The sequence below is a fragment of the Dermacentor silvarum genome, chromosome 10 (assembly GCF_013339745.2).
Source record: "Dermacentor silvarum isolate Dsil-2018 chromosome 10, BIME_Dsil_1.4, whole genome shotgun sequence".
In the NCBI taxonomy this organism is placed as follows: Eukaryota; Metazoa; Arthropoda; class Arachnida; order Ixodida; family Ixodidae; genus Dermacentor; species Dermacentor silvarum.
Genome location: NC_051163.1, coordinates 2908172 through 3122591, shown reverse-complemented (window position 1 = coordinate 3122591; position 214420 = coordinate 2908172). Strand labels below are relative to the sequence as shown.

The 214420-nt window shown below is 49.4% G+C and overlaps 2 protein-coding genes across 3 annotated transcripts; both read left to right on the top strand.

Moving 5' to 3' along the window:
- The first annotated feature begins 4737 nt into the window (after positions 1–4737).
- Positions 4738–130737, top strand: LOC119466376 (leukotriene A-4 hydrolase-like). 2 transcript variants are annotated; one of them, XM_037726885.2, is made up of 17 exons: positions 4739–5024; positions 5153–5307; positions 26847–26952; positions 27016–27084; positions 27175–27276; positions 27375–27427; positions 27493–27565; positions 49263–49403; positions 53557–53651; positions 75209–75320; positions 96063–96207; positions 107834–107937; positions 108054–108124; positions 110397–110544; positions 128269–128351; positions 130040–130144; positions 130543–130737. In XM_037726885.2, exons 1-17 carry the CDS (start codon positions 4857–4859, stop codon positions 130658–130660), a joined length of 1848 nt encoding a protein of 615 aa, XP_037582813.1. In that variant the 5' UTR covers positions 4739–4856; the 3' UTR covers positions 130661–130737. The 2 variants fall into 2 exon arrangements, with proteins under 2 accessions (XP_049513216.1, XP_037582813.1); XM_049657259.1 differs by lacking the exon at positions 49263–49403 and having other exon boundaries at positions 4738–5024.
- An 81999-nt stretch (positions 130738–212736) lies between these two features.
- Positions 212737–213427, top strand: LOC119466263 (uncharacterized). The gene has a single exon (XM_037726737.1). It carries the CDS (start codon positions 212737–212739, stop codon positions 213418–213420), a length of 684 nt encoding a protein of 227 aa, XP_037582665.1. The 3' UTR covers positions 213421–213427.
- The last annotated feature ends 993 nt before the right edge of the window (positions 213428–214420 follow it).

Here is a 214420-nt window from a genome sequence, read left to right as displayed (position 1 = left end):
AAATATTTTCTTTGGCAATTTTGTGCTTGAAAGTACTATATGTTCCCAGTGCTGATTTCGTCTGCATCCCTGTTTTCCATAGACCCGCGTACAGTGCCTCCCGATGGATGGATGGATGGATGGATGGATGAGGCTGAACCCTTTAAATCGGGCGGTGGCATACGCCACCTAGCCATGGCTATTAACATAATTTGTACTTTGTGGTGGGTGAAATTTCACCCCTGCCTTAATTTTATCCACCAATCAGATAACCTCTGTTTGGTTATTTCTACCCGCTTAAAGTCTATTTTGCCTTCACTGTCCCTAAACCCCAATGCTTTGAAAAATTCAGCCCCGTTGCCTTGCACTGTAGGGTTAAGCCCCTTACAGAAAAGTATGAGGTGTTCAGCCGTTTCCTCTTCTTCTCCACACGCACAGCACAACGTGTCTATACCTTGGTACTTGACTCGGTACATCTTAGTCCGCAATACTCCCGTCCTGGCTTCAAACAACAAAGAGCTTCCCCTAGAATTATCGTAGATATTTTCTTTGGCAATTTCTTGCTTGAAAGTTCGGTATGTGCCCAGTGCTGATTTCGTCTGCATCCCTGTTTTCCACAGACCCCTCTCTGTTTCCTTAACCTTTTTCTTAACCGCTGTTTCCTGGTTTGCACCCCTCCTGCAGTCCAAATATTTGATTGACAGTTTTCTGGTCAGCTTCCTCCATTTTGTATCAACATTCCTCATGTACAAATAACTGAAAACTCTCCTTGCCCACCGCTTTTCTGCCATCTCTCTCAATCGCTCCTCAAATTCTATCTTGCTGCTGGCTTCCCTGCCCTCGAATGACGTCCATCCCATGTCACCCTGTACCCCCTGATTTGGTGTATTTCCGTGTGCTCCCAGAGCCAGTCTACCTACCCCTCGCTGCTTAACTTCCAACCTTGCTCGAACCTCTGATCTCATGCACAGGACCGCATTGCCGAAAGTCAAACTAGGGACCATCACCCCTTTCCAAATCCCTCTCACCACTTCGTACCTATTGTAATTCCACAGTGCCCTATTTTTCATCACAGCTGCATTTCTGCTACCTTTAGCCGTCACATATTTTTCATGTTCCGTTAGGTACTCAGCCCCATTGTTTATCCACACTCCAAGATATTTGTACTTATCCACCACCTCCAGCGTAACCTCCTGTATCCTATGCTCGCTGCCCTGATTATCATTAAAAGTCATGACTGCCGATTTTTCTTTACTAAACTTCAAACCTAAGCTATCTCCCTCTTTACCACAGATGTCCATTAATCTCTGCAAGTCTTCCTTGCTGTCAGCCATAAGTACAATGTCATCTGCATACATCAGTCCTGGTAATGACTGTTTAATCCATTCTCCCTGCTTGAAATAGGAAAGGTTGAAGCCAAGTCCGCTCCTCTCTAATTTTTTCTCTAATCCTTGTAAATACAGCATGAACAACAGAGGTGACAGAGGGCACCCCTGCCTAAGCCCCTGCTGTATCTCTATAGGCCCAGATACCTTGTTTTCCCATTTTATAAGCACCCTGTTACTTTTATAGATATCTTTTAAAAGATTTCTTACTCCATCTTCCACCTCTAGAGTGCCCAGTATGTCCCACAAATCCTTTTGGATTACACTGTCATAGGCTCCCTTGATATCCAGAAAGGCAAGCCATAGGGGCCTGTGTTCCTTTTCTGCTATTTCAATACACTGTGTCAATGAGAACAGATTATCTTCTAACCTTCTTTCCTATCTTCTAACCTGTTTTCGGAACCCATTTTGTAGTTCCCCCAGCACCTCCTCGCTCTCCACCCATGCCTGCAGTCTGTCCTTTATAATCTGCATCACCACCCTGTAAACCACTGACGTCACTGTTATGGGACGGTAGTTGTTTATGTCGGCTTTGTCCCCCTTTCCCTTATATATCATGCTCATCCTGCTCAGTCTCCACCCGTCAGGGGCTTTACCGTCCATTATCATTTTGCTCACTGCCTCTCTTAATGCTTTCTTAGATTTTGGGCCCAATGTCTTTATCAACATAATTGGGATGGCATCAGGACCTGTCGACGTGCTACTAGGAACCCTCTTCTCTGCCCTTTCCCACTCGCTTTGTGCCAGTAGAGCCACTGCACTGACTAGTCCATCCTCACCTGATTGAGCACATGCTATGTTTCGTTCTTTAAATTTTTCTGTCATCATTGTTCTTATATGTTCCATTGCCTCATCTCCCTCTAGTCGAACACCTTGAGCTGTAACTATAAACCTCTGCTCTAGGCTAGTCTTATTACTCAAGGAGTTGAGATGTTTCCAAAATTTCTTCGCTGCTTTTCTATCCTTTTTGTTTACTTCTGACAACCATTGGCTCCCCTTTCTTCTGATCTTCTCATTGATCAAATTGGATGCTTCCCTTCTACAGTTTAAGAAGTTGTTCCATTTTCTGCCTACATCAGCTTCTGGTTCACCCCTCTGCTTTGAATATCTGTGTTCCCTGGATGCTTCCTGGCGTTTCTCTATGGCCTTCTTAACCTCCTCATCCCACCAGCTCTTGGGTTTACGTCTTCTGTTCCCTTTTGTCCTGACTCGTACCTTAGTAAGCTCTAGCTCAAATAGTCCTGTTAAATTTGCATATGTTCATTCTGTTTTTGTATCCTCTGAAATTACTTCCTCAATTTGCTGGGTTGCTATTTCAAGCTGCTTTTCCGAGTAAAATATCCCACCTGGTTGTTCATCTTGCCTCCTACCTACTTTCATTTCCCTTCTAAAACTCACCTTAATATGTTTGTGATCACTACCTAGACTTCTGGAGCCATATTCATCTATGCTTATTACATTTAGCCTATCGTGCATCCTATGTGACATTAGTGCATAATCTATCGTCGACTGCAGGCTCCCTACCTCCCATGTTATGTGCCCTTCACACTTCTCAGTACTGTTGCATACAACTAAGTCATGCATTTCACACATATCCAGCATCATGTTGCCTGTTGAGTCTGTGTACCCGTCCATGTCTTCTATGTGTGCGTTCATATCTCCTAGTATAATAATCTCGCACCCTTCTCCTAGCTCATTAATGTCACTTGATATGCATTCCAGCATTTTTTTGTTTTCCTCTTTGGCATTTGCTCCTGTCCACAGATATACAAAACCAAGGAGTGTCTGCTCTCCTGCAACTTTCCCTTTTAGCCATAAATGCTCCTTGCATTCCTGTCTGACCCTTTGCCAGTTCATACTTTTATGAATGAATGCACCAATTTCACCCCCTTTTCTGCTGCCCTCTGTTCTATTGCAATATTCCCATGCATAGTCAGGATTACAGGGAGGTTGCTCCATGTCCCTAAGATGTGTCTCCACAAACCCGTATACCATCAGCTTTTCTTGCCTTAGTTGCTCGTCTATCTCCTCCCACTTCAGCCTATTCCTGCCACCTTGCATGTTAATGTAACCTATGTCAGAATGACCTTGCCCCTGGTGCTTACGTCTATTTCTTCTACCGATTCTACGTTTCTTGAATCTTGGAGCCTCTCTGGGTCCGTCTTCGTCTACACTAGTGGTCTTAGGGCTCTGGGTCCCCCCAAAAAAGCCGTAGCTTGGCGCCCTATCCTACTACCTACGCTCCCGCCCGTGGCACCACTGTAGTGAATGCCATCCTGTGCAAAAGGCTGGGAGCCAGACTCGTACACTTCCCAGTTTACGTCCATTACACCGTACCCAAGTGGTCTGCTCAGACCCGTAATGACCCGGTTAGCCTCAAGCACCCTCCATTCCATCGCGCTAGCCTGGCCCCGGACATGTGGGATTGTGCATATGGTCACATGCACTTTCGCAGAGGTTTCTCTGAGTTTACGCAACCCAACCTCTAACTGTCCGTTTAGGTTCTGGCTCCTTCCCTTCAGCACATCGTTGAGACCAGCATGGATAACGACCAGATGTTCATGCTCGAGGTTGTCCGATACCACCTTCTGAGCTTTTGCCATTGCGTCAACCATGCACTTCCCTGACTGGGCCTCCACCCTCACCCGCCCGTCTGCCTTCACTGTTGTAAGGACGCCCTCCTTAACCCTAGCTACGTTGGAGTCCCCCACCACTAGGACCCTTCGCTCTACACGTTTGCCTCCCGCCTGCGATTGTCGTCCTCCAGCTCGCGCTAGCTGGTTCTCCACCCGCCCTGCGCCACTGACACGTGACGATGTGCTCCCTGCCGTTCGTCCCTTCCCACCCGAAGCCTGCCGCACTACCTCGCTGTAGAGTTGTGGAACCGCCGTGTTGCCGCCGGCTCTCGCCTGCTGTTCAACGGCCCCTAGGGGTCCCTCCCTGCTCTCATGGCATGCCTCTGCCTGAGTCTCCGCGCTGTCCCCGCCGCCCGCCTGAGCTGACCCGGGATTACGCGCCGCCTGTACCATTAGCGCCTCCACCCGCTCTTCCAGCACGGCCCGCTTTTCCCGTTCTTCTTGTAACTCGCCAGCTACCCGCGCCCCCGCCTACAGCGCCCCTTGCGGCACCGGCGCGCTTTTGGGGACCGGTTTCCGCGGCCGCTTTTCACACCTCCCAATTCTAGCCACCCTCAATTATGATGTGCAAGTCCCTAACATCATCAAACTTTTGGCTATGTTATTGGCTACTTTTGGGTCACAAAAAATTTGAGTCTGGCTATCTTTGGGCTACATTTTGGCATCATTTGGCTATTTTTTGTTGGGGCCATCTGGCAACCCTACTCTTATTTCATAATTTTGTGGTTCCTTTCCTTCCTCCATGGTTCTGGTACTGTAGTTCTGGCGAGTAGGAGGAGGCGCTGTGTTGTCGTTGCAGCAGGAAGGTCGATGATCGCGGGCGCATCGTGGGGCATCGCAAGATCCGAAACTCGAGATGGGCCGCTTTGGAAAGATAACTAATGACCCACACTCGTATGCGAAGCCAGACCAGTGCCTAGTCACTCACATTCACCTTGAGATTGAGATCGATTTTCAGCGTAAAGTAATTGCCGGTTTCGTTGACATAACGTGCGAGAAACGATCAGATGAATGCAGCGTTCTGGTGAGTGCATTAATATACCTAGATTTGCAGCTGCGTTGCCACAAATATTTGCAAGTGTGTGTAAATATCTGGCATTGTCCGCTATTAGCACTTTGTCGTCCGGGGATAAACACGCTGCCTGCATGCAGGTTTTGGACACACAAGACCTAATAGTGAAACGTGTTCAACAACGTGAAAAGAGAAAGGAGCTCGATTTCACCCTGGCTGAAGCTGACCCCATCTTGGGCTCCAAACTAGAAGTTCAATTGGGGCCAGAAGACTTTGCTCGCGGCAACTGTGCCAAGTGAGTAGCCAAGCAACGAGCGTTGCTGTTAGAAGCTATAGTATGTCAAGCACCAGTAGTAATGGCAATTGGTTATTGGACTTTAAAACGAAGGAAACTAAGGAAATTGCCGCCGACTGCACTGTGACTGTGTACATCAGTTGACACTTGAACGGCAGTGAGAGATGTCAAGCCTAAATTTGTTCAAGAAAACGCGCGACGTTGTTTCATTTTCACGGAAGGAGGACAGCGCAAGAAGCGTGTCAAGACGCAACTGCCAGCGCTTGTTTCCCTTTGACCTTATCTTCTTGATAACTGCAAATTTGCACCTACTAATTGACATATACGTTGAACTTTAAGATTGCCTGTGCCGAATGTCGTCTTTTCTTTTTCACTTTCACTTTATTTCCTTAAAGGTATTACATAAGGGCATCGGCCACTGATCCGTGAACGTGAAAAACTGAGAATCTGCGAATAATATGAGGAGTTTCTGAGTGTGTTAAGTAGGGCTAAATAAATGACCGCTGCTGTCAAGTGTTTTATTCCAAAGTATTCATCAAAGGTATAAGACAATAACTGGTCATACTGGGAAAGAAAATGTGTATGCCAAGTGATAAAAAGTAAAATCAATACATTTTGGTTTCGCTGTGGCAAGGATGTATCTATAGCTGTTGTCATTGAATGTAAGCGCTTGGCAAACGTGGTCTTGCATCATCTCTCCAAGTCATTTTTCAGCATAAGTAAGCTTCCAAGATTTCCCTTGCTTTGTCTGAACTAGGGGTGTGCGAATAGTGATTTTTGACACCGAATTGAATAGTGCCAGAAGCAAATTGAATATCGCTTTCAAATAGTTTTTGAATAATAAACAGCCATTATCATTATTGATAAAAAGCTGTTCGCATCCTGTGTTCTTTAACTTAGCAAGTTTCTGTCATTAGATAGTATGTTATGGAGCAGTTTTTATTAAAAGCACCAATGGAGCACTAAGAGCAAACTAGGGGCCGTATTCTGAAATGTTCCCCTAGGCAAAATTTCTTTTTTCGTTTTCAGGGTGCGCGTTGATTGGCTGGTTGAGCAAAATTATATGACGTCGGGCTCAACCACCCAATCAGCTCGTCCAATTTTGCTAAAACAGCCAATCAGCGAACGCTTGAAAGCAAAAAAAGTAATTTCGCCTAGGGGAATGTTTCAGAATATGGCCCTAGTAGTTTCTTTGCATGCTCAGGACTCTTCAGAAAGCACGGATGACAGCTGTATAGCGTGTAAAGTATGGCAACCTAAGCTACGTAGCCTGCTTCACTACGCGGGCATAGTATGCCTATAATATGCCCGCAGTGGTGAACATTTGATGCACTTTTGCCCCAATCTTGTGTTTAATCGGGTGTTGTTTTTTTGTTGAAATATTCAAAAAGTATTCGAGAAATATTTGCTTTGCGAAAAGTGACTATTCGATTTGTTATTTGAAAGTTACGAATATTCGCACACCCCTAGTCTCAACAGCAGCAAGCCAAAGTCTTTAGCTCTTTTTTCAAAGGTAGGAGCGCAGCTGCACCGCACACAGTGTGCCGCCAAATTTCCTGGGCGATTGGAGCATTCCTGTCACACAGGAACCGTTTGTTACAAACGTTTCCACATAACTCGGAGCACCTCATACCAATTGTATCCCCATAGTGCTCTGTGTTTCATTATGGCTGCAGTTCTCTTCCCCTTTGCTAATATTTTTTTTCCTGTGTTTCCATATATATTGCCTTTGCCTATCCATACACCAAGGTATTTATATTCCTTTACCTGAGGTATTTTATGGCCCTTTATTGACACTGTCTGTTCACTCTTTTCAACACAATGTCGTCCGCATAAAACAAACTTGGCAGCTGCTGCTCTACTATTGTGCCCGCCTGTTTGTCGCAGAGATTAAACCCAAGTGGTTTCTTTGCATGCACAGGACTCATCAGAGAGCACGAGTGATCGCTGTATAGCCAGTAAAGTATAGCTACCTAAGCGACGTAGCCAGCTCCACTACGCAAGTTCTCATGTTTTATGTCTATACTTTGCCTGCGGCTGTGAAAATTTGCCGCACTTTTGCTCCAGTTTTGTAGTTTTGTATTTAATTGGGTGCAGTTTACATTTTAAAATATTTGAAAAGCATTAGAGAAATATACGCATTTGCGAATAGTGACTATTTGATTTGTTATTCGAAAGTTACGATTATGCGCATACCCCTACTCTGAACAGTAGTAAGCCAAAGTCTTTAGCTGTTTTTCAAAGATAGGAATGCAGCTGAACCACACATAGTGTGCCACCAAATTTCTTGGTGATTGGAGCATTCCTGTCACCTGATGTTGATGCAGCATTCCCTCTGCCTTGCGTATGATTTCCTGCGCATGAAGGGGATCCTATACACAATGTTAACTGTGATTCCTACAATCCTATCGATGTGCTTTATTGTGCAAATATTAGCAGATTTTTCTGTGGGAAGGTATGTGACCGGGCTAGTTGGTGTTGATCCATGTCGTTTAACAGCGCGAACTTGGACAAAAGATGGCGAGAGACAGAAATAGACAAGCGCTGACTTCCAACTCAATTTTTATTCCAGAAAAGAACATAAAAAAAAAACGATATATATAATGTTGCACGCACGCGTGAGTGAGAAGAACGATGACCGGTGAACGTGCTTGCGGTCCCGGGTTGAAAGAGAAGAGGACGACGTTGAGTTGATCAACCAGCTGACCGCTCTTGCGCTCACCTTCGCGACCTACAATAAACGGCCCCCTTCATCCGTAAGGGTGATAAACGGTCTCCTTCGCGCGTAACAGAGTGGTGGAGGTGCTGGGTACGCGCTCACAACAACAGAACCATCACTGCTGCAGCTTCGTCGAAGCCGTCGACTTGCCGGCCTCTCGCCATCTGCCGTGACCGTCTTCGACATGCCTGAAGAAGGAGCCGCTCCGAGGGCAGCGCCTAGCAGTCCACTGCAATACTACCGAGTTCCACCCACATTCGGAGGAAAAGCGGGAGAAGATGCCGACGAGTGGCTCGTCCATTACAAACGGGTGAGCAAGTCCAACGGGTGGGATTCAACCGCTCAGCTCACCAATGTGGTGTTCTCCCTGACCGACACCGCACTCGTGTGGTGCGAGAACCACGAGGACATGCTTACGACGTGGGAACTTTTTGTTGAAGAGCTCAAGGCGTGTTTTGGGGACTCAGTCGCCAAAAAGAAGCGTGCTGAGCAGACACTGTCGCAACGGGCACAACTACCAGGTGAGACATGCACCACGTACATTGAAGAAGTTTTAAAGCTGTGCAAGGTGGTCAGTGCCCGCATGTCCGAAGAAGATAAAGTAGGACATTTGCTGAAGGGAGTGGCTGAGGACGTGTACAATTTTCTCATCGGTAAAGAAAGCCTAAGTTCCGTGTCCGACGTCATTCGGCATTGCAGAACCTTTGAAACGCTGAAGATGCGTCGGATTACGCCAAAGTTTGGTCGGTTGGCAAACGTTACGATGGTTGCCAGTGTGGACACGAGCCCTTGCCTCGACCTTCCTTCGACCATCCGACAGATTGTCCGCGAGGAACTTTCCTGCCGCGAAGAGATGTCGCGTCCAACAGCTAACCACCATGACATGTACACGTCGCGTGAGGCTATGACTGCGCCACATTCGGCCCCTTGGCAACCAATGGTTAGCGCAGCGGCCGTAGAGTACAGCGCGGCCCCACAGTCTCGGATGACAACACGCTCTCCGACTCCGCGCTATGACCGACGCGCTCAGCACACGCCTTCTCGACGCCCGATGTATCGTCATGACACACGCCATGAACCAGCCCACTACACAAGGGAAAATGACAATGCGACGATATATAATGCGACGAGGTTTATTGTCGTCGATAACGTTGTAAGAACGCTAGGTACTGGTAGGCACTGCAAGGACTGTTTGTAGCCCGGGGTTCTCTCGCGATCACGGCACAGTCCTTCGTCTTCCTCCTCAGTCGGCACATACCCAGGGGCGCCTCTGCTTCATTACAATGCCCCGGGAGCGAAGCATAGCCACCCTGGTGACTCAGGGCGCAAAGATGAGTGGGTCGTAATACGGTTTCAGGCGGTTGACATGTACTGTCTCTCGCCCGCGACGACGCAGGTCTGGTGACACTGTGAGCGGCTCAACGATGTAGTTGACCGGTGAAGTGGCATTGATGATACGGTACGGACCGTGATAACGCACCAGGAGTTTGGAAGAGAGGCCAGGAATATGGGCTGGTATCCAAAGCCAAACAAGTGAACCGGGAGCAAAGCTGGGTGGTGGTTGATGAGTATCGTCATGTCGTGTCTTTTGACGTTCTTGAGTCTCGCTAGTGAGAGAAAGTGCCAGCTGACGGCAATCTTCAGCATACTTGGCGACTTCGGAAAGCGGAGTGTACTCTGCGGCGTCAGGTTGGTACGGCAGTATGGTGTCCAAAGGGCAGGAAGGCTCTCGGCCATACACAAGGAAAACGGGGAAAAGCCGGTAGTCGCTTGCGTCGCGGTGTTGTATGCGAACGTGACAAAGGGGAGTATGGTGTCCCAGTTGGAGTGGTCGGATGAAATATACATCCGCAACATGTCGCCAAGTGTGCGATTGAACCGTTCGGTCAGGCCGTTGGTTTGGGGATGGTATGCGGTCGATTTTCGGTGAATGATCCTGCACTCCGTGAGGAGGGCTTCGACACCCTCCGACAAGAAGACACGGCCCCTATCACTCAGTAGTTCTCGGGGAGCACCGTGGCGAAGAACAAAATTGCGAAGGATGAAAAACCCAACTTCACGGGCGGTCGCTGCCGGCAGAGCTGCAGTCTCAGCGTAGCGAGTAAGATGATCTACGCCGACAATAATCCACCGATTTCCACACCCGCTGCATGGAAGCGGGCCGTAGAGGTCGATGCCGACGCGGTCGAACGGACGAGCCGGGCATGGTAGCGGCTGCAACGGTCCTGTGAAATGGTGTGTAGGTGTCTTGCCCTGTTGGCAAGTAGTACAAGCCTGAATGTACTTTTGCACAAAGTTGTACATGCCTCGCCAATAATAGCGCTGACGCAACCTTGTGTAAGTTTTGAGGACGCCGGCATGAGCGCTTAGGGGATCAGCGTGAAAAGATGCGCAGATGTCAGAGCGCATATGACGAGGTATAGCAAGGAGCCATTTCCGACCGTCCGGCATATAGTTGCGGCGATATAGAATGTTGTCTCGCACGGAAAAGTGGGTTGCTTGGCGACGCAGTGCTCGTGTCGAAGGGACATCAGACGGAGCGGCAAGGTAGTCAAGTAACATTGCAAGTGTTGGGTCCTTGCGCTGCTCTGTGTGCATGTCGGTGATGGCCAATGGTGACAGGGTGGACGCGGAGTCTGACAAAGACGCCAAGTCAGGTGTCAGTGGGGAGCGGGAGAGCGCATCAGCGTCGGAGTGCTTGCGACCGGAGCGGTACATGACGCGGATGTCGTACTCTTGCAAGCGAAGCGCCCAACGTCCTAAGTGTCCCGACGGGTCTTTCAAGGAAGAAAGCCAACAAAGGGCATGGTGGTCTGTAACTACGGCGAAAGAACGGCCATAAAGGTATGGACGAACCTTGCTTAGTGCCCAGACGATCGCCAGGCACTCCTTTTCTGTCACTGAGTAATTTAATTCTGCTTTCTTCAGAGTACGGCTAGCCTAAGCGACGACGTATTCATCATAGCTAGCTTTCCGTTGCGCTAAGACCGCACCAAGGCCAACTCCGCTGGGGTCAGTGTGAACTTCCGTAGGAGCAGCAGGGTCGTAGTGGCGAAGAATAGGTGGTGAAGTCAACAAGTGGCGCAACTGCTGAAATGCCGCATCACATTCAGGTGACCACGCTGCTATGCCGTTACTGTCGGAAAGTAAACTTGTCAAGGGCGCCATGATGGATGCGAAGTTGCATACGAAGCGACGAAAATACGAACATAAGCCAATAAAACTTCTGAGGGTTTTGATAGACGTGGGCGTAGGGAAGTCTGCAACAGCGCGGAGCTTGTCTGGGTCCGGGAGGACGCCGTCCTTTGAGAGTACGTGACCCAAGATGGTTAACTTGCTTGCAGCAAAACGGCACTTTTTGAGGTTGAGCTGTAGGCCGGCAGAGGCGAGACAGGTGAGAATGTCATGCAGGCGAGCGAGGTGTGTCGGAAAATCGGTTGAGAAGACGACGATGTCGTCGAGGTAACATAGACATGTCTTCCATTTGTGGCCGCGAAGGATGGTATCGATCATACGCTCAAAAGTAGCAGGTGCGTTGCACAACCCGAAGGGCATGACGTTAAACTCGTAGAGGCCATCGGGTGTAACGAATGCTGCTTTCGGACGGTCAGGTTCGGCCATTGGAACTTGCCAGTACCCGGAGCGCAGATCTAAGGAAGTGAAATATTCTGCGCCTTGCAAGCAGTCGAGAGCGTCATCGATTCGAGGCAGTGGATAAACGTCTTTTCTTGTTATCTTGTTTAGGCGTCTGTAGTCGACACAAAAACGAATGGAGCCATCTTTTTTTCTTACCAACACGACAGGTGAAGACCAAGGACTTTGAGAAGGACGGATGACAGTAGCGCACCCAGCATTTCTGCCAGGGGGGGGTTGACAGTTTGCCAATACCATCTAAACAGCACTAATTTCGATTTCTTCACAGGAAATTGTCAAAAAAATGCGCTTTTTGCGAGTGTGCAGGTGATTGCGCGTCTTACATCTTATTTACAGTACTCAAATGCGTAAGGAAAGAAAAGGGGTTAAACAAAAGGGGGTTTTAAGTCGGCCTCAGGGGGGGGTTACAACCCCCGAATCCCCCCCCGTCGGTGCGCCACTGACGGATGACTTCCCGTTTGAGCATGTCGTCCACTTGCTCTGTGATGACTCGTCGCTCTTCGGCCGATACACGATACGGGCGCTGTCGCAAGGGGGAGTGGGAACCGGTGTCGATGGTGTGAGAAACACCGGTGGCACGGCCCAATGACGTCTGATGGCAGTCGAAAGAAGAAAGAAACTTGTGAAGGAGAGCAAGAAGTTGGCGGCGATGAGACGGGGAAAGAGCAGGGTCGATGGCGTTGTCAAAACACACTGAAGACGATGAGTCTGAGACAGAAGCGATGGCGTCAACGTAACAACGGTGGGAGTTGGTAGGAACATCGAGATCGTCAACGTAGTCGACCGCCTGCACGTATCCTAGGGTCTCTCCACGCAGTAGGCTGATCGGGTACTGGTAGTAGTTGGTGACCAGCATAACAGTTGACCCAGATGTTATAGTGGGCACGACAAACGGAAGAACGATGCCCTTGCGCTGAGCAAACACATCGGACGGCGTGAACACTACAGTGGCGTCAGAGTCGGCAGCAGACGACAGGACAACAGCCAGCGACGACTCAGGGGGTATGGTTGTGTCGGCATCAACAATAAGTTTATCGGCAACGCGAGGAGAGCCGGTCAGCAGTGATTCACATAGTGGTAAAAGCGAAACTTCTGCCCGCGAACAGTCAATGACAGCATGATGACGTGACAGAAAATCCCAACCAAGGATGAGGTCGTGAGAGCACGATGGTAGCACGAAACACTCGATTATGTACAGAACGTCGTTGATGACAACACGGGCCGTGCATACAGCTGATGGGTGAATTCGCTGCGCGCTGGCAGTGGCGAGCACAAGGCCAGAGGGAGCTGTAGTAACTTTTCGGAGTTTGCGACGAAGGTTCTCGTGAATGACGGAAACGGCGGCTCCGGTATCGACTAGCGCAACTGCGGGTACTCCCTCGACAAAAACGGTAATAACATTGTGCGGCGAAGATGGAGGTCTTGAGAACGTCGACGTATTAGCAGTTCTTGCCTCAGGAACTGCACCAGTCAGTTTCCCGCTTCAGTGGAAGCTCGACGACGCAGCGGCGAAATCGAACGCCGACGAGGGGAAGGGGAACGACGAGTTTCTGATCGGCGATCAGTTTCAAGACGTCTCGGTGAAAATGGAGATGCGGCGGCGTATTGTGGTGCGTAGGTGGGCGTTTCAAAGGTGGTAGGCGTTGTTGGGGCGCGGCGGCGGCAGAAGCGCGCGCGCCACATGGCCAGCAATGCCGCAGGCGAAGCAGATAGGCCGGTTGTCTTCAGTGCGCCACGTCGAGGTTGGACGAAAAAACTGCGGTGACAGTCGGGCAACTGGAAATGAAGCCGGAGTCATGGGCGATGAAAAGGAAGCTGGCGGCGGAGGAGGCCGTGCAACCACGGCTGCGTAACTGAGCGGCAACGACGTAGGGTGGGTGGGAAAGTTGGCATATGGCTGCGGCACACTCATAGGATTGGGTGGGGAGGTTGGAGGAGCTGCAGGAAGCGCTTCCGATATCTGATTCCGGATGGCTTGCTGTAGCGTCGGAGTCAAAGCTGCCGAAGGTGAGTCGCTGTGAGGCAGCAGCGATAGCTGCCTGGCCACCTCTTCACGAATAAAATCTTTTATGTGTTGCGATAGGGTCGAGTTGGGCAGAAGGTCGGCAGAAACCGCAATGCTCGAGACGGAATCAGTGAGCTGAATGTTTTGGCGAGCGATGGAACGTTGGCGGCGCAGCTCGTCAAAGCTCTGACATAGGTTAGTAAGGACTGATACGCTCGTTGGGCTTTTTGCCAGCAGCATCTGGAATGCGCCGTCCTCGATGCCCTTGAGGATATGCTTAATCTTGTCATCCTCTGACATGGTGGGATTTACCCGCTTGCACAAATCGAGAACATCCTCGATGTAGCTGGTGAATGTCTCTCCAGGCTGCTGTGCGCGCTGGCGCAGACGCTGTTCAGCGCGTAGCTTACGCACAGCGGGGCGATCAAACACTTCTGCAAAAAGGGTCTTAAATGCTGACCAGCTTGAAAAGTCTGATTCGTGGTTGAAGAACCACAGTTTGGCTACGTCGGCGAGGTAGAAGGACACGTAGGACAGCTTAGCCTGGTCGTCCCATTTGTTATGGGCACTTACACGTTCGTACGATGAGAGCCAGGCTTCTACGTCGTGTTCGGCGGTCCCACTGAAAATGGGTGGATCGCGATGAAGAGGGACGCCGGCGCAGACGACAGTGGCAGCCGGTGGTGCAGGCAACGAAGTGGCTGGATCAGGCATAGTGCAGGGCGATCGTGTTGGTGTTGGCAGGGTTCGAGTGCGGAGCTCCAGGACGAGGCGAAGGATCTCAGCAACCTCCACCAAATGCGACGAGGTTTATTGTTGTCGATAACGTTGTAAGAACGCTAGGTACTGGTAGGCACTGCAAGGACTGTTTGTAGCACGGGGTTCTCTCGCGATCACGGCACGGTCCTTCAGTCTTCCTCCTCAGTCGGCACATACCTAGGGGCGCCTCTGCTTCATTACAATATATATATATATATATATATATATATATATACACAGGGTGTTTCAGCGAACACTTTCAAAAATTCTTAAAGGTTGCCTGTGGCAGATAGCACAAGTCTAGTTCATGAGCTGGTCTACTCGAAGAGGCGGACATTACTTGCACAAGAAATTGAAATGCGTAGTCAAATAATTACCAGAAATTCACTAATTAAGTTTTGAACTAATTACCTGATGGCCCATATCGCAATTTACCAATTGTAGCCGTGGAGTTCGCAAGGCGGATCCACTTGGAACGAATTCTCAGGATGACACCAGTTTCTAGATATTGTCACCCAGCTAGTACAGCTAGAATAGTTGACCAGCAACAGATAGGCAAAAAACACGACAGCCTTTAATAATGGCTGGACCTCGGAGAGCGCGCGCGCAACCACAAACTTCGTCGTTCTCGTCTCAAGGGGCCAGTGTCACCATGTGCCAACTTATTTCGCGTCATTGCTCCCCTCTCAAAAGCAACCGGCCCGGTCGCCTTTAGGGCAGCGGGCGAGCAATGTAGGCAAGAGTGCCAACATGAAAAGAAAAACATGCAGGAATGTACACAATGCTGAAGCTGTTTGTGAGGGTTGCTTATCCCTCGCGTGCATAGTATGGCTTCATCCGTACTACGTGGACGACTTCAGCACGGGGACGGCGTCGGTTCGAACTAGGATCAGAGCTTTGAGGCACCACCTCATAGTTCACATCACTGAGGCGGCGTACAACTTCGTAGGGGCCGAAATAGCGGCGCAACAATTTCTCTGAGAGCCCACCGTGTCGGATAGGTGTCCACACCCACACGCGGTCGCCTGATGAGTACTGGACGTTCCGTCAGGTCCAGTTGTAACGGCAGGCGTCTGTATTCTGCTGGGTGCGGATGCGATTCCGAGCAAGCTGGCGAGCTTCCTCTGCTTTCTCGACGAACTCTTCAGTGGTGTCATTCCTTGTGGTTCCGTGGTCTATCGGGAGCATGGCATCTAAGGCGTTTGTAACGCAACGTCCGTAAACGAGCTCGAATGGTGTAAACTCTGTGGTCTCCTGCACAGCGGTATTGTAAGCAAACGTCACGTATGGCAAAATTTCATCCCATGTCTTGTGTTCCACATCAATGTACATGGATAGCATGTCAGCCAATGTTCTGTTCAGGCGCTCTGTTAAGCCGTTAGTCTGGTGATGATAGGCTGTGGTCCTTCGGTGGTCGGTATGCGTCAGCGTGACGACTTGTTGCAACAACTCCGCTGTAAACGCTGCGCCGCGATCAGTAATGAGCACAGCGGGTGCACCTTGACGAAGCACGATGGTGTGGACGAAGAAGCTGGCGACTTCAGCAGCAGTTCCCCGCGGCAGAGCTTTTGTCTCCGCATAGCGAGTTAAATAATCGGTTGCCACGATTATCCACTTGTTTTGCAAGGAAGGCATGGGGAATGGACCAAGAAGGTCCATTCCCACTTCGTGGAACGGCGCCGGAGGCGGATCCAAAGGCTGAAGGAGGCCGGCAGGCTTGACAGGTGGGACTTTACGCCTCTGACAGTCACGGCACTTTCGCACATAGCGCTGAACCGACAAAAATAGGTGTGGCCAATAGTATTTCTGCCGTATGCGCGCTAATGACCTCGCAAAGCCTAAGTGGCCGGCACAGGGATCGTCGTGACAGGCCTGTAAAATTTCCTCACGCAGCGCCATCAGAACGACGAGAAGAAACGTTTCTTGGCTGTTCTCGAAATTTTTCTTGTACAGGACATCGTTCCGCAGGCAGTACGATGTCAATCCTCGTGAATGTGGGCGTGGGACAACAACGTCAGCTCCCTCGACCTATCGGATGACTGGAAGCAGTTCAGAGTCTGTACGTTGGTAGTCAGCCACGCGCACCACGTCGACGACAGCAAGAAACGGCAAATCTAGCTCTAGCTCCAAGTCGGAGGATGTCAAGGTAATAGGAGAACGTGACAAGCAGTCAACGTCGCTATGCTTACGGCCCGATCTGTAGACAACAGTCATGTCGTATTCCTGGAGGCGGAGGCTCCAACGAGCGAGGCGACCTGATGGGTCTCGTAGATTGGCGAGCCAGCAGAGCAAGTGGTGGTCACTGATCGCTCGAAATGGCCGGCCGAATAAGTAAGGTCGGAACTTGCTGATGGCCCGCACGACTGCTAAACATTCTTTTTCGGTGGCGGAATAATTAGCTTCTGCTTTTGTAAGACTACGGCTCGTGTATGCAATTACACGTTCTGCGCCGTCTTGCCATTGAACCAGAATAGCCACGAGTCCTGCGTTGCTTGCGTCTGTGTGAATTTCAGTTGCTGCGGTGTCATCAAAATGCGCCAGCACTGGAGCGGATTGAAGGCGTTTGCGCAATTCGGTGAAGGCCTGCTCTTGGTCTTCTGTCCATGCAAAGGGCGCATCTTGTCGCGTCAGTCTCATGAGAGGTTCAGCAATCCTCGAGAAGCCTTCAACGAAACGACGGTAGTAAGCGCAGAGACCCAGGAATCGCTGAACAGCCTTCTTGTCTTTAGGGTGAGGAAACTCGGCAACGGCAGCGAGCTTTTCTGTGTCTGGTCGTACTCCTTGGGAGCTGACCACGTGGCCTAAAAACTTGAGTTCCCGGAAGCCAAAGTAACATTTTTCAGGCTTGATGGTGAGGTTTGCCTTGCGTATTGCGGTAAGGACACTTCGTAGTCGGGTGAGATGTTCATCGAACGTGCTGGAAAACACAACGACGTCTAGGTACACTAGACACGTCTGCCACTTTAGTCCGATGAGTACAGTGTCCATTATTCGTTGAAACGTAGTAGGAGCGGAACAGAGACCGAAAGGCAGGACTTTAAATTCGTATAGCCCGTCGGGAGTCACGAAGGTGGTTTTTTCATGGTTACACTTGTCCACTTCGATTTGCCAGTACCCTGACTTTAGGTCTAATGAAGTAAAGAACTCAGCATGACGCAGATGGTCCAAAGCGTCATCGATCCGTGGCAGGGGGTAAATGTCGTGTTTGGTGACTCGGTTAAGCTGTCTGTAGTCAACGCAGAAGCGGAGCGTGTTGTCGTTCTTTTTTACTAGTACGACAGGCGACGCCCACGGACTTGTCGACGGCTGGATGACGTCATCATTGAGCATTTCTTGAACTTGACGCTTAATTGCCTCCCGCTCCATAGGTGACACGCGGTACGGGTGCTGACGAACAGGCCGCGCCGACTCCTCTGTAACTATCCGGTGTTGCGTAATAGAGGTGCGCTGGACTTTAGATTCTGTGGAAAAACAGCCAGAGAATTCTGTCACTAGGCCCAGTAGCTGATCCTTCTGTACATCTGCTAAGTCAGCATTAATGAGGACGCGGGTACTCAGGCTGGCGTGAGTTGTTGAATCCGGTGAAGTCGCTTGTAACGTGCCGACGTGGGAGAAGTCAGCAATGTCGTTCAGAAAGGCCACAGCTGTACCTTGAGGGACGTGCTAATACTCATGGCTGAAGTTTGCCAACAAAACTTGCGAACACTTATTTTGTATTCGAACAAGGCTCCGGGCGATACAGATGTGTCTTTCGAGCAACAGCGGGATATTTGCCTCAGCAATACCCTCATAGTCGTCGAATGCGTCGCAGGTTACGAAGGTCAATATGCTGCTCCTTGGCGGCACCGTGATGTTCTCGTCGACAATCCTCAAGGCGTTGACATACGTGTCATCAGTGCTGCTCCCTGATAAGGCCTGCGCCGTTGAAAACGTTACCAGCGACTTTTGTAAGTTAATCACGGCTCCATTAGCCTGCAGAAAGTCCATTCCCAGAATTAGGTCCCTCGAACAGCTTGGGAGGATAACGAAATCACCGAGGTACGTAAACCCACGAATCCTCACTCGCGCTGTGCATGTGCATCTTCCTACCGGGGTTAGCAGATGACCTCCTGCAGTGCGAATCTGCGACCCAGTCCACTCGGTAGAAACTTTCTTCAGCTTGCAGGCAAGGTCCATGCTCATAACTGAGGTGTCCGCTGCAGTGTCGATTAACGCTGTTATTTCTTCTTCGTCTACGGTGACGGGAATGTTTGACGTTATTACCTCTCGTACGGTGTTTGACTGCGTCTGTACGTCTGCGTCGTTCTGTTTTCGTCGTCGTCGTAGTGGAGGACCTTGCGCACAGTCGATGTCAGCGGCCTCACATCCGGAGGTCGCTGAACTCAGTTTTCCCAAGCCGCCGGGCTAGGCGAGTGGCGTCTGAGAGCGCCGCGAGAGAAGGCTTGGCTTGGTGATGGTGACCTGTAATGAGCAGGAGACGACGAACGGGGCTTGTGCCATCGTTGATCACCATTGCGACGATTCGCGACGAAACTCTCTATTTCCGGCGGCCGCTCACCAGGTTGTGGACGAGGTGCATTCGGCGAGAATTCTCGGAGCCCCACATGACGATAAGGACACATTCTGTAGATGTGCCCGGCTTCGCCACAATGGTAACAAAGGGGCCTGTAGTCTGCGGTGCGCCAGACGTCGCTCTTCCTAGTCGTTGCTTCGGCGATGTGCAGTGGGCTGCGAGGCCTGAAGCTTACGTCCAATTGCTGAGCGGGCTGTACCATGCTATGCGCACTTGAGGGTGGTGGACGGCGTACTGTTTCAGCGTAACTCATTTCAGGACGCGGTCCCTGCTGTGGTGCCTCGTACTGTTCAGGAACATGGATGGCCTGTCGAACCTCGGCGCGCACCATTTCAGCAATGGAAAGTTGTCCCACAGAGGCAGCAGTCGTCTGCATCTTCTGCAGTTCCTCCTTGATGACAGCCCTGATGAGTTCTCGCAAGGCGTCAACGTCGTTGCCGAGGATAACGGCAGAGAGCTCCCTTGAAATCATGGCGTCGCGGTTGTATTGCCTGGCCCGCTGTTGAAGGGCCTTTTGCATGGTAGTGGCTTCGTCGTGGAACTCTGCAAGTGTCGTCGGCGGATTTCGAATGAGGCCAGCAAAGTTTTCCTCTTTGACGACACGCATTAGGTGGCGAACCTTCTTTGCTTCAGTCATAGAGGGGTCCGCACGTCTGAAGAGCCGATTCATGTCTTCTATGTATGCCGTGACTCGCTCATTCGGGCCTTGAATTCTCGACTCGATTGCTAACTCCGCCCTCTCCTTCCTGTCCGCCCTGGCGAAGGCATTGAGGAACTGCCGACAAAATTCTTCCCATGACGTCAGTGTCGCCTTGTGTTCTCCGTGGTTCTCAAACCATATTTTAGCGGAATCTTCAAGAGCGAAGTACACATAGCGAAGCTTACGCTCGTGGGTCCAGTCGTTGAGGTTGGCGACCCGGTCAAAATGGTCAAGCCAGTCGTCGGCGTCCTCTGAAGCACTCCCGTGGAACGGATTCGGCGTCCGGATCTGATTGACGACCACGTGCGATGCTGTAGTAGCGGCAGGAGGTGGTTGGTTCGTCATTCTACTTCGATCGGGTAGCAGACCGTGCTGTGGCTGGAGTCCCTGGAGACGTCGGCTGGTACGTACGTGCACAGCGGTAAGCTCGGCCGAACTACTCACCGGGCTTACTCTCAACATCGACCGTACCCAGCACTTCCACCAGAAATGTCACCCAGCTAGTACAGCTAGAATAGTTGACCAGCAACAGATAGGCAAAAAACACGACAGCCTTTAATAATGGCTGGACCTCGGAGAGGGCGCGCGCGACCACGAACTTCGTCGTTCTCGCCTCAAGGGGCCAGTGTCACCACGTGCCAACTTATTTTGCGTCAATATTAATGCCCGAACTTTGCGGAGAAATGCATTGGTGTTCCAGTTAGATTCTTAACAAAATGTCGCTTTATGCATTGAAGCACAAAATTAACTAGAACGCCAATGCATTTCTCCGCAAAGTTCGGGAATTCATATCTCGAATCTAGTGTCATCCTGCGAATGAATTCTAAGTGGATCCACCTGGCGAACTCCACAGCTACATTTTGTAAATTGCAATATGGGCCATCAGGTAAGTAGTTAAAAACTTAATTACTGAATTTTTGTTAATTAGTCGATTATGCATTTCAATTTTTTGTGCAAGTAATGTCCACCTCATCGAGTAGACCAGCTCATTAACTAGAATTGGGCTATCTGCCACAGGCAACCCTAAATAAATTTTGAAAGTGTTCGCTTAAACACCCTGTGTATATATATGGGGTGCACATATTCGATTTTACACCAGCGTTGGCTTATATCTATGACAGAACAAATCAAGACAACAGTGCCCGACACCAGTCATTTTCAAGGAGCGGGCTCATCTTTTCTTGCGCATCCCAAATATGATAGCTCCTTAGTCGATAGAGCTATTGAAGGCTTGCTTACCGCATTGTTCTGTTTAATTGCCGCTGCTTCTATTATGAGTCTGGTGTGGTCATGCGTGTGCATTGCAATAACTGTAGTGCATAGAAGAGAGGCTTACACCCGCATTCAGAACACTGTTGTGCCAAGAAGCCATCCCTGCCCTTCTGAGTTTTTTATGGTGCTCTTGAAGGCGCACGCACGTTTAGACACCTTCCAGTGTGCCCCACGTATGTCTGCCCATATGACTGAGGGATATTATATACAGTAGAATTTCGTTGATACGATCTTCATAGGAACTTAAGAATAAAGAGTATCATTCGAAAATCGTATCATCCAACGTATTATCCAACCAGATTGTACTATCGGGGGAAAAAAAATGTATCATCCCGAAAAAATGTATTACACAGAATCGTATCAACGAGGTTCGACTGTACTAGTTTCTTGTGCATTTTTTAATGAACGGGTCCCTATGCTTGACGTTACAGTCTTATTTTTCCTTATTTACAGGACAGGTCAGTCTGCATAACTTGGGTAATTTATTGGGAGCGGAAAAGACAACTGTGAAACCGCTGACATTCACTTTCTTGCATGTGCCTTTCATATTGTCACGAGCCTTGAGAAGTAGTCCTAAAGGTTTAATAGCCGTAGAGCAGCTGGCTCTTGGAAGACGCGACCGTCGGGGCTGGCTCGGGCAGGGAAAAGGGGCGCGCTGTCTTCTTTGTTCTCTTGGGCTTGACCCACTCTTGCCCTCGACCCACTACCTACAGGTAGCAATATCCCCCCTTCCGAACAAAAGCATCGCCTCGATGCAAAAAAAAAAAAAAAAATAGGCGTAGAAGATAGAGAAGCAGGCAGGCAAAGCGAAAGTACACAAAAAAGTAAACATCACGCCGACACAGTCAATGAACGAAGAAACAAGCTCCCGAAGATAAATGAAAAGTATAAACAAAGAGAATGAGAGAAAAACAAAAACGAAAACAAAACAAAAGTTACAGACGCGCAATGTACGGCTTCATGCGCACAACATGAACTATGTCTGAGCTCGGTTGTCTTTGTGTCCTACTGCGTGTCTGCGATGTTGTGTCCGGAACAACTTCGTAGTTTACGTCACTGACATGGCGGAGCACTCTATACGGACCGAAATACCGGCTGAGCAGCTTTTCACTGAGGCCACGACGGCGAACGGGGGTCCACACCCAAACTTGGTCCCCGGGGTTGTAGGACACGTCCCTGTGGCGGATGTTGTAGCGTCGTGCGTCTGCCTGCTGCTGCTGGCCGATATGCAGCCGTGCAAGCTGCCGAGCTTCCTCAGCACGCTCTGCAAATTCCTCGGCGTCAGTTGTCAATAGGTCAGCGTCTGGACTTCGCGACCGTAGAGAAGGCGAAAGGGCGTGAAGCGCGTCGTCTCTTGCACGGCGGTGTTATACGCGAAGGTCACGTAAGGCAAGATCCGATCCCATGTTTTGTGTTGCACGTCGATGTACATTGCGAGCATGTCTGTGATCGTCTTATTCAGTCGCTCGGTAAGTCCGTTGGTCTGCGGATGGTACGCGGTCGTCTTGCGATGCCTGGTGTTGCTCAATTCAAAAACTTCGTCCATAAGCTGCGCTGTGAATGCTGTCCCTCTGTCTGTTATTACAGTGGAGGGAGCACCGTGACGCAAGACGATATGGCGCATGAAGAATTGCGCTACCTCTGAGGCCGTGGCTTGTGGGATCGCCTGCGTTTCAGCATAGCGTGTTAAATAATCTGTCGCGACGATCACCCATTTGTTGCCGTCGGCAGACAGAGGAAACGGTCCGAGAATGTCCATGCCGACTTGGTCGAAAGGCGTGTGAGGTGCTTCAATTGGCTGGAGTAAGCCAGCCGGTTTAACTGATGGTGTCTTGCGGCGCGGGCATTCACGACAGCCTGTAACGTACTGTTTGACGCTTGCCGCAAGTCCGGGCCAATAGTACATTTCGCTTACTCTAGCGAGTGTTCGTGAAAAGCCTAAATGACCAGATGGCGGTTCGTCATGGCAAGCGAAGAGGACGTCGTCGCGCATGTCCCTTGGAACCACCAGGAGGTAAGCACGGCTGGTCGAACGAGCATTCTTCTTATACAGCACGTTGTCTCGCAGACAGAAGGATGTCAGCGAGCGGGACAGATGGCGTGGTATGGTTGTGTCGCGGCCCTCTAAATGATCGATGATCGGTCGAATCTCAGCGTCGTCACGCTGCCGTCTGCTCAAGTCCGACGAACTAATGGCGCCCAGGAAACCGTCATCATCTTCTGTTTCCTGACTGGCAGGATCAATGGGTGCGCGGGACAGCGTGTCAGCATCTTGATGCTTACGGCCAGACTTATAAACGATGGTGATGTCAAATTCCTGTAGCCGCAAGCTCCACCGTGCCAGTCGTCCTGAAGGGTCGCGCATGCTTGCCAACCAACACAGGGCATGGTGGTCTGTCACTACTTTGAAGGGACGCCCATAGAGATAGGGTCGAAACTTGATGATCGCCCATATGACCGCGAGGCACTCTTTCTCCGTAGTCGAATAATTCGCCTCGGCACGGGACAGGGAGCGGCTGGCATATGCTATAACTCTTTCCACTCCATCTTGGAGCTGGACGAGCACTGCGCCAAGACCAATGCTACTGGCGTCGGTATGCACCTCAGTATCAGCGTCATCATCAAAATGTGCAAGAACGGGTGCTGACTGCAGGCGCTGTCATAATTCAGCAAAAGCCGCCTGTTGCTCATTATGCCACACAAATGGGGTATCGTCCCTTGTAAGGCGAGTCAGGGGTTCCGCTATCTTCGAGAAGCCTTTAATAAACCAGCGATAGTAGGCGCACAAACCCAGGAAGCGCCGGACGGCCTTCTTATCGGCAGGAGCTGGAAACGAGGCCACAGCGGCAAGCTTGTCTGGATCGGGTCGGACCCCTTTGGCGCTTACTACATGCCCGAGGAACTTGAGCTCTTCATAACCAAAGTGGCACTTTTCGGGCTTAAGTGTGGGGTCTGCCGATCGTATGGCTTCTAGCACACTCCGTAGGCGGTGAAAATGCTGCTCGAACGTTTCAGAGAAGATGACCACATCATCCAGGTACACAAGACAGGCCTGCCACTTCAGTCCATGTAAGGACAGTGTCCATCATTCGCTGGAAAGTAGCCGGGGCTGAACACAAGCCAAAAGGAAGCACTCGAAATTCATAGAGCCCATCTGGAGTCACAAAGGCTGTTCTCTCGCGGTCGCGTTCGTCTACCTCGATTTGCCAGTACCCGCTTTTTAAATCGAGAGAAGAAAAGTACTGGGCACGCCGTAGTCGATATAACGAGTCGTCGATACGCGGCAGCGGGTACACGTCCTTTTTAGTCACGTTGTTGAGCTTACACAGAAGCGTAGCGTTCCGTCTTTCTTTTTAACAAGAACGACCGGAGATGACCACGGGCTGTTGGAAGGTTCGATGACACCATCGTCAAGCATCTCCCGGACTTGTGTACGTATGGCTTCGCGTTCTTTTGCCGACACGCGGTAAGGCTGCTGGTGTATCGGGCGTGCGTCTTCGTACGTGATGATCCTGTGTTTAGTGACGGAAGTCTGGCGTACCTTGGAACAACGTGCGAAGCAGGTCCTGAATTCAAGCAAGAGCTTGCGCAATGCTGTCTGGCTATCGGTGGACAGTTCAGAATTGATGTCGAGATGGCCCATAGATGTGTCTGCTGTCTCCACTACTTCTGACGTGAAACAGTTGTTAACGTTTGCTACTGCGTCTGAAAACGCTAACGAAGTCCCGCAGAACAGGTGTCGGTGCTCGTAGCTAAAGTTGGTAACAAGCAATTGCGAATGACCAGCACAAATCTGTATCACACTTCGAGCCACACAAACACCTTGCTTCAGTAGGTGTTCCAAGTTACTTTCGGCCACTGTTTCGCCATCGCGTAAGCCACAGCATGTGACGTCGACGAGGACACTGGCTCGTGGAGGAAGCGTTACACTGTCTGCCGAAACACGAAGTACGTCGTCGCGCCGTTGGCCGTCTTGCATTTCGATTGCTCGTTCGGCAGAGAAAGTGATACGACGCTCTTGCAGATCGATAATCGCGCCGTACTCCTGCAGGAAGTCAACCCCAAGAATAACGTCGCGGGAGCATTCGCGTAAGACAAGGCAGCTCGCTACGAATGTAGATCCTTGAATCTCAACTCTAGTCGTGCAGGCGCCCAGTGGAGCAACGACGTGGCCGCCAGCCGTCCGAATCTGCGAGTTATTCCAGGGCGTGATCACTTTCTTCAGTTGCGTTGCTATTTTCCCACTTAGTATCGTGTAGTCTGCGCCAGTGTCCACTAAAGCACTATCGGCATAACCGTCAACAGTACCTGGTATATCGAGCGAAAGCCGGTCGTCCCGTTCAGTTGCAGGTGATGTCGGATCGGTATCTTTCCGTAACTGCGTCCGTCGGAGGTCTTCAGCGTTTCGACCGTCAGCGACCTTGCCCCCAAAGATCGCCTCAGTTAGTTTTCCCGGCGGGGACTGGTTGACCGCTCGGGAGAATACCGCTGGGGCGGAGGTGAAAATCGTCTCGGAGACGGCGAACGCGACTGCCGCCTGGCAGGCGGTGGCAAGCGCTGCTGGGACAGGTATTCCTGAATGTCCCGGGGTCGTTGGCCATATCGGGGCGGCGGCGAGTATGCGGAAAAGCCGCGAATCCCAAGGCGCCGGTATGGGCACTGGCGGTACAAGGGGTCAGCTTCACCGCAGTGGAAGCACAGAGGCCGATGATCGGGTGTGCGCCAAACATCCGACTTCTCCGAGGGGGCGGGCGTCTATCGTCGACGTAGTGAACCGCTTGCTCCGTACGATGGGCAAATGGAGCGGCATGAACAACGGGCGGCGGCGTGTACCCAGCGTCGTAGTACGGTATCGGCTGCACCGACTTAACTGACACCGTAGGAGGAGCACGAACGAATAGCGGCGGAGAGGAAGCAGGGCGCTTCAGGGCTTCCGCGTAGGTCGCACGGGAGTATTCAGGAGGTTCTGCCGCAACGTTAGCAGGAGGCAAGGTATCACGGCGCGCCTGGTGCAGTTCGTACTTGATAATGCTCGCTATGGAGCTTACCATAGGTTGCGGTGTTACAGCGGCCTTTTGCAACTCTTCACGCACTACAGAGCGGATGAGTTCTCGCAGTGAGTCGCCGTTGCTTCCTATGGCCGTGAAAATGTCAGCAGCAGACATGCTGTTCGCTTGCCGCTCATACAAGTTCGAGCGATGCAGAAGCATCTTTTCCCATGGTTACGGCTGGGGCGGTTTGAAGGGGAGCGCTGGTCATAGCCATTGATGTGGTGGGAACTGTAGCGTCGACGACTTCTGGGGACAGTCCCCTGATCCTGCGGCTGGCCCGATGCACGGAAGTGTCGACAGGCACTGGATCCGTGAGGACGCTTACCCCGCACCTCCACCAGTTTGTCACGAGCCTCGAGAAGTAGTCCTAAAGTTTTAATAGCCGTAGAGTAGCTGGCTCTTGGAAGACGCGACCGTCGGGGCTGGCTCGGCAGGGAAAAGGGGCGCGCGGTCTTCTTTGTTTTCTTGGGCTCGACCCACTCTTGCCCTCGACCCACTACCTACAGGTGGCAATATGTAAAGGAGCTAAAAAAATGTTCACCATGCCATTTCCCAATTTTAAGGCCATGATAATTTTGTGTATGTAAGGAATTGCGGTTATGTTCTATTCCTTTTTCTGCTGTTCCTGTTTTTTGTTTACCCAAGTCATTAGAAGTTTTTCATTAACAGACTTTATCAGGGGAGCAGGGTAGCTACCGTCTTTTAATAGGTAATGGTGCTTTGTTTTGTTTTGCAAGCTTTCTTTTGAGTGCTCTACCATGTCATCGGTGTTCTTTGACTCTTGACAATTTGGGTCAAATATGCAGAATTTGTGTGGAGTATGAAACCTCACCAACTTCAAGTGCTCTGCAGTGGCTGACAGCTCAACAGACTGCAGGGAAACTGTATCCGTACCTCTACAGTCACTGTGAGGCATGTTAACACAGCAGAAGCGGCCTCTCCGCAATGACCCTCATATTATATTTTTTATTGCAGCCAATTCATGCTAGATCAATGTTGCCTTGCCAGGATACACCGAGTGTAAAGATGCCATACAGTGCTTTGGTGAGTTGGATGAAGTAGTTCAGAAGGATTTCGAGAAATGCTTACATTATATTTTGGTTATATTGTGTAACATTTTTTTTTTTTTTAAAGGTTCGAGCACCAAAAGAACTAACAGTCCTGATGAGTGCAATTTGTCAGGGCTGTGATGAGTGTGGTGATGGTGCAACAAGGATGACTAAGTTCACGCAGAAGGCATGTTTACAATCTTGCACCGAATTGAGTCTGATTCATTACAGATGATTTCCAACCCTTGAATGTACCCATCAAGTGTTTACCTTGCTTGCACGCAGGTTCCAGTGCCATCCTATCTTATAGCCATCGTTGTTGGTGCCATTGAAAGAAGGTAAATGAAAGATGTGTGCTTAAAAAAAAAAACAATTACCGAAATGTCTTTCATTGCCTTCGCAGGAAAATAGGCCCAAGGTGTGCTGTCTTGGCTGAGAAGGAGCAGCTAAACTTGGCCGTTATTGACTTCGCAGATGTGAGAATACATTATATCCTTGAACACCTTTCAGTAATTTTTTCGTCTCACCAAAGTAAAACCAGGTGTGCAAGCTTTTCATATAGCCGAGTCAATGAAGTTGACGGTTGAAATGAAAATTAGTAATGAAAATGATGCTAAAGATGTGACCCACGCGTTACATCACATATTCATACAAGTTGTACACAAGAGTGGGGTTTTAATCTATACATACTGCTTGAATTTTCACTTTGTTGAAGGGCCATTTGTCTTGCTTTACATACACCAAAGCTGATCTGTGCAATAACTTCTTCAGTTGCAGTACCCGATTTTTCTACGTATAATCCACCACCGCATACAACCCGCACCTCCAATGACAACAGCCCGGAAAGAAAAAACATCCGCGCGTACACACTGCATACAACAACGTTGAGATCCTTGCAAAAGGTCTCCGTTCGTGGATGCAGAACACGTCCACACTGTATCTGTGGGCAGTGGCTCTTTCCCCCCCACAATCCGCAAGCTCAAATCGTGATTTGCTCCGTTGGGTGAAAGATTTATGATCAGCTTCTGCTGCGCTAGGACGCCCATTAAGCGCAGTTCATCGTGATCCGAGTTCTAGTTTGCTGGCACCGTGTACCCTATTTGCTTACTAAATGCAGAATGGTGATCCGTAAAGAATGGGCAACCTTGAAGAGGAGAGGGGAGCTTCAACATGTGAGGGTGGGGTACCCTAGAAGATAACAAAACTAAATGGCGGAGAACCTAGCCTAACGCTATGGCTTCACCGCAGTGCACTGCGCACTGCCGTGAAGCCACACTTTATGATAAAATTCCCATATAACCCACCCCCAGACATTAGTGTTGCACTTTTTTGCATTTTTGTTAAAGGTTATATGTATGCATACAATAAAAATATGCCGTATTAAATTGTTCACACAAAGAAAACGGCTCAATAGGATTTGGAACTGGTACATTCTAAGAAAATTCTTATTCAACTTATACTACAATATCGATTAATTTGCACTAAGTGTGCTAGAGAAAACTGTTGGAACATAGATGCCTGAGCATGTGCTCATAGTGCCTGTATGTGGTAATGCAACAGGCAGTAACATATTGCTACATGCATTGCGTGTTTCTTGTGGATGTGCGTGCGGGCGCCCCGACGAAAAAGACGAACTGCTCCTTGCTCTCGAGCTGTTGGCTGAACTGGCCAGCGCTGCATTTGCCTTTTGTAAATATACATTGTAAATAGTCTCCAGTGCATATTCCTTCATTTGCGTAACATTTTGGGGGAGAGTGCCGTTCTCCATCCTCGCCACAGAGCTCCGCAGCGGCCACACCGTCCACCTTTCTACCATGGCTCCCGGTGACGACACCTCTACACCTGCGACTCCAACAACAACGTATGTCACGGTTGCCACTCCCCACGATCCTGGCATATTCTTTGGCCAAGATAATGTCGACGTTGATGACTGGCTCAGCGTGTATGAGCATGTTAGCTGAAACAACCACTGGGACCCTACCATAATGCTAGCGAATGTGCTCTTCTATTTGGGTGGAACACCTCGTGTCTGGTTCCGGACACACGAGGACGAGATCTCTAGCTGGGATGCTTTCAAGGAGAAGCTCAGCAACCTCTTCGGAAATCCAACCGGTCGGCAGCTCGCTGCAAGAAAAGAGCTTGCTACCCGAGTACAGTCTTCCGCGGAATCGTATGTCTCGTACATACAAGACATGCTTGCTCTTTGCCAGAAAGTCGACGAGAACATGGTCGAGGTTGACGAAGTAGGCCATGTTCTCAAAGGGATCGCGGTTGACGCATTCAACTTGTTGATCTTCAACAATGTGTCCACTATCGACGTCATTGTCAAGGAATGCCGCCGCTTTGAGCTCGCCAAAAACTGCTGCATCATTCCACAGTTCTCTTGTCTCCCTGACAATGCTACAACACCGACGTGCGTCGACCTTACCGCTTCACTCCCCTCAAATGAGAACGTCACACGTATTGTTCGCCGCGAGCCCGAGGCTGCAAGTCTTGCCCAGTTCCATCCACGCCCACTTGACCCCACCATTGACCAACCGGCCCCAGCGATCTCCCTCATTCAGGCAGTTGTGCGGCAAGAATTTGCCAACCTTGGTTTTCCTGCTGCCTGCTCTGTCTCCCGACCTGACGCCAGACCGGTGCCGACAGCTGCACCTCGCAGTGATCTGTATTCCCCTCCCAGATACCGCAGCCATACAGAGTGGAGAACTCCGGACAACAAGCCAGTCTGCTTCCGTTGCCTCCAAATTGGCCACGTCTCTCGCCACTGCTGCATGACCTGAATGAACGTCCCCGTATTCGAGCTACTTTTCCCCGTCTCCTTGCCCATATGCCGACCCTCGCCGCTACTCGCCTCGCCATATGCCTGCTACCTCTGATGTATCCGTCGATGACAGTCGTCCCACTCGCTCGCCGTCACCTCAGCGCCGTCGGTCCTCGTCGCCCCAGCCACGCTGCTATTCGTTGCTGACCAATTATGGCCCCTCCCAGATCGAAAACGACCATGCAGCTCCTGGGGGTAGTGCTGCATTATCTTCATCCTGCCGAAATCCTCCTTTGACGCTCCCAACGAACCACAACTTACTTGATGTTCATGTCGACGGTGTCCCTTTACGGCGTTAATAGATACTGCAGCCCAGGTGTCCATAACGAGTTCTAACCTCTGTCGTCGACTGAAGAAGGTTCGCACGCCTGCTCCTACACGAGCCATACGTGTTGCCAATGGCAGCACTGTTGCCGTCACTGGAATGTGTACTTCCCGTATAGGTACCGCCGACCGCCATGTTCCAGTTCTTTTTACAGTGCTGACCAATTGTCCCCATGACGCAGTCCTCGGACTCGACTTTTTTACGGCGCATTCAGCTTTGATCGACTGTTCTGCTGGTACCCTTTGCCTCGAACTTCCTCTACTTGCGCATATTTGTGCTGAACTGCCGAACAACTTTAGTACGACCGCATTTGTCCGCCTGCCGCCTACAGCCTTGACTTTCATCGATTTGCTATCATCTTTTCTTGTGCCCGATTGTCGTGTTTATGTCACCGATCTCGGAGGCGTGCGGGTGTTAAAAGAGATGGAGAAGGCAAGCGCATGGCAACACAGCAAACAGATTTTTAATTACACGCAAACTCAAAACCAAAAACCTCAAACTAAAAATCAAGCACACTAAAACATAGCGAACAAATACAAGTACAACTTAAAGCTTCATGCACTAAACAAATTCTACTTTGCGCCTACGCTTGTCTGTGGTGGCTAATCCTTCAAAGTCAGGCAACCCTGTCCTATCTCGCTGAAACGCACGCCTGAAACGCTACAAAGAGTCGCCTTGCTGCACCCGTCGTTGCACGTGTGTTCCGGCTTGTCGGCTCTTTTTCCCAAGCAGTTGGTGCTTTCGTTGATGATGTAGTCTCCTTGCAGTCGTCACGTCGTCTCTTTTATCGGTGGTGAGTTCGTCGGTACTTCGTCGGTGATGAGCTCGTCAGTAATTCTTCAGTGATGGCGCTCGGCGTTGCTTAGGCCCACCTGGATAGGCCTAGTGTCAGGATGCGTCGCAACTTCTTCATGAGTGCCGACGTGGCGTCCCGCGGAGAATCGAACGTGCCGGTCTGCTGCAGAAGAGGGATCCTCTCTGGGGTGCCCGGTCCTGCCGTGAGAGGCTGCAGCCAGTCCGGGAGCCTCGCTCGAACTTGCCGAGGTCGACGGCCACACCTTGGACGGCCAACGTCACGGACTCAGCCAGACCCCCAAGTCTCCCGTCGCCAGAGCGTAGCTGACGATGCGACCTTCCTGGCCCGCAGCCACGTCGATAATCAACGGACAGCGCCGTTCATCCCCCAATTACGCTTCGGGTCACGCGCCTCGAGGGCTCGTGCCGTTCCGAACACCGTGCTTCTCTTCTTTTTCGCACCGCAGGCGACCTCTTACATATGACACCGATGGTGATTACATGCCTCCTCGTTATCAATTTTGGCCTGACAAAGCAAGTTCTGCATATCGGTTGCAATGCTGCGCGCTATAGGACATCTACATTTTCAATAGACATCTGCTCCGATTCTTCACCATGTCCACAGGATGCTATTTGCTCTTACGCAACATTTAGGCCCATGATTGCTGCAAACCTATTGCCTGAACAAGCAGCAGCTCTGTGCCGCCTTTTGGTTTCCTAGCATAACATCTTCGACCTCAACAATCGACCATTGGGCCAGACATCAATAGTTAAGCATCAGAAATACCGGTGATGCCAGTCCTATTCATCGCCAGCCATATCGACTCTCTGCTTCAGAGCGAAAGGTTATTCAACATGAATTGAACAAGATGCTTGCCAAAGGCATTGTTGAATCCTGGTCGAGCCGTTGGGCATCACCCATTGTGCTTGTTAAAAAGAAAGATGGCACGTGGCGCTTCTGCGCAGTTTATCGTCATTTAAATCGAATTACCGAAAAAGATGTGTACCCCTTGCCTCGTATTGACGACACCCTCGATTGTCTCCACTGTGCCAACTACTTTTCATCAATAGACCTTCGGTCTGGTTATTGGCAAATTTCCATGGATGGGGAAAAGGACCAAGAGAAGACCGCGTTCGTCACACCTGATGGTCTATATCAATTCAAAGTTATGTCATTTGGTCTATGCAACGCCCCAGCCACGTTCGAACGTATGATGGACTCTTTGCTTCAAGGGTTCAAATGGTCAACATGCCTCTGCTACCTAGACGACGTTCTCGTATTTTCGCCTACATTTGAGACACACCTTGAGCGCTTATCAGCTGTTCTTCAAGTCTTCCACGAGGCTGGGCTCCTACTAAATTCCTCGAAGCGTCAATTAGGTCGTCGGCAGATTACATTGCTGAGCCACCTCATCGACGCATCCGGTATTCAACCAGACCCGGAGAAAATTTGTGCTGTCATGTCTTTTCCTGTACCTCAGTCTATCAAAGACGTACAAAGTTTTGTAGGCCTCTGCTCCTACTTCCGACGGTTCGTTCAAGACTTCGCAGCGATTGCCCAACCACTTACTGATCTTCTGAAGAAGGACGTGCCGTTTACGTGGGGTCCCGCTCAAACTGCCGCGTTTGCCCACCTGACCAACATTCTCACCACGCCGCCTATTCTGGCCCACTTTGACCCCTCTTCCCCTACAGAGGTTCGTACCGATGCCAGTGGTCTCAGTATCGGAGCCGTCTTAGCCCAACGTCAACAGGGACGCAATCGTGTTATCGCCTACGCTAGCCGCCTCCTCACAGCAGCGGAGCGCAACTATTTGATTACAGACCGTGAATGCCTGGTTCTCGTCTGGGCGGTTTCTAAATTCCGCCCGTACTTGTATGGCACGCATTTCTCTGTAATCACGGACCACCACGCGCTCTGCTGGCTTTCCTCACTCAAGGATCCTACCGGCCGGCTTGGTCGCTGGGCTCTGCGGCTACAAGAATATTCCTATGCGGTAGTCTACAAGTCGGGCCGCCTACATCAAGACGCAGACTGCTTATCATGCTATCCAGTGGACGAACCACCCGCCGACCCTGACAGCGATGCCGACGCTTGCGTTTTCTCGGTTACTCAGCTGCCACAAGTCACCGACGAGCAGCGCCATGATGCCACCTTGCGCGCCATCATTGATCGTTTATGCGCCTTCTGATTCATCCCTTCATTTGTTTGTTCTCTGGGATGGTGTATTATACCGCCACAACGTCCGCCCCGACGGTCCTGCCCTACTCCTCGTCATTCCTCGGCACCTCCGGCCAGGTGACCAACGGCAGATCACCTCGGCAGGTCACCTCGGCATCTCCCGCACCTACGACCGGATTCGTCGACGCTTCTTTTGGCCAGGCCTTGCCTGCTCCGTCCGGAAATACGTTGCGGCGTGTGATAAATGCCAGCGCCGAAAAACATGATCGACGCTCCCTGCCGGGTGCCTTCAACAGCTCGACATTCCTTCGGAGCCGTTCTTTCGTGTTGGCTTGGACTTACTTGGCCCTCTCCCTCTATCAACGTCTGGCAACAAGTGGGTCGCTGTGGGGACAGATTACGCCACGTGCTACGCCATCACCAGAGCGCTTCCAACAAGCTGCGCCACAGATGTCGCCGATTTTCTTTTATGCCACGTGATTCTGCAGCATGGAGCTCCACACCAACTGCTCACTGACCGTGGTTGGACATTCCTTTCTAAAGTCATCGCCGACATCCTGCAGTCCTGCTCAACCAGGCACAAGCTGACTACGTCTCACCATCCACAGACTAATGGTCTCACGGAGCGTCTGAATCGAACCCCGACAGACATGCTTGCAAAGTATGTCTCATCCGACCATACTGATTGGGACCTTGCCCTACCCTATGTCACATTTGCTTACAATTCTTTGTGTCACGACACTGCCGGTTATTCCCCGTTCTTTCTGTTGTTTGGCCGAGAACCCACATTGCCACTGGACACATCCCTTCCATCTGCAGCAGCAGAGACCACCGAATATGCACTTGACGCAATCACCAGGGCAGCCCAAGCACGCGAAATTGGCCGCGCTCGCCTCCTGACCTCCAAAGAGAACCAACGGCATCTGTACGATCGTCAACACAGACGTCCACTTTTCGCCTGGATCTCTAGTACTTCTGTGGTCTCAGACTTGTCACGTTGGCCTGTCAGAAAAACTCCTGTCTCGGTACACAGGTCCATATCGAGTGCTGCGCACCGTGACTCCAGTTACTTACGAAATCGCCCCAGTTAGTACCAGTGCCTCATCTGCCCCGAATTCCTCAGACATTGTGCATGTTGTACGCCTAAAACCATAATACCTCCTATTACCACCGATACTTTGACGCAGAGAAATGGTGCTTCTTCTGCCGGGGATAATGCTGCATGCATATTGCATGTTTATTGTGGACGATGCGCACGGACGGCCTGTCGAAGAAGACGAACTGCTCCTTGCTCTCGAGCTGTTGGCTGAACTGGCCAGCGCTGCATTTGCCTTTTGTAAATATACATTGTAAATAGTCTCCAGTGCGTAATCCTTCGTTCGCGTAACAATATTTTCAGCAGGCCAATTTCTCAAGTGGTCGGCTGATTTCCCATTTAAATGTCATATAGAGGATTGTGCTTTTGCAGCTCAAGTATTTGTGAGAGCTGAGGTGCCGAGAACACATTTGTTTGTGCAATAAAACTCCCAATAGAATTCACATTCTGTCTTTTTTTTTTTTTGCTGCTGTATGTCTTTTAGGGATGCTATCGAACCGAGGAATATGTTTTGGCAAAGAGATTCATTCATTCATGGGGCCTAACATCCCAAAGCAACATTGATGATATGCGGGACGCTTAGTGGAGGACTCTGGTTTAAATTTCACTACCTATAGTTCTTCATCTTGCACCTAAATTTAAGTACGCAGGCGTTATTAAGTTTTGCCCCATCAAAATGCAGCTGCCGCGGCAACCTCGTTCTCAGCAGCCGAATGCCATAGCTATTGAGCCACCATGATGGATTTCGAGTGAAGAGAGTCAATTAAGCACCTGAACGGGCTAAATATTCTTCCTGCACCATTTATGTAAAAGAAAATTCAAATTTTCGCTGCTACAGGCTTAAAACTGCTTAATGTTACAATCACAGTCACTTGTGGTTATTTTATATTTCAGTTTCTTCCAAGATGTAACTAAAATAGACACCTGCAAGAGAAAGAAATCTTTTCAGCTTTCAGATAGAAATATTGATAACTTTTTATTGAACGTTTGGTTCAACATTCCAGTCTGTGGGCTTGTAACTTTTGTCAAGTCATTATGCAGATGCTGAGGGCAAGATTTTCATATGGGTTGTCTATTGGCTAAATAGCCGTCAAGCTAATCAGCTTTGCTTTTTTTTTTTGCAGTAAAAGCTGTTAAGGGTAATTTCAGTGCTCAATGTGCCTATGCACTCGAGTCTTGCAATAATATCTGAAATGCACCTACAGCTGTTCAGTGATATTATACCAGGTGACCTTTCTTTCATTTTGAACAAATTAAAACAAAAGGTCATTTCAGTCTGTTCAGGTTGATTACCTGAAAAAGTGACTATTACTCACCAAATTGCAGTGCCCAGTTGGCATTATTAACTTTACAATTATTTGCTTTAGGAGACATGTTCCAATTGTCAAATTGACGTCGAAGTTGGTTCACAAAAAGCACTAATTTTTTTAACGATTCAGTGAGAGATAGAGGAAAGGAAGCGAGGTCAAGGAGAAGAAAGTCTCCAGTTTGCTGCCCTGCGAGTGGGTTGGGAAAAATGGGTTAAAAAAGAAGAGAGGAGAGAGACAGAGGGAGGAAAACCAAACAAAGTACTATAGGCCAGTGCCTGCAGTATTGTGCACAGAGGCACTCACTTATTGCTGTGCTCAACAAGTTCGACGACTGACTTCTGTTGGAAATGACAATCCTTAAACGTAGATGTGACACATATCGTGACTGATACTGTTAAAGCATTGTTGTCTTTCTGGCGATTCATCGCGCTGAGTGAATGAAGTTTTACAAACTTTCATTTAGAACTCGATGTTGATTGTGAGTGTCTTCAAGGGATAATGACAACGACGAAGAGGCCATGTTGCATAAGGAACTATAATTATCCTAATTGGAATCATTAATGAGGAATTCTTTTTTTTTAGATTAAACTTTTTTCTCTTTTTTTAATGGTTAGCAGCTTTTTGCCAATAAATAGCATTTGAATTTAAAGCCCGGTAATGTGTTATTTAGAAATTGTATTTGTTGCACTTCAGACCTAGCACACAGAGTTAATGTACAGTAGATTGGAAGCTGTACTTTGTGAGGTCTCACACGTGCTCTTTGGACAAAGGAATGGCAACACAGTAGTGCAAACAATGAAAATGGCATTGATTGCAGCTTTCATACACTAATGCATGCTAGCCGAATTACTACCCATAGAACGTTCACATGGGCGCGCAACAAATCAAGGAAGTCCTACTCACCGCGACCGGATAGCGAGCGAATATGTTTGCCCCATGCTATGACACAATCGCCTAGTCGTTCACGTGTACGGTCATGCGAATGGCGGCGAGTTCGAACGATCAATGTTTGTCCATACCGGTGTTCACTCCTAAGCCTTCTCGGGACGATCCCGCGAAGCGGGCGGCGCACGCGTGAGCAGTCCGTGTGTGCTGCTCGCCGACCCCAAAGCCAAGAGGAAGCAACTTCTTCCGTTTGCACCCAAGCAACCTCGCCATTCGGTAGCATTAGCAGCGCAACACTGGCGCCATCTCTCATAATACTCTGCCGCTTTAACGCCATGCAGGGAAGCCGGATTACAAGAGACGGGAGCCATGTGGGGAAAACAGCATCAGGGGACGTGTGAGTCGCGCAACCCCACAACTTCTCATTAGTGAGATTTGCATAATATTGCCACCTTGCACACAATCTTTAGCTGAAAGGTAGAGTAGGTATAAATTATTAAAAGATGTTCGGTGATACTGCATTACTTATGCAGCGAAGATGCTTGCTGTAAATATTGACGCTTGTGTTCTAGGCAGAAGACAACGACGATGGGGGGCATTTAACGGACTCCGTCTAGTGGGTCGGTGGGACGACGAAGAAGACGTGTCTCTGATCTGTTTTGCTTGAACTGGTTGTCTCGTTCCTGAAGAACGTCTCCGAGTCTTCTCTTGGCGTTGTACCACGACACTGGTGGAGGTGCGGGGTATCGATCCCAGTACCTCTCCCCTCTTTGCCGTTGGAGGGGTTCGGAGATGCCTGCGCCAGTACTTTTTTCCCGAGAAGTTGCCTTGCCCCCTCTGTTGTTTTTTTCTCTCGTTTCTTCCTTTTAGCTGTAATATATATGTGTGCAAGTGCTGTTGAGACAGTGATGCTGCGACGGTGGACGCTCGTGTGTATGTATCTATCTCTCTCCTTCACTGGTGGAGGTGCGGGGTATTGACCACGCCTGATGCTCCGGACTCCTTCTGGGAGTCGTTCATCTAGCCCGGACGCATTGCCCCCAGTTACAATCCCCGTGCATCGCTTCAGCCGTCGACTGCTAGGCCTTGCCCCGGAGTTCTCCCCTCTTCAACCACCTTTTTCTCGGCGCCCCACACATCTGGCAATGGCCGAAACCAGCCCACCGCAAGCACCCCAATGCAGCCGGTCTCCCAGTCAACAACAGGTAACCGTTCTTCATCCGCTGGTTCCCGATCGCTATTGGTGCAGCCTTTGAAGACATTGAAGACTGGCTTGACAAGTACGAGCGCGTCGCACAGATCAACCAGTGGACCGAACAGCAAAAGCTCTCCCACGTCTATTTCGCCCTTGACGACAATGGCCGTACTTGGTACAAGAACCGCGAAGGTAGCCTAACGACATGGAATGACTTTCGGCAGAAAATCACCGATACTTTTGCAAGTGCTGACCGACGCGACCGCGCCCAGCAGTTGATGGAGCTACGGGTGCAACAACCCAATGAGTCGGTCACAATGTTCGCTGAAGACATGGCCCGTCTCTTTCGTAGAGCCGACCCGAACATGACCGAGGATAGGAAGTTGCGTTACCTCATGCGAGGTGTAAAAGAGCAGTTGTTCGCGGGGCTTGCGCGGAATTCACCAGTCACTGTCGCTGATTTCATCAAAGAGGCTACGGCTATTGAGCGGGCCCTTCATCAACGATGCAGGCAGTACGATCGACTGTCCACCAGCACCGTAATCAATGCCACCGCATTGACTCCAGAGTATGAGAGCCCCTTACGCGATTTGATCAGAGAGCTCGTCAGAGAAGAAATTCACAAGATTCTGACACCGACACTGGATAGCCCCGTCGCGTCAATCGCCGAAGTGGTCCGTGACGAAATCCGGCAGGCGTTACCGGCAGCCGATCGTCCAGACCACCAGTGTCCCATGACTTACGCTGCCCGATGTCCGCCACCCGTTACAAGCACACCCCCGTACCACCAGCCACCGACAGCCGCTCCTTGGTCGCCGCCGCAAGAGGAGGCCTTCAGGCGCGCACCCGTGATGCTGCCGATGCAGTCAAACCGCCAGCCATCATTCGCCGCGCCTTGGTCCACGCCGCAAAACGACCCTACGAGACGGCCCCAATTTCGGAGATCCGATGCGTGGCGCACCGCCGATAACCGCCCTCTCTGTTTTAACTGCGGGGGTGCTGGCCATATTTCGCGCCATTGCTGGCATCGTGACACATCATTTCGACCTCTTCGTCCGTGGTCTGATGGTCAGCGTGCAAATGGCGACTCCATGCTACGCCGCAACGACGCTGATTTTCAGGGACCTCCCATAGCGCACCCGCATGACGAATCCGTGCCCAATGCTCGGTCCGATTTCAGCCGACGGTCGCGCTCCTCAACGCCTACACGCCAGATGCCTGCAGGACGCACTTTTGCCGACCTTCAAGGACGAAGGTCGCCCAGCCCCCGCCGGGGAAACTGAAGGCGGCGACCTCTGGGGGTAAGGTTGCAGGCCTGCCGCAAGACGATAAAAAGCCCCCAACTCGCCCGCTGCCGAACGCCGAGAGGCCGATAACCGACCCCGAAGAAATTGTGAGCGCCGACCTTGATGTTTTCGTTGATGGACAGCCAGTGACAGCGTTAGTCGACACTGGTGCTGACTTCTCTATAATAAGTCAGGAACTCGCCCTCCGCCTGAAGAAAGTAAAGACGCCATGGACGGGACCTCACATAAGGACGGCAGGCGGCCACTTACTCATGTCTACTGGAAGTTGTACTGCAAGAATTAACATTGGAGATTCTTCTTTCGTGGCCGCTTTCATCGTGCTTCCTGCGTACTGTAAAGATTTGATTATTGGAATGGATTTCCTAACGGAATATGGCACCTTAATTAACATCCCAGACCGCATGGGGATGTTTTATAAGAGCCCTAGTTTAGTCAATTACTTATCGCCGCAACACAACTCATTTCGTTTAACAGAAGACGACGTCGTAATCCCACCTCGGTCATGTATCCTTGCTTCAGTGGCCTGTGACGTACCGTTTCATTGCGAAGGAGTTGCCGACCAAATAACCATTTTGTTGCTTACTCACGGTATCTCGGTTGCACGAGAAATTGTAAATGTCACCGACGGGCGCACGAACCTATTGCTAACAAATTTTAGCACTGAGAGACGGCACCTTCCAAAAGGCACGGCTGTGGCTTATTTTGACGGTGTTGCAGGAAGTTCGCGGTTGCTGTTCACTACTCGAAGTGCCTACACAAGACCCAGCTCCTGTACTTGACGTCAGCACTGTTTTGCCGCAGCATGACCGAGAACGGCTTCTTACGCTATTGGCCGCGTTCAACGACTGCTTTTCGTCGACGTCAAGAGTCGGTCGGACGCCTCTAACAAGGCACCGAATAATTACAGAGGATACGGCGAGACCGATTCACCAAAATCCTTATCGTGTGGCTCCCAGAGAACGTGAAGCCATACAACAACAGGTGACAAAAATGCTTGAAGACGACGTGATCCAACCATCAATGAGTCCCTGGGCATCCCCTGTAGTTCTAGTCAAGAAAAAAGACGGCAGCTTGCGTTTCTGTGTGGACTACCGAAAACTAAATCAGGTGACGAAGAAAGACGTGTACCCGCTTCCCCGTATCGACGATTCCCTCGACAGGCTTCGACACGTGCGTTACTTCTCTTCAATGGACTTGAAAAGCGGCTATTGGCAAATCGAGGTAGACCCCAGGGACCGTGAAAAGACTGCTTTTGTGACGCCAGACGGCCTATACGAATTTAAGGTTTTGCCTTTCGGCTTGTGCTCTGCCCCTGCTACGTTCCAACGCCTCATGGATACTGTGCTTTCCGGTCGCAAGTGGAAAACCTGCTTAGTGTACCTCGACGACGTCATCGTGTTCTCCGCAACGTTTGAAGAACACCTCGAACGGCTTGAAGCGGTTCTGCAGTCCATACGATCCGCCGGCCTCACCCTGAAGCCGGAGAAGTGCCACTTTGGCTTTGCGGAATTACAGTTTCTTGGTCACGTCGTCAGCCACGCCGGTGTCCGCCCAGATCCTGAAAAAATTACCGCCGTCGCACAGTTTCCCGTACCATCCGATAAAAAGGCTGTCCGGCGGTTCCTCGGCCTCTGCGCCTATTACCGGCGGTTTATTGCAGACTTTGCTCATATTGCGTCGCCGTTAACTCGCCTCACGAGAGACGACGCTGCTTTTGTATGGGGCGACGAAGAGCAAGGGGCATTTAACGTCTTGCGGCAACGTCTCCAGACACCTCCAGTGCTTGCCCACTTTGATGAGACCGCTCCTACATCGCTCCATACGGATGCCAGCAATGTTGGATTGGGAGCTGTTCTTGTGCAATGGCAGGATAACACGGAAAGAGTGATTGCCTATGCAAGCAGAACGCTCTCACGCGCCGAGGCAAATTATTCCACAACTGAGAAAGAATGCCTCGCCGTGGTATGGGCGGTTATGAAATTTCGCCCATATTTGTGTGGCCGCCCTTTCAAAGTTCTCAGCGACCACCATTCACTGTGTTGGTTGACTAACCTTAAAGATCCGTCTGGACGATTGGCGCGTTGGAGCCTAAGGCTGCAAGAGTTTGACATGACGGTCACGTACAAGTCAGGGAAGCGACATATGGATGCTGACTGCCTGTCTCGGTCGCCAATAGAGTCGGCTTCTCCACTCGAAGAAGAAGATGCACCATTTCTTTGTGTTCTGGACACATCTGCCATCGCTCAACATCAACGGGATGACCCTGAGTTGCTTGCACTCATCAATTACTTAGAAGGAAGATCTGATAAAGCACCTAGAGTTTTCGCAAGAGGATTGTCTTCGTTTTGTTTGCGGGCCAAAGTCCTTTACAAAAGAAACTTTTCTTCAACCGGGTCCCCCTACCTGCTCGTCATTCCTGCAGCTCGTCGTACGGAAGTACTTCAAGCCTGTCACAACGAGGTGATTTCTGGTCACTTAGGCTACACGCGAACATTGGGCAGAGTGCGGCAAAGCTACTACTGGCCGAGACTTACCACCGCCGTGAAACATCACGTTCGCACTTGTCTCGACTGCCAGAGGCGCAAGGCGCCCCCGACGAAACCAGCCGGCCTCCTACAACCTGTCCAGGTTCCTCGAACACCATTCGATCAAATTGGTATGGATATTTTGGGCCCACTTCCTACTTCTACTGCAGGGAATCGCTTTGTTCTCGTCGCAACCGACTATCTGACGCGGTATGCTGAAACAAAGGCCATCCAGAGAGGCACAGCAGCCGAGGTGGCGCGCTTTTTCATTGAGAATGTTGTGTTACGACACGGCGCACCCAGCGTCGTAATCACGGACCGAGGAACTGCATTCACGGCTGCACTTTTAGATCACGTCTTGCTGCTAATTGGAACAGCTCATCGGAAGTCAACGGCCTACCATCCACAAACCAACTGACTGACAGAGTGTCTAAACAAAACAATCGAAGACATGCTTTCAATGTACGTGGATGTCGATCATAAAAATTGGGATGACATTCTTCCTTATATCACGTTTGCGTACAACACGGCGAAACAAGAGACGACGCGCATGACTCCGTTCAGCCTTGTTCATGGCCGGGATGTACGAACGATGTTGGATGCAATGCTTCCACACGAATTTGATGACACTGATACAGACGCCGATATGTTTACGCAACGCGCCGAAGAGGCTCGGCAGCTCGCGCGCTTACGGATCTGCCAGCAGCAAGACTGCGACGCAGGCCGCTATGATGCTCACCGTAGAACCGTAACCTATGAAGTCGGCGACCGAGTGTGGGTTTGGACACCCATACGGAAACGAGGCCTCTCCGAGAAGCTGTTAAGGCGATACTTCGGACCATATCGAGTATTGCGGCGACTCAGTGATATAACATACGAGGTCGTCCCCGATAGTCCCAACTGTACGCGGCGTCGCCCGCACCGTCCTGAACTTGTGCATGTTGTACGCATGAAGCCGTATGTGAGCGAATGACTCTGCGCGCGACCCTCCCTTCTGCAAGTGACATTTCTGGTCTAGCATCGGGACGATGCTCTTCTAGGGAGGGACAAATGACGCGTGTGTTCTAGGCAGAAGACAACGACGATGGGGGGCATTTAACGAACTCCGTCTAGTGGGTCGGTGGGATTTGGGCCGACGACGAAGAAGAAGTGTCTCTGATCTGTTTTGCTTGAACTGGTTGTCTCGTTGTTCCTGAAGAACGTCTCCGAGTCTTCTCTTGGCGTTGTACCGCGACAATATGTTGTATTTACCTTTCAATTTACCTTTCCAGAATATAACTGCATGAATATCTGTGCTATACATTGTTTGAAGTTTGGCTACCTTTCATAAGAATTACGCAGGCTCACAGAAAGAGAACATTTAAAGCTAACACCTTGTAAGAAGCGCATAGGATGTTACAAAGAGGAACCATCTTTTACAACATGTTTTGAATGCACTTTGGTTTAGCAGAGCTAATGGCAATCAGATAAGTAATTTGCTCTGCTGTCTCTATGCCGGAAGCTGTACTGACATGGTTTGGTGGCACAATGGCATCTCCACCTAATGCTGAATGGTGCCATCACCTTACCACTGATGTCAGTGCTAAATGTTGGTGTGTCCTAGTGAACTTGAACTGTCATTAAATATGGTGCTCCCATTCCAGCTTTTCAGCACTCATCTATGAGTTTAGTGAATTCCAAGGGTATGTACGCATGGTAGCGAAGGTGCCATAGAAGCCCATGTGTCCTGCAATGGCGGCTCGTGGAGGCACGGCAACACCATCTACATTTCGCAAGGCCAACTGCTCGGCGGGGAAAAAATCAACATTTACCCTTCGATGCTTGTTGCGCCAAGTAGTCTACTGCGCCATGTCACATCGCATCGCTATGACATCGCATATACTTAGCACACAACAGTACAAATGAAGCGTAGTAAGTGAGAATATTTGCACAACATCGCGTCACAATCTAACTTAAGTACTCCCATTTATATTTTTAGACCTCATTCTGTAACGGCACTGGTGAGCCTTGAGAGTTTTGCATGAATTCAGAGAAATGGGTTCACCCAGATTTTGAACGCAGTAGCATATCCATGTGTCATTAGTACCAATGCACATCTGTTATTTCGGCGTTAAGATAGAATCAATATTACATTGAAATGATTCACAAAAACAACACTTTATTCTTCACTAACACAGCACGTGGGCCATCTGTAGCATTTCTCTGGTACTGAATACATAGCGAAAACGTAATATTTGGTGAAAAGGCAGTTCAAAAATAAAGTTAGTGATCAAATCTTCTAAGGTCACCACTATATTCATAGTGAAATATTTAGCGCGCACAATAGACAAGGACACAGTGAAGGTGGACACACGAGCTAAATATTTCACTATGAAATCGTACCAACTCGCCCAACTATCAGTTCTGCTGCAGTCAACATTATATATCAAGCCATTACCTTTTCTCGCTATGCATAAGAGAATTTTGAGGACATTACAGTGTGAAATACGGTAATACAATCTCGGCATATCTCAGCATGCATCACCACAAGCAAACTTCACAAAGTCTGCACAATTTCATACATTCATAATTATATTCGTGGACGGAAGCAAGTAGCCTGTGACTTCACATTTTCTTATTGTATTAATTTTGTAGACGCGCAGGGTACAGCTACAGTAAAACATTCATGTCACAATTTGTGTAAAGCGTCTCATATTAAAAGAGCTATGGACAATCGCAAGTTACCGTCCTCCATAGCCATGCTTTTTCTCCTCAACTCACTCACCGAGCGATTGGGGCTAAGCTCTGTCTTCACTGGCTCTGCGTCATGATGGGATGTCGTGTCGTCTACTTCTGGTTGTCTTGAAGCCAGCGCGCGAAGCCTCTCCAACCTCTGAGCTATCCAATTAGCTTAACCAAATGAGCTATCAAAAAACTAAAAGCAGATTTGAAAACAGGAGCTCACACTCCGCAGGTTTCATTGAGCTGTCACAAATATCAAAGAAAACGTTTTTCCGAGTGGCATCTCCCTTTAAAATAACGAATATATGTTGTACCTAGTGATTCACCCATTGCCGGTGTCGTCAATTCAAAAGGAAACTTTTCGTTCCCATGTAGCAGCGCGGCGCCAAAGTGACACTCAGTGCGCTGAAGTACACTTGCTCGAAGTGACACTAAATTTGCCCGTGTGACACGGGTATAATATCCGTCAGTCAAGCTGGTGAAGGACAAAGCCGGTCTGCACCACGTCAGCACAGTGAGACTGGAGCATTGAGTGGGAGCACGCACTGAAGCCCTGTCGTGCACAACGCAAACGCTGCAGTTATGTACTGCAGTTGCATGTAGCTGCGGTCTGCTACGTAGCATAGATACCGCGGCCAGCCTTATTAGTGACCGCAGCCACTGCAGGGTGCCGCGACGAGTCCACACTGCGGCTTGCTGAGGACAACTGCATTTGGCTTAGATTTGGCGCGTCGTAGGCACCAAAATTGTAAGTAATGGCATCTGTGTTAACATCCAAAATCCAACTTGAACTGCGCCAGTGACGTTCAGTAGGCGGAGCATTGCGGGCACACCCCGCTATGCCGTAGCCTTCGCATTGCAAATCATTGAAGAAGGAAGGAGTGGAAGCACCGTGAATATTGTGCTTGTTTGCCAATAACTCTGCTTCTGCTGAATGCATAGAAGTACTTTTTGCGCCAGATTATTTCTAAAATAGCCTATTTTAATTTGAAGTGCATTTCTCCACTTCAGTAAAATGTGGTTCAGGGCCCCTTTAACGGTTCAGGAAAAACAAATTGGAACATCTGCTTGATAAACAAAAAATAATTTCTTGCAGCTAGGTAAAGTGGAAGCTTGGGCAAGTTGGTTACTCGTGTGTCCCCCTTCACTGTGTACTTGTCGATTGTGCGCGCTAAATATTTCACATGAATTCGTACCAACTTGCCCAACTGTCAGTTCTGCTGAAGTTGGTTATTCAATAATGACATGACTGCAAAGTGCAAAAAACATGGAAAGAAGAAAGGGCACAACACAGGCCCTGTGTTGTGTCCTTTCTTCTGTCCTAGTCTTTTGCGCTTTGCACTCGTGTTGGTATTAACTCGATAGCGTTAAAGGCCCTGTGTCGCAGAAAATCCGGCGTCGGTCTCGCATTGGCGTCTGTGGCTGAGAAAATCATCCTGAACCACTCCGACCACACAGGCCTTCCGCGTGGCGCAGAGGCGCTGGTGAACTAATTGAATTTCTCAAAGTAAAATCCATCAGGGAAATCGTAAAGTATGACTTAACCATAATCTACAGAAATGAGAGCGTCGGATTGTAATTTGAATATACGAAAAAACATAATTCTGTTATGAGGAAACTCAAAAACAAACTCCTTTTCCAGCATTTCTACCATTCATACAGCTGTGTGCCAGGGTAGGTTTTTTGCAAAACACCATCCAGATAGCACTTGCCTCCTCGGCAGAGTTTTAATGGCAGCGTAAAACGGCAGCGGTGCGCAGAGGTAAAGGTGTAGAAAAAAAGCTGCAGTTGTCGGGAAGCCTGACAAGCATTCAGGGATCTTTGAATGCTATCACGTTCCACTCTTAAAGGCGAAGCTTAAGCGTCCTCTAAATATTTTACAGCTAGGGGTACATTTGTCGTCTGCTTCCTACAAAAGCCAGCGTACAATCGTTGTTGCGCTTACCTCTTACTGTTTTGAGCATAGGAATTCGCAAGCACAATCACAAATAAAAAAACTCCGATAAAAAAAATATGCGGATCCCACGCATTGTGGGAATCTATGTAAGCAAAGCTTTCTGTATTGTTTGCTTTGATTGACGATAGTTAGCGGTGATGTTAACAGCAAATGTTTCATTTCTTCAACGTTTAGTCCAACACGAGAGTGGTGAGTTCATGTTAAACATGTGTGCTCCACTGCTGTTTGTCTGCGTAGTACACAGAACACATAGGGGTAGGTCTTTGCTTGAGGCGTTGAGCGCCCTACTTCATAACCTCTCCGAGGGTTGAGCATATTCATTGCCTCACATGGCACATCACATCGTGGCAGAAGTATTAAACTTTAATTTAATTATGGGGCTGGTACATGCCAAAGCCACAATCAAATTATGAGGCACGCCATAGTGGCGGACTCCAGATTAATTTTGACACCATGGTGTTCTTTAACGTGTCCCTTAATCTAAGTGCACAAGTTTTTTAGATTTTTTTTTTTGCCCCCGTCGAAATGCAGCTGCCGTGGTCCGGATCAAACCCGAAGCCTCGATGAATGCCATAGCCACAAAGTTACCACAGCGGGCACATAAGTATCGATTTGACGTGTGATTGCTTCTGTAGTGTCGTCTAGACCCTGCAGTATGCTTTAATGTGGCTCTGCTTCAAGTTGTCCGCTTGACAAATTTGCATGGTGTTTATTTTTCAGAAATAGCAGAAATGTACCGTACCGTACCTTGAACTTAAAATTTATCCCATCTGCCCGCAACTGCTGTTGTGCCTGTAGTTGTAGCATTTCATTGGCTTCTCATGTCACCTCTTTCCTATCCCCCTTCCTGGTATGGGAACTGCGAGCGACAAGTGGCAAGGCTGTCATTCACTCGTTTCGCGACTGCGTCCGTTCTACCAATTCTATGCCTGCTCTCCCCTCTCCGCTCTACCATTCTGTCTAGCTTCCCTCTAGACTTGCATGTTAGTGGAAAGGTAAGGGCTGCAATTTCGGCAATGCTTTTGCGGGGGGTCACGGAAGTTACAGCTGTCAAGAGGCTAATGCAGCAACGCCCGGGGAGCTCCAGTGGGCATTGTGCACATTTGACGCGGTGCAAAGGTCCAAACGAGTTTCTCGCGTCGCCTTTTCTCTCTGCCGCGCTCCAGTCATGTATACACACGCTCTGGACCACCCTCCGATGCCATGTGCCAGAGACGGCAACAGTAGCAGCAGCAGCAGTGGGAAAGTTGTAGGGGCAAAGAAAGCTTCACATTAAAAATTTTCCACACTGTTTTCTGCATTACCACTGCATTAATATTTCCCACTCTGACTGGTAAGCTTTCTCTTGAAATAAATAAAGGAAAAAAAAAGTTGCAGTTTCTCCTGAAAGACCAAGCATCGATTGTGATAGCAAATTAGTTGACAGCTATACGAAGTAACAATAGTAGTTTTATCGGCTGCATAATGCTGTAAAAATTCAGACAAGCATGGCGTCAAGCGCGCTCAAGGGAATGTGAACACATCTCACTCTATGACTGCGCACACTTCCTGTCAAAACACTTAAGTTAGAAAGCGTGGCAGCAGCAGCTAGCGAATTGATCTTCATGCTGCCTCTCGCTTCAGTGCGAACTAAGCGACGAGAACATAGTGCACATGAAGCTATCAGCACTCGGCGCACTCTGTACCCATTGCAGAGGGCTTTCAAGTTGGGGTTCACACGGCCGTGCCATACGCAACTGCCGCCGGAGTAGAATACCCCCCCCTTGGTGCTTTGCGCAGGACTGTAGATAGCGCCTTTCCTCCCTGCTTTCCTCCCTGGTGTGTGCGAGATTGAGCCACCATTGTCGGCTCACCCTTGCACGCTTTCACTCGTACACATGGCGCGTGGCGAGGATGTTATTGCCCTTGGACTTTATATGGAAAAACATGACGACAACGGCAAAATTGCACTTGGAGTGTCCATATAACTGCTATTGCAATAAAAAATTTGTAATATACATATTGGTTGTCAGACCCTTTAAGGATTGCAGAGTAGCACTGGAACATGAGCAGTAGTAGTTTTTCTTTGCAGCTAGCCAGAAGTATTTATTAAAGCCTGCTTTTTTTTTTTTTTTTTTTTAAGAGACTTGCTGAAACAATTTAACCCTTCAGTACTATCATCGTCTGTTAAGTACTTTGTAATAGCCTGTGGCAATATGGAAACAAAATTTTTTACGCATTGTGAAGTCGTCAATAGACAGTTTTAGTTTAGCGTGGTTACCGGAATAGCGGGATCGAAGTGCGCATGCGCAGAACGCTAACCGACCCATACAGTTTACCGTGCGCACGCTATTTCTCAGAGTTAACGTTGCCGTGTTAGCGTGGTGTACGTAGTCTACGTAAAACATGGCGGCGGTCCCGGTCGCCCGCTTCGAACTGAATTTGGCGTTGTTTTTGTAGAATTCACTTCGTTCGTAGCAAATGACAGCGTAAACGGCTTTTGCTTAGTCTCATGCCGCTTCGCCGAGAGAGTGTTATGGCTAATCTTGAGGAATTTTCGAGATCGCTTCTCGTTTCGAACGCGCCTAAGCCTAACGAGAGAAATTTTTTCTGAGATGCGAGCGCCATCTGTCGCTAAAGTCGGGAGATAGGCGCGACGACGGCATATGGCCTCTGAGATGGGAGGATTTCGGAGGCTATGGTAGACAGCTTGTACTGCTTGTCTGTTTCGTTGCAGATCGACGGACATGTGAAGTAAAAATACAACGCGCTCCTGGCTTCCATTGCGCTGCCTATCGCACTTTCCCGACGCACACACACATAGAATTAGGTGCCCTGTGTATGCGAAATTCAAAGCGTAATGGAATAGCAGTCCCGCACGCGAACTACGCTATCACGCTATACTAAAACTCTCTTTCTGCAAAGTTCGTTTGCGGAACGGTAACGCTATTTCCCGTAACCCCGCTATTACGCTAACGCTAAACTAAAACTGTCTAATTACTGCATACCAGCCTTCAAGAACCTCTGCAGAGTTTCATGATATGCAATGCATACATTTTGTGTACATTGCAGACAGAACGGATGCTGTGCTCTGCCGAGTCCTTGGTGGGTCCTTACCTTTGGGGTGTCTATGACCTGCTGGTGCTGCCACCATCATTTCCCTATGGTGGCATGGAGAACCCCTGCCTTACATTTGCTACACCTTCCCTTCTGGTTCGGATGAGTGCATTGCTACTTTTACTGTCATCATGATCGGAATGCTTTTATTCATCCTTGTGCAGCTGGTTTCTAAATGTAGTGAAGTCCCTGATGTTCATAAAGAAGCCATCAAAACAGGGCCTGTATATATAGAAAAACAGTTTAGAATTTTGAGCGTCTTAGCTTGCAACGCAAATAAAAACAAAGCACATAGATAGTGACAACACACTACTTCCAATTGTTTTTTCCGAAACAATGAACAACCTTAAACACTTTCCTCTCCGCGCCTATTCCCATCGATAGCCTGCTATCAATGGTTGCAAATTCGTATTGTGCCGCTTCCTGAGCACTCTCACACAGCTAGCGCCATTTATTGGGGGATTAATGAACTACAGTCAAACCTCAATGTAACGAACCTCTATTTAATGAAATTTGCGATGTAACAAACTATTTTCATTTCCTAATCTTAGTTCCATGGAAAACCGTGCATTATTTTTTGTGAGTTAATGGAGTAATTTCGTGACACGGTTTTGATTTAACGAAGTTTTTGGCCATTTCAAGCATGTACTTGGCACCTTTATGGTTAGTAAATCTAGCAAAGAACTATAAAAATGTCAGCCGAGGCCTAAGTTATGTCAAGCATTCTTCCGCATGAAAAGTTATAGCGGCAAAAACGTCAAAGCACGCGCACGCCGGGGCACAATAGGCGGGAAACGCTTCTGACCCATTTGTCCCGTTGGTAAACAAGTTGCGGAGGCAGGGTGCACGGCAGCTCGCAGCGCTCGGAGAAACACGAGAGCTGATGATTCCTTCTGCACAAGGGGGATGAGGAGGGAGTGAACGCGCGATAACATCATCAAGCACGCGCTATGGGAGGGGCAGAAACACGCACCTATCTGCCTTCTCCTCCTCGCGCACGACCATGCACGGGCCACGCGCCGTACCTTGGAGGTAATCTCTCTACGACAAGTGCAAATGCTGAGCCGAAACGGTTCGTGCCTTGGTGCGCATTGGGTTCCCGCGTGTCTAGTGTTGGCGGTCGCGTAATCCCAAGTTTCCAAGACGCGGTGTGAAGCGTTCGCTCGCATTGCGACAGCGAGATTGTGGTCATCGAGTGAGATCTATTATTGTTTGCCTGAGCGCGCGCAACACTGATAAAACTTGTGGAGTTCTGACTTCTCATTAATTTTTTTTGCTCTGGACAAATATCCGTATCTTTTTACACTTTTGAAGGGCCGTTTACGGCGCCGCTATTATGGCCCGACCTTCTTGAGATTTGTTTATAAGTGCTTACTAACGATATCCTATCCACCAGGAATGCTCTTGGAATTATTTACTGCTGAAACTTAAAAAAAACCTTTAATTAACGAAATTCGCGATTTGACAATGTTTTTTGCTGCAAGTACTACTTTGTTATATCGAGGTTCGACTGTATTTAGGCAAGAAGGGGTGTGGTCGGTACGATGAGCGCTCGTAGTTTCCAAGATGGCGTTGGCGCCACTCATGCATAGAAACATTGCATTTCTGCCGATTCTAATGCATCTGTGTGCAAATTTTTTAACCTTGGAAGCAGCACTGACACGGAGGACAGCTTCTGTTCATCAGATTTAAGAATGTACTTTCGCTTTCATCGCCGAACTGTTTCAAAGCTGCTGTGTGCTGATACAACTATATCCTGCATATTCTAAAAGTCACAGTTCTTATCTGCACGGTGTTCACATCCTTTGGTCGGGATTGTTTGCCGCGGCCGCGCGGGAAGTTGAGTTTCGAGCGGAAAGACGGCCGGGAGTCGACCTTGGCCTCACGCTTGGCCTAGTCACTAGAGAATGTTTTCGTATGTACTATGAAGAAATTTTTTACAGAAAAAGACTATATTTGCTGGAACATTGCCCAAGTCCTTTGTGTTGAAAATGTATACTCTTAAATTTTGTAAGGTCTTTCTGTGCAAAGCAACAAGGATGTTTTTATATAACTTTTTTTTTTCTCCCAAATGCTTTAGATATTTTTCTTTTCAAATTCTTTTTCTAGACATGTTGTTTGGGGCTAGTACCGTCGAAAATTTCTTCCTCTTCAATTTAATACTATACACTTTAGTGTCAAGTGTGCTTTGTGATAGGAAATAAAATATTTACGAGACTACCCAAAAACTGCTGCTTTTCCCAAGGGCAGGAAAGTGTTAAATGGTTTCACATGCGGAGGCAACCCAGGCAAGACACAAAAAAGATGACATAATGTATCCAAACGTAACTAAGTGTGTGACAAGGCACCTCTTTTGTTTTATCGATTGTTGTCCTCGCTGTTGAAAAGGGTGACTGATGCTACACTTACACAGTCGAACCATCTTATAACGATCCCAAATATAACGATTTATTGGTTATAACGACCACATTTAAATGCATTTATGATTTTCCGACCCTCGCTATGGAAACTGCTTCCAGATGTAACAAACAATTTTTAAATTGCCATACTGCTACAATGAATGCTTTGAACCTGGTCACGGTAAAAAGAGGGCACATGGGAATTGCCAAAGCACGGAAGCACGACCAAACTGGGTGCACGGCAGCGCGTGCCATGCTCCAGTCCATACGCGACAATGATACAGCCTTCAAGATGAGCGAGCGAATGCCTCGTGCAGATTTTGGAAGCTGCGAAGAAGGTAACACGTGGTCACGCATTTTCAAGGCATGCCTCCAGGGCAGAGGTGTGCCATTTACTTTGCAGCATAAACAGAAGGGCGCATGGCGTGTGTTGGTGTAATATTGAATGCCACGACGGCCTCACTCCTGTTTTTGCACAATTGACCGTGCGGCACCATGTGCATTACACCTGTTTCAATAATTTGGATCGACCATCTATGTCTTTCCACCATGGGAACAACGGCTGCTCAAGCCTTTCTGTTGACGCAGCCTGAATCGGCGAGAATGCTGCACGATGCGCTGCCGCCACGCAATGTCACAAAGGGTCGGCGGATATCAGATCACGGTTCAGCGACGCTTCGTTTACGTGTTGCCGATTGCTGATAATGGTTCGTGGTGATGTTTTACCTTTCGTACCTTGCATACTTTTCCGGCCGAAGCGACATAGATAATGTAATTTTATGTCCAAGGTCTTTGCAGAATGGCGGTATGCTGCAGTAGTTTCCGAAGTTTACGCTTCCGGCCAACTAGAACGCTTCGCTCTCGTGTGCAGAATACAGTCATGTCCCACTGGTAGTAAAATATATCACAAGCTCTTGAATAAAAAATGGCGGTTGCGCTTGCAGTTTCAAAATGACAGGTGATTGGAACCTGGTGCCGTTTTGAAAGAGCTACACGGCGCTGAAGTTTTTTTAGATGGATGTTTCTAATGGACGTTTGCAGCTAGGTGCGAGAACGAACTGGGAATAATAATGACACTGAAAATCTGGTTTTCTGACCAAAGTGCTGCCGAATTGTAACTGCTGACGGCAGCTTCAGTGCGGTTAATTTTTGAGAGTTTTTAAGGCCTAGTCTATATATAATGAACTACTGATATAACGATCACTTTTCGCGGAACTATCGAGTTTGTTATGAATGGGTTCAACTGTACACTTAACACTTTTCCCATCCTTTTTATTGCATATGCCTCTCTTAAATCCCACATGATCACATCCTGACTCCTTTCAAGAATCTTGGTGCTTGTGAAAATAGGAGCACATGTACACTGCTCACAGTGATCAGGCAAATGTGATCCCGTTGCATTTTTAGTGACAAATTGCGCTCACACAATCACTCATTTACACATTGGCCTGACTGATGTATACCCATCCGCATGTGAGCGGGATCTGGTACACCACACGAGGCACAATACAAATACTTGTTCAATTCCACCGCCTTACGTCGCCGATTGAACGACTCCCTCGAGAAAACTAGACGATGCAGCTCCCAGAGGTGATGCTGCATCGACGACCCGCCGGCCAAATCCTCTGACCACACTGCAGACCAGACGGAACCTGATAGACGTTAAACTAGATGATGCACATGTTGTCGCTCTAAAAGGGGCAAGTTCTACAAAACAGTTGGGGGGTGTCTGTAATTTTTTTTTTTTAGTGCAAGCATGCAATTTGCGTACAATTATGCTGAATTGAATACATAACGAAGCAGTAGTTGTTAATGTGGCTGCATGAACAGCACACGGTTGTATATTGCAGGCTGGAGACAAGTCCCTTGCCAATGTGGTTGCCCATGAGATTGCCCACAGTTGGACAGGCAATTTGGTCACTAACAAGACCTTCGAGCATTTCTGGTTAGTTATTATTTCAGCCTATATATTTTGTTTTCGGTGTATTACTTATGATGCTTCTTATGAAAACATGCATAATTGTTTGATAATGAGCAAAGTACACATTATAGTAGATTTAGTTATGGTAAAACTAAATGCATCCCTGTAAAAAAAAAAAAAAAAAGCAATTGACTCCAATTGGAAAATTTCCAATCATAAATTAGTACATAACTGGACTAATTGAACCAACTGGAATGTGACCAATTGGTATTTGTTGCAGTGACCTAATTGTACCCAATGGATGCCAATTGGTTTAAACCAATTGGTTGGAATGACCAATTGCACCAATGGGCAATACCAATACACATATATACCCTGCAAAGCAAACCTAATTAGGATTCTGGCTGTCAGAAACAGGTTTGCTATAGCCTTAGTACTGCATGCATATATAGCTATAACTCATTCCAGTTTCCTTGAATTGGTTAACGAACTGGAAGTATGATTTCCCAGTTGGTTACGTTTAAGCTAGTTTATTCCTATTGGTAGTCCAATTAGACTCGGTTAGGAATGTAAAGTGGGCTTAGCTGGTTCAAACTGGCAAGTCCAATTGGACTCAATTGGTTGCATCCCTGACTCATTCGTAACCAATTGGAGATAAGGATTTTCCAAATGGGCCCAGTTGATTCCAATTGGCAAGTCCAATTGGACTCAATTGGTTTCAGTTTGACTCAATCGTAACCAGTTGGAACTAGCGATTTTCCAATCGGTTCCAGTTGGGTCCAGTTCGTTTCAATTGGCAATTCCAATTGGTTTCTCCTCTGACCCAATCGTAACCGGTTGGAAGTAATGATTTTCCAATTGGTTTCTATTGGTCGCAGTTGATTTCTATTGAAAAAGTTAATTGGAGTCAATTGTTTTTTTTTTGTTTTTTTTGATTGGGATATTTTGCTTGCCTGAACTGCTACTGCACTTCTTTACAGCCTAAGAAAAAGAGAAAAGGGGCGATTTAAACATTGTCATGGTTTACTGTGCCCACCTAATGCTGGCTTCTCTGCACCACGTGTGTCAGCTGACATCTCAACACTGCACCTGTCCACCTCGTCGTGCTTGACTTTACATCATATATCCCCTGCGCCGAGATTCCTCTCCTAATTCTGTGGTTCAAACACATAACATATGCCAAGAAAAGACCAACATTTTACACGTGAGCAAAAGGATATGGACCACAGGGTTCAATTCAATTCAAGTTTATTACATACTTAAAAGGTTACATAGTTGTGCATATACAGAAGGAGGTCCCAAGGTTTTAATCACCGTTGGCGGGACCTCCTGTGCAAGTATAACAAGCAAAACTACAAAGTAAAAAAAGCAAGCAAACAAGAGAGCATAAATATTACAAAGGAAAAATCCATGTAAGTATCAATAATGTTCACTGGTAGATAGGATTATTTTTAGTTTAAAAACAGAAATTGTTTTAGGTTTGTCTTACTTCCGAGGAGTCACGCGTCTATCTATCGACGTAGTGAACCGGTTGCTCTGAACGATGGGCAACTGGAGCAAACATTTGCAAACAAGTAACAGATTTCATATGCGTAGGTAAACTATTCCAAAATGTTACTGAAGAAAAAAGCAAAGTGGATCTACCATAATTAGTACGGATACTAGGCAAGAGCAAGTTACGATGAGTAGCGAAACGAGTAGAATTAGGATTAGAGAGCACACAGTTGTGGAAAAATGTCTAAAGTGAGGTCATGGTTATAAATTTTAAAGAATATAATGCCTATATTATAGAAATAAAGGGTAGACAAAGGCAAAATATTAAGATGAACCAAAATGCGAAAAGAAGGTGAAAAATGAGTCTCCAATGAGTCTGATGTAGTCTGAAATTAATAATGCGAAGTGCTTGTTTCTGGAGTTTAATCAATGAGGAGAGGTGAACGGAGTATGTGTGACCTCATAATGAGATACAGTAGCTTATATGACTCTGTATAAAGGCGTAATATAGTGTTGTGAGGACATGGAGGCGGAAGAAGAAGCTGGTTTTAAGGAGGGCACGTGTGCCAAAAGATATTCTAATGCGACTGAAGAGATATGTTTATGAAACCGAAGATGAGTGTCAACAATGACTCCGAGAAAAGTAACATGATTGGATGAAGTTAGAGCCTGGTTGTTGATGAAAAGACACGGAGACATATTTTTTCTGTTTGGTGAATGAAAAAGCATAAAAGAAGATTTAGAAGGGTTAATTGAGAGCCGGTTTGCTGCACACCACTGCGCAAGGGAATTTAAATCTGCTTGTAACTTGGAAATTAAGACATTGAGGTCGGAGCTGTGAGCAAAGATGGTGGTGTCGTCTGCATATAAAATACACTAGCACTGGACATAAGGGAAGTCATTAATGTATTTTAAGAACCAAAGGGGTCCTTAAATAGATCCTTGGGGAACACCTTTAAAGGGCCCCTAAGCCAACTCAGATATTTTTTGAACATTTCAACTAAACACGCACATCGAGTTCAGAATGCCGTCACGATCAACGATGCCAAACGCTGCAGCGCTACGCGCCGTGAGAGCACCACAAAATAAAATGTCGCAGTTTCGCCCGAAAGGCGAAGCATCAATTACGATAGCAAATTAGTAGAGAGCTATCTGGAGTAGGGATAGTAGATTTATCGGCTGCACAAACTTGGACACATTCGCTTACTAACTGAATTAACAAGCGTGATGTCAGCGCACACATGCAAACATGAATAGATCACACTGAATTACCGCAGACAACGACTGTCAAAACGCTGGCAGCAAGTGCAGCCGCCGCAGCCGGCGAAGGTTCGTGCGGTCTATCGCTTCAACGGAAACTGAGCGGCAAATGCACAGCGCACACAAAGGTCAGAGCCCTGTGGAGATAACAGACGGTGTGGGTGACCGCCACAGCCGCGGGCAAAGTACCAGCGCAGTTGTTGGCAGAGTAGAAGCTTCGTTGCCGGTGGCGGAGGCGCGCAGCTTAGTTGTCGTCGATTGGCCCGTTGATCGTGCCGCGGGTAGTGCGCCGTCCGAACTACCGTCTACTTTGGACACCTCTCGCACGGCAGACGTTCTAGGGCACAGGGAGGCCAGCCGCTAACGTGGCCGTGCCTTAACCGGAAGTGTGAGGTGTTTTGAGAAGCACGTTGGCGATGACGTATGTCACATTTGGAGCAGCAATCGGCGAGGAGGAGAGACCAGCCGACGAGGAGAGTAGCGAAGGAAAGAGCGAAACGAGCGAGGGCCGTTTTTCGATGATCAAACGCGTGTAACTCCGCTATTACGGCACCGTTTCGAAAAATTCTCGCGGCTACGTGTTCGTTGTAGACTCGTGCACAACTGCAACACCGCAACTAAATTTCGACCTCTAGGTGGTTTAGGGGCCCTTTAACAATATATGAGGGATTAGAAAAACAATGATCAACAACAACAAGCTGCCGTCTATTAGATAAAAAGCTTTTTAGCAGTGATAGTGCTGGCCCAACAATACCATAACACTCAAGTTTCAAGAAAATAATGTTATGATCAATAGAATCAAAAGCCCTAGAAAAATCTATAAATGCAGAAGCTGAAATGTTGCCATGATCAATGTACGATTTAATATTATCCGTGAAACATGCAATGGCAGCATCAGTAGACAACCCTGAGCGGAAACCAAACTGAGAAGAAGCTAATATGTTAAATTTCGTGTAGTACTTTTGTAGTCTTGTTTCAATCAATTCTTCTAGAACTTTGTCAAGGAAGGGAAGATCAGAAATTGGGTGATAATTTTCACATGAAGGTTTGACGCCTTTTTTCCAGACAGGTATGACCTTCGCAACCTTGAACTGGTCAGTGAAAGCACCAGAACTGAAAATAAGGTGAAATATGTGGCTTAAAATGGGTGAAATTGTAGAACTAATTAATTTAATATGTTTTGCGGAGATGTTGTCCAGACCAGGGCCAGTTGATTTTAAACCTAAAATGACGGATTCAATTTCTTCAGTGTTAGTGGGTTGAAGAAAAAAAAGATTGTGGTTGACGGGCGAAGGAAGGAGAAAAATCAGGACTGTCAGGGATGGTAGTACTTGCCGAATAGTAATCGCTGAATGCATTAGCTATCTCATCCGGTAATGTTATGATCGCACCATTTATAGTGATGTAATCGGGTCATGTGAATCAGAATTATTTATGAATTCATTTACTAACTGCCATTTTCTTTTAGTATTATTACCACATTGTTGAATTTGGTCTTCATAATAGCTGCGCTTTGTATTTTTAAGAAGTGTGGATAAAGTGTTTGAATAATGCTTATATCGTGCTTTAAGGCGCATGTTGAAAGGCTGGCGCTTGGTTTTTTTTTTTTTTTTGTAGAGGTTGTCCTTTTTTCTCATACAACGTAACAGAGAATTTGATAGCCAGGGGCAAAGGGGAGCATGATAACATCGCTGAGAGGACAGAGCGGTAGTGCATAATTTCACGGCAGTATTAATAATGTGGGTAAGTTTGGTTAACGCAACTTCAGGATCTAGAGCTTCAGGAACCGGCAACCAGTCTGTATCTTCAATAATTTTACTGTATTTAATGTTATCAAAGTAAGTTCTGAAGTGCATTTTATTTCCTTGGGAAATGGATTTGACAGTGGACAGAAATACGTATAGGGTAATGGTCCATAATATTAGTTTCAATAACACCAACTTGAGCGGGTACGGTGAAATTAGCTATAATGTGGTCAATTAAAGAGTGTGAACCACTGTTTGTATAGCGAGTAGGGTCAGGTATAAGGCAGTGGTAGCCATAACTATAGATGCAGGAGAGGTAGTCACTTGTCACAGTGTGAGAATCTTTTAATAAGTTTATGTTGATATCACCAAGGATTGAAACATTTTTATTTTTGCTAGACAGTTGATGTAGTATGACTGAAAGTTGTGGTCTCCGGGTTCTCTCAAGCCGCCTTTGTCCCTAAGGCTTAGGCTTGACAGCGAACTCCCTTGTGCTTGCCCTGTACTACCGGGGTTCGGCGGTATCAGGACTGGCAGAAACACGACAACGCACGATAGTATAACAAGTACAAACAGAGTTTATTGCTCCAGGGGGAATTCGCTTGGAAGCAGGCTATAGAGTCGACCTCGACGTTTGTCGGGGTCGAGCGTGGTCGAACGAGGTAGGGCACGACAAAGGAAGGGAACAAGATGGTTACCTGAGCTCCGTCCTTCGTCGCGGCTCGCAGTCGTCTCCCCTCTCCGGCGTGCGCCGGTTGCGCCGATCGCGACCGCCCCGCCTCGTTCTGGGCTCGGTCCAATGGGCGCGGGACTCCGCGGCCACGTGCCGGTCTACGTATGTGACCAGTTCGAAGGGAGGGGGTGAGATCGTGCCGCCGGGAAGCCGCTTGGCCTTCCCGAGCGGGAGAACCGTGCAAGGAGCGTCTGCTCTACTCGCGTCTCCTGGCGCGCCTCTGGACGTGCGGAATTATCGGTTTCCATAATTCCCACAAAGTTCAGTGAGAAAGCTGGAACAATCAGATGAAGGAGAACGATAGATGGAACCACAGACGACTTTGTGATGGTTGTTAGTTAATGCAAGTGTATCAAGTTCTACCCAAACGGATTCACACTTAGAGATGTTTAATTTTAAGCCATGACGTCGCGTGTATGATAAGCCATTTAACACGTGGATGGCAGAGCCTCCGTATGAAACACCATCACGATGGCCATACTCGCATGAGTAACCTGATAGACTGTAAAGGTCTTTATCTTCAGCCGAAAGCCACGTTTCCGATAGACCAATAATTGAGAATGGACAGTCAAAAGAGCCAAGGAAGGCCGAAATCTCGGTATAATTTTTACGCAAACTGCGGGTGTTCGCATGAATTGCAGAAAAACCTGCAGCATTGGATGTGATCATGTTAGCATCATGCCGTAACACATGCGCCATGATGAATTTGTTGAAGAAGTTTGAACAAATGACATGATCTAGGCATCTCTGAACACCTTAAGATCGTTATCGCACAAAATGCGATAAACCCACGTTTCCTGTGTTTTCCGTGCTTTGATAGTGCCATTGTCAGTCCAGAGGAATGACCATTTATGTTGCCTTTTCAAGGCAAGCGCTTTTCCAAACAGAACCTTATTTTCAGGGCTCAGATGATTGTTAAAGTAGATTGGCGTTCCACGAGAGTCAGCACTTTGCTTTTCATTTGCCTCATTCGACCCATGCGCAGACAGGGATGATGCGCGGGAAAGGCCAAGACAACTTGTCGAAGGGTGAGCCTTACGAGCTTTAGTAAGAAATGTGGTGCGTTTGTCACGGGAGCAAAAACGCACTATCAGGTTGCTATGATCAGTATTGTGCATTGGGACCCCGTGGGCCGTATCAACGTCTGTAACTTTAACAGGACAGCCAATTTTTTTGCCAAGAGCTTCAACAATCTTGACGCAGTCTTCACCTTGCGTGACAGGGATGCCTTTTATTTCAATATTGTTCGATCGAGAGTACTTCTCAAGCTGAAAAACTTTGCGCTGGAGCATTTGGTTGTCTTACTAATAATTTGTTGTTTGTGGCGGCTAGAGACGCATTTTGCTCCTTTGCGGATTCAAACTGTTTACTTATGTATTCTAAAGAATCCTTAATTTCATTTACTTCTTTCTGAAGTTGTTTCACATCATCTGGATTGTGTCTAGATGCTGCAACCTTCAGGGTTCTCAAAGCGTCAGACATGTCACAAAGTTTCGCATTGAAAACAGCTTTAAAATCCTCAAACTCCTTACTTAATGAAGCGACAGTGCGAGCCATAACAGCAAGAGCCATCAGAGATCTACGGTGAGAAGTAAAAAGAAAAAAAGGCACAATTTCTGCACCTGTGTATGAAGAATAGTCAACTTAGATGCAGGGGCCGAGATTGACCGCAGTCTCTGATCGCTCGCTTTGAAGTGGTCGCTGCAGCTTGGCAGGTGAGTTTTATGCCTTGCAGTACACCGATGCCTTGCAGTACACCGATGCCATTTTTATTGACCTTGCAAAAGTCTTTGATAGGGTACTCCACAAACGACTAATAACAAAAGTGTGGAAACTTCAGTGAAACCAAAAAATCACTACGTGGATTGAAATTTTTTTACCTAACCGTTACCAACATGTCATAATTAATAAATGGCAGTCAAGTACCACGTCTGTCTTGTCCGGGGTAACGCAGGGATCTGTGCTGGGTCCCCTTCTTTTTTTAATTTATATTAATGATATCGCGGTACTAAATATTAGCTCAACTATAAGACTCTTTGCAGATGATTGTGTAATTTATAGGCAAACAGCTTCTCAACATGATGTAAACGCCTTGCAGGCCGACCTAGTCAAGTTGACCGAATGGTGCCATCTATGGCAGATGGAAATTAATATAGGAAAAACAAAACACGCTTCTTTTTCCACTCTTATCAACAGGACCCGTAATCTTTATACGATTGACAATACTCTGATAGAACAGGATGAGTGTTTTAAATATTTGGGAGTATTTTTCACATCTTACTTAACTTGGGACAAACGCACAAATTATGACACGAAAAAAGCCTTTAAAAAGCTGGGCCTGCTTAAGCACCAACTATCATTTCCAAAATCGGAAATGAAAATGCATGCGTACACATCCCTAATAAGGTCTTCTTTAGAGTATGCATCAATCATATGGCCTCCAAATAACGCTAGTCTTACAAATCGCCTGGAATCGGTTCAAAATAAGGCTGCTAGGTTTATATTATCTTCGTACTCAACATACACCAGCGTTTCCCTTTTAAAGCGCACACTTAATCTTTTAAACCTTGACACTAGATGCAAGTTCTTACGTTTGTCTTTTTTCCACTCTTTATATTTTGGTGACTGGATTCGCGGCTACACGCATTGTGCCTGTGCATCATATTTCCACACGTACCGATCTTATACACAAGGTATCACCTATTTTTGAAAAACAGTAAAGTATCAAACTTCCCCCCTCTTATTATCAATTAAAGAATGGAACGCATTACCTGAAAGCGTTGTGACAATAAGGGAAACTGATTCTTTCTAGACAGCCCTACTTGCCCATCTTGAACCTAGAAATGTGCAGTAATTTGAATGTAAGGACTATGACGCGATTCATGTAAGGTTTGTTGTTAGCAGAGTACATAATTATTGAAATGTGTTATGCCAAGCTGCATGTGCCATTGCAGTTTTGTTTTTCTCCCTTTTTTTTTTTTTTTTTTGCAACTGTACGATGTGCCGATTTTCTGTGCGTGCCTTTCTCTTTTCTGTTGTATGTGATGCAAACTTGGATTGTGTAAATCCCCCCTAAGGGCCCCTTGGGGCCCTTAGGGTATGTAAATAAATAAATAAATAAAAAATAAAATATATGGCCAGGACCTGTTGATCACAGCGCCACGATGTGGAACCCACTGTCACTACAGGTGTGCAGTAGCCAAAAAGCAGTCGGTATCAGGCACGTGTCCCGGGACCGTCAGTCAGCAAAATCCGTGCTCAGAACCACCAAACAGCAGAAACCATGCGCAGAACACAAGCGTCCACTGTGTATAAAGAATAGTCAAGTTAGATGCAGGGGCCGAGGTTGACTGCAGTCTCTGATCGCTCGCTTTGAAAAAACTTAATATCTTCGTAATTATGAAGCTTAAACTGAAATCAATGAGTACTCTAGAAAGTTCACAATGCCAAGTCCTCAATTTCAAGTCACATTCACAGACAGAGGAGATCATCAGCTTTATTGCGCAATCCCTGGTCTGTATACTCTCGCTCATGAGTGTACATAAAATCTCTAGGCCAATGCAGTGAGATATTAAAATAATGGATCTCATGGGACCGCAGAAAATCCTTCGTTATTTTAAATTTTGTGTTTAAAACATGCAACTTGGCATTAAAAAATGAATTTAACAAGAGGCATCAACTACATTTGTAAACAGTACATTCACAAATGCATTTACAGTGGAATCTCGATGATACAATCACGGCTAATACGAATTTTCGGGTGATACGAATTTTCCCATGGTCCCGGCCGAGCCCCATTACTTTGCAACGTGCTAGAGTACGGTTGTTGCGAATCGATTTTCGACCTGCGTTGGTTGATACGAATAAACTCCGCCCCACCGACGGCCACGAAAGAGAACGACGGTCACGCGCTTTCTCCCTTTCTCTTTTGGTTCAGAGGTGCGGGCGCGACGCCGGACAGCGTGGAGGCCGCGACTGGGCGAGAAGAGTTTGAAGTGGTGGCACTTTTGTTGCTTTTGTGCTTTTCCTCCTTTTCGGCGGCCGCCCATCGGACGGAGTGGCTACTGTGCTTCGGGCCGCGTTCTTTGCGTTTGCGCCATTTTGCCTAGTTGCAGCAAGCTATGTTGACCGAGATACGATCTCGGCTGATTTGCGCGGCGGTACGCCGAGGCGCGGGAGCCTCCGTTGGCGTGTCTTCCGTCGACTGCGTTATCTTTGCCGGTGGCACAGGGCGATTGTCGGTTTCACTGCGGGAGTCACACGGTGCAAGATAGCGCGGCACGTAATCCACGGTGCAAGGTAGCGCGGCACGTTCAGACGGGTGCTCCTCCGCTTCTCCCGCTAATCGCCGTATTTTTCTTGCCGTAGGAGGCTTGTGCTTCTGTATTCCGAAGGTGTGCTTCGTCCAAAACTTCTTCTTCAACGAGCGACGATCCATCACGACGAGCTCTCAGTAATCCGAATTCTGCGTGTCAAGTGAAGACGCCGGCGTGGCTTACGAAGCAGACAACTGCGGTTGCCATCTTGCCCCTGTCACAGCAGCAACCAATGGAGAGACTCCTTTCAGCACGACAGCTAATCGGAAGCCCGCTTTCATCGGAGGGCCCGTGTGACTGCTTATCGCAGACCCGCGCTTCTTTTGAGTTTGCGCGTTTGTTACAAGATGGCGACGACGAACGAATCGAGAAGCGGAACGACGAATTTTTGAGCTTTCGAACGATACCAAGATGGCGGCGCTCGGTGGTGGGAAATACGAGATATGTCTCCGTGAATTGCGGTGATCTGGCGCGATTTAAAGCTGTTTTCTCGCCCAGCGCACTGACGAATAAATCGCTTTCGGCCACTTTTAGTGCGTTTTCAGCCAAACCATTTTGATACAGCGTAGATTAGGCGTTGCAGATACCGAAACGCGTGGTTTTCAAAAATCAAATTTTCTGGCAATTTTCGCGATCTGATCCCCTTATCCCCCCATAATTTAGTTAGTTTTAATTGTGTTTCGAGGATACGAATTTTGCCTAATACGAATATTTTTCATGACCCCGTGAGATTCGTATCATCGAGATTCCACTGTACACCGGTGACTGACTCCACATGATAGGGGTTGCGATGTGCGTTTATGTGAAGAAGCCATCTCTGCCTGGTGCTTTCACAACTATTACAGACCTCGGATATGTTAACCATACACAAATGTGTGCCGGCCGCAAGTCCACATACTGTACCGACAGTCACCAGCAGTGAGATTACGCGGCACAGTTCTGAACCTGTTCCATCTACAGTAAGTTAAAACGCAATGCTGCAGGGTGACAGCAATCACGACGCTGTGATTCTTGAGCGTGTGCTGGCTGTCGCACATGATTCTTGAACCATGCAGTGGTGTTTCTTCAGAGTGCAAATAACGTGCCCAACTCGTCTCGCCTGCTACTCATATAAGCTTGCTGCTGATGCTGGTAGCTGTCAGTAAAGGTTGCACTGGGCATGTACATTGTCTGCGTATTTCAGATCTATATGCACTGTGGACCGTCGTCAAACGTTACCGAAGCCCTCAAGCATCCACAAATTTTATCACTTTCCTTGTGTTCTTCGTGGAATTGCTGATCAATCTCGGGTTTTGGTGGCACTTTAAGCTAACCCACCTCTTGACGGCGATATTTTCCACAATCCTTCAAGACTGTCGCAGTTACGATGCAAAGGGCGCAATCTCGCAACTTTCGCTGTGCCAATTTGTGTAGTTTCTATTTGTGCAGCCTGCCATTACTCTGAGCGATGGCGAGGGCTGGCATAAATTTGTAATCACAGCCGTCTGCTGCTGCTGCTGCAGTGCACAATTTTCCACAGCTTCATAAGTTGTAAATGTGCGCCATATTTCGAGTTATCAATTTGTTATATTGAGGTGCTTCAAATACAAAGAAAGCCTTGACCTTTGCTAGTTATTTGCAATTATTCTGTGTTCTGAAATTCATATTACTGAAATAGTTTTAGACTAGAACAATAGCCTTGTGGCGAATTTCCATTAACCAATATTTTTTTTTTTTTCAAATTTTGTTCATGTGAAAAATTTTTTAATATTATTACGTGAAAACGCAGTAGGGAAACTGTTTACAAGGTGTATTTACAAGTGGTAGCAAGCACTGGCCAACATGGAAGCCAGCCGAGATCAAAAGAAGCACGTCGCTGTTCTTAGATCAGCCAGAGGCCGCCTATGGGTACGTCCCACTACATCGAAGTGTCCACACCATCATCTTCGAATACCACGTAGTATTACCCCGGAGGCAGAAGCACCGGCCCGGCACTACTAGGGACCCACAGCAGAGGAAGGGTGGTAAAGCTTGAGTCTCAAAATGTGGATGACGTCGCTGGACAACGGAACAGCAGATGTAGTCGGACTGGCGGACACCATCTCGTACGTGACGTCAGTCACTTGTTGAAGGATGCAGTATGGGCCCATGTAGTGAGGAAGGAGAAAGGGGTCCAAAGTAACACGAGGGCACCTGGACCAAAACGTTCGTCGCGGTGTCGCTGGTCAAAAAGGCGCTTCTGATTGTCTTAGGAAGCAGCAAGTCTACTACGGGCTATCTGCTGCGCGTAATCAGACCGGGCAGTGGCGTCGTGTGCATATTTGCTAGTCGAAGTTGCAGGAGCAGGAAGAAATGTGTCCAACGGTAAAGTTTGGTCACGCCTGAACAAAAGGTAAAATGGAGAGTATCCAGCGTGGTGGGACGAATTATATGCGAACGGCACGTATGGGAGAGCAAGGTCCCAATGACGGTGGTCAGCGAACATGTACTTGGAAAGCATATCTGTTAAGGTCCGATTCAAGAGCATGGTGAGCCCGTTCGTCTGGGGATAGTAGGACGTGGTGATTTTGTGCTGCGTGGAGCAGTAGCGCAGGATATCGTCGATCACTTCCGACAGGAAGGTACGGCCTCGGTTCGTCAGCAATCGACGTGGGGTACCATGCACTACAATTACATCACGGAGGATAAAGTCCGCCACATCTGTAGCATAGCTGGTGGCTAGTGCTTCTGTCATTGCATAGTGTGTCGCGTAATCAGTGGTGACGGCAACCCATTTGCTTCCAGAAGCAGGTGTAGGAAAGGGTCCGAGAAGGTCCAAACCGACACGGAGGAAGGGCTCAGGTGAGACGTCGATGGGTTGAAGATACCCAGCAGGAAGCATAGACGGTTTTGTTCGGTGTTGACAGAGCTTGCAGGCGCTGACATAACGCCGCACTGAGCGGGCTAAGCCAGGCCAATGGAAGCGACGGTGCACGCGGTCATGTGTGCAAGTAACGTCAACGTGACCAGCGCTTGGGGTGTTGTGAAGCTCACGAAGAACTGTGGAGTGCAGGTGTGATGGTATAACTAGGAGAAGGTCAGGACCTTCAGGGTACATGTTACGCTGATATGAGGTACCATCCTGCAGGGTGAACATGTGCACAGAGACGTCGCTGGGAGAGGATTCCAGGCACTCGATTATTTCTCGTAAGTAGGCATCCTGACGCTGTTCGCCAGCCATGTTAAGCAACTGGCTCACGGAAAAGACGCAACTGAGGGATTCAGTGCCCGAAGAGTCACAGTCGGCCACAGGGTAGCGTTACAAACAATCAGCATCTTTGTGCAGGGACCCTGTCTTGTATACGACCGTGTAGGTATACTCTTGCAGGCGCAGTGCCCATCGTGCGAGTCTGCCTGTAGGATCTTTCAGAGAGGCGAGCCAACAGAGGGCATGGTGGTTGGAAACTACAGTGAACGGTCGGCTGAATAGATAAGGGCGAAATTTTGCAACTACCCATACAAGAGCGAGGCACTCACATTCTGTAATTAATTAATTGCGTTCCAATGTCGACAGCAACCTACTGGCAGAAGCGATGACGCAGTTCACTCCATGTTGACGTTGGGCCAAGACAGCGCCTATTCCATAACCACTCGCATCAGTGCGGCCTACAGTTTGGGCTGAAGGGTCAAAGGGGGCCAAAATGGGAGGTGTGAGTAGAGTGGTTAACTTGGAGAAGCCGCGGTTTGTGCAGGGCCCCAGATTAAAGGGGCGTCTTTGTTAAGATCTGTGAGCGGTTTCGCAATCCTGGCAAAGTTCTTCACAAACCGGCGAAACTAGGAGCAGAGCCCCAAAAAGCTGCGAACATCTTTGGCAGACTTGTGCAGAGAGAAGTCTTTCATTGCTCAAATCTTCTCCAGGTCAGGTTGTACACCGGCAGCGTCTACAATATGGCCAAGGATCGTAATGCGGCGACGGCCAGAACGGCACTTTGACGAATTCAGCTGAAGTCCGGCACGACGAAACATGTCAAGAATCGCCGAGAGGCATTCGAGGTGGGTATCAAACGTAGGCGAAAACACAATTACGTCGTCTAAATAACACAAGCATGTATACCACTTCAACCTATGAAGCAGAGAGTCCATCATGTGCTCGAAGCATTACACAGACCAAAAGGCATGACCTTGAACTGGTAAAGCCCATCGGGAGTGACAAAAGCCGTTTTCTCTTGGTCCATTGGGTTCATAGCAATCTGCCAATATCCAGATCTAAGGTCGATAGAAGAGAAGTAAGCGGCACCATATAGACAATCGAGAGCATCATCAATTAAGGGCAATGGGTAAGCATCTTTCTTCGTAATGTTGATGTGGAGATAGTCCACACAAGAGCGCCACGATTCATCCTTCTTTTTAACTAAAACAACAGGGGAAGCCCAGGGACTACAGGATGGCTTGATAATGTCCTTCGCAAGCACCTTGTTGACTTCCTGCTGGATGACGCTTCGCTCATATGCAGACACATAATAGGGACAATGGTGAACAGGGCTGGCATCACCTGTGTGTATCCGATGCGTGACTACGGACGTCTGGCCCAAAGGCTGATTACCGAAAATATCTCGATAGGACTCGAGAATACGTCCAAGGGCTTCAGTGTGCCCAGGCGGAAGGTCATTGCGGCAAACATGCTGCGAACTTCGCGGCTGCCACAAGTTGTCGGCATCGGAGGGCCCTTCTCAATACCTGTAGCATCCAGTGAAAAAGCTTCTATCTGAAAGTCTTGCAGGGTGCAAAGGTGAGCTATAGAAAGCCCCTGTGGAAGTACTTGCAGTAGGGTTTTCACTTGGGCTTGTTGGTATTCCATAAGACCGTGTATCATTTTGCGCAAAATGACATGGACAAAAGAGGGAACACGTATAACACACACGAAGTGCAAACTATCAACAGATTTATTGCGAGAAGACGTGACCTTTTAGGAGCGAAGCTTCCTTATAGCGGCACCCGTTCCGTCCCCGTCATAGTAGTAGTAGTAGTGTGTAACCAGTCTGAGAAAAATGAGAAAAAAAATTCTGAAGTTGTGTCCGTAGCGCGGAATCGAACCAGGGACCCCTCGCTTCCGAGCGCGCGGCGTTAGCCCACTACGCCACGAAGCGGACATAGACACACGCACCACGGTGGCAATAAATACCCAACATTAACGAAAGGCCGCGTTTCTAGCACGTTTCTAACGCGTTTGTGCTAGCGCGTTACAGCCCGTGTAAGAAGCTGGTGTAAGACACTGTGGCCTCTCCGCCTTACCTTCAACGCGTTTCGAACACGCTGCCCAAGGCGGTGGCAAGTCAAGTTCAAGTCGAGGAGCGTTTATGAATACGGGGGGTATACTCTCTCAGCAGTCATGTGATGGCGTCGGCAAACGCGGTGCACGTTCCGGCATGTGTAAATGGCTGCGTAAGATGCTGTGACCGCTCCCCCTTACTAGAGAGTACTGCACGTTTCTAACGCGTTTGTGCTAGCGTCCCCTTAAGCGGGAGATCCGATGATTCCCTCCGGAGCTTCGCCCACTCATCATCATTCACCCCGTGGGTATGCTGTGATTTTTATTTATACCTTGCCACAGGCAGTACAGCGCATGACACCAAGGACGGAACCACACCGACACAAAAAATCAACACGCGCGTGATGTGAAATACGCTATTTCCTTAGCTGAGAGGGTGATAGATGCCATGCTAATACACTTATCTTTTAAAGTTGTGATGCAGTGGGCCTCAATAATGAGTCGTGTCATCTCATTGTTCGTCTTTTCAATTCCTGCACTCTTTGAACATTGGTCTACAGCCGCATTCATCACAATGAAGTGCCAGCCACCCTCCCGTCTTATTATTTACGTTGTTAGCATGCTTGCGGAGCCGGTCGTTGATGCAACGGCCCGTTTGTCCGACATAAAAACGCTTACATGATAAACGTATTTTATATACTACGCCGACACTGCATTTCACCCATTCGTTTTGGTGATTCTTGCCACATGCTTTCTTTTCTTTCTTGTTCGGGTTAGTAACGAACAATGAGATCGTAGAAGAAAATCGTAGCATAACAGCGCAACTACATCTCAGCAGACTACATCGTTCTGGGGGAGCACCAGCTTCATGTCAGAGCATATGGGAGAACACTAAGCTAAATATTTCACGGAGAGCACTCCAGATAAGCCACAAACGTCCGCTTAAATGCCCTCCGTCCTCCCTAGATCCCTAGGCCAGGGAAACCGGCGGGCACACCTTCCTCCAAACGGAGCGTCCAAAGTCGCCGAAGGCTTGGCCTTGAGAATGAGGGGGGGCATAAACACTCCGGTGCCTTTATTCCCCGAACACCTTGGAAAGGTAGCCTCGGGCGCACACAGCTCACTATCACAGTGAATGAAGGGGACACCCGTAGACAGGGGGTGTCACGCTTGAGCCAATCTGGCGCGCCTTGGTTCCTGGGATGGCCCAGCCATTAGCGGGTTCGTTTGTCGAACAGCCTTGGCGGTTAGCTTTGGCCGTGAGGAAGCGTCGCACGCACTTTGCCAGGCCTTCCTTGGTCCCAGCGTTGTGTTCAGCGGCCGGGTGAAATCCATCAGCCCCGTAGCCATCAAACGTGTCTCGCCTTGGTGTTGCCGCTGGTCTGTCCTATGCAACATATTGTGGGCCTCATCAAGCTGATTCGTCTCAGGAAATCAAAAGTGATTCGGTCGCTTCCCCCACTGGCCGATCGTAACAACGCGTGTATAATTAAGGAATACATACTGTGTCCCATGACAATTTCCCATTCCCACAGTTGGTATGCTTCACCGCAATACTTTGCGTATGCTTTACCGCGTAACACTGCTGTATTGAGGCGAAGTTTACTTTTGGGAACCGGCATTATGCAACGCATCTTGCTTTCCAAACTTCAAAGCCATTCGCAAGGATTACAAAGGTGAAGTCGGTGCTATTGCTAACAGCATTGAATAGTTTCAATGAAAAACCTGACACCGAACAGAAAGAAGCTTAGTAGGGAACGTCGAAGTAGCTAGGCCTAGCTTTGCCGCTGTGGTGGCTACGGCTGCCAGCGGATCTGCATGCGAGAGTGCCGGTTTGAGGCGGTGAGATTATCAAAATGGCGGCGGTGGTGGCTTCAATTAATGCCATTTCATACCTGCGGTTATGGTGAAATGTCCGGAAAATCGGACGGTGAAGGTTTTTGCGTCCGAAATTTCAGACGTTCACCAACAGCCAGCCTCGGCCACCTGAGTTCTTCTGGACATCGCAGGACTGCCACACTGAAATCGTTCATGTGAGGAGATTAAGAAGGTATCATCCGCCCGTGTACCTATGACTCTCGGGGGGAGGGGGAAGTGTGTAACGAACCACACAAGGACGGTACCGTGCAATAGTGGGGAAAGAGGAAGATGAAGAATAAAGGCAGTGTTCGAGCGACCATGTTTGTTTCCGTCCGCAACCTCCTGCTCATGTCACATACATTCACTCTATGGGGTACATGGCGGTGCCGCGATGGCGCCCGGAAAATCGGTTGTTGACTGTATTCGATTATAGTGATGCCGTGCAGCGTCCCCTGGTAGGGCTCCACTGTCGGTGGCTGGCGTTGCTGCCGAAAACTATTTATTCACCTATGGCTAGTTCCTTTCCCCTATTCCCTGATCGCCCTCAGAAAAGAGGGCGCACCGATGACGTCTTCCAGTTTTTTTTGGTCACCAAAAAGAATCTTTCCCCCGATTCCATGTAATTCACTCCAAAAAAACCAGACAAACCAGTGCGAACAATTTCACCTTTCCTTGTCTCGAAGTCTTTGACTGAAGTTTTCAGTCCAGGTTATAAAGCATCGAGGAATGCAAGCGGTGATCTCCTCTTGGAGCTCCGCGACCAGAAACAATATGAAAAACTGCCTAGTCTAGTGTCATTTTGGGAATGCCCAAGTAACAGTAACCTCGCACTGTACTATGAACACCACCCAAGGCGTGTTCTCGGATGATAATCTGTTGGAGCTGACTGAGGCTGAACTCCTGGAGGGCGTCAGGGAGCAGAATGTCATCAACTTTAAACGAATCAAGATCAAGTGCGATGGCAAAGAAATCCAGACCAAGCATCTTGTTCTTACTTTCGGTTCAAGTGTACTGCCCGAGTCCATCAAGGCCAGGTACATCAAGCTTCGTGTCGGGCTGTACGTGCCAAATCCTCTCAGATGTTTCAAATGCCAGCGATTCAGCCACAGTTCACAGAACTGCCATGGCCGCCAAACTTGTGTGAAATGCATTGCCCATGCACACTCCTCTGAGTTGTGAAAATTCTCTACACTGTGCAAACTGTGATAGGGAGCATGCTGCATACTCGCAGTCATGCCCATCCTGGAAAAAAGAAAAGGAAATAGTGACAATTAAGGCGAAGGAAAACTTAACTTTCAAGGAGGCACACAGGCGGGTATTGTACCTGCCAAAGAACAGCTTCCGCATCAAGGGGCAGTGCCACAACGGCCTCCGACAGCTGTCCGATTCACACACAGTGGGCCGGCGGTGACACCATCCACCCGTTTGGCGGGTGCAGCCAGTGCTGCTCTGCCATCTAAGAAGGACCCATAAACCACCAGGCTGGTTGGCTCCAAGGTCTCGTCTTTCGAGGCAAGACTTTCAAAGCGAAATATTCGCTCACAAGACGCGCTTGTCCAGCGCCTCGCAAGATGCCATGGACACAACACCGAGCGGGAAGGCGCAGCCAGTGCCTAAGGAGTGGCTGTGCCCTTAGGATTCTATCGACCACTCAAAAAAAAAAAAGAAAAATATTGTGTCACGGCACCTGGAAAGGGCATCGTGAGCTAATTTTGCATTCTTGAACACACAGCATTAACCACTATCTAAATAAACACACAAATCCTACAATGGAATGGGAGAGGACTTCTCCATGATCTCAATGATATCATAGAACTCCTCCATAAATACCGTATTTACTTGTATAATGAACCTACTTTTTTCCCCGAAAAATATGCGCAATGTTGGGGGGTGCGTTTATTATGCGGGGGAAAATTTTTGGCGATTTTTTTTCCACGGCCACCTCTAAAAAAGTTGCAGTTTCACCGGAAAGGCAAACCATCGATTGCTAAGGAAAGAAAGAAGTTCAGCTGAGAACTGACGAGCTGTTTTAAAGATGTTGCAGCCGTATTAGGAAGGCGAGAAAAGTTGTGAGCAATACGGCGGCTTTTGGCTTCTTTGAAGCGGCGGCATTCAGCAATGATGTCCTACACTGTCGAAGAATTCTTGAAAATGAGGAGACTGAACGCGTCGTCCGCGATGCCTTTGCGGATGTGTCCGACCTTTTCCGCTTCCAGCATCTTCTCGTCAACCTTGTGACAAAGCACAAGCACGTCCTGAATATGTCACATAGGACTCCGTGGAAATCTGAACTCGGCAAGCAAGGTCTTTTGGCGCGGCCGCCGGCAGGCTTGCCAAACAAATCTGTGAGCTTTTGGTTGCACAAGTCCCAGCTGGTGAGCTCCTCTTCGTGGGTCTCAAACCAGACGCGTGCCGTTCCTGCGAGGTAAAAGAGCAGGTTAGCGAGCATGACGGTCTGGTCCCAGTGATTGCTCGCGCTCACCCGTTCGTAGATCTGAAGCCAATCTTTGACGTCGGTGTTATCCATTCCGGAAAAGGTGTCGGGGTCACGCGGTTGTGCCAGGCTGATGGTGGGCGCGGGTGGCGACGAGCCCGAAGGATTCTCGCCTTGAGCTGGCATGGCCGATGCAGCTAAAGAGCACCTGCTGCGTAAATCCGTATTGCGTCTAGGATACCCTGCACCTTCCACCAAAATGTTACGGGGAAAGAGGTTTAAATTATATTTACAGAATATTTACAACTGGCATAAAGGCATACAAGATGTAAAACCAGACCGCGCGACACCAGAAAGTGTCGTCGTCTTCTGTGTTGTCCTCAGTGTTGTCTCGAGCATTGCTCTGTAACAATACTCAGCACTTTGTAAGCGTTATTCCAAAGCATTATTGATACGAGGCATTGGATAAACATCCTTACGGGTAATTTTGCTTAGCGCCCTATAATCGATGCAATAGCGCACAGAACCATCCTTTTTTTTTAACAAGCACAACAGGAGAAGACCAAGGGCTTGCTGACGGCCTTATACTGTTGCCTGTGAGCATGTTGTTCACTTCTTGTTCAAACTTTTCGTTCCGAAGATGACACACGGTACAGGCGACCGCGAATGATGTGAGAGCTGTCTGTTTCAATTCAGTGAGTAGTTACAGTAGTCTGACTCAAACCTTGCAAAGAAATGTCAGAACAAGCTGCATGCTTCATTAAAATGGTGACGAGGGCATTGGCCTGGGCCGGATTGAGATCTGCACTCAAGGTCGCCGCCTTAATAGCATCAGAGTGGCATGTGAAAGTGGTATGTGGTATGTGTCGTCGCATGTGGTATGTGTCATCAGAGTGGTATGTGTCGTCGCAGGCGAAACAGTGACGACACATACCGGCATAACGTCGGCGAGGTTGGTGAATGTAGACCCTTCCGGCAGTAATAGTGGCTCAGGAGTCATGCTGCGAGGCTGGCATAGCCGCGCGAGAACCAGACCAAGCAAGAGGCGATTGGGGAGTCCTTGAAAAATGCAGCACTGGGAAGGTATAACCAAGGCGTCTCCATCGACAATGTCTCTTGACTCGACGGTGTGAGTACGTTTTTCGTCTGGTGTCTGGTAGGATAATAAAATCCGTTGCTGCAACTAGGTTGGGTCACGGGAAATCAAAAACAGGATACGTGTCGGTGTCACTGATGTGGATTCTTGGGTCACTGCACAAAATTAGCGCAGAAGCAGCGGACAGGAAGTCCCATCCTAATATCACCTGATGAGTGCACATCGAAAGCACAGCAAGTTGTACATGATGACGAATACTATCTATCAGGACGCGAGCTGTGCACTGTCCCGTAGGATAAATGGGAGCATCATTGGCACCACATAGAACCAGGCCAGCTTACAGCGTTTGCACTTTTCACAGACGGAAGCACAGTTCACGATGAATAACAAATAGTGGCTCCAGTATCTACAAGGGCGTCGATAGAAACACCTTCCACACAACTGAGAGTAAATTGTCAGGCCGAGCAGGAGCAATTGTGATAGTCCGTTGACGTTGCTTGCTCTGTTATAGTGTTCAAGCCAATCTTCCACATCGTCGCCGGTCTCGTTGGTTGGTGTTCACGGTCCAGGTAGGCCCAGCTGGCTGAGCAGAGGTGGTAGTAGCACTGGTGGATGGGTTGTTTTCTGCCATCACCGTGGTAGGCGAGAGCAACCGACGACCGGACTGGAGCTTCAGAGGAATCGGGATAGCAAGAGGACGTGGGAATCAAAGCGCACTCCACCACTTGTGAGACATCGACCGATGCGATGCTTTTATTTCAGAGCAGCCACCCTGACACAGAGTGGAAGCACCACATGAGCCAAAAGATTATGAGTCGTATGTACAAATGACGACAACGATATGCACAAATAGTGGTCACACAAAATGATGAGTTGTATGTACAGATAAAGACGATGATATGCACACACATATTATTCTATGCAGTAATGAGCTTTTTTTAATAAAGGACTCACTGCAGTGCCTCCGTGGTTATGGCTTTCAGCTGCTGACCACGAGGTTTGATTACTGGCTGAAGTGGCTGCATACCATGCAAACCTGCTCATGTGCTGTGCTTTGGGTGCATGTTAAAGAACACCAGGCAGTCAACATTAATCCGGAGTAGCCAACTATACCATCTTTTATAGCCCTCAAATTGATTTTTGACATTCAACCTCATAAGTTCTTATTCCTCTGAATGGTGCTAAAGCTCTTTCTTTCAAGTGCATGCAGCTTGTGACGAGGAGCCTTAAGTGTTGTATACTTTACGGTTTCTCCGCATGAATATCTAGCCGGTTGTAACAGTTCTATTTTCTTTTATCTTCGTTACAGTGTAGTAGTTTGCATATGTGGCCACTTGTGTATTATTGCAATTTATAACAATTGATCTCTTATATCCTGTGTTTTAATCATCTGGCATTAACTCTTTTATTGCTTAGGTTGAATGAAGGCTTCACCGTGTTCTTGGAGCGAAAGATCATTGGCCGCCTTTTTGGAAATGAGATGAGAGAGTTCCAAGCTTTGGACGGCATTGAAGATCTACGGTACACTGTAAGCAACTGCATATTGCAGCATAATATTAAGTTCACTAACACAATGATTGTTCTCCAATTTCATGTCTGTAAGCGGTCTAAATAATTGGATCAAGGCGCTGATTGGACCTAGTTGGTTAGACATTTTGAGGAAGGCAGCGCTGAAAAATACGATGAATAAATGGCGTAGCCAAGACGAGTGCTTATGTTGTCTGCATCTGTTCTTTGTTTTGTTTTTCAGCACTGCCTTCCTTGAGCTACAGAGAATTTTTTTCCTACAACTCATACCTACAACCAGTGGCGTAGCCAGAAATGTTCTGGACGGTGGGGGGGCTCATGTTGCAGCATGGCTTCCTCCTTATAGAATTTGTCGAGGGATGAAATACACGAATAATAATTGCATTCCCATTGCTATGCAATTGTGAATCGGTAGAAACGTATTTTTCCGAGCGTGGAAGAAGCCCACGAATACACGCAAAGTGTCTCGAGGCAATTTTGAGTCTATTCGCGGGTTTCTTTCACGCTCGAAAAACACTTTTATGTATCACGTCTTGAGCACCAGAAAGCTGTATTGGGAACTTTCATGTTGCTGTTCAATTCTCTCGTTCACACTTTTTTATCTAATTATAGCATTAGAAAAGTTGATAATTCAGTTATGAAAATAATTATGTAATAAGGCGGAATGCAAAAAATAATCTGAGTATCTCCAAGAGACGACGGACAACATTGCCTTGCTTCTGTCCAGCTATGTGAAATTTTCATATTTTTAAATCTTGGTGCATGAGAGTTAAGACACCCAGTATATATCTTATACAAGCAGCAAAATTTGCACAGACTGTTGTGGCACACAGGAGTTTTTGTGGCACACAGGAGGTTCTCTCTTCCGCAGCGGCTTTCGAGGTTTATTTGACCGTGTGAGGTTCTTTGGACAGTTCGGAAATAAGGTGAGAACTGTATTTGCAGACAGAACAGGGCTCTTTGGTGCGTCAAATAGCCCCATTTTATCGAGCTCCGCGTAATTGTGATGTGTTTCGTTGTCACTGATCTCGGGGGCGTGCGGGTGTTAGACGAGATGGAGAGGGAAGAGGTATGGCAACACAGCAAACAGATTTTTTAATGACACGCACACTCAAAACTAAAACTAAAAATCAAGCACATCTAAGCACACTACGGGAAGGAATACTAATAAAAATACAAACTAAAATACAAAGCCTAATGTGCAAAACATTCTACTTGGCGCCTATGCGCGTCCGTGGCGGCTAACTCTTCACAGTCAGGCAACCCTGTCTTATCTCAGAGACGCTACAAACAAAGAGTCACCTTGCTGCGTTCGTCGTTGCACGTCTGTCCGAGTTCGAAGCTCGTCGGTCCCTTTTCTCCAGCAGTCGGTGTACTCGTTGATGCTATAGTCGCTTTTGCCTTGTTGTCGGCGCGTCGTCTCTTTACCAGTAGGGAGCTCGCCGATACTCGGTCGGTGATGAGCTCGTCGGCTCGTCCGCAACGGCGGTCGCCGTAGCTTAGGCCTACCTGCCTAGGCCTAGCGTCAGGACGCGTTCCAACTCCTTCAAGAGTGCTGACGTGGCGTCCCGAGGAGGATCAATCGTGCCGGTCTGCCGCAGAAGGGGGAGCCTCTCTGGGGTGCCTGGTCCTGCCGTGAGAAGCTGCAGCTCGTCCAGGAGCCTCGCCCGAACTTGCCGAGGTCGACGGCCACACCGTGGACGGCCAACGTCACGGACTCGGCCAGACCCCCAAGTCTCCCGTCGCCAGTGCGGTGCTGGCGATGCGACCTTCCTGGCCCGGAACCACGTTGATAATCCTCAGACAGCGCCGTTCATCCCTCGATTACGGCTCGGCTCACGCGCCTCGCGCGCTCGCGCGGTTCAGAACGCTCCGCTCACATCGTCTTTGTCTTCTTTTATGGCGCCGCCGGCGTCTTACTCATGACATGGCTCCCCTTTTTAAGAGTTTTTTCTGAAAAAACTGCTTTCTGTCCGTCTTCTTTCTTGGTGGCGAACTTGACTCTTGTGACTTGGGTGCCTTTCTGTGCTTCGTCGGTGCTTACAGATTATCACCACACTTCACTGCACTGTCGCGCACATTTCACTGTTTGCACTGTTCACAACACTCACGAGTTCATTGTTCGCGCCACTTCAAATATGTACATTTGTTTTGTCCGCGTTATGTTCTCACTGTTTAGTCAATCCATTGCCCTATTCATGTAATCTGCCCCCACGTTCTGTCGTCCCTTAATGTACTATATGTGGAAAGTAAGGCTCCCTCTCATCATGTCTGTTATACGTCGGCTTAGCTTTATATGCACGGGCTCCTCTGTTAAACACTGCATCTCGCTCCGCCCTTCTATTTGTTCTGGTAGGTCTGAAAATCCTTCCTCGACCTTGTTTCTCTGCCTGGGGCCTGTCCACTGTTTGCATCTTATCTCGTGTATCCTCCTTGGGCTCGACTCGTCCCGTTCCCAATTTGTGCCCCACAAATTCCCTAGTCCTGTAGCCTATCTCACACTTGGTTGGCTCTATCGTCAATCCTATGTCCTTGTCATCGGCAATCACCAAACAAACACCAGTCTTCTCCTCGTTTTTCCCCTTAGCCATCGTCTTTTGGCATACGTCACATGCTTTTACATATCGTTTCACGTCACTCTGCACTCCCAGCCAAAAGAACTCTTCTGTTATTTTTTGTAACGTGTCCTTGATTCCCTGGTGACCTGCCGTTACACTATCATGTGCTAACTTCAATACTTTATTCCTCAGTCTCTTCGGGACCATCAACTGTAATACTTCCCTACCTGAACTAAATATACATCTCCGGTACAATAAATTGTTCTTCTTTATAAACTCCGCTACTGTCCGACTCCTTTTCCTTTGCACCCGTTCTCCTATCTTCTGTTCACATTTCCTTATCGACTCATCCTTGTTCTGCAATTCTCTAAATTCTTCTACAGTTATATTTAACCCCTTCACGGCCGTAACCTGCAATGCTGGCAAAGGTTTGATGCCCTTGCTACTTGCTCGTGTTTGTACTACAGCGGCTACGTCTGTGACTGGGCTGGATAGAATCCGGGAACGGATCCTGGCAAGCTCGCCAATTGTGATGTGTTTCGTTGTCACTGATCTCGGGGGCGTGCGGGTGTTAGACGAGATGGAGAGGGAAGAGGTATGGCAACACAGCAAACAGATTTTTTAATGACACGCACACTCAAAACTAAAACTAAAAATCAAGCACATCTAAGCACACTACGGGAAGGAATACTAATAAAAATACAAACTAAAATACAAAGCCTAATGTGCAAAACATTCTACTTGGCGCCTATGCGCGTCCGTGGCGGCTAACTCTTCACAGTCAGGCAACCCTGTCTTATCTCAGAGACGCTACAAACAAAGAGTCACCTTGCTGCGTTCGTCGTTGCACGTCTGTCCGAGTTCGAAGCTCGTCGGTCCCTTTTCTCCAGCAGTCGGTGTACTCGTTGATGCTATAGTCGCTTTTGCCTTGTTGTCGGCGCGTCGTCTCTTTACCAGTAGGGAGCTCGCCGATACTCGGTCGGTGATGAGCTCGTCGGCTCGTCCGCAACGGCGGTCGCCGTAGCTTAGGCCTACCTGCCTAGGCCTAGCGTCAGGACGCGTTCCAACTCCTTCAAGAGTGCTGACGTGGCGTCCCGAGGAGGATCAATCGTGCCGGTCTGCCGCAGAAGGGGGAGCCTCTCTGGGGTGCCTGGTCCTGCCGTGAGAAGCTGCAGCTCGTCCAGGAGCCTCGCCCGAACTTGCCGAGGTCGACGGCCACACCGTGGACGGCCAACGTCACGGACTCGGCCAGACCCCCAAGTCTCCCGTCGCCAGTGCGGTGCTGGCGATGCGACCTTCCTGGCCCGGAACCACGTTGATAATCCTCAGACAGCGCCGTTCATCCCTCGATTACGGCTCGGCTCACGCGCCTCGCGCGCTCGCGCGGTTCAGAACGCTCCGCTCACATCGTCTTTGTCTTCTTTTATGGCGCCGCCGGCGTCTTACTCATGACAGTAATATGCCGTCGATATCATATCCTCTGAAAAATGCTTGGTGTAGAAATGGTCAGTAGGCATTAGAGTTCGGTCTGCCCTCAGATTTACATGGCGCCACTGCTTTAGACGACCGCTGTCGGACGGCGCTTTGAATAGAGGCACACGCTCCGCACTGGTTCGGTATCCAGAATTGCAGTTCGTGACGAAGCACTTTCTACCCATTTCCAACTCTCAGAAGGCCGCTTCCACCTTGGTCAAGGGCCCGTGGCGACAATACACAAGCACAAGATGATGAAAGGCACGTGAACAAAATGTGTGCCTTCAAAACAGCACGGCCGCACATGCAAGCACAAAGCGCCCAAAGACAGCGAAGCACGCGCCTTCCCGCCGAGGCTGGGACCGTATACCGCAGCGCGCTCTACGACGGCGCCGAACCAGCTGCAACCAAGCCGAACATAATGTGGACGCGAGCGAGCGGCGCTTTCGCGCGTGTTGGGGGGAGAGTGTCAGCACCTCTCCTTATTCTTACACCGTGATAAAAAGTAGCGCCATCCACTTCCCTCCTCCTCCGTTCCACTATCGCGCTCGGCGCAATATCGACAGTGGCGCCACCTGCGTCAGGCCTGCTGGGGCAGACGGCAGCTAACGCGCTACCAGAGGAAATCCGAGGAAAACTTCGATCGCGCCCTGCGGAGAAGACGACGATGTTGCACCTCGGCTGCTCCGCACGTTCGAGCTGAGCGCGAGAGTAGAACGGCGACAAGGCGGCAAGAACGGCAGCAAGAGCAACAGCGTCTGTGATAGTGCATAAATAAATGTGGGCAACCAAACGCCATCGTGTCTTTCCACAGATTTAAGCAAACGGAGAAAGCCAGAGTTGTTATTACTTTGTGAAGAGATGGGAATTGAGGTCGGGAAAAGTCAGAGAAAGCCGCAGCTTATTGAGGTGATTGAGAAGTGCGGGGCTCTTGAGGACGAAATTTCAGAAGCATGGGAAGAGATAGAGAAACAAGCTGAGAAAGCTGAACAAAATGCTGCAGAAAGAAGGGAAGGAGAGGAACAGAGAGCTCACGAGCTAAAGCTAAAAGAACTAGACGTGCAGCAGGATCTGGCCAGGCAATCAGCAAATAACCTCTCAATAGATGAAAGACGTTCAGGTGAAGCAGGAGTGAAGATAAGGGATCTCATGCTGTCGTACAAGGTGAACGATGACATGGGTTTGTTTCTCTTTACTTTTGAATGAACCTGTGAGAGAAACGGGTTGGCACTACAGAGGTGGCCACAACAGATTCTGACCGTTCTTCCTGGCGGAGCAACCTGAAGTAATTGCAAGGCTAACGAAGGACGAGTCTGAGGACTATCAGAAAGTAAAAGCTGCGTTGCTAAGGAAATATCGGCTCTCAGCGGAGGCTTTCCATCGCCGTTTTCTGGAGGCAACTAGGCCACCGGGCGAATCTTCAAGATTTCAGTTATAAGCTGAAAGCCAATTTAATTGAGTGGCTAAAAGGGGAAGATGCATTCGGTTGTCACAACAAGGTTGCGGAGCTAATCTGCAAGGAGCAGTTCTATGGGTCCTTGAACGAAGAGATGCGCCTGTGGATTCAAGATAGGTCGGTCGAAAACGACTTAGAACGTGCTGCTGTGCTAGCAGGTGAATTCGCCGCACATTGCGAATCCAAGAAAACACGCATCAGGTCGTTGACTAAATTCAGCAAAGAGGAAACCAGGCGCCCCTTTCACAACGAGAAAGCTGGAAGTGGGACCAAAGACGTGCTGACCGATAATTTAGGCCAGAATAAGATTTAGGCGCAGCGAAAGATGAAAAAAAAAAAACAGCAAGAGCATTAGAGGCTACAAAACCGGTCGTCTGTTTCCGTTGCCAGGAGCCTGGACACCTTGCGATCGACTGTCGGAAGCCTAGAATAGGTTTTTCTATTGTGAATGGTGACGACGACAACTTGGCGCTCTTAGAACCCTACCTTCGCGACATAGTAGTGAATGGAATGCCATGTAAGGTACTTATGGACTCAGCTGCGACAATGGACATTGTCCACCCCGCGTTTGTGAAATCTGAGGATTTCACCGGGGAATGGGCATGGATCCGGCAGGTAGTTGAGGAAAATAGTGTTTGCTTGCCCATAGCCAACGTGAAGATTGAGGGGCCGTTCGGACTATTGCCGACTAAAGCCGCAGTATCGCAAAATCTGTCCAAACGTTATCCCTACTTATTTTCAAATCGCTCGTTGAAGATGCTGTTGAAAAAGAAGGGTCTGAGTTTTGGCGACCATGCGGTCCAAGCTCTCACGAGTTCCAAAGCTCGGGAGATCGCGGCGAAGATGAAACACGGCAGCGAAGCCAGAAATATGCCTCATGGCATAGACACTCGGGAAGCACAGCCCCTGGCTAGTGAAAGCAGTAAAAAAGGCGCCAACGAGGAGGGATCCGGCTCAGTGGAAATATCGCAGCAAGGGCTAGCTGAGGAATTAGAGACTAATTTCGTACTGCCACATTCGGAAGGCTTTTTAGACCTACTGAGGGTTGATAAAGAAGGATTCGCGGCAGAACAAGAGAGCGATGTATCCCTCGACAAACTGAAAGAACTAGAGAAAGAGGGGATAGCCAGAAGAAACATCACTTTTCAGCATCGCGGTGGTCTTTTGTACCGACAGTACAAAGACACGAAGGGAGTACAGTATGATCAGCTCGTTGTTCCCTCAAGATACAGAGCTCCAATCCTCAACCTGTTCCACGGCAACGGCTCGACAGGTCATTTAGGCATAAAGAAGACGAAAGACAGGTTACTGCGAGAATTTTATTGGCCGGGATGCTTCAAAGATGTAGAGAATTATGTCCAGACATGCGAAGCTTGTCAGAAAGTGGGGAAGCCACACGTAAAGAGGAAAGCACCTATGAAGTTAGTTCCCGTAATCACTGAACCCTTCAAACGCTTAGTAGTTGATGTTGTGGGACCCCTTCCTGTGACGAGTTCAGGGTACAAATACCTTTTGACAATAATTTGCCCTGCAACCAAGTTTCTGGAGGCCGTTCCCCTAAAAGAAATCAACTCAGTCGAGGTAGTTGAAGCCTTACTCTCGGTGTTCTCCCGATTAGGTTTCCCATCTGAGCTGCAGAGTGATCAGGGCAGCATATTCACCAGCGCCCTTACTACCACCTTCCTAGAAAGGTGCGGCATTCGCATCATCCGCCGTTCAGTGCGGCATCCGCAGTGCAACAGTGTAGAAGCATGGCACTCCGTGCTGAAAAGGGTGCTGTGGGCTTTGTGTGTGTTACGAGCAAAGAAAGGACTGGGAGGCATGCTTAGCGGCCACTATGTTTGCCTTGAGGTCGATGCCGCATGAAGCCACAGGATTCATCCCAGCCGAGCTCGTTTGTGGGAGGTCGCTTCGATCTCCGCTTCAAATGGTGCACGTGGCATGGGAAGGGTGCGGAGATGATCTGACAGTTGTTGAGTATGTATTGGAACTGCTAGAGCGGTTGCAATCTTGTCAAAAGCTGGTGGAGGCAAACATGAAATCCGCCCAGATGAAAGCTAAAGTTTACTGTGATAGGAACGCTCGGAAGCGGACTTTCACCGTAGGAGATAAGGTGCTTTTGCTAACGGCGTCCAGAAAAAACAAGCTAGACGTTCTTTGGGAAGGACCTGCAGTGGTCATAGAGAAGCTCTCAGACACGAACAGTGCCATCAAATTACGGGCAGGCGTAGAGCTGAGGATCTACCACACGAAGTTAATGAAACCATATCGAGAATGTGAAGCCATAGTTCATCTCACACTAAATACGCCTGAAGAAGTGGAAACAGAATTTCCTTATCCGATGCCGCCAACGGAACTTCCACTTTCTAAAGTTTACGCGGACATAGGCGCAGACCCAAATTTAAATCCACGCCAGCGAAGCGAACTGCGAGAGCTCGTGGGTGAGTTTGAAGACTGTTTTTTAGATCGGCCAGGTAGAACTAGCTTGATGGAGCATGATATTAAGCTGGTATCGGACGTGCCCATTCAGTGCAGGCCCTACCAGTTATTACCTAGGCAGAGGCAAATTTTGGAAACCAAGATTCAGAGGATGTTAGAGCTGGGGTTAATTGTACCTTCTGAGAGTGAGTACACGTCCCTGCTAATTCTCGTTGAGGCTCTGGGGAAAAGCCCCAGGCCTTGTATCGATTACCGAAGACTAAACGCCATAACCAAGGGTCAAAATTACCCCATTCCTAATCTGGAAGAGCGGGTGGAGACCATCAGCAGGGCTGAATAGGTATCTACGCTAGACTTAACCAGAGGTTACTGGCAGGTACCACTGACAGAGCAAGCTAGCCATTATGGTCGCCTTTACACCCCCTCTAGGTACCTTTCGGCCTCTTGTCCTCACTTTCGGATTGAAAAACGCTCGATTTTGTTTCTCACGACTTATGGACCGGGTTCTGAACGGAATGCAGGACTACGCACTTCCCTACTTGGATGACTTCGCAGTCTTCTCTCATACTTGGGAGAATCATTTGCATCACCTTAAGAATGTGCTGGAGAGTTTGCACGTGGCCGGTTAGACCCAAGCGCGAAAAATGTCAACTAGGAAAAGCGGAAGTTAGCTACTTAGGCCACAAGGTCGGACGTGGCTACAGACGCCCCCTTGAGATAAAAGTAGCCACCATATCCGATTACCCAAGACCAGTGACGAAAACAGATGTCCGTTCCTTTTTGGGACAAACTGGTTATTATCAACATTACGTCCGTAACTTTTCAGAAATCGCAAGTCCCCTCACGGACAGTTTACGGAAGAATGAACCAGTGAAACTTGTGTGGAACAAACAAAAAGACAAATCTTTTCTTAAGTTAAAGGCCACTTTAGCCGAAAAACCGATCTTGAGAGCTCCTGTTTATGATCTTTCTTTCATCCTGCAGTGCGATGCTAGTGATCGAGGCATGGACGCAGTGCTCAGTCAGAAGAGTGAAAACGGGGAGGAACACCCGGTAGTGTTCGTAAGCCGGAAGCTGACTGTCCGCGAACAGGCCTATAGTACTTCAGAAAAGGAGTGCGCTTGCTTGGTATGGGCAATACACAAGCTCCAATGTTGCTTGGCAGGATCACGGTTCCTAGTGGAAACTGACCACTGTCCTTTGACGTGGCTTAGAAATATGTCCCCGAGGAATGGCAGACTGCTACGCTTGAGCCTTAGTCTGCATGAGCATAGCTTTGATGTCAGGTACAGGAAAGGACGTGACAATGCCAATGCAGATGGCCTCAGCTGTAGCTTCCCTGTGTGAAGCAAAATGTTGTAAAGGGCCTCTTTGGTTCCTTTCTTTTTTTTTTCTCGGATGCGTTTTGTTCGTCAGTTTTCAATTCATGATCAACCCCATTACTGCTGTGTCTTAATGTGTTTTAAGTCGCTCCATGACCGTGGCTTTCTCAAATATATATATATATATATATATACATTTGGCATTATGCTGGTTAAAATACGCACTGAAGTCTAGTTTTCTTTTAATTCTCGGGAATCTCGAACGACGGCTGCAGGTATGATTCTGATAAGGTTTTATGTGAAGAACGCGTGAACCTGGCGGTTCTCATGATTAGTTGGGTGCTCTCTGTTGTGTCTTGGGCTTGGCGTGGTCTATTTCCGGAATTTGTCACCTCGCCTGCTTTGTAACGAACGGCGAAACAAAGCAGAGGCACGGGGTCTACCAGTCTCATCAAGGTGCTTGGATGCTGCAATCGCCCTTCGAGACCTCCTGTGGCAGCGGACGGGCTGTTATAATCGGCAAGGAATTCGACAGCTCAACTGTGTGGGATACATCGCTGCGCGCTTTCCCATGACGGGAAGCGGTTATCATCTTCTTGGAAACTCGGATCCCTCAAGTGTGGGAAACATCGACGCGTGCGTTCCCATGACGAGAGGCGGTTACCGTCTTCCTGGAAACTCGGGTCCCTCAAGTGTGGGAAACCTCGCCAAGCGCTATCGTCTTCCTGGAAACTCGGCTTCCTCAAGTGGGGGAAACATCCCTGCGTGCTTTTCCCATGTTGAGATAATCACCTTCATCTCCGAGAAAGCGTCAGCACTTTTACGCTCTGCGCGGACGCAAAGGCAAGCACCGAAGGGAGAAGGCACGAAGGGGAAGAGGTCGTCGACTTGACAACCTGACAAAGGCACTGATTCCACAAGTTCACTTCCACAAGGGGGACTTCGGCTACTACAAGAACGCGAGTGGTTATTTAAGGCCGTCCTGGCCCCCGTGTTAGGCAGAACCGCTCGAGACTTCGATCGAGTCAAAACCATGGACCAATGAAGTGAATACAGTCTTTTCTATTTTCATCATCACGATGCCCGCCTTCACCGCCGTCTCCTGATTCTTGCGGTGACAATCCACCTCACCCGGTCTAGAGTTACTGTATATGCTCCCTTGTAGGGAGCATATACAGTAACTCTAACCCGGTCGAGATTGTATCACCCTCTAGCGGCCATCACCATCTTCATCGGCCGCCTTTTATTTATGGCGCGCTCAGGTGCATGCACATGTGCCTCGTTGCTCGGGCTGCGGGCTGCGAGGTTAGAAAAATAGAAGAAAAAAAAATATAGCTTGTTCGGCTCCTGCCATCGGCCTGAACGGTTCCTTGTTCTTTCGCTCGCCGACTCATGCATTGTTATAGTGTACCTAACCTCGGTCCCTATAGAGGGCTCCGGATTAATTTTGACCACCTGGGGTTCTTTAACGTGCACTACAATGCAAGCACATGGGCGTTTTTGCATTTCGCCTCCATCGAAATAGTACGGCCACCGCGGCCGGGATTCGATCCCACGAATGTACACGTTGGCATTTACTCAGTGACCCAAGTTGGTCTGATGGTTGGTTTCGAACCCTGTTATCTCAGCACAGCAGCCCTATGCGCTAACCATTCAATCATGGACTACTCAGTGACCCAGATAGGCGGGAAAATAGTGTTACGTAAAACGACAAAAGGCGGGACTATTTACACTGTATTTACACTACACAGACACAGTAGCCAAGATGGTGGACAGCCACCAGCACACGACAGAACCGTCTTCTTTGTCGTCTGCCCCTGGCAGAATATGTCTCTCGTAGCATTACCCCCGGCGGTAGAAGCGCCGTCTCGGCACACTTCGAACATTGTCATCAGAAGGAGGGTGTATGCTTTCAGTCTGCTGACGTGAACTATGTCACTGGGAGCGATCGCAGGCGGCAAAGTCGGAGAGACGGGAACAATCTCGTAGGTCAGGGGTTCTCAAACATGTTCGTTCCGGGGAACCCTGCTAAGCTCCATGAAGCGCCAAGGAACCCGAATTAACCGAAATGTCCTAATTAAACTAATGTCGAATTATCCAGGGTATGAAGAAAACAATAAATGAATGCTTACTACGTCATCACGCTTTTATTTACTGAATGCATCAGCAAATCTTGTTTCTATTTTGCACAAAAACAGTGAGGAAACTGCAATTCTTGTTATCTCATGACTGATTAGAGCTAGCAGTGGCGAAAGCCTGGCAACATGTTTCGCAGCGCGGCCGCGGCGCACGTCTTCATCTGCAGACACGCTTTTCACTACCGCGCCCACATCCGGTTATTTTTTTCGCTAGTGGGCTGGCCGCCAACAAATCGTCCGTACCTCGCGATGTAGCCGGTGCTCTTAATCTTTGACATTTTTGCACTGAGTCAAAGCGCAACTACTGCTCGCCGCAACCGCTGCTGACGAAACCGCGGCCGTTATCGACGCGATCATGGACGGCGACCTTGCGGTTCAGAAGGCAGGCGACGCACGCACCAAGTCAAAACGAAACTACCATTTGCTGCAACAAGTGCAGACGAATCCGCAGTCGCTATCGACGCGATCACGGATGGCAACTACGCAGTTGTCAAGAAACGCAGCTGACGCGCGCACCGAGTAAAAACGAAACTACTGTTTGCCACAACCGCTGCGGACGAAACTGTGGTGGCTATCGACGCGATCACAGATGACGACTACGCACTTATGTAAGCACGCGGATAGCCGCCAACACAGTGTTACACACGGCGATTAAGGCAACTATAAGAGCTTTGAGGGCACAAATAAGCACAAAGCATTCCGGCGTTGTCAGTCACGTATCGCGTACGATTGCCGCTGAGGACCGCGGCGATGCGGACTGCGCCGCTTCGTTTTTGGACGCTGGCGCCCTTTTTGCTCTTTCGTGGCGCGCATTTGTGGTGCTCTGCGCATTACTTTATTGCGATAGCAATTATATGGACACTTCAAGCGGATTTCTGCCGTCGGCGTCGGCGTCGCCGTGAGGTTCCGTATAGATTCCAAGGGAGATAAAATCGTCGCCACGCGCCGTATGCGCGCTATCACGGAGGGCGAACGCTCGGCGGAAAGCAAACCTGACCATCGCGCGAAAGACCGTGGGGGTATGGGAGGGAGGGAGGGAGGCGGGGCGGCGCTGTGCTCCGGCATCAAAGGCGTATCTTGCCACTCAATCTCCCACGCGAAAGCAACAAAGCGAAAAGAGGGCGGGGGGGGGGGGGGCAGCTTTTCCTCTGCCAACAACTTCTCCTTTGCGCTTTGCCCGGGGATGCCGGTCGTCTGCACCGTCTCTTATCTCCACACGGCTCTGACCTTTGTATGCGCTGTGCATTCGCCACTCAATTGAAGCGATAGACCGCGCGAACCTGCGCTTGCTGCCAGCGTTTTGACAGTGGTTGGCTGGGGTCATTCAGTGTGATCTATTCATGTTTGCTTGTGTGCGCTGACACTACGATTGTTAATTCAGTTAGTAAGCCAATGTGTCCAAGTTTATGCAGCCGATAAAACTACTATCCCTACTCCGAATAGCTCTCTACTAATTTGCTATCGCAATCGATGCTTCGCCTTTCGGGCGAAACTGCGACATTTTTTTTTTATTCCTCCGTCGTATACGCCAGTGCGCACTCTATCGGCACCTACCCTCTCTACAAGCGGGAGAAATGCGCATGTTGGTAAGTTATGGCCTTCGAGATTCAAGTGCGAAAGCTTAGGCGCGCTGCCCGTTTTCGGAGGTTGGGTGGCTACAAGCTGCTTGCGGATTTATTGCGCAGTTCACACACTGCCGTTACCCGCTGTGATGTGCTCTTTGACACTCGGGCATAGGTAATGGAAGTTTTTTGGATCGAGCGCACCTTGTGTTCGCCGTTTTAGCCACTTGGCGAGCGCGGGACCACGGAAAATTTATCAGTGGTTCGCGGAACACTGAGCAGGGGCCTGCGGAACCCACTTTGAGAACCCATGTCGTAGGTGACGTCCGTGACCTGGCGGATGATTCGGTAAGGACCCGTGTACCGAGATAACAACTTCTCGGACAAGCGAACACGACAGAATGGACACCACAGGAGAACTAAGGCACCGGGTGAGAAGCGAACGTCGTGATGCCGGCTGTCATAGAGGCGCTTTTGGGTCGCTTGCGAGGCCGACAGCCTAGAGCGGGCGATCTGACGCGCGTGATCGGCACAAGCGATGGCATCACGTGCATATTCGCTAGGCGGCGCGGCAGCAGCCAGAAGTAGGGTGTCCATTGGTAATGTCGGTTCACGGCCAAAGAGCATATAAAAGGGTGAATAACCGGTGGTATCATGACGTGATGAATTGTAGGCGAAGGTCACGTAAGGCAGCGCGAGGTCCCAGTCACGGTGGTCATAGGAAACATACATTGAGAGCATGTCCGTGAGGGTGCGATTTAGGCGCTCGGTGAGGCCATTTGTTTGAGGATGGTAGGTGGTGGTCAACTTGTGCTGCGTTGAGGAGGAGCACAAAAGATCTTTGATTATTCGGGATAAAAATGCACGGCCTCGATCTGTGAGCAATTGGCTAGGGGCGACATGGTGTAGAATAGCAGCGTGGATAAAAAAATCGGCAACGTCAGTAGCAGTGCTGGTGGGGAGCGCTCGAGTGATTGCATACCTGGTCGCATAATCGATAGCAACGGCGACCCAGTTGTTGCCGGATCTTGACTCGGGAAAAGGACCGAGAAGGTCTAAACCAACACGGAAGAATGGTTCAGTCGGGATGGAGAGTGGTTGAAGCAGTCCAGCAAGGGGTGCGGCAGGATGTTTCCGACGTTGGCATTTATCGCAAGAGGTCACGTAACGTCGAACAGACTGGGCGAGACCGCGCCAAAAGAAGCGGCGCCGGACACGGTCGTACGTGCGGGATACGCCAAGGTGACCAGCAGTTGGTTCGTCGTGAAGCTCATGCAGTACCGTTGAACGCAGATGTTTAGGCACAACGAGAAGCAGCTCAAGGCCATCGGACTGAACGTTACGACGGCAAAGTGTGCCATTCACGAGGACGAACATGCGCAGTGAGGCGTCGTTAGGTGCAGACTCCAGCCGGTCAATGAGCAATCGCAAAGAAGCATCACGGCGTTGTTCGTCACCAATCTGGAGAAACTGAGATGTGGACATAACGCAAAGGGATAGGTTCGATTTCCGATCTGTCTGGTTGGTCAACAGGGTAGCGGGACAAGCAGTCTGCGTCCAGATGGAGGCGGCCAGACTTGTAAGTAACGGAGTAAGAGTACTCCTGAAGGCGGAGCGCCCAATGACCAAGTCGTCCAGTAGGGTCCTTCAGTGAGGAAAGCCAACAGAGAGCGTGATGATCAGTGACAACACGAAAAGGGCGGCCTTACAAGTAAAGACAGAATTTCGAAACTGCCCAGACAAGGGCAGGACATTCCCGTTCCGTAATCGAGTAATTGCGTTCAGATTTTGAAAGGAGACGACTTGCGTCACAATAACACGGTCAATGCCGCATTGGTTTTGGGCTAAAACTGCACCGATGCCGTGATCACTAGCATTTGTGCGCACTTCTGTGGGAGCAGCTGGGTCAAAATGGGCAAGAATAGGTGGAGTCGTTAGGGCGGTGATGAGCTCAGAGAAAGCGTCAGCTTGTAGAGGACCCCAACAAAATGGGACGTCTTGCTTGAGAAGGTCAGTGAGTAGACGTGCGAGCACTGCAAAGTTTTTCACAAAACGGCGAAAGTAGAAACACAGCCGCACGAAACTACGAACGTTATGGACAGACCGTGAAACGAGGAAATCCGTGACAGCGCGTACCTTCGCTGGGTCTGGTCGGACACCGGAAGCGTCAACGAGGTGGCCCAGCACAGTAATTTGACGAAGAGCGAAGTAGCACTTCGAGGAATTGAGCTGGAGGCCAGCTCGTCGGAAAATTGCTAGAATGGTCAAAAGCCGCTCAAGGTGTGTTGCGAAAGTGGGAGAGCAAATTATCACGTCGTCCAGGTAACATAGGCATGTCGACCATTTAAATCCTTGAAGCAGTGTGTCCATCATTCTCTCAAAGGTGGCTGGTGCATTGCAGAGACCGAAAGGCATGACCTTGAATTGGTAAAGGCCGTCAGGGGTCACGAAGGCGGTCTTCTCGCGATCCAGGTCGTCTACAGCGATTTGCCAGTAGCCAGATCGAAGGTCCAGGGATGAAAAGAAGGTGGCACCATGGAGGCAGTCGAGGGCGTCATCGATACGTGGAAGAGGGTACACGTCCTTCTTGGTGATATTGTTGAGGTGCCGATAAACAATGCAGAAACGCCAGGAGCCGTCTTTCTTCTTTACCAATACGACGGGGGAGGCCCAAGGACTAGATGATGGATCGATGATGTCCTTCGCAAGCATTTTAGCCACTTCTTTTTGAATAACATCGCGCTGTGATGCGGACACACGGTAAGGTCGACGGTGAATGGGCAAAGAGTCGCCAGTGTTGCTGCAGTGGGTGACAATCTTAGTCTGACCCAAGGGTCGATCACAAGTGTCGAAAATGTCGCTGTATGAGGCCAAAACCCAGCAGAGAGTGTCGGCCTGGCCAGGCGAAAGGTCTGATCCAATCATTTTGCAAAAAATGCTGTCAGAACTTGGTGACCGGAAAACTTCAGCTTATACAGGAGCAGTTATGGCGACAACCTTGACGTCATGGTCTGTTTAGCGGTGAGGTGGGCAAGCGACATCTTGTGGGGCAACACTTAGGGGGTCAGACCAAAGTTTAGTAGCGGGAGGAACACACAGTTATCAGCTAACGTCGCGATGGTATGTGGCACATTAACATTGCATGTCAGGCGTACGTCAGTAATCGGTGTGACGATATAGTCGCCGTCGGAAACGGGTGGGGTCGATGACAAACACACGTACGTGACGGCTCGAGGCGGTAGGCGAACAAAAGCTGTGGGGCTTAAGCGGCTGACGGGCGTTTCACATGCATCTGATACAAGAGGAAGATCGAGGCAGAGTGTTTCAGAAGAACAATCAATTAGGGCCGAGTGTGCTGAAAGAAAGTCAAGGCCAAGGATAAGGTCATGGGGGCAGTGAGCAAGGACGGCAAAAAGGACGACAGTTTGACGACCGGCAATGCTGACACGGGCGGTGCACATTCCGATCACTTGAACAGCACCACCATCGGCAACACGTATTGTCTGTGTCGTAGACGGCGTCATAATCTTCTGCAGGCGGCGGCGTAAAGGGGCGCTCATAATAGACAAGTGTGCGCCAGTGTCGATGAGGGCAGTCACAGGAACATTGTCGACTTTGACTTCTAGGAGGCTATGGTGAGTGGGGAGAATCAGCAGAGGATTTGCAGGGGACGACGGCATTGCAGCTTCACCTCCATAAGCTGCACTATCTAGTTTTCCGGCGGTGAGCGTCCAGAGAAGGACAGCGAGGAAAAGCAGCGAGGCTGCGGAGAGCGGGATTGGCGGCGTTGGGGCAACGGGGAGCGCGAGAAGCGGCGAACAGGAGCAGTGGCGTCAGAGGGAATAGGCTCATGGGAGGACGACGAGTAGTAAGTACGGGAACCAGCGGCTGAACGTCTAGGATGTGGGGTCTCACATGTGCTCTTGGGACAAAGGAACGACAACGCAGTAGTGCAAACAATCAAAATGGCATTTATTGCACCTTTCATACACTAATGCACACTAGCCGAATTACAACCAATAGAACAGTCACATGGGCGTGCGACAAATCAAGGAAGTCCGACTCACCGCGACCCGATAGCGAGCGAGTACGTTCGCTCCTACTATGACACCATCGCCTAGTCGTTCACGTGTACAGTCACGCGAACGGTGGCGCGCTCGAACGATCCGTGTTCGTCCATACCGGTGTCCCGCTCTAAGCCTCGCGCGACGGTCGGGCAAAGCGGGCCGGCACACGCGCGAAGCGTTCGTGCGTGCTGGTCGCCGATCCCCAGCCAAAGAGGAAGCGCCTTTGACCTTTTGCGCCCAAGTCCCCTGCCGTTCGGTGGCGCTAGCATCGCGACACTCGTGCCATCTCTCGCAATGCGCCGCGACCACCATGACCGCTGCCGGGCCTAGCCACGCGGAGAAGCCGGACTACAGGAGACATGCAGGGAAAACAACATCAGGGGACGCGTGAGAGTCGCGCATCCCCACAAGGAGTAGGGTGCATACAGGAATGGCGAGATAAGTAGGTCCAACGGCGATGGCAATAAAGAGCAATGTGCCCGGCCTCATGACAGGAGAAGCAGATGGGCTGATCGTCGGGCATTCTCCATTCCGCATTATTGCGGAAGGAGACAGGAGAGGTGTAGGATCGTCGAGCGGGTCCAGAGAAAAGACTGAGCGTCGGGACGAGTCAGTGGGCACGCCTATAGAAGGCTGAGATTGGCAAACTCCTGCCTCACTACAGCTTGAATGAGGGACACCGATGGCTGCGTTGGGTCACTGGCGTGGGATGTAAACATGGGTCGTTGAATAGGTGCAGGACAGGCAGCTTCAATCTCGCGACAAACAATGCGCGTAACGTGGTCACAGGTGGGCGGCAGGCGAACGGCACCACGCGATGAACTTGCAGCCGTATTGGGCAGCCGGGTGAATCTCTGGGTTATACGGCGGCTCTTGGCGTGTTCAAACCGCCGACACTCTTTGATGATTGTGTCGACGGTATCAACGTTAGTATACATGAGCAGGTTAAAGGCATCGTCGACGATACCTTTGAGCACATGAGAAACCCTCTCGGACTCAGGCATGTGCTCGTCAACCTGACGGCAAAGAGCGATAACGTCCTGAATGTAAGAGACGTATGACTCGGAGGATGTCTGTGCACGAGTCACAAGTTCATTCCGCACAGCATGCTGCTGGCCATAGTTGTCACCGAAAAGGTCGCGGATCTTCTCTTTGAAAGAGTCCCAGCTTGTAATGTCTGCCTCGTGCGTCTCGAACCACACCTGTGGTGGGCCATCGAGGTAAAAAAGCATGTTGGCGAGCATAAGGGTCGGGTCCCACCTGTAGCTGTCACTGATCCGTTCGTACAGGTTGAGCCATTTGTCGACGTCAACCCCATCCTGGCCGGAAAAGACGCCAGGATCACGAGCAGGAGGCAGAATGATGTCGGTGGGAGCCACGGGAGGGGCACGGGCTGAAGACGATGTGCCTGCACCGACTGGCATGGTCGGAAGCGTGATGAAGCGGCCGTTGCAGAGCTCCGTGATGGAAACAAGGAACTACCCAGCACCTCCACTAGAATGATCTTACGTAAAACGACAAAAGGCGGTACTATTTACACTGTTTTTACACTACACAGACACAGTAGCCAAGATGGTGGACAGCCACCAGCACCCGACAGAACTGTCTTTGTCGTCTGCCCCTGGCAGAATGTGTCTCTCGTAGCAATAGTTACACACGTACGTACGAACGAATGTTTGTACATAGATAGATAGATAGATAGATAGATAGATAGATAGATAGATAGTCAGTCAGTCCGTCCGTCCCCGGATGAGTGCGTGAAGTACTCTAAGAATGCTAACACATTATAATCATAGTTCGCTTGTGCTGTCACATCGGCAAAAGTGCTTGTTAACCTAGCAGGCTTGTTTTGACGTAGAATAAAATACTGAACAAACAAGAGTTCCGTACGGACTTTCATCGCTGCTAATTAAGCCAGAAATGCTGTATTTCACTACATACTACACTCATTATGCTTCCCATCGTCACCAAATATAAAGGTGGTGTATATAAAGCATAGAGTTCACTCAGGACATTGAAAAACATTGCTGATAACAGTCATATGACATCTCCGAACACTGCCTTAATGGGCCCCTGACCAGTCCACATAGCAAATTTTGGTCATAGCAAATTTTGGCGCGACTGGCCGCACGAGGCACTGCGTATATTCGCCGGCTTCTTTCACGCTCGGAAAAACACTTTTATGTACTAGTACATATTGAGCAACAGAAAGCTTTATCGGGAGTTTTTCATGCTGCTCTACAATTTTCTGATTTGCACTTTTAATCCAATGATATTTGAGAAGTTGATTAATTAATTAAGTTTAATTATGTACTTAGGCGGGAGGCAAAAAATAATCTGAGTATCTCCAAGCGATGGCAAACAACATTACCTTGGTTCTGTCCAGCTACGTGACATTTGCATATTTTAAAATCTTGGTGCATGATAGTCGGGACACCCTGTATAAGCTATGCATTTCCTTAGAGAAAATTACAGTCGTATTGCATGCTGGGCCATCCCCAAATTTAAGTTGACCCCCATCCAAATTTGGAGTTGGCCCACTCCCAAATTTCATTTGGCTCACCCCTACTATAAGCTTCCCCATGCCTTTTTTATTGAGCCCTGTGTATCCCTATGGGTATTCCCTCTGATAAATCTTTTTTAATTGTTCCTTATTTCTTATAAAGCTACCAGTTATCTACATTTATGTTATTATGATTAAACATTTAAGTTCGCAAATTACGCATTTTTGTGCAGATACATGGCATTACACTTTTCACTTGATGGACCTGTGGTACTCGCCAACAAATGGTTACGCATTAAAACTAGCGCTTAGCTGATGACTTGTCGCCACTTGTGCAACCCGGTGCAAAATACGTTGGCATATCGCATGCTCGACACAAGCCAGGCTTCACACCTCCGCAGACCAGCGTGAGCACTCAAACCTCCGAACGAAGTTCTGCAGGATGCCACAAATTCGTAGCATCATAACCACACGGGACGCAGCCACAGCAAAGAAGGCGCGCTACTGGAAGCGCTGCCGGTAGCGCAACTCGATCACAGCTCGCAACTCCGTGGCGGTTGCGATTTCTCGCAACTGCCACGGAGCCCATGTTTTCAGCGGAGCTGTGGAACTGAGTTGGTTCTATATTAACATTGGCCTTGGATCACAGTGTTTAAAATGTTTTGCATAATATTAAAAACATCAGAGATGCATCGGCCCACATCTCGTGAGGACTGAAAGAAAGCATCTTTCGGTCGCATAAATTTGAGGGTGAGGCCTGAAAAATGTTTTCTGAAAATTTCATTCCCTATAATTCTGAACTGTTATCAACACGTATAAACCGGTTCGAACTGTTATATTTTTGCTCCGTAGCTGAACCTGAACCAAAAAGGAAAATATGCAGAAGATTGAACCTGAATCGAGCCTGCAACCTTTTTGGTTCAATACCTTGGTTTCTAGAAGATGCAAGCACATCATGTCTTGTGATTCAACTTGTTTTAATGCTAATAAACTTGAGAGTAATTACTCAGTGAGCTGGGCATAAGATTAGCTCGAATTTGTGTGCATTGAAAGAACATTACTGATCATACATTTGGAGCCGCCTCATTTGACTTATATACCACTCTATTATGATAGTCACCATGTCAGAGTTGTCTCTGTAGTAGCCTAATTTGTGCAATAAATTATTTGTGTGAAGCCTTTTTACCAGGACACTATACTTGTACTCCTTTGTTTCCATGGGCAGATTGAAACCCTCGGCGTAGACAATCCACTAACATGCCTGGTTCCCCGTCTTTCCGGTGTCCACCCTGATGAGGCTTTCTCTAGTGTTCCTTATGAAAAGGGGCATACTTTCTTGTACTACCTGGAGACACTGCTGGGAGGACCAGGTAAGGAAATGTTAGTCAGGCATTTTTGGGGGATGTCAAAGGTGGAGCTAGCATTGCATCCATAAAAAATGCAATTATGTTGTCATTGTAATTGTGGAAAGTATTTTCTGCTTCAACTAGATCAACATTTTTTGCACTCTTTTACTGTTTTTGTGCCCATTCTTAAAGGTGTCATGGCATGATATTGCTACGAGAGAGACATTCTGCCTGGGGCAGAGGACAAAGAAGACGGTTCTGTCGGGTGCTGGTGGCTGTCCACCATCTTGGCTAATGTGTCTCTCACATAGTGCAAATAGTCCCGCCTTGTGTCGTTTTCGTAACATCTTTGTGGTGGAAGTGCTGGGTTGTTCCCCGTTTCCATCACGGAGCTCCGCAACGGCCGCCTCATCACGCTTCCGACCATGTCAGTCGGTGCAGGCACATCGTCTTCACCCCGTGCCCCTCCCGTGGCTCCCACCAACATCGTTCTGCCTCCTGCTCGTGATCCTGGCGTCTTTTCCGGCCAGGATGGAGTTGATGTCGACAAATGGCTCAACCTTTACGAACGAATCAGCGCCAGCTACAAGTGGGACCCGATCCTTATGCTCGCCAACGTGCTTTTTTACATCGATGGCCCACCGCAGGTGTGGTTCGAGACGCATGAGGCGGACATTACAAGCTGAGATTCTTTCAAAGAGAAGACTGCGACCTTTTCGGTAACTGCACTGGTCGGCAGCTTGCTGCGTGGAATGAACTTGCGACTTGTGCACAGACATCCTCCGAGTCATACATCTCTTACATTCAGGACGTTATCACTTTTTGCCGCCAGGTTGACGAGCACATGCCTGAGTCCGAGAGGGTTTCTCATGTGCTATTGCGACGCCGGTTCCTTCAAGCTCTACCGGCGTTACTACTGGGTAGCGTGGCGTTATCGGCAGGCTGCAGGCATCCGGTAGACAATGGCGACCAGGCAGGGGCAAGAAGATTTCTAGTGCGAAACTTGCACAGTTTATTTCATGGTTGATGAAGGATAGAAAAGAGAAGAATGAGAAAATACATGGCGGGGCCTAGGGGCGTAGCCAGGGGAGGGGTTGGGGGGGGTTCAAACTCCCCCCGAAATTTTTTCCGCAACCCCCCCCCCCACTTACCCACCCTTAGTTCCCGTCGCTTCGCGCTGACATAATTCATGAAACCGGTGCTACTATCACAATTTCATTCCTGGGCGCTTCCGTTTGGGTTGGTAATTTACAGCGAATCATGTCTGCATATGGAAAAAACTGTCACGGTGTTTGTCAAGGCTTTGACACTCTGTGGAGTTTTGGGCGAGAATGTGGTGGCCGCATTCTGAAGCAACAAATGCGCAACAAATGACGCAACAAATGTGGCAGCCGCATTTTAGATGATGGCGAAAATGCTCGAGGCCCGTTTACTTGGATTTAGGGGCACGTTAAAGACCCCAGGTGGTCGAAATATCCGGTATACATTTCCGCCGCTTCCCTTCAGGTGCTGGTTAGGCCGCGCTCGCGCAGGATCTGCGCGGGAAACGTCTCTTGTTTGCGATTGCGCCCCTACGGAAGGCTGGTAATTACTGTTGTGTTGTTGAATCCCAAACCAGCAATTACGGAAGGCTGGTAGTTGCTGTTTTATTGTGGAATCCCAAACCAGCAATCTACACACGAAGGGGTTGATGACAGCAGTGAAATTCCACCGACTCGCAACAGAATGCACGAAACAGACAGCCGACAAGCATGAATTACTGCTGTGCTCAGTACGGCGTAAGTAAACTCTTGTTGCAGGCGCTGACAGTTCTCGTCAGAGTTCACGCGTCCTGAGAAATTGATTATGTGCACTATGCACTGAACAAGACCGGAGTTCATTCCTGCATTACTTGTACACCAATCAGTCGAGATTCTGAGAGGTACAAGGCCGCTTCCTGTTTGCACCGGCGTAAGTGAAGCAGAAATGAGTTGCACGCACTACTTAAAATGCGTACACTTGCCATATCTATGCTGTGCGGTGAAATATTCTGTATCATTCTGAATCTGTTGACGTAAAGGCAAATGACGGCTGCACGCTCGTACACAGCGGAAGACACAGCGGCCCATGCACTTGCCGCAGGAAATGCAACACTCTTGTATGAGGGAGCAGGGCGACGAAAGCTTCGAAAAAAAAAAGCCTTACGCGTTTTTGCGAGTATTTAAGTTTTCTAGCGCAAAGTCGCAGCGAACAAGCTATTGCTATGTGAGCAGGTATAGCCTGGTCACACGTGCATTTTCACGTGTATTGCCGTCCTTGACTTGTGAAACCCACTTTGCCCCGACGAGGACGACGCCATCTACGCTTAAGGGAGATTAGCAATTAACGATGTCTTCTCCGATCGGGCGGGTCGTCTCAATGATGCGTTTTCGAAGACTGGTCCATTCAGTGGCGCGATGAGAGGCCGTTGATCGAAACGGCCACTGTACCTGTTGTACTTACTGTATTTTACTGCGCTTACACTACTTTTTACTTAATTTCTTCACAAGCACACGCGCACGTGAGGGGGCGGGGGAAGTCCTATGTCTTTCATATTGCCACATGCTATATCGTCGCCGCGGGTATGTGCCCGGCCATGGAAACGACGCTGAAGTAGCGCGCGGGTAGAAAAACAGAGACGACAACGACAATGCGTTTGCTGCTCATATAAAGTACTTGTATACGTGCTGTACGCCTGCTTCCACGTCTCCTGCGAGGTCGTGACACTGGTGGAGGTGCTGGGTAGGATTGCCTCATGCTTAGCACCCCTTCGCGGAGCCATCCATCGAACGCGGAATCGCCTTCGCTCGTCGAAACTTCGGTTCACCGGTACAGCCGCCGCCTGCTAGGCCTGACGCCCGAGTTCAACCCCTTGCAGGATCCTGCCGGACCGCGTCTAAGTACTACCGCCATGGCCACTGCAACTCCATCGCAGGTGACGCTACAGCATCCTATGGTCCCAGAAAGCTTTCATGGTGACGCCATTGAAGATGTCCAAGATTGGCTGGACCAGTTCGAGCGTGTCGCCAGTCATAATGAATGGAGCTCCCGGCAAAAGCTGTCTTATGTCTATTTTGCTCTTCGAGACAGTGCGCGGACATGGTTTGTGAACAGGGAGAGGAGCCTGACCACATGGGATGCCTTCCGCACCCAGCTGCTAGACACATTCACTAGCAGCGACAGAAAAGACAATGCGCAACGCCTTCTCGAATCTCGAGTTCAGAAGCCAAATGAGAGCGTTGCCATGTTTGCAGAAGATATGGCCCGCCTTTTCCACAGAGCAGATCCTGAGATGGCCGAAGAAAAGAAGTTGCGCTATCTCTTGCGGGGAGTGAAGGAGCAGCTGTTTGCCGGACTCGTGAGGAATCCACCTACGACAGTGGCTGAATTACCAAGGAGGCTACCGCTATCGAACGGGCGCTACAGCAGCGGTACCGCCAATACGATCGCGCGAACTCGCCAACAAATGCTTCACTACTACCTGAGGGTGGCGGCACATCTCTGCGTGAAATTATCCGAGAAATTGTGCGAGAGGAGATCCGGCAGCTCGGAATTGCTCCCATGGCACCAGCGGTGGCTTCTGTCGCTGATGTCGTCCGGGAGGAAGTTCGACAGGCCTTTTCTTCGCCCGACTGGCAAGCGGCGCCGCAACGATGCACATACGCGGAAGCTCTTTGTCGTCCACCTCCCGCCACTTCGATGCTGCTGACACCATCGACCACTCCGACGCAGCCACCGCCGTCATCCCCGACGCCCTATCTTCGACAGTCACAGCCGCCGCCAGCAATGCCGTATCGCCGACAGCCGATCACTGTGCTGCGGTCTTACGGAGAATTCCCTGCCGTCTATCCGCTACGAAAAACCGATTTGTGGCGCACCGCTGACCGCCGGCCGCTATGCTTTCATTCCCTGCCGTCTATCCGCTACGAAAAAACCGATTTATGGCGCACCGCTAACCGCCGGCCTCTATGCTTTCATTGCGCTGAAGCAGGACATGTTTATCGAGCTTGCCACTACCGCGCAGCTGGGTTTCCCAGATTTCCCACCAACTATAGTTACCCTCGGTTTGACGCTCCACGTACATGCGACGACAATCCTTCCAACTTTCGACTGGAAGGTTCAACAACGCCTCGATCGCGTTCCCCATCACCGGCTCGTTATACCCAACCAACCCGTCGCGATTTTCCTGACGCCTCTAGGGGCAGGTCTCCTAGCCCGCGCCGGGGAAACTAGAGGCAGCGACCTCCGGGGGTGAGGTTGCAAACCGTCCAGCTTCCCAAGAACCCCCATCACCGACGATCGACGACTATACGACTCCGACGATTCCAACCACACCACATGTAACAGACGCCGTCAGCGCCGATCTTGTCGTTAGCATTGACGGCCACCAAGTGGCCGCTCTCGTTGACACTGGTTCACATTTTTCGATAATGAGTCTAAAGCTAGCCGACAGACTAAGAAAAGTGAAGACGCCCTGGACCGGGCCCAACATCAGAACTGCCGGGGGCCAGTTGATGACGCCGATTGGAAAATGCACAGCCAGAATCATAATCGCCGGTTCAGCCTTCGTTGCCACCCTCGTCATTCTCTTTGAGTGCTGTAAAGAACTTATTTTGGGAATGGATTTCTTGAGGGAGTACGGTGCAGTTATTAATGTCCGCGACCGCATGGTGACATTTGCTACGAGCTCCGAAGACGTCGACCCCGCGGATGACCAGCGACCGCGTTTACGTATCGCCGCTGACGACGTCACGCTTCCGCCGCGAAGTTGTTCCCTCGTGCCTGTCATCTGCGATAACTTGCACACCGGGCCTGGCGTCGCTGAACACATCAACGCACTAGTACTGAGTCAGCGCGTTTCTGTCGCCAGGGCCGTAATTAATGTACTCGACGGACATGCTGAACTCCTGCTGACGAATTTTAGCAGGGAACGTCGACAGATTGTTAAAGGCACTGCTGTTGCTTACTTCGATGAAATCGCCCCAATACAAGACTGCCTCTCAGTGCAGCACGCGGCGTCCACCGCGCCTATGCCTGCACCTGTGGTTGATGTCAGTCGATCTTTATCGCCCATCGAACGCAACAGCCTTCTTGAGCTCATCAATGAGTTTAACAGCTGCTTCGCATCAACGTCAAGGGTTAGCCAGACGCCGCTCACCAAGCACCGTATTATCACCGAAGACGACGCAAGACCCATCCGGCAGAATCCTTATCGTGTAGCACCAAAAGAGCGGGAGGCAATCCAAAAACAAGTGAAGACGATGCTTGAGTACGGAGTTATTCGGCCATCTAAGAGTCCGTGGGCATCGTCTGTCGTATTGGTGAAAAAGAAGGATGGTAGTCTGGCGCTTCTGCGTCGACTATCGAAAACTCAACCAGATCACAAAGAAAGACGTTTGTCCGCTACCGCGTATCGATGATTCACTGGACCGGCTACGAAACGCACGTTACTTTTCGTCGATGGACTTAAAAAGTGGCTACTGGCAAATCGAAGTTGATGAGAGAGACCGTGAAAAGACCGCTTTTGTGACACCCAATGGACTTTATGAATTTCAGGTGCTTCCCTTCGGTTTGTGTTCTGCGCCAGCAACGTTTCAACGTCTCATGGACACGGTATTCTCAGGCCTCAAATGGCAAACCTGCCTAGTGTACCTCGACGACGTGTTTGTTTTCTCCGCCACATTCGACGAACACTTACGGAGACTGAAGATGGTCTTTGAGGCAATACGCTCAGCAGGCCTAACTTTGAAACCGGAAAAGTGCCATTTTGGTTTTGAGGAACTTCAATTCCTCGGACCGATCACGTGGTTAGTCATGAAGCTGTTCGACCTGACCCTGATAAAATCGCTGCCGTCGCTAATTTCCCGACGCCATCTGATAAAAATGCCGTGCGACGTTTTCTGGGCCTTTGCGCCTACTACCGGCGGTTTATTGCGGACTTTTCGCGCATCGCGTGTCCATTAACACATCTCACCCGCGAAGATGTCCCCTTCGTGTGGGACGAAGAGCAGCAACGGGCATTTGACGAGCTACGGCAACGGCTGCAGACGCCTCCTGTGCTCGCACACTTTGACGAAGACGCCCCGACGATTCTTCATACCGATGCTAGCAATGTCGGCCTTGGCGCAGTGCTTCTTCAGCGGCAGGACGGCACCGAAAGAGTGCTTGCGTACGCCAGCAGGACCCTATCCAGAACGGAGACTAACTACTCCACTACAGAAAAAGAGTGCCTCGCGGTAGTCTGGGCCATCCTCAAATTTTGCCCATATCTATACGGTCGCTGTTTCACCGTCGTCAGTGATCACCATGCACTTTGCTGGCTGACTAATTTAAAAGATCCAGCTGGTCGGCTAGCACGCTGGAGCCTTCGGCTCCAGGAGTTCGACTTCACTGTTGTCTACAAATCGGGGAAGCGGCACGCCGACGCCGACTGCCTGTCTCGGTCGCCTGTTGAGACTGCATTGCACGACGATGACGACGCGGCTTTCCTAGGCATGGTAGACGCTGTCGCCATTTCACGCCTGCAACGCGAGGACACAGAACTGGTTCCTCTTATTGATTACTTAGAGGGAAAAACAAGCTGTGTGCCGAGGTTATTCGCCAGAGCGCTGCCTTCATTTTGCTTGCGTCACGACGTTCTCTACAAAAAGAACTTTTCACCCAGTGGCAGCAGCTACCTACTTGTCATTCCCGCATCTCTACGGAACGAAGCCTTACACGCCTGTCACAACGAGCCGACCGCTGGTCACTTGGGCTACTCCCGCACATTATCCAGAATTAGGCTAAAGTATTACTGGCCAAGACTTGCGCCGGTCGTGAAACGTTATGTCCAGACATGCCTGGATTGCCAGCGCCGCAAAGCCCCACCCGTCAAGTCTGCTGGACTGCTGCATTCTGTTCAGATACCACAAGCGCCGTTCGCACAAGTTGGCATGGACCTTTTAGGTCCATTTCCAGTGTCTTCTGCCGGCAATAGATGGATAATCGTCGTCACTGATTATCTTACCCGATACGCCAAAACAGGTGCTCTCCAGCGGGGAACAGCAGCCGAAGCAGTACGATTTTTCATCGAAGCCGTCGTCCTAAGGCATGGCGCCCCCGCAGTGGTCATTACCGACAGAGGTTCTGCTTTCACGGCCGCGCTTCTGGATACTGTGTTGCGATTAAGTGGTACAACTCACCGCAAGACAACCGCTTATCACCCCCAAACCAATCGGCTGACAGAACGTTTGAATAAGACTCTGGCAGACATGATGAGTATGTACATCGACGTCGACCACAAGAACTGGGACGAGATTTTACCATATGTTACATTTGGTCTATCTGAGAAGTTCATATATGGTCTATCTGAGAAGCTCCTGCGAAGATACTTCGGGCCGTACACAGTTCTACGCCGCATCAGTGACGTGAATTATGAAGTTGTGCCCGACAGTCCTTACTGCTCCAAACGCCGGCAGCATCTGCCCGAGGTATGCACGTGCTTCGTATGAAGCCATATTTTGCATCATGACCTTCTTTTGCACCATCACTGCACTTTCTTGGGTGCTTGGCGCATCGGGACGATGCTTCTTTCAAAGGAGGGGCAAATTCCACATGCTATATCGTCGCCGCGGGTATGTGCCCGGCCATGGAAACGACGCTGAAGTAGCGCGCGGGTAGAAAAACAGAGACGACTACGACGTTGCGTTTGCTGCTCATATAAAGTACTTGTATACGTGCTGTACGCCTGCTTCCACGTCTCCTGCGAGGTCGTGACAATATCATGTATAGAGTCTGCTTGAACTACCGATATTTATTATCGATCACGTCACGTAGAGGAAAGCAGAAGCTTGCCCCCCCCTCCCCTCCCTGAAAAAAATTTCTGGCTACGCCCCTGGCGGGGCCGCTTAAATAGGCCCGCTAAAGTCGTAGGCTGGATTTCGCTCATGTCAAGGTGACGTGACAGGTACCGAGTCCAGTCGGAGGTTTGGCGGCTGCTCCCTCTCCTAGGCAACGTTTCACGGGTTTGCCTCTGCTAGTGGCGACTCGAGGCTCCTGTGGTGCACAGTTCATGGAAGGTGGACTTCCTTGCCTCCTGGGCGCACGCACACAAAGGGGCCAGTAATCACTGCGACTCGAGGCTCCTGTGGTGCACAGTTTGGGGAAGGCGGACTTCCTAGCCTCCTGGGCGCACGCACACAAAGGGGCCAGTAATCACTGCGGGGCGCCCGCCAGATTGAGGACCACTCGAGACAACCATAGCAAATCAGGGATTCATCCTCCGTTGGTTTAGGCATGGTCCTCCGATAATCCCCTTCGCATGGGGTGTCACACGTCAATCGCAATCCTTTTTGCACGGGGTGTCATACGTCAATCGTAACAGTGCTCAAAGGTATCGCCGACGATGCTTTTAACCTTCTCGTGTATACCAACGTTGATACCGTTGACACAATCATCAAAGAGTGCCGGCGGTTTGAACACGCCAAGAGCCGCCGTATAACCCAGAGATTCACCCGGCTGCCCAATACGGCGGCAACTTTGTGTGATGCTGTTCGCCTGCCGCCCACCTGTGACCATGTTACGCGCATTATTCAGTTGCGAGATTGAAGCTGCCTGTCCTGCTCCTATTCAACCTATTCACAACGCATGCCAGTGACCAATGACAGCCATCGGTGTCCCTCATTCAAGCTGTAGTCAGGAAGGAGTTTGCCAATCTCTGCCTCTTATCAGCGTGCCCACTGACTCGTCCTGACGCTCGGTCTTATTCCTCTGGACCCGCTCGATGATCCTACACCTCTCGTCTGTCTCCTTCCGCAATCCTGCGGAATGGAAAACGCCCGATGATCAGCCCATCTGCTTCTCCTGTCATCAGGCCGGGCACATTGTTCGTTATTGCCGTCGCCGTTGGACCTAAGGATTTCGCCAGACCTCCATGCACCCTACTTCTACACGTCCAGCCGCTGGTTCTCCTACTTACTATTCATCGTCCTCACACGAGCCTCTTCCCTCTGACGCCACTGCTCCTGTTCGCCGCTTCTCCCGCTCCCCGTTGACGCAACGCCGCCAATGCCGCTCTCCGCTGCCTCGCCGCTTTTTCTCGCCGCTTTTCCTCTCCGTCCTTCTCTGGACGCTCACCGCCAGAAAACTAGATAGTGCAGCTTATGGAGGTGAAGCTGCAATGCCATCATCTCCTGCAAATTCTCTGCTGACTCTCCCCACTCACCATAGCCTCCTAGAAATCAAAGTCGACAATGTTCCTGCGACCACCCTCATCGACACTGGCGCACACTTGTCTATTATGAGCGCCCCTTTACGCCGCTGCCTGCAGTCTACGACACAGACAATACGTGTTGCCTATGGTGGTCCTGCTCAAGTGAATATGCACTGCCTCTGTCAGCATTGCCGGTCGTCACACTGTTGTCCTTTTTGCCATCCTTGCTCACTGCCCCCATGACCTTATCCTTGGCCTTGACTTTCTTTCGGCACACTCGGGCTTAATTGATTGTTCTTCTGAAACACTCTGCCTCGATCTTCCTCCTGTATCAGATACCTGTGAAAAGCCCGTCAGCCGCTTAAGCCCCACCGCTTTTGTTTGCCTACCACCCCGAGTCGTCACGTATGTGTGTTTATCATCGACCCCACCCGTTCCTGACAGCGACTATATCATCACACCGATTACTGACGTACGCCTGACCCGCAATGTTAATGTGCCACATACCATCGCCACATTAGCTGATAACTGTGTGTTTCCTCCCTCTACTAAACTTTGGTCTGACCCCACAAGTGTTGCCCCACAAGTTGGCGCTTGCCCACCTCACCATTATAACACCATGATGTCAAGGTGGTCGCCATAACTTGTCTCCATGTCTCCGAAATTAGAATCTTTGAAATCCTCTTCCCATGTCCCTCCGAAGGCGGCAGTGTTCCGAATAGCACGATCACATCACCGGGTGGAACACTGTTCTTGATGCACTTGGAAAGGTACCGTGCCTTGATCGTGTAGTAAACTATGCCGTCCGAGCACACACGTTCGTACGGACTGTAGAAGGAAACCGAAGTAGGAAAGAGCCCAAGGAACAAGAAAATGAATTCATGAGAGTGGCTTGTTAGGCTTGTTGGTACGTGGTTATAGTACTAGGAAAATGTCAGCAAACTTGAGCATAGAAAAAATCGAGAAGCAGACATAGACAAAGCGACAGGAAGGTGGCTGGACTAACAGCTGAATTTCATTCTTGAGAACAACATTCCCTAAGTCCGTACTGAACATGCGCAAGGCACGACATATCACGGTCATTTTGCCTAGGCATGTACAGCTTTGCTGTAAAACATGTATAGCATACCTGATTAAATCAAGAAGACTAGGTAACTATTTGTCACCGCCTTGTTTCAGAGGGGATGCCATTAAATCATATTCATCATCATCATCACCTGAAGTTTCGCTGGCTTAAGCGACTACAGACAGTGACGTTCTTCCTTGGACTCATGGTCCTGCGACGCACAAGTTCTGCGCTTTTACACGGTCCCGCGATCGTTGTCTGTGTTCACGTTGTCTGTATTCACATTGTTGCTGTCGACGCCTCTCTGCTTTGTTAGCTTCCGTTCTCCGGCCTGAACATGCTACCCCGCACCCCTGTCGTTTCCAGGTAACAATAAAAAAAGAGACAACCGATGACACCCCGAGGAGGTTCTAAGTTAATCAGGAGCGAAGGCGCTCGCGCGGACATGGGCGTGCTTGACAAAAGGGACGTTCCCTCGTTCGCTCGTCGCCGCCGACGGGCACGGCCGATCCAAGGTGCTCATGAGAAAAAATAACTACTGCAACTTAGCGATACGGCATCGCTACAGAAAACAGCTAAGCTTATGAGCGAGCTAGCTTTACTTCTACATGGCTGCTACCACTGGTACTTGCGAAAAATACTTTTGAACAATGCTCGAAGCCACTTTTTTTTTTTTTTTTTTTTTTTTGCGACAGGGCCGTTACGCTGTCAGTGAGGGACGATGCAGAAATCTGAAGGGGGGGGGGAGGGGGTCAGGACATCCGGACATCCCCCCTGGATCCGCGCCTGTACATCTGTAGCGAAAGCCATGCATGCCAACTGAGCATCAGTCACCCCCACCCATTCTTCACTTGCTGAACTGTGGACTGTCGATTCAGTGGTCGGCATCTCCAGAAAACCATCTGGCCGATGTGGCGCATCTCGCTCTGTTCTGTTACCATCAACGTCTTGAGTATCAGGGTAAAGTTACATTTTGTGGAGAGCAGGTGGTGCTTTTTGTTGCTCTCCCAAGTGTGTGAGGTACCTTTATGCAGGAACCTCTTGGAACAAGCAAGAGTGCATTTATTCTTTCAATTTGTCGTGTGCGACTCGTTCATTGTGGCATGTTCGCAGCCACTGTTATTAGGTTGTCTTATTGAGATTTGTGTGGTAATGGCCATTCCAGTCTGCTTACGTTTTTTACACTCGGAAATTTACCTAAATTTACCTAAAGGAATTACCTAAAGGGATTTACCTAAAGTGTTGGCTTATTTTCTACCGAATCCAGTATTTCGGACTCCTGATTATTCAGACTTTTTGATGGTGCCCATGAAGTCCGAAGTATCGGTCAGTGACTGTGTTCAAGTTATGCCGCCTTCTGGTTTCCTGCATTACAGAAGTGTTTGACAACTTCCTGCTGGCCTACATTGAGAAATACAAGTACCAATCTGTGGACACATGGCAGTGGAAGGCTTACCTGTATGACTACTTCAAGGACAAGGTGCTTTGTCTCTATCTGTGTTCTCTGATATAATGAAGAAATGCTCTAATTGAAAAGTTAGAATGCTTATTAGCTCTTGAATGGCAGTTTTGTGCATCGTTTTATTTACCTTGTAGGCAGACATTCTCAACAGTGTAAAGTGGGAGGCCTGGTTGCACTCTCCAGGGATGCCACCTGTGATACCAAGGTGAGGATTGTCGTACACTTTATGTCCCTCCTTGCGGGGTTGCTAGAATCAAGCAAAAAAAAAAAACGGGAAATTGTATGCCCTTTTAATTGAAATGAGTCCACGGCCATGCCAAGCGTTGGTCCGCTACAACTTTATCAACACACGAAGACAGAAGTGTCAACCTTTTCTGATGGCCATCAAATTATTGAATTTACCTCAATCTAAAGTGCACCTTTTTTTCCAAAAAATGGGTCTGAAAATTGCCTGCGCCTTACAATCGGATGTGAAACCAAACTAGGTTTGCGGTGTTGGCAAAACCTGCTGTCAGACACAGCGTCATCGCCATCACGCAATAGCAACAGAGCACATTTTTGTGAAGGTTGCTTTTGGTTCATTTTGGGCTCAGCTAGAATCTAGAACAGTATTCTTGGCCAATAACTTTCAGACGTACTATCACTTTCGCGAGATTTCACCTGATTCGGCACCCAATGCGATGGTGTAATTGGCCACCAGCATTTCTGTTCTTGTGTCAAGCTTGCTGTTTGCACACGGTGCCTGCACACTGTTGGCCGAACACTTCGACATGTCCGATGCAGAGTCTCACGAAAGTGATAGCGGTATCTAAAGTGATCGCTCAAGAATGCTGCCCTTGTATGCTTGATATCTGCTGCCAATGAAGCGCAAATGGCGGTGACGTGCTGTTTTCCTTATGAAAGCTAATTAAGAAAAAAATACCGGCTGTGAAGGTTAATTCTGCACGTCTCGTTTTTTGTGATTGCGAACATGGAGAGGGCATGCTATATTTTTCTTTAGTGGATTGGGGACATTTTACATTCAGGTACACTTTTATTAAGCTCGCGAGAATTGGGTGCATGTTAGATTATGCTAAATAGGGTACATAGTGTCCAGCTGATTCAGGCTCTGTGGAAAGAGAGAGTAAATCTTTTTATTGGGGCTCTCGGTCCAGGGCTAACAGAAAGAGAGCGATTACTTTTTGAAGTGCACTGTTTAACACCACTTAGTCATGTGAGCTTTTCACTTTTACTACTGCTTCGTTCCATTGGACTTTACTTGAGTTCGTTCACATTTGCCTATGTTTAGCATTATGTGTATGGTTTGCGAGTGTGGGTGGCACAACAGTATCAAGGGTGGGACAACAGTATCAGAGAATGCTGTAACACAGCAGTATACGAGAACCGGATGGCTCCCAATGACCGTGCTACCAGGGCAAGGTTCCTTCAGCTCAATATAGCCTCTAAGGGCAACCCGGCGTAGCCTCCAGAACTGGAGCAGCGAATAAATGTGTACCCACCTCGGATCAAGGAGCCTCAGAGGGGCCAGCCAGCATAATGGCTGACTGGAAGAATTGGAATTCAGTACATACCGTTCATGACGCTATCGAAGGGCTTCTCCTCGCATCCCTGCTACCGCTGTCGGCTCGACCGCCAGGAAAGAGGGGACGCGAGTTTTGCCCAAACAGATCAATCGGGTGAGCCCCTGGTCTGCATTGAGGTGGATAGCAGCTAGTGTTTTATGGTACCGCTGCTGTACGGTGCCCTCAGAGGAAAGATGAAGGGAAAGCGGTGGCCCGTGCGCAAAGTTCGAAAGTGACTTCGGCAGGATGTAGCCCTTATGCCCAAAATGTGCTGTGCTATGGTGCTGCAACAAAATGGACGAATGCAATTCCCGCAAGGTACTGAAAATTCTACTTTCAATCTAAAGTGGTGTCACATCGTAACTGCTAGCGCCAGTTACAGTGTCGTTAATTTTTGCGCGTTTTGAAGGGCAAGTCCACATATAACTACTGATACAACAACCACTTCTTGTGGAACTGTCGAATTCGTTATAAACAGGTTCGACTGTATTGCACAAAATAAACACGTGGTTATTACATATTAGAAGCAGCTGTCCACACTGTCCTAGAATCTCCTGCTGAAAACAGCCAACTGCACCTCGTGCCGCACTGGTGCTGTTGGAAAATTAAGGTGTCTAACATGCACATGGGGGACTTCTGGGAAAGTAAGTGCCTTGTGCATATGTCAAGCAGCCCTGCTTAGTTGCTACAGAATATCCTGGTGTTGCTAGCCTACTCTAAGATAGTGGCGCATGTAAGCTTGAGTTCAGCTTGTCTCTGGCTTGAAAATTGAATGAACAAGCCACTGCATGGACTCTCCCATCCTGGTGTGCCTGTCTTGTGTACTTGTTTACGCCTGTGTCCTTATTTATTTTAGCTAATTATTTTAAACAAACATCAGAGCTGCATGAACCATGAATTTTTCTTTCCCTGCAGTTACAACCGAGCACTAGTCATACCGTGCGAGCAACTGTGTGCCAAATGGGCCAATCCAGGAACCGACTTGGAAAGCTTCTCACCTGAAGATATTTCCTCCCTTCAGCCTGGCCAGAGGAGCTTGTTTCTGTCACTCTTGCTAAAAGAAGTATGTAGTACAAATATAAGAGCAATTGTTAATGGTGCCTGCCACCTGAAATAAGTTTTAGCTAGTTGTGGTACCTTTTCTGGAGCAGGCAAAAGGGGGAGTAGAAAGACCGTCTGTATGAAGAGTTAAGCAAAAAGGTGCTAATTTGTTTTAAGTGTGGAGAGGGCAGCGTGAAAAAACGGGGGACTGAGAAGGAACATGTAAATGCTGCACCCATTCTGTTTATGTGTTCTCTCTTTGTCGAGTTTTTCTGCACTACCCTCTCTGTATACTTAAAATGAACCAACTAACCCAAAGTTTTATTGCAACACAGTGCTAATTTGCCTCAAGTTGACTTCTTTTGTATGTGCTCTGTAGGACAGAACAAAAATTCATAAAAGCAAGTGAAGTAAATATAGTGAGATGGAAGGTCATTTTATCTTTTGCATTCCACCCGAATATGCACAGAGTTGCAACAGCCATCACATTAACTCTGCTGGTAGAGTAGCAGTGGGAATACTGCTGCTAAACAGTGATGCAGATGGGATTTTTAGTGGAAATAGCGACATCAATATCTACAAATCACAACATGAATTTTTACTATTTTTGCATTCTGCATTTATGCTCTGTAAAAGAGCTTTCTTTTTAAAAAGGCTCAATTTCATAAAAACTATGGCATCTGCCAGAAGGTATTATAGTGTCACAGCTGTCCCCCATTTGTCGTCGGCGCGAAGTCGATCGACGGGGTAGACAAGCTGGTTGGTCGTTCCGTACGCAAGCGAGCACAGTGAAAAGAATCAGAGTCGGGAGTAAACAAAAAAAGATATTTATCGGCTGATAAATATACACAAGTTAATAAAGTAAAATAATAAGAAAAACACAAGACAGACTAACACACCTGAACTTAATATCACACAATGATGAAGACAAATGAATACGAGCAATTAACAGTACATATACATATGAAACAGGGCGCGGATCAAATATACAAGAATACACTTAACAGTTTTCAATAAGACAAAGTTCAAAAGCAATCAAAGTTCAAAAGAAAACGAATGGTGTCATACGCATGGCCGGGCAGCTGCAGCAAGTCCATAAACCGTGAAGTCGGTGCACAAAGCTTTCCCGAAGAATGCTGGCAGTCCGATCTTGTCGAGGTGGATGCGAATTGCATGCTGGGCTGTGTTTCCCGGGAGTCTAGATCTGACGACTTCCCTCCAGCAGGTTGAGCTAACTTGAGGTGAACTACCGTGACCTTCGTTGCAGACGCTGGTTTGACGTCTCGTACGTCAACAAGTTCCTCGGAGTTCCGACGTGGCCAGGCAGCCCAGGCGATACTGGACGGCACTAGCCCCCCCAACGGCTTCTCAGCAGCGCATAGGTTCAGCTTCTAGACTAATCAGCAGGGCCCAAAACATGCGCTTAAATAGCCTCTCCTTTCCCTAGTTCCCTAGGTAGGGAAACTGCCGCTATGTAGCGTTCTCCGAATTCAGCGCTCTTAGCTCCCAACAATCTTGGCCGCGCCCTTTCACTATGGACGAAGAACCGCAGATTATCCTCTCTCCCAATGTCAAGGGCCAAGGTCGAGCCCGGCACTACCACGTGGCCGTCACGCACACTTCGGGGTCCGTAATCGGCGTGTCGCGTCTGGAATCGAGATGGCAGCTCGAGCGGCCACGACGCTTTTGACGCCCGTAATTCGGTGTGTCGATGTCGAATGCATTATACGCTGCACAGTCAGGAGCCCACGTTTTTGACGCTCGTAATACGGCGTGTCGTTAATCAGCGTCCAAAACATTCGAAAATATGCCGCTCCGTGATACAGCCCCCCACTTTCAGAATATTATCACATAATATTCACTTACACGAGTGGCATTTTCGAAAACAAGAAAAAGAAGGCCGTTCCACGTATACATAACATTATACATTCAATAACATCCTGTATTATACAAAAAAAAAGAACGGAACACCGCACGTTCAGGCACACAGCACCAAAATTCTCCAATTCCACTGCAGAATGACCTCAAATAAATGGTACTGGAAAGATCATATGCTGCACCAACGCCATGAACCGTCTGTTCGTACTCCACATCAGTTTCAATACACGCACTAGTGCAATGGCAACCAAAAAACGTGCGCCAAACACGCGCTCAGAACTACCAGAACAGTTGCGCATCTAGCAAAGTACTTCCATGCACCAATTGAACCGCAAAACCCTGTCGTCTTCCAAACACACATGCGAGACACACGCCAAAGCTTTGTTTCCCTTTGTGTTCGCGGAAGACACGCTTTAAGGAATGGCGCAAACACTCTTCCAAACGACAAGGCCGCCCCACGGCTCCTTCAAAATAAAGCGACCCACTCTCACAGAAAAAAAAATCTTGCGAACACTTCCACAAAGTGAACTGATACAGCGTATCCCACCCACAAGCAAGCCTAACTGCTACAGAAAGAACGACATATCAAAAAAACAAAGTTTCAAAAGCTTTCTACGCGCGCAAGCCAGCTCTCTCAGAATATCGGAGGGCTTCCAAAATAATTACACAAAGCTCCAAGCTTGCTCGCCCAACCGATCTCTAAAAGATTAACCTAACACGGAAAAATAAAGAAACAAACTGTTTCTACCAAAAACCTGCGTCACTCTCATTTCTAGTAGCATAAGGTAGAGCCATATCCTTAAGCCGTACTCGAGGCGGGCGCGGTTTGACAGCTGATCTTGTCAGCGAGAGAATGCAAAAGGTACAGCGGCCATTTTCCTCGCTGCCCGTCCCCGACACTTCATAAACAGCAAACGTGCCTGTCACGCATCGCACTGTGACGTTATTGACGCTTATTCCTAATTCGAGGCACCGTATCGGCTCTCTCTTCTGTGCCATGCCATGCACACTTTTCAAGGAACCAAACGAGGGGGAACATAATGGCACCCTTGCTTTTGTCCGCCCCCGCGACGAACGGCCCTTTTCTCTCTTCCTCCCCCGGCGGCTCGGACGCGCTCGTACATGAAATATTGCAATCAGCAAACGCACCTTTCGAAAACCTTGCCCGCGCTCTCCACATGGTTTAGCACCTGTGACGTGCCGTTGTGGTCGTCGGTTTCTATGGGTTCCGGGGCGGCATAAGACGCATCCAGACACAGTGGAGACCAGGAAGGGACTGCCTGACCCTTCTTCTTTATTGCTCATAACACATAACATTCGCAATGGTACAACAGGAATTATCTAAAACATAAGCAAACTTAAAGAGCAATCATACAACAGTAACTATTTACAAGGGCAAGCTTTGTCGTCCCATTTTTACACACATAAATAAATGTAATCACTCGAACTATACTACACCCCACACTTCACTGCATCCATACGGCATCAGACACATGTACGGCTTAGTCCGTTGCACGAGGTTGTTCCATCTCTGCAATTGGGCTCAGGTAGGGCTTCAATTTCTCCACATGCACAATGTCCGTTCCCATGTTATCGGCAAGTTCGATCTCGTAGTTCACGGGAGACAGTCTGTTCACTACCTTGTGAGGGCCGTTGTACCATGTGGTCGATTTAACACCGGAGGGTGGAGCCTTAAGAAGCACTAGTTGTCCTCTTTCGAACACAACGTCCTTGTGGTGCTTGTTGAAGTAGTCCTTCTGTTTTTCTTGTGCCAGTCTGATGTACGCGGCCGCAAGTTCTCTAGCTTTTTTCAGTCTTTCGCTCACTACCGCGCCATAACTGGAATCTTCTTTCAGTTCTTCAAGTTCTAGGCGGCTGTAAACAACGTCTAGTGGAAGCACTGGATCCCTACCATAAACTAAGAAGAATGGAGTTTGGCGAACCGTGTCCTGGTACCCGGTGTTGTAGCAAAATACAACATATGGGAGTACATCAGCCCACTTCTCTCCCCCGGCGGTAGTCATGGCAATCATCTGCTTGATAGTCTTGTTAGCCCTTTCGCACAAGCCATTTGCTGCAGGATGATATGCGGTAGTGGCAGCATGTGTGATGCCCCGATGTTTGAGGTAAGCTTCAGTAGATCGTGCCATCATTTGAGTACCGCGGTCTGTAATAATCGTGGCTGGGCATCCATGCTTCAAGACAATTCTGCGCTCAATGAACTTTTGAACTGTCGTGGCTTCTATATTCCTCAAGGGTTTTGCCTCAACAAACTTGGTGAGGTAGTCAATGGCTACGATGATATATTTATATCCTCGAGAGTTCTTGAATGGTCCTACGATGTCCATCCCAACTGTATGAAAAGGGCTGTGCACTTCTATCGGTTGTAGTAATCCATAAGGCAGCGATGTCGACATCTTCATCCTCTGACAAAGGTCGCAGTGACTCACATACCGTTTGACATCCGTATAGAGCTTTGGCCAGTAGTACTTGGACCTCAGCGCTTCGAATGTTCTTCTGATGCCCATGTGGCCACCGTACCTTCCTTCATGCATTTCTCGAAGTGCCTCAGCCTGTCGCTGAGAAGGAAGGCAGAGGAGAAATCGACTGCTGACCGGACCTTGATCTCTCCTGTACAGTACCTCATTGTGCATCAAAAATTTCTTTTGGGCCCGTTTCTGTTGCTTCTTTGTGCCCAATGCACCATTAAGCAGATCCAGGACTTTAGCGCAGAATGCGTCCTGACGCTGCTCTTCACCCATGTTGCCACAGTATCGCAGTGGTGGATAGGATACAGCAAGGATTTGGCCTTTCTCTGGAACAATGGGAGGTGTCCTTGAGAGACAATCTGGTGCGCTGTGCAAGATTCCTGATTTGTAGGTGACGTCAAAGTCGAACTCCTGCAAAATCAGCGACCAACGGAGGAGACGTTGGTTACCTTCCTTGTAGCGCAAAATCCAGCAAAGGGCGTGGTGGTCACTGACAACTTGAAATTTGCGGCCTATCAAGTATGGTCGCAACTGTTCTAATGCCCATTTCACAGCGAGGGCTTCCAGTTCCGTCGAAGAATAATTGACCTCTGCGCCTTTAAGTGCCCTGCTCAGGTATAACACTGGGCGATATCGTCGCTCTTCATCTTCTTGCAGCAACAGACCTCCTAAGCCGAGACGAGATGCGTCTGTGTGTACTTGCACCCTAAATTCCGTTCTCTCCGAGAATAGTTTGAGGACAGGCGGCTGACACAAAGCGCACTTTAATGTCTCAAAGGCCACTTGCTGATCCTCTTCCCAGGAAAAAGCAGAATTCTTCTTTAGGAGGGATCGTAGAGGTGCAGCGGTAACGCTGTAATTAGGGATAAACTTCCGGAAGTATGACGTAAGCCCCATGAATGACTGGAGTTCCTGTACGGTTCGAGGAGGCCGGAACATCTGAACAGCTGCCAGTTTCGATGGGTCAGGACTTACACCATCTTTTGTGACAACATGCCCAAGGTAATTAATAGCAGTGCAGAAGAAGTAACACTTCTGTGGTTTGAACTTCAAAGCTGCTTTCTGGAACCTTGAAAAGATGTCCCTGAGGTGCGAAACATGGTCTTCAAATGTCTGACTGAAGACTACGCAATCATCCATGTAGACGAGAGCGTTGTCATACCTAATTCCGTCAATGATTGTATCGACGGCTCGTTGACACGTGAAAGGAGCACCTTTAAGACCAAATGGCATCCGTAGGAATTCGTAGAGACCCCAAGGTGTAACGAAAGCCGTCTTCTGTATGTCATCTGGATGCATGGCTATCTGATAAAAACCAGACACCAAGTCCATGACAGAAAAGTACTTGCTTCCGGTGAGCGCCTGCAGGGCATCTTCAATCCTTGGAAAAGGGTAAACAGTATCTTCAGTCACTGCGTTGAGCCGTCGATAATCGACGCACATGCGTGTTGTCCCGTCTTTCTTCGCTACTAGGACCAGCGGTGAAGCCCAAGGACTTCGAGAAGGCCGGACTATGTTGGCATCGATAAGGTCCTTGATCAGACTCTTGACGAGGTCACGTTGCGCAGGAGACAATCTGCGAGGTCGTTGGGAGATAGGCTTTGCATCCCCAGTTGGAATACAATGTTGCTCAACTTTGCATGAGCCTACATCCGTACTTGATTGTGCGAAGCAAGCAGCATGCTGCGCCAACAACTCCTTCACGACCTGCAGCTCACTTGAGGATAACGTTGTGCCAACGTTAAAGTTTACGTCACCAATTTGGATTGAGCAATGCTGCGGGTCAACAACTGCATAGGCTGGTGGTTCATCAAGATCCTCAGGAGAAGGCAGGCATGAAACTTGGAGAATCTGTTGACAGTCTTCCACAGAGAGTTCAATGTCCTCTATTCCCCCTGCTTCTTCTACGACTCCAACTGTCATCTGAGATGGAAGCACGATGGCTTGGGGTGAACAGTTCGTAAGCAAAACCTTGACTATCTTTTCGGATGCATCTGCAACCATGGGCTCCACAATGACCGAATAGCGGTCGTACAAGAGCTTTGTCCCTATGATGACCATCATACAATCTTTATCTCTAGACATGCGATGCCAGTCCACTGGAACTAACTTCCGCGATAAAGCAGGTAGTGTTTGCTCCCTAATGAGGTGGATCTTTTGTAACATCTGAGGAACAGACAAAGCAAAGCTTTGTGAACCCCAGTCGATGATGGCTCTTGAGGCCCGTAGGAAGTCGTCGCCTAGAAGCACTCCGTCATGAGGTAGCCGCTTAACCACGACAAATTCATGCTGCAATGTTTGGCCGTCGACTGTTACAACAGCTTTGACTTGACCCAAGTTTTCTAAGTGATGGCCGCTTGCTCCTACCAAACGCAGGGACGAAGGCTCAATAATTAGCTTGAGTCTCTCAACCAGTGGTGCTGTAATCAGACTTTTCACAGCACCTGAGTCCAAGATGCCTTTAAACGTTTGTCCGTTGATGATGACAGGAACGGAAAAAATACCCGCTTCTGTAGAACAAGACACCTGCTCAATCACTGATGACTGCTCGCGGGCATTGGCGTCACCAGTTGATCGTTTCCCTGCTCTTTTGGGCTGGTGGACTCAAATTCCTCCTGCCACTTCAAAAATTCTGCAGTTAGTGGCAGACGACACTGTGTGACAAAATGTCCGCTTCTAGAGCAGTTCAAGCATAGTTTACGAATCCTGGAGGTGTTCCCTTGAGATCTGTTAAAAACACGTGGTGAATAATAAGTCTGATTCCTCGGAGGCGGCTTCACTTCATGTTCCCTTTGAGGTAGGTTTTTCTGGGGTAGCTGATTTTCTGAGGAACCGCTAGACTCCATGCTCTCCTTGCGCTGACGATTCCGCATAGACTTCCGAGACGAACGCTTTACCAAAACGGGGCGTTCCGTGGTCTGCGATGTGGGAGGTTCAACCGCAACCAGAACTTTAACGTTTTCCTCGGTATTGCTGATCTGGTCAAAGCGCAGAAAAGAGTCTATCATGTCATTTAGTTTCTCAAAATTCTTGTCAAAGAAGTGTTTCTTGGCCTTGTCTGAAAGCGTAGCCATGATGACCTGACACTTCTCCTTTTGCAATACCGGATAATTGCATTGTTCCATGAGGTCCAACTTGCGGTAAGCAAAGTCTGTACACGACTCTCCAGCTCGTTGTGTAGCTCCGAACATTCGCTGCTTAGAGGTTACATCACAGTCAATGTTGTAACGGCGACGGAACGCTGCCTTCACATCAGCCCAAGTAGCGATATTGACCATCTTTGCGTGGTGGCGCATCCATGTGAAATCCTTAGCTGGGAGCCTAGAGATAATGAAGGGTATCGCGACCTCTTCATGAACGCTGAAGGTTCTGAACCAAAAATCAACTTGATGAAACCAAGCGGTGACATCTTTCCCAAGATGCGGTAAGGAGCTAGCTGCGAAACTTGAAAGTCGGTCGCGAGCGTCTTCACCCGAGCTGTTAGAGATGCATAAAGTAGCTTCGTCTTTAGCTTTGCCGCGTTGGTTTCCCGAGCCGCGTTGAAGATTTATCGACGCAGCGCTCGTCTCCGTACTTTGGCAGGATTCGGCGTCCGAGTCCTCACGCGTTTTCGACTCCAAGCGCTCGATGCGTTCCACAATTGGAGCGAGTAAGTTGCAAAAGAAGTCGTGACTTGCCTGCAACTGCGGGTCAAGAGGTGGCTTTGGTGCGTCGACTTCTTTCACGGAGTCATGTCCATTCGAAAACATTATTTTCAGTCCTTCCAATTCGCGCCGGAGCTGATCCACTTCGGTTTTTAGGGCACCTGCTTCGGACACGGCTGTCCTGTAGGCTTCCACCCGGGCGGCGTCATCCAACTGTTCGAACACATCGATGGAACACTGGGCGGTCGCCATGTTGGGTTTACGGAGCCGACGCTGTCCTGAAGGCAATGGTTTGACCAAAGGAACGCGCAGCGAGCGACGACCCCACATCAAAAGGGAATAAACGTCTTCATATCTCACCCCGAGCCGTTGGGCGCCAAATGTGACGTGCCGTTGTGGTCGTCGGTTTCTATGGGTTCCGGGGCGGCATAAGACGCATCCAGACACAGTGGAGACCAGGAAGGGACTGCCTGACCCTTCTTCTTTATTGCTCGAGCCCCTCTCGCGAGCGCGAGCTCGGCGCCAAGGCGCAAGACACGTGCGCACCAAGCGTCGTCTGCTTTCGCTCGTGACAGCACCTTTGGTTTTATTCGGCTGTGTAGCCTTCACTGCCGCATTACGCACTCTGCGACACCACTTCTTTCTCCTAGCACGCTTGCTGGTGCTAATTTCAGAGCCTTCCGCTCGCATCTCGTGGTGATCGGCGCGCATATCGTCGGTCACACTTGCCACTTCAACCACGCAGTCTGGATGATTAGCGGGTGAATCACTCCTCTCAATGCCACCTTCACTGGCGGAGAGCTCCAAACACCTTGGTGCAATGCAGCTATTTTCTTTTGCGCACCGTAACTCACCTGCCTGGGCGCTGTCCCCAACTGCACTATCCTGCCCGCATTGTGCTTCTGCGCACTTTTCTGATCGACTGCACTCTCCACTAGTGCTCTTGCCTAACACGTTCGTGTCACTTCGGACAACTACTGCAGGCGCTACCTTCGCGACGTATGCCAACTCGTCCACCGCTGGCCTAGCTGCTTCTCTCTCATTCGATTGGCACACTATCTCGTCGCGCTCAATCCGGTCCCCATCAACGGGTCCCTCAACAACTACGCCACCGTCTACGGATCTGGCGTCACCTGTGGACGTACATTTAGGCTCACAAAGATTAGCCTCTTTTTCTACCATCGGTAGAACCCTGCGTGCGACTTCTTCGCACTTTCCGTGCGCGACTTCTACAGGCGCCTGACCTTTCTGCTGCTCCTCCTGTACTTCTAGGGGCTCGTTGCTAGCCATGCTTTGGTTGCCACTTTGAATAAGCAGAATCCTTAATTTTAACAACTGTATTTCGCGCTCTCCGGCTTCCTTCGCCGCCGCTCGCTCTTTCTCCTTTTTCTCTCGGGCCAACGCCTGCTCCAGGTGTTCCGCAACCCATGTCCTCAGCTCATCGCCCTCTAGGCCGAACAGTTTGCCCCTTTCTATCCACTTTTCAGACTCCATTCCCTCCAAAATGCGGCTACACCTCCAAAAACCGTGCGCTCACAATTCGCATGCACATGCTTTCTACACTGCACAAGAATGTGTCAGTAGCACTAATCGCTCCATCTCCACGATGATCGTTCTCCGTTCACCATGCTGCTTTTGTACAGAACGTCCTGTTCGCGGACGCCAGTTTATGTCACAGCTGTCCCCCATTTGTCGTCGGCGCGAAGTCGATCGACGGGGTAGACAAGCTGGTTGGTCGTTCCGTACGCAAGCGAGCACAGTGAAAAGAGTCAGAGTCGGGAGTAAACAAAAAAACAAGATATTTATCGGCTGATAAATATACACAAGTTAATAAAGTAAAATAATAAGAAAAACACAAGACAGACTAACACACCTGAACTTAATATCACACAATGATGAAGACAAATGAATACGAGCAATTAACAGTACATATACATATGAAACAGGGCGCGGATCAAATATACAAGAATACACTTAAGTTTTCAATAAGACAAAGTTCAAAAGCAATCAAAGTTCAAAAGAAAACGAATGGTGTCATACGCATGGCCGGGCAGCTGCAGCAAGGCCATAAACCGTGAAGTCGGTGCACAAAGCTTTCCCGAAGAATGCTGGTGGTCCGATCTTGTCGAGGTGGATGCAAATTGCATGCTGGGCTGTGTTTCCCGGGAGTCTAGATCTGACGACTTCCCTCAAGCAGGTTGAGCTAACTTGAGGTGAACTACCGTGACCTTCGTTGCAGACGCTGGTTTGATGTCTCGTACGTCAACAAGTTCCTCGGAGTTCCGACGTGGCCAGGCGGCCCAGGCGATACTGGACGGCACTAGCCCCCCCAACGGCTTCTCAGCAGCGCATAGGTTCAGCTTCTAGACTAATCAGCAGGGCCCAAAACATGCGCTTAAATAGCCTCTCCTTTCCCTAGTTCCCTAGGTAGGGAAACTGCCGCTATGTAGCGTTTTCCGAATTCAGCGCTCTTAGCTCCCAACAATCTTGGCCGCGCCCTTTCACTATAGACGAAGAACCGCAGATTATCCTCTCTCCCAATGTCAAGGGCCAAGGTCGAGCCCGGCACTACCACGTGGCCGTACATGCACACTTCGGGGTTCGTAATCGGCGTGTCGCATCTGGAATCGAGATGGCAGCTCGAGCGGCCACGACGCTTTTGACGCCCGTAATTCGGCGTGTCGATGTCGAGTGCATTATACGCTGCACAGTCAGGAGCCCACGTTTTTGACGCTCGTAATTCGGCGTGTCGTTAATCAGCATCCAAAACATTCGAAAATATGCCGCTCCGTGACATATAGCCACTCTTGCCTTTTTTTCGCTGTTGAGGCATCATTACTAGGGGTGTGTAAACAGTCATTTCCCAAGCTGAATCGAAACTGAATCCGAGAGTGCCACAAGTGAATCAAATCAAATACTTCTGGAATATTTATCGAATACTAAAGGGCCGTTCTCACAATTAATATAAAATGATCTTGACATCCTAGTTCAGTGGTTTGCAATGGGTGTATCTCGGGGACCCCTTGTCGTGTGACCCCTTGAGTAGGGGACAGGGGGGAGGGGGTAGCTTGTTTATGATGCCCCGACAAACAATGGAAGTATTGGCAACATGAAATGGACACTGCTTATTGATTGCACGAGCAATACAATACCACGGTGGCCACTTGAGCGGTGGCCGTTTTCACGGTTTCGAAGTCAGAGCGTAGGGAGACAAGATTTTGATAATGCCCCTCTAGATCAGTCTTGCGTTTGCCCAGATCAGCAATAGCTTTGTCCGTCGACAATAACTGAATTTTCACGTCTTGAACCTGACTGATTAATCGCGACTGTCCAGCAGACAAGTTCTTCAGTTCAGCTAGTAAAGCATCGGAGTCTGGGCCCGGGTTGCCATCATCAACAAAGTACGAATTACATGAGAACACTCAAGAGCGACAAGAAGGCAGCAGTGCGGGCTCAGCAGCTGAAGCAGGAAATAATTGCTAGACTTCTTAGAAAAAAGACTGTAAGCTTTACTAACCTGCATGACAAGAGTGAATGGATTAGCGGTCTGCGTCTGTGCACAGCTGCCGAGCTAAAATATGATGTACATAATTGGAGGACCATTTTAGGATGATGTCAGGACGTCTTCCAAGGCACCACTGTGTGACACTGTAACTAGAGGGCAATTAATTATTTACAAATTGGGTTAATATATGCATCACGCAGCTTGGATATGAGAACTCACATTGTAGTGCTCCGTTTTGATATTTGTGTGCTTTCATGTCTGAAATCTCAGAAATTTTGCATCTTTTTTTCTTGCCACCATTAAAAAGCAGTTCGGTATCAAATGAACTACCTCAGGCACAGCACCACCTGCACTTGCACTTACAATAGTGTCACGTAGTAGTGACGCTGAAGTAAACAGTAGTAAAACTGTGTATGACGAAACTGGCTGTTTATTGGGCGAACCTGTGCCCACAAAAGCAAGCTACACTCGAAGCACAACGAAAGCGGCGAACACAGTCGGCGGTCGTCGAAATCTGATCAGCGGCGAAACGCGTCGGCTTTTATACCTGAGTCACCGAAGGTTCCAGATTAATCCCTGATGCCCGCGTGTCTTCCAGAAAGTTCTAGACAATTCGCGTCGCTCATACAATCAGATTACATGAGTGTCGGTGACCACAGACGAAGGATAGAAGCATCGATAACGTTCGAGAAGCTTCCGATGCAGGCGCGTCCTGCGCCGAGCGATAACGTTTAACACTTGTTAGTCGGTGGAAAGCGGCCACCGGTGAAACATAAACATGTATACGTGTCAATACCCTCCCCTTAAAAAGCATCGTCCCGATGCTACAAACACGAAAGCGAAAACAAAAGCACGCATAATAAACAAAAAAAAAACAATAACGAAGTAACAAAGTACCTAACGTCGTCAGCGGGCGTAGAAAGGCTTAAGACGCACCACATGGATGACTTCAGGTCATGCCCGGCGCCGCTGTGATTGCGAAATGCCGTCTGGCACGACCTCATAGTCCAGTGCGCCAATACGTCGGATTATCTTATATGGTCCGAAATAGCGACGCAACAGTTTCTCGCTAAGTCCTCGTCGGCGAATCGGAGTCCAGACCCAAACACGGTCGCCGGGCTGGTACTCGATGTAGCGTCGTCGAAGATTGTAGTGTCGGCTGTCGGTCCTCTGCTGGTTCTTGATGCGCAGGCGGGCGAGCTGTCGACCTTCTTCGGCACGCTGCAAATAAGTGGCAACTGTCGAGATTTTCTTCGTCAGCGACATCCGGTAGCATGGCGTCAAGCATCGTTGCCGGGTTCCTTCCGTAGACCAGGTTGAGCGGCGCCATGTGCGTCGTTTCTTGCACGGCCGTGGTGTATGCGAAGGTCACGTACGGAAGGATGGCATCCCACGTCTTGTGTTCGACGTCGACGTACATTGCCAGCATGTTGGCGATGGTCTTATTTAGGCGCTCGGTGAGGCCATTCGTCTGCGGGTGGTAGGCGGTGGTGCGGCGATGGCTTGTATGGCTGTACCGCAGGATGGCTTGAGTTAGTTCTGCCATAAAGGCCGTGCCTCTGTCGGTGATGAGGACTTCTGGGGCACCGTGACGCAGGAGGATGTTCTCAACGAAGAATCGGGCTACCTCGGCGGCACTGCCTTTGGGCAAGGCTTTTGTTTCGGCGTAGCGGGTGAGGTAGTCCGTAGCGACGACGATCCATTTATTCCCGGACGTCGACGTCGGAAAAGGCCCCAGCAAGTCCATCCCGATCTGCTGGAACGGTCGGCGAAGTGGCTCTATTGGCTGTAGAAGTCCGGCTGGCCTTGTCGGCGGTGTTTTGCGTCGCTGACAGTCTCGGCATGTCCTTACGTAATGGGCGACGTCGGCAGAGAGGCGAGGCCAGTAGTATTTTTCTTGTACCCTCGCGAGAGTGCGGGAAAAACCGAGATGTCCAGCCGTTGGGTCGTCATGGAGAGCTTGCAGAACCTCTGGACGCAATGCTGAGGGTACCACGAGGAGGTAGTTGGCTCGGAGAGGCGAGAAGTTCTTCTTTAGGAGGATGTCGTTTTGCAAGAAAAACGACGCCAATCCTCGCCTGAACACCTTCGGCACAATGACGGTCTTGCCTTCCAGGTAGTCTACAATGCTCCTTAGTTCCGGGTCGGCTCGCTGTTGTTTGGCGAATTCGTCGGCACTGATGGGTCCCAAGAAAGTGTCCTCATCCTGGTCGTCTTGTGGCGGCGGTTCGACGGGGGCGCGAGACAAACAATCGGCGTCAGTGTGCTTTCGCCCGGACTTGTAAACGACGGTGATGTCGAATGCTTGAAGTCTCAGGCTCCATCGTGCGAGGCGACTTGAAGGATCCTTCAAGTTAGCTAGCCAACACAAGGCGTGGTGGTCGCTCACAACTTTAAAGGGCCTGCCATAGAGGTAGGGGCGAAACTTTGATGTAGCCCAGATGATGGCGAGGCACTCCTTTTCTGTTGTGGAATAATTTGCTTCCGCCTTCGATAGTGACCGGCTAGCGTAACTTACAACCCTTTCTAGTCCGTCAGTCCTCTGCACAAGCACGGCGCCAAGTCCTACGCTGCTTGCATCGGTGTGGACTTCGGTATCGGCGTTTTCGTCGAAATGCGCAAGTATTGGCGGCGATTTCAGGCGTCGCTTCAGTTCTTCGAATGCTTCGACTTGCGGAGTCTCCCACTTGAACTCGACGTCGGCCTTCGTGAGATACGTCAGTGGCTCAGCGATCCGTGAAAAATTCTTGACGAAGCGCCTGTAATAGGCGCACAGTCCAAGAAATCTACGCACTGCCTTCTTGTCAGCGGGCGGAGGAAAGTTGGAGATGGCCGTAGTTTTCTGAGGGTCGGGGCGCACTCCAGACTTGTTGATGACGTGGCCCAAAAACAAGAGCTCCTCATATGCGAAGCGGCACTTTTCGGGCGTCAACGTGAGTCCGGAGGTTTTGATTACTTGAAGAACTGTTTCAAGGCGCCGCAGGTGTTCTTCGAAGCTTGAGGCAAACACAACGACGTCGTCCAAATAGACGAGGCAAGTCTGCCACTTCAAGCCTGCCAGTACTGTATCCATGACGCGTTGGAAAGTCGCAGGTGCCGAGCAAAGACCAAACGGCATAACTTTGAACTCGAACAGTCCGTCTCGTGTTATACAGGCAGTTTTCTCCCGGTCCTTCTCGTCGACTTCGATTTGCCAGTAGCCGGTTTTGAGGTCCATCGACGAAAAATACTTTGCGCTGTAGAGTCGATCCAAGGCGTCGTCAATCCGTGGGAGGGGGTATACGTCCTTCTTCGTGATCTTGTTGAGGCGACGATAATCGACGCAGAAACGTAGGGTTCCATCCTTCTTCTTCACTAACACCACGGGGGACGCCCACGGACTCTTGGACAGCTGGATGATGTCGTCGCGTAGCATTTCGTTGACTTGTTGCCTTATGGCTTCGCGTTCGCCCGCCGAAACTCGGTACGGGCTCTGACGGAGTGGACGAACATTTTCGTCGGTTATGATGCGGTGCTTGGCGACAGGGGTTTGTCGAACTTTTGACGATGACGAGAAGCAGTCCTTGTATTGCAGGAGCAGAGCTTTTAGTTGTTCTTTCTTATGCCTGGGAAGGTTCTGATTGACGTCGAAAGTTGGATCAGGTACTATAGTCGTCGTTGCAGGTGCAGTGGAATCCGTGAAGGCGAAAGCACTTCTGGCTTGTACTATTTCGTCGATGTAGGCGACCGTGGTGCCTTTGTTAATGTGCTTGTATTCGGGGCTGAAGTTCGTGAGCATCACCCTTGCTTTCCCTGCACGTAGCTCCGCTATGCTTCTAGCGACGGAAATTTCACGGTCGAGCAGTAAGTGATGATCGCCCTCGATGACGCCCTCCATGTCTGCAGGCACTTCGGTACCGACGGAAATCATTACGCTGGAGCGAGGCGGAACGGTGACTTGTTCTTCAAGCACATTCAAGGCATGGTAACTTATGCTTGTATCCGGTGGTATCGTGTTGTGCGTTGAAAGCGTTATCGACTTGGACCTTAAGTTGATGACTGCACCGTGTTGATTTAGAAAGTCCATGCCTAGGATGACATCCCTGGAGCAGTGCTGCAGGATTACGAAGCTCGCCGGGTAAGTGCGGTTGTTTACCGTGACTCGCGCTGTGCAGATTCCTGTCGGCGTTATTAGGTGGCCTCCCACTGTCCGGATATCGGGTCCTTGCCAGGCTGTTTTCACCTTCTTCAACTTGGCGGCAAACGGGCCACTGACGACGGAATAGTCGGCTCCAGTGTCGACGAGAGCGGTGACGTTATGACCATCGATTAGCACGTCTAAGTCGGTAGACCGTCGTCTGGCGTTGCGGTTAACTCGTGGCGTCTGAGCACGGCTGCGTCGGCTTGCTCCGCTGCTGCTACGTCGCGTCGGCAGGTCTTCTTTCCGCGGCGAAGTGTTGTCGTGAAGGCTCTTTCCAGACGGCGTGCTGATATCTCGTCGTGAAGATTCGCGAATCGTCTTCGGCGGCGGCGGAGGATCTTCGGAATTGCGTCGTACAGCAACCGCACCTCCATCGGTTGCTGCCTTTAGTTTCCCGGATAGGGGCTCACGGACCGGCCCCGGGCTGGGCCAGTGTATGGTCGACGCTGCAGCGACAGGTAACGTCCTGGGGATGGCGAGCATGAGGGTCGTCATGGTTGCCACTGGGCTCCGGCGAGGTAGTCAGCGATGTCGCGTGGTCGCTCGCCAACCTGTGGACGTGGCGCGTTGACGGCGAACCCTCGTAGGCCCATCTCGCGGTATGGGCATCGGCGGTAGACATGGCCGGCTTCCCCGCAGTGATAGCAGAGCGGGCGGTGGTCGGGGGTGCGCCTAATGTCCCTCTTCCTCTGGTAGCTGCGCTGGGCGACGGGTGGGCGTGCTGGCAGCGGCGGCGGTGGACGACGAAACTGCGGCGTTACGGGGCCCTGGCGCGAGCGCGGAGGGGGGCCTTGACGACGGGCGACGGCGGCGTAGGTCATCGCTTCCGGCTGGGGTTGCGGTGATTCGGGAAGTCCTAGCGATTGCTGGATTTCCTCCCGCACGATATCGGCGATTGAAGCAACTTGAGGCTGCGACGATGGTAGCAACTTCTGCAGCTCTTCGCGTAGTATCGCCCTGATGGTGTCTCGTAGGTCATGGGAGAGCCCCTGGACTTCGGCGTACTGTGGCGTCGAACGGCGATTGTATTGCCGGTTGCGCATGTCCTGTGCTTTCTCGATCATCGTAGCCTCCGAGAGAAAGTCTTGGACTGTCGTTGGTGGATTAAACATTATGGAATAAACATTATGGATTAAACATTATGGAATAACCATAATGTTTAAAACATTATGGTTATTATTTCTCAAGCGTTTACAATTGAACTTTTTTTTTCTCAATTTCTTTTTTTTCTTTTTCTTTTTTTTTTTGCAGTGTGCCATTTGTATTTCGTTTTTCGTTATACTCATTCTCGTTTGAGCAATGCATAAATCTCCCAAATAAACACCTGGAAGCAACGTCCTGAGACTATCCTGCTGCGGATGTTGCTCAGATATGTTTCAAGTTAGGCTATGGCATATGGCATATTTTGCCCACCGCCCCTGCCCACTTTTGATAGTGGGCAGGGGCGGTGGGCAAAATTTGGGCAAAAGGTAGGCAAAACATTTTATTTAGTGGTACAGTGCATTTTTACCTTATGTTTGATGGTGCATATCTCAAAACCAGTGCAATCCTCACTATTTGCTCCTAGTAGATATGCCTTACAGACTTGACAGCTACAATTTGCAAATTGCAATATATGCCATAATGTAATTAGTTTAAATGTTAGTATTTTTGCTAATTAGTTGGCTATGCATTTCTATTTATTGGGAAAGTAAAGTCCACCGCTTCAAGCAACAATTGCACTATCTGCCACGGGCAATTTTTGAAAATCCTGTTCTGGAACAAATCTGTGAGTGAGCTTATGTCCACATTATGTCCAAAGTGGTCATGCATAATTTGGTGGCTCAAGGAGCTTGTTTGTTTGCGCTATGCACGAGCCGTTTTTATGCTGTAAGAAACTGGCCTTTGCACATGGTTAAGCTCTTTCTATTGATAGGCCCATCTACTACAACCAACAGTGGGGCTTGTTTATGACTTGCCATATTTTCTTGGCAAGTTGTAAAAAGTTTTCTTGGCAGCATTCCATGTTATGCTGGTGTTGTACTTAAGTTGGAATGTAATCATATTGCAGAAGCCACTGTCTGCTGACCAGATTCAGTTGCTGACAAAAACGTACAAGATGGAAGAAACTGGTAATGCAGAAATCAAGTTCAGGTAACTGCTGGTTAAAATAACTATTTCCAGATCTTGTTGGGTACCCTTCATTATACTTTGTGAAATCCTTGATATTGTTATGCTAGTTCAACCTAGTTCAAAAGGTGGTGACCAGCTAGCAGTTGGCCTCAGTTTTTTTTTTCCTCATTGTCATCATTGCAGCCATGCTGAAGCGGCCTTCATTTACTGTTTTGCTGTGCCAATATGACATCTGCGTTAACTAGCATGCTGCAGCATTAACTAACGTGCTGCAGTTTGCCATCATAGAAAAGTAGATGTGTTCAGCAGCTATTTTATTGTTGCCTTTGACAATCTGCATGCTAAATTGTGTATTTTAATATTTCACACAACAAGCCATAGGTGTCAACTACATGAAGGCAGTGGGGCCAGGGCCCTGCCCAACTTTCTTGGGGGCACGAGAAATAACCACACTTACAAGTCGGCGTAAATTGCCTCTAATTCTCGAAAAAAATTGCGGCAAAAACTATCTCTTGATGACTGTCAATGGTAATGCGGTACCATTGAATCAATATAGCGATGCAACATATGGCCACTGTCGAAACGAGTTATGTATGAGGCGGTGTACTGCAGCGAGACTCCTCTTTCGTGCTTCCCTAAGAACACTCGGTGCCATCTAGCATCGCTGCCGCCATGGAGGCTGCACGTGGTTTCCGAAATGCAAATGCATGGCACACCGGTGTATGCAAACGCTGAAAAATGCGTCATGCAGCAACTGGGCTCCTCTCTAGTGCTCCTTTCTAGACACACTGCACCATCTATTGGCACTGCCGAGAAGTCCGTACATGGCCTCCGAGACAAGTGTGTTGTGCCGGTGCCTGTGAACGCTGAGAATTGTTCCCTCACTTGCCCCACATTCAGTGGCACATACTCAGTAGCCCAGGGTGGCTAGAGGTTCATTGAAGACTGGCACATACCCAGTGCATTTGTGGCGCAGCTCGCTAAAGTGTTGTGTGGAAGGTCTTCTTTGAGACGCGGCACATACTCGGTGCACTTGTGGTGCAGCCTGCTGATGCATCAGGTTGCTGTCCTTGAAGAACCTTTGCTATGTGTGTTCGATTCCGCTCAGCTCTGGCTCATTTGGTGGTATGCCATGCTGCTAAAATTTATTGTGCAATGAGTAGCAGCAGTGAAACGTCTGAACGTCCTGCTTCCACGTGACCACCTTCTGTGTCATAATATCACGACATATACACCTGCCTGAAAATGAAACCAAAACTAGTTTCTAGAAAAGCTCTCATAGTAAATTATTTAGAGCACTCTGAAGCTTCAAAGTATTTCTTTAGAGTTTCAAAGTCTAGAGCCTTCATTTAATGCAAGAAATAATAAGTTGAGAATGTTGTATAGGTATTTCTTTAATTCGACCCCCTGGGTTCATGTCAATTCCATCAGTCCCCTCAACATTGAATTGATGGAAGTCAACCGTAGCTTATGATACTTTACCTTGGTTAATTGTTTTTTGTGGTAGGTGCATGAAATCAATAGTGGATAATGCAGGGGAAGAAAAAGACAGTGGAGGTGTACCACCATATAGTTTGCCTCCATCAGGGAGCTCTGCAGTAGTCTATAACTGTTCTTCACATGCAAGGGCACATTTAAAAACCTAGATATGCAGTCTTTTGTATCCTTCATGCATTCGCCAACTCATGGCCTGTCATGTCGCTGTGCAGGTGGCTGCGCCTAGGGTTGCGGGCCAAGTGGGAGCCAGTTGTGCCGCATGTCTGCCAATTTCTGCGAACATATGGACGAATGAAGTTTGTCTGTCCTCTGTTCAGGTACTTGCATCTATTTCCCTGTTGTATACTGACAAAAAGAGCCATCTTCAACAGCCTATATTTATGTCCACTGCAGGACGAAGGCCTGTCCCTGCGATCTCCAATTACCCCTGTCTTGCGCCAGCCGATTCCAACTTGCACAAATCGAGAGGTGCCTCTTACAAAAATTTAGCTATTAAAATTTGGCCAATTAATACCACAGGCCTAATGATGGTGCTGTGTTGTATATCCTTGATCTCAGAACAAGAAAGAAAGGCATGCACAAAAATATATTGTAAGCTCAGAATATTCGCCAAAGCTTTAGTATGTTCCTGAATTCATGTACACAATTAGATTGCTTTGTACACCTTTTCATTGAGATGCTGCACTTATTTTGACTTTGTGGTGGTGTTTTGCAGAGACCTGCATTCTTGGGAGGAGAAGCGGCAGCTGACCAAAAAGCTTTTCACTGAGCTGAAGCCTCAAATGATGCACGTTGTCACACTCAGGCTAAGCAAGGACCTTGCCTTGTCATGATGAAGCTGTCCATAATTTGTTTTGTGGGGGTGTGCCTTCTACTCAGTCTTTGAATTATAAAATGGAAGTCCCAGCAACGTTACATGTGTGTGTCCACATACTACCCAGGCTGAACAATTGCAGCACCAGACTTTCTTATTATAACAGGGGTTCTAAGCTGTGGCTTGTCGTCGTTACGAGCGTGACAGGTGCAGCAGACTCATCAGAACAGGTATTCTGACTGATAGGCATCAGTACACTCTGTATTCAAGTTTATAGTTAATGCAATTAGCATTCTTAGGAAACTTCAGGCACTTTGTGGAGGCTTTTTATCTAACTGTTTTCCGCCAACTTGGGTCTCTTGGTAGCCTTGGTCTTGTTGTGGCATAGCCATCACTTGCATGGCATTCAAGTTCACAGTCTCACGCCGAGCTCCTGGGTGCTGCAGGCAGACTTAGTTCCCTAAAGGCACAAAGACATTGTTGTGACACCCGTAACCTCAAGTTACTACAGGACCAGCTTATGTCTCATGCGCCCAGCTCACCCCGGCACACTGAGCCCTGTGCCGTGCCCGTTATCACTTGGCGCTGTACGTGCACAGCCTTTGCCTATAGGGCCACTGTCTCTCCTAGCGGTTGCCAAGCCCAAGTTCATTACAGACATTCTAACTGCTGTAGATACGCTAGAAATTTTTTGTGTGTGCCAAACCAACATGATTACAGACCAGCGAAGACTGCTTTCTTCTTGTGCCTCCATGATGCATTCATGTTACATGGGTGTGTCCACATACTACCCAAGCTGAACAATTGCTGCGCCAGACTTTCCTATTATAACAGTGTCCTCATAGTCCCGATTCGAGCACACCGGACTGCCATTTCTTGTGTACCACGACCCCTATGCCAAACTGGAGGTTGTCCACCGGAGGCTATTTAGGACATTACCTTAACCGGCAGCCTTCCTATTTACAACCGCCTGATAACTGATTCTGTGAACTCTGGATATGGGACATTGTACATAGCTTTCACAATCATCCGTTCTGCGTTTAGTTCTTTTTTCTAACGTTGTCATCTTGTTCCCTTTAATTTTTCTCCTTATTGTTTTAGTTATTCTTTCTCTGTTCTTACCGGAAAGAAAACAGAAGGCAGAGGAATATGTAGCAGTATAATAATCATTTGCACAGCGCCCAAGAAGAAGACTAAGTCTAAGCGAGGATCGAGTGCCAACGCCAAGTCCAGTTCACTGCCGATCCTGGCAAGACGCCATTGAGGAAACGTACAGAATCCTTTAGCCTGCTACTCTTCTCTCTAGACGGAAGGGGAAGAGGTGATAAAGAGCTAGAAGTATGAGGAGTGATGATGAGGAATGTCCTATTCACAGCTTTGAATCTATGCCGCCGTTAATGAAAAATTCTGAGAAAGCCTTGCCGGCTTGCTTCATTGACATTACGTCAGGACAAGAGCCTAGCGAAATTTTTTTGGCTCAACTTTCTGTTGTTAATTGATGCTAGAAAGCTTCGTGAATTACGATAGAATTCTTCGTAAGAGGAAATTTCAGCAAATCCTGATGCTGGAAGTATTATTAGCAAAGGTGGCCAGCCAATAACAAAGATCACTTATGAACAAAAGGCTTCTTGAATTCAGCCCTGGATCCTATTGGCTGGAAACATAGACAAGAGGCCAAAGTTTGCTCGAGAAGAGTAAGGATGGGCACAGCTCTGACACTTGTGAGGCTGGCACTTTCTTTTTCCAAAGGGAAGACTTCTTGTCATAGTGGACCAGACACTTAAACAGATCACTGTTTGAGGTGCAACATCGAGAAGCTGAGCTGATGTCTTCCAGCTTGTATAGGAGTGCCGTCGATGCCTTTACTCAGCACCGACACAAGATCATAAGCCGTCTACTCGCAGCCCTCTGTCCCGCAATTTTTTAGCAATAGGAGAGGTCAAGAGTGGAGCCACACCACAGAAAGGGGATCCTGGACTGTCGTAGAATTTTTGCGAGACGTCTGTCCGCGCAATTACCTTTAACTTGCCCTATACTAGTTGCCCTTCTCTCTCCCATTTCTCCCTAGAGCGTCACCACCAAGAGGGCAGGTCACATGTGTTTTAATAAACTGTTTATTATAAAAAACATCTGCAGCAACCTGGGATAGTAGGCAAAGTAAGATCTGATTTAAAAATGACAGCGCAAGCATATTGTTACGTGTAGCTGATGCTCAAGATGATGCCCGCCAGCAGGAGCTAAAGTGACATTGTCGCCGTTGCGACCGCTGCGAAGCTCCATGGCTGGTACAGGGAACGTCCACCTCCACCAAATAATGTTGCGTATAGCTGATGCCCAAGGCTATTTACAATTTATTTGCACGGAAGCCAACAGAGGCGAAGATGGCGACGCTATATCAAGCGGGAACACATCATATTCCTCCTCTTCAGTGCGACCACAATGTGGAGGCTGTTGCATATCAATATGTTTGAACCATTGTGCTATTTTTATAGCACCTACTTATGCGGTTAAAAGCAATCACCCAGCTAGGAAAGGCTTGTTTATTTCAAAGGTAATGTATACGTCTCCGACTAACCGAAAACTATTTAACGATTAATAATTTCAAACACTTACGAGTGTATTAGTACTAACATGTCTGCAATCCAATGCGATTCGTTGAAAACTACTAATGGTGCTGCTACTTCTAAAATCAGTGGAAGATGGTGTGTATTTACATATGAGGTAGTATAGTCGAGCCGCAAGTGTAGGCAATGCATGGTTGAAATGCTCCTGAAAAGGTGACCAGCCTAAACCGAAAACCGTTATTTTATCTTTTTGGTATCACTCTCGCGTGTGAAAATTTCACGTTCCGATTCGAACAAAAAACAGAGCCCTTCCACTACTGTGAAGATGGAAACCAGCAAAGCTGTGACTAGTGGGTCTGCTATAGTGAATAGTGAATTTATATATTATTAACTATATTGAGCGTCTTCGGCATGTTCCTCAAAGAACAAGGGCACCGGCATCTTGTTTTCACCCGGCGCGATGGCCAAGTAGTGCGTTTGCTGCGCCAAGTCCGTCCCCATCGTCATAGACTAGTGTATGAGCCACAGCGTTCATCGCCGCGGCACACTGCATGAAAACATCAGGATCCTGACGTCAGGATCCTGGAAGATGTGGCTAAACGAGCGTCCGTCCCATAGCGAGTCCAAAGGGCAACTGCTGATTGCAGTGCTAGCGCCATCTCTACGTCACGACACAAAGGGGCACAACGATTGGTAGGACGTGCCGCCGCCGAGTATCGCGACACTTGTGAAAGAGGCCATCGACGGTGGCGAGGGGTATAATGGGTCATCCGTTTTGACACCTGTGCTAAGGAACAACTGGCGGGAAACCGCCACGCACATTCGCTAAACCACCTCAGATATTTTTTTGAACATTTCAAGTAAACACGCGCATCGAGTTCAGAATACCGTCACGATCAACGATGCCAAACGCTGCAGCGCTACGCGCCGCGGGAGCGCCACAAAATAGAAAAAAACAAACAATGCCGTCCTCCTCCCCTCGTCTTTCCGGTATCCCCAGTGGTCGTCATGATGTCAGCAGGGGGAATCTGGTGATGTCAATGGTGGAAACGATGTCCATTTGTCGATCAAGAACTTATGACTTCCGACTGCATGGGGAATCTGGTGATGTCAACGGTGGAAACGATGTCCATTGGTCGAACAAGAACTTACGACTTCCGGCTTGCGCATCGGTAATTGCAGCCCGCAACGCAAGTGCCAAATCGCTCGTGTTCCACAGTCATGCTTAGCGGTCTGATTAACTGTGCGAACAGTGTCGGCCTTTCCAGACGTGCGCGCAACACAGGGAACACAGGGTCTATAGCGGCACGCTTCGCATAACACGCGCCGGCACCGCAGCAACAGCGGGTAGCCGAGAAGCGCCGAGTCTACGTCCACGTTACCGGCACGCTAACTCGCCGCACGCCGTTTGCCATTCGCGGGCCGCCGGTCGACAGTGGTTTTGCTCGCGAGCGGCGAGATTTCCTTGCCGTACGTAGAGAGGATGAGACCGGGACGCAACACTCCATTTGCTAGTAGCAGGGACGTAGCCAGCATATTTTTTCGGGAGGGGGGGGGGGGGGGGGGGGGGGGCAAGCTTCTGCTTTCCTCTACGTCACGTGATCGATAATAAATATCGGTAGTTTAAGCAGACTCTATACATGTATATCAAAGACATGGGACCCCCCTCGCGTGTGCGTGTGAGAAAATTAAGTAAAAAGTAAAGTAAGCGCAGTAAATACAGTAAGTACGACAGGTACTGTGGGCGTTTGGAGCAACGGTCACTCATCGCGCCACTGAATGGACCAGTCTTCGAAAACGCATATCATTGAGACGACCCGTGCGATCGGAGAAGACATAATTAATTGTTAAGGGCAAGATATAGTCCGGCGTAACGCGCGCGCGCGGCCACGCGCGGCGCGGTTAAGCAACGCCGGTGAAAAGTGCACAATCTACAGTTCGACGTCACGGCGTAGCCGGCGTGCCCAGCTGCTTCTGGCGCGCTCAGCGCCGCCGGCGCGGAGATAGAACATGTTCTATTTCACGCGGCTGCCGCTAGACCAGAATGCACTGCGCGCTGTAGGGGTGTGATGTGTTTTCGTTGTGTCACTGATCTCGGGGGCGTGCGGGTGTTATGAGAGATGGAGAGGGAAGAGGCATGGCAACACAGCAAACAGATTTTTTAATTCTCACACGAAAGCCAAAAAACCTCAAACTAAAACTAAAGTGCACACAGAACTAAAAGACAATGAATAAATAAAGGTTAACAAAAACAACCTAATGAATCACTAAATATCCTTAACTTCGCCTCCGTTAGTCCTAGGCCTTTCCTACCCCAAAGTCTGGCATCACTGGCCTACTGTTGTGGCGATGCAAGAAAGTCGTTCTTACGGAGTTCGTCCTCGTTGCTCGTCTTCTCCCGGCGGGGATCTCGTTGGGCCTTTCTTAATGTCGGTGCCTCCGTCGACCGTCGTATATTCAATGCTGCCTTTCGGTCGGTCCTTCAACTCGCTCTTCTCGGGAGCCTGGATAACCCGGTCGCTGCTGCTGACGTGGCCGGGAGAGGTGACGGGTTAGGCCTAGCGACGTCCTCGGCCGCTGCTTCCGTCTCGCTCCTTTCCCGAGAGCCGACGTGGCGTTCCGGGGATCATCGAGCGTGCCGGTCTGCCGTAGAAGGGGGAGCCTCTCTGGGGTGCCTGGTCTTGTCGTGAGGAGCTGCAGCTCGTCCAGGAGCCTCGCCCGAACTTGCCGAGGTCGACGGCCACACCGTGGACGGCCAACGTCACGGACTCGGCCAGACCCCCAAGTCTCCCGTCGCCAGTGCGGTGCTGGCGATGCGACCTTCCTGGCCCGGAACCACGTCGATAATACCAGCTCAGCCTCGCTTCTGCCTCGATTATGGCTCGGTTCACGCGCCTCACGCGCCTCGCGCCGTTCCGAACGCTCCGATCACATCGTCCTCGTCTTCTTTTATTTCGCCTCCGGCGTCTTACTCATGACATGGCTCCCCTCTTCAAGAGTTTTTTTCCAAAAAACTGCTTCCTCTTGAACTTCTTTTTGGCGGCGAACTTGACTTTCGTTGTGGCTTGAGTGCTCTTCTGTGCGTCGTCTTCGCTTGCCACTCATCATCCCACTTCACTGCACTGTCGCGCACGTTTCACCATTTGTTTCTCTTCACACAACACTGCACTCAATTGCTTGTAATGTTCATTGTCCCAAGCACTATATATGAATAAACTTGCTATATACACACATTTGTAAGAGCTGACTATTCCATTGTTCGAAGGCATTCCTAAATAATATTCCTTTAGTACCCTACCGGTTATACCTGTTCATTTTTTCCGCCTTTTCCTAAGCTCCCACGCTTCTCTACGCCCAGCCTGCCTCCTTCCCTTTCTTGCTCTGGCACATTTCTCGTGCAGCTTGGAATGCCTGTGCTTTAGCTCTAGCTTCCTTTTCTTTCTTACACCTGCATATCGCTCGTACTGCTTGGAATGGCTCTGCCTTAACTCTGGCCTCTTAATCCTTTTCCTTGACGTCCGCCTCTTCTCATGCATCTGCGTTTTAACACGCTGTTTTCTTTTCCATCTACTGGGAGTTTTCTTTCTACCTCCATGCTTTGCGCGTTTTAGGCGGCTAGCGCATCTATCCTCCCTCTCATTTCTTTCGGAGTTTGGCTGATTCCTCATTTCTGATGCCTGTCGATCACTGAAATCGTTTTCGATTATCACCTCACTGTCATTCCGAGGTGAATCTACTTTTTCCTCTACTACGCCCTTACGCGTTCTGTGCGAGTTCTTCCTACCCTTGCTCGTTGTCTTGCGTCTCGAGTGATTCGGGTATCTGCCAGCTTTCTCATTTCTCTCTGAGGTTGGCTGACTTATCGATTCTGATGCTTGGCTATCCTTGGAATCATTTTTCATTACCGACCCCCTGTCGTTCTGGGTTGACGCTACTTTCTCTACACCGTCATAGGCGCTATCTATTCTGCCAACGTCTTCTGACAGATTTCTGCTGTCCGGCGGCTCTGCTACACTAGCGGGCCTACTCTCAATCTTAAGCTCAGCCTCACGCTCTTTCATTTTCAATGCCTGTAACTGCTCTCGCAGCATCTTAAGCTCTCTCTCCTGGAGCTGTTTTCTTTCCTCGTAAGCTTTAGTAACTGCAGCAAGTTCTGCTAATCGAGCGGCCTCTACGCGTTTCCTTTCATCCTCAATTAGTTTGAGGCCCTGCTCCTTGCTGAGCTTCTGCTTGCGAATAGTAGCCGATATCGCCTCCCAATCCATCTCTGCAACTTCCGAGAATCAGTGACTGGGCTGGATAGAATCCGGGACGGATCCTGGCAAGCTCGCCAATTGTGATGTGGTTTGTTGTCTCACTGATCTCGGGGGCGTGCGGGTGTTATGAGAGATGGAGAGGGAAGAGGCATGGCAACACAGCAAACAGATTTTTTAATTCTCACACGAAAGCCAAAAAACCTCAAACTAAAACTAAAGTGCACACAGAACTAAAAGACAATGAATAAATAAAGGTTAACAAAAACAACCTAATGAATCACTAAATATCCTTAACTTCGCCTCCGTTAGTCCTAGGCCTTTCCTACCCCAAAGTCTGGCATCACTGGCCTACTGTTGTGGCGATGCAAGAAAGTCGTTCTTACGGAGTTCGTCCTCGTTGCTCGTCTTCTCCCGGCGGGGATCTCGTTGGGCCTTTCTTAATGTCGGTGCCTCCGTCGACCGTCGTATATTCAATGCTGCCTTTCGGTCGGTCCTTCAACTCGCTCTTCTCGGGAGCCTGGATAACCCGGTCGCTGCTGCTGACGTGGCCGGGAGAGGTGACGGGTTAGGCCTAGCGACGTCCTCGGCCGCTGCTTCCGTCTCGCTCCTTTCCCGAGAGCCGACGTGGCGTTCCGGGGATCATCGAGCGTGCCGGTCTGCCGTAGAAGGGGGAGCCTCTCTGGGGTGCCTGGTCTTGTCGTGAGGAGCTGCAGCTCGTCCAGGAGCCTCGCCCGAACTTGCCGAGGTCGACGGCCACACCGTGGACGGCCAACGTCACGGACTCGGCCAGACCCCCAAGTCTCCCGTCGCCAGTGCGGTGCTGGCGATGCGACCTTCCTGGCCCGGAACCACGTCGATAATACCAGCTCAGCCTCGCTTCTGCCTCGATTATGGCTCGGTTCACGCGCCTCACGCGCCTCGCGCCGTTCCGAACGCTCCGATCACATCGTCCTCGTCTTCTTTTATTTCGCCTCCGGCGTCTTACTCATGACAAGGGGCAGTGGGCAGAAAGCAAAATGGCGGCTTGCGGCGCTCGTACTGAAAGCGCGGCTGTGGCTTTCTCAACGTCCGCGGACGATGACAACGCAAGTGAGGATGTATGCACATGTTTCGCTTCCGCTTTTGACGTAGCCGACGCACTAGGACTGCGATCTTCTCTGGCTGTCTGGACAAGTTAACGCCATGCCGTGAAGGCAGTCAAACAGCACACGGAGCGAGACCTGTGTATAAGGTATTTTTTTGTTTGTGTGCTTGCGTATGTAAAAAATTACGATGTGCTTTCTTGTCGAACTTATGTTTATATTTTATGCATGACTGGCCCCTAGGCAACTATGTATGTTGGTTGTCTGAAATAAAGTGTCTTGTCAAAAAAAAAAAAAAAAAAAAAAAGCGCGCAACTCGGACGGCGCGGGCACATTCTCTCTGTCAGAAAGTGAGAATGCGCATGCGCCATGGATCGCGCGGCCGTGAAGTTGCGCTCCCACACACAGAGATGGCGCTAGCCTCGCGCGGCGTGCGCGCCGAACTGTAGAGGAGGCAAATTTCTTCCACAGACTGACGTGGCTGGCGTAGCGTATCCGACTTCGCCTGTCGCGGCTGGCGCGCCGAAAACGCTGGACTATATCTTGGCCTTTAATTTCCGTCAAGCGTAGATGGCGTCGTCCTCGTCGGGGCGAAGTGCGTTTCAGAAGTCAAGGACGGCTATACGCGTGAAAATGCACGTGTGACCAGGCTATATATATACCTACTCCCATAGCAATAGCTTGTTCGCTGCGTCTTTGCGCTAGAAAACTTAAATACGCGCAAAAACGCGTAAGGCTTTTTTTTTTTTTTTTCCCGCAGCTTTCGTCGCCCTGCTCCCTCATACGATAGGGTTGCATTTCCTGCGGCAAGTGCATGGGCCGCTGTGTCTTCCGCTGTGTGCGAGCGTGCAGCCGTCATTTGCCTTTACGTCAACACATTCAGAATTGTACAGAATATTTCACCGCACAGCATAGATATGGCATGTGTACGCATTTTAAGTAGTGCGTGCAACTCATTTCTGCTTCACTTACGCCGTTGCAAACAGGAAGCGGCCTTGTACCTGACAGAATCTCGACTGATTGGTGTACTAGTGATGCAGGAATGAACTCCGGTCTTGTTCAGTGCATGTGCACATAATGAATTTCTCAGGACGCGTGAACTCCGACGAAAACTGTCAGCGCCTGCAACAAGAGTTTACTTACGCTCTACTGCGCACAGCAGTAATTCATGCTTGTCGGCTGTCTGTTTCGTGCATTCTGTTGCGAGCCGGTGGAATTTCACTGCTGTCATCAACCCCTTCGTGTGTACATTGCTGGTTTGGGATTCCACAACAAACAGCAACTACCAGCCTTTCGTAATTGCTGGTTTGGGATTCAACAACGCAGCAGTAATTACCAGCCTTCCGTAGGGGCGCAATCGCAAACAAGAGACGCTTCTCGCGCAGATTAAGCCTACGCTCACACTTGGGAAGCGGAAAGCGGGCGGAAAGCGGGCGAAAAGGCCAAAGCGGCCAGAAAATTTTTTTCCGCGCCTGTCCAAGTTAACATTTGTTTTGCTACCACCGCGGCCACCGCTGCCGTTTTCGTCCAGATCCATCTAGTCTGCGTACGTTTGTCGGCGTGGTGGCGCTCATTATCGCATTATTTCGAGAGGTATGTTCATTCTTTGACCCATGTACTGTCATCAAAAGTGATCATTTTACGCAACTTCGCGTGTCATCTGCGACCTTCGGTAAATTCTTCGTTGGCGTTCCGTAATTCTCCTCACACGGGCGTCCCAGGTGAAAATATTGCAACTGGTGACAACTGGGACCAGTTAGGCTTATGGCAGAATTCCCAGTCGGGACCAGTTGCCAGTTGGTCCCAGTTGGGACCAGTTGCCAGTGGGTCCCAGTTGGGACCAGTTGCCAGTGGGTCCCAGTTGGGACCAGTTGCTAGTGGGTCCCAGTTGGGACCAGTTGCCTGTTGGCCCCAGTAGGGACTGGTCGGTCTGCTAGTGGTCTGCAGCTGGGTTCAGTAAAGATGTGACCCGATGGGGACATTTTTTTGGCTCCAGTGCAAGAAAGACAAGCTTGGATCATCATCAAATGTTTATTTGATGCAGTCTACAAAGTGTCATTCGATGTAGCCACCTGCAATCTTGATTGAGAGCTTTTCGTTGACTCCAACCAAAGGACGTCCTTTTGAGGAAGTGGTTAAAAAAACCTGGGCACAAAAATACACATATAGAAGCAGTTAAACACAGGGGTGCTAGTTCAACCACTAAACGTTTAACCTGGCAATATTTGCTTCCACATTAGAATAATGTGGCTCCGCAATTACCAAACTAATTTTAGGACAGTGTGATATATGCTAGCTCAAAATGTCTATCAAATTACGACACATGACACGACAGGACAATTATAAAGCACACAAAATCAACATGATATGTGTGTTCCATCGTAACAGTAGGCAGATATAAGGAACTCTAGACAGAAATCTTGCACAGCGTTGTCGGAAACAGGCATGTCATTGCTGCGACGCACACAGCAATCGGCCCGACGCCACTGTACAGAAGTACTTACGTCCACCATCAGGATTAAAAAAAAGAAGAAAACACTTCATACTGTACTATAGAATCATAAATATGAAGTATAATTACCTCGAAATGGTAAATCGGCGCCGGGAAAACGCTGCACATCGATGCATGCTGATAGATCCACAAAGCCACGAAGGACAGGGGTACAGTGTTCTAGTACACTGTAACAGGGGTAAAAGAGTTGCCTTGCGTTGTTTTGAAGTTACAACAGCAGCTACAGATAAAAGCTATCCAAATGTACTACCGCACGAATCAGATTGCGCAGGCGCTAACACCACGGGTTCCTTAAAAACACATCGTTCAGTCACAAACACGCACGCACGCCTCGCGCGACGCCTCGCTACGGTGGCTAGCCTCGCTACACTGTAGCCACTAGTACACTGTAGCCTCGCCTTGACATGGCAGCCGCCATTGCACACGTGCTGTGCGCAACTACGGCTGACTACGGTCGCAGTTTTATGTCTTTCCTGCCCGCCGTGTTCCCTTCTCTGCGCTACTGCTCTTTGATGTTAATAAATATTACGGCCTTTTATATGCGATATCAAGTTAGCAATTTAGATTAAAAGTTTAACATTTACTTTATGCGCACTTCAACAGAAAATACGACACTGATGAAACTTCAGCCGCAAACAAATATGGTTGCTGCTATTGCACCGTCGTTCGTAAGCTGCGCGGGCAGCGCATTTACATTCGCACGCCCGTGCAGCCAGTCGATTGCAGCGCGCACGCGCGGCGCTAAAGGGAACTACAGATCTAGGTACTTGCTGGCGACGCGTCTCCGCAAACGCGGCGCATTTACATTCGCGCGCCCGTACAGCCGGATGACTGCAGCGCGCCCGCGCGGCACTACGCATCTAGGTGCTTTTCGGTCCTAGGGGTCGCGCGTACCTATCTGCGTCGAGCCCCCTAGTCCCCGCTCGCCGCCATAGCCGCGGGAACGCCTCCACTGGACCAGGCTCGGCAACTCTCCGCGAGCAGGAGGCGTGCACGCTATCCTGCATTGTTTGAGATAAAACGAAGCGATACAAGGTGGAACAACGCGTTTGCGCGAACGGAGCTGTGCGTGCGCAAACAGCGCGATGACGACCACGTTGAGAAGACGATCGTTTTCTAGTGCGGCCGTGGCGAGCCGACTGTTGGGTTCTAGCGCAGATACTAGACAGCTTTAGTTTAGCGTGGTTACCGAAATAGCGGGCTTACCGGAATAGCGGGCTTACCGGAATAGCGGGATCGAAGTGCGCATGCGCAGAACGCTAACCGACCCATACCGTTTACCGTGCGCACGCTATTTCTCAGAGTTAACGTTACCGTGTTAGCGTGGTGTACGTAGTGTACGTAAAACATGGCGGCGGTCCCGGTCGCCCGCTTCGAACTGAATTTGGCGTTGTTTTGGAGAATTCACTTCGTTCGTAGCAAATGACTGCGTAAACGGCTTTTGCTTAGTCTCATGCCGCTTCGCCGAGAGAGTGTTATGGCTAATCTTGAGGAATTTTCGAGATCGCTTCTCGTTTCGAACGCGCCTAAGCCTAACGAGAGAATTTTTTTTCTGAGATGCGAGCGCCATCTGTCGCTAAAGTCGGGAGATAGGCGCGACGACGGCATATGGCCTCTGAGATGGGAAGATTTTGGAGGCTATGGTGGACAGCTTGTACTGCTTGTCTGTTTCGTTGCAGATCGACGGACATGTGAAGTAAAAATACAACGCGCTCCTGGGTTTCATTGCGCTACCTATCGCACTTTCCGGACGCACACACACATAAATTAGGTGCCCTGTGTATGCGAAATTCAAGCGTAATGGAATAGCGTCCCGCACGTAAACTACGCTATCACGCTATACTAAAACTCTCTTTCTGCAAACTTCGTTGCGGAACGGTAACGCTATTTCCCGTAACCCCGCTATTACGCTAACGCTAAACTAAAACTGTCTACTGAACGGGCATTAACTAGAGAAACACGGGATTTTGACGCGATTAGCGACAGTGTATATACAACCGTACGGACTTACGTTAGTGTCATGTGGTCAATGTTTAAACGACGATGGCATTTGTGCGCTGGCGAAGCGTTAAAACGTGATTACATTTGGCCGATCATGAAGTCGGAGGGAAGTATGCATGTGATCGTGGACGAATGGTAGAGCATCAAGCTCGTAGTCATACCTGAAGAACTGATATGTCACAGTGCTAGAGGCTAATTTCTTGCCATTAGTAAGCAGGCAAGAAGACAATACATTGCTGCTCTGCTCCTGTCGCGACTGTTTAGTCAATTAGTTTTAGTAGTGCCGTGTTACGGTGTGGTAAGTGCGGCAACGTACCGCGCTGACCGAATACGTTTGAGCTGCGTGGGTGCTCGATGCGTACGGTAACTTGATGACAGCGGTTAACCTTCAGGCCTTGCGTATAAAAAATAGGACTGTTTGTTTTAAATTGCACCGCTGCCGACACTTTACACCAGCAGATAAGTGGAATCACGACGTCGTGAGTGGAATATAGTTAGTTACTGCAATAAAACTCGGCGCCCCCTCTAAGTAAAATCTTCGTCACTAGATGGCGCCACCAACCCGAATTGATTTTCGGTTATTTGAATTTTTTCTCATTCGGCCTGAGTGTATTACTCCCCTGTACGAAGGGTACGGCCACAAGTTCAGTTCAGCTCAAGGTTATGCTTCCGGTTTAGAGGGACTGACATACTTGCTGCCACTTCGCCACGTTGCAGAAGGTGAATTAAATTTAACTCATCTCTTGGACCTACCATGGTGAAAAACGCACGCGAGACGCGGACATGCACGGCGTGGGCTCTGTGGCCGACGCCACTTGCTCGCTATGTTTAGGCTTGGTCCGGCTCGGCTTGCAAAACATGGTGCGCACGTTACCGTATGCGGTAACGTATGGTAAAACTAAAAGGGGAAAGAAATTGAGATCCAAGCTAAGTGACAAATTGTGGCCAGTCAGTTTTCAACACCGTTAACTCAATGCATTCTGACGGACCACGGCGGCCTTTAGCGCGGCGCGCTCCGTGGAGCCATGCAGAAGCTGGGGAGGCGGCGGCGCTAGGGCGCAGGGACTCACAGAGCTAGGGGCGTTTGCGGAGACGCGTCGCCAGCAAGTACCTAGATCTGTAGTTCCCTTTAGCGCCGCGCGGGCGCGCTGCAATCGACCGGCTGCACGGGCGTGCGAATGTAAATGCGCGACCGGGCACCGCGATCTGCCTTGCAGATTACGACTGGTTGTTCGGTTTTTCCTTTTTTTTTTTTGTGGGGAAGTATTCGTTTTACTGTAAACATTAGCGACCCGACTCATCGCGACGAGGTTCAGTGAAGCAAATTGGCAAGACCATGTAGGCGCACGTCGCTTTTGTGTATGTCGCTGAGATGGCCATTTCTAGCTTAGTGCGCTGAAACTAATGCAAACGTACGAACGCAATCTGCTGCGCAGAATTTTTAATTATTAAGTGATTAATTAGAAACACGTGCCTCTCCATGCAAGCAAGCGGTCCGCTAGTCAAATTTTTTTACTTTCACCAGCAAACAAATAAGAGCTGCGGAATCCAGCAATACATGTTGTATCAGACCAGCAACAATCAGCATAAGGCCAATAGAACCCATTAGTCTAATGGAGAAACTATTAGACATGCAACACTGATTGTGTAAGACTAATAAGTACAATACACAGGGCCATTGGTCTTACAGGTAAATCAGTACGACTAATAGAAATTTCTGTCAATTGGCCTAATACAAACTTATACAACTAATACAAAACTGTATTAGACTAATTATTACAAACTTCTATTAGAATTTTTGCTAGGGTTGCTCAAACTGCCAAACATAATTACTCAGTATAAGTATATAGACTAGCTGCTGCTGTCTTAGCAAGCACTGCATGTTACTTGCTTTCAGTTAAACTTCTGTCACCATTTCATTAGGATCCTAACTGGAACCAGTTGCTACCAGTACAACTGGTCAATGTTCCAGTTGGAATCCAACTGGAACCAGTTGATTCCAGTACAACTGGTCAAAGTTCCAGTTGGATCCCAACTGGGTCCAGTCACTCCCAGTATAACTGGAAATTGTTCCAGTTGGATCCCAACTGGAACCAGTTGCTACCCAGTTGCTTTCCAACTGGGACCAATTGGTGTGTAACTGGGACCAGTTGGTTTCCAGCTGGAACCAGTTCATCCCAGCTGATCCCAGTTGGATCCCAGTTGGAAATTTTCACCTGGGGTGGTATAGCGCTGAGTCACAGGTTGGTGCCTATAGGCGTGATAATATTGCTTAATAGCTTTTATTTACAAGTTGTAATAACATTTCATCATTTCGTATTGTCGGCGCCTCCAGGACACCAAAGGGGCAATGGGAACACCACAGCTAAAACTCGGGCTGGCCCTTGTGTTGGGGCTCGCCAAAGCCTGCGCGTCCTATACGTGAGACCTACGCTCCCAATCTATCGTCGCGACGAGAAAAGCACCCCGCGACTTCTGCAACATACCGTACACGTGCGAGGAGAACTATGGAGCGCCAACGAGGAATCTGCCTAACTATTGTCTGCCATTGAAGTGAAAGAAGAAATGGCTTTTATACTTCTACCTACTTGTTTTCTAGAAATGGACAATGAATAAACGGAAGACGCGGACACCTCGGAAACGGCAGTGGTGGGTTCGCCTGGCTTTGCAAAAGCGCGAGAAGTTGGGTCACGCCAAGGCTTCGTTGCCGCACCTCCGGTCGCGCGACGTTGAATACTATCGCGAGTATTGCTGACAGTACGTTTTAGTGCCACGTTAAAGCTAAGCGGACGGCGCTTCGAAATGAATTACCGACGCTCACAAGCCGCAATATTTTCTAATCATTGTTATCGCTCTTCGCAATAATTCTACACAAAGAAGAAAAATACGCTGATATCAGCGGCGCCGTCGGCTGCGATGCGAGCACAGCCGAGCCCGTCGTCTCCCGGTGGTACCGTGCGCAGCTGAGCTGCAGCCGATGTTTTCGTTGCCGGTGGCGGAGGCGCGCAGCTTCGCGGTCGTCGATTGGCCTGTTGATCGTGCAGCGGGCGGGGCGCCGGCCGAACTGCCGTCTACTTTGGACACCTCTCGCGCGGCAGACATGAGGCCGGTTCGTCGGCCGTATATGTGCCGCTAGCATCATGGCTATAGTCTGGGGCGTATCCAGGTTTTTCTGAGAGGGGGGGGGGTCAGCTTCTGTCAATGATGATGATGATGATAGTAGCCTTTCTTATTTACCGAAATTTATCGTTTTTCCGCACGATAAACCCGCGTTTTATACGGCTAAAGCAACACCTGTAGCCCTCCGTGGTGGCTCAGTCATGCTGCTCAGGCGTTGAGCACGAGATCACGGGATCAAAATCCCGGTCGCGGCGGCCGCATTTCGATGGAGGCGAAATGCAAAACGCCCGTGTTCTTGCGTTGTGGTGCAGGTTAAAGAACCCCAGGTGGTCAAAATTAATCCGGAGCCTTCACCTACGGCATGCCTCATAATCAGAACTGGTTTTGGCATGTAAAACTCCAGAAAGAGGAAGAAGACCTGTAGCGAAGCCAGGTATCGGTTTCTCCGAGCTTATAGGAAAAGGACGTTAACCAATACGCCATGTGCTTGGCGGCTGCGCCTGATAATACAGGGTGTTCAAAACTAAGCTTTATGGTTTTCTTAAAGTTAGGCACTGGGAGGCACGCGAAGACCACCTGTGCAAATAAGTTATGTGGCTAGGGGGGCACAAAGTGAGATGATAATTATCGCTCTGTGCAGCCCAATTAACAAAAATTGAACAATTATTTTTTAATTGTTGACTGCAGTAAGTGGGTATGTTTGTATTGAAAACTTGAGACAGTCGAGTTTCTACACAGTATCAGTCGGAAGAAGTATTCTAGTGTGTCCGTGCTCCGAGATATCAGACTCCAAATTTCAATTGTCTTACTGCGCAGATAATCGAGAATAATTAAAGACGCGACAATTCTCATGAATTCCCGTGAATGATCATGAAGCTCATGACCACTTCTGTGGAGGATGGCGGTGCCATCTTCTCTCTTGAGTCGTGGTGGTGTGTTGGCTAGAGGAACGTTCTTGAATATGGGCGTAACGCTCCGCTCCAACGCAGCAACCACTACGCTGGTTGTTTACGATATGCGAATCACCGCGTATGAAGACTCACGACGCCACCTACAAGAATAAACGATGTGGCGTAGTAGGCGAGGAGCGCGAGCCGGCGTCTTCATGTTTTGTTTCCCACGCGACGTCATCCTTTTACACAAGGAGCGCATCTGCTCCCGTTAGGCCGTTTCACATGGCGCGATTTTCACACAGCGACACAGCGAATTCCGTCGCTCAGCGACCGCCGCGACGTCGCAGGCTCTCCGCGACGGGATTCCAACATGTTGGAATTTCCGTCGCTGAGTCGCAGCGATCGGCGCGATGTGGGTGGAGCAACGTGACGTAACAGCAAGCGCCGTCGAAATAGGCACTTTCCTTGTTTTACCGCGTGTTGGAAGCTCAGCGGAGCAATGTCGCGCACCAGTTTCAATGATGTTTTAACAGAACGTACCCACCAGCGCCTGTGGCTCAGGAGCTTCATCAGCAATTTCTTTCTCCAGCTCGCACTCGCATTTAAAAGGAGAAGCTGCATGCTATCCAGGTCGGGATAGCATGCATGCACCGATTCAACATACGGCACGTACCCTCACGATCGTCGCCGTCGTCAACGTCTTCATTGCTACAAATTGTGCCAGGCACTTGCACACTTAATAGTAGCTTCTTCTTTTGGAGAGGCAAATACTCCTGCAGGAGAAGAGTTGTGGCTTCCATCGTACCGTAACAACACAACTAGAGTGTACAAAACAAAACCACCCCACCACGCCGCACGCTTATGCGGTTTGTGCAGCATTTTCACTAGCCGCAACTGCGGACTAAGCGATACGCAGTCTCAACGCGTTTAAAGGCCTGAAAATTGTGTATATTCTATTTTCAAAAAAATAATATGAAATTGTAAATTTGACTAGTTTCTATGTTGTTTTTATTTAACGATGCAGGCATGGATACTTTGTGAGGAGGGAGCAACCTTGGGCGTCGCTGTGACGGAAATCGCGCGGTCAAAGACGCATGTGAAAGCTGCCAGCGAAAATCGCTCTGCGACGTGCGCGACAGAACGATTTTTTCGCCCCAATCGCGCCATGTGAAACGGCCTTTTCTCTAACCACGCGACGCCATCCTAGGTCCGCGCGCTGGCGTTGGCCGCTTCGGTGTCCGCTGACGTCACGCCCCCCATTCGCAGACGCTGCTCGAGGCTTCGCTCCGCTCCGCGAGAACGCCCACTCAGATAAACGGATCCGGTGTGTTTGAGCCTCCTATGCTTAATGTACGACAATAAAACTGCGAAGTTACAATGAAAAACTTGTAGCGTACGAACGGCACTGTGCTCGTACTGGATATTGTCAACGTGTAACTGTGATCACAATGAGTGCTACAGTTAAAAAAGTTGTAGTTATTAGTTTAGCTGTTGTATTATTTTATATTGAACACTTCAGCAAGAGATCTCTTTCATTAAGCAGGTTGGTCGCGGAACCGATGACAGCCAATGAGGCAACCGTTGACACCCCAAGGGGAAACTAAGTTAATCAGGCGCGAAGGCGCTCGAGCGGACCTCGGCGTGTTTGGCAAAATGGACGTCCCCTCGTTCATTAGACGCCACCGACGGGAGGAGTAAGGCACGGCAGGCGCCAGGAGGTCCAAGGTGTTCATGAGAAAAATTAAGTACGGCAACTTCGCGACACCACACTCCTACTCCTCTTACTCCTCCCCCCCTCCCTTTTTTTTTTCCTTCAAATGCAAATAAAGATTATTATTATATTATTACGGAATACAACTAAGCTGTGAGCGAGCTAGCTTTACTTCTACATGGCTGATACCATTGGTACTCGCGAAAAATATGCAGAATGCTGGTGGCCATATTTTTTTTTTTTTTTTTTTGCGACAGGGCCATCCCCCTGTCAGCGAGGGGGCGATGCAGAAATCTGAAGGGGGGGGGGGGGGGGGGGTCAGGACATCCGGACATCCCCCCTGGATCCGCGCCTGGCTAGAGTGGACGTGCCTTAACCTGAAGTAGGCAGTGTTTTGAGACGCGCGTTGGCGATGACGTTTGTCACGTGACATTTCGAGCAGCACTCGGCGAGGAGGGAAGACCAGCCGACGAGGAGAGTAGCGAAGAGCGAAACGAGGGAGGGCCGTTTTTCGATCATCAAACGCGCGTAACTCCGCTATTACGGCACCATTTATAAAAATTCTCGCGGCTACGTGTTTTTTGTAGACTCGTGCACAAGTGCAACGCCAGAACTAAATTTCGACCTCTGGGTGGTTTAGGGGCCCTTTAAGCCAAAGCAAATGCTGATGATGATAGCTTTTTTCTACACGCGGACATGATCCTGGGGAACCTATCCCTTAACAGCTTCGCTGTAATGTATTTTTTTCGGTGCAGTATCGGTTAAATGGTTAAATACCCTGGTTCTGTCACATGTGATGCGCAACGTTCCCGGATTGGTGTGGTATGTCGCGATCCCTGCGTCGGCTCCCAGGTGGCTGGAACGGCTGCAAGGGATTTCCTCTTTGACGCTGCACATTAGGTGGCGCACCTTCTTTGCTTCAGTCATAGAGGGGTCCGCACGTCTGAAGAGCCGATTCATGTCTTCTACGAACGCTGTCACTCGCTCATTCGGGCCTTGAATTCCCGACTCCATTGCTAACTCCGCCCTCTCCTTCCTGTCCGCCCTGGCGAAGGCATTGAGGAACTGCCAACGAAATTTTTCCCATGACGTCAGTGTTGCCTCATGGTTCTCAAACGATATTTTTGTGGAATCTTCAAGAGCGAAGTACACGTAACGAAGCTTATGCTCATGGGTCCAGTCGTTGAGGTTGGCGACCCGGTCAAAATGGTCAAGCCAGTCGTTGGCATCCTCTGAAGCACTCCCGTGGAATGAATTCGGCGTCCGGGTCTGATTGACGACCACGTGCGATGCTGCAGTAGCAGCAGCAGCAGGTGGTTGGTTCGTCATTCTCCTTCGTTCGGGTAGCAGACCGTGCTGTGGCTGGAGACGTCGGCTGGTACGTACGTGCACAAGGGTAAGCTCAGCCGAACTACTTGCCGGGCTTAGGTCTGGGGTACGCTTCGGAGATTTTAACATTGACTGTACACAGCACCTCCACCAGAAATGTCACCTAGCTAGTACAGCTAGGATAGTTGACCAGGAACAGATAGGCAAAAAACACGTCAGCCTTTAATAATGGCTGGACCTCGGAGAGCGCGGCGCAACCACGAACTTCGTCGTTCTCGCCTCAAGGGGCCAGTGTCACCACGTGCCAACTTATTTCGCGTGAATATATTGTAGGACCATATAAAAATAATGCGATGACAATGGCCATATGGTTTAAATTATAGTAGATTACGACCAGCATTAGCTCAAGCGCTGCTAAAGGTATGTGGTATGTAAAATTTAATGAAGTGCTGGTTTTAAATTAAAGTGCAGCCTAGCAGGTTTTGAGAACTTTTACTCTGGCAGAATGACAAAATAAAAATTATTTGAAATCAGTGATGCCACGCTGGTGAGGCTTGGGCATGAATATCCTACAGTAATAATAAGTCTGCCAAATTCACAAGGATCTTGACTGAATTCTTCACTAGGCTCACTGTTTTGTTTGTTGCCCTATATTTTTTCTATAGAACAGTGCACAACAAAAATCGTGCGACTTCCTATTGTCTTAACACCCTATAATTGCCTTAGATTCATGGTTCTCAGCCATGGATGTGTCGGGACCACTTACAATGACTGGGTATAAACTAACACAACATGAGGCGTGAAACAGGTGCCTTTTATTGTTACTTGGCAAAGAATGGTCAAACAAAAGTGCCACTTCAACTCATCTGGACAGCTTGTCAATACGTGCTGCAGTCACGCTTAAGCAGAGTCACATATCTGCAGCCACATTCACCCATTTCTGTATTTGCTTTTCAAGTATGAAAGCCTGGAAAAAGTATTCTCGCATGCATATGATATAAACTGCAACAAAAGCTTTACAGCCATCTCATGTAGAAGGGAAACATTTCTGCAGTCCCCAACCAGAATGCCTCAAGACTTGCAGCGGCCACAAAAAAAAAAAAAAAAAAAAAAAAAAACCAATCTTGGTTGCGTTTATGTGAGTGCGGGTTTTGCAGACCCCATTTGAGAACCACTGCCTTAGATGTAGGGCCATTTGATGTTCATCAATTAATATTTACACAGGATTTAGATGACACCTTTAAAGACAAGTGTCCCTCATGCTTCCATGTAAAGGAGCACTGACAGAGGTGCTTTGTGCTTCATTTTTTATATATCTGGTTGCACATGCCAGCCTTTAAGATCACACCATGCCGTTGAAAAGCTGGGTGTACTTTTAGTGATTCTAATGAATGCCAAGACCTGTTTCACTAAATAAAATATTCTTTTGACCCCTTCTCAGACATCTCAACGAAAATTTAATTCTGGTGTTTACAAGTCACAACCACGATACAATTACGAGGCATGCCGTGGTTGCGGACTACGGCTTAATTTTGATTGCTTGAGGTATTTATATGCACCCAATCCACACATGCGTTCTTGTATCCCCCTCACATCATCTGAGAATTGTGCTGCTGAGGTTGCCACGGCCACGATCGAACCCGCGACCTCAGCAGCACAATGCTTCTCAGACATTTCTTTGCATTCAGCACAAAATGAGTCTGCTCTACAAACTTTTCTACTGGCACTTCTCAGGGAACATGGAGAATCACCGTCACCTTCCCATCACAGATCAAATGTGCACCAAAGAAAGAAAGGCCAATGTTGTGGTGCAGAGAGGCCTTGACATGCTCAGCATTCAATAGCACAATAACAGCATGGCTTACTCACAAACTGGAGCGTGCATCATTTGCTTGTGATCTACAATGCCATGATGTCGCGAAATCATGGAGCCAGACTGCCTTTGGCATTTTTAAATGTTCGCATTAAGGATAATATATTTCTTGTGCACAGAAGCATAAAGTTTCATAGTGTAACTGATTTACAGCTAAACACGCATAAGAAAAAGATTGTGTCAGGTCTACTTAAATGAGCTTGGCCCATTCTTGCAATGTTACACTGTTCAGATGAATTCAGGTCTCTCATTACAGTTATGCCAGTTTTTATACTTTTTAGACATGCATGTTTGCTCCAGTTTTATACGGCGATTGTAGATAGCCACACCATGTTGTTAGAATAATTCAAAAGTAAATTTTAGTAGAAGCACCACTTATGCCCAGGCTTAGAATATGCCAGTGTAATTTGCAATTCTTATCAGCAATAGCAAATCAATAAACTTGAATGTGTTCAGAAATTGGCAGCAAGATTTATTTACTTTTCCTATCGATGAACACAATCTGCAACAGCCCTGCTAACAATGGCAGGACTGCAAACGGTAAATGTCTGGAGAAAAATAGCCTGCCTAAAGTTCTGTTATCAGTTGAACGGTAAATTTAACTTAACTCACCTGATCCCACCTGGAAGAATGCTTTTTACCCTATAACTCACGAGTTGATGTGTACAAATATTCATTTCTTGTTCACACTATAGCTATGTGGAATAACCTTGTTCCTGAAGTTTTCAGTGGCGTTGATGGCTTGACTTTTTTTGAACGGAATTTGGAGTTTTCTTTTTTATATGTTGTATTATTATAGTATTCTTTTTCTTGTGATGTGTATTTTATCGATGACAGAGTTTACTCTATTGTATATGCACATCCCACCCTGTAACAGCCCGGGGCTTACAGTATCTAAATAATAAAGTAAAATGGGGTTGCTCCATGTTGAGGTCTACAAGCATGGCATTGTAAATGGGCGCCAGAAGCAGCAGCTTTTCAAGGTATTTTGCCGCACCATGCAAAGTCCAATTATTGTGCCCCTCTCCACTCTCGCTGGTAAAACCTGCTGGTGACAAGGGGCTTTCAAGATATGTTGTGCTGTTCCTAAAATGCCGCCGGATGCGGCCATTGTTTTGCCTACAGGACGAAAAGTCCCTGGCCAGGAGTGCGTCAAACATGCAGAAATAGCTGTTGATTGTGCTACTGAAGTTCTAGACATGAACTGTAGTTTTGCTATCAGGTTGAAAAATACAGCAATGCTGTAGCAAGCAGTGTGATGAAAGCTGTTGCAGGGCTCTTCCAAGGCATAGCCAGCACTGCATGCACATACTTTGCACACTCAAGAGGCTTTAGCAATAATAATTACAGTAAATCGCATTTGTGCAGCTTCACTCTGTTTTTATTACTGGCAGGTTTTAAATTCGTGAGAAAAGGTAGGTCTTTTCTTTTAATTTGCTTATGCACAAGAAAGTGTGTGTGCATGGAAGGGGTTAAGGCTACTTTATCAAGCCACAATGCTTCCTGGCATTATAAACCGAAGCCTTGTGCATTTGTCTGCAGTCGCTCACTGCACTTTCAAACACACAATCAGAACAGAGAGCACAGGAAAACACACAAGCAGTAGATTCAGCAATTTATTTGAAACAAATGCAGTTTTATTTTACAGAATGACATTCCCAAAAAGCAACCACATGCTATGCACATAATACAGCCAACTTGGGTTAATTCAGCAGCTGTTAATTTGCCCTACCTTTATATGTTCAAATGTTTCAAGTTACTTTATGATGCAAGCTGCTAAGTTTTAAAGAGAACTTCACAAACTTCATCTAGTATCTTCAGGCGACCTGAACTTCCACGAACTCACCAGCAAGATTGGTCACAACTCGAATTTAACAATATTACTAAAGAGTCGGGCGACACAGCATATTTTGCGTTGCATTACCACAAACATGGCTCCACACAAGTTTTCTCTGAAAACGCATGTGAATGCAGGGAACTGCAGTACGTTTACCATTGTAGTGAAGTTGATCAGCTCGATCACAGAGAAGAAAAAAAGGAATAACAAATTGTCCACCAACCTACCCCCTCCCAAAATGGCAATTCTTTCTGACCAGATCAATCTTATATGTATTTTTATTTAATATAAATACTACAATGACTATGGTTAATGTATCGGAGAGTAGATAGGAGTTGGTCAGCAATGTCAAATGCACACAACCTGTGACTTGCAAAACAAATGAAACTGGTCACTATTTAGTGACAGTGTTCTTTTGTGTGTAACAACTTGGTTCTAGAGAAGTTTCTCATTCTATAAAGGTTTTTATAGTGAAATATTTGGAGGAATTTGAGGTATCACCTAACTCAAGGGACTTCCAGTGGCAGCCTCTCTGGATCTCGTGATTCCCGACACCCACCAATATACAGCACATCTGACTGCAGCTGTGGGAAAACGAGGGATAAGGGTTGATTGTGAGATTCATGGCAGTTCCCAAGTTTTTAACCTAGTACCTCCTCTATACGAGGTCGAGACTATGCCACTAGACCACAGCACAGTGCCATAACATTATTTACTCACTCTACAGCTGGGCTTGTTGGTAAAGATAGACAGAATGCCAACTCAAGTGACCACCATGTGTGTCTGCTCATCCGTGTTCTTATGCTGTGGCTCAGCCTTGAATGCATTGTAGTTTCAACACTGGCTACTATATTTTGACTAGTAATATAATATCTGTTTTTGAACTTATAGCCAACTAATGTACCTCATACTACATTCTGAACCTTGCTGCAGTGTAGTGGGATTTCTGTGTAACGCACTGGCCTCTACCACCAAATGCCTGAAAATGAAAAAAATAATTATGTAGATCCCACACACTGTGGGGATTTATGTTATGGGAAGCATTTTGGCAGGTAAATGGCTATGTAGCATTGGTTAGGATTCTGCCGCCATTGCAGCATTAATCAACGTGTTTGTGTATGGCGAGTGATTGCAGTGTGACAAGCATTGCGAGGAGAGTACAAAGGCCCTTCGCCTTCGTACTTCCTTGAAATGGTAGTAATGTAAAGGTTTCTTTGCCTCTTCCTGCCTGCACTGTGGTGGCTACTGTTTTGCTGAGTGGCATGGCTCATGCGGTATGCACAAATGGTTATGTGCCCATTCTTGGCCCGTCTGCTGATTTGGGCATGTGTCACTGTGGCACAAGGAGTATAGAATCCTTATATGTAGTATTGAGATAAATGTCATACTTCTCTGTACATACACCTCTTGTCAACATTTTTCACTCAATGAGCACATATCACCTTCACCCTCAATGCAAAGGTAGTACAATGTCGCACAGTGTCCACGTTGTTCAAGCTGCTACAATGAAGGGACAGGGAAATGTGGGCGAATCGCAAAGCAGGAGCAGTCTAACAAAATACCTCAAAGTGCTGCCACAAAGGAAGAATTGGAGAAACTGACATGCTCTCACTTTGACGAGTAACTTGTACATGCACACATGCTCCGACACATATTGTGCACCATAATGCATGGGCCACTACCTCATACACTAGCTACACATTGGCGAGCGTGAAGTATGTGCACAACAGCGGCCTAATGGTTAGAGCGTTGGGTTGCTATGTTGGGAGACAGGTTTGGACTCACTGCCAGACATAATTTAGTTATAAATGGGAAAGACCAACATGAGCCGGGACATAAAATTGCCTACTGCAAAGTGCTTGGTATGAAAAATAATTATTTGCATTAAAAATGCTCAAATCCAGCACATGCAATATTTAGTAAGTGCTTTTCCACACACCTAAAATGCTCTGTGATGGAGCACGGTGGAAGTGTAGTGGCTTTGCCACAAGGTTGACATGCATAACAGTAAACAGTAATGCAACAACAGCGGCTTTTTCACATAACCAAGGTTCATTGTGGTGCAGCACAGTGCAACAACCGCGGCTTCCACACAAAGCTAAGGTACATAATGCTACACGGACATGGAGCAACGTCTTTCACAGACACAATGTAGAGGTTGTTTGCGTGCACTTCAATGATTTTATAATCAACTAAAGTGGTTGTGAATTTTGCGACCATAATGTTTTTAAAACGAAGCTTAGGCCGCATTAGCCATTGCTTAAGGAGGTATGAGCCATTCGTTGTCTTATGTGAAGGACAGATTTAATTTTGAAGCAATTTAATTTCAAAGAATCGCAAGCGGAAATGGTGGGCAAATGCTGCTACGTCAAACATATATCTGAGATATGTTCGAAGGCATTTAAGAAGTTGTGCTTCTTACGCAGAAAGCTTCGTAATGCTCCTCCTCATGTGCGCTTGCTCGCTGTAAACACATATGTACGGTCAAAATTAGAATACGCGTCACAAATTTGGGACCCACACACGACAAAAGATAATAATCAGCTCGAAATGATTCAGCGTAAGGCCACCAGATTTATCTTTAATAAATATAGAAGTTCTGATTCCCCAAGTGAAATAATGAAGAAAAACAAGATTTTTTCCTTACATTCTAGAAGGAAATTCCATCGCATAAAATTTCTTCATAATATAATGACTGGTTACACGAAGTTAACTGATCTTCCATACCTTCGCCCTGTAACAAGGCAAACAAGACACACTAGAGCTCATTTTTTGCAACCAATTTTTTCCAGAACTAAAGCATTCAAAAACAGCTATTTTCCGAGAACTATACAGGACTGGAATATACTTCCAGAATCAGTAATAATGTCGCCAAAATTCGTTCAGTCTCTGGAGGAGCACATTTTATGTTAGTTGTGAGGTTTTTTTTTCCTGCTGATGTTGGGTTTAACTACGTGATAATGCGTTATTACTTAATATGTATTTATTGTTGATTTTTTCTGTCCTTGATGCTTTGTATTTATAGCGTATTGTTTTCTATTACTTGAATATTGTATCATTGTCTTTATTATCATGTATCTGCCCCTCCTGCTTGGGCCAAGTTGGCCTGCAGTATTTTCAAATAAATAAATAAATAAGCAAACAAACCACACCGCCAAGCAAACATGAGACATCGAACGCAGGCGACAATGGCGGACGCACCGTCAGTGACGTCATTCTCTACGTCGCAGCCGAACGTGTGTGTAACCTCATTAAGAAACACAAAGACGTAATTAAACCAGTCATAAACACCGCAGCCGCACGATTCATCTTTGCTGGTTAACCATCTGTATGGAGTGCTGGGGCAGTGATTTTTTGTTTTTTTTTTTTGTTTTTTTTCTTCACTTTTCAGACTGCAGAATGCTTATTTCTACATTATATTAGGGCAAATAAGTAGCTTTTTATTTTCAACACCTTTTAAACAGTGCGTAGTAATGGTGACCACAGTATATTAGTGAAAATATAAAAAATTTGCATAATGCAGATCAATAAGCGTTGCCTCTAGGATCACTAAAAATCATGTCAAGCGGCATGGGTAACTGTCACTTACTAAGTGCACATAAAAAGCACTTCCAAAGGTGGGCTCAAATGCTCAAACTTCAGTCACAGGATGCATTCTTGGTGTTCACCAAAATATGGGCCATAACCCTGACACTGCCTACATCAGATTCAGCTTGCAGTTGTGAAGTGGCCTGGGAAGTTCACAAATAGATGTGAAATAATTTTAAAGTAAATTACATGCTATGGTTTGTACCTGCAGTCGTGCCTGCTCATAGCATAACTGGCGCTATCTAGCACACTTGTGATAAAGACAGTTCCCCAGAAGAAAGGCGCTCCTTTTTGTAAAACTTTCGTGACTGTATATCAGGTCTGATACAATCACAAGATCACAGAAAGGGTCTGAGAATATAAGACCCATTTTCTTGAGGCAAAGACCTCAAGTTTAGCATAGAGCCAGTAACCAGGAACAGTCAATCCTACTCACACATGCCTATTTTATTTTCTTTTAGTTTCAGGTTCACCTAAATTATTGCCATCATGATAGCCATCAAATAATATGGTAGCATCAATTTTTGTATTAATCATTTAAGCATTGAAATCTAAGAGCTTGCAGCAGAGTGAAAAGTTAGAAGGACAAGGGAAGAGAGGGGAGGCATCATATTCTAAAATTTCACATTTTTAGTGGGTTGCAGTGTAATCGAAATTAGCAAGCACTAATTGAGCGACAAGGCCACTGGACACAGCAAAAGTAGGTTTAGCTGAAACACAGCAGCCTGTAAGAAAGAAAGGCAACAATCATTCTTGCGATGCTTAGTCTGAATCACTGTTTTACATGCCACCGGTGGATCATAAACATGCTGGAGGTGAAGCATATGCTGTGACTCATTTGCGTCGCCTGTGCAATTATCTTACTAAAACCCTTTGTGAAAAAGCATGCCAACAATAATTCATAATTGAGCACCATGGTGTGTCATGAAGCATCACACATAGCCACAAGAACGTTTAGGTGTCGCCAGAAGTAACCTGAACAGTGAGGACACATCTATAGCCGCTTAATTTAACAAACTGAATGCCTTGGAAGGAAGATTCACTGAGCTAACACATCTACGGCAACCCAACCAGAATCTCGAGCACCGTCTGAAGAAGACGCAAAAAGGCACTCAATGTGCACTATACAGGGTTGCAGTGCCCAATGTACTTCTCCTTTCTGGGGTTTTACGTGCCAAAACCAGTTCTGATTATGAGGCACACCGTAGTGGAGGGCTCCGGATTAATTTTGACCACCTGGGGTTCTTTAACGTGCACTACAACGCAAGCACACGAGCGTTTTTGCATTCCGCCTCCATCGAATGCGGCTGCCGCGGCCGGGATTCGATCCCGCAACCTCGTGCTCAGCAGCGCAACGCCTTAGCTAACTGAGCAACCACGGCGGGTGGGCAGTGCCCAATGTATCATTTATGCTTGCTGTGTTTGATACCTACAAATTGATTTAAACATAACAAACACAGAGCCTATAGTCTTTCTTTTTCTATGCTCGATCGAGTTCTCAGTTGTGGATAGCTTAGCAAACTAATTACTAATTAATTACTATGTAGCGACAAAGGCAGGCACCACCAAAGGATGTGAAAGAAGACGGTATGTTGGTGTTCGTGCTCACTCTGCTTGCCATGGACCGAAGCACCTTTTGTGATCTTTATTCCTGACATAAGTCACGCTTAGAGCTAAATTTGCACACATCATTTATTTGGCGTGCTGGTTCTATTGCTCTTTGTGTGCGGACTCTACCTCCAGCCTTGGCTATGCCCGACCACAAGGAACAGCAAGATGCCACCTCACCCCCAGATGTCAAATGATGTGGCGTGTCAAGGCAGCAAGACTGTGTTGTATTCAGCAGCGCTGACAACCATATTGTGGATGACCAGCTTTCCTCCTATGTACAACACGACACATCAGCAGAATAAGAACAAGGAAACGCCCCACACATGTGCACGGCGCTAAACTGGATGCACTACCTGCAAGAGAGACTGAGGGAGAATGAGCTTCATGTCACTTGAGCAACTGCCTACAAATGTTTTTTTTGGCCCCAGCATCGAAGCTGCGATTGAGGTAATGCCCAGCACCATATCGAATAGAAAGCACAATATGCATTGCACGCACAACGTCGTCACCAAAGCAAAACAACACCTGCTTTATATGTTTGCATCTGAGCTGAAACGGGGTGAATCCCAAACTCTGCGTGTCACATAACATCTGAAAGCATTAGCTGCTACGAGAGAACCAGTGAGGTTAATCATGCATCTGTATGCATCTGTAGCCTAATCAGTAAAGAATTGGGCTGCTGCACTAGGGACCCGCATTCAATGCCCACCATCAGGAGCATTACTAATTATTATGAAGCTACCTGGGCAGGTGTACGAAGAAATTTGAAAACAGATCATGATAATGCTTTGCATTAAGAGACAACTTGCTGCCGGATGGAGCTCAACCCATATTTCTGCTTTGCGCTTGCGATTGCTCTACCAAGTGAGCTACGTCAGCAGTAGTCCCAATGTCCATTTTCTTGGATAGTCGCACATGTGTACCAAACTTCGTCCTGGAAGTGCTAGGCAGCAGAACTAACTGCCATGATGGCAGATGTGAAGTATCCTTTAAACCTCTGAATTACATACAACATATGTTAAAAGTATGCAACGGGCCGATGAACACTCGTGTTCTACCTTGAGGCACTAAGGCTGCCAATGTCGAGACATTTGCATTTTATGAGCGACAAAAATCAGGGGAACCAAAGAGCTCAATTTCTTGTTAGTAACAAGCGCGTGATGGCAACAGACAACGAAGCAACAGTGGCTGTATAGAAAATGGGCTAGAGCATACGACAATCATTGGCAACTCACAATAGAATTCTTTCTCTACAATTTATTGTCTCAAGACACCTGGAAGCAAATTTTGTGGATTATACTTTTAGAATGTCTTTTGCGACTGCAAATTTAAATGCGTGTAATACTTTGTGGCAACCTGGAACATTTTAATGTTTAGCATCTCCATACTTTAAATCTGTGGACAAGCTTTGCCACCTTGTTAGAACAATAATTATCTGGTGTCATACATGACTCAAACAACTATTAGTTGTTGAAACAACTACCGGGTTGGCACGTACTATGGCACAACAGCACCCCCGCCGCCAGATAATACATCGAGAAGTCGAGCTGTTCGACACAGCTCGACGTATGCGATGTGCTGATTGAGTGACGTTCTTGAGGGGCTAAGGGAAACGCTTTGGCGCCATTTCCTCCGCTGGTCCTTCCTTTGCCTGGATCTGAGAAAGCTCAAGGAATGACCGAAAATCAACGCCAACCATCTCAGCGAAAGTGAGGCACCCTCCCAATGCTCTCCACAACGCCAGACCAAACTCTATGAAAGCCAACGCTCTAACTCCCTCTGTGCTCTCAACAGCACCCACTAGGGTTATTGTACTAAGCACGAGACACGCGCCCTAGAAAGAGCCCGGGATACAACCTCTACAAATAGTGATTTCAAAGAAGACACATCCAAAGAGAATAAACAGCTAAAGAATCGATTGCAAAGCGATTCACAACAGTCATCAGGGCACGCCATGCACAGCTGAGGTGATCGAAGAAAGTTTCTCTTTTGCCCCGTCTACCTCTGAGCGAACTGTGTGTTACTTGGTCTGCAATGATAGCCCATTCTAGTGGCAGCGGTAGGTCTCGACGATCAGGAGGGCTCATTTTCATCGGTGACACTAACATTACGATACCCTTCACACGATATTTTGTCGTAAGGGATTTACCAATCAACTTCAATGTGCTAAAATTAACTGATAGACAATAGTATACATGAAAACGTAGAATTAAATCTTTTAACTTCTAAGGTAGCTCTCGAATAAGCATAGGCTGCAGCCTAAAGTCTCTGCTAAGTCCCGTCAGCGTTTGTATGCAGCTTCCCTTTCTTGTAGCGAACAGAGAAATGGTGCTGAAGTGACAAGCTCCACCTGAGTAGACGGCCATTTCTTGGTGACATGGTGTGTAACCAGGTCAAAGGGCAATGATCCGTCTCAACATAAATGGTGACCCCGAGACATAACAAGCGAGCTTATCGACAGCCCATACCAGACAAGCGCACTCCTTTTCAGACGTACTATACGCCTCCTCTCTGACGCTAAGCTTCCGGCTCAAATATAAAACGGGCCGCTCGTGCCCATCGGCATCCTCCTGGCAAAGTATGGCTCCTAGGCCGCGGTCACTCGCATCACATTGTATAATAAAGCCCTTAGAGAAATTAGGGGCCATAAGCACAGGTCTTTCTCCCAGAGCTTGTTCAGGCTCTCGAAAGCCTTCTCTTTCTTCTCATCCACGAAATGATCGTTGGCTCTGATTTGCGGAGACAATCTGTCAAAGGGCTAGCGAGATTCGAGTAATCTTTCACGTAGTGCTGATAATACCCCGCCAGTCCCAAAAACGCCCTTACTTCCGACTTTGTAGTTGGACGCCGGTATTCCAAAACGGCAGCAACTTTTAGCTCAGAGGGTCTACGCTGGCCGCGCCCCACGACATGACCCAGGTAGCTCACACTAGCACACCCCAAATGGCACTTCCGGGCTCTGACAGTGAGACCCGCGTCGCGCAGTCGACCTAGGACTGTGCGCAAATGATTAACATGCTCCTCCCAGGTGTTGGAGAAAATCGCCACGTCGTCCAAGTAAGGAAGGGCGAAATCTCCCAACCCGTGCAACACTCGATCCATTAGGCTGAAAAGCAATAAGGAGCATTCTTTAGGCCGAAGCTCAGCATCACAGGACGGAATGTTCCCAAGGCGAGATGAATGCGGCATATCGAGACGCACGTCGGTCAGTGGGACTTGCCAATACCCTCGCACTAAATCTAAGTGGAGATATACATGGAATTTGCCACCGTCTCGACTCTTTCTTCGATGTTCGGTATTGGATACGCCTGGTCTAGGGTTACCGAATTTAACCGGCGATAATCCACGCAAGGTCTTGGTTCTTTACCTGGAACTTCAACCAGGATAAGTGGGGAAGTGTATCACTTTCTCCGGGTATACAATGACACCCAGTTCGCACGTGCGGCGGATCTCTGCTTCCATGATTTCCTTTTGCCGTGGCGAGACGCGGTACGGCTTGCTGCGGACCGGCTTGTTCGCTCGACAACTGAATATCGTGCTCGATTAGAGTTGTTTTCCCTGGTCGGTCGGAAAATACTGGTTCGAAGTCCCGAACAATTTCCCTCAAGTCGTCTCGTTGGCTCTCCGAGAGGCGTTTCTTCAGCAATTAGCTCCAGCAACTCGTTAGCTGCTGCGTCGCCTCCCTGAGGAAAACACAGGAAATCACTCGGTTCCTCTTCCGGCGCATTTAAGGTTAAGTTTACCACTGCCTGACGATGAAAGATACGGTTTCATTAGATTGCTATGATAAATCTTGTTTTGCTTTCTGCCGAGTTTCACCTCGTAGTTCGTGTCGGAAAGCCTCGATACCACTTTAGCAGGCCCTTCCCATTGAACATCCATTTTGTTCTTCTTGCACTGTCTTAGCAACATTACCTCGTCGCCAATGTGGAACGTGCGTTGTCGCGATGACTTATCGTAATAAGTCTTTGCTGAGCTCTGTGCAGCCTTAATATTTTCCTCAACGAGCTCCTTGGTTTTTGACAGCCTTTCCAGCAGGTCCAACACATAACTTACCACACGTGGGTCCCCTTGATAACCCTCCCAAGCGTCTTTCAGCAGGCTCAATGGTGACCTTAGGTTACGCCCGTAAACTAGCTCGGCGGGGCTAAACCCAGTGCTCTCATGTGGCGCGGACCTTATTGCGAACAGTGCTGCCGGGATGCAAGCCTCCCAGTCTTCGTCGTGCTCAAAACAAAGTGCTCTCAATACCCGCTTAAGCACGGAATGCATCCGCTCAACAGGATTCGACTTGGGATGACAAATAGAGCTATGACTTATATTTATTCCGCAGCGTTCAAAGAACGTCGTTGTCAAGCAGCTAGTAAACACGCTCCCATTGTCACTTTGAATCTCCGCCGGGAAGCCAACACGGGCGAATGTGGACAATAGTGCATCAACAATACACGGGGAGTTAAGCTCTTTAAGTGGAATTGCCTCAGGAAATTTTGTTCCCACGCACAGTATGGTCAAAATATATCGGCAACCTGAACGGGATTCCGGGAGGGGTCCCACCACATCTATTACAAGCTTCCGGAACGGTTTCTGTAATAATGGGCACCAATTTCATTGGGGCCTTCCACTTGTCGTTGGATTTGCCAACTCGCTGACATGCGTCGCATGACCGAACAAGTGTTTCAACCTCTTTCCAGCATCCTGGCCAATAGAAATCTTGCGCTAACCTAGCCTTTGTCTTTTTGATACCTAGGTGACCCGCCCAAGCATTCCCATGCGCTAACTCTAAAAGCTGTGGTCGGTACATTTCTGGCACGAGTAGTTGGTTGTATGTTCGACCCTTGGAATCCTGATATTTCCGGTACTTGAGACCTGACCTAGTGTAGAACGAGATGTTCTTTAGGGCCACGCCTTCATTCACATTAGCCTGCAGAACAGTTAGCGAAGGGTCACTTTTCTGTGCCGCGATAAGTGTCTCTCGGTCAACCCTACTAAGCTGCTCCCAGCAAAAGGATGCGGGACTAAGCAGTGAACCTTCTACTTCAGCCCTAGGCGCCCCGTTTTCCCGAGACTCGAATGGCTCCTCACCCACTGTCACTGATCCTGTAATTGATCCGTCACAAGTCTGAGTCTTCTGCTTTTCATGAGCCATATCTCCCGGCCCAGGCTGCTGCTGTGAGGAGGTTACATTGTCCGTTTCCGCGTTTGAAGATGAGCTTTCAAGTTTCTTTGAGAGGGCGCGTGACCGCGATCGCGTTAATGCCATGCAAGCGAGACTGGTAGAGAACGACCGGCCCTCCCTTTCTAAAAGCTGCTCCGATTTGTTCGAAAAAAGATATGGAAAGTGTTCGGGTAAACTTGGACTCACGGCTGCCTCCGTTTGCAACCTTCCAAAAACGCCATCGAGGGTTACCCTGGCAACTGGCAAGCACGCGCTCTGCTCTTCTGCGACTTGTCTGATCCAGGCGCATTCCCCTGTGTAGTCCCCGGGAGAAACACAGGACGGATGAGTAACATCCATGGTGGCGGCTGAATCGCGAAGTGCCCTGCACATTTTCCCGTTTACCACGACATCCTGCATATATGGCTCGAGCAGCCTCATATTTTCGTCTGACTGGCTAATGCTGGCGAACGCGATCTGCTCCTTGCAATTTGAGGAAATATGGCCGTCCTTTCCGCAACGGAAGCAGATAATTGGTCTCCGGGCCTCGAACGCGCGCGCTACGTCCGTTTTAGCTTTAGCGGCCCCAGCCGACGGGGCTGTCGCTGCTAACCCTTCCCTCGCCACTTCAGCCTTAGTCGATACTCCTTTGCTAAACTCGTCACTCGTAGATGATTTCTTACTCGGCAACAGTGGGTTGCGAGAGGAAAACCGCTTTAAAGAATAGTCCTTTTTTTCTGGCCTATCTTCCTGAACAGGTTTTCCTTGGAAGTTTCGGCGCGTGTAATATTCCTCCGCGAGCTGCGCTGCCTTCTCTAGGTCTACCTCTGGGAGCCTGTCCTGCAGCCAGAGTCTAACTTCTTCTGGAAGAACTCGGTAAAACTGCTCCAGTGCTATGCATTCAAGCACCTTGTCGTGATTGCCATACACTTCTGCACTTTTGAGCCACTCCTTTAAGTTAGATTTTAACTCATACGCGAACTCAGTGTGCGACTCGCTGCCCCTTTTTGCCTGTCTAAACCGCTGTCGAAATGCCTCGGCTGAGAGGCGGTATTTGCGAAGAAGCGCGGCTTTTACCTTCCCGTAATTCTCGTAGTCTTCTTAGACAAGCGTGCGAGAACCTCCGCAGCCTCTCCTGGGACAACTGAAAGAAGTTTTGAGACCAAAGGCTTTCGTCCAGCCCTATCTTTTCACACGTACGTTCGAAATTCACGAGAAAAAGTGCGATATCCCCGCCTATCCTGTACGGTAGCATCAGGTCCTGTATTCTCAGTTTAGGCGTATCGTCTCCACCCGAAAGGGGACTTGAACGCGCCGAGCTGATTCGACTTTGCTCTATTTCCAGTTCTCTCATTTTAAGAGCATAATCTCGCTCTTCGCGAATTTTTTTCGCCTCTGCCTCGTCGCGAATTTTTTCGCTTCTGCCTCGTCGCGAACATTTTTCTCGCTTCTCTTCTGAAGAATTTCTCCCCAAACTTCTTCGACTTCCTCCTCAGTTACCTCTTGTGCCCTCATAACGTCAAGAATGGCTTTCTTTCGCTTTGCCGCGGCAACAGAAATGCCCATCTCGTGACAAACATCAAGAAGGTCCTGTATCCTGAGCTTCTCCATCGTGATCTGACGGCTCGTCTCCGGTTTTGCCTCTAAATTAGCTTTGCTTCCGAAGCCAGAAATTTATGCGAGGCTTGAAGCGAACTAAGACAAACCACTACAACCCTTTCAGAATACTTGACCAAATGTCCTGAGCATTTACGTGTGTGACAGAGGTCTGGCGATGCGAAAGGCAAACGTCGGGCACTCACCCCTCCAAAGTAGCTGACGCCGGTCGATCTCGTGGCTGCCGTTGAGCGGTGTAGCGGTCGTTTATCCGGCTTCGAATCCCACAGCTTGCCATCCACTGTTGTGACTTCGGGGTGGAGGACGATAGACGGACTCTTTCAGCAGACGAAGAAGAAACGAAAAGCTTTATACAATATTTACAGATAGTGGGCAATAGCGTACATGTAGCTGTAAGAGCGCATCCGACCGACTGGGCGGCTGGTGGCGACTCTCTGGCTTAACAATGGGCCGGTTCCTCCTTAAATCCCCTTGGCGGCTACTCCTCGTCGACAGGGCCCAGACGGGCGGTTGCTGACGTCACTCGCGTCGCATTGTGTCGTCGCGTCCCCTTGGCGACTCGTCGACAGGACCCCGAGGGACGGGTGGCGATGATGGCCGGGCTGCTTGCACGTCGGCAGGACACAAACGGGGCGGTTGCTGAGGTCCCCCCGCGCCGTATTGTGTCGTCGCGTCCCCTTGGCGACTCCGGACGGGGCGGTTGCTGAGGCACCCGCGTCGCATTGTGTCGCTGCGTCCCGTTGGCGACTAGTCGACAGGACCCCGAGGGAAGGGGGGGGGGGGGGGGGGCGATGACCGGGTTGGCACGTACTATGGCACAACAGCACATGATCTACGAACAACGAAAGCAACGGACGTGTATAGAAAGGTGAGCTGATTTACGCACTCATTTATGTTTAATTTTGAAGCTGCCCGCAAAAGCGACAGCAGCAGTAAAGCGGGTTTCTTTAACAGCTTGATCACAACGTATACATTGCACAATTTACCTCCACGGCCCTCAAAAGAGTGGCTAAGAAGTTGTAAGTGAAAGAATTACGCTTCCGTTATCTCACTGCAACAAATGAAAGCCTCTGACGCACCTACCGCGGCATTAAATTTTTGGCGAGATACTAGCGCAGAACATGAACCAATAGCCTCAGAGTTTTTAAAAATGAATGACGAGCAAATAACAGAGATCGCAAACAACATAGAGAAGAAAATTGAGGCTTTTCCTACAGCAGTCTGGGAATATAAGGAACTGGTGGAGGTTATGCAGCATGAAATAAGGCGGACACGGCAATACAATTGTTGGATTGGAAAGAGGAAACCACGTAGTGGTGGAACAAGGAAATTAAACAAGCTATAGAAGAGCGTAAAGAGGCATCTAGGGTTCATCGAGAAGCCAAAAAGTTGGGATTACAAGAAGAAGAGGTGCTCCTTAGATGGAATACATACAGAGAAAAGAAAAGGGTTGCGAGTGAGCTCGTGCAAGAGAAAATTAAATGCGCAAGTGAACGTTGGGTGCATAACATTCACAAAAGAGACAAAGGCGCCCCAAAAAGATTCTGGAACCATATAAAAGCACTCGGAGCTCCAACTAGAAACTCGCAAACGGCTATAAGGGATGAAGACGGTAACATCTATGAAGGCGATGATGCGCTGCGGTACATCACAGACGTTATCAGGCATAACTTCGGTACGAGAAAAAGTGTAGTTCAGACAACAGATCCAGCAACAACAGAGAGGCTTGAGAGATCAAAATTCAGCATAGAAAGCTTCTATTGGAAAAAGGCAGCAGAAAATGTCCCTAACAACACGGCAGCAGGACCCGATGAAATCCCAATACAGCTAATCAAAAACCTCGGTCCAAAAAGCAAGGCACTGCTGACTAATGCCATAGAGCAAGTGATTAGAACAAAGAATATTCCCGTTGGATGGCGTGAAAGCAAGATGAATCTCATCTACAAAGGCAAAGGAGATAAGGATAAGACGAGCTCGTACAGGCCAGTTACAGTAACGTCGGTGATATATAGAATGGCAATGCAAGCCATAAAATTAGAACTGTCGAAGTGGGTGGAGAAAAACGGTGTATTGGGGGAACTACAGAATGGGTTCAGGCCAGGCAGACGCTTAGAAGACAATATGTTTGTACTAACTCAGTGCATAGAGATTTCAGTAGCCCAGAAAAGACCTTTATGGGTAGCATTTCTAGATATTAAAGGAGCTTATGACAACGTAGACAGGGAATTGTTGTGGGATATTCTTCAATACGAAGGCATAGATGACGATTTCGTGGAGCTGCTGAGGGAGATATATCGAGACAACCAAGTACAAGTGGCATGGGAAGGCCGAAAAGGAAATGAAATGGTGGGAATTCACCAAGGATTGAAGCAAGGATGCCCTCTGTCACCATTGTTGTTCACGCTTTACGTCAAGGGCATAGAAAGACGACTGGAAAACAGCGAATTAGGTTTTGATTTATCCTACATGCGTAATGGACAAATGGTGCAACAGAAGGTCCCTGGATTGATGTACGCAGACGACATTGTGCTACTAGCGGACAATAAAAAAGATTTACAGATACTTGCGAATATCTGTGGGAACGCAGCGACAAATCTAGGCCTTAAGTTTAGCACAGAGAAATCAGGGATTATGATCTTTAATGAACACACGAGTAACTTCGTGGTGTCAATTCAACAGCAAGTAATACCCATAGTGAAGCAATATAAGTACCTCGGCGTACACATAAACGAAGGAAAGAATTACTCAAGCAACCACCAAGATAATCTGAAAATAAAGGGGAAGCGGAATGCAGCATTAATGAAACACAGAGCACTGTGGGGCCACAATAAGTATGAGGTGGTGCGTGGAATCTGGAAAGGAGTAATGGTGCCAGCGCTAACATTCGCAAATGCCATTATATGCTTAAAATCGGATATATTGGCGGGTTTAGAAGTTAACCAAAGATCAGTAGGCCGGTTGGCTTTGGGAGCACACGGTAATACGACAAATGAGACAGTGCATGGAGACATGGGTTGGGCCTCTTTTGGAGTCAGAGAAGCACAAAGCAAAATCAGTTTTGAAGAAAGGCTCAGGAACATGGATGAAAATAAATGGGCGGCTAAAGTGCACAAGTATCTCTACATGAAAAGCGTGGACACAGAATGGAGGAAGAGGTCAAGGAAGTTGGCAACCAAGTACAGGATAATCGAAACTGTAAATAGACAACCAGGGGTCATCAGAAAGAAAGTGAGAGAAATAGAGACCGTGAATCGGATGCAAAGAATGGAAACGAAAAGGACAATGGAGATTTACAAGAATGAGAAGAAAGAAATTAGAAGGGAAAATCTGTACGATAACACAAAGGGCAGTGCCTTGCTATTTGAGGCTCGAGCCGGTTGCCTAAGGACGAAAACATATCGGAACAAATATTCGGAACTAGATGAGACATGTGTATGCTGCAGTAAAGATCCAGAGACCACTCAGCACATCCTAATGGAATGCGACGGGATCCACCCAGCGAGAACCGTAGGTAACGTGCAACTCCCAGAAGCGCTTGGGTTTAAAGTGGAAGGAAACATAAACAGATCAGCCGTAGAGATCAGCAAGAGACGATTAGAGTACTGGTGGAAAAAAAGCAGGGAAAAGATGGATACGACCTGATCTCTTAAAATCATAGGCAGCGGTACAAGCTAAATTTTTGAAAAAGGTATACAAAAATGCGAGATAAAGAACATGTGTAGTATACCTGATTAAATCAAGCAGGCTAGGTGACTATTTGTCGCCACCCCGTTTCAAAGGGGATGCCAATAAATCATCATGAAATGAAATGAAATGAAATGAAATGAAATGAAATGTTTATTTCAGACAACCAGTCTACATAGTTGCCTAGGGGATCGGCGTAAAGGCTCAGAAAGCCTGACAGAGCGCCGATCACCCGCTTACACACATGAATAATCAGTCATACATAGTAGGTGAACATGGGCTGGAAAACAAAACACGTCGCGATTTTTAACTAAGTCATGCCATTAGATACAAGATATACATATTGAGGTGATTAACCCGGAAGAAAAATGAGTACCTTATACAGAGCTTAAAAAGAGAAATCAAACAAGCGTAGCATATGCAAGTTACATAATATAAGAAGAAATTGAAAGTGGTGTGAAGTTATCTTTGGATTTTTAGAAGGTAGGCATGCATCTTCTTTTTAAAGACATGAATGGAAGAGCTTTCATCAATTAGTGTCATTGCGGTGGGGTGGTCGTTAAGGAAGTCAGGAATTTGGTATGTTAATTTTTGTGCACCGTAGTTGGTACGAAGCGTATCTTTCTTGTAGATGATGTGTCTTAAATTGTGACTGTGATCTTTTTCGAGAAATGTCTTAAAAAATCCATTTGGGTTGGATTTGACTTCGTGGTACACAACCGTCGCTAATTTTTTATATCGGATGTTATTAATTATTAGGAATTCATGCTTTTTGAAGAGTAGAGCTGTATGTGAACGAAAGGGAAGCAGTTCAATTAAACGTAGAGCTCTTTTTTGCAATAAATATAAATAGCTGAGGTTCGTTTTTGTCGTTGTCCCCCAGATAAGAAGGCAGTAGTGAAGGTGCGAATGTATTGTTGTGTAGTAAATTTGTCTTTTTAGCCATACTGGTAATAAGTGACGTAACGTGCATAGTATGCCAACTGCTCGGGCGATGCTTTTTCGTAGGTAGTTGATATGAATAGACCAGTCTAAGTTTTCGTGAAAGAATACACCGAGGAATTTGTGCGACGTAACGCGGTCAATAGGCTGTCCCTGAAAGCTAATAATCTTTTCGCTTGTATATGTTTTATTACGGGGTCTAAATATAATGTACTTAGTTTTTTTAGCGTTTAAATTTAGCCTATTTGCCCTTAGCCAGGCAGACAGACTTTCTAACCACAGATTGGCCTGTGACTTAAGGACATCAATATCTGGCCCAGAGAAAAATACATTGGTGTCGTCAGCGTACAAAATAATGTCGGGTGTTAGCGGTATGTTTACTAAGTCGTTAATGTATATGATAAATAATAGAGGACCAAGGATTGAACCTTGCGGCACTCCGCATATAATTTCACCGAAGTGAGATTTCGCACTTCCAATTTTGGTGTATTGTAGACGGTTTTCGAAGTAACTTTTCAAGATGTTTAAAGCTACTCCTCTAATACCGTATCTGTATAGTTTGAGCAGTAAAATTTCGTGTTTGACAGAATCGAAGGCTTTTTTAAAGTCAAGGAACAACCCTACAGTAAGTAGCTTTTTTTCCATATTGTCAATTATTTTATCTTTAATATCGAGTAACGCCATTTCTGTGGATTTTTTCTTTTGAAAACCGTATTGATTTTTTACGATAGTGTTCTTTTGCTGCAAGAAATGAGTAAGTCGTGAGTTTATTGTTTCTTCTATAACCTTAGAAAACATAGGTAAAACAGAAATTGGTCTGTAATTACCAAGATCGTTTTTATCTCCTCCTTTGAAAATGACTGTTACTCTCGCGATCTTAAGTTGGTTAGGGAAAATTCCGGAGCTCAATATAAGATTGCATATGTGTGACAGAGGTGTACAGATAACATGGGCGACTGCTTTAAGAGGCGCTGCCTTGATTTCGTCTACACCACAAGCACTATTATTTTTTAGTTTTTTTAATAGGCCACATATCTCTTGTGTTGTAGTAGGTGACATAAAAATAGATGCGTCTGAACTGTTAATGTAGGATGTGCAGCTAATACCATTGGTCGGCAAAGGGGTACAGAGACCTGCCTTTAGGAAATATTCATTGAATTTGTTTGCCAGGGAAACGCCTGAGTATGGTATGCCCTCAATTAATATTTCTGATATTGATTCTCTCTCTTTCTTGTTCCGTAGTTCATTTACGCAATTCCATACTTTCCTAGAATCATTAGAAATACTATTAAACTTATTCTCGTAATACAAGTTACGTGCGCGTTTAATATCGGATGTTAATTTATTTCTCATTTTTTTGTACTCAGCTAGTTGGTTAAGGTTCTTTGTTTGTATAAATGTTGCAAATAGTTTATCACGTGTTTTTATTCTCTTTAGTAAAGTGGCATCAATCCATGGTTTTCTGGATTTTTTATGTTTCTTCAGCTGTTCTATGGGAAATGCAGTATCATATAGTTCTTTAAATGTTTTAAGAAATAAGTCGTAGCAAACGGTAGGATCGTGTATCTGCATTAAAGTGTCCCAGCTAGTTTCTTCAACCAACTGCCTAAAAAAATCAATCTTTTCTGCAGATATCCTTCTAAGCAGAATAGGTTCGTGTTCTGCACGCTGTTTGCGTTGGGTCATGTAGGGTGTAAAAAAGAGAAAGAACGGCATGTGATCACTTATGTCTGATATGAGCACTCCGACATCAGTTTGCTCAATTTCATAGTTTGAAAAACATAGGTCTATTAATGTTGCAGACATACTTGTTATTCTTGTTGGTATGTCAATAATACTTCGACAGCCGAAAGAAACAAAAACATCAAGTAGCTTTTGAACAGATGGCTCCACCGAAAGCAGGTTAATATTAAAATCACCACTAACTATGATCGGCAGACCAATGCATAAACAGTATTCTAAAATACGCTCCAAAAATTCAATAAATGGGGTTATAGCACCATTTGGGGGTCTATAAAGAACTACCAACATCGTGTTGAGGCACTTCACAAGCAGGCATTCGTAGTCAACATCTGCTAATGAGTATTCTGAGATCACTTCATAATTGAAGCTACTTTTGATATATATGGCAACGCCCCCTCCTCTTTTGTTAGATCGCGACACTGAAATGCAGTTATACCCTAAAAAGTTTACAACAGAGCAATCACTGGAAAACCAGGTTTCGGTGAATGTCAGGACGTCGAATTGATGACCTAAGTTGTCTAAAAAAAGGTTAACAGAATCATGCTTGTTTCTTAAGCTTCGTGCGTTAAGGTGCAGCAAAGAAAATTGCTTGGTGCCACGTAAGGCATTAAGACGCCTAAATGAAGCAGCATCATGGTAACTACATGTTTTATCATGCGCAGCCATATGCTCATATGGCGGTAGAAAATTACTGAAAATCCTGGTGCTATCTTATTTGGTCTAGGTCACTTGTTGTCTTAATCCTCAGTACTCTATCGCGTTGACTGCGTCGGACAAAGAATTTGCCATCCTTGACCCAGGCGAACTGGTATTCCATTTCTCTTGCCTTTGTTTTCATCTGCCAGAACAAGCGTTTATTCGGAGCAGTCAAGTTTTCGTTGGTAAAAACCTTTGACTGCTTTCTTCTTAGTTCACCTCTTTTTGCAAGCCAAGCGTCACGAGTACAGCGGGATGAAAAGCGCACTATGATAGGCGATGGCTTATCGGTCCCGAGTGCGCCTGCTCTTGGGCGAAGCCGGTGTGCGGCTTCAATATCTTTCTCAGATAGCCTTGGAAGCTCCAGGTCATCAGCCAAAAGATTCAGCTTTTCTATCACTTTCTCGTTAGTTTGTTCGGCAAGTCCATGGATTTCTAGATTAACACGTCTGCTATATTGATCGAGGTTATTAACTTCTTGCTTAAGCATTTCTACCTCTTGTTCATTTGTCTGTGCTTCGAGTTTTTCCATCCGCTTTCTTAGACTGCTTATATCAGCATTCTGTCGCTTCATTTCGGCAAGCACTTCATCATACTTGCTTGACATTTCCTGTACTGATCTTTCAATGTCGCACACAGTGGCGGCAACGCCTTCCAGAGCATCAACTTGTGATTTCATTGTAAGTAGTAAAGACAATTTTCTCTGAATTTCGCCTATTTCTTTCGCAAGGTTCATTCCGGGTTCCACATTTTCAAGTTCGGTGTTCTGACCGCATCTAGCTTTTGACGTTTTACACGTTGCACAGTTCCACGAGTTCTTCGCTGCTGCAGATTTCTTTTTATATGCTGCTTCTGTGACCCCTGAACACGCCCCTAGATGATACCTGTATTTGCACTCTGAGCATGACAAATATGTCGTGTCCCCCACAGATTCACGACAAGAAATGCAAGTGTCCGCCATGTTAATTACGAGAACAACGCAGGGGCAGCAGCTGATGATGATGAGCAGCCAAGGGTTGCATTCGTGCAAACCATGGCTGCTCATCATCATCATCATCATCATGGTTTGCACGAATGCAACCCTTGGAAGCGTGGCTGTATGGCTTTTATTTTTGGGGCATTTTACAAAGAACTATCAAAAAAAGAATTTCCTCTAACACCTTACGGTATCCGGTTCCTTCCTTTCAAAAAGGTTGTCGCAGTTTCACCTGAAAGGCGAAGCATCAATTGCGATAGCAAATTTGTAGAGGGCTATACGGAGTAATGATAGTAGCTTTATCAGGTGTATACCCTTGGACATGCAGCAGCACCGGCAACACGCAGAACTGTTGTCGACGCCGTCAGCGTTTTGCCCGCGTTCGCACAAAATGCGTACGGCGTTGGTGACTGTTGCCGGAGCCTCTGATATAAATAGGCACTTGATGCCGCAGCTAAACGTCGCCTCCCTTCCCTCCCCCCACGGCCTTTCGTGCGTCGGAAGAAGGCACGTTTGCTCTACATATATGGTGATTGTAGAGGAGGAAAGAGACGCCTACTTCTGCAGCCCTTAAGGGAGCACAGAGCAGAACGCGCGTTTGTTCTCCGCCGTGCGTTCACTCCCCGTGAAAGCGCGCGTCCCTCGCGCCCTTTCACTCGCACATACAGCGTTCGGCGCGCGGCGACGATTTCATCTCCATTGACGTCATACGGAACCTCACGGCGACGGCGACGCCGACGGCAGAAATCTGCTTTTGAGTGTCCATATAATTGCTATCGCAATAAAACTAGCCGATCGACACGACAACTCCGACAGTGCTATTCTCGACACAGATCCGAAGACTAAATATTTCTTTGAATAAAATAGGAGCTGTTTTAAATCACATCTCGCCAGCGTAGGGCAGAGCCGAAGGATCAGACTTCCCATATCTCTGTGCTATAGCATTGTTGTTTTTTCTTGAGAAAGATCAAGACTGGCGCTGAACTCGCAACTGCATTTTATTGTGTTGTTGTTTTTCACTTTATCCCTGGTTTGCTTGCGCTGTCTTTTACATCATCAAACCAAACCACCTCGTTCATCTTTCAATTATTTTCCTATATGCACAGATTTCGACCAAGAACTGGAGAGGCTTCGTGCGATCCGCCGGCGGGCCGAGAGACGATATAGGCGTACTAAGTCTATTTATGACTCAAGAAGCCCGACGCATTCAGAAGAAAATTCAGCGTGAGATGAACAAACTTCAGGACCGACGATGGAAGAGCTTCTGCGATTCCCTGGATCCTCGCAAGCCGTTATCCCCCGTGTGGAGAACTCTTCAGGGTCTTCGATCACTTCCACAACAACGTCGTCCCTTCACAGCCCTCGCTCTACATCAAAGTCGACCAGAGCTTGAAGTCGCTGGTGATTTTTGTGCAAAGGTTACTGGTGACATCGTTCCACTGATGGGCCTCTCGCTACATGACGTCCCTGTCGCGAGAGATCAAAGTATGGAAGTGCCTTTTACTATGGAAGAAATGCAAGCGGCTTTGGCTATGTGCAGGCGGTCGTCATCACCCGGTCCCGATGGGGTGACCTACGCTGCCTTAAGACACTTGGGTTCAACAGCGCAATGCTGTTTGCTGGATATCTTCAATAAGTCTTGTGGGTTCTTGGTGTCTCACAGGAGACCAACCACCGCGGGTTCGAGCTTAGCGAGCCACAGGGCCGCGTCAGCCGTCGCCTCCAGCACCGCTCGCGCGCGAGCTCAGAGGCAGCAAGGGGCTACCGAGCGACGCACGCAAAAACACAGTAAAGCCCCGAGTTGACGGAAACCGTTTACTGAAACCGTCGGCACCAGCACTGCACAAACGCCCGCACGGAGGGGAGCCAAAGGGGTCCCGCACCAGGGCGAAAATACAATAACAGGCGCCTATAGCACGTCGCGGCGAGAGCACAGGCTCAAGCTGGGACACGCCGCTAGGAAAAGTCCCGGCGGCTATGCTACTTGCTCTGGCGATAACCAATGGGTCAACTCGCGAGAGCACGGGCAATATCCTTCGGCTTAGGCTTTCGGCAAGTGCGGCTCGGCGAGGTACGACCTCGCGCGAGCACTAATGGCACCGCTCGTCGGCTTAGCGTCGGGAAAGGATCAGCACAAAGTACGCGCTCCCCGCACGGGCAAAGGCACCGTGCGCGAGCTCCAGTCCTAGTCACAAAGGTGTCGGCGGACGAGAGGAAAGCATGAACGTACCGTGCGCTGGTCCCGGAGAGAAGTCCACGCTTCCCCGCTAGCGGCCGACAACCGGCCGCGTCGTGACGTCAGCGCTCCGCCCTCACCGCAAACCGCCGCGTGCGCAGCGCCACCGCGGGAACCGGTTAGGCGGCGCGGGCGGAGAAGGAGGCCAGCGGGGAACGATGGCGAGGGATGGCAGAGCAGTGAAGCCCGATTGCCGGCGCAACCCTCAATCCCCACATCCTCCTCTCCTTAAATGCCCCCCTACCAGCCTGGCGAAACAGCTAGTAGGGGCTTATGCATCAAAGACAACTGAGTCTTTCATGCACAAGCTAAATGCTAACCTCAGCCCAGCAAGTACTCTTAAAACACCGCGTTCCGACATATAAAACAAAACACTTTCATGCACTATAAAAATAATAATTATATACAAGGATCGTGGGAAAATAAAAATTTAAACTGCTACGCTCTATAATACAAAAAAAAAAAAATTGCCGCGAGAGGGGGGATAAATATTAACAAAAACGGCGGCCGCTGGCGCGGGACAGTGTCCAAGGTGCGAAGGGGAAACGGCGCGTAAAGTTCTGTGGCTAGGGGCGGTGGCCGAAGACGTAGGAGTCTCGAGGGCAGTCTTGATAGCAGGAACGGGCTCACCGTTGGTAGAACGGAGTTGTTGCTTTCGTGGTGGTGGCGGTCCCGAACTCCAGCCGGATGGGGCAGGACACTGCCGGGTCAGCTGGCCACGCCGCCGGAGCCAAGATGAAAGGGGCAGCCACAACCGTGGCTGCAAGGCGTTTGCACAGCGGCGGCGACCGCAGAGAGCCGGGCTCTCGGGCTGTCGTCAGAGGGTCAGTGACCCCGTCCACCTTCAGTGTCCACGACGATCCGATGCTGCAGTTGGTGCGACTTCTGGTTGCTTCGAAGAGCAACAGGCACCACGCACGCACGCGCACACGCACACGCACGCACACACACTCCTTGCGGCTTTCTCCAAGCTGCGCAACACTCCCTAACACCGCCATGCTCATCGCCGTACACAACGCGCCGCGCCATAGAAGGCGCAAAGCGTCCTTCGTCCCCCTCACACCGACGAGTCAATCGGACCATTGTCCTCCACCGCGCCTGACGACCGCGCAAATCAACAACGCCCTTCTCGGCAAAGAGAAAAAAAGGAAAAAGAAAAGAACAAGAAAAAAAATCTTCACCGTCTACGTACAAGAAAAAAACGTAATGAATTAAACTATAAGGCTGTACACGCGAAAATTAAACACACTTTCAAAAAAAAAAAAAAACACACTCAGCGTGCGTACTTTAAAAAAAATGGAAAAAAAATGCACACTGTTAAAACACTACATAAACACACTTGCAATACGCTGGGCTGGGGCTAGCTTATTTTCGTGCACTGGCCGTAAAGAAGCTAGCCCACTGAGGCTACGCATTTTACTGAGGGCCTTCGGTTGCGGAAAAGTCCGTCGTCCGGCGCGAAATCACACAGGTGACCGCTTCCTCAGATTGTACCGGTGCGTGGTCCGAATGCGGTCCGTTGCTCCGGGTGTGCCCCGTTGCTTGCGCGCAATGCCACTGGGCACTGGCGCGAGCTCGTCGGACCGTGACGCAAAGGCCTTCAGGTCGGCGATATGGGCGCGGCTGAGTTTTCCCGAAGAGGGATCCTTCAGCAAGTACGCGAGTGGAGACCAAACTTTCTCCACTCGGTACAGACCAAGCCACTTAGGAGCGAGCGAGGCTGAGAACCCTTTGGTCGCATCGCTAAGAGCGTGGTTGCGCTTCAGGACGAGATCACCTACCTTAAATGAAAGATGGCGATGCTTCCGGTCGTATTGAGCCTTCTGCTGGGCCCTGGCCGACGCTAAACTCTGCCTTGCTCTACAGAGAGCCCGACAAAGCCTGTCCCGAAGTGCTGAAGCGTAAGCAGAACAGTCTGCCGGCGCTTCCTCGTCCCCGAGCTGGCATTGCATGACACTGGTCACCGGATTAGCCAACTCCCTTCCAAAATTGAGAAAGGCGGGAGAGAAACCAGTTGAGCGATTCTCGGAGGTTCGGACTGCGAACGCGAGCTCACTCAAGTGGTCTGCCCAATCCTTTTGACGTTCGGCAAAGGCCGCTAACATTGGTTTAAGAGTTCTATTGAGTCTCTCCGTCAAATTGGACTGGGGATGGTAGGGCGAAGTGGTGCAGTGATTAATTCCCAGGGAACGGCACGTAGCACCAAACACCCGAGCGGTGAAATAGGACGCATTGTCCGTAATCAGTCTTTTTGGAAAGCCGAACCGACAAAACACTTCCTGTAGCCTTTCCAGCACCGCTCGCGCTGTCACTTTACGAAGCGGAAACAGTTCCACCCATTTAGAAAAATGATCAACGACTACCATCAGGTGTGTGAACCCCTGCTTACTCCTGGGGAAAGGCCCCATAAGATCGCAGGTGGCCACTTGCCACGGACGCTCACTGTCGATTGGTTTCATCAGCCCGGGCGGCTTGCCACCCCTTGATTTCACCATTTGACAGACATGGCAGGAACGGCAATAGCGAAAAATGTCACGCTTTATGCCAGGCCAGGTCACAGTTTGGCTTAGTTTCGCAAAAACTTTAGAGCCACTCAAATGACCGGCCAAGGGTTCGTCATGAGAACATCGCAACAGTGCGCTTCTCAGACTTTTGGGGATAACCACCTTAAACGGGTCCACAGCGTCATCATCGGTGGCTATGTATTTCAGCAGGAGCCCATCATGATCCAGCAAATATAAATCCGCGGGGGACTCAGCGACACACGCTGTTTCCGGCCCCCCTGCGCCCGCCGCAATACCAGCAGCGTCTCGGCGCTCCGTCTCCCTGAGACCGTCGCTCACTCCGCGACAAAACGGATCCATTTGCTGGGCCTTCAGTAGCTCTTGCCTGCTGAAAGCGATTCCAATTCTCCCAAAGGGGAGGTTGGTCTCGTCCCCACTCAGGACGGCAGCCATCGGCGTCATGGGTTCGCTTTCGAGAAGCTCCCCCGCACGCACGCTTTCCGGCGCGCTGCCGGTGCTAAGGCACCGGCAGCGGCTGTTGCACCTGGAGAAAAGCTCTGGGTGGACAATTGGGCACGAGATAGCGCGTCAGCTACCACGTTGGCACTTAGATGTAGTGCCTCTTCGTGCCGTGTCGCTCTATCCCACTGGGGATTGTGAGTCGACAAGCGCATAGCGCAGGGGCTTGCCCCCGAATTCTGCGCGCGACACGGTTCGTGCCGTGCCTCTCGATCCCAAAGGGGACCATGAGCGGGCGAGCGCGAAGCTCGGGGGCTTGCCCCCGAACTCGGCGCGCGACACGACTCCGACGCCTCACCTGCACAGGCAGACTCGGACGCCGGCGGGCTGATGAACGGCTTTAGCAACGTGAACTGACCGTCGCGATAGCCGCCATTCGCAATGTCCACAACGATCCCAGTTTTAAGGAGAAAGTCCCTGCCGAGAATCACAGGAACACTGAGCCCTGGGAGATGAACGAAACGCGTGCGTCTCATTCGCTCTCCCCACCTGACAGTCAGCCTTGCGGCGCCAGCCGAATGGGCCACGCCTTTCGCAAGATTGAACGTCGTTCGGCAGTCCCGCAAGCGCACTGCGTGCTTTTGCAAGTGGGACAAAACCTGTTCGCCGAACAACGAAGCGCTTGCGCCCGTGTCCGGCAGCGCCGAAAATTCGCGGCCGGCAATGGTCACCGGAATAAACGGCGCGTGCGTACCAGCAACACAGCCTGCTCGGTGCGCCGAGGGAACAAGCAAAGGTTCGGTCACTCGTGCCTTCGCGAGCGACCTGCTATCCCGTTTCCTGGCCTCCCAGGAGACCGGGGCGCGGTGCAATCCCTTGCAATGTGCCCTCGTTGTTGGCAGCGAAAACAGCGTACTCCGCCGCGGTATCTTTCCCGAGGCGGAGCAGCCTCAGCTCCCTGCCGGGGTCGGCTCGCCGCTTGGCCAATGGGCCGATAACGAGCGTTTCCCTCCGCGATGCGCTGGGTCGAAAAGCGTCCCTGCGCATGCGTTTCGGTCGGTGGCTCAGCACAGGCTGCCCGTCTCCCGTGCGTGAAGGGGTCGAGAGCGCGCGCGCTCAGCTCCCAAACACACCCGCTTGCAGCCGCAAAGGAGAGAGAGAGATTATTGTTGGAAAGGGTGAAAGATTGGGTTAAAGTGCAGCGCGATAACTGTCTCTCAATAGAGGACACCTCAACCGCGCTGCACAGGGGGATGGGGAGTGAAAGGAAAGAGAAGGGAAAGAGGTCGCAGGCGCAGGAGCGGCAGCAGCAGCATCATCATCTAAGGCGCCGCAGGCGCGCGGGGTTCACGTCGCACACTGTCGGAAATGAGAATAGGTCGTAAGGAAAAAAAATAAAATAAAAAAATAAATAAAAATAAAAAAAATAAAAAAAATAAAAAAGTAACAACAACAACAACAACTATAAAAACAATAACAACAACAACAACAACAAACAAACAGAGGAAGGGCGTAGACGCCGAGAGACACCCGCCAGACCCCAGCGCCAACACAGCACCCCGGGCGGCCCCGAAAGAGCCGCCGGGAGCCCACACGGGAGGCCTACAGGCGGTCGACCAAACCCACGTCGTCGGCAAAGTTCAGCAGTGCGCGGAAGAGTTTGCCGTGGCTCGATGTGCAGCCCGAGGGGTGCAAGACGTCCTCCACCGTCAAGCAGGGGAGGTTCTGCGCGCGGTAAACGCGGGCAAGAGTAGCGCGCGCCGTCGACGAAGCACTGCACTCGCACATCAGATGTTGCAGCGTCTCGACAGCGCCGCAGTCCTGGCAGAGGGGCGAGGAGGCTCCGCGGAGGCGGTGCTTGCGCTCGGCGGGCCAGACGGAACCGGTCCGGAGTGCGAGGAGGAAGGCTCGCTCTCTCCTCGTGAAGCCGGATTCCGGAAGCAGGCGTGGCGGGCGACCGCGCGCGACGCGGCTGTCGGGGTGGCGCAGCGCGAGCTCCCGTTTGAAATGAAGCCGTGCCACGTCCAACGAGTTGACTCGCGTCGACAGCGGGGATAGGGGATCGTGGGCGCGCCTTGCCAGGTCATCAGCTGCCTCGTTCCCGGCGACACCGACGTGCGACGGTATCCACTGGAGGCACAGGTCGCACCCCTGTCGCTGTAGAGCATGCAGCCTGCAGGCAACGCGCTGTGCCAGTAGCGGCGCACGCTCGTCGAGCAGCAGCTGGCGCAAAGCGGACCTCGAGTCGCAAAGAATCGCCACTCGGTTCAGGAACGGCGACTCTTCGAGGATGTCGGCCGCCAGATGTAGTCCCACAAGCTCCGCTGTGGTGGAGGAAGCTCGGTAGGACAGGCGGCACTGTCTCGCGACATCGAGGTGCGGCACAACGCAGGCGGCGGCCGCGGAACCATCCTGGCGGACAGAACCGTCAGTGTACAGGTGTGCCCTCCCCACCAGGTCGTCGTGTATCCGTGCAGCAGCCTCCTGCACCACAGCGCAACGAGGCGTGCGGTGCTTGGAGCGGACGCGCGGCAGGTCGAGGCACACTCGCAACGGCACACGCTGGTTTGGTGGCGGCCAGGCAGCAGGGGAGGCCGGGGCGTCGACCACCAGGCTGTCGAAGAGCTCAAGGAGCATCCCCACACGCGACTTGGGCAGCTCGCGCAGGTATGACAGCATGGGGCCGGCACCGGGGGCACGGGAGAGGCGCTCCAAGTGGCCAAGGGCGCGCAGATCGGCAGTGAGGGAGACGGGCCAGGCGCCGGTTTCCGCGAGCGTCTCCGCGACACGGGAAGCACTGGGCAGGCCGTGGCACATGCGAAGCACTCGTCGGTGGTCGCCGTCGATGCGTCGCCACAGATGCGGTCGCAGGTTGCACAGTGGGAGCGCGTACAGGACCCTGGACAGCGCCACTGCACCGTACATGCCAACCGCGAACGAGGGGGGGCAGCCGTCACCACGCGCGAGGAGCGCGCGCACCGCGCCCTCAACTTGGCGCATGGCAGTGCGAAGCCGCTTGACGGCGGGGAGCCATGTCAGGCGATGGTCGATGGTGAGCCCGAGGTAGCGCACCGTCAGCCGCCAGGGAAGAGGAACACCGTCGACGACCACGCAGCCAGTGTGGCGCCGGGCAGCAGCGCGTGGGTGGACCATGATGGCCTCCGACTTTGCCGCCGACAAGCGCAGGCCAATAGCCCGCAGGAAGTCGCCGACCGCATCCGCCGCCGCCTGGAGCTGCAGACGCATCTGTGCCATCGTTGCCGGCGGGCCACGGACGAAGAGCGCCACGTCGTCCGCGTAGACCACGGTACGCACAGGGAGGTGCCCACTGCTGCGCACGCACTCGCTGATGGGCGCGAGTGCAAGGTTGAACAGAAAAGGGCTCAACACACTCCCCTGAGGCACACCACAAGTCACTGAACGGGGCGAGCTGGTCGCACGCCCAACCCGAACAACGGACGACCTGTCTGTTAGAAAGGCCCGCACGTACGCCAGGAGCCGGCCCCCCACACCAAGAGCGCGCACAGCCGAGATGATGGTGTCGTGGGGCAGGGAGTCGAACGCGCTCTGGACGTCTAAGAGCAGCAGGAACGCGGCGTGGCCGTCGCGACTTGCCTGCTCCAGCGTGCCCACAACGGCGGCAAGGCAGTCGGCCGTGGAGCGGTGCGTGCGGAACCCACACTGTTCAGGTGGAAAAACACCCCGGATGTCCGCTATCCATTGGAGCCTCGACAGGGCCATCGCCTCCATCGTCTTGCCAGGGACTGACGTTAGAGAGACGGGCCTGTATGAGGCGAGGCTGCGAGGCGGCTTGCCACTCTTCAGTACTGGCACCACGAGCGCGGAGCGCCAGGACTCCGGGAGGCACCCGCTGCGCAGGACACCGTTGAATGCGTCGAGCAGGAAGTGTCGCTGATCTTCGTCCAGGTTGCGCAGCATTTGGTGGGTGACTCCATCCTGCCCGGGCGCACTGCGGCGCCGCCCGCGGCACAGCACGCGCTGCAGCTCGTGAAAGGTGAAGTCTTCCTCGCACAGACTTGTGATTGCCTGCGCGTGGGTTGACTGATCTCCACCCCGCACGAACACAGCCACGTAGAGCGCCCGCAGCGCGACCGCAGGCACACCAAGGAGGGGAGCGGTGGCGGCAGCAGCAAAGGCGCCCGCCAGCTGTTCGGCGAGCGCGAGCTCGCTGATGCCCTGCGCCACAGCGATGGCGAGCACAGGGAACCGTGGTGTCCTGGGGTTCAGCAGCGCATTCAGGACGCGCCAGCCGCGGTGTTGGTTGCGGGGTCTCGCGAGCGACGAGCAGAGGCCCGCCCAGCTACGTCGGCGCAGCTGCCTCGCGTGTCGCCTGCACACCGCGTCAAGTCGGTTGTATGTAGTCCAGTCCGCGGCGGCACCGGAGCGGACCGCGCGTCGCTGAGCACGTCGGCGAGCCGCGCGGACGTTCAGCAACTTGATGTCGGGGCAGGGCGTGCCGGCGGGGACGATCACGCGTGTCGTGGCACGGCCCGCGCACTCCGCGATGTGCGCGAAGTAATCACTGCAGTGCGACGGTCTCGCACACATCTCGCGGAAGAGCGGCCACCGCACGACAGCGTACACGCGCGTGGCGCCGCGACTTGGCTTGGTGGGGCACAGGGTGATCGGGTAGTGATCCGATCCGGCGGTGTCCGGAGCACGCTGCCAGGAGTAAGAGCAGCGCTCCGAGACAAGCGCCAGGTCGATCACTGTGGCGACTCCGTCCCGCCGCACGAACGTCGCTTCCCCACTGTTGAGGACGGTGAGGCCCGCAGCCGCAACGGCAGACGACAAGTCCCCTCCTCGCGCATTGCTCCTGGCACTGCCCCAGTCGCGGTGGTGAGCGTTGAAATCGCCGCACACGACGGTGTCGGGCGAGAGCAGCGCAGTGAGGCGCACAACGAACGAGTAGTCGGCGCGACGGGCACCCGCGCGAACGTAAACACTGGCCACCGAGGTGTTCGTGCCGCGCACGCGCACAGTGACGGCCACGCACTCGATCATCGCGGAGCACAGGTGGTCCGTGGGGACCCGCGCATGAGGAAGGGCGGCTCGCACGTAGACGGCAACGCGGGGACGGCCAGGCGGATGCGCGTCAACAGAGCACGGCGCAGCGTCACACTCAGGCATGGCACAGTCCGACGCACTGCTGTAACCGATGTAGCCCGGCAGCGAGACCTCCTCTGCACGCGCGTACGTTTCCTGTAAAGCGAGAATATCGTAGTCGTGCAGAGGAAGGTGCTCTGCGAGCTCAGCGTGTCGGCGGCGCAGGGAGTTGCAGTTCCACTGCAATATGCGCGGCCGAGAGGCACCCTGAGGTCTAACTGCCATGGCTGGCGAGTGTTCGTTGAGCGGCAAGGGCGGCCGCGCACAGTGGGCGTGCGGGGCAGACCTGCGGCAAAAACTCTGTCGCGAACGCGAGCGCGGCAGTCAACAGCGCGATGACGGCGTCGCGTGAGTCGGGAGACGCCGAGGGCAATCGGGGCGCAGGCGTCGACGTGTTGCCCGCGACGGGCGGCCTCGCCGGGCGGTCGCCCGCGGCGTCGGAGTAGCTCCGGCCAGATTGCACTCGGGACGGGACAAGGGAGGCGGCGTGTTGTTTCGGCCCCTGTGTGGTGGGCTGTCCCGTGGTGCGGACGAGGACGGTAGCTTGGCGGTGAGTTATGGGCAGCTCAGACGAGAAGAGGGTCTCAGCGACCTTCCTTTCGTGCTGCCAGCTGGGGCAGCGCGGCTCTGTCGCCGCGTGCGGGCCACCGCAGTTCAGGCAGGTGGCTTGTTTGGCCGTGCAACCGGACGTTTTGTGGGCGCCCCCACAACGCAGGCAACGTTGCTCGGAGGTGCAAGTCGCGGTTATATGGCCGTAGGCGCCACAGTGGTGGCACTGCCTAGGACGCGGGCGCTTCGGGAGCACAGACCGGCGCACCTTAAACAATGCGACCTCAGCAGGGGGCTTCCTGCCCGCGAAGCGGAGGACAACATTTCCGCCCGCCCGGACGCATCCAAGTACCGCAACACCCGACTCGACATTCGCCAGCAGGATGTCGTCGTTGAGGTTGCGGTCGACGCCGAAGACGTATCCCGTGCAGGACTCGGCCGGGGCTGACGTCGCGCGAACCGGGACGCCACATATTTCCGTGACAGCGAGGAGCGGGTCCAGTGGAGCGTCGGTGGCAGCGTCAACCGCGACAATGTTGAGTCGGAAGTTGACTCTGACCCGGCGCGCGCCAGCCACCCGCGACAGCTGTGCCGCAATCGCCTCCTGCGAGTGTGCGAGGAAGTTTGTCATCCTGGCGAGGGGGCGATACAACACAGTGTCGCAGGGTTCCCGCAAAGGCAGAAGGGCTGGGGCGCGGCGAGGACGCTGTCGACGGCCTCCGCGGCGGCGGCGCTTGCGGTTTCGCATCGCTGGAGGGGGCGGGGCACCGTTGAGTGCACGTGTGCCGGCCCGGTCGCTGGGCTGCTTCCTTGGAGCCACAACTGACTCCTTCAGCTGGTTGTCTCTCTCCCTCCTTGCCTGTGGCAGGCTTGCCTTTGTGCCAGGGTGGGGGAGGGGCGGCTTGCCTGGAGGGGGTAGAGGTGGGAACGCATCCTCGACCAGGGGGGCGCGGGTACCAAGCACACAGCTGGGGCGCGCCGTTCCGGCCGGGGAAGGGAGCTGTCCGATCGGTTTCCCTCTCTCCGGTAGAGCAGTGTCAACCTGGTCCGCCGTCGGGTGGTGTCGCTGGGGAGATTTGGGAGCCACGTGCTCTGAGAGTTGTTGACTCTCAACCGGTTTGTCTCCCTTCGGGAACTTGGGGACCTCGTGATGTGCGGGTGGTTGAGCAGCCGGTTCCTCTACTTCCGCCACCTCGGGAGCCACGTCACCCACTGGGGGGTGGACTTGCTGGACAGGTTCCTCTCCCTCTGACAGCTCGGAGGCTTCTCGATCCGACAGGGAAGGGGATCGGGTGCAAGCTGGAGAGGAGGTGTCCTCGCTGCTCGGAGTGCTCTCGGTCGATGGCGAGGGGGAGGGGCTCTCGGAAGGGCTCGTGGAAGCGGATGAGAGGGGGGGACTGGCCGCAAAGGCAGCTTGGCCGGGTTGTTGCCGTTGGGGGAAAGGGCTCAGGCCCTCTCCACGCGCAGCTCGGCTCAAGGGCCTCGCTGGCGGGCGGCGGTGGGCGATAGGCGCGCGCGGCGATAATGTCGCCTTGAATGCGCTTTGCCTCGGCGGCTAATTCCTCCAGATTTCGGAAGCGGCCGCCGCGCAGGTACGCCGAAAAGGTCGGATGTGCCTGCCTGATCACCCGTTCGACGCGTTCCTCGTTCGAGGCATTGGTCTCGGCGACTAAGAAAAGGTCTTGCATCGCCCGTACGTACTCCTGAAGCGACTCATCAGGAGCCTGTGTACGTAGCCCAAGCTCTCGCCGCATCCTACTCTCGTAGTCAGCGGGTAGGAATTCACGCAGGAATGCCGCGCGGAACTCCTCGAGGGTTGTTGCACGGTGTCCGGAAAGCCTGTACCACCTAGCCGCCGAGTCAGTGAGTGCAACAGGGACGATGCGTCCGAGTACATCCTGATCGTTCAAACCCAGAGCTCTCTGGTAGCGTGCGAGGGAGTAACAGTAGTCCCTGGCACTAAGCAGGTCACCGTATCCGCTGTAGGTCGGGACTGCCAACCGTACAGCGGGGTGAGCGCATTTCGGAACAGCCGACAGCGTTTTAACTGCCCCAGAGAGCGCCTGGATCATTTCGGCGGCATTATGCAACAGCGTCTGTGCGCCTGCTCCAAAGGGAGCCGTTGGCGCGTTAGCGGCGCGATCGAGCAAGGATGAACTGACGTCCAGCTCGATCAGTGGCGCGGTTTCCACAGGGATACCGGCCTGCGCGCCGCCGTCCACAGAGCAAAAAGGGCTCCTAGCGGGGTGCGCCTGCTGTCGTTCACAGCTGCCACTTGAGGCAGCTATACGTGAATTGCTTAGGCCGCTTGCAGCCAGCGTTGACAAAACAGGCGCGTGCTCGATCGGTGTGCCACTGGGCGCCACCGAGTGTACTCCAAAGGGAGACGTATGAGCGGAATTCGTGGTCGCCGTGATTGAAGGTTCCCCACAGGGGGCCGCGGCATACCACTGGTTTTGGCTGTTCAATTGAGAAGCAGCCAGTGTCGATACAACAGGTGTGTGCTCGATCGGTGTGCCACTGGGCGCCACCGAGTGTACTCCAAAGGGAGACGTATGAGCAGAATTCGTGGTCGCCGTGATTGAAGGTTCCCCACAGGGGGCCGCGGCATACCACTGGTTTTGGCTGTTCAATTGACAAGCAGCCAACGGGCAAAAGTCGGAGAGGGCTAAGGCCCCATTTCCGCGCTGCGCTCCGTTTACTCCCGAAGGAGTCCATGATCGGGAGCGCTGCGACATCGCACTGCTTGGCATTCCAAAGGGAGCCGTGGCAGACGAATGTGCCCGTGTGCACTGTTCGGAGAGGGCTCTGGCCCCGTTTTCAAACAACGCTACTGCTCCAAAGGGAGCTGGTACGTAGCGCCTCACGTTGCCGTCCCCACAGGGGGTCGTTACAAGCGAGGGTGCAGGAGTGCGCTGCTCAAGGGGGGCCCTGGCCCCGTTCTCGAGCAACACGGCGTCTGCTAGCACTAACAAAGGACAAAGGTCACTACGCCTAGCAGACATAACGCGGCGAGTCCAATTCGCTAAGGCGTATTGACTCGGCTAAGCACAGACAAAGGCTTAATGAGCCTTTGAATCCGCGTTGGGCGCCAGTGTGGGTTCTTGGTGTCTCACAGGAGACCAACCACGGTGGGTTCGAGCTTAGCGAGCCACAGGGCCGCGTCAGCCGTCGCCTCCAGCACCGCTCGCGCGCGAGCTCAGAGGCCGCAAGGGGCTACCGAGCGACGCACGCAAAAACACAGTAAAGCACCGAGTTGACGGAAACCGTTTACTGAAACCGTCGGCACCAGCACTGCACAAACGCCCGCACGGAGGGGAGCCAAAGGGGTCCCGCACCAGGGCGAAAATACAATAACAGGCGCGTATAGCACGTCGCGGCGAGAGCACAGGCTCAAGCTGGGACACGCCGCTAGGAAAAGTCCCGGCGGCTATGCTACTTGCTCTGGCGATAACCAATGGGTCAACTCGCGAGAGCACGGGCAATATCCTTCGGCTTAGGCTTTCGGCAAGTGCGGCTCGGCGAGGTACGACCTCGCGCGAGCACTAATGGCACCGCTCGTCGGCTTAGCGTCGGGAAAGGATCAGCACAAAGTACGCGCTCCCCGCACGGGCAAAGGCACCGTGCGCGAGCTCCAGTCCTAGTCACAAAGGTGTCGGCGGACGAGAGGAAAGCATGAACGTACCGTGCGCTGGTCCCGGAGAGAAGTCCACGCTTCCCCGCTAGCGGCCGACAACCGGCCGCGTCGTGACGTCAGCGCTCCGCCCTCACCGCACACCACCGCGTGCGCAGCGCCACCGCGGGAACCGGTTAGGCGGCGCGGGCGGAGAAGGAGGCCAGCGGGGAACGATGGCGAGGGATGGCAGAGCAGTGAAGCCCGATTGCCGGCGCAACCCTCAATCCCCACAGTCTTGGCATGACGGCATAGTCCTCGACGAGTGGAAGTGCAGCCGATTGGTGCCTCTACTGAAGCCTTGAAAGTCTCCGCTGGACCTTACATCGTACCGACCGATTGCACTTGCGAGTTGCATCGGTAAGGTCATGGAGAGGATGTTGCTGACACGTCTGGAGTGGTACCTTGAATACTATAACATCTACCCTGATGCTATGGCTGGTTTTCGACGTGGACGGTCTTCAATAGACAACGTCATTGATCTTGTGACCTCCGTGCAGCAACAAAAAGCTATGAAGCGTCTCTCTGTGGCACTCTTCTTAGACGTAAAAGGTGCCTACGACAACGTAACCCACGAAGTCATTCTCCAAGCTCTTGAGGCTGCAGAACTTGGAGGCCACGTTTTTAGATGGATTAGGAGCTATCTCTCAAGGAGATCAGTGTTTGTTCTTACAGAAGATGGCCCGACAAATAGATATATTTCCAGTCGTGGTGTCCCACAAGGCGGAGTGTTGAGTCCGACTCTTTTCAACCTCGTTCTAGTAGGGCTTACCAAAACGCTACCACAGAGCGCCAATGTCTCGCTCTACGCAGATGACATTTGCATCTGGGCATCCGGCGTGACACGGCCACAAGTGCGCGCTAGAATACAGAAAGCAGCAACCCTGACAGTGGCATACATTCGCCGACAAGGTCTGACAATATCTACGGAAAAATGTGCACTAGTGGCATTTACACGAAAGCCGATGTATTTCTACCCGGTGCGCATCGAGGGCCACTCAATTGCATATAAGAAAACTCACAGGTTTTTAGGTGTTATTGTGGATCGAGACCTCACCTGGAGTCCCCATGTCTCCAACATGAAGAAAAAACTCATTTGTATTGAGAATATGTTTAAGTTCATAGCTGGAAAATCGTGGGGACCATCCGTGCGTTCTATGTTACAGCTATACACGGCACTATTTCTCGGATTTCTTCGCTACAGTCTTCCAGTCTTGTCGAACACATGCAAGACTTATCTCCTTGCACTACAGAGCGTACAAGCCCAAGCACTTCGGACATGTCTTGGCCTCCCGATATGTTCTTCGACAGCTGCGACGATTGTCATTGCACAGGAGCACCCGATCACCACCCATATCGTCGCAGAGACGCTAAGAGCGCACATTCGACACCTTTCACGACTACCATCCCACCATTTAGCCAGTTTGCCAGCGCGACGACCACAGGCTACATACTGTAGTATTGTGACGAGACAACACGAATCGATACCTTCTGGCTTCAAGCCTGCAAAACGCCCAACATCGGCATTGTGGTGTCTCCGGCAAATTCGCGTGTGCCTCTCAGTTCCTGGGATTGCTAAGAAATCAGACCTGTCACCCTTAGCCCTGAAGCAGTTGTCCCTGCTTTGCCTACACGAGTCTTATCAGGACCGAATACATATTTACACAGACGGTTCCACTAATTCCAACAGTTCAACCGGAGCAGTGGTTGTTCCATCGGACGCCGTCTCTTTGCAATTTAAGTACTCTCACAACACCACGTCGACAGCAGCAGAACTTGCGGCTCTTCAAGGTGCAATCCATTACGTGCTCTAGCAACCACCAAATCGCTGGGCCATTTTCTGCGATTCGAAAGCAGCCCTACAAACTCTGCAGTTTGCCCTACGTCACGGGTTACACGAACAGCTAGTGTACGAAATAAGACAAGCTCATCACCACGCGATTGAGCAAGGACACGACATCGTATTTCAGTGGTTGCCGAGCCACTGCGGAATTGTTGGCAACGACAGCGCCGATGAAGCTGCTCGCTCGGCTCATCAAAAACATCAGCGAGTGCTTATACCACTCTCAAGAACGGACGCTGCGCGGAAACTTCAATCACTTGCTCGCCACATCACACTTCAAAGATGGAATTCACCAGGTTTCAGCAACTCACGCTTGCATTCTCTCGACCCTAAATTGCGACTTCGCCTGCCACCTGGACTCTCCCGTGGAGAAGCAACTTTACTGTGTCGCGTGTGGTTGGGCGTCGCATTTACAAATTCCTATTCATTCCTAATAGGAATGGCTAACAGTGCGGCATGCAATTTGTGCGGCTGCGATGAGACGCTAGAGCACCTTCTGTGTCATTGCCCAGCTTTTGACGCTCAACGACGGATTCTTCAAACTCAACTCAGCATGTTAGATAGCAGAGTGCTGTCAGAGGAAAAGATTCTGGGACCATGGCCTACGCATTCCTGCATGCGAAAGGCCACAAAAGCTCTTCTTCAGTTCTTGAAGGCGACTGGACTATATGAGCGCTTGTGACAGCGGACCTTCCTCTGCGACTGACTGTGTGAATAACTGACTCTTTATGTGTTTTTTTTTATTGCGATAGCAATTATATGGACACTTCAAAGCAGATTTCTGCCCTCGGCGTCGCCGTCACCGTGAGGTTCCGTATGACGTCAATGGAGATGAAATCGTCGCCGCGCGCCGCCGAACGCTGTATGTGCGAGTGAAAGGGCGCGAGGGACGCGCGCTTTCACGGGGAGTGAACGCACGGCGGAGAACAAACGAGCGTTCCGTGCCATGCTCCCTTAAGGGCTGCAGAAGTAGGCGTCTCTTTCCTCCTTTACAATCACCATATATGTAGAGCAAACGCGCCTTCTTCTGACGCACGAAAGGCCGTGGGGGGGGGGGGGGGGGGAGGGAGGGGACGTTTAGCTGCGGCACCAAGTGCCTATTTATAGCAGAGGCTCCGGCAACAGTCACCAACGCCGCACGCATTTTGTGCGAACGCGGGCAAAATGCCGACGGCGTCGACAACAGTTCTGCGTGTTGCCGGTGCTGCTGCATGTCCAAGTTTATACAGTTGATAAAGCTACTATCATTACTCCGTATAGCTCTCTACAAATTTGCTATCGCAATCGATGCTTCGCCTTTCAGGTGAAACTGCGACAACTTTTTAACACGAAAGTGTTTTATGCCGGGTGTTGTCTCCTGGCGAGCCGTGTTGTACGCAAATGTAACATATGGTAAAATCTCGTCCCAGTTCTTGTGGTCGACGTCGATGTACATACTCATCATGTCTGCCAGAGTCTTATTCAAACGTTCTGTCAGCCCATTGGTTTGGGGGTGATAGGCGGTTGTCTTTCGGTGAGTTGTACCACTTAATCGCAACACGGTATCCAGAAGTGCGGCCGTGAAAGCAGAACCTCTGTCGGTAATGACCACTGCGGGAGCGCCATGCCTTAGGACGACGGCTTCAATGAAAAATCGGGCTGCTTCGGCTGCTGTTCCCCGCTGGAGAGCACCTGTTTCGGCGTATCGGGTAAGATAATCTGTGACGACGATTATCCATCTATTGCCGACAGAAGACACTGGAAATGGACCTAAAAGGTCCATGCCAACTTGTGCGAACGGCGCTTGCGGTATCTGAACAGAATGCAGCAGTCCAGCAGGCTTGACGGGTGGGGTTTTGCGGCGCTGGCAATCCAGGCATGTCAGGACATAACGTTTCACGACTGGCGCAAGTCTCGGCCAGTAATACTTTAGCCTAATTCTGGATAATGTGCGGGAGTAGCCCAAGTGACCAGCGGTCGGCTCGTTGTGACAGGCGTGTAAGACTTCGTTCCGTAGAGATGCGGGAACGACAAGTAGGTAGCTGCTGCCACTGGGTGAAAAATTCTTTTTGTAGAGAACGTCGTGACGCAAGGCAAAATGAAGGCAGCGCTCTGGCGAATAACCTCGGCACGCAGCTTGTTTTTCCCTCTAAGTAATCAATAAGAGGTACCAGTTCTGTGTCCTCGCGTTGCAGGCGTGAAATGGCGATAGCGTCTACCATGCCTAGAAAACCCGCGTCGTCATCGTCGTGCAATGCAGTCTCCACAGGCGACCGAGACAGGCAGTCGGCGTCGGCGTGCCGCTTCCCCGATTTGTAGACAACAGTGAAGTCGAACTCCTGGAGCCCAAGGCTCCAGCGTGCTAGCCGACCAGCTGGATCTTTTAAATTAGTCAGCCAGCAAAGTGCATGGTGATCACTGACGACGGTGAAACAGCGACCGTATAGGTATGGGCGAAATTTCAGGATGGCCCAGACTACCGCGAGGCACTCTTTTTCTGTAGTGGAGCAGTTAGTCTCCGTTCTAGATAGGGTCCTGCTGGCGTAAGCAAGCACTCTTTCGGTGCCGTCCTGCCGCTGAAGAAGCACTGCGCCAAGGCCGACATTGCTAGCATCGGTATGAAGAATCGTCGGGGCGTCTTCGTCAAAGTGTGCGAGCACAGGAGGCGTCTGCAGCCGCTGCCGTAGCTCGTGAAATGCCCGTTGCTGCTCTTCGCCCCACACGAAGGGGACATCTTCGCGGGTGAGATGTGTTAATGGACACGCGATGCGTGAAAAGTCCGCAATAAACCGCCGGTAGTAGGCGCAAAGGCCCAGAAAACGTCGCACGGCCTTTTTATCTGATGGCGTCGGGAAATTAGCGACGGCAGCGATTTTATCAGGGTCAGGTCGAACAGCTTCATGACTAACCACGTGACCGAGGAATTGAAGTTCCTCAAAACCAAAATGGCACTTTTCCGGTTTCAAAGTTAGGCCTGCTGAGCGTATTGCCTCAAAGACCGTCTTCAGTCTCCGTAAGTGTTCGTCGAACGTGGCGGAGAAAACAATCACGTCGTCGAGGTACACTAGGCAGGTTTGCCATTTGAGGCCTGAGAGTACCGTGTCCATGAGTCGTTGAAACGTTGCTGGCGCAGAACACAAACCGAAGGGAAGCACCTGAAATTCATAAAGTCCATCGGGTGTCACAAAAGCGGTCTTTTCACGGTCTCTCTCGTCAACTTCAATTTGCCAGTAGCCGCTTTTCAAGTCCATCGACGAAAAGTAACGTGCGTTTCGTAGCCGGTCCAGTGAATCATCGATACGCGGTAGCGGATAAACGTCTTTCTTTGTGATCTGGTTAAGTTTTCGATAGTCGACGCAGAAGCGCAGACTACCGTCCTTCTTTTTCACCAATACGACAGGCGATGCCCACGGACTCTTAGATGGCCGAATAACTCCATCCTCAAGCATCGTCTTCACTTGTTTTTGTATTGCCTCCCGCTCTTTCGGTGCTACGCGATAAGGATTCTGCCGGATGGGTCTTGCGTCGTCTTCAGTAATAATACGGTGCTTGGTGAGCGGCGTCTGGCTAACTCTTGACGTAGATGAGAAGCAGCTGTTAAACTCATTGATGAGCTCACGAAGGCTGTTGCGTTCAATGGGCGATAAAGTTTGACTGACATCAACCACAGGTGCAGGCATAGGCGCGGTGGACGCCGCGTGCTGCACTGTGAGGCAGTCTTGTATTGGGGCAATTTCGTCGAAGTAAGCAACAGCAGTGCCTTTAACAATCTGTCGACGTTCCCTGCTAAAATTCGTCAGCAGGAGTTCAGCATGTCCGTCGAGTAGATTGATTACGGCCCTGGCGACGGAAACGCCCTGACTCAGTACTAGTGCGTTGATGTGTTCAGCTACGCCAGGCCCGGTGTGCAAGTTATCGCAGATGATAGGCACGAGGGAACAACTTCGCGGCGGAAGCGTGACGTCGTCGTCGGCAATACGTAAACGCGGTCGCTGGTCATCCGCGGTGTCGACGTCTTCGGAGCTCGTAGAAAATGTCACCATGCGGTCGCGGACATTAATAACTGCGCCGTACTCCCTCAAGAAATCCATTCCCAAAATAAGTTCCTTACAGCACTCAAAGGGAATGACGAGGGTGGCAACGAAGGCTGAACCGGCGATTATGATTCGGGCTGTGCATTTTCCAATCGGCGTCATCAACTGGCCCCCGACAGTTCTGATGTTGGGCCCGGTCCACGGCGTCTTCACTTTTCTTAGTCTGTCGGCTAGCTTTAGACTCATTATCGAAAAATGCGAACCAGTGTCAACGAGAGCGGCTACTTGGTGGCCGTCAATGGTAACGACAAGATCGGCGCTGACGGCGTCTGGTACATGTGGTGTGGTTGGAATCGTCGGAGTCGTAGAGTCGTCGATCGTCGGTGATGGGGGCTCTTGGGAAGCTGGACGGTTTGCAACCTCACCCCCGGAGGTCGCTGCCTCTAGTTTCCCCGGCGCGGGCTAGGAGACCTGCCCCTAGAGGCGTCAGGAAAATCGCGACGGCTTGGTTGGGTGTAACGAGCCGGTGATGGGGAACGCGATCGAGGCGTCGTTGAACCTTCCGGTCGAAAGTTTGGATTGTCGTCGCATGTACGTGGAGCGTCAAACCGAGGGTAACTATAGTTGGTGGCAAATCTGGGAAACCCAGCTCGATAAACATGTCCTGCTTCACCGCAATGAAAGCATAGCGGCCGGCGGTCAGCGGTGCGCCACAAATCGGTTTTTCGTAGCGGATAGCCGGCAGGGAATTCTCCGTAAGACCGCGGCGCAGCGATCGGCTGTCGGCGATACGGTATTGCTGGCGGCGGCTGTGACTGTCGAAGATAGGGCGTCGGGGATGGCGGCGGTGGCTGCGTCGGAGTGGTCGACGGTGTCAGCAGCATCGAAGTGGCGGGAGGTGGACGACAAAGAGCTTCCGCGTATGTGCATCGTCGCGGCGCCGCTTGCCAGTCGGGCGAAGAAAAGGCCTGTCGAACTTCCTCCCAGACAACATCAGCGACAGAAGCCACCGCTGGTGCCATGGGAGCAATTCCGAGCTGCCGGATCTCCTCTCGCACAATCTCTCGGATAACTTCACGCAGAGATGTGCCGCCGCCCTCAGGTAGCAGTGAAGCGTTTGTTGGCGAGTTTGCGCGGTCGTATTGGCGGTACCGCTGCTGCAGTGCCCGTTCGATAGCGGTGGCCTCCTTGGTAAATTCGGCCACTGTCGTCGGTGGATTCCTCACGAGTCCGGCAAAAAGCTGCTCCTTCACTCCCCGCAAGAGATAGCGCAACTTCTTTTCTTCGGCCATCTCAGGATCTGCTCTGTGGAAAAGGCGGGCCATATCTTCTGCAAACATGGCAACGCTCTCATTTGGCTTCTGAACACGGGATTCAAGAAGGCGCTGCGCATTGTCTTTTCTGTCGCTGCTAGTGAATGTGTCTAGCAGCTGGGTGCGGAAGGCATCCCATGAGGTCAGGCTCCTCTCCCGGTTCACAAACCATGTCCGCGCACTGTCTCGAAGAGCAAAATAGACATAAGACAGCTTTTGCCGGGAGCCCCATTCATTGTGACTGGCGACACGCTCGAACTGGTCCAGCCAATCTTGGACATCTTCAATGGCGTCACCATGAAAACTTTCTGGGACCATAGGATGCTGTAGCGTCACCTGCGATGGAGTTGCAGTGGCCATGGCGGTAGTGCTTTGACGCGGTCCGGCAGGATCCTGCAAGGGGTTGAACTCAGGGCGTCAGGCCTAGGAGGCGGCGGCTGTACCGGTGAACAGGAGTTTCGACGAGCGAAGGCGATTCCACGTTCGATGGATGGCTCCGCGAAGGAGTGCTAAGCATGAGGCAATCCTACCCAGCACCTCCACCAGTGTCACGACCTCGCAGGAGACGTGGAAGCCGGCGTACAGCACGTATAAAAGCACTTTACTTGCTTGCTTGCTTGCTTCCTATACCATGGCGCATACCCACCACGGGGGATTGGCCAAGAAGCCGGCGGTTAAACAAGTGGTATGAAATTATTCAATGAAACTAACTGATGTTAGAGCCGTATATTATTTTATCTTATAGGGAATTAGTGTGCTTTTTGGAAGGAGATCAAGGTAGAAGGTAATAAATTTCAATCAGTTTAATTGGAATTTTGGAAATTAATAAATAATCAATCAGTAAAATAACGTAACTTGGAATTTTGTAAAATATTAAACAATATCAGGAAATTAACTTGGTATTCTCCTTGTGTCAATGAGGAACTCGCATACGGCCCTGCATACGCCCCTGTGGCTAAAACCCAGTGTATATGCCCCGAAAGATAGAATATTTTCAGTGTTTATAGCGATGCCTAATTTTCGGAACGGAATTTCGAAGTATTTCTTTCTATGGATTGCGAATCGGCGGCAGTTTAATAAATAATGATCAATGGTTTCAGGTTCATTGCAGAAATGACATAGAGGGGACATCGCCAGACCAGACCTGTGTAGATAAAAATTTAGGGGTGGAATACGGCATCGTAATTTTGTAATTGAAATTTCCAATTTACGTGTGGGACACCATTGATTATCCCAAGGGTAAAGCAAATGCTTTAAGTCTGTGATTTGGAATGTCTGTTTTGTAGAGTAATTTAAGAGACAGAGCTTTCTAAACCTAGCCGCGGTGATATAAGCCGAAGTCGGCAGAACATGCATGACTGGTCCCTGTAGGGATGTACGTGCGAGTGCGTCGGCCATTTCGTTTAAAAACAAGTCATGGTGACCTGGTACCCATATTAAACGCACCAGACGTAAGGTCGAAGGGATTAATCTTTCTAGTTCGTTCAAAACTGTGTTGTCTGAGGATGAGGTGAGTGCTGTGCACACTGACAACGAATCAGTTACTATTACAGCTGTCGAAGAATTTCCAGGAAGTTTACGAATAGCTAATATAATTGCTAATAATTCTGCCTGAAATATAGGTGTAAAATCAGGCAGTCGCATTGAATAAGACCAGGATAGCGCCTAAGAAAAAATACCTATACCCGCTTTCTCGTCACACACTGATGCATCCGTCGCTATTACAGTATTGATTTGCATTTGCGCTAAATGATCTTGCAGTAATCCGCTTAGATATTTAGTTGGCAGGAGTTTTGCATTGGAAGGAAATATGTCTTCAAATTCAATTCTAATAGCATTTACAAGTTTTTTGAGGGGAATAATCTCGTGTATCTGAACCTGTAATGGTTCTAGTTGAGTTTGCACAAAAAGAACCTGCGGATTGTATAGACGGGACCATGTTTCTTCAAAGAAGGCAGATCTTTCCGTAATAAATACATACTGCGATCGTCTCAATGAAGATGCGTAAATGTTTAAGTAGGTTTTTACTGTAAGTATGCGGAATCTGCTAACGAGTGTGGGTAATCGGGCTTCTTGATATAATACATTATTAGCAACAAATTTTGGCAATCCAAGACAAATCCGGAGGGCCTCTCGCTCTAGAAGAACGAGGGGGTTGATCTTGTATGCTGGACCACCAGAGAATAAAACACACCCAAATTCCAATATGGGTCGAACATACATACAATAAATCATAATGAGAGTGTCTCTGCGTAGGCCAGAGCGTCGGTCACCGAGTTTTCGAATCATGCCAACAGCGCGCGCTGCCTTAGACGTAACATGTTCGATGTGGTTGCGCCAACTAAGTTTTTGATCGTATATAACGCCTAAATACTTAATAAAGTCGCGCTGAGGGATTATTTCTTGACGGTATTGGAGAGAGACATTAACTGGTATATTTAAGGGAAATACAAGCAAGGCACTCTTGCTAACATTTAATGTCATACGAATATCATCAAGCCAATCTTCAAGTATTGCTAAATATGATTGCAATATTCTTTGCAGAGAGTGAATGTCACTCGCTGACGCAAAGAATGCAACGTCATCTGCGTAAACATACACTTGTACATCATCACACAGTGGAATTGAGCTCATTAGAATATTAAACAAAATGGGAGAAAGAACGGAACCCTGTGGAACTCCCCTGGACTGATTATATTTTGACGTCGAAACACCGCCTTGTGAGCAATAGAATTTTCTGCATCTTAGGAATTCATAAATCCAATTTGTTATATATGGAGGAAAATTCATGTTCTTTAGGATATTGAGGAGAATGATATGCTCTACACTGTCGTATGCCTTAGCTATATCAAGAGCCACTAGCGCTGCAAACTGTCGCCTGTGACGAGCAAGCTTAATACGTCCCTCCAAATCAACGTGCGCGCACCAAATCGAGCATCCCGGTCTAAATCCGATCTGACATGAGCTCAGTAACTTGTTAGTAGTTAAAAATCTCATTATACGGATGTATAACACTCTTTCTATTAGTTTCATAATGTTAGATGTTAATGCAATGGGCCTTATGTTGTCCATATGCAATCCCGCTCCTTGTTTCTTAAGTAGAGGGAGAATTTTAGCAAGCCTCCAATCTGGAGGAATCCAACTGTTCATTAGGGAGTAGTTGACGATATTAAGTAGGTCCTGTGGAGACACGTCAAATAATATTTTTAGCATGCTCGTTGTTATGCCATCTGGACCTGGAGCTGAGGCAGGTAACAGTCTTACAACGTTCGAAAGCTCTTCAATCGTCACGTTTATAAAACTGTCCTCGGATGCAATCTTGACAAAGTTCAATTGTAGCTGAGCTGTAAAACGGTTTTCTAATCCTCTGGCAATTTTTTCCAATGATTCTGATAATTCTTTAGGCGATAGTATTACTGAATCAATATTTACTGGCGTGGGTATAGCCTTGCGAAAGCGAAGAAATCGAAAAAGCGCTTTTTTGTTGCCACTCTTCGACAGAAAATTGTATCGTTTTTCGTCATAATTACTTTTTGCTAAAAAGACTGTCCGTTTAAACATAGCTGCAGCATACGTATAGTTACTCCAATTTGTAGGGCATTGGTTAAGAAGAAGTTTCTTCCACGCAGCCTTTCGGCGTCTATAATCTCGTGCGCAGTCAGGGTTCCACCAGGGACAGCCAGAACTACCTTTTGCTTTTGATACTGCAAACTCAGATTTCTTTAGGGTACCCTTCAAAACCGCGCAAAGGCGTATAGCTTTAGTATCTCTCTCCATACCTATCAAAGATTCTAACGTGGACTGTAACGTTTTCTTAAATTTTGAATAGTCCACAAATACATGTACTTCATTGTCTAAAGAAATTAAGGGGCAGACAGTATCCATCAGTATAGGACAGTGATCACTACTTGTGGCGTCATCAACGACAGCCCAAGATGAGGATGATAAACTTGAGCTAGCGAATGATAAGTCTAAGACAGAGCGCGACTGACAGCGAACAAAAGTTGCAACTTTAGTATTTAAGCAAGTTAAATTGTTAGAAGAAGCCCAATCCCATAAACGTTTCCCGGATGCATCAGTGCGGAAGCCCCACGCCACATGATGTGAATTGAAATCACCCGTGAACAACGTGTTCTTTTTGCAGTAGGCCAAGGTGACCTCAAGTGTCCTGACATCTTGTATCCCAGCAGGGAAGTAGGTATTTACTACAGAAAGTGGTGCGCAGCCTGGAAGTGTTATCTCTAATACTAAAATGTCGCATTCAGGAGACGTAGTCTGATATGAAATTTTTGCTCTATGACAAATTTTAGATGAAATGAAGGAAGCCAACCCTCCACCTCGGGAAGGCCTATCCAATCGAAAGCAACGATAGTTTCTTAAATGAAAATCTTGACCAGCTGTCAACCAAGTCTCTTGCAACAGTATAATATCAGGAGTATGTTGGGTAATTAGATATAATAAATCAGTAGTAGCAGAAAGTATTGACCGGCAATTCCATTGGAGTACTCTAAGGCACCCTATGTTGACGAAAGCTGAGCAGCAGCGACTGCTTGCTCCAAAATGCTTTCTTTCAGAAAGTCTGTCCTATTAAGGAAATTTTTGGCACACTTTTTTGTTTTGGAGTTAGTAGGAGAATTAGGCAGTTTGTTATTAGGAGATCTGGTGCGTTTATGGGTACGAGGGTCCATGTCTACATCCTGATTGCCTAGCAACTCTGATTCCGAGTGCACTTCTTGATCAAATTGTTGTGAACTTGAAGCCCGCGCTAAATCTGTGCTCGCGGAGGGGAGTGATTTCGGCAATTGAGATTTAGGAGACTGAGAAATAGTGGAGATCTGATTTTGGACACTACATTTTGTTATACTCTGAGATATCTCTGAGAATTGCGTAGACAGTACTTGCGCCAATGAGTCTGTCAGATTTCCTAGAAGCTTTTCTATTGCTTTTTCAACAGCTTTCTCTATTACGTTTGTGATCGTCTGGGAAAAAGATGGGTCCATACTGAGTGAGTGGCGGGCTGTAACTCCAGCATATCCCTGTGTTCTGCTCTGAATTTCAGCAAGAGCTTCACGACGAGAGCAACGTCTCCTTTCTATTATTTCAACCACTTGAAGCTCCTTTGACCTTGCGGGGCAGTTAGAATCGTCAGCGGAATGATTACCTTTGCACAAACAGCATGATTCATCTTGAGATGTGCAATTGTTGTCACCATGTTCATCCCCGCATTTACGGCATCGAGTGGTTGATCGGCAACCGTTAAAGCTATGGCCGAAACGCCAACACTTGAGGCACTGTAGTGCTCGTGGGGCTAGGGGTTCAACCCTGTAAATCAATGGCCAAGCCTTAATCTCTGATGGGCGAATCGTCCCTGCAAACGTTGCGATAACTGTTTCAGTAGGGACCTTCTTGTTGTCGACCACCCTTGTGCATCGATAAACAGATACTACACCTGCCGGTGAAAAAATGTCCAATATTTCTGCAGGACTTAGACTTACATCTACACCGCGGACTAGGCCTTTGCAGCAAGCTGAGTGAGGAGGGATGTGACAGCTCACCGGGTGCGAAGCGAAATTAGTGCATTTGAGCAGATCTTGCACACAAGCCTGGTCCGGCGACGAGCAGAGGATCCCCCCTCGTCCAAACTGTCGAACCTCTGTGATTAGCTGGAAGTGATTGGAGACTGCCCGAAGTTCCGTTTGAATGGCTTTAGGATTCTTCATACGGATCGTCCCCCCATTAGTGGGTACCAAAGCCACAGGAACGCTGCTGGTTCCGCTGCGAAGAAACAGCTCCACCGGCATATCCTGAGGAGGGATGGAAGCAGACCAGAGGGAGGCCCTCTGGCCTGGAGATGAGACAGACATCAAGTCAAAATGAACCACGACTTTCAATCAAAAAAGGTGTGAAATAAAACAATAAATGTAAGAGAATAACCGCCGGCTACTTGACAGCAAACCCGGAAGTAGGCTGGGTAAGGGCCAGGCGATCTCGGGCAAGCACACTCTCTGGAACGGCAGGAACGGCAGTAGAAACGAAGCAGCCGATGCTTCGAAAAACTCCTCGCTTCTTGCTTTTTGTCTTCTTTATATAAGCAGCAAACGCAACGTCGTTGTCGTCTCTGTTTTTCTACCCGCGCGCTACTTCAGCGTCGTTTCCATGGCCGGGCACATACCCGCGGCGACGATATAGCATGTGGCAATATTCATTCGCGATCATATCCTACTAGCGAGAGTTGCTGGCGCGTACCTTGCGGCCACCGGTATGCAGATATGCGGATTTCGTTTCTTGATCGGTCGTTTGGGAGCGCTGAAATAGTGGTGCTATCACGCACTCGTTTTTGTATTTCGCGGGCTTTCTTTAAATGCAATTACAAGAAGCTCCATCAATGGTACCTAGTTGCAAACACTTCAGTCGGCCATTTTTTAATGTGATCTACAACTATCGTATTAGCGATTTCTTGGTAAAGCCAATATTTAAAAAGTTAGGCAATTAGTTTATACTAGAACATGCGAGCCTCAACACCACTGAGATGGTTTGAGCCTCCTGGCAAACTCTGTTTTTTTTAAACATTGACTACTTTTAGCTTGGACACCCTGTATGTATGTATGTATGTATGTATGTATGTATGTATGTATGTATGTATGTATGTATGTATGTATGTATGTATGTATGTATGTATGTATGTATGTATGTATGTATGTATGTATGTATGTATGTATGTATGTATGTATGTATGTATGTATGTATGTATGTATGTATGTATGTATGTATGTATGTATGTATGTATGTATGTATGTATGTATGTATGTATGTATGTATGTATGTATGTATGTATGTGTGTGTGTGTGTGTGTGTGTGTGTGTGTGTGTGTGTGTGTGTGTGTGTGTGTGTGTATTTATGTATGTATGTATGTACGTGTGTGTGTGTGTGTGTGTGTATTTATGTATGTATGTATGTACGCGTGGTGTGTGTGTGTGTGTGTGTGTGTGTGTGTGTGTGTGTGTGTGTGTGTGTGTGTGTGTGTGTGTGTGTGTGTGTGTGCGTGCGTGCGTGCGTGCGTGCGTGCGTGCGCGCGCGCGCGGGGTACATAGCGATAATAAGGGTTTTAAATGTGCTTAAGCTGCCCTAGCGTGTGTGTGTGTATGTCTATGTGTCTGTGTGTGCAATACGGCAGCACATGGTAGCAGTCACGTGGCTTTCTTTCATATTTCGCAGCCTTTGATTAAGCGCCAGAAGAAATCACCACCCAGTATGTATGTTGCCGCAAAAACAAAAAAGTGGATCGGTCGTTTTGGAATGCCCTCTACAACGAAACGAAACGCACTCGGCCCTAACGTTAACAGTTAACATTTTGAGTAATTAATTAACTAATTAGGTGCAATATAAAACATACCCTAAGGAGCGGCACATGACCGCAGAACATATGCCGTTGGTTTCATTCAGTTGTGGATAACCACTGTTTTTAAAATCATCGGTTCAAGTTATGTGAAACAGCCTGTATAGACGGGAAAACGATCGCCTGAAGGCGCTGTTGCGCCTCCTGACAACGCCCCCAATATGGAAATTTCAAGCAGCGCGGTCGCTCCGCGGTGCAGTCTCCGCTTTGTTTACATTGTTTCGCCCGCGCTTTCTTTCCCTGCTCGTGCTCACTGCGCTCCGTTTTCGACGGCGGCAGATCGCCTGCTTGCTGAACAGCGATGCAAAGACTGCAGTGCGATTTCAAGACGGTTGCCGACGCCAACAGTTTTTTTTTTTTCGTGGCGGCAACCTCAAGAAAGGGGAGCGTCTGCTTCCACACGTGTGTGGTGTTGAAAAATTGTGGGCGGTGATGTGACAATGAAAGCCAAGTGCGTGTCGGAGGTGTCCAACAAGATTGTATACGACATCGAGTTAGAGATACACACCGAGTTCAGTCATTTAGTCACTTTTATTTGTCTATGGTGCAGTCACAAAGCGGTCATGCATGCTTGCAGAGATGTGCAGAGACGTGCAGGTGACGATTGCGGTTGGTTTCGTTGGTCGCTGGGCGCGCACACACGGCTGCTCTCAATTTGGCTCCCAGGGAGTGGCATCAGCACTGTCGGAACAGAAAGAACACATGCATTAGGCACCAATAAGCCAATAAAATTAATTAACGATGTAAGTACTACATATATGTGCATAATGCCTTATATCATGCTGTATAAATATTTAATGTATATCATGCCTTATTCAATGCAAATGTTAGAGTCATGGCAACTCATTGCATTATTGAGCAAGGTATCGTTTCACTGGTCACGAGAAATCACTCGTACAAACTGCTCCGCGAAATGAATCCAGATCACGGTAACCAGCGATTACCTTGTGACCAGCAGCACGAGCGCAAGAATTAGCGATACATGCCTCATCAAAGCAAATCTAGTTTCTCGTCGGGCGAATGGCCCCGCCACAGCTAAAGTAAGCTCACACCGATGGCCGGCTTCTACACGAAACGAAGATTCTTGGCAGGAAGAATGTGCACGGTGGCAATTACCTTAAAACATGCTCGGATATTGTGAACCTAGAAAGCATGGCCAAGCAACAAACATAACGTGCGCGTCTCGGGCAGCTGCTTTGCGATCTGCCTCTTACCGACGCATGCGATGACCGCAGCTTGCATTAAATACGGATTGCCACAACACAAGAGACAAGTAACGTGCGGCCCCTTTTGTTGCCTGCACAACTAGGGAATTTAAGTTGCAGCGTTTGAAAAAAGGATATAATTATCTTGAGCTCCTCTTTGCCGATCGCGAGTGAACGAACAGTACAATCAATTAAATTCGCGGGTTTTACGTGCCAAAAGCACGAATCATTATGAGGCACACTGTAATGGAGGGTCTCAGGAATAAATTTGACCACCGAGGGTTCTTTAACATGCACAAAAATCAAAGTACATAGTAAGAACTGTATTCTTGCATTTCGCCCCCATTCGAAATGCGGCCGCCGTGGCCGGGAATCGAGCTCGCGTCGTCGAGCTTAGCGGCGCTACACGTACGCATTTACCGCTAAGCTAACACGGCGGATGTCACTGTACGATTCAACTACGCGACACGTCTATAAACAAACGGCCATGCGCTAAATACACGCACATTACTATTGCGTTTTTATCGAGCGGCCGTGATATTGCACGCGAATGCCAAAGTACGTGACTTACTTGACTCGGCGCACTGCAGTTATCCACGCTTGTCGTCTGTCCTTCTCATACCACCTCTCCGGAAATCTGTAGAACTTCACGGGCGGCTTTCGACTTTTCGAGGCTCTTGTGGCAATCAACAACACAGCAGTATTGTGTGCCACCTTTCCTGGTTGATGAGGTCGCGCTCGCCGTCACGAAAACAACGCACGCGGTCGCTCGCGCCGTAGAGAACACGGGCGCGCGCTGGCCCGGCGGCGACCTTCGACACTTCCATCCTTCCGCCAGGGGAGTGGGCGGCGCTGGTGCCGCGCGGGCAAACTTTAGGTTGCCTCGTCTATAAATAAAATGTACACGGGCCCGAATGCGTTTGGTCCAAATACGCGCAGCAAGAACGCTTATGGACGGGGAAAGCTAGACGTTGCGTGTCCTCACCGTTTCTAAACAATTTCTAAACGACAAGTGGTCCTGCTGTCCCTCAAATATTATCACGTGACTTGAGGCTTTGTATTGCATATTATCTGAAACAATTACGCTAACGTTATAGGGAGAAAGAGGCCCAAGCGGGGCACTGGCTTCGCTCAGCTGCATCCGCATCAATTCTATAGCAAGAACCCGCCAGCAGTGAGCAGAGACAAAGTCCAAAACCGTTGTCAGCCGGGGCGGCGCGCGCAAGCGGCGTTCCGCGCAACTTTTGCGTGGAAATAGCGAAATCGGCACGCACGTTTGCCTTGACAGCACCGTGCGTGGCACAACGTTTGTGGAGAAAGTGCGACAGCTGCGACAAGCTTGTTTGCCGTGATTTTATCAGCACAGGATGCGTGGTGGTTCAGGCAGGTGAATATTCGCGCAGCCGTAATCGCCGCTGGCGAAAAATTGCCGATCACGAACCGATTGCGCGATGCTGGTTTTCACGACTTCGGCGCTGTGCAGCCGACGTAAACTTTCATAGTTCGTCAGGGTGCGGCACGATTTCCACCAAATCGCCGTCGAAAATGCCACGAGTACGGCCCCATGGAGGTCTGGGCACTTATCGCTGCTATTATAGGGAGCATGCATGCAGTGCGGTCCCGGCCGTTGCCAATCACGAGCCGATTGCCTATGCTGGTTTTCACGACTTCGGCGCTGTGCAGCCGACGTAAACATTCACAGTTCGTCAGGGTGCGGCACGATTCCCGCCAAATCCCCGTCGAAAATGCCACGAGTACGGCCCCACGGAGGTCTGGGTACTTATCGCTGCTATTATATGGGGGTTGGAGTGCAGTCACCCCGAAGCCGGGCGACCTGCGTGCTTGATATGCGGCGGGCTACGCGTGCCCGTCAAGCGTGTCCCCGGTATCGCTCGCGTGGATCCTACAGCAGTCGTCTGCAGCCTCATCCGCTTGATGCGTTAATGGCTGGTTGTCGGCCGACGCTTTTTCCACGATATCGAGGTGTGTTCCGTATCGTCCTCGGACGAGTCAAGTACGAAAGCGCCGAAGGCGCGGGCGTGACCCGTCGCTTGGCGGCTTTGCCGTCTCGGCTACGTTGCAAGCGCCGATCGGTCCACCAGTGCTGCGGGCTGAAGTGAAGTACCGCAAGCCGTGACCGAGTCGACGCAACGAATCTATCGAGAGTGTGCGTGCTTCTTGCCGCGTGGCGATACCCGGCCCTGCGGGGAGGGCGCCGTAGCGAGCTCGAACGCCGTCATCTCGGACTGTGCAAAGAGCTAGGCTTTGCGAAAACGAAGCGCGCTGAGGCGCCTGAAGGTGGCCTCGGCGTCGCAACAACGGCGTCCGGCCTGGCTGGACGCGCAGTCGAACGATTACCTGGTAGATCCTGCCAGTAATCATATTACCACGCGTCTTCAAAAGGGGCTGACAACGTTTATTGAGAGCGGCTGGGCTCTGGCGAAAACGGCGGCGAGAGGCAACTATCGAGCGGGGCGGTTAGCACGCGCACTTCTTTCTTCTTGCGCCTCTGCGCTTGCCCTATGCCCACTACTACAGGGGACATTTCCCCCCTTCCTCGGAAAGAGCATCGGCTCGATGCTCAAGAAGTGGTGTGGGAAAGGGCAAAAAACAACAACAACAAAAAAGCAACACACGCTCAATGAAGATGCTCGCGCACAGAACACAGCGAGAGCTACAGCAGCGTAGCTAGAAACAATTCTCTACCTCTCTAGAAACGGAGAGGTAAGTGCATTAGGTGCAAATGGGCGCGTAAAAATCACTAACGCGCAACGCAGGGCTTCATGCGTACGACGTGAACTACGTCAGAACTAGGTGGTTGTCGGCGCCGTGTTTGCGCCGCACTGTCTGGAACGACTTCATAGTTCACGTCACTAATGCGGCGCAGCACTATGTAGGGGCCACAATACCGGCTGAGCAACTTTTCACAAAGGGCACGGCGGCGAATAGGGGTCCACACCAACACTTGATCGCCGGGACTGTAGCGCACTTGCCGGTGACGGATGTTATAGCGCCGTGCATCTGCATGTTGCTGCTCACCGATGTGCAGCCGCGCGAGCTGGCGAGCCTCCTCAGCGCGCTGAGCAAATTCTTCGGCGTCAGTAGTTAGGTTCTCGGCGTCGTGGCACGGAAGCATAGCGTCCAGCATCGTCTGTACTTCGCGGCCATAGACAAGGCGAAATGGTGTGAAGCGCGTTGTTTCTTGTACGGCGGTTTTATACGCGAAGGTCACATAAGGCAGGATACGATCCCATGTTTTGTGCTGGACGTCGATGTACATAGAGATCATGTCTGTGATGGTCTTGTTTAATCGCTCCGTAAGGCCGTTGGACTGCGGATGGTAAGCGGTCGTCTTTCAATGCCTGGTGTTGCTTAGTTGAAAAAATTCGTCCGTGAGCTGTGCCGTGAACGCCGTTCCTCTATCTGTGACAGGGGCGTAGCCAGAAATTTTTTTCGGGGGGGGGGGGGGTCACCGGCCCGACCGGGGGGGGGGGGGGGGGAGGGCAAGCTTCTGCTTTCCTCTAGGTCACGTGATCGATTATAAATGTCGGTAGTTTAAGCACACTCTATACATGTATATAAAAGACATGGGACCCCCCCACTCGCGTGTGCGTGTGCTTGTGCAGAAATTAAGTAAAAAGTAAAGTAAGCTCAGTAAATACAGTAAGTACGACAGGTACAGTGGGCGTTTGGAGCAACGGTCTCTCATCGCGCCACTGAATGGACCAGTCTTCGAAAACGCATCATTGAGACTACCCGTGCGATCGGAGAAGACATCATTAATTGTTAATTTCCGTTAAGCGTAGATGGCGTCGTCCTCGTCGGGGCGAAGTGCGTTTCACAAGTCAAGGACGGCTATACGCGTGAAAATGCACGTGTGACCAGGCTGTACCTACTCCCATAGCAATAGCTTGTTCGCTGCGTCTTTGCGCTAGAAAACTTAAATACGCGCAAAAACGCGTAAGGCTTTTTTTTTTTCGAAGCTTTCGTCGCCCTGCTCCCTCATACGAGAGAGTTGCATTTCCTGCGGCAAGTGCATGGGCCGCTGTGTCTTCCACTGTGTGCGAGCGTGCAGCCGTGATTTGCCTTTACGTAAACAGATTCAGAATTGTACACAATATTTCACCGCACAGCATAGATATGGCATGTGTACGCATATTAAGTACTGCGTGCAACTCATTTCTGCTTCACTTACGCCGGTGCAAACAGGAAGCGGCTTTGTACCTCACAGAATCTCGACTTATTGGTGTACTAGTGATGCAGGAATGAAATCCGGTATTGTTCAGCACATAGTGCACATAATCAATTTCTCAGGACGCGTGAACTCCGACGAGAACTGTCAGCGCCTGCAACAAGAGTTTATTTACGCTGTACTGCGCACAGCAGTAATTCATGCTTGTCGGCTGTCTGTTTCGTGCATTCTATTGCGAGTCGGTGGAATTTCACTGCTGTCATCAACCCCTACGTGTGTACATTGCTGGTTTGGGATTCCACAACTGAAACAGCAACTACCAGCCTTCCATAATTGCTGGTTTGTGATTCAACAACACAACAGTAATTACCAGCCTTCCGTAGGGGCGCAATCGCAAACAAGAGACGTTTCTCGTGCAGACTAGATCCTGCGCGAGCGCGGCCTAACCGGCACCTGAAGGGAAGCGGCGGAAATGTATACCGGAGATTTCGACCACCTGGGGTCTTTAACGTGCACCTAAATCTAACTAAACGGGCCTCGAGCGTTTTCGCCATCATCTAAAATGCGGCTGCCGCATTTGTTGCTTCATTTGTTGCACATTTGTTGCTTCAGAATGCGGCCGCCACATTCTCGCCCAAAACTTCACAGAGTGTCAAAGCCTTGACAAACACCGTGACAGTTTTTTCTATATGCAGACATGATTCGCTGTAAATTACCAACCAAACGGAAGAGCCCAGGAATGAAATTGTGATAGTAGCACCGGTTTCATGAGTTATGTCAGCGCGAAGCGACGAAAACAAAGGGCGGGTAAGTGGGGGGGGGGGGGGGGTTGCGTGCGGAAAAAATTTCGGGGGGGGGGGGGGTTGAACCCCCCCCTGGCTACGCCACTGATCTGTGATAACAGTGGCTGGGGCACCATGGCGCAATACAATGTGACACATGAAGAACTGCGCTACCTCAGAAGCCGTGGCTCGTGGGAGCGCCTCCGTCTCGGCATAGCGGGTTAAATAGTCAGTGGCGACAATCACCCACTTGTTGCCGTCGGTTGACAGAGGAAAAGGCCCAAGAATGTCCAAGCCGACTTGGTCGAATGGCTTATGAGGTGGTTCAATGGGTTGCAATAACCCGGCGGGCTTCAGGGGTGGTGACTTTCGTCGGTGACATTCACGGCAGCCTTTCACATACTGCTTGACGCTTGCTGAAAGTCCGGGCCAGTAATACATCTCGCGCACTCTAGCAAGCGTTCGTGAGGAGCCGAGGTGGCCAGATGTAGGCTAGTCGTGGCAAGCGAAAAGAATATCGTCCCACAAGTCTTTGGGAACTACTAGGACGTAGGCTCGATCATTCGGGCGGGCGTTCTTCTTGTACAGCACATTGTCTCGTAGACAGAAGGACGTCAAGACGCGACGTAGATGGCGTGGTATGGTTGTTTCACGGCCCTCTAAGTGGTCGATGAGAGGTCGAATTTCAGCGTCGTCACGCTGCGATTTGACCAAGTCCGACGAAGTAAGGGCGCCCAGGAAGCCGTCGTCGTCCTCTGACTGTCGACTGAAAGATTCGGCGGGAGCACGAGACAACGTGTCGGCGTCTTCGTGCTTGCGGCCAGACTTATAAACTATGGTGACGTCGAATTCCTGTAGCCGCAAGCTCCACCGTGCCAGCCGTCCTGAAGGATCGCGTATGTTCGCCAACCAACATAGAGCATGGTGGTCTGTCACCACTTTGAAGGGACGGCCGTAAAGATAAGGGCGAAACTTCGTGATCGCCCAGACGACCGCGAGACACTCTTTTTCTGTAGTAGTGTAGTTCGTCTCGGCACGGGACAGCGAGCGGCTAGCATAGGCTATTACTCGTTCAATGCCGTCTTGACGTTGGACGAGTACTGAGCCAAGGCCGATGTTGCTGGCGTCAGTATGCACCTCGGTGTCAGCCTCTTCGTCGAAATGTGCCAGGACGGGTGCTGACTGCATGCGTTGGCGTAGTTCAGCGAAGACCGCTTAATTGTTGCTCATTCGTCCAGGCAAATGGCGTGTCATCCCTGGTAAGGCGAGTCAGGGGTTCCGCAATCTTCGAGAAGTTGTCGATGAAGCGGCGATAATACGCACACAAGCCCAGGAAGCGTCGGACGGCCTTCTTGTCGGCAGGAAGAGGAAAAGCTGCTACAGCGGCAAGCTTGTCGGGATCGGGTCGAACTCCTTTGGCGCTGACGACGTGTCCGAGAAACTTGAGCTCTTCATAACCGAAGTGGCACTTCTCTGGTTTAAGCGTGAGGTCAGCCGATCGGAGCGCTTCTAGCACATGCCGCAGGCGATGAAGATGTAGATGAAGACGAAGAAGACGGATTCAGAACCTGTGCTTTCGTGGCCCACGTGCCGGTCTGGACTCGTACGACATCGAGAAAGAAATTCAACAAGAGGGGACACTCGGCAAAAACTGGCAACAGGAAACACGTCACCATACGTCACGCTATACTTTTGACACCGAACGTTAGCTGCCGCGAGCATCGAAAAAAAAAAAAGAAAGTGAACTTAAGTTAACAGGCATCCATTTATTTTTTTAATTCTTTGCCGCGAAAACTAAAACGTTTTGCGTATAAATGAACTTAAGCTTTGCGACTTATTTTCCTTGCCTTACCTAGCCACAGGTCAATGACGCGCCAGTTACATGCGTCATCCGCCAGACACTCCCCCGAAGCCAGCGAAGATGGCTGCGCGCGCGTTTGAGCGCTCGCGCGCGGCGACCCGTCTGTCTCATTCTTTTTTTTTTCTTTTTAAATGTAACCTGGTTTATTGGGCTCTCGGCGTATTCTTGCGTACCTTCGGCACTGGGACAAGACACCACTGCACTATTGGACTACGGCAAGGTGAGAAATATTGTTTCACAGTCTACGACGCAATTAGGCTTACGGCACGGGACCGAGACTTAAGACGCAGTTAGCGAAAAACAGCTCGGCCATCCTGGGGCAGTTAATTTGAGTAAATGAATCGTGCTGAGACATGTTTCCGACGCTTCCTAGGGGGACTATTGTAACTTATTTCGGTTTTTGAGCCACACTGGCCGCACAGGGCGCCGTGTCGCAGTTAGCGAGAACTCAGCCGTGGTGTGTAGTCTAGTGCATCTCGCTAGGAGAAATTTGTGCCGCTTTCTCTGACGCCAGACATTACTGAAAAGTAATTTCGTTACTTTATGGGGTACTTTTGAGGCACGCTGGCCGCACAGCGCGCTGTGACGCAGTTAGCGATAAGCAGCTCGGCCGTGGTGATAAAGTTAGTTTGGCGTGTAATGAATCTTAGAGGGACAAGTCTGTGATGTTTTTTGTGGCTCCGCAACAACATATACTTTCTTTCGGTACTCACGCCTGTTGAAAACGCGATGGGCGATTGCCAAGAGTGATAACATGGGGTGTGCTGCTGGCGCTGGCAGAACGCGCGAACGACGAACATATCAGAAACTTAAAAATAAAAAAAAGATGGCTGACTAATGGAGTAGCGCACGAAGAATAAGGATAAGGAGAAGGACGCACGCCGACCACGACTCCTCCGAACGCTCACTCGCCTTTCGCTCCTCCAACCCCCTCTGACGGTTTTTTTCCTTCTCTTTTTTATAATTTGTTTTTTTTTTGCCACTCTCTCGCTCTCCCGTTCTTGTCCCCTCGTCTTAGGAACCGCGCCTAGCCAGTCAAGCGCAGGCGCTCATTTTCTTTTCAGTCTCTCCCTTTACAGCCAGCCACAGCAGACATCGACGTGACGTCACTCCACTAACCCTTTAAAACTAACCCGCCGAGGATGACGAGGCCGCCTTTGACGAAGATAGGTCCTCCTATCGAAACGTTGGCCAGCCTTTCTGAGGCACCTTATCCCTGTTTGTAATCCTTATTCTTCATATCAGAAACTTGTAATTCGAAAATTAAGTCTTCTAAAGGACTGAAAAAAGGCATTGCACCCACGCATTTGTTTTGAGTGCCTGTTGCGTCCGTCTCTGTGTATATGTCGCGTACCGTTGCGTCGCCCGAGGCCAAGTTTTGGAAACGCGAAGTCGCTCGTGTATTTGTGCTGCCTAAGTGCAGGAAATGATGCCCGGAAATTGGGGAAGGCTTGGAAATCAGATGTTTTCATATATGTTTGGGATGAGTCGGGTATTTTCTACGCCATGTATGTAAAAGCGAATTGCTTTTGTTTGTAATGCCGCCCATTCACCGCTTTCGCACGTTTCGCCTCGTAGTATTCCTATGTCTAAATACCAAAATGACTCATGCTTGTAACATGCTGTTACGTGCTTGCAAATGTAACATGCTTGTAATTTACTTTTTTTTCGGCTGGTACCGTCCGGTGGAGCTTCATACAGGAACTACTGCCTTACCTGCTGGTGTCACAACGTTGCCGGTGTCACAACGAGATGTGTAGTTACACCACTCTGGACTTTATTGAACTGTATAAAAACACGCAGCCACTGTTTGATGCTCCACAAGGCGATTTGAGTGCCTATTACATGAGTATCGAGGAGTCGTTTGACGCCGTGCTGGAACTGCTGAGCTTTCAGTTTGATGACAACCAGCCCGAAATTTCCGACTTTGTAAACAACCTCTATATGCTCGTGGAAAAACTGGTACCCAAGAAGAATTGCTTGGAGGTGGTGTCGCCTCCCAGTGCTGGCAAGAACTTTTTCTTTGACGCTGTGCTTTCCTTTTATATTAACAGAGGAACCATCCGCAACTTTAACCGCTATTCCAACTTTCCTCTACAAGACACTGTAGGGCGTCGCATACTGGTGTGGAACGAGCCAAACTGCGAGTCGTCTGCCTTTGACACGGTCAAGAAAATCTTTGGCGGAGACGTGGACTCTGTGGCTGTCAAGTACTCTCCCGACCAGACCATTTCGAGAACGCCCGTCATTGTGCTGTCGAACAACGAGGTGTTTCCGGACGACGATGCCTTTAATCACCGCATGTTTCGCTACAAGTGGAAATCTTGCCCCTTGCTCAAGCGCCACGACAAGAAGGTGCACCCCATGTCTCTTGTAATGCTGTACGACAAGTATGTACTCGACGCCGACTATATAACTGCACGTCAGCACCAATAAACTTTACATCCTGAGTATTTGGTCAATGCTTTTCATTTTTCGACTACAACTGCAACAACACAACACAGGTTAGGTTAGGTTAGGTTAGGCTAGGTTAGGTTGGGTTGGGTTGGGTTGGGTTGGGTTAGGTTAGGTTAGGTAGGGTTGGGTTGGGTTGGGGGTTAGGTTAGGTTAGGTTAGGTTGGGTTGGAGGTTGGGTTGGGTGGGTTGGGTGGGTTGGTTAGGTTGGTTGGGTTAGGTTAGTAGTATGGGTTAGGTTGGTTGGGTTAGGTTTAGGTTAGGTTGGGTTAGGTTGGGTTGGGTGGGTTGGTTAGGTTGGTTAGGTTAGGTTAGTTAGTTGGGTTGGTTAGGTTGGTTAGGTAGGTTAGGTTGGGTTGGGTTGGTTAGGTTGTTGAGGTTAGGTTAGGTTAGGTTGGGTTGGGTTGGGTTAGGTTGAGGTTAGGTTGGGTTGGGTTGTGGTTAGGTGGTTAGGTTAGGTTGGTTAGTTAGGTTAGGTTGGGTTGGGTTGGGTTGGGTTAGGGTTAGGTTGGTTAGGTTGGGTTGGTGGTTAGGTTAGTGTTAGTTGGTTGGGTTGGGTGGGTTGGGTTGGTTAGTGGTTAGGTTAGGTTGTTTAGGTTAGGTTAGGTTGGGTTGGGTTGGGTTGGGTTGGGTTGGGTTAGGTTGGTTTAGGTTAGTTAGGTTAGTTTGGGTGGGTTAGGTTGGGTTTGGTTGGTTGGTTGTGGTTAGGTTGGTTAGGTTGGTTAGGTTAGGTTAGGTTAGGTTGGTTAGGTTGGGTTGGGTTGGGTTTGGGTTGGGTTGGGTTGGGTGGGGGGGGGTTAGGTTTGGTTGGGTTGGGTTGAGTTAGGTTAGGTTAGGTGGGTTGGGTTAGGTGGGGTTTGGTTTGTTGGGTTGGTTAGGTTAGGTGTAGTTAGGTTGGTTGGGTTGGTTTGGGTTTGGAGTTAGGGGGTAGGTTGCGGTTAGGGTGGGGTGGTTGGTTGGGTGGGTGGTTGGTTGGGTTAGG

Excerpts from the sequence above, each read along its gene's own strand:
- LOC119466376 (XM_037726885.2), top strand. The coding sequence starts at position 4,857 with ATGGGCCGCTTTGGAAAGATAACTAATGACCCACACTCGTATGCGAAG. Across the intron at positions 49,404-53,556 it reads TTGCTACACCTTCCCTTCTG|GCTGGAGACAAGTCCCTTGC; the intron begins GTTCGGATGAGT and ends TGTATATTGCAG. Across the intron at positions 96,208-107,833 it reads GACACTGCTGGGAGGACCAG|AAGTGTTTGACAACTTCCTG; the intron begins GTAAGGAAATGT and ends CCTGCATTACAG.
- LOC119466263 (XM_037726737.1), top strand. The coding sequence starts at position 212,737 with ATGTGTAGTTACACCACTCTGGACTTTATTGAACTGTATAAAAACACG.